The sequence below is a fragment of the Castor canadensis genome, chromosome 2 (genome assembly GCF_047511655.1).
Source record: "Castor canadensis chromosome 2, mCasCan1.hap1v2, whole genome shotgun sequence".
In the NCBI taxonomy this organism is placed as follows: Eukaryota; Metazoa; Chordata; class Mammalia; order Rodentia; family Castoridae; genus Castor; species Castor canadensis.
In genome coordinates, this window is record NC_133387.1 from 190,545,391 (window position 1) to 190,833,748 (window position 288,358).

At 38.7% G+C, this 288,358-nt stretch overlaps 2 protein-coding genes, 1 long non-coding RNA gene and 1 pseudogene across 8 annotated transcripts; 1 reads left to right on the forward strand and 3 right to left on the reverse strand.

Annotated features, from left to right (window-relative positions):
* Positions 1-6,824: 6,824 nt before the first annotated feature.
* On the reverse strand, positions 6,825-25,318 carry LOC141420903 (uncharacterized). The gene is made up of 3 exons (XR_012445622.1): positions 24,462-25,318; positions 21,431-21,508; positions 6,825-7,402 (listed from the first exon to the last, which is right to left on the reverse strand). It is a non-coding gene; the product is annotated as an uncharacterized lncRNA (long non-coding RNA).
* Positions 25,319-37,637: 12,319 nt separating this feature from the next.
* LOC141420904 (small ribosomal subunit protein uS2 pseudogene) lies at positions 37,638-42,271 on the reverse strand (annotated as a pseudogene).
* Positions 42,272-42,568: 297 nt separating this feature from the next.
* On the forward strand, positions 42,569-124,873 carry Rdx (radixin). 4 transcript variants are annotated; one of them, XM_074066764.1, is made up of 16 exons: positions 42,569-42,739; positions 65,193-65,268; positions 72,498-72,581; positions 77,892-77,987; positions 78,498-78,772; positions 82,585-82,668; positions 82,884-83,030; positions 85,494-85,590; positions 86,422-86,585; positions 90,901-91,031; positions 99,400-99,560; positions 100,376-100,468; positions 101,272-101,514; positions 102,162-102,322; positions 121,581-121,672; positions 123,265-124,873. In XM_074066764.1, the coding sequence occupies exons 2-15, from the start codon at positions 65,257-65,259 to the stop codon at positions 121,645-121,647; spliced, it is 1,815 nt and encodes a 604-aa protein (XP_073922865.1). In that variant the 5' UTR covers positions 42,569-42,739; positions 65,193-65,256; the 3' UTR covers positions 121,648-121,672; positions 123,265-124,873. The 4 variants fall into 4 exon arrangements, with proteins under 4 accessions (XP_073922865.1, XP_073922864.1, XP_073922867.1 ...); XM_074066763.1 differs by having other exon boundaries at positions 124,301-124,873; XM_074066766.1 differs by lacking the exon at positions 42,569-42,739 and adding an exon at positions 43,032-43,071 and having other exon boundaries at positions 124,301-124,873.
* A 14,686-nt stretch (positions 124,874-139,559) lies between these two features.
* On the reverse strand, positions 139,560-207,737 carry Zc3h12c (zinc finger CCCH-type containing 12C). Of its 3 annotated transcripts, none has more exons than XM_074066760.1 (6): positions 207,183-207,737; positions 172,987-173,738; positions 154,979-155,118; positions 151,173-151,407; positions 149,587-149,693; positions 139,560-148,939 (listed from the first exon to the last, which is right to left on the reverse strand). In XM_074066760.1, the coding sequence occupies exons 1-6, from the start codon at positions 207,204-207,206 to the stop codon at positions 147,543-147,545; spliced, it is 2,655 nt and encodes an 884-aa protein (XP_073922861.1). In that variant the 5' UTR covers positions 207,207-207,737; the 3' UTR covers positions 139,560-147,542. The 3 variants fall into 3 exon arrangements, with proteins under 3 accessions (XP_073922861.1, XP_073922863.1, XP_073922862.1); XM_074066762.1 differs by lacking the exon at positions 207,183-207,737 and adding an exon at positions 207,013-207,165; XM_074066761.1 differs by lacking the exon at positions 207,183-207,737 and adding an exon at positions 178,969-183,419.
* Between the last annotated feature and the right edge of the window lie 80,621 nt (positions 207,738-288,358).

Sequence of the window (288,358 nt, forward strand, 5' to 3'; positions counted from 1 at the left end):
TTATACTTTTCAGAATTACGTCTCTTCTAAAATTACAAGGAATCAAAAGCTACTCATGCTGCAGGGAACAATGCCAATCATCTCAGCTGATCCCCTTGTTTTAAATATGAAGCAAGAGCAGCCCAAAGAGGGTGACTGACCTAAGATAAATACAGGACAATGAACTTAGACCTTGGATTAGAATCCAGATCCCCAGTTTTCCAAGAACATGATCCTTTCCTGTGTTCCTGCCGAAGCAAGAAAAGAGAGGTCGTTCGTGAGTAAACAATAAAAAAAGAGAAGTCACTTGTGAACAAACAATTTTATTAAAGAGATCTACACTGCCCTGATAAAATAATCATTATCCTAACCATTCTTGTAATGTTCAAAAGATTGTCTTCTTTCCTCAAAGAAAAATATTCAACAAGATAAACTAAGTAACAAAAATGTAAACATAAAGGGAAATCCTTTTTAAAGTAGAAAAAGAAAAAAGTAATAATGTTTGAAAAAATAACATAAATGTACACACTCAAATCTATTCTCTAAAAACTAAAATCATATTGGAATAACTAGGCACTTAGCTAAACTAGTTACCAACATTTTAGTAAAACTTGCCATCATTTAGTCCTTAACATAGACTCTTGAAAGAGATACAGAAGAGTATAAGTAGTTAAGGACATGAGGTTTTAAATCAGACATACCTGGGCTCTAATTTCAGCTCTGCCATTTACTTGATACATAAATTTTGAAAACGTACTCAACCTCTTAAGCCTTAGTTTCTTTGCCTATGTTATGTATTAATTATAACTATTTCATAGGACTGCTATGAGGATTAAAAAGTAATTATGCAATTCTATGAATGAGGCCACTCATTGAGCATTTGGTATTTTTCCCATGGAGAAACAAAAGCCATAGCAATGGTTTGTTGAAGGCTGCTGGGCTGTAAGTGGTAGAGCTAAGATCGAATCCAAGTTTTTGACTACTCTTTCCGTTTAGGGTACGACCTTCCTACCCAGCACTTCATTAGCTCATGTTTACATGAAAAAATCTGCCCTAGGACATGGATGTGCAGTTCAGTGGTAGAGGAATTGCCTAGCATGTGCTAGACCCTGGGTTTGATCCCCAGAATCACCAATAATAAATAAATAAAGAGGTAAGCAGGATAGGGAGGCTGGGTTGGGGGGAAAGTCTTACCCACCCTCTGTCCAGCTTCACCAAAAGCTGCAGCTCTTTCTACTCTTTCCTAAGTAGGACAGCTCTTTCAGCCAATTTCACATGATAAGTCCTCTAAAAGCCTGTGGCTCTTTCCGCCTGCCAAAAGTAGTCACTTGACTCCAAAGTTCACAGATCCCATGTGCTGGGTCCATGCTGAGGGGTGGCCACCTATCTATGTCACACAACCCTCTATTGTGCTCTTATCCCTTCTTGCTGCCCTGACCTTGTCCCGTGAGGAAGCACATGCCTTTACTCCCTTCCCCCAGCTCTGGCTACTGCCAGGACTGGGCAGGCCTTCATCCTTTTGCATCCTGATGTACTAGCCCTTTGAATGACATTAACGCCATTGCTTTTTCTCTAAGGGGCTTTATGCAAATTTGCCTCCCCGCATTCTAGAAGTTAGAAGACCCTGTCTTTTTAAATTTTTGAACCCCTCAGAGCCAAGCATCAGCTGACGTATCACTAGCCCTTCATCGATGTTTGGTGAAAAAAGTTGAAAGGAAAGAAGGAAGGAAAAAGAAAAGGAGGAAGGAAGGAAGGAAGGAGACAGTGAGTAGGGATTGATGACTTGTTTTAGACTTCCTGAGACACATATAATTATGATGTCAGCTCATTAGCTCCAAAATCATTTGGACAACATTTATACATTTATCTTCCTGAAACAATAATTAAAAAAGGGTTATAGAAAAATCACTTTCCTTTTAGTCTTAGAATCCACATTTAAATTTTAGGAGTGTGTGTGTGTGTGTGTGTGCGCGCGCGCGCGTGCACGTGTGTGTGTGTGTGTGTGTGTGTGTGTGTGTAAGAGAGAGAGAAAGAGAGGAGCTTAAGTCATGAAAGTCAAATTGTAGGCAAAAGTCCAATGTCAGGATATGGAAATTGTGACATGACACTCGTGTGTCATCTTGGTTGGGCTAAGAATGCCCAAATAGCTGAAACATTATTTCTGAGTGTCTGTGAGGGTGTTTCTGGAGGAGATCAGCATTTGAATCAGGGCTGAGTGAAGAAGGTCACTTTCAGCCAGGTCACTTTCAGCCATGTGGTTGGGTCTCACCCAATCTTGAGAGCCCAGATAGAACACAGAGCATCAATCTCAGGTTGGAATTATACCACTTAACTTCCCAGGTTCTCCAGCTTGCAGATTGTGGGACTTCTCAGCCTTCTGAATCACATGAGCCAATCCCCATAATAAACCTCTTGTATATATCAGTTCACAGTCATCTGTTGGAGGATTAATTCCCATGGAGGACAAATTCCAGGACTTCAAGTGAATACCAAAACCCATGGCTGTTCAAGTCCCTTCTATAAAATGGCATAGTATTTGCATATAACCTAGGCACCTTTCCTATATACTTTAAATCATCTCTAGATTATAATACCTAATATAATACAAATACTTGTTATACTACATCGTTAAGGGATTTTCCATGCTCAGTGGATTGAATGTGCTGATGTAGAACTATAGATACAGAAAGCTGATGTAAATCCTATCGGTTCTGTTTCTCTGGATAACCCCGACAAATATGATGATTAAAAGCCCTAAATCAGCTGGGCGACAGTGGCTCACACCTGTAATCTGAGCTACTCAGGAGGCAGAGAATTGTGGGTTGAAGCCAGCATGGGCAATAGTTCCACAAGATCCTGTCTCGAAAAAAACCTTCAAAAAAAAGGGCTGGTAGAGTGGCTCAAGCTGTAGGCCCTGAGTTCAAGCCCCCATACTGTAAAAAAAAAAAAAGCCCTAAATTATTATTTTTTGGCAGTACTGGAGTTTGAACCCAGGACTTCCTGCTTCCTTATCAGTGCTCTACCACTTAAGCCATGCCTACAGCCCTTTATGGTTGTGGTTATTTTGGAAATAGGTTCTCACTTCTTGTCCAGGTTAGCCTGGACTGTGACCCTCCTGTTTTATACTTCCCTCCATATTTGGGATGGTGAGTGTGCACCACCTCACCAAGCATTTTTCTGTTTAGATGGGGATATCACAAGCTTTTCTGCCCAGGATGTCCACGAATGATAACCTTTCTGACCTCAGCCTCCCGAGTAACTAGGGTTACAGGCATGAGTTACTAGTGACTGGCTCCTAAAATCTTTTAAGCAGCTATGCCTCCAACCTGTGGTGTGACCCTGGGCTAATCACTCTCAATGTCCTTAAGGTAGAGATAATTCTAAAGAATGTCACTCTTAAAAGTTGCCACGAACAATAATTCTAATGCATTTTTAAAAAGAGTCACTTTTTAAAAGGATCCATAAACATGATTGTTATGCTATCTAAATTTTCACAATCTTGGAAGACCAGATTCTCTAACATTGGCATCTTTTCTATTTGTACCTTCTTCCTTGCCCTAAGTAATATTTCTAGAATTCATAACTCTTGTCTCCATTCCATTTTGAAATTACTTTCAAATCTGTCCCCACTGTGATTTCTATTCATTTAATAATTCTCACTCAGGTGCAATAGCTTCCTATAACTATGCCCATTATATCTGCTGTATCTTAGGACACTGCAGTGAATTCAGACTGTGCATGACCATTTTCAGTGAGGGTACTTAAAAGGGCAGTTATCTTGGCTGTATTCAGTGTTCTCTGGTCTCAAATCCCTTGGTTTTCTCTTCCAGCTCCCAATACAACTTGTATACTCTCCTTGCTTTCATTACACGAATAGACAAGCATCTATTTCACACTCTGCATTCTCTCTGACTTAACACCAATCTTGTATTTACAACTGTGGGCAAAAGTATCTTCAGGAAAAGTTAAAAAAAAAAAAAAGGTGGGATTGCTGAGGGTAGGGCTCAGGGGTACAACATTTGCCTAACATGTGTGAGGCCCAGGTTTGATCCCTAGCACTGAGGGAAAAAGTATTTTCATTTGCTCTATTCTGGACAGGATTGGCTGATTCTAGCCCACTAGTCCACTCACCATGTGGCAACTAAATAAAATCTGTCATGGAGTGATCATTCCAAAACAACAAATTATGACCTGGTAGCCTCTGATTCCATTGCCAACAACAAATGTCAATGTGGTTATTCAAGATTTTGTGACTTGGCAGAATAGTGTCACAAAGGATCTCTGACAATGGGAAGAATAACAGGCCCAGTCTTTGAGAATGTCTACCACTGGAATAGAGATGGGCTGGAAGCAACTGACCAAGTTGCAAAAGCAGGCCCAGGAGAAGGTCATTTGGTGAGTAAAGGGCAGGAGGACTCAAATGTCTCAGCTGCTAATCCAGAAGTTGTTTTTGGTACTGCCATGGAGGCAGGGGGGACAGTAGTCAGCCAGACTAGCAGCAAATTATACAATCCAAGTTTTTACTATAAAAAAGCATGCACATAGGGGTGTAGCTCACTAGTAGATTGCTACTATACAGTAGCATGTGCAAGGTCCCAGGTTCAATCCCCAGCACAATATATATAAATTCTTGTTGACAGTTCCATTCATTCCTTCACTAAGTAGGTATCAGGTCACAATTCTCTAGTCACTAGGTACACAATTCTCACATCCCACATGAGTTTGTCTTAGAAACCTAACTGAGGGTGACGGGAGATGCAGAAAGGACAACAGACAGAAGATCAAATATGCACAAAGCTGGGACCAGGTGGGCTGGGCGCTTGGATGAAGACACATAAGAGCCACCTCCACTTCCAGCAAGTTTATTATACACAGTGGCAAAATGAGGTGGAGCAGCAGTTCTCGGGGGAGGGGCATGACATTGTAATTCTTGGGAAGAGGAGGAACCTGTGACTGCTGCTCTCAGGTTGTAAATATCTTAGGAAAAACAGCTGTACTGCATCTTGCCCACTTCTGAGCTGGGGCTGTGCCAACTCAAGCCTGCAGTTTATTGGGCATAACTGTGCTTGCTCCCTTCTGTGGCTGGGGCTGTGCCAACTCAAGCCTGCAGTTTATTTGGTACAGCTGTGCATATGTACTCCACTCCCCACACACAAAGGAACAGGAAAGCAGACAAGGTGACCTCCTCAGCAAGCTTTGTTAAACAACTTGGCATGTACCATTCTTCTTTATTGTCATGTCAATGTTAGAGCAGGCTTTAGATCCTGGCTTCTAATCAGCATTTGTATGCAAATAATTCTCAGATGTACCAAGAATGTGTGGCCAAGAGAAAATTATTGCCTACCTTCCTACTTAGGAGTAATAGCAATTTTCCAATAATGACAATAAACGACATCCTGACAGGCAATTTACATTATGTTGATGGGTCCTGGATTTTTTCAATCTTCTAAGTAGTTTTTATTTTCAACCAACCATCCCTAAATAGTTCCAAAAGAAACCTCAACTGGAATCTTGGAGATTTAATCATTGCAGCACAAAATATACCCAGATATTTATGTGGTCAAGAAGCCTTGGTGACCCAAAATGAAGTGATTACATTGTGTTCAACTTGCCTCTTATAATAGGATTGGTAACAAAAATGTTTCTTCTCTAGAGAAGAAACTAGCTCTTATCACAAAAAGCCATTGTCCACAAGAAAGAACACTTACATAAATAAACAGAGACATGTCATATTCATGGCTTAGATGACATGCATTGTTAATATGCCAGTTTTCCCTAAAACTAACCAAATATTTATCACATCCCAATCAAAATTCTAACAAAATTCTTTTGCAATTTGGCAAAAAGTTTTAAAGTCTGTCTGGAAGGATAAAAATATGCAAGAATAACCAAGAAGATCCTAACATCTGAATATTAGGGAGGACTTTGTCAGTTATCTGAACTGTAGTACTTACTGCTCATGATCAATTAAAATAAAATATTGAGTTTAGAAGTAGGTTCAACTATGAGTGGGACTAGATTATATAATAAAAGTGATGAAAATAACTGTGTTATTCACATAACTAGCTAGTCTCTTGGAAAAAGAATAAAGTTGGATGCCTACCTTGAACTTCCAGATGGAACAAAGATTTAAATTTTTTAAAATATCATAGAGTACTAAACGTTTTAGATGAATATTTTAATAACCAAGATGAGTTCATCTTGCAGTTCCTGAAGCCTGATATTTAGCTGTCCAGGCATAAAATCGTCTACCTCCAAGGGAGAGATTCCCACTGTGCCAGGTGTTTGTATGACTGAGTGCACTGCCTCCTACTTGGGGAAACTGTAGAAGTTCCATCTCCCCAAAAAGTACACGATGGCCTCATAGGGGAAATCTACTGTGACTTTCTCACGAATGAAGAAAATATTTAAGACTAGTTTTCAGACAGCTCTTCCAAATAGAAGACACTAGCACAATTTGGACTACTGTTGTAAGCTTCATTCACTTAGTGGAGGCCTTGATGGACAATTGACAAAGAAAAGCTTCCTAGAGGCAGAACCCTAAGCATTTCATTGTTTACCTTCCTAAAAGCAAAATTTAGGATTTAGAATCCATGGGGAAAAGGTATCAGTCAAGGGACACTGTAGAGATTCTACTGAATTGGAAAATGAAACTCACACTTTGCCATTGTTTTGGCAAACAGAATAGAAAGTTCAAGTGTAGGCCAAGTGATTAATTCTAACCATAAACAAGAAAGAGAGGTATTGCAGCATAGTAGGGGCAGAGAGGTGGTTCCCTGACACACTTCATATTTCATATCAGTGTTAAAAATAGTAAAGGATGCTAGTAACGCAGCACAGGCAGGACCACTCAGGGCTCAGATCCCTTGGAAACGAAAGTTTGGGTCATTCCAACAAGTGAAGAATGCTGACCACCAAAAGAACACATTAAGCCCAAGAAATCATTTTTGTTACTTCAAAGATTCTATCAATGCATTTTGACTTATGATTCCCAGATAGGAAGCAGACTGAATAATTTTAACTTGTCAATATGTCCTCATTTTAAGTCCAAAGTATGTTCACATGTCAGAGAAGAAGACAGATCTTCTTGCCTACCAATGGTTCTGCAGAGAAAGTTTTTATCATCTGTTCTTTTGTTGTCTTCAGCCTTCCTTGTCCTGTCTCCTGGCCCTGAGAAAGAGTTCTCGTTCCAACTCTGTCTCTGCTCTGGGATTCTCAGTTCACCAGGTGCTTCCCACCTCCATCTACTTACTCCTCAGCTCTTCTGTCCACAACCCCTGCCCACAGCTGCTCACCTGCTGCCATTTAGATACAGCAGAAAAGTCCTCTCTGGAGCCTCAGCAGCACTGGCCCAACAGAACTGAACACTTCCTCCTCACTTCCATCAGAGTGAGCTGGCCACCATATCCCTAGGTTCAACCAACTGCAGACCAAAATTTCAGCAGTAGAGTGCTTGCCTAGCATGCTCAAAGTCCTGGGTTTGACCCAGCACTGCAAACAAATCAATTAATTGATAATAAATATTAAAATTAAAAACTGCATCTATATTATACATGTACAGATTTTTTTCTTGTCATAATTTGCTAAACAGTAACAATAATAACAGGCGCTTACATTGTATCAGGTATTATAAGTAATCTAGAAATGCCGTAAAGTACATGGGCGAGTGTGCAGGTTATATGCAAGTGCTATACCATTTTATACAAGGACATGGTCCTGGAGCCAGTCCCCTGTGAATACTGAGAAAAAACTGTCCTGTAATATTGTATTGGCATTATAGATTTGTGTATTTGTCTTTGCTTAACAGATTCACCTTTTAAATTCAAGAGTTTAGCACATACATAGGAGGTGCCTGGTGATGCTGTGGACTAATGTGTTTGAGGTTGAAAATAAGACTAAATGGAACAAATATCCCTCTAGTTTTACCCTACCTTAAAAAACTAAAGTTGAGCTGGGCATGCTGGTGCACGTCTGTAATCCTAGTACTCAGGAGGCTGAGGCAGGAGGATTGTTAGTTTGAAGCCAGCCTGGATTACACAGCATGATTCTGCCTCAAAACAAACAAACCAAAAACCCTGAAGTTTTTTGTACTTAGAAAGAGCAGAACTAATTTTGTCCTCTGGAACATGTAAAATATAGCCATTTTCAGACCCAGTACTTAAGGGTGGGGGTAGGTCAGGTCAGTTTCCAGGCCTATGGGTTCAAAAGGATCAGAATAACCATCATTCAGTCTTTTTCTGCCTTTGCCCCTGGTGCCCCTACTCTCCCTTTCCTGTTCAAAGGGTAAGAGGAAGATGTACAAACATAGCACAGTTGTCTTCACTGCATTGCTCAGGATCCACAGATTCAGTGATAATTAAGGCTTGGAGGAAGTCAGTACTGTTGCTGTATTTTATGGTTTCCATTTTAGTTACAAGCTCCAGTCACTCACAAACCAAATTCTTCTTCCTTTCCCTACTATTTTCCCGAGGTATGATCATTTACTTGATAAACATACTGTATATTAATAGCAAGTAAAATTCTGATAATTTTCCATTTTCCCTCTTTTATCTCAAAGATGCTGTTTTCAAAAGATCCATTTTTACCCAGCATCATTATCAGAATATATTTAATATGACAGGAGTCTTGTGACAACACAAGCAGGGTCACTGAGGGCTCGGATCCTTTGGAAGTGAATGTCTGAGTCACTCCAACAAGAACCCCAATCAGCTGAAGAGCAAGTCTCGATTTCAAACAGTCTCTAATTCCTCCTGTGTACATTCCAGTCACTTTTGTTCCTGACAGACCTGTCTGATTTTAATTGTGACTCCACTGGGCATGGAGCTACTCAGAACTGGCTTTTTGTCCTGTATACTTACTAATCGGGCCAGCTTTTCAACCCACATATTCAGAGCAACATAGGTACCATCGGGAAGCTACAATACAGCTTCTGGGATAGTAGAAGCTATTTTATGTACTAAAGCAGCAATTTACCAAATGTTCCCAGTGGTCTGAGGGAAACTAATTGCCCAGTTTTTCATAAGTATTTAATTTAGTTCCAGGAAGTTAGGCAAAGTGAAGGCCTGAGCTAATGTGAACAAATAGGTAATCTTCAACCTTACCTTTCCTAAAATCAATACTGTTGCCTAATTGAGTGAGCAGCCATAGGAAATGCACTGGAAGGTACAGGCCCACCTCTTTAAACACTGAAATGCTTCATTTTCCTCTCTTAAGAAAACAACCTATGGGGAAATAAATTCTATTTCTACCTCATTATGTTTCCCAAAAGGTAAGTCTTTTCACACCAAGTAATAGTTATAACATGCACGTATTTCCAAATCTCACATTACCAAGTAATCAGGCATTTCTTGTACATGTTTATATTGTAGTCTTAAAGCACACTCACCTTTGGAAACTTAGAAAGTGAACATTTACCAAAACAAAAAAATTGATCCATTGATGACTTTATGAATCACTTTCTCATTCCCATAAAATCACCAACAAATCCCCAAATACTCTACAACTTCAAGGGAAATCCTCATAATCATAACTAATATGAACAGAATTAAGTATTCCACAATATCTATTGAGCATTTATTATGTACTAGTCACTTGGCCAAACAGTGAGAGAAATGATGACTAAAACAGATGTCAATCTTACTTTCATGAAATTTATAACACAGCTGAAGAGACTGATAAAAACAGATCTTCATATAATAAATGAATTTGCCCAGTTCACCTCCTGAGTAGGAGGTGAAGATTGGGAGGGTCAAAATTCAAGGCCATTCTGGGCCAAAAGTTAGCAATACCCCAATCCAACAAACAGGCCAGATATGGTGGCATGTGATTATAACCCTAGTTACTTGGGAGGCATAGGTAGGAGGATCACAGTCTGAGGTTGGCCCCAGGCAAAAAGTTGAGATCCTATATAAAAAATAACTAAAGCAAAAAGAGTTAAAGGTATGACTCAAGTGATAGAGAACCTCCCTAGCAAGCATAAGACCCTGAGTTCAAACCCCAGCACCTCCAAATAAATAATAGCTTGATCAGAGAGAATTGATCTGAGAGTTTGATCTTAATACTGTACATAATTCATCTTGTCAAGGTCACTGGTGACCTTCAATATGGCTGAGTCCAATGGCTAGTTTTCAATTAAGCTTTCTCACCTTCTCAAAAGCATTTGATACAGCTTAGCACACCCTCCTTTTCTAAACATTTCTTCCACTGTCTTCCAATTCTATGATTTTTTTAAATGTTTGAGTTTTCTGTGCATAGTCCCACTTTGGGACCCTGACATTTGTGTTCCTTTGCCTAGACCACTGTGCACCTAGATATTATCATGGTTCTCTTCTTTAGTTCATACAGATCACTCTCTGTTCAAATAAATTCTCTGGCCAATATGAAACAGCACTCCCTCTCCACCTTTTTCTATCTTCTTGACCTGCCTTGATTTGTTTTTCATTCTTACTGACCCTGGCATTTTGTGTATATGTGTGTGTTTGTGTCTCTGTGTGTTAGTTTATTATATGTCTCTCCTATGATGATATACAGAAACTTTTGTTCTAGTGCCTAGAACAATGAGTCCCTAGACCATTGTAGATATTCATTAAATACAAGTTGTATAAGTGAATGTGATAAAAGTATAAATGAAGATTACAATAAGATGTCATACACGGAACTAAGTTAAATTGATATCATTTATAGACTGGAACATGGAATTTAGTGGAGAATTTATTTTCAGTTTCTCAGTGACCTTTACCACATTGTTCTTCTTTATGTAAAGTATGAAAATGAAGAAATGAAGGAACCAAATATGCATTCTGGAAAATGCCTATAGGTGAAAAGAAATCAACCACACAAAGGCAGATAGCCTACTTCTATAACTGCATACACAGTTATACTCCACTCTGCCTAGGTTGACACACTGGTGACAGGTAGAGCTCTACTGAAGAGAAATGTTTTTCCATGTGGAGTTTGGTTTTGCTCTTTTCCAGAGAAATGTGACCAGCAATATCTCACTTATCTGTGTAACAGATCTGTTAGGTAGTTGGACAAGAAAGATGAAAGGAGAAGAAAAAGAAAGGCATAATATCAGTTTTGTCTTAGCAAAAATCAATGAAATAGAGAAGTCTTGTGGCATATTCAGTGGTATGACAGTGGTAGAGCTAGACGTATAATTGAGATTCCTAACTAATTACTGACCTATTTTTCTAGGACTGAGAGAGAAAGAGAGAGTCTGCATACCTAGGCAGAGTGTATATGTTTTCTCTCATATCTCCCCAACCCTAACTACCACCTCTAATCCTAATCATGACTCCTTTAAGGTCTGTGACATAAGGAAGAGGAAAGATGTAGAAGGAAAAGGTTAGTAATCTGTAAATATCTGTTGAATGAGTAAGTTAGTTGGTAAGAGAAAAGGTAGCAAGAAAGAAGTTTTGTTGAGCATACACACACAGGTACAATTCTAATGATTTGAGCCTATGTAAAGAAATGGAATTGAAGAAATTGAAAGAAAAGGAATTGAAATTTATAGAACTAGAACAGAATTAATGAAGAATTTATCTCAAGTTCTCTGGCCTCTGTGTTTTTATTCTCAGTAAACTTTACTACATTGTTGTTATTTATGTAGTTTTTCTTCACAATTATAAAAAAAAGATATCTGTCAACTACAGTGTTATACCCAGGTGCCCATGGGCACCTGCTGATAATCGTAAGTACTTGGGAGGCTGAGATTGGGAGGATCATGGATCCAGGGTATGGCCAAAAAAAAAAAAAAAAAGTTTGCAAGATCCCATCCCAACAGAAAAAAGCTGAGTGTGGTGGTACATGTCTATCATCCAACTAAGGCAGGAAGAATAAAATAGGAGGGTTAAGGTTCATCTAGCCCTGGGCAAAGAGCGAGACCCTATCTTAATAACCAGAGGAAAAAAGGTTGGACGTATGGCTCAAGCAGTAGAGCATCTGCCCAGCAAGTTGCAAAGCCCTGAGTTCAAACCACAGTGTAGTAAAAAAAAAAATTTTTTTAAATAGCATTATGGATAGACCAGATTTAATTGTGTAGCTCAGGTTTCCCCACTCCATCCAGTTATGATAAGACCAAAATAACAGAAAGCAAGCAGTATTGGTTTGACTTGGTTTTCAAAGTTCCTCAAATTCTACCCAATTGAACATGGCCCTTCTGCAGAGGATGTTCTTGGCTGTGCTCATGAATGTGGTGGCATTGGCTACAGCCTCTGGAAGTGTCTTCCTTTTTGTTATAGAATTGGACTTTGGGGGCCAAGGCCCTCAGGCTATTGCTTCACTTCCTTTTCCCCATGTCCACCTCTCTGTGATTTCTCTCCATTTCACTCCCACCTCTTCCAACACTTCTTGTTCCCTGCCTACTTTTCCCCCATTTTTCATGCATGGTAGCCCCTGCTCTTTATTTTCTGTGACCTACAGAAGTACCATGATTCTTATCTGTGGTGTCTGGACATCACATTTACTAAATAAACTACCATGTCACAAGTACCAGGATATTGTGTTTGAGAAATTAACTCCCTTGTTTTGTACTCATCAGGAAAGATTGAAGGATTATGGAAGATAATGTTGAGTGGCTACCCAAAAGCTATTGCCAAACCTTTTAATCCACTGATACCAGCCTGAAAAGCAGAATACTTGCTTTTCCACTTTTCTTTGCATCTGTAGATGGCCCTGGGACCCAGCTCTGGCCCAAGAGACATAATTGAGGCCTGCTAATCAAGGGTGAAGGGGTTCCAGAAAAGCTTCTGCTTCCTTGAAAAATTAAAGCATGTATGACTGCTGTTGCCTCTTCTCTCTACCCCCTTCTTTTCTCTTGAATGCATAATTAATAACTAGGTATGCAGTGCCATCTTGTAACCACGAGAGAAAGGTTAAGAGAAGCACAGATATGTGGACCTGACACCATGAAGTTAGAGAACCAAGGCCAGTGACCATTTACAGATAGACTTCTTGTCAAGTGAGAAAAATAAACTTCTACTTGTTCAACTGGCCAAATGTAGTTTTTTGTTATTTTCAGGAAAATGTGAGTCTAAGTTATGTATAGATATTTCCTTGCCACCATACCACAGCTCCCTTTAAAGACAGACGACTGAGTTTTATAAACTAAACGCTGGAGATTTTTGGACCCACTACAAACAGTGGTCAGAGACTGTGGTCATCAAACATCATCCTTATAAAGGTTATCTCTTGCTGTCCAGTCTCTGATCACTGCTCAAAGACAACTAAGGAGCCATTAAAAACAGCATCATGGAGCAATGGAAGGAGAAAGTAAAGCGCTGGCAAAGTGCAGACAAAGGACTAAGGCCTTCTTTTACCTGGAGGCTTTTATATTTTGTGCAATCTAATTTTGGGTGGAGAAGGGATGGAATAATGACTGATATTTGATATTTTGTCTGTGCTAATAATCAAGGAGTTAGACTTGATTTAATTTTTTTTTGTATTACTGGGGTTTGAACTCAAGGCCTTGAACTTACTAGGCAGGCTCGTTATCACTTGAGTCATGCTCCCAGCCCTTTTTGGCTTTAGTTATTTTTCAGACAGGGTATGGCAGGGATTTTTGTTTTGTTTTGTTTTTTGCCTGGACTCCAATCTTCCTACTTATACCTTCTATATAGCTGGAATTACAGGAATATGTCACCATATTAAGTTTTTAATCTGTTCATGTCTTTATATTTAAAGTGAATTTCTTACAGATAGCACATTTTTGGTTTCTAAAATCTAATCTTGTCTCTCCCACCTCCAGGCGCTGGGCATGAAAATCAGGGGCCCATGTGAACACTTTACCACTGAGCTACACTCCCAATATCTTCAATCTTGTCATTTTATCCAAATGATAATGTCTGTTATTTCATTGTTATATTTGGACTACTCTCATTTAATGTAATTGTTGACATGGTTGATTAAAAGTCTACCATCTTACAGGTCTTTTCTACTTCTTTCATCTGCTCTTTCATTCTTTCTCTCTTTCTGTATTCTTTTAGGTTATTTGAGTATTTTATTACTGTATTTTATCTTCACTACTAGCTTACTGTTTAAGCCTCATTTTCAAACATATTTGGCACTTATCCCAGGGTTTAAAATATATGTATTTAATTCATCATATTCCTCCGTCAAACAGTATTATACTACTTTATATGTCATATAAGAGCCTTACAACAGAGTATTTCATATTCTAGTCTTTCATCCGTGTGCCATGGTTATCATATATAAAAACAAGATACATTGATTCGGCTGATTTTTACCTTAGTTATCTTTTAGAGCAATTAAAAATAAGGAGAAGTCAATTTTAGCCATACCTCATTCATGCCAAAATTCTTAATTTCTTTATGTAGACTTGAGTGAGGAACAGCATTATTTCTTTCTAGAGTTAATGAAAATATTTTCCTAAAGGTGCATAACAAAAACTAGTACATCAACTAAGGGAGTTTATGTTAGAGTCTATAGAAGGAAAGAATTGATATCAAACTTTCTCCTTGTCGATGCATGCATATATTAAGTGACTTAATGCATAGTAAATGATTTTTCCTCTTTTTAGAAAGCCTTTTACTATTTTCACACCTGAATATGTATTCAAGACATATTCATATGTTATGTAAACATTCAAGTTTACATAACGTCCATGTGAAGTTTCTATAAAGTTAAATTTTAAAACCCTTTATGATTACATATTATTACTCCCACTAACCTAATTTAAAATGTTCTAAAACATATCATTCTAGTCTGCACTGATTAGACCTTTAGTTATGGCCTATTTATAACTTGGTATAAATTCCATAAAAATAGCCAATCACTTAAAACATACCAACAGCATTTTAAGAGTCCTAAAAACCTGAGAATCTACTGTTAGACATTTAGCAAATGAGAAATTTATGGCACTTGATCTTTTTTTAGACAGGGTCTCTCCCAGGCTGGTCTTGAACTCATGATCTTCCTACCTCATCCTCCCAAGTGCTAGGATAGAAGTGTGCGTCACCATGGCTGGCAGCACTAGATTTTGAACTGCTAGCAGGAAGCACAATAGGGGTGTCTAAGGGAGGCCAATGGCTTCTCTTAATCAGCTTCTAACTTTTACACAAAATACTTAGCAGGGCTCTGAATTCAAGTAATGCTATAATTCTGTGACCTAAGTTTTGTGTTTGATTTTCAACAACATCAGTCCTGTGGCTACAAAGAAATGCGATTAAGAATGCCATAGAAGCTCTGTGATCTTTATGTGAGAGTTAAAGGACCTGAGCTTGTCGTTTGCTTCCTGTCAGTGCTCCAACGTTTGCTTCGTGTCAGTGCTCCAACGTACTAGAATAGTCAAGTGCACAGCTGCATGGATTCTCACAGCACGTACTTAATTGGCATTTAAATACAATTAACCAAAGGTGATAACTTAATTGCAATGTTGCCGCACGCATGAGCTACTAGCTTCTAATTCCCATTGGCAAGAATGAAGCATTTCACCCAATCCCCAAACCTATCTTTTCTTGGGACAACTACAGATACCAATTCCACTTTTGTTTCCATAGTCACTAACAGAAATCTCAGTAATCTGAACTGGAGAAAAAAAACTGGTTAATAACAGGTATTTAATACTAAAAGGGATACAAGTGCCCACATGTAGCAAGTGCTAAAAGGAAGCTGCTACCTATAGAAGTACGAGTGCGAGAACAATACAGGAACAAGGGATGTAGGAGAGAGAGCCCATCCTCAAGCTGAGATTCGGACTTTGTGTTTTGTTTTGTTTGTGGTGCTGTCGTTTGAACCCAGGGCTTTGTGCAGGCTAGGCATGTGCTCCAACACTGTGCTACATCTCCAGCTCTCAAATCTTTTCAAAGCAGGCACAGGCACCATCAGAACACCCTGCCTATGATGAAGAAACTTGCCACGGGTTCTAATCCAGGGCTGGTCTAGAGGAGGCTCATCCATGGTGGAAGAGGTGGGTGGAACAGAGATGGTTTATGAAAGTAGAACAAGGAACAATAGATGTGCAGTTAAGAAACAATAAGTTAATGACTGGCACTTTGAAAATGAACATATTCATATATTTATCACACTTTCATGATAAGTTACAGCACATGCCATGACAATCTTTGAATCAGCTTTGATATCACATTGTTTTAAATTCAGCTTACCCAGTACAAATGTTAAAACAAACCTCCCATTAGAGTTAAATGTGAATGATCATTAATAACATGTAGTAATTAATATTTCCCTATTATTCTTTCTCTTAAGAAAACTGACAGATAATGAACCTAGGATATATAGAGAAAATGTGTCCACCTTGAAGAGAAAAAAAAAAGTACAGACCCTAAATTGGTATGAGGAAACAGTGTTTTATAATCAGTATTATAGAGGCTTTAAAATACATCCTTAACCCAGGCATGGTGGAACATGCCAATAATCCCAGCACTCAGGATGCTGAGGTAGAGGACTGTGAGTTCAAGGCCACCTGGACTATACAGTAAGATGCTGACTTAAAAAAAACAAAGTCTGTAAATTACTCAAAACCCCTCATATCAAATAGTGAGGCCCAATTTCCCTTCCCTCAATGTAGTCTGAACTTCATCTTTCCTATAAAAAGTGCACACAGGAGTGAAAATGTGATATATATACAATGGAGTATTATTCAGTCATAAAGAAGAATAAAATTATATCATTTTCAGGAAAATGGATGGAACTGGAGCTTATGTGAAGTGAAATAAGCCAGACTCAGAAAGACAAATATCACGTTTTCTGTCATATGAGGAATCTAAACCAAAAAAAAAAAAAATGACATGAATGTAAAAGAGGGATCTTTTTTTGGGGGGGCAGGGGAGAACCACTGCTTGTGGGGTATGAAAGGAGAGGGTGATGGGGGAATATGATTGAAGTACTTTATATGCATGTATGCAAAAAGAATGAATGAAACCCATTAAGATTGTAAAAGAAAATAAGTGTGGTAGGGAGGATAAGAAAGAGTATTAAGAGGGAATGAATTTGCTCAAAGCAGATTATATACATGTATGGACACATCACAATGAAACCCTTTTGTATAATTAATATTCTCTAATTTAAAAAAAAGAAATAGGGAAAAAAGGGAAGTGACTTTGTCTTACTTCCTACACAAAGTCACAAAAGGCATTGCTATTTCTCACTCACCCTATGGGCCACTCACTCTGAGGAAAGCCAGCCAGCATGGCATGAGGACACTCAAGAAGTCTCACGTGGAGAGGGCCACGTGAGGGAACTGACAACCTGTACCAACTGAGCCACTTCCAATTCCTGACCACAGAAACTATGTTGACAATAATTTTTTTGGTGGTTTTAAGTGTCTACATTTTGGAACCATTTGTTACACAGGTATCTGTAACCAATACAAGGAGAAACATTCACATAATCAGCTCAATACCCTAGAATGAAACAGAAGTAGCCACAAGCACACTCATAAACCCACACCTTATTGCCAAACGCTGGTGTGCAACTATCTCTTCAAAACTCTATTTTCAATTCTTTTGGGTATATATCTAGGAATGGAATTTCTGGATGATATGTTAATTCTACTTCTAATTTTTTGAGGAACTATGGAACTGCTTTCCATACCAACTGTTATTGTACATTCCTAGCAACAGTGCACAAGGGTTCCAATTCCCCACATCTTCACTAATTTTTTTCCTTTTTATAGTACCCATCCGAAATAGGGTGTGTGGTAAAGTATCATTTTATTGTGTTTTGTATGTGTACTTGAAACATTTATTTAAGAGCAAAAGTCATTTTTGCTCCAAACTGAACTACCTTTCAGTTCTACAAATACTTAGGCAAGATGCTTTTGTGTGTGTGTGTGTGTGTGTGTGTGAGATGAAAAAGCCACATTCTTTTCATATCTATTTTCATTTAGAATTGTTCTCACATAGAGAAATATTACTGAAGTGTCAGAGAACAGGGAAGGACATCCTGATGGGTCAACAGCATCTCTATCTATCTTTGTCTGCCTCACCCCAACCTGATAGAAATTCCAGTTGCACCCACAAGGTCAGATGAGGCATCACCCTCCACAGTAGCCAAGAAAGCAAATCTAAAGGCTGGAGTTCTGACCTTGAGGAGATATGTCAATCTGTGGTTCTTATTTCTAGTTACCCATTTCTGCCCTTTTTCTAGTTTTCTAGGCCACAGAAGAGTCTGTTCACCTATAAACACAAGTGTTAACTAGACTAGTTCCATTAAAGTTTGCAAAAAGCTCAGTCACCAATTCATAATGAGAAACAACTATACCTCTAGACTGCCAATGGCTTTTCTTTCTACTGACCTTCATGTTTCCCTGGGATATGAGAAGACCTCATCACTTATTGCAAAAAACTCATTTACCTCCGATCTCCAGTTACTGTGGCTTATCAACTTTGTCATCTCTTCCTCATTGGCAGCTTCTGCCTCCCCATCACCAACAAGGCCTGTTGTCCTTGGGCTGCAAGCACGTTGGCTGCTGTCACCATTACGTTCACAGGAAGAAGACATTATGTCACACCATCTGTCATATAGCCTACTACCATCATCTCTGCCTCCCCTGCCTCAGCAGTCATCAGGTCTTTTGTGAGCACATCTGTCACTATCTCTTCAGTCTCCTCTGCCTTGGCCACCACCATCTCAGCCATATCCACACCTCCTACCAATGGTTGGCCTATCATCAGCCTGCACTGTGGTTTTTACAGAGTTCATGTCTGCTGTCTGTTTTTCTCTGAATAATAGAAGTTCAGAATAACCTCCATTTCTGTTTTCTAAGAGGAAGTTGATATTGTTCAAGTTTGAACACTTTTCTTGTTCTTGCTGTTTACATTTATGCATAGGGAAAGAGTGTTTGTTTATTGTGGTTTGATCAAATCAGAATAACATTCTAAGGTTGAAGAGTACCACAATAAATTTTCTTCTAATTACTAGATGGGCTCAACCATAGACTGAGATGCAGAAGGGCACATCAGTGAACTTGGAGTAGAACAATAGAAAATGTCCAATCTCTGTGAAAAAAACAGAGGAAAAATAAACAGAGCCTGAAAGATCTGTGGGACATTGAATTTATAATAGGCCTAGAAAGAGAAACTAAGATAGAATATTTAAAGAACTAATGGCCCAAAACTTCTCAAACTTGAAGAAAAGTATGTCTGCAGATGTAAGGAGATAAATTTGTGAAAAGAAGATGAAAAATGTACAAGGTTTTTTCCTTGTCTTTGTGTAGGTGTAAATATCTTTCTGCAACACTTTACAGTCAAAACTCAAATATGTAAAAAGAATGAAGAAAGAGATATAATATAACTAGTAACTGTATAGTAGCTGAAATGACTAAATCAATCAAAATAGACATTAAGAACAACATTTCCAGAGACAAAGACACTTCATGGTGATAAAAGGCCCAAGAAGAAAAGAAAGAAAAAAGTCAGTATACCAGGAAGATTTAACAAATATAAATGAACATGCACCTAAAAATAGACCCCAAGTACATGAGGCCCAACTGGCAGAAACAGAAAATTCAATGATTAAAATTAGAGTTTTTGGTACTCTTCTTATAATAATTAACAGAACAACTAGACAGAAAATTAGTAGGAATATATATGACATAAATAGAACCGCCAACCAAGTTGGCATTTTCAACATACAGAGAATACTCACGGCCAAAATACTAGAATCCATGTTATTTTCAAGCACACAGGGAACTTGCCAGAATACAAGGCAAGTCTTTTTTAAAAACATTTTTATTAGCACATATTAGTTGTATAGGGGATTTCATTGTGATATTTTAATACATGCTTAAAATGTTCCTTGGTTAGATTCACCCTCTCAAGGCAACTCTTAATAAATCGAAAATGATTGCTAATTCCAGCTACATGGGAGGTATAGATAGGAGGATTTTGATCCCAGGCCAGCCTGGGCAAAAAGAGTGACCCTATCTAAAAAATAACCTAAAAAACAAAAAGGGCTGAAGGCATGGCTCAAGTAGCATAGGACTTGCCTAGCAGGTGCAAGGTCCTAAATTCAAACGCCAATACAGAAGAAGAGAGAGAGGGAGAGGGGGAGAGAGAGAGAGAGAGAGAGAGAGAGAGAGAGAGAGAGAGAGAGAGGGAGGGAGGGAGAGAGAGAGAGATAAGAGAGAGAGAAAAGGGAGAAAAAGAAGAATAGAGAGAAAAAAGAAAAGTTATTGAAATCATACAAATTATATTCACTAGCCATAATAGAATCAAATTATAAATAAATAACAAAAATTGGAGAATATCCAAATATTTGGAAATTAAGTAACAAACTTTTAAATAACTGTGAATCAACGAAGAAATCTCAAAGAAAATTAGAAAATGTATCTAACTGAATAAAACTGAAAATGCAATATGTCAATATTTATGAGGTACAGCTAAGGCAGGCTTAAAGGTAAATTTATACTTCTATTAAAAAGAAGAAAGACATAAAATTGATAATATGTGTTCACCTTAAGAAGCTAGTAAAAAGAAAGGCAAATCAAATCCATAGTACCTAGAAGGACAAAAACAATAAAGATCAGAGCAGAAATAAATGAAATAGAAAATAGGGAGGCAATAAAAAACATCTTTTCTTTGAAAAGATCAGCAGAATCTGTAAATCTTCAGACAGACTGACCACTAAGAAAAGAGAAGACACCAATTCCTAAATCAGGAAAGAGAAAAAGACATCTTTATAGACTCTATAGAAATTAAAAGAAATATTTTAATTTCATGCCAACAAAACTGTTTCAAGAAGAGAAGTAGATCATTTATATAGTTATATCAAATAAAGATATTTAATTTCTAGTTAAAAACCTTTTCATAAAGAAAGTTCCAGACCCAGCAGGCTTCACTGGTGAATTCTATTAAACATTACAGTAGAAAGAATATTTTTCCTACAGAAACTCTTTCAGAAAATAGAGGAGAGAATATTTTTTCCAACTATTTTGAGAATGGTATTGATTTATCAATATTCTTCTGGTTGACTCTGCATCACCAGAAAACTATAGGCCAATATTCCTCATGAACACAGACATAAGACGCTTTCATAGAATATTAAAAAACAGAATCCAGCAATATATAGAAAAGAATCATAATCAATTAGGTTTCATCCCAGGAATAAAAAATTTCCTTCAAAAACATTCAAAACTCAATTAATGTCCTATCTCATATTAATAAAGGACAAAATCCATATAATCATTTCAATAGAGAGAAAAGTAATCAACTAAATTCAACACATGATAATAATACCCAATAAACTGAAGGACTAGAAGGGAATGTCCTTAATTTGATGAACACCATTTATAAAATACCTATAGCTAACTTGATAATTAATGATGAAAGACTGAATGCTTTTCACCCTAAAATCCACACTTTTATTAAAATGAAGGAAAAAAGGAAGGAACGAAGGAAGGAAGAAAAGAAAGAGAAACTTGACTAGAACAGGAAGAAAAAAAAGAGAGACCTTTTAGAATGATCGAATAGCTTACCTTAAAATAGTGGTGAGTTAGGTGATTAGAGAAGCAGAAACAGCCATAACCTTTGTAACCCCAAGTTCTGTGCTGAGACTGGGAAAGAGAGGAGGGAAGATATGAGTGGAGGAAGTTACAGGTAAATCATACAAAGAAAATTTCATTTACATATTTCCACTTTTCTATGTAGAAGCCTGATTGTATTGTGTGCATATTTTGAGTAACTTATAATAAGTAATTGCTATTTTCATTTTGCACCAATAAATGACTGCTTTTCACCACATTTTCATTGATATATTTTATATTGCAACTTACTTACATTGGAGCCTACTCAGGCTAAGCAATGAACTTTCTCTTTTGAGTTTTTCTAATGACTTCTGTCTTAATAGTTTTTTTTTTTTAACTGAAGGATCCATTGTGTTTTGGAGGCAGGTAAGACCATCACCTGATCTATCACCTAGAAATGGTTAGTAGGTCTTTTTTTTGTGGGATGCCAGTGGCTCACATCTGTAATCCTAGCTATTTGGGAGACTGAGATCAGGAGGATCATGATTGCAGGTCAGCCTGGGCAAACACTTCATGAGACCCCAATCTTCAAAATAACAAGAGCAAAATGGACTGGAGGCATGGCTCAAGCAGTAGAGCTCCTGCTTTGCAAGCATGAAGCCCTGAGTTCAAACCCCAGTTCCACCAAAAAAATTAAAATAAAAGGTTACTAGGTCTTTTATAATAGGTATTTTTGTAATGTCTTATATCAACATTTTAATCGGGGTCAGAGGAAATATAACAGCCCTGCAATTTCCATACCAAGCAGACAAGTCTTATGCCCCAATAGGTGGAATCTGGAGCCACTGTAAGTTTGGAGAATTGGAGAACAGTCATCAACAAAATAACTTTCGGCAAATACCAGAACAAATACAAAATAAGGCAGAAGCTTTGGATGGTTCCTATATCCTGCAACAGAAACATATTCATTTAATATTTCAAATCATTATCCTCTCAGAGTCCATCTTGTTCAGTGGCCCTCATTTTCCTACAAGGAGCATCAGAATTACTGTCACTAAATTTTAGTGCAATCCTACTGCTGAAACTATTATACCAACCACTGCTTTGTAAGTTGTTTCTGTCCAAGAGACCTGAATAATAGTAATAATGAGTGCTTAGAATTTACCATACCTTTTTCTATGTTCTTTACATGTATTGATTAAACTGTTACAATAGCCACTAATATCCCATCCCTCCTCGTAGAACTAGTCACTATATTTCCCCTGTATTTCAGGTGGGGAAACTAAGGCACAAAGTGGATAAGTAATTGCCAATAGTTAGCTAACTAGTAAGCAGCAAGGCTGATTTAAACCTAGAGCCTGCTTCCAGAGTCCATGTGCTTGACCTCTGTGTAATCCAGCCTTTAGATGCTCATTTGTTTACCATAAAACTGTACAGAGGGCCCCAGAATATTTTAGTTGGAGCTTTAAACCTTTTCAGAGTAGTTTCCTAGAGTTGGGAAAACTAGAACTGTGGTAAAACATCCCTTCTTTCCTCGAGCAGGATTATGCATACAGTATGTGTGCTTATTTTTTGCATTTAAATTGCCCAATTAAAATGGTCAGATCCAGTAAGCCAACTCCCAAGAAGGGACAGGTCTCTGAGTGATGCATTGTCTCAAAGAATCTGATAAGTGGAGAGATGTAAAGTGTTTGGGCTCAAAGCATGTCCTAGTTCCCTGCTCAACACTGAGCTGAGAAAGGCAGACCATCCTGAAATAGGAAATTATAATGTCCAATAGAGGCTGCATGTTTTCCAACAGGAATGGAGAGTCTGTTGCTCATCACTGAAGAGAGACAAGCTCCCCGAGCTGCATAAAACTCCAGATGTTGGCTTAAAGTAATATGAAGAAACTACATGATGTGATACCCAATTGGTAAACCCTAATAGCCATTCCAGGTACCCCTTAGACAAACCAAGTAGAAAGATATGGATTAGAGCAAAGGTTTTATTTCCAGAGAGCAGAGCCACACAATGCAGTATCAGTGCTAAATAGGAATGATAGGAAAACAGGGGCAGGGAGGGAAAGTTTTCCTTTATTTAGAAAGAGGAATAAATTTGAGGCAAAAGAGTCAGGGATCTGTGGGAAGCAAAAATTAGTTGAGCTCCAGCTGGAATCTACCATTGGAAGGCTAATTCCAGAGAACAGAAACAGAAGCAAGTTCCAAAAATTCTTCCTGAGATTCCACCAGAGATCATTCGTTCCAAAGTAACATAGGGCCAGAAACAGGAGGCACAGAGTCTAGCCTCCACCCCATTAGCCCAGACAGTGTGGAGGCCAGGAAACAGAAATGGAATTGGGTACTTCACAAACTGTGCCAATCCAACCAGGCTGAAGCTAGACATTGGTTAGATTATGATAAAAAAAAATCTGGGTTTTGTAAATTTATCCATTTCTTTGCTCTCATATTTGTGTTCTTTTACTTTTATTTATTTTTAATTCCAACCAAGACCCAGCTGAACCAAGAGGAAAACTGATTTCCCACACCTATCAGAATAAATAATGGAACTGCTCCAAAGGCAGATAAAGTGGGGTAAAGTCAGATAATCTGGGGCTAAGAGAAAAATGAGTTAAGTAGTGAGGAAGTGGGATGAGGTAGGGTTCCAAGCAGACAGGCAGTGCTAACACCTTCCTTCCTTGGGATTCTTACCTTATCTTTATGCTTTTCCTTGAAGTTGTGCTGGCACAGTGGCCTTGGGCCAAAGGTGAAAGAGGCCCCATTGTCAGGGCAGGAGGAACAAATAAAGGATTGCCTCCATGGAATTATGGAATGTTTATTATCCTAAAGAAAAGCATTTGTTTTCTCTCACAGGGGAAATCCTGTCATCTTATCTAGAATTGTCCATGAAATAAGTAGTCTGTATTGTCTTTAATGTCATTGAAAATCAAGAGCCCGGGACCTAACCAGGTGACCTGTCTGAAGACCCCATCCAGGGGCTAAATTTAAAATCAACTTTCACAATCTTCAGGCAATTAAAATGACCTTGTAATAAATCCTCTTACCTGATCCATTTCAGGACCATCTGTCCTTTCCTCCTCCACCTTTCCCAGGGAACAGGATGTCACATGCTACAGCTTGGAGTAGAACATTAGAGGTTAATGACACAGGTTAAAAGCCATGGACTGATTTTGCTGAAATCTCCTAGTATATTTAAGAGTTAGAAAAGGTCATTGAAAACCTGCTTGCCTTAGAGCTCACCCTGTCTTGCTGGCAGACAGTGGCTGGGTATTGTTCTGGGATACATAGCTGCTTTCACATTCTGAAATTACCCAGACATTGAGGGACTTGAAGAATATATTCCTGTTTTTTAAAACAGATTTTAGCATTGTCTTTCCTTAATCTCTTCTGCAGAATCTATGCAAATAAAATGTGACATTAACAAAATTTCATTATTATTTATTACGACCAAGTAAATCTTTTTGAATCCTACTTCCTGTCTTTCTGTTCTTTCCCTTCTACAAAACAGCTTGCCACAATGAATTTAGGAACTGAGTGCATATTTTGTCTTTATCATCCTGTTTCCATTGGTCCTTTTTACTCTTGTCTATAATACATTCATGTACCCATACCAAAAGAAAACACACCCGTGGGTTTATATAGGATACTGTCTGAGCTGATATTATCTTTATTTTATTACTACATAGTTGGAGGTTTGTAAAAATGCAGTTTAACAGATTTAAAGTCTAATTGTTAATATTATCTCCCAGTTCACAAAGCACAGATTAGAGAATTTTTACAATTAAAATGCAAAAATCAATTTCTACAATAGAACCATTTAACCCTGTGTAGTGTAGAAATTACATAGTGAAAAGAATTCCACATGACACAGTGAAATCTTCATTTTTAGCGAACAAAGCTAGCATGGGAATTCTATGAGAGTTTTTTAAGTGAAACCAGGTCTTTTTTTTTCATTTAAGGCTATATAATTTTATAACACTATCACCAACTGCTGGAGATCATTAGCATATTTTGAAACCAAGTATGACCCCTTTTAAATAATAAAGAATGCTTTTTTCAATGAAATCTAAAAAGATTCTTTGCTAAGTCAAAGATTAGAGAAGATGGCTGCCTCAAAGTCATTGTAGCTGCTTATATAATTTTTCCTATGGTAATATGATTTTAATATTTCTTTCATTTACAAATAGTGGAACTTTACCACTCACACGTAGACCTTGGAAACTGCAACAAATGGGTACTCGATAAACAATTGAATTGCTGTTTTAGACAAGTAAAGAGATTTTTTTCAGCCTCAGACTTTGGATAAATGGTGGCAGCCCACATAGCTGTTTAGGACTAGTCTGACAGGAACTGGCCAGGATAACAAACAGAACAATGAGGGCCCATTATCTTAGAGTTCACAGAAGAATGGCTTGGCATCTTGCCAGACACATAATCAGTCTATTTTATCTTTATCACACAAACCAATGGATATTTCTAAATAATAGTAAGTTAGGTGTGGCTCTTTTTTTTTTTTAATTAAGAGAATTTCCTGGCAATCTTTCTAGACGTTATCATAGTATCTAGACATATTTTCACTACAAAGTACATTATGCACCTATGATATATAAAAATAACAATGGATCTTTGGTATCAGCTTGTGGTTTGGGGTGTTGGAGAATTTCATTTTTAATGGTTCTCTTTGATTTTGTTAGTCTACATCAAGTCTGACTTACTGTGTTTCTGAATCCCCTAAAAATATGTCCTCTGAGATGCTCCATTATAATGAATAAGAGACACATTGCTCACAGTGGAAGTTTACCAGCCTGGTGTAAAAAAGGGGAAAGAGGATCAGAGCAACAACCATAGCTTCCCAAATATCACCTACAGGCAACTTCAGGCTCACGCACATGTGTTTTATAGCAAGTACCTGTATTTATTAGCACAACTGCAGTAATTGCTGCTTATTTAACATATTTCCTTTTTTAAAAATTTTTTTTTTGGAATCAGGGTCTTGCTATGTAGCTCAGGCTGGCCTTGAACACTAGCTCCTACTACCTCAGCTTCCCCAATGCTGGGATTACAGGCCTGACTACATGTTTCCAAATTTTAACTGCCCTAATTGTCATACTATATCACTACTAAAATATAAATTGTTGGTTGTAAAGAGAAAATTGCCCTCAAACACAAATCATTTAAGGCTCTATTTATTATTGAATCTATTATAAAGAAATAAAATTTTAATTTTTGATGTTAATAAGGAAATTCTTAATTTTTAATTAATGTTATGTTTATAATTAAAAGTATAAAATGTCTAGGAATAAATTTGACCAAAAATGTTAAGCCTGTTACATTGAAAACTCTAAAACATTGCTGAAAAAAATTAGAAAAAATTTGAATTAATGAAAGTATGCAGTATGTGCATGATTTAAAAGACAGTATTGCAAAAATGTCAGTTCTTCTTAAATCAACATCTAATAATCAACTCAACATGTACATACATATATATATATATTCAATAAAATCACAACCAAAATCTCAGCATTCTTTTTTCCTATGGTAATTCGTAAACTTACTCTAAAATTTATGTGAAAATGCAAAGTACCTGGATTAGTCAAAATAATCTTGAAAATAAAGAACAAAGCAGATAAACATACACTGCCTAATTTCAAAATTACTATAAATCTACAGTATTAAAGTTGTGTGGAATAGGTATAAGATAGCATTTAGATTAGTGGAACTGAAGGCAGTTAAGAAATACACATGAGCCGGGGGTCAGTAGCTCACGCCTGTAATTATAGTTACATGGGAGGCTGAGATTGGGAGGATTGTGGTTCAAGGCCAGCCTGAGCAAATAGTTCTCTAGACCCCCATCTCCAAAATAACCATAGCCAAAATGGACTGGAGGCATGGCTTAAATGGTAGAGTGCCTGCTTTGCAAAGCCCTGAGTGCAAACCCCAGTCCTGCCAAAAAAAAAGCAAGAAATAGACCCAAATGAATGATTTTCAACAAAAGTACCAAGGCAATTAATTCATTGAGGAAAGAAATATCTTTTCAACAAATGATAGGAAAAATTGTATATATATATATGTGTGTGTATAAATATGACACTATATATATACAATAAATTGGACTTAATCAAAATAAAAAGCATTTCCTCTTTAAGACACTATGAAAGTAAAATAGAAAATCACAAGCTAGGAGAAAATTTTTCTAATAACAAAGGGTTTTATCTAGGAAATAAAACATATGCCTTGGAAATCAGTTAGGAGTCAACATTTGCTAAAAATGGGCAAATACTTCAGCAAACACAATGGACACATGAACAGGCCATTAGAGAAATGCAAGCTAAAATCTCAATGAAATACCACTGTACCTCCACCATGATGGCTAAAATTAAAAAGACTAGTGAGAATAAAAAGCAACTAGAATTTTTATATGTTGCTGGTGGAACTGTAAAATGGCACAAACATTTTGAAAATCAGTTTGGGAGTTTTCTTAAAAAGTTACAATTTGACCCAGTATTTCATTCTTGGATATATATTCAAGAGAAGTGAAAACAGTCCATACAAAGATGCGTACATTGCATATTCACACCAGCTTTATCTGGAGTAGGCAAAAATGTGAAACAACTCAAGTGTTCATCAAAAATAGAATGAATAAACAAAATGTGACACATCCATACAATGAAATGCTGTGCAACAATGAAAAAGAACAACTATAAAAGTATGCAACTTTATGAATGAATCTCAAAATACTAGTGCTGAGGTGAAAGAAGCAAGATTAAAAAAGAAAGGCCATGCTGAATGATTTCATTTATATAAAATTCTAGGGGGGCTGGCAGAGTGGTTCAACTGGTAGAGTTCCTGCTGAGCAAGTGTAAGGCCCTGAGTTCAAACCCCAGTACCAACAACAGTAACAAAAAACAAATAAATAACATTCTAGGAAATACATCCTAATCTATAGCAGTAAAATCAAGTTGGATCCAGTTGTCACAGCACATGCCTATAATCCTAGCACCCAGGAGGTGAAAGCAGAAGGATAAAGAGTCTGAAGCCAGCCTGGACAGCATAGCAAAGACCCTGCGCCAAAAAAAAAAAAAAAAAAAAAGGTCAGGTTGGAGCATAGCTCAGAGGTAGAGCACCTGCCTAAATCCCAGGGTTCAATCCTTCTCCCCCACCACACACAGAGCTGAGCATGGTGGGGCGCAGCTGCAGTCCCAGATGAGGGAAGCTGAGGCAGGAGGGTCACTGAACCCAGGAGTTCGAGACCAGCGTGGGTTACATAGTGAGAACCTCTTCTAAAAACAAAGAAAAAATTAGGTCAGTGTTTGGCTGAGTCTGGATTGGAGGGGGGAGATCAGACTGTACGTGACACAGAACAACTTTGTGTGTGTACTCTACATACATGTCACCGTGTGCTGATGGTTTCATAAGAGTACAGATATGTCAAAACTTACCACCACAATTTATACTTCAGATGTGTACAGTTATACACAATTACAGCTCAATAAAGCGAGGGGAAAATGACCTACTTTATTCCTGAATTACGAAATGTTAGGAATTGAGGATTGCATATACTTGACCCAACACTTAAAATTTTATTAAGAGCTTAAGTTATCCTTAAAGTCATATTTACAGTTTCTAAATGTGACTTTCTTAATAATATTTTATCATTAAAAGTTATTTTAGAAAATGTGAAAAAGAGAAAAATACTAAATATGTTTCTTACCACTCAGGAATAAGAGCTGATATTTTTATTTTTAGACTTTTTGTGCATATATAAACAATAATTTCTTAAAATGAGATTATATTGCATGTATTTGTTTGTATCTTGAATGTAGCATTACAATAATGAGCATTTTTATATAAACTCACTTAATTTTTAAATGACATTTTTATTTTACATAGCATACATTACATTGTTTCATGTTTATGCTGTACATTATTATACTATGCTATAAAGTTATCCCTTGGTATCCACAGTCATCCCTTGGTTGGAGGGCGCCTGCTAGGATATGAAAATCTTCTACTGCTCGGCTCCCTTACATAGAATAGTGTAGAAGTATTGAATGTAGACTTCCTGCACTCCCCCGTATACTTTAAATCATCTCTAGATTACTTACAATACCTAATGCAATATAAATAGTTGTCACACTATTATTTAGGGATAATGCCAAAAAAAAACCTGTGCATGCTTGGTACAGGGGCAATTTTTCTTCACTTATGTTCCCTCTGTGGTTGGTTGAATCCATGGCTGTGGAAGCCACAGGTATAGGGGGACAATTGGATGTGGAATATCATACTTTACTTAACATTTCTGATTTGGGGATATTTAAGTTGTTCTTATGTGTGTGCTATTATATAATGTTGTATAGAACATCTTTGAATGTGTGCGTTAAGTCATGTCCTTATTTTTATATGGATTTTTAGAAAAGGATAAATGATCAAAACTATGAATATATTTAGGACTCCTGACACATTTTGCCAAGTTTCTTTTTTAAGGAATGTTTTACTTACACTTGTATTCAAGTATAAAAGCATAAGAGAGAGAGCCTCTCTCAATGTATTCTCCAAAGTATTGAGTGTCTTGGAGCCTTAAAAATAAGCCTTTTTGAGACAGGATGTTGTCATGTAGCCCAGGGTGGCTTGAACTCACAATCCTTCTGCCTCAGCCTCCTGAGTGCTGGAATTACAGGTATGAGCTACCACTCCTAGCTAAGGAGCACTGTTTTTCATCTGTTTAAGGTAGCAAGAAAATTCCTTGAAAGAAATTGTTATCTATATATGACATATTATTTAAAAAACGAGTCAGCTTTACAGTAAAGTTAAAAACCAAACCACAGATTTTATGAGACAAGTAGTGTCATACTCGTTAACATTGTGTTAAACTGTAAATCATATATTTCTTTGTTACTCTCACATACATGCTAGTAATATACTTTACTTTTGCTAGTATACAAATTCTGAAACATAAACAGGTAAACATTTTGTGTGTTTAATCATAGCTTGTGAAATGATTCGTTTTCCTTTTTAGCTTAATGTGTAATAGGTCTTTAGTAGAAATTGTCATCTAGTAACAGCTACAAATATCAAGTATGATTTTAAATATTACGAGTAGTTAAAGCTGTGAGGAGTCACTCAACCTACAGTCTAGGTAGATGTCATGTTTTTAATTTTGTCATATCAATAACAAAATCAAGACATAGGTCAAGTGTATCTTCATTTTCATTATGTTCTTCAGAATATGTTTTCTAGGTCTTCATTTGATGACTGATTCTAGATAATTGCCTGAGTGTAAATGCTGGCTCTGTTGATCACCAGTCAACTCTTCCCAAGAGATTGATGCATCTCTGCTGGTCTAACACCAATGAATGCTTTAGTCTCAGACAGTCTGTGATGCTAGAAAGCCTTTGGCTCTCAAGAGAATTCAGGCTTACCTTGGCCCATAGGTCCAATGTTAGGTCAGCTTTCAGTGCAGTATTCAGAAAGAAAAATGGTAAAGCAGCAGACAAAAAGTTACACTATTTGAAGCCAAAGAGTGAGTAAATATACTTATGAGGGAGATGTAAAGGAACGTGCTCAGAAAGAAATAATCTCAAATGTGACTTAGAAATGAATGATGTGCATGTCCATTGGACACTGTGGTAAGTTATAAAAACATGTTGAAATGATGAAGAGGTCCACGCATCTGACTTTTCCTGTGCTTAGTAAAAGTTTGCTGAGTGAACAATGGTTATCTTAGAATAAAACAAAGTAGAGAACAAAAGAATATCAACAAAGGAGATACACTTTGGGTTTGGATGCTACTCTCAGAAATGACCTTGGGTTTCTGTGTAAAGAATGAAGAAATGAATGTTAAGATGAGCAGATTATTAAATAAATCTCACTTGAGCCTTTGTCAGCCTATTTCCTCTCCTTCCTATTTCTGTTCTTTCCCATACAGACTTTTAGAGGTTAGTAGGGTATAAGAAGAATGATGCCTTCCTTCTCAAATAAATTGGGCATCAGAGGCTCCAACTCTGAGATGAAATGAAGAATTAAGGAACTGGATTGCCTGGATATAACTTTTACCAAAATGATGGGCCAGAGAAAAAAGAAACCTCAGAAAGGCTGACCTAATTACACTGATACTCCAAGGAAAAAAAAAAAAAGGAATATAACTATCAAGCTTTTAAGGCTACTTACAAGTTTGAAATTTCTCTATGATGTTATTTTAATCCCCCATATGCTTTTCTTTATGTGATCTGTAAAATTCCCCAGAAACACTCCAACAGGGTCATTTTCTGTCATAGAGTCTAGGAAGGAGGGAGAAAACAATGACATGGTTTTCCCAGTATTAAGAGGGGGGAAGAAAAAACTCTCAGACTAGGCACCAAGGGTAGAATTAGAAGAAAACTGAGTTCAGACTCCTCCCCTCTGGGAGAAAAAGATGAGAAAAGGAAGCTGCCTGGAAATGAGGCATGTCCTTAGGCATTTGCATTAGCAAAGAACTAAAGGCATCACTAGTTTCTAGATGGGAATGAATGAGTACATTTGAGAGTGGAGAGGAAAAAGGTTGTTAGCTTTTTCCACCAGATATGGATATGTTCTTTAAGTTATAAAATTTCCTTTCCCCCCAATATTTTATAATCTCACACTGCCCTTGCAACTTTCTCATTGTTAATCCCTGTAGCAGCAAGCCTGCTAGCACAAGATGTTTGCTTGAGGATAGATCCTGGCTCTGTTGCTACCAGTCATGTTAATATCACCACTCATTTCCTAATAGGTAAAATAGGAAGGAAGGAGGAAGGAGGGAAGGGAGGAGGGGAGGAAGGAAAAAAGGAAGGAGGGAGGGAGGGAAAGGAGGAAGCAGGGAAGAGAGGAAGGAAGGAGGGAGGGAGAGAAGGGAGGAAGGAGAGAAGGGAGGAAGGAGGGAAGGGAGGAAAGAAGGAGAGGAGAGAAGGGAGGGAAGGAAGGAAGGAAAGAAGAAGGAGGGAGGGAGGGAGGGAAGGAGGGGGGAGGGGAAGGGAAAGGAAAAGAAAGAAGGAAGGAAGGAGGGAGGGAAGGAAGGAACAGGAAAGGGAAGGAAGGAATAAGAAAGGATGAAGGGAAAGGAAGAAAGGAGGGAAGAGGAAGGGAGGAGGGGAAGGGAAGGGAAGGGAAGGAAGTGTCTCTTTGGAGCCATCTTGGGTCATTCAGCCTCCTCCATTTCTGGGGCGCCAGCCTCATTTTGGCCTAGCTGCTCTAAAGCTGACCCGTTGTGCTTCATACAGATGCCATATGATGGTGACCTTCACAATCATGCCTATGTTACACCCCTACTGATTCCCCCCGAGGTTTTCCTGTTGAGGTAGAGACACCAGATGCCATGAGAGCTATTCAGTGTCCACGTGTGCCCAACTGGGATTGCAGGGAAGTAAGAGGCTGGCATGATGACCCTCCACCAACAGGAGAGAGGAATGAGTGGTTGACTTTCTCCCATTGCCTCATGTGGACTATTGTGAGATATGGTCACTCATAATCTTCTCTGAGGTCTAGTCTCTAAAATCAAGCAGCCAGTTATGCTTGGCCCAAGTGATGTCAGCTAAGTAAAGACCCAAGTATTGACTCGCTCTCCTTCCTTGTCTTCCCACCCCCATTCCTATTTCCCTGGCTTTTTATTTCCTGATAAATACCACCATATACATTTTGCCTCAGGTTCTGCTATCTGTGGAATCCAGATAGGGTTCCACATTTTCTATATAAGTAGGACTTTCAAATTTTAACCAACTGCATGGCTACCCAGAGTAAAAACTATAATTTCAGGGCAGGGCATAGAGCACATGCTTGTAATTCCAACATTGGGAAGACTGAGTCAAGAGGAGGGTGATTTCAAGGTTATCTTGGCTAGACAGTGAGACCCTGTGTCAACTCCTCTCCCAAACACCCTTCCCCAAAACATAATTCTAGCATCTTTTGATGTTAATTTGGCCATTTAACTAAGCTCTAACCAATCACATACACACACACACAATCTGAGAAATGTCCTTTCTCTTTTAAACTAGTTTCTCCTGGCTTTATTGTCACCATGATGGCTGGAGTTGGAGTCATTGATGGTGGAGGAGATACTGTGCCTGCTCTAGTCTGTCACCCTGAATATCATTTTGAGTAAGAAAAAAAATTCTTTTTAAAGCCACTATTATTTTGAGCTTTCTGCTGAGCTTAATCCTATCTGTTCAAGTAGAAACTGACTTTTCATATGAATAAAATAAGGGCAATGGAAGTAAAAAATATCATGGAGTATAAATTTATATGGTGTGTTATGTAGCAGCATTGGATTTAGAATGCAGGTCTGTCTAAATCTAAAGGTCAATGTTTTTATCACTACATTATACTATTTCTTACAAATTTAGATTATATGAGCCAGATATCTTATGACCTGATGACCCTTTAGTTAACAGAGTATTGACATTCCAGATTAGCATAGCAAAGACAAACACAGCCCTCCCAGGTGAGCAGCCTGTAACGTCAGTATCTTACATCTGCATTGATACGTGCTCCTACTCACAAAAGTATTTGCTATGGGTCAGACCCTGTGCTAAACTCTATCAGTAGACCTCTGAAAACCTAAGGAATTACATTCAGTGAAGGACAGGTTACAGAGGACTGAACACTGGTCCGTTGGGAAGTTTACTAGAACCCTAGATTAAAACAATGGTAAGGAGTTGAAGTGGAGAGGAGGGGGTGGTTTGGAAGATCCTTTAACAGATGTTATCATTTTGACATGACATGTTGCCAGAAAAAAATCTCATTTGTTGAAGGTTTGGTCCCCAGCTGGTAAATCCAATTATTGAAAGGTGATTGGATCACTAGGATTCTGATCTGATCATGCACTGATGGCTTCATAAGTGGAATGGCATTATTGGGTGACTTTCAGAGGTGGAGCCCACTTGGAAGAAGTAGATCACTGGGGGTGTGTCTTTGGGGGCTATATCCGCTCCTGCCCCACCCTCCTCTGCTTCCTGGCCACCACAGTCTGCCGCATGCTCCAGCCACCATGATATTTTGTCTCATCTCAGGCCCATGGCTTCAACTGACCTTAGGCTGAAGCCTCTGAAGCCATGAGCCAAAATAAATCTTTACTCCTTCAAACTGTTTCTCTCAGGTATTTGTCACAGTGGCAAAAAGCTTGACTAACACAACTGATAAGATTAGTAAGTAACTTGGTAACTGATGGATGGTGGAGTTTGAACAAGTTCAGTTTGATTTGCAGTTTTTTGGGATAAATGATAATTTAGAAAATTGTTTCACAAGTTACATGGAATTAATTCAAAAGGAGGAAAAGAAGAAAGAAGATGAGGAAGAGGAAGAACAGCAAAAAGAAGATGAAGAAGAGGAGGGGGAGGTTTGGTGAAGATGATGGGTTCAGTCCTGGGCAGGTTGTGTTTGAGATGTTCCTGGGCAATAAGTAGAGATTCCAAGGTAGTGATAAATACATGGACCTAGCAGAGGAGAGGGCTCAGCACTTTTGGCATGATTTTGTCATTTTCTGCTTGTGATGCTGCTCCTCCCAGAAGACTGTTTCTCGAGGAAGTAGTAGTCCCACAGTTCTTATGTTCCAGAGCTTACAACTGAGTAAAAGGTTAACTAAATGAATTAATGACTTTCAGTCAAAAACAGAACACATTTTCATCACCTGAAATTAAACCCCAATATATATTCTGATTGAAGCATACTTATAAACTTTGGTTTCACAGTACATGGTTCAACTATACCATATTTTAAGAACCTTCTCCATGCCAGCCTCAGAATAGAACCACCCCTCAAAATAATTTTCCCAGGGGGATAAAAGTTCCAAAGTAGTTTACGCCAGACATTTGGACCAAAAGGCCCTTTACTAGTTAGAAATGTGATTCTTACAGGTCTCCCCTAATCCCTTCCTAAAGGCCTCACCTCTTCACACTCATATTGGCAATTAAGTTTCAACATACAAGTTCTGGGGGGATGCATTTAGGCCATAGCACATACTATCAATTCCATTTTATTCTTGTTAGCAGTAAGTTACTAAGTTCAGCCCACTCAGGAAGAGGGAAATTGGGCTCTATCTCTTAAAGAAGTATCAAATAATTTGTGAATATGTTTTAGATTCATCACAGTAAAGTGTAAATCTTATGCACTTGACACTTTAGGAAGTGCTGGGCATCTTTCCTTAATAGTAAATAACAGCTAGGCACTAGTAGCTCACGCCTGTAATCCTAGCTACTTGGGAAGTTGAGATCAGGACAATTGTGGTTCGAGGCCAGCCCAGGCAAATAATTTGAGAGAGCCTATTTCCAAAGTAACTAGAGCAATATGGACTGGAGGTATGGCTCAAGCAGCAGAGCACCTGCTTTGCAAGCATGAAGCCCTGAGTTCAAATCACATTCCCACCTATTCCCCCCAAATAGTAAATGAGACAGTTGTATAGATTTAACCAAATTAAAACTGAAATGTTATAAATTTCTAAATAACAGATGCCTAGAATACTTAGTGCCAACATTAGGGTGGCACTAAATAATAAATGAATATTTATTCATTTATTTTTCTCTATCTCCCAATAAGGCAAAGGTAATCTAACAATATACAAAGCTTATTTAGTCATAAGCTAGTTGATATTTGGGTCTACAATTATGCATTTTTATGGTAAGTGATGTTATGAGTTCTATAAGTTACAAATATTTTATAGATGAATCAAAGTTGAAGAATTTTGAAGTTTGAAGAAAACTTACAGATGGTCTAGTCCAGTTTCCTCATTTAATAGACGAGAAAACTAAGTTCACACACACACACACACACACACACACACACACACACGTTTTCCCTAGAATTCTCACTCAGTTTGTGACAGAAAGCCTCTGTTGCTGAGAAGGTCATTTAGTAATAACAATGGATATGAGATTCAATACTGAGGTCCTCTTTTATTCCTGAAAAATCTATGCTTTGAAATAACATGTGGGAAGGCACAATATATACAACTCTCTTTTAACATTGTTTGCACGTGGTTCACAGAATAGTCCATAAACTCTTTCAAGGTCACTTTGTAACTTATTGGTAGAAATTGGGAATAAAGCCAAGGTTGTAGGTTCCCTCATTTAGACTCTTTCCATTCTGTTTATTACTTACTTCTGAAATTTTATTGCCATTTATCGCAAACTAAATTGTCTTTACTGTACAGGCAGAGAAAATTAAGTAATAACTTTTACTTTTATGACTCATATCTGTGAACACATGGATTATGTACTTATGTAATTTGATCTTAAATAAGGAGAGAATAAAAGTGGAATAAACTTGTGGTTTCCTGACTCTTAGTTTGCGTACATTAGCCATCATACCTCTATTGACTATACTGAAATTTTATAGCTTATATCAGCAATTAAATTTGTACAGCTTACTAGGCACACAGAGTAAATGATAAGATAGTTTTATTTACTTTATCTAATTTTACTGAGGGCTACTATACTGGTGAACAAAATTGTGAGTATGTATTTAAATATGCAAGATAATGTAATATGAAATGAAAAATTCTATTGTTATTTCTATGTGCAGGTTTTAAAGAATAGTTGTGATTTTGACTGTAAGTTTTTTTTAAATAGTGACTAACTTTTTATGGAAAAACATTTTAGTATATTAGATGCTTTAGGTTAATATCTAATATTGTTGCAAAACCTTTGGCTTTCCAAAACTGTTTTTCCCGAAGAAATAGGTGGACAAGAAAGGTCTGCTTTACCAGACCTATCTTCATATATTTAATAAGTATTAACTTATTTTTAGTTTCTACAGTTCTTATCATTCATCTATTTCATTACTGAATATACATCTATTCCTAAATACTTCACAGACATTTAAAATTCAGCGTGTTGCCAACTTGCCTTATTATTTTGATATCTCCATTCTAGTTTATTTTTAGAAATGGGAATTTATTTTTAATAATGTGATCATCTTTTGAATTAGTATTCATTAAAAATACAATAGGGCTTCATTGTGGTAATTCCATACATGTGAACAATGTACTTTGAACAAGTTCACCCCTCCATTATATACCCATTCCCCTTTCTCCTCCTTTTTTTCAGTGTTGGTGAGTTTCATTATGTTGTACTGCAATATACACACATAGCTTATTTCAATCCTTTTCCCTCCTCAGCATCCTTTCCTTTCCCTTTCCTCCCTCTTGTTGATTCCACAGAACTTCCCCCTTTCACATTAATGTCCCTTTGTCATCCTCATAAACATAGGTTCTACAAATGAGCAACAACGTGGGATACTGTGCTTTATTGAGCTTGACTTGCTTATCAACATAATGATTTCCAGGTCCATCCATTTTTCTGTACATGACATAATTTCATTTTTCTTTATGGCTGAGTAATATTCCATGGTGTGTGTGCATTATATATATAAACTTATTTCCCATAAACCTTTCCACTTTGCCTAAGTGTCTGCAGAGGGACAGCTCAGCTCAGGACCATTCAGTGGTTGCTGCACCCATTCAGTGGCCTTTGCAGCGAGAGCTGCAGAGCCATCTTCAGTGGACCATGGGGTACTCCAGTCTTCAGTAGGGAGCAGCTGGATAGGCACTTGCCCACCTTTAAACCACTCTCCCACCTCAGGACAACTGGTGAACTCAGGAACTGGCACAGTCTATTCTTCCTGAAATTCCTCCTTGGTCACAGCCTTTTTAGCAGCTGCCTGCTCTTCCTTCTCAATCTCAGTAGGATCTCTGTAGATGGAAAGATAAAGCATGACCTCTCACAGGGGATGAAACTGCACATGCGCAGAACTCCTGTGCCAATATCCACCCATCAGACCCACTGAGTGAGCTCCCTTGTTGCTGCACAGGATGGCACTGTCCATGTAGCACAGAGGGGAATCTGTATTGCACAGGGCAATGGTAGGCAGGTTGTCATAAGACGCCTCTCTGAGAAGTTGGTGCTTAGCCCTCAGATCAGTCACGACCAGAAGATGTGACTCCCTGAAGGCTCCCTGGATCTGGTTAGTGAAGATTCCAGGGGTGAAGAAATCAGCAATCCCAATGGTTTCAGTGGCAGTGGCAAACTTCAGCACAGCCCCTGGCCAGAATCCCTGGAGGGTGTGACACTGACCTCAGCAGTGTTTTCAATGGCAACACTGGCATGAGCTGCCAGCAGGAGCGTCTTCCAGGTCCTCTGTAGATGTATGAGGCAAATATCATCACTTCTTTTTTTTTGTAGATAGACTGTTCCATCTAGAAGTCAAGGTTTGTGCCCCCTAAGTGGGCTCCTGCTGCAAGGAACTTGAGAATATCCTTTTTCATTTGCAGGACATCAAGAGCTCTGGACATTGTGAAAATTTCTCTTTAAATTAAGACAGGACTCCAGAGGAGCACTGAATGCAGCCCCTCCCTGGGAAGGGGAAAAGCAGCTCTACTTTTATACTCCCATTTACTTCCCTAGTTCCCGCAGGAAACCCTGAAGCAAGTTTTGTATCTCTTCCTCTCTTACTTTTCAAAGTCTATCTCCAACTCTATTAACAGAGTCTACTCCTCTCTTCTTCACCCTTACAATCTTCTAAATGCAGAACCCTCAGTCCCCCAAGTGGGTCTTTACAGCCAAATTGTCTACTTAAGGTGTCCCTGGTGAACTCAGGGTGCACTCTGTGTCACTGAACCAAGCAATCCTTATGGTTGCCAGCTATCTTACTAAAATATATACTGAATCAAATTATTCATAATACCATTTATGAATGGATTAATGTTTCCTCAACAATAAAGAAAAAACTCTGCACTGTCCAAATGGATCTCAAGTTACTTTTCTGAAATGACATAGCCAAACATCAACCCTACTAGGGATTTCCAGAGCTGATGGGCTTTGCAGGCTTTGTGTGTGTGTGTGTGTGTGTTACTGGGATTTGAACTTGAGACTCCTGCTTGCTAGGCAGGTGCTCTACCATGCCCCAGCCCTTCTTGCCTATTTTTCAGATAGGGTTTTGCCTGGGACACCTTTGGACCATGATTCTACTTATACCTCCTGTGTCACCATGCCTGGCTTATTTGTTGAGATGGGGGTCTCACTAACCTTTTGTCTGGACTGGCCTCTGACCAAGCTCTTCCTAATTCCTGTCTGAGTAGTTGTGATTACAGTTTAGGCCCTAGGCCTTTCTTATTTGGGAACTTTTACACATCTCTTCCCTCTGGCCTCCTCCTGTGATATGCTCATCTCTAGGAAGAGTTGATTGCCTCTTCTCCGTCTCCCTGGACAATATGTGTCTGCCTTTATTACAGCTGTATGGCACAGCACTGTTTGCCTTTCCCATGACTAAACTAGAGGGCAGGAATCTGGTCTAAGTCAAACTAACAACTCAATGTTTGTTCTAGATAAAGATAACTTCCATTTATGAACCATTCTTGCAAAAATGAGTTTTCTTCATTTTCAAGAGGTAATTTTGTATGTGCTAGTGAGACAAATGCTTTATAACTCTCACTGAATTCCAGAATTCAGAATAAGCCAATATAATTATGATGGAATCCATCACACTATAGCATAGATGTCTTAGTTTGTATATTTCTTTTTTAAACATCTGATGTATAAAAAATTTCCTATTACTATTGATTAATAGCACATTTTTTCTGAAAAAGATTTAGCAAATGTGCATGTTTCTTTCCCCCTTAATATCATAAGTTTTGAAGTAACAATGAGAGATGATTTTCAACTACAGCTCTAATAATTCATCTAAAAGTACATATATTTGATGTAAGGAACAAGACAATGATGTGTGTATATGTAGATTACATATGCAATCCACATTATACCTGACCCTAATGCTAAAATTTCTGTCAGCTCAGTTCACCACAATTACTATTCCTTTATATTATTATTTTTTATTTTTGAGACAGGATCTCACTGTGTAGCCCAGGCTGGCCTTAAATTCTTGCTCCTGCTGCCTCTGCCTCCAGAGTGCTGAGATTATAGACCTGTACCATCACAATTCTTATTAGGACAGCATCTTTCTTGCTTTTGTGTAATCAACAAACTGTGTTGTAGTAAAACCCAACCTAAGTAAAAAAAAAAAGCCAAAAAATTAACACTGTAAAAATAATACAGAAAAGTATGAATGGAAAAGAAACAGTTCCTAGAGAGACAATGGTGAGGTTCAATTGTTACATTTTCTGTCACTTCATAAAATTTTAAAAACAGAGCTATGGTCATACTGCATGCAGTTTCATGTTTTCCCTCACTTAAAAAACTATAAATCTTACTATGTTGTTATATACATTATGTAAGCATTTAAAACTGTTACCTAAAATGCTACCAAGTAGATATAGCTAGACAGTTTCACATTTAAAATGTTTGCATCTTATAAAGAATATTGTGACGTAGAGTTTACAAAATAACTCATTTGCTCTATTTCAGGTTATTTGCTTCAGAAAGAATCCCAGATGTGGGGTCATGTGCTCTAAAAATTATGAACATTCTTAAAGGCTGAATCACTATGCTGAGCTGCCACTCACAATGTCTGATCTCATCACCCTCGAATTTCATCTTTACTTAATATTTACTAATATAGTAAGTCAACTGAATGTAGGTCTATTTGTTGTTTCAGGGTATAGGATAAGATCAGGCTTTTGAGTCAAATGTATACTTGGTTTTGGCCAAGTGCCTCTGCCACTTCCTAGCCAGGTTTCATTGGGCAAATTACTTAATGCTTTTGAAACTCTCTATTCATTATTTATTATTATTTTTTTAATGTTGATAACAGTTTTCACCCCAAACACAGGGCTGTTGTAATTATTAAAAAAGATAGTCAGGTGAAAGCATTTCACACCTGTTACCTGACATATGACCATCAGTCATGAATCCCTCATTTTCAACTGCAGAAATGTTCCAGATTTTTGTTTGGTTAGTGCACTATTTAGGAATTTACTTGACTATCTTAATTGACACAACCTGATGTGCAAAGCTGAACAATTACCTGGGTAATTCTTACACTTCGGGAAAGGTGGTCAGGGAATGATCTTTTGGCAGTCTCTAAGAACCATATAAACCTGTTTGGTTACAAAGCACACACCTGGTTCCCATCCTTGAGGAATTTGCAATCTAAAGCCCTCTGAGCTTAACCCTGGAGTCTCTTAGGGATTTTAATTGTTCAGAGAGGTCTCAAAGGGCATTGGTGGTAACTCACAGAAGAGGAAGCTTAGTGAAAGTGAGCTTTCTCAGAAACGCTAGTGTGGCAGCGAAGGCAAATGCTAAGGAAGGAAGGATATGAATTATCTGATCAATAAACGTTAACACACTTCAGTTTTATTTGAATTTAAAGTTCGTTCACAAGAGATACACTAAAAGCCTTGCAAAGCAGGGAAGTGAGGCTAACCGACTTTTGTACACTTGCTGTTTGGAGACTCCCAGCAGAAAACACCAAGGGAAGGCAGCGTGGATGGATGACGGATCCCTGAGCCAAACACAAGTCAGGACCGCTCCCTACTCCCAGTCACTAAAATGCATGAACTAGAGTTGGACTGTGATCGAATGACTCTCTCTCCAAATCAGGAATGATTTAGGTTTGGCTACTCTTTGGGTCCAACTTTTTCTTCTTACCCAATGACCAGACGTTAAAAAATCCGCAGTCCCCATTAGGGGCCATCTCCACTGAGGTTTGGAGGGAATTAAAAAACTGTCCCTGCAAAAAAAAAAAAAAAAAAGACAAAGAAAAGCAAGCTTTCCTAGTTGGTTAAAACCTGCCAGAATGTTTCAATTGCCTTGAAGTTGCTCCGGGGTAGGTAGGCCCTGTGCAGGATTTCCAAGCTGCACTGGCTCCGAAGCCCCCGGGGAGGACTGGGGTGGGGGAGGTGGCGTCCGCTGGCACCCGCGGGAGTTTCCAGTTTCCGCGGGGCGGGGGGAGGCGGCGGGCGCGCCGGGTCCCCCCCGCCGGGACTCGCGTGCTCGTCCTCGCCCCGGTCCCCGGACCCCGCAGCCCCAGCGCCACCGCCACCGCCACCGCCGCCGAGCCCGAGCTCGCGACCCCCCGACCCCGCCCCGCGCGCGGCGTCGGCGGCGAGCCCGGGGGGGCGGACGGGCGGGGCGGCGTCGGCTCAGGCCGCAGCGCGAGGCCCGCTGGCCGGCAGGGGGAGGCGGGGGGCGCGGGCCGGGCCCCGCCTTTCGCCCGAGGAGGCGCCGGGCGGCCATATTGCTGAGCTGTCTACGGCGGCGGCGGCGGCGGCGGCGGCGGCAGCGCCAGCGCCTCTCGTCCCCGGCGGCCGATCGCTCGCACCGCCACCTCTCAGTCTCTCTCGCTCGTTCGCTCCCTCGCGCTCGCTCCGGCGCCGCCGCGCAACGCCCAGCCAGTCGGCGGCGGGCCGGAACCGCTCGCTCTCGGGGTAAGCCGCCGGCGCCCTCCCTTCCCCCACCTCCCCGCTCCGCGCGAGACGCCGAGGCGGCGGCGAGAAGGTGCAGAGCCCCGCGTTACCCGCGGGTGGCGCCGCCGCCCGGGCCTGGTGCGCTTTCGCCTCCCGCCCTACGGGCCGAGGCGCCGCCGCCTCCGCCCTTCGTAGCGGCCCAGCCAGGCCGCGCGTTCGTCCTCCCCGCACGGCGCGGCGTCGGCGTGGCAGCCCCGCGCTCGGGACACGGTCGCTTCCTGCCGCCTGTGCCGGGCGCGCGGCTCGGGCCGGCGCGTCCCCGAGGGCACTCTGAGCTGGTGCCGCACGCCGAGGTGGGGTGGTCTGGTGCGGTATCCGGGGAGGCAGGCGTTCGCTAGCGCTTGTGCCCGACCTCCGGCTTCAACGCGGGGTGTTAATTGCTAGAGAGCGCGCGTTCCGCCCGGGCGGCACGGCGGGTGATGCGCTGCGGGGTGCGGGGCGCCGGCCGCTCCCCGCCCGGAGGCCCCGGCCTGGCCCGCGCCCTAGACCCTGCCCACTCGCCTTTATCCCCACGCCCTGGCCCCCGTTTTCCCTCTGAGACCCCACCAGGAAAGTGGAGGGCGCCGCAGTCCCCCCTTCCCTTCCAGGGCTCTGAACTCCGTTCCCCGGCCAGCTTTGATCATGATTTGGGTTTAAATAGAGCACGTCTGTTCCCACACAGATGTCATCATGCTCTAAACATTCCCGCTTAGAGTGATTGTTAGTGAGTTGCAAATCTGTGCGTAACAGTGTAAAACACTGTTGCGATTTGGTGGCGGGGAGAGTCCCGGTGGCACCAAGACTGGGTGTTGTGAAAGCCTAAGAGAATAAGGGTTTATGTGACCAACGAGTACGTGGACGCAGACATTGCAAGCTATTGTTTACTGAGCATACATTTTTTGGAACACTAAATAGTCTTTTTGTATGACGGACGGAGCTCAGAATGAACAATTGCCTTGTTCGTTTTGCTGCACAAGTAATGACTTAATCCATTTGCTCAAACAGAATCATTGAACTTGAGAAGAGAGACTAATATTTAGGATTGTACGTTTTTTTTCTTTTTAAGCTTTTCAGAATTTCTTTGCTTCCAGCGGTGTGCATTGATCTGTGAGATTAATTTTCTTCAAATGAGACAATGTAGAGTGCTCCTTTGGAAGTCGAAACAGTGTACTGTTAAAAAGGATCTCACAGACTTTGTTTCTTTGCTTAATCACTGTTTAAAATATATTCTGGAATTTAATAAGTAGTTGAGATATTATTAGTAAAGAATGAGTAGACATTGGGATTCTTCAGAGTTTTATTTCATTGAGACAGTTTGGGGGCAGCACTTAGAAATGTTAAATTCCTACCCTTTCAAGACTGCTGTGATTCACTCCTGAGCCCACACACATGGAAGAGCATGTAGGAGAGAGCCTTAGAAATGTTTGTAGAATTTCGGTTGGAGAAAATATGTTGCGTCTGTCCTGTGTTTTGGAAATTGTGATTACCGAACTGGAAATGAAGCTGGTTATTCTTTTCCCAGTGATGGTAAGAAATGACAGATTTTGCTCTTCTTTTCCTCTTTTGCTAATTGTCAGTAGTCAGAGGGATAGAAACGAGGGTCATTTTTTATTACTTCACCATTCCCAAAAGCAGAATTGGGTTTTTTTTTTTAATCTTTCATTTTTTATTTTTGGCACGGTGTTGAAGCAAAAGTCTTTGGATGTTTTTATTTTACTTTCCCTCCTCAGTATTTTAATAAAATTCGCCATGTACAGTCTAGGATAATAGAGCCTGAAATGTTTAACAACGGTGGGAGTGCTGTACATTTTATGGAAAAGTTTTTCATCCATTTTTAATTTATTGCCTTTTAATTTTTGCCATTAAAAAATGGGCACATCTTAACCGGTATTTCTCAAGGACCAAAGCCTAAATAATGTATCCTGTTAAGGCTGTGAAGACTGCAGTGCTGGTGTAGCACACCGGGAGGGTAGAGCTAATGTCTTTGCTGTGAATCTTCGAAGTCAAGGAAGTCACTTTTTCTTGGCTGGCAGGGACTCCCACATACAGAGCAGGAGGGCGGTACTTTACCCTGGTGCTACAGTGGGGATACAGGATTTGGTGGATCTGGATTGGGTTACTGTAGACACCACCTTTACAAGGTTATTTTGTTTCCTGGCACTACTGATTACTAAAGGCTGTTCTGGTAACCTCCCTGAGTTGTAGCCAGGCTGTGCTCACATCTTTGGTGATATGGAGATGTCCAGTCTCACCCCACCTGTCTTACTCATTAAGTTTCTGGTGTATTTCCTTTCTTTTCTTTCTTTTCTTCAATACTGAAGGCAGGGCCTCCCACTTGCTAGGCAAGTGCAGTTTCACTTGAGCCACACCCCCAGCTTGATTTTAGTTTGCTTTTTAAATATGGCCTCAATGCTAACTTTGCCCAGGCTGGACTTAAACTGCCATCCTTCCAGTAGCTGGGGGACCACAGGCATATTCCACCATACTCAGCCCTAGTTCCTTGTATATTTCTTAATACAGGAATACTGAATGTATATTTTGAACCATTTTGAGAACTATAAAACCAGTACACTTTATGGAAAAGTTATAAAACTCAGATGTAAAGGGAAAAGTAAAAGTTGTCTTTACTCCCCAGAACTCTCCTGTCTTTTTAATAAGTAACCACTATTAGTAAGCCATTCCTTCTGTATAGAAAATGTCAGTACTCTGACTACAAAATGACAAGAAAAACTTGTGCCGTTTCTTTGTCTTCACTGTGTCTCAGCCAAAGTAAATTCTGGAAATAAGAGAAGTGACTCAAGGATGATTGTAGACACAATCAGAATTAGAGAAATGTATTTTTTATCTTGTCTCAAGCTGTTTCTGAATCTATATCTTCTATGAATTGGCTTCCTTCAAGTAGAGAGTTAGAAATGATCTATTTCTGTAATATGTCCAAATAGGTTATTAAAAATAGGCTTTAAGTTTAGTTGGTATAGAGTTTCGGTTTTACAAGGTGAGAAAAACTTGGGAGGTGGATGGTGGTAATGATTGTACAACGTTAGGAATGTGTTTAATATCACTGAATTGCATGCGTAAGGTAGTAAATTTTACATGTATTTTGAAACAAAATGGGAAAATAGGCTGTAAAAAGTGTAGAAATTGATTCCTTGCCAGTGACATTTAATATTAACACTATTTGTGTTTATTTAAAAATCCTAGCATTTAAAAATCTACCAGGATTTAATACAAGAATAAATGTACTCTAAATCCCGTATTTGTGATTTTAAAGTTTCTTAAAGGCTATAACAAACATTGAAATGTTTATTACATTAAATACTGAGTACTTGGTTTTTCATTGAATAGCCATTATGTAAAGCAATCCTTGTAAATTCACTAATTTATAATACTTAGTTTTATCTACTGGATGTTATAAATTTGTATGTGTAAGCTTTGTATTTTTTCCTACTGTCATGCTGTTGACCTTGCAACAGTGCAATTCTAAGTTACATGTATTAAGTTTTAATGTATGTGTATAAACAAGGTAACTAAACTTTTTACATCAAGTGATGTAATTATCAAAAAATGCTGGGTGTGGTGGTAAGTGCTTATAATCCTTGCACTTGGGAGGTTGAGGCCTACCTGGACTGCATCAGGAGACCCTGTCCCCTGAAACAAACAAAAACCGAAAAAAAATGCTAGTTACTTTTCTACATAAATTATTTACATTCGAAATGAGTAGTAAAGTTGATTTATTTGGAAAGGTATTTTTCTGGCTAACCATTTAGATCAGGGCCAGCTTGCTTGCTTGTTTTTGAAATAAAGTTGGATTAGAGCATGTATGTAGTGTTTGTTTATATGTTGTCTGTGGCTGCTGTTGAGCTCTGATGTCAGAGGCCATAACGACTCACAATGCCTGAAATGCTCACTGTCTGCCCCCTTTAGAAAAAGTTTAGTAGCCTTTGACTTAGAGAAATAAATGTCCTGTTGGAAGGATGTGTTAGATTTCAGTATCAAAGAAGAAGGTACTGCAGTTTGTTTTTTTTTAATTTGTAAAGTTAGTAACTTTAGTATCAGTAATTATTATAGACAGTTTTTCTCCCCTTCTAAATTTTAGGTAATCTCTGTGGACTTTCAGGACCTTAAATGTTTCTTTTATTTGTGAAAAGTTGGAGTTAAATAGTACTAGCTACAGGTGAATTTGTGGTCTTCAGTTTTGAGCCTTTATGTTATTTAAGTTGCTGAGGCTGCAAACTGGCCTAGCTGATGAGGAAAGTTCATCTTATATAATAAAGTTTAAAGGCTCAAGAAAGGCTCAATATTGAGCCCCCTTTACTTCCCACTGTCCTGTGGCCTTTCCCATTGGTTTCCTATGAAGACTGCTTTCCCCTTGATCCAGAGTGGCCATAGCAAAGACTAGCATCTCTTGTAGATACAACAGTATCCAAAGAAATAAGAGGGACTTCTTTTCTAGAAGCCCCCCACCCCCACCCCACTGGTTGTCTTCTCCATTTCATTGACCAGGATTAGGGCAAAGTCTGTATCTCACTTAGCAGTCATTGGCACAGTGAGTCGAATTGCCCTCTCTTCTAGTTCTGTTGGCATTAGATTATTTTTATTAGTAACGTATGTCTTGAATTACTAATTAGTAATTACAATTAGTAACCAGATGTCTTGAATTCTTTCTTACCTCCAAACAAAATTAGATCCAAGATTGATGTGTTGTACATAATCACACATAATTTAGCATGAACATGTGAGTTCATATTCTTGGGTATGACATTGAAATTATGGAATGATAAACACCGATTCCTATTAAATACTTAGTAAGCTACAGTCCATTTACTAAATCCAGCCTACTGCCTGTTTTTGTAAATAAAGTTTTATTTGAACACTTCGTAGCTCATTTGTTTACTTAATAGCAAAGTAGTTGCAATAGAGACCATATGGTTTACAAAACTGAAAATAGTTAACTTGCCTGGCCCTGTACAGAAAAAGTTTATCGACCCCTCTTTTAAGGTAGTTTAAGGTAGCAGTCGCATATCCAGGCACTTGTTATCATGTGCCAAATAGTCTGTGCATTTTAGGATGAAAAGATGAGTAAAGGTGCTAAGGAGTTCACACTCTAAAGGAAAGATGCATTTTAAAAGTGTGTGAAGTGCTGTCGTAGTGCTGTGTATAAACCGGAGTAAATACTCAATGTAAAATGTTCTAAACAGAGTCTTCTGTGATGTGAGTTCTGGATATTTTTTGCTTCTCAATTTTTAGATTTAAAAAATCTTCCTGTTGTTTCTGTCATTAATTGAAAATCTTTGAACAAGTAACCAGAGTAGGTATACTTGTTCTAAAAAAAAATTCTAAAATAAAATTCTTCCTTTTATGAAAGGGAGAATGAGGACAAAGGAAATCTCAGTTGTAGTTAATTGACTGTAGAGTCCTTAGGCTTTTATGGAGTGTGTAAGGTGAATTAAACCTTGAATTGGGAGACCTAGTTGTGATGAGCTGTTTGGTTTTTTTTTCTTCATGTTCCTGTTTGCTGTTTCTTATTTTTTCCTATTAGTTTGGTAATTTTATAGCATTAAAGTGAGAAGAAAATACTGCCCTTGACAATAATCAACAGAAAAAAAAAAGTATCATATGTAAGCTGAATTCATCACACATTTGAGGACGAGCTGCAGCTCAGACACCATCTCAGTTTCTCAGAAGGGAAAATTAAAAGCTTCATGGTTTATATGGTAACAGAGAGGACTGCCTTATAGCCTTAGTGACTGCATGAGAGATACTGTCTAATTTTAGAGCTGTTTAAGAAATGTATTACATTGTTTTGAGAAATCAGCTACTGTATCATATTGGGTGTCTCAGAACATTTGTAAAGTGTAGAATTACTTGTGAGAATTTCCTGCTGCATAGATGACACATGAGCCTCTTTGTCTTACCATTTCTAAGCATTTATTATAAGAAATTTTAATGTTTTCTTAACTGTAAAATAGAGAAGTTGAACTAGATTTAGCCTTCTTACCTTTTAGCACTCAAAATTAATAATTGCAAGTGATAAAATATATTACTTGTCTTTCTGCTTACATGAGGAAAATACAGATACTGTTCTTTTAACTCTTTCACAAGAGAACCTAAACTGAATGTACAATTTTGCTATTGTGGTTCTGCTTTATATTTTAAGTTTTAGAAATTTGCTTTGCATTTTCATTTTCTCAAAAATGTGAAATATTTCATTTTCTTAAAAATATCCTTAAAACAGAGATCACTTCTATATGAACAAGTACTTAATATGTTACTTAGAATTGTGTATCACCTTTATAGGAAAGCCAGTTCTTGGGTGATCATACCAGTTAATAATGTACACTTACAACATCTTTAAGGGAAATCTTTCAACCTGATAACAGCAGCGTTCTTGAGAAAGCTTTCACAGCCAAATTCTTGAAAAGTCCTATTAATTGTTTGGGACAAGCTTGTTTAGAATGATGCTTGAGAAAAGCAGAATAGGATAGACAAAAGAGTCAAGGACTAGGACTGAGGAGGTCTCTGACTGTGTTGACTCACCCCATGCCTTTGGTCAGACCACTTATCTGAATCTTAACTTTTTATTTTAAGTATAGGGATTGGACTATGTCTGTAGGGCAGCAGGAAGGAGGGCAGGGATAAGTGAGCATTCTCAACTGTTAATAGTTCTTGGCCTCTTTGCTTCACCTGGGAATCACATGGGTAAAAATACATTATCATTGTTTTTAAATTCAGTGTTATGGACACTGAACTAAAATATAATGAACATAGTTCTTTGTGTTTTAGAAGTTTTAAACCTGGGGGTGGGGGGAGTTACAGGCTACATACACATGCTCTTCCGTTATGAACGCAGGCAGCGATAGTGTTAGCACTGCAGAGGCTGCTCCCTGAGAAATCGCTGTTATTTTCGTGTCACATTAAATTGGCCTCAAGGTGACACAGTTATCTTTACTTACAAATTTAGTCATTAGGTGCACTAGTAGATGCTGTTATTTAAAGCATTAATAGAGAAGCACATATGTTACTATAGCATAAATTTGTGTTTTTTATATTTTGATAATTATATTCCATTATAATTCATTTCTTTCATAATTTTATGCACTTAAAAATGCTTTTCTAAAGCTGGGCACAGTGGCTCACAGCTTCTTGGAAAGTGGAAATTGAAAGCCCAGCCTAGGCAAAAAGTTCATGAGACCTGCATCTCACTTCTTTTGCCAATGCCATTATAGTTTAGTTTATGTTTGTTTTTGTTGTACTCATCTCCATTCCCCCAGTAAATTGGCAGAGGAGTTTTTTTGGGAAGTTTATGGAAAGACCAAAATTGTACTCTGAGACCCTCTGAATCTCAAAAGGCAAAAAAAAAAAAAAAAAAATTAGACTTGGTGAAAAAAATAACCAAAAGTAAAATTAGGCAGCCTGGTGTGCATTGCTGAAGCTTCTGTGTAGCTGTGTGGATTTAACACCTGTTGGAACACCTGACAGGTGGGGAGTGTGTTGTGCCACTGCTGCAGCAGAGTCTGTGTGGAAGTGAGAGGCTGTTTCCATTGTGTGAGGGAGAGAGGAGGATGTTTTAAGGTCACCCTCAGAGTTACAGGACAAATAAAAGAATGTTTCATATGAATGTCTTGTCTTTACTATGGGTAAGTTCCGGGATGGGAGTTCTTTGTTGGCAGCATCTCTTAGGACTGTTTGCCAGTCTTGCTGCCATACTTGCTCTGCATTGCTCTAGCTGAATCAGTGTGGAAGAGAGGTAGGCTAAGACAATGTTAAGAAATTTAGGAGTGGGGGAAAATTAAGAAAATTAATTAGATTTAAATTAAAAATGAAATTGTAGAAAATTAAGAGTGGGGAGAAGGGAGTAACTTTTTCTTAATTATGAGAGAAAGAGGAAATCTACAAGTATTTGGTATATAAAACATATCTTTGACATACAGTAGCTTAGGCAATTTACATACTGTGTAGGGAAGGAAAGACACTGTAAGATAGTTTCAAGTTAGACCTAGGTGGAACCCCAAGTCAAGTATCTAGGTTTCTTAACTTTTCCTGTGACATTTTATCAAATTGTCTGTCTTGCTAGTAACAGATGCCAGTTCCAGTTAAAATATATTAATACTTTCATAGAGGTACTAGAAAATGTACCATTGAGGCTGAATAATATCTTGATGTAGTTTTCCATAGTCACTGAATTGGCTGTAATTACATTTATACATAACTTTGTCCTAGATTATTTAAGGTAGAATTTTGTACATATCATAAGGTAATAAGCTAATGTATAAATAGTTTAGTGAAATGGCTTTGAAATTCCTACCTATTACTTTTATTTAAGTTAGGAACGTAAAACCCTTGTGTCTTGCTCTTGTGTCTGTGTATCTAAATTCCCTTTGTTAACAGTGCCTGTGTTTTTACATAGTTGTAATGAGTGGCTAGTTACTTATACTGCCTTTCCACTTAGCCTTATGTGAGTGTGTTGACACAGCTTGTCCTAATGTACAAAACAAAACAAACCCCTCACTCCCAACAACAAAACTCTGGCCTTATCCATGGTGTTATCACACAGTTTCAACATTACAGTGCTTCTGTGATCTAATCATTGGCTATTGGAAAGTGTGCTGCTGAGAGTATCTTAGTAGAGAGTTCTTTTATGTTTATTTCCTTGGGGATTTATTCCAGAAGAATTTCCTATTCAGAAGCTGTAGCATTGTTTTTTATATATTGGCAACTGAACTTTCTAGAAATGTGGAGTCTTTGTGATGCTACTATCTACTTTTTACCAACACAATAAGTGGTTTGCTAATCAGCAATGCCGTAAAGCCATTTTGCCTTGGAGTTTTAGCAGCACAATTGTTCATTTTTTAAAAGACTTGTTTCCTAAGTACAGTGTTTTTGCATAGCAACTTTATTATGGCTGTTACATGGTTTTCTATTCTAATTTTGTTATTTCTCTTATTCTACCTGTGTAGGGATTTAAAATAAACAAGTATATATACTTGTTTTTTAAATTGTAATCTGTACATTCCCCTTTGTTATATTATTCTTCCAAAACTAGAATTGTTTTTTTTTTCTGTTTAAAAAAAGAATAACCTACTTAGATGTTATTAAATGGTATTGTAAAGTTATGAGTCCAGCTTCAGTTTATTTACTTAGAATTGTTCTTTCATTTTAAGAAATTGGTTTTGCTTCTTACAGTAGCGCTACATTTTGATTTTAGAAATGTACAGATTCTAATTTGTAGAAAATTAGTATTTTAGGTTATAACCATTTGGTCTTTTTTCCTCATTCATACTTGTTAAAAAGCTAGTATTCTGTGGATGATTTTAAAATTGCCTTTTCCTTAATGGTTTGTGACTATTTCCCATGTCATTTAATCATTTTTTTATAATGGTTGACTAGCTGATTGTGAGTTAGCAGAATCTGTAGATGTACCGTGATTCACTTAGCTCCAGGTATCATGTGTACTTTTATAAATAGTGCTATAATTAGTCTTTGTAGTGTTAGGACCCGGAATCCTATTCCCCCGAGAGACAGAGAGCCAGGCGTGAATGCAATCAACAAAGCAGAGTTTATTGGACTGGCTAGCCAGGGTCGAGCTCCCACACGGACACGCAGGACCGGTTAGGAAAGCAAGACCCTGAGCCTCTTAGGGGGAAATCTTATATAGACTGCAGTGGCGTGCATATTTTTGTTATCAACATTAGACAAGCAGGCAGAGCACATCCTGCACGTACTTCACATCTTGCTCGTACCTCACATCTTGCTCGTATCTCACATCTTGCTCGTATCTCACATCTTGCATTCCTCACATTCTATATGCCCTAACTGAGCCCTGCCTCATTGCCTATCTTATCTACATGGGATGTTTGGTACTGGTTTCTCCAACAAGGGGGTTGGGGCCCACTGAGACCTCATATTCCTTTCATTCCCCCCTTTCTTATGGCCTAAATTGAGGAATCATCCTCGAGAGGATGAAGAGCCTGATATTGTTGGCGGAGGACCAGAAGTTGGATAGTATTAATTCGACTTTTGACAAAAGTCATAAGTCGGTTTAGAATCCAGGGTCCTATGGTAACAAGTAATAGGATGATTATTATTGGCCCTGCCAGTGCAGATAAAAGGGTAGCCAACCATGGGGACTGGTTAAACCAAGACTCGAACCAGCTTTCCCCTGCCTCTTTTTCTCGTTTTCTTTGTTCCAGGCTCTTTCGGAGTTTAGACATGGAGTCACGAACAACTCCGGTATGGTCAGCGTAAAAACAACATTCTTCCCCTAGAGCAACGCATAGTCCCCCTTTTTGGAGGAACAACAAGTCCAGACCTCGTCGGTTTTGAAGTACTACCTCAGACAGGGAAGTGAGGGATTTTTCTAGGTGGCTAATGGAGGTTTCTATTCTCTCTATATCTTCATCTATGGCTGCGCGCAGCGAAGACATCCCTTTATGTTGAGTAGCCAGGGAGGCTATGCCGGTCCCTGCCCCAGCCACCCCTAGGCTAAGTAGGGTAGCAATGGTTAGTGTAGAAATAGGCTCTCTCTTCTTTCTCTCACCTGTTCCTATATTCCAGTATGAATATAGACTTTCCTCCGAATGATAGAGGATGCGGGGCAGCACAACCACTATAACACAGAATTCTTTAGAGCTGTTAAACACCTTAGTTGATAGGCATGGGGTGAGTCCGGACCGCGAGCATAGCCACCACCCATTGTCCTTTGGAATTACCCATTTAATAGCATTTCCCCAGGTAGAACTGGCGTTAATAACAGTACATAAGTCCCGTCTGTTCTTTGGCACTTTTCCTAAGCAGGTTCCTTGGCCGTTTACCTGCTGTATGGTCAGACCTCTCTTACGGTCTCCCCAGGAACATTGACTAGGGTTTTCCTCAGATGAGGTATCGTGAGTGGTGTTTAGCCCTATTGCCTCATAGAATGGGGGCCTCACATCATAACATAACCAACAGGAGTTAGTCATGTTAGGGTTGGTGTGGTTTAACGTCAGGAAGGCAGCACCCACTAGCTCCCAGAGGGGGTCTTTAGATGCGGTCATGAGACTGGGCCTCACCAGGGGAGGGCTGGTTTCTGATGGTCTTGGAGTTGTAACATTAGCCCAAGCTATGGTAGAGGGAAGGTGGTGAGTTGTGGAAGGTTGGGGAGATGGCTTTACATTGGGCGGCCTAAGTACCTTATTGGGGCCTACTGCTGTGGACGGTGGCCCTATGGGCTCAATTTTTAATCTGACCACTATGGTCGAGCCAGCATGTCCACCATATTTATAAAATACAAGTCCCCATACCTTACCTTGTATCCACCCAGGGGTGTCCTTCTTGCCAGTTTCAGTGAAAGTGACCTTGATTCTATCTAGATCCGTGGGCTGGCATTTATGGGTGGGTATTGGAATTCTGTGCCCCCTTAATATCCCATTTACAAAGGCAAATTTGACTAGGTCTGATTTTGATATCCCCCATTTCCATTCACTATCATTGGATGTGACACATGCCCATGACCTACAGAAGGAGTATTGTATCCCCCCACATTCCTGGTTCTTTTTGTGGCCGGGGCAGGCATAAAACCCATAACGTCGGGCTGACTCCGGGGCAGTAGACTTGTAGGCAGGATTGATGTCTCTGAAGCAGAACTGAAGCTCCGGCCACCAAGTTCCTATGGGGGCAGTGCGAGTAGTCTCGTTGAGGGTGGTATGAGTCTCCCCATCAGTGAGTATCCAGGTTTGCTTATAGGGCTGGTGAGGGTTGGTTTCTGCGAGGCTCCCGCTCTGGGCATTGAGCAAGATCAGAGCGATCAGCCACCCCATCCGTGGCTGCTCCTGAAGGCTCTGCATGTTCCCGGGGCCACAAAAGCTTTAGCTTTAATGGGTTGTCTGGGTGCCGCCGTACAGTCCACTCCTTGACCCCTTCTTGTTTTTGATGATTGGCTCGACGCACGTGGGAGTGGTGGATCCAAGGTCCGATGCCATCAACCTTGAGGGCGGTAGGGGTAGTAAACAGTACAACATAAGGTCCTTTCCATCTAGGCTCTAGGGTTTTGGACTGATGCCTTTTAACCCATACCATGTCACCTGGGACTATGCCATGTTCCGGAGCCGGGTCCCTCTTAACAGCGTGGTATGCTTGAATTAAGGGCCAAATCCGTTGTTGCACTTTAGCTAAAGCCTGCAACATGGTCAGGTAATTTGGGGCCAGATCACCTAGTTCTGGGCTTAAGGTCCTCTGAATGATGGGGGGTGGAGCCCCATACAGGATCTCAAAGGGAGTTAGCCCATGGACATAGGGGGAGTTCCGGACTCGGAAGATGGCCAAGGGAAGGAGCGTCACCCAATCACCGCCAGTCTCCAGGGCCAATTTGGCTAAAGTCTCCTTTAGTGTCCTATTCATCCTTTCTACTTGCCCTGAGCTCTGGGGGTTATATTCACAATGTAGCTTCCAATTGGCCCCCATAGTCTGGGCTAGTCCCTGCAGGACCTTACTAACAAAAGCCGGACCGTTATCTGACCCAATTGCCTCGGGCACCCCATATCTGGGTATGATTTCCTCTAGCAAAGCCTTTGCCACTACCTGACTCGTCTCCTTCTTTGTAGGAAAAGCCTCCACCCAGCCTGAAAAGGTATCTATGAATACCAGCAAATATTTGTACCCAAACTTTCCCGGTTTTACCTCAGTAAAATCCACTTCCCAACTTCTTCCCGGAGCCCTCCCCCGTTCCCGAGTACCTGTATGGTGCCCCTCCCTTCGTCCTGGTTTCATGATTGTGCAGCTGGCACAATCTTCCACAATTTGGCGGACTGCTATGGTCTGGTTCGGAAATCGGAGCTGCGCAGATGTCAACAAGTCTAGTAATTTTCTCCGCCCCAAATGGGTGGACTTATGTAAGTTAGCCAACAGGAATCGTCCGAGTTTTTCAGGCAGAATTAACTTGCCTTCCAAGTCGCTTTTCCATCCGTCTTCCCCTTCTCTAAAGGGGGAGTGGGCTCTCATCCAAGTGAAATCCTCTGTGGAGTATTCTGGTCGGGGGGGTAGCGGAGGGAGCTCTGGGACCGGCACGTCTATCGCCGCAACCGTGGAAGGTTGCCCTGTCTCCATGGGAGGACTCACCATTGCTACTCTCTTTGCTTCTTGATCTGCTCTGTTGTTACCGACAGCTTCCGGCGTCTTGGCAGACTGGTGGCCTGGGACATACATCACTGCCACTGCCTTCGGTTTTTCCACTGCCATTAATAGACGCTGGACTTCGGCTAGGTTCTTTAGATGTTTTCCTTCTGCTGTGCGGAATCCTCTTTCGCGATAGATGGCCCCGTGGACATGGATGGTACCGAAAGCATAGCGGCTATCGGTGTAGATATTGACTCGCTTTCCTTTTGCCCTCTCCAGGGCCTCTGCCAAGGCAATTAATTCCGCTTTTTGGGCTGATGTTCCGGGTGGGAGGGCGCTGCTCCATACCGTATTTCCTTCTTGGTCGACTACAGCTGCCCCTGCCCTTCGGGCTCCATCTTGGAAAAAACTGCTTCCATCCGTGTACCAGTTTAATTTGCAGCCGGACAGGGGGGTATCCTTTAGGTCAGCCCGTACCTGTGTAACTTCGGAGAGGAATTCTTTGCAGTTATGGACAGGTGTCTGCAGTTCCGGGTTAGGCAACAAGGTGGCAGGGTTCAGGATTACGGGATCTGTGAATGTGATCCGAGGGGAATCCAACAAGAGCCCCTGGTAGTGGGTGAGCCTGGCATTCGTCATCCATTTCCCAGGGGGTTGTTTAAGGATTCCCTCCACCGGGTGAGGGGCCGTTACCCAGAGGGCCTGTCCAAAGGTTAGTTTATCGGCTTCTCTCACCAGCACGGCAATGGCCGCTATGATGCGGAGGCAGGGGGGCCATCCTGCCGCTACTGCGTCTAATTTCTTGGAAAAGTATGCCACTGGTCTCTTCCAGGGACCTAGCTGTTGGGTCAAGACTCCTTTGGCTACCCCCTTTTTCTCATCTACAAACAGAGTGAATGGTCTTGTAGGATCTGGCAAGGCTAAGGCAGGGGCCTGCAAAAGAGCGTCTTTTAGCTGATCAAAGGCCTGTTGTTCTCTCTCTCCCCAACTCCAATCTGGAGCTTCTTTGGTGGCCTCATATAGGGGTCTGGCTATTTCCGCAAATCCTGGAATCCAGAGTCTACAGAACCCCGCGGAGCCCAGGAATTCTCTCACCCCCCTAGTGGATGTCGGGGATGGGATAGCCAGAATAGTCTGTTTCATGGCATCAGTCAGCCACCTTGCCCCATCTGCAATCCGATAACCCAAATACGTCACTGACCTTTTACAGATGTGAGTTTTCTTGGCACTTGCCCGATACCCCAGCTCACCTAATTCCGTTAGCAGGTGTTCAGTAGCCTTGATGCACTCCTCTCGGGTTTCTGCCGCTAACAGTAAGTCATCAACATACTGTAATAGAGTGACTCGTGGGTGGCTCCGACGAAAAGGTTCCAGGTCCTGGCTCAGGGCCTCATTAAACAGGGTGGGAGAGTTTTTAAATCCTTGCGGCAGTCTGGTCCAAGTGAGCTGTCCGGATTGGCCCCCATCTTCTTGCCATTCGAAAGCAAATAGCGGCTGACTAATTTCTGACAATGGAATGCTGAAGAAAGCATCTTTCAAATCAAGGGTTGTATACCATACTTGCGAGGGGGGTAGGTGGCTGAGCAAGGTATAGGGATTTGGAACGGTGGGATGAATGTCCTCCGTCCACTCGTTTACCTTTCGTAGGTCTTGCACAGGCCTATAGTCCCCGCTTCCCGGCTTTCGGACGGGGAGCAGAGGAGTATTCCAGGCAGACTGACAAGGTCGCAGTACTCCTTCCTTTATTAGCCTGTGGATATGAGGGGCTATGCCTCTTCGGGCCTCCTCAGGCATAGGATACTGTTTCACCCGAATGGGGAGAGCAGAAGCCTTCAATTGTATAACTACGGGCGGGAGGTGTTTGGCGAGGCCGGTTCCCGCAGTCTCCGCCCAGGCCGTGGGAAATCTTTTTACCCAATGAGTCATGTCCCCTCCTGGTTCCTGTTGACTCTCAAACAGACGATGCTCGTCAGCCAATGATAGGGACAAGACATGAATCGGGCTCCCTTCTCGATCAGTCACAATTATTCCATCTGGTTCAAAATGGATATGGGCCCCTATTTTGGTGAGTAGGTCCCGTCCGAGCAGGGGAGCGGGGCTCTCAGGGACGACCAAGAAGGAGTGTGTGACCTGGTGTTTTCCTAAGTTCACCTTTCTTTCGGTAGTCCATGTACATAACTGCGTACCGGTGGCCCCCTGAACAACACTTGTTCGTGCCTTGTTCAAAGGTCCATGTGCCTTGTTTAAAACCGAATATTGGGCGCCGGTATCCACCATGAACCCCATCGGCTTCCCCTCCACATGCATTGTTACCCAGGACTCGGGGAGGGGGTCTGAGCCCCGTCTCCTTCAGTCCTCTTCTCCGGCTAGTAGGACTCTGGCCTGCTCTACTGCTCGTTCCCTTTCCCTGTTTTCCCCCGGTCTCCTTCCAAACCCTCTTCTTCCCTTTAACTTAGGACATTCTCTCTTCCAATGCCCCGTTTCCTTACAGTAAAAACAGTGTTCCTTATCCGGGGTCCTGGCGTGGCCCCCTCCTCTGGGTTGGTCCCGGACACCCGCTAGGAAAATACGAGCCATTTCTCTCTGTTGCTTTCGGTTTTCCTTAGCCTGGAACTCCCGGTCCTCCTTTCTCAATTTCTCCTGGGCTTCCCTGTCTTCCTTTCTCTGTCTTTCCTCCCTTTCTTCTGGAGTTTCCCTAGCGGTAAAGACCTTTTCTGCTACCTGTAGCATTTCCCTTATAGTCATCTCCCCTAAGTTTTCCTGTTTATTGAGTTTTCTCCTAATGTCTGGGGCTGCCTGATTAATGAATGAGAGTACCACAGCAGACCGGTGGAGGTCCGCCTCAGGGTCAATCGGGGTGTACTGACGGTATGCCTCATAGAGGCGCTCTAAGAAACCGGCTGGGCTTTCGTTTTCCCCTTGAATGACTGCTTTTACTTTTGCAAAATTGGTGGGCCTTCTAGCGGCCGCTCGGAGACCGGCCATCAGAGTCTGGCGGTAGATCCGAAGACGCTCCCTACCTTCTGCGGTCCCGAAATCCCAATCAGGCCGGCGTAGGGGAAAAGCCTCGTCTATGGCCGGTTGGAGAGTTGTGGGTCTCCCATTATCCCCCAAGACATTCTTCCTCGCTTCGTTGAGGATGCGCTCTCGTTCCTCCGTCGTAAAAAGAGTATTGAGCAGCTGATGACAGTCATCCCAAGTGGGGCGGTGTGTATGCATGATGGACTCCAGGAGATCTATGAGACACTTGGGGTCTTCAGAAAAGGGCGGGTTCTGTGTCCTCCAGTTATATAGATCACTGGAGGAGAAGGGCCAGTACTGAAACTGTTGCCCTCCTCCCGGTCCCCCTTGGCCCACCATCCGGACTGGAAGTGTAGGGACAGTTTCCTCCCCCTGTGTTGATGAGGGGGGCCCGTCTTCCCCCTCCCTTTCCCGGATCCCTCGGGGGCGAAGTCTTCGACCCATTCCTCCTCCTGCTGCCAGTCCTGTTGAGGAGGATGAGGAAATTTCCTCCTCCGGGGCACTGGCTTGGCCAGGGGGAGTCACGTATGGAGGCGGCCGATCTTCCTCTGCCCCTGCGAGGGATGGGTAAAGGGGGGAACTCTCTGGTAAGACCGGAGATGGTGAAGGAGATGCCCTAATTTGAGGACCGGTCAAGGTGGGAAGAGGAAGTTTTTCCTCCTCCTTTATGACCAAGGCGGGCGTGACTGGGGTTTTAGCCCCGGGGGCCGAACTGGAGGGGTGGGTCAGAAAAACTGTTAACCAAGGGGGAGGGTTCCTCACCAGATCCTCCCAAACCAAAATGTAAGAAACTTGGTCTGGATGGCCTCGATTGTCTGGCTGAAAAATGACTGCTTTAACCTTAGTGATCAGGTCTAGGGAGAGGGAACCTTGAATGGGCCACCCGACTCCAAAGGTGGGCCACTCTGCAGAACAAAAGGTGTCGAACTTACCTTTCTTGATGACCAGACCCGCATTTAAGGCCCTTTCTTTAACTTCTGGAAAGTGAGAAAGGATCAGAGACTTTGGGGTTGTTTGTCCCTGTCCCATTGTGGAAGGAGACTCAAACACCAAGAGAGATAGAACAAAAAGGGTAAAGGCAACAATAATTCCACACACACACAACACTCTCCAGCACTCGCTCGGACCGGTCCTTCTCTCACACTGGTGCGCACCCCATTCAACCTCCTCACCGTCCAACTGGGATATCAGGCCGAAAGGCGTCCACTTGACGGGTGGTCGGTCGACTAGCTCAATTAGTTCTTCACCTGGCGCCAGGGTTCCTAAAATGCTCGAGCCCAAATGAGAGGAAAGCCTCTCCCAATAGGACCCTGTGGTCCTCCTTGCGAGATTCCCAGAATGAATCTCCCTGGGGATTGGCCGAATCCCCGCCGCGGCCCAAATGGAACACTCAAGTTCCTCCAAATGAGGGTCTGGGATCCCCTCCCAACGCCTAGGACTTGGGATCGCCCCTGCTTTCTCGCAGGCAGGTTCTGTCTCTCGAGAAAATGAAATCTCGGTGGGACCTCCAAATGTTAGGACCCGGAATCCTATTCCCCCGAGAGACAGAGAGCCAGGCGTGAATGCAATCAACAAAGCAGAGTTTATTGGACTGGCTAGCCAGGGTCGAGCTCCCACACGGACACGCAGGACCGGTTAGGAAAGCAAGACCCTGAGCCTCTTAGGGGGAAATCTTATATAGACTGCAGTGGCGTGCATATTTTTGTTATCAACATTAGACAAGCAGGCAGAGCACATCCTGCACGTACTTCACATCTTGCTCGTACCTCACATCTTGCTCGTATCTCACATCTTGCTCGTATCTCACATCTTGCATTCCTCACATTCTATATGCCCTAACTGAGCCCTGCCTCATTGCCTATCTTATCTACATGGGATGTTTGGTACTGGTTTCTCCAACAAGGGGGTTGGGGCCCACTGAGACCTCATATTCCTTTCAGTAGTTGTAACATTGTATAAATTTTAAAATATTTTCTTTGTTTATATTTCCACAAATAAAGCTATTTACAACTTTTTATATCAAAAAGGAAAACAGGCACCTGTGATAGAGTCATGGATGCTAGGTGTCAGGAGACTTGTAGTTGGTCCATTTACTACTCTATAATTTTGGAAAAGCTACTTTAAAAAATTTTTTGTTTTTATTAGCATATTATTGTTGTTCTAGGGGTACATTATGACATTTGCAAAAGTGTTTGCAATATATCTTAGATTCACCTCCTCCTTCATATCCCTCCCCCATTCTTAGAATAGTTTCAACATGTCTGTTTTTCCATTTTCATACTACATAATATTTCTACCATATTCATCCTCCTTCACCCTTTCCTTATATCTACCCCCCCACCCCCACACACTGGTTCCTAATTTAAAATAGGACCTGTCTTAACCTTCCAGGACAAACTACTTCTAAGAGTGGACTTTCTTTCCCTTGACTACAACGTAGTATGTAAGATATTAAGTTGCCTCATTGGCTAAGCCAATTTGAGAATTTTATTTGCAGCCAAAGCATCTTAGGTGATACTAAGACTCAAAACTGAAGACTGTTCACAAATTCACTTGTAGTCAGTCCTATTTAATAACTTCCACCTTTTCACAAATACATTAAAAGAAATTTATAAGGTTCTGAAAGCCCATGATGTGGTTTGAGTTATTTGCTTTCTCAATTTTTGTTAGTAGAAAATTAAATAATGTATGAGAACATACAGCTATGAAGTATTTTTCAAATAAAAGCCATTGTCAATGATCACTTCATGTTCAGTTGGTAAATAGATAGAGCCTCATTCCTTTCTGATAATTTATAAGTAACTGAAATAAAATTGGGGGAAGGCTAACTTAATTTTTAAAAAAGAACACTGCTTTGAGCGTACAGTTTTAGAAGCTTCATTTAGAAGGCAATCGTATCCTTATTTGTAAGGATTTCTAAAGTTTTTGTTAGGCCCCTCACTTCACAGCTCATAAGGATCAACCAGGCATGTAGGAGATTTTCAAAGCTTGGGTCAGACCCTGGTTTTATGTATGTTGGCCTGCACGATACTCTTAATGGCAGCAGAGTTCTCTTATTAAGGCTAAAACTTTAATGTGGAATATTTTGCCTGAGAGATCCTTTTCTAGAAAGTATACCTTAAAGTAACTAATACTAAAAACTCGGGAAGTCTGTCATTGCAAGTTGCAGTGATGCTGGCTGTGTTCATCTTAAGGTAAAAGCTCTGAGAAAGGCACATTGGCTGGAAACCCTGCTGGTTTACAGGAAGTTGGAAAACTCTCTCAAAGCTCCTCTGTTATGTGATGTAAGCATGAATAAGGGGCACATCTAGATCAACTCTGTTAGAAAACAAGCAGAAAACTCAAAACGATGCAGTGGTTACAGTGTGGACATTAAAAATGTTCCTGTATGCAAGTGGCTGGGGGAGTCCTAATGTTACAGCTTGGGATAAAAACTTGAGTATAATACAGAGACTCAAAATGCTACTGCAATCTGGAAAGTTTATGGTTTGAAAATTGACCCAAGTTTTAATGTAGACACCCTTTTCTTATACATGTTTGAGGCTTTGAATAAAATTGTTCTGTAAAATGTAAGATTATTAAAAAATATTTCTGAATCAATATTTTATACAGCCTGTTTTTAAGTGCTCTAATGTTATAAATGAGCATTATTTAATATGCAAATGATAAAATTATCTTTATTTTCACTGACATTAATGAAATCACTTTATGTTTAGAATTACCTTATACTGGGATATACTTTTTTTTTTTTTTTTTGGCAGTATTGGGATTTGAACCCACTTCCAGCCCTGCTTTTTGCTTTTTGAGTTACTTTTTGGGTAGGGTTTTTGTTTGGGGCCAGCTTCAGCCCTTGATCATCCTACTTATGTCTCCTGAGTAGCTGGGGTCACAGGTTGGTGCCACTATGCATAGCTTGTTGAAAGGGAGTCTTACTAACTTTTTGCCTGGGCTGGCCTTGAACCACAGTCTTTCTGATCTCTGCCTTCCAAGTAGCTGTGGTTAGAAGCTGGCTGATTTTTTTTTTTTTTGGCGGAGGCAGTAATATAGTGGGGCTTGGTCTCAGGGACTTGTGCTTACTGGGAAGGCACTTTATATCACTTAAGTCATACCCCAGCCCCTTTTTGCTTCAGTTATTTTTTAGGTAGGGTCTTTTGCTTTATGCCTGGTGCCAGCCTTGGACTGCAGCCCTCTTACCTATGCTTCCATATAACTGGGATTACATTCACGAACCATCCGGCCGAGCTTGTTTGTAGAGATAGGGTTTCACTTTTTGCCTGGGCTGGCATTGAATCTGGATTCTCCCGATTTCTGCCTCTTGAGGAGCTGTGTTTATAGAGGGATACCACCATGCCTGCCCCCTAGTTTATGAATTTAATGAATGATTAGTAAAGAAAAATATTGGAAATTATTTAGGTAAATTAAAAGGCTTAGGGAATAGAAAATGAACCAGACTAAAGCCAAAGCAATAGTGAGAGGAAAACTAAAAGAAAGAAAGAAACAAGGTCAACAAAACAGGTGATTTTTTTGTTTGTTTGTTTGAGACAGATAATCTAGGCAGACTTCTGGTGAGATTAATCAAGGAAAAAATAGGCAAAATTTAGCAGTGATAGGAATGAAAACAGGGCTGTAACTTTACATCTGATAGAAATATAAAAATGATAATGACATGAATAGCTTCCCGGAAATACATAGCTCACCCAGCCTGAAGAAAAGCAGGTTTCTTTGTGGTAGGATTGAAGTGCTGGCCATTTACACCCAAGGCAGTCCTTTAGATGGTGAGCAAGCCACAGTGGCCAGGCAATTTGGAGAAGCAGATTTGGGGGCTGTAGGCTAAGAAATTACATGAAAAGCAGGTCAGTGTGGAGACTGAAAGTAAGCCCAGGGCAGTAGAGTGGGAAGCAGGTATAGAAAAGCTCATCTGAAATAAAGGTAGGTCATAAAAGTAGGGGAGGGCAGATGGGAGTGGACTGAGAAAAGTTAGGGATTGCCTCCAGCTGAATTTACTCAGTGACAGGTTTAAAAAAAAACTCAGGAAGTTCTATCTATAAAGAGGTTTATTGGCACATGGTTGAATAAAATTTAGGGAAATGATATTACTTCAGTGTATTAATTTAGTTGGTCCTACTGTAACAAATCATTTCTTGGCAGAGATATTACCCAGATAAGCTTATTTTCAAGTAATTTATCGTAGTACTACTTACTACTTACAATAACTTCAAATTTGAATGGTAATCTTTTTTTTTTTTGTTTTCTGGGTAGCTAGTGATTAAGAATTTTAGATCTTTTGATGGATTTGTGAGGAGAAACAGTTTTGTTAGAAACCTCTCTTCCTTCCCCCCTTTGCAGTCCTCTCTCCTCCTGTCTTAAGCCCTCAGTTCAGTTTTTGTTTTTTTAGAAAGGGTATTGGGTTTTTCCCAGCCTGACCTTGGACTTCGATTCTCCTCCCTCCACCTGCGAAGTAGCTGAGATTGCAGGCGGGCACCACCATGCTTGGCATTTTGGTTTTTTTCTTTTGGGTCAGGGTCTTATGTTACACCTCAGGCCCGCTTTGAATTCTCCATGCTCCCTCAGCTTTTCAGGCGTTGGCCCAGCTAGATACTTAATAAGAATGCTTAGTGGGAGACAAGGTAACACTCCTGCTTTATTAAGATTTGTTGCCTTAGGAGAAGAGAATAGAATTTCAACACTGGTCTAAAGGGCAGTGTAAACTTAAGTGAAGGCTGGAAGCTTGCTGGTGTGCAGCCTGAAGGCTGTTAGTGTGCAGAGCTGCGCTGTTTTATACATCTTAGGTGAATAAGCTGTGTGGATTTTCAAACTTTAAAGAAGAAAAGGAATTGGAAAAAATTTTTGGAGACTGCATTTAATCAGAATTTCCTTTTGCCTTTGACAGTACAGAAAAATGGTTTAAAAGTATTCTTATTCTTATTTTTATTTTTTTATGGTATTGGTGTTTGACCTCAGCCCATAGGCTTGTTAGGCAGGTGTTCTACCACTTGAGCCCCTCCCAGCCTTGAGTAGGGTCTTGACACTTCTGTCCTCCTAGTTATTCCTCCCATGGAGCTTGGGATGATAGGTGCTTGCCAAGCTTTTATTGGTTGAAATAGGGTTTTAAACGCTTTAATTTTTATCTCTAAAATTATTATTATTATTAGCATATAATAATTGTATGGGGGATACATTGTGATATTTACATACTTTGCATTTACCCCCGCATCGTTCCCCTTCCTCCTCTATCCCCCTTTAATTTTTATAATATTCTAAGCAATTTATAGTTAAAATAAGAACCTTATGCAAAAAGATAATAAATTATGCTTTTCTTTAACAGAAGGTGACAATAGAGTTTGCAGACTTGAAGAATTTTTAAAGAAGGTAACAGAAAGAGAAGCAAAATGCCGAAACCAGTAAGTGTATTTTATTACTTTTGACACTACTTACTTAAGATATTATCAAGTTTTCTTTGGAATAAGGCAAAGTATTGTGGGAGAGCTGTAGGAAGAAAAATGCACTGCTATTACTGCTACTTGTTTTAGATTAAAGTGACTGGACCATGGTATTATGTGAGCTGTGACAAACAGTTAGGGGCAGCATCACAGTTAATGTTAAAAGCTATGGGTTTGGGGGAGAGGGAGATCCCAGACTGTCTTGTTCTTACCTTGGCTCTGCCTTTCAATTTGGGAGACCTTCGTGAATTTGGTTCAATCTACCCAGCTCTTACTTTCCTCCTATATAAAATGGGAATATAATTATTTAAGTTAAGGAGTGTGGTGAGGATCAGAAGAATCTGCTACATTCTCAGTGCTGAATAGATGGTGATTTAGTAGTAAAAAGTGAGTTTGGGAGGTCCCCTGCATGTCAGTTTTCTTGTTCTGGCTTCGACACTAGTGATAGTGATATCGTACAGACTTAGATTTGTATGCCTGTGATCATCTTCTCTTTTAGAATTTTGTGGTTCCCTTTGACTAAGACTTATTCCTTTTATATTAGGGTAAGTGTTCTTCTTTTTTTTTTCTTTCATAAAACAGGGTGCTTCCACAATATTCCTTTTGGCTAACTTGATTTCTTTTGTAGCCCAGGTTGTACTTAAATTAACAATTCCTCATCCTCATCCTCCTGAATGCTGGATCGGGATTGCAGGCATGTTGCACCATGTATAAAAGATATAGATCAGAAAAAAGTCAGATTTTCTATTTGTAGATGACATGATTATATATGGAAACAGTCTTTGTGATTCTATAAAACAACTAGAAATAAAAGCTAAATTTAGCACAGTTAACAAACATTGTAAAAAAAAATCAAATAAAATTCTTTTGGCAGTATCAGGGGTTTTATTTGGGGCCTTGCAGCACTTGCTAGGCAGGCATTCTACCACTTAATCCATTCTGCCAACCCTTTTAACATTGGCTGTTTTTGAGAAAGGGTCTACTTTAGCCTGGGCCAGCCCAGACTGTGATTCTCCTATTTGTATTTCCCCAAGTAGCTCGGGGATGCCAGGCACACCAACCATTGCACCCAGCCATTGGTTGAGATGGGATTGCCTGAACTTTCTGCCTCAGCTGGCCTTGAATTGTGATGGTCACTCTCTCTGTCTCCCAAGTAGCTAAGATTATAGGCTTGAACCACTGCAACTGACTCACATTTACATATGTATACACACATACATATATTACCACAATTTGAAAAATGATGCAATGGCATCAAAAACATAAACTACTTAGGAATTAATGTACAAAGGCTGTATAAGATTTCTACATTGACAGCCTGCTGTAAGAAATAAAAGATCTAAATACGTGGAGAAATATTCAGTGTTTATAGATTTGTTTATAAAGTATTTTTAAGATGCCACTTTTTGGAGTCTTTGCTCCCATTTCCTGCCTGGGAACGGGAAATGTTTCTCTCCTTTTCTTCCCCCACCTTGTCTATACTTTACCCTTTTATATTAAAATAAATCCTTGCTAAACTTTAAAAAAAAATACTTTTCCCCAGATGTATTGGTAGATTCAATTCAATTACAATCATTTGGAGAGTTAATTCAGTTACAGTTGGTTGAGTCCCAGCAGACTTATTTCAGAAAAATTGACTACTTTACTAAAGAAATTTTAATGATAGGACAAAGCTGGAAAACTTACACCTTGGATTTCAAGACTTACTCTCAAGCTACAAAAATAAGACTCTGTGGTATTGATGGGAGGATAGATAACAGGATCAGAGAGACAGAAATATACCTACACACATATGCATTAACTAGATTTTAAATGTTACACAATTCAGTAGGGAAGTTTAGTTCTTTTTAACATACATTGATGGAACAGAATTTTCTGTACAGGAAAACATGAACATTGACTCATGTCTCATAATTTACCCAAAACTTAACTCTTAAGTGTATCATAGACCTAAATGCAGAAATCCAAACTATACAACTTTGAAAATAAGGGGAAAAATGTATGACCTTGTCATAGGCAAAAATTTCTTAGAAAATACACAGAAAGTTTGAGCTGTTAAAGAAAAAGACTATATCTCATCAAGATTAAAACCTTTTGTCTGAAAAAGCAGTAAGAAAAGAGAAGGCAAGAGAGAATGGGAGAAAGTAATTCCAATACGAAGTTCTTCAGTTCAGTAATAAGACAACTCAGGTTTTAAAAAATAAGCAAAAGCTTTAGACATATTTCACAAAAGAAGCTATTTTAATAGCCAATAAACACATGAAAACATCCTCACTATTTTTAGTTACCAGGGAAATAAAAATTAGAACTACAGTGAGATACACTTTAGTCAGTAGAAGGGCAACAATGAGTGATTGTATCGCGTGGCAAAGGATGTGAAGAACATTACTTATTTCTGGTAGGAATGTGAAGTAGTACAGCTACTTTGGAAACTCTTTGCTAATGTAATTAAATGAAGAACTATATTTATAGTTCCTTAAAGATTCACATTTTTGTATACAGTTGAATATCAATTATGTGTTATTAATGAGTTAAAATTATGGAAAAAAATGCTGTAACATAGTAAGAGTAAATGATGTTTTTCCTTAAACTTTTGAGTTAGGATATAGTCAACCTCTATATACTCTTGATAAATAAAAGGAAGTCTTTAAAATACAAAGCTTGGAGAAAATCATTTTAATTTCTACTTTTTGCACTGATCCCGCTGGTCTAGCTTTATATTTAGTGGAGATAGAACCTTGCTCAAGCCATAACTTCTGTAAATCTGTTTTTTAGTTTAAAGTTGATTTGATAAACCAGTGTTGTGTTTACCTCAAAGAACAGGAAAAAATGAAAAGGTTTTAAAAACTATATTTTAGCACCTTTTAAAAATTAAACATTGTGACAGATTACACTTTTATTTTTCACAATATTTATGTTAATATGTAATGAGTTAACTATTATATTTAAATGAAAAAACAAATACTTAAAATTTTTGTTTGTTTAATTTCTAATGTGATAAGTAACTGATATATACAACCACATAAACCAAAACTTTTTGGGTACCCTCTTAAGAAATTACTAAAAAGTAATTTACTTTTTACTAAAGTAAATTTACTAAAAGTAAAATTACTTTTTAGTAATTTTTAAGAGTGTAAAAGGATTGAATCTGAGAAGTTTGAGAACTTCTGACCCAGCCTCCTAGTCATTATTACAGTATTTGTAGCTGAAGTTGCCTTCCCGCCATGCCTGGGTTCTAGACAGCAGGAAGAGGATACAGTAGAGGGAAGCTGTTTATGCTCAGGTGAACAGTAGTCTAGATCAGGAGTAACTCATTCCAAGAGACATTTCAGTTCCCCAGCGAAAGGTCCAATGTAATTCCAATAGATTTTGTTGGTCGAACAACAGGCATCATCTAACAAAACCATGGTTTGTATAAAAAGGAAAAAAAAAAAATCATAATAAATTCAGAAAGCAGCTGCTAAAATTGAACAACCCCTACTGAAAAAAAACAAAACCAGCATCTCTTAAGCGAGATAGAAGAAGGCAACCTACAGGAAAAGCTGTTGTAAATGTGTTCGTGGTGAGAACTTTCCTTTTTAAATATGGGACAAGATAAGAGATACACACTTCTGCTACTGCTACCCAACGCTGAATGGGAATATCTGTTGTATAGAAAAAAGAAATCAGAAGCCTAAGAACTGAAAAGGAAGAAAACACCATTTAAAAATATTAAGATTGTTTGTATGAGGTGCTGTAATTTATGGCGCACAAGCCAGATTCCGTAATGCCCAGGAGCTAAGAATGACTTTTTAACATTTTCAATGTTTGAAAAACACATGAAAATTATATGAAATTCAGATTTCAGCATCCATAGTAAAGTTTTACTGGAACACAGTATGCTCATTTATTTATTACCTATGGTCATGTGTCACAGTGGCAGAGTTGAGAAAATGCAATGGCGTCTATATGATTTGCAAAACCGTGTACAGAATAAGCTCACTGATCCCTGGTTTCCATAAATACAAAGATTTAGGGACTCAAAGACAAAAACAAGGAAACTAGTAATAGATAGGGTCAGTATGAAAATTGTTGCATTTCAACAGAAGCAAAAAAAAGAAAACAATTTGGAAAGATATTTCATCCCATTCGCAGTCCTGGATTTGAAACCTATAGCTGGATGAATTTTAGAATTTGTAATTTTTGTGATTTTAGAAAGATGAATATACAATATATTAAGTATATATGTCATATTATAAACTTTTATCAGGTGTGGGCATCACCTTGGAGATACTAATATTTTAAGAGGAATGTGTGAAACGGGGTAAATTAATTCACCACAAGTTACAGTCTCACATTACTTCCTGTCAGATTTTTGTTCCAAATTAACCAAAACCTCGGTCTTCAAAGCTTTTACAATGTCAAAATTATGGATTGAGGACCGTGAACCTATATTTATAGTAGCTATAAAACCATAATGATCCAGGGGAAGATATCTAACAAATGATTATTAGGATTTTTATGGGGAAAATTATAAGCAGTCTCTTTCAAAAAAGACACTAAAAAGAAGCCCTGAGTCAGTGCACAGAAATAGTCATGAGTAGGAAGAGTCAATACTGAAACGATGTCATTCTCACCCCAAGAGACTGTTGAGTTTAGTGTAGTTCCAGTTCTAAATCTTAGCTGGGTTTTTGAGAAGTCTTTTTGTTTTTATTTTTGTGGTCCTGGGGTTTGAACCTGGGGCCTTGTGCTTGCTAGGCAGATGCTCTGCCACTTGAGATGCTCTGCCAGCCCTGAGGAGTCCTCAGTTTTATGTGGAGTCAGGATAAAAGTAAAGAGCCAAGCACAGCCAAAATCGTTCTGAGGAATGAGGGAGACTTGTCCTACGTGATTTTAAGACTTACTTGAAGACGCAGTAATTGAGACAGTGTGCTTTCGCAGAGCAGTTACACTGTCCAGTGAAACAAATTCGGATTCATACCTCTGCAGACACTGGCTTTGTGACACAGCAGTTTTTAGGGAGTAAATTAATTAATTACATTATGATTTTAAAGTCTTCATATTATTCATATGGAGATTAAAAAATGAAATTGGATCTCTTCATTGTAAGTAAAAGTCATTAAAGACAAATGATGAAAAACAAATCTTTAAGATCTATTATAGGAAATATAATGTGACTTTTGAGTAGGGAAGGATTTCTTAAATATGACAGAAATTTGAGTGTATTTAAAATATTGATAAATTCAACATTAAAGTTAAAAACATCAGTTTATCTTGAAGAATGACACCATGAAGAAAATAGAGTGACTGACTAGACACAAAAGAGAGATTTTGTGTGTGTGTATATGAAACACATAACTGACCAAGAATTACTACCTAAAAGCAGAGCATGGTGGTACATATCTGCAGTCCCAGCCGGGCATGGTGGTACACAACTGTAATGCCAGCTCAGGAAGGTAAAGCAGTAAGTTCTAGGCCAGCCAGGGCTATAGTGGGGCCCTGTCTCAAAACAAACAGGCAACCCCAAATGAATCCAGAATATGTAAAGAACTCCTACCCAAGAGTAAGAAAGGGGGGAAAGAAGAAATAAAAACAATCCAATAGAAAAAGAAGACAAGTGAATGGACATTTCCAAGGTGAGAAGATTGAGTGATTAATAGAGCGTATTGGCGTTCTTTTGCTCTATAACAAATTGCCATGACTAACCATTCATTGTCTCTCGATTCTGTAGGTTAGAATCTGGGACTATGTGACTGGGTTTCTGCTCAGGGCCTGACAGGGCTGACATCAAGAGGCCTTCCAGCCATGTTCTTGAGTTGGGGACCATTTCCAACCTCATTACTGTTATTGTAATATCTGTCACCTTACAGAATGGTCCATTCTTCTGTTTGAAGGATGAAGTCTGCATTTTCTTGCTAACTGTTGACCTAGGGCCACTTTACCTCCTAGAGGCCTGTCACAGTTTCCTGCCAAAGGTTGCCTTCACTTCTGGAATGGAGAACCTCCTACTTGCCAAATTCCTCTCCTACTTTAAATCTCTCTTACTCTGCAGCCAGTCAGAGGAAAACTCTGCTTTGAAAGGCTCAATCTCAGTGAGCTTAGGCTCACCTAAATAATTAATATTCCTGTGGTAAGGTCAGCAGATTAGTAACCTTAAGTAATCTGCGTAATCCTTTTTTTTTTTTTTATCATATACTATGACAGAATTACTGGTGAAACACCAGAGGACAGAAATCAAGGGATCATTTTAGAATTCTGTATGCAACATATACAAAAATGTTCTCAAGCTCATCAGCAACCAAGGATCCATATTTTTAAGACCATATGTCATTTTATACTCACTAAATTGTCAAGATTAATAAATCTGATCATATTCACTGTTAGTGAAAATATAGGTTAACAGGGCCAGACACAGTGGCTTATACCTGTGATCCTAGCTACTTGGGAGGCAGAGATCAGGAGGACTGTGGTTTGAGGCCAGTGTAGGCAAAAAGTTGGCAAGACCTCCATCTCAATCAATAAGATGGGCATAGGTGCATGCCTGTCATCCCAGTTATGGGGGAGACCTAAAATAGAGCGGAGGCCCAGGTTAGCTGGCGCCTAGCAAAAATTGAGACACTGTTTGCAAAACAGCTAAAGGAGAAAGGGGCTGGGGGTGTGGCTTCAGTGGTAGAGTGCCCGCCTACTAAGGGCAAGGTTTAGAGTTCAAACCTCACTATGACAAAAAAAAAACAAAAAGTAGGGGACGAGAGAGAGGTCAGCAAGAATTCTTGTGCACTAATGATAGGAGTACTGTATAGCTATCCTTATCTCAACTAGCAAAAACCCTTGGTCCTTCCTATTATTGCTTATACTCTCTCATCAACAAAATTAGAGATAAGGGCAAAGTAGTTTCTGCCTAGTAGCAAGGGGGTAGAGGGGGAAAGGGGGGAGAAATGACTCAAACATTGTATGCACAAATGAATAAAATTTTTAAAAAATGGTGTTCTAAAAACATCAGAATTATATATTAATACCTTTTGAAAATAAAAATGCAGTTAAGTTTCAAAAAAAAAACCTAATGATAGGAGTATAAGCTGATCATGCTGTAAGACAATTTCACATTGCTTGCTTGGTTAAGTAAGAGGTACATATGTACTAAGAGACGTACAAGAATGTTTATAGTAATGTAAACAACCTAATGACTGTCCCTTTTGGTTTTATTATTACAGATCAATGTGCGAGTAACTACAATGGATGCAGAGCTGGAATTTGCCATTCAGCCCAATACAACTGGCAAACAACTTTTTGACCAGGTATCACTTGACACATGAACCATCCCATACCTCCATTGACCATCAAAGAATGTAGCACTTGGAAGTTTTCACAGTACCTGTTCAGATATTATGAATAACTGTAGGGATATTCTTTATTTTTTCTCATTCCTACATTTGTGGGATAGGACCTTTTTTTAAAATTTAAATTTATTTTTAAAAACTCATAAATGAAAACAAAAATTGTGTATAATGTGATATCTCAATTTATGTATAATGTTTAAATCAGGTTAGACATTTGTCATGTCTTTATGGTGGAACCATTCAAAATCCTAGCTTTTTGATAGGTACAGTACGATATTGATGTGTATAATAACCTTGCTGTGCAATAGCACAGCAGGACTTCCTTCTTTTATCTAACTACAACTGACTGTTCTCTTCACCATCCTTTTCTCCTTGTGATTCTCTCCAGCTTCTGGTAAATCCCCACTCTAATCTCAACTTCTGTGAAGTTAACATTTTAGGTTCTAAAAATGAGTGAGATTATGCAGTACTTGTTTTTCTGTGTTTGGTTTATTGCACTTAATGCAATGTCTTTCAGTTCTATCCCTGTTGTCATAGAATAGAACTTTTAAAAAATTATCAGCAGGGAAGTAACCCAGGCTCAAAAAGTCAGTGGTTGGATGTTTTCCCTCTTTTGTGGAAGCTAGACCTGTAAGTCCATATGTATATACATATATAATATATACATATATATATATGAATGCTATATACACACACAAACCCACATATATATAGTGAGAGAGAAGACAATTGTTTTAGTCTGTCTGAGGGGACTACAGGAGGCAGGAGACGGAAAGAAAATGTTAGAGAATGAAAAAATATTCCAGTAACCCACCTATATATGAATATCATATACTGTACTGTAAGCTGGTGAATATTAGGGGATGGTGATAGAGAATGAGTAAGTAATGTTGGTGGGGGGGTTAATTTGATTAAAGCATAGTATATACAGGACTGAAGTACCAAGGAAGCGCCCCTCCCCCAACTATCAATATATACTTTAAAAACAAATGAAAGACAGGAGGGTAAAACAGGCCTTTTCCAGGAGCGGATACCAGTGGGAGGGGGTGGGCCCAAGGAAAAGGTGAATGAGAGTGAATATGGCAGATGTATTTTGTATTCATATTTGAAAATAGAAGAATGAAACCTGTTGAAATTGTTCTAAGAAGTGGGGGAGGAGGATAAAAAAGAAAGATGGAGAGGGCAAATCTAAGATACATTGTAAGCACATGTTAATACCACAATGTATCCCCCTGTATAACTACTATACTGCCAATACGTTTTTTAAAAATCCAGCAGGTATTTATTTATTTACCATCAGCTATGAAAACCATCGTAATGGTGACTGAAAGACATCCCACATAGTCCTGAGTGAAATGGGTAGAGATCTTTGACATGGGGCAGCAGTTGCCGAGGATAGGGAATTACATACACATGGTAAGGAGACAGCTGGTCGTGGCTTGGTGTCTTTGCTCTTGATGTGCTAGGCAGGGGGTTAGCATGTGGAGGTCAGGTATGTCATGCTAAGGAACTTAGACTATTGATCTTGGTTTTTTTGGTTTTTTTTACTAGGGCCTGAGCTTTTTATTAGAAAAAGGGAAAACAAAACAAACAGTGCTTAGAAACCATTTCCAGAGATTGATATAATTGTTTGGGTCTACTCTAAACTATTAACTATTCTAAAATGTAAGTTCCCCAGGTAATGCTGTATTGTAATGTTGGAAGTTGTCAAGTTTTACTGAGAAAAGGAAGAGATTGGTGCCTAGAAGGCAAATATGGTGACTCTTACTGGAGAAGAAGGTGACATATCTTACACGAGACTTAGAGGAGAATCACATTTACGTGATTACACAGGAGGCGGAGAGCAATAAATAGTCTGTGGTCAGATGAACTTGATTATTCTTTAGAAGGATGAGTTTCTAGTATTGAGAAGTGAATGACATTAGCTGTCTTATTTTCACTAAGTGTCATCCCATCACATACTGATTTAGAATATGATGAAATTTTTAAAGTCTTGAAAAGTTTTTCAATTTCCTAATTAGATAATTAGTGAAGTTTAAAGCCTTGAGAAGTCTTTTTGGAAGACAAAAGGCTTTTTTGTACGTGTATGCACAAGCACGTTTTTAAAGGAAAATCATAAGCAGTTATGCACACCATACCCTGTGAACTGCTGTCAACTTGTGTTGATTTTTCTCAGCTTTTTGTTTATAAATGTTGTCTTTTTGTATGTGTCTATGTGTTTTATTTGAATAAAAATGTGAATGGAGTTAGCATTTATTGTACTTCGTAGTAAAATTGGAATGTTATGAATAGTAAGCAAAGCATTTGTGATCACCAACAACTAATTAACAAGTGAACCTTTTTGGTATTAGATATTGAGAAGTAATTTTTTTCTTTTTTTGGTGGTCCTGGGTTTGAACTCAGGGTCTTGTGCTTGCTAGGCAGGTGCTCTACTACTTGAGCCATGCCCCCAGCCCTTTTTCTATTAGTTTTTCTTCAGATAGGGTCTTTATCTTTTCTTTTTTTGCCTGGGACCAGCCTGGACCTCAGTATTCCTTCGTCTCCGGTAAAGCTGGGATCATGGGTGGGTGCCATCACGTTCAGTTTGTTGAAATGGGATGTTCCTAACTTTTTGCCTGGGCTGACCTTAACCTGAGGTTCTCCCAATCTCTGCCTCTTAAGTAGCCAGGATTGGAGGCGTACACCACCGTGTTTGACCTGGGTTACTTTGATTTGAATACCAGAAGCCTCATTTATTACGGTGCAGTAATATGTAGTAGCTCAAAAGGACGGGCTCTGGAGTACCCTGCCTTTAGGACACTCAGCTGTAGCTGCTGACTTTGGACTCATTTTCCTCATTTATACAATTAGGATGACACTGCTACCCTGAATATTGTTTTTGAGAATTAGGTGAAACCCTTGTGAAGTGCATGGAACAGTGTATGGTAGTTCCATGTGTGCACGTTCCTGTTGTAATTGATGGTCTAGATTATTGAGTGTTGTTATCAGGCTTTTCTCACCATCACTTCAGTCACTGTTCTGTTTCTCAACTACTTCTCTTGAGCCCAGCTGCAAGAATCTAACAGGCTTTGCCTTGGGCGTAGTGTATATGAGGGCTAGTTGATAGCTAGGAGCAGACTTGGTCCTCTCAGATGAGAGTGCCTAGGTACATGGAGCAAATCCCCACTTTTTTTTACAGTGCTGGGGATTGAACTCAGGGCCTCAGTCTTGCTAGGCAGGTGCTCTGCCTCTTAAGCACCTTTAGTCCTTTAGCTTTTACTTTGTTTTTCAGATAGGGTGTCATGCTTTTGCACGTACTGTCTCCCAAGTAGCTGGGATTACAGGCATGAAACATCACTACCAGGTTGTTTTTGAGATAGGGTCTTGCTAGCTTTTTGCCCCAGCTGGCCTTGAACTGCAGTCCTCCTATCTCTGATTTAGCTAGGATTACAGACAAAGTTCCACTTTGGATTATGATTTTAGATGAAGGCCACTTGCTGTGTATTTGACTCTTCCTTCACTAGCGTTCTCCAGCTCTTCTTTGTGGAGTTAAAATACAGAGTATTCACGTACCAAGGAATATGCAGGATCTGTTAGGTGCAAGAAATATTAAACTGTTTGTTTACATTTTTCTGTCCCCTTCAAATCCTTTTTAAAATACATGCTTTATAGTTTATTAGCATAGTTATGTATACTGTAGTTTTGAGCCAGCATTTTTTATTTACAAAGGTAGATGATCGAAAGTTTCTGATTGCACCTCTAGAAGAATTAAGAAGAGAGCCACTGGGGAGCTCTGGCCTGTCAGGGAATTTCTAGCCGGGCTCTCTGGGTCCCTGTGGTAGTGTGTTGTGACAGTCTGAAGTTCCTTAAGGTCCTGTCCCTTTCCCCTCTACTCAACTAGCACTGATCTTCTCACAGAGTTTGTGCAGCTGCTAAGGCCCGTGCTTGGGCTCACTGCTGCTGCTCTGGGCTTCAATGCCTACTGAGGCTCTGCTGAAGTTAAGGTATTTGGGATCTTCTGATCACATTTAGTTTTTCATGGTTTGGCAGTGGTCAGCTTTTGTGTTGTTAGTATGTCTTATATTCCATAACCTCCAGAAATGTGCCTTGTTTTGATGAGAATGACATTTCTTAGCACAGCTAAATGGTTTTGTATTTTTTATATTCTTTGATGTGTATCATTTCAGTGAAGTTTTCCAAGTGAGGGAATGTAAACTGAAGGGTTCTATTTGCTGTTTGGAAACCAAAAGCCTGGAGTATTTTAGGATTATCTTAAAAAGCAAATCAAGCGTGTTTATCATTTAAGAACTGATATTAAATCTTTTTTTGTAATGCTTTTAAAATGTGGAATGAACTCTCACCTTCCCTGGGTCAGTTCCCTCATTTTATTTTAAACAGTTTTTTTGTTTTTGTTTTTGTTTTTTTTCAGACAAGTGCTTTTGTTATGTGTGGTATATCCTGGGTGTACCCTGGTTCTACCACTTAATTTGTTCCATGACTTCTAAATGCTTACCACAGGCCAATCATTTTATGAGAATACGTGGCTATTAAGATGAATAAAATAATAATCTCTGTCCTTAAGTGTTATACAGTGAAAGAGAGTACATAGGAACACTACTAATAATACTGTTAATGGTGATAGGATAAAATAAGTGTTTTAGTAACAGTATAAAGTATCATGGGGGCATCAGGAACAGGTGATTAACTTTATCTAGGTGACAGAAGAGCTTTATCCACAGAAGACCTGTTAGTTGAGCTGTGTCTTGAAGAATAAATTATTCGGTAGGTGATAAAAGTGGAGAAGAAACCTAGACAGAGGAAAAAAAGCAAAAGTAAAGATGCAAAAGGGTGAAATTTACAGCAGGCTCCATGTCTTGGTGAAGGTAGAAATTGAATATATCAGAGTCTTCTTATCACCCACATCATACTGTTTTCCCTAAATGTAGAGTGCTTTTGTGGTTAAATTTAAATAGCAATGTAGGATTATGACATCTGTACATTTATTCTTCAGACTTGTATTTGTTGAGGTTGTGGTGGAAGCTGAGGAAAAGAAGATAGAAAAAAACCAATCAAGTAAGAATATTGAAATGACACTACAAAATAAGTACAGAAAACCTGAATTTCAGTTTTCAGGAATGCTCCTTGAATACATTACATTTAGGAAAGATCTTTTCTGTGGCAAAGGAATACACCTATACCTATGTAGTTTTGTTTTTCTGACATAGAGTATCAAGTGACATCTAGTTACAATGGGAATGTTGAACTGAATTTATTTATTTTTTTATTTAGGTCGTGAAAACAGTTGGTTTGCGTGAGGTCTGGTTTTTTGGGCTGCAGTATGTTGACAGCAAAGGCTATTCTACTTGGCTTAAACTGAATAAAAAGGTAAAATGTGTATATAAAACTAAATTAATGTGTATAATAATGAATGTGCTGGAAGGACCCTGGGCCTCCTTGCTGTCCTCTCTCTGTCATTATTGGCATTGGATCTTTAAACTCATTTAGGCACCATCAACTTTTTATCTTAGAAAAGGACACACTCACTTTTCTTATTTGAAAACTTAGCATGCTAGAGAGATTAATTTAAAGCAGTACTGCATGTGATGTAATTAAGTATTTGAGCCTCGATTTAAACATTTGTAGGACAAGCTTCCCAGGAATGTGAAGAGAGGTTTTCAGTTTGGCTACTGAGTAGATCTGTGAGTGACAGGTGGCCTCTACAAGCCAGCAAAGGATCTTTTTCTCACATGTATTTGTTTACAGATTTAGAATCTTTACATAGATTTCATCTTTTTATTTGACTTCCAGTTTCTTTCAAAAAGAATTCAATGTGACTGATTTCAATTATTGTGAATACAAGGTTTTTGTTGATTATACTTGAAATTACCATTCTAGGTGACACAACAAGATGTTAAAAAAGAGAATCCTTTACAGTTCAAGTTCAGAGCTAAATTCTTTCCTGAAGATGTTTCTGAGGAATTAATTCAAGAAATAACCCAGAGACTTTTCTTCTTGCAAGTTAAAGAAGCCATCTTAAATGATGAGATATATTGCCCACCAGAAACTGCAGTTCTTCTGGCTTCCTATGCTGTCCAAGCCAAATGCGGAGATTATAATAGAGAGATTCACAAACCAGGCTACCTTGCTAATGACAGACTCCTGCCCCAGCGGTAAGTGAAGCGTGCCTTATGCTATATTCTCTGAAAATTATACTCCACAAGTTTGTAAATTTAATTAAGCTTTTTTTTTTGAGAGAGTTTACAGTTTCCAGCTGGATCAGAGAGTATACTTTTACAAATCATGAGCTAGCTGCTACAAAGATTTATGTGTCCTAGAATTGCCTCAAGTTGCTCTGCCACTTCTCTTTCCTTGTCTTTAGAATCGGCAATAAAAGGAGGCTCTGATGATTTGGGCTTGAGGGAAGGATATAAACTGTTGCTGCTTAGTAAAAATTCCAACCCAGACTGATAGGTTCTTAAATAAATGCTTTGGAGAGTAGTTTTTAGCTTTTAAATTAGGTTTTCAGATTCCTAGGCTAGTGTTCTATTCCAGTCTTACATGTAGTGCTGCTTTTCTAATAAAATCACTGATCTAGGCTTTCTACCTAGGTTCTACCCTTTTCTAGTTACATGATCTTAAGTGTATAACCTAAAATCTCTGAGCCTTAGTATCTAAATCTGTAAAGTGGGATACTAATTCTGCTCTGCCTAAGTTGGAGTCTGTAAATACAATTCATTTGCACTGTATGATTTACAGTTTGACTATAAATGTGATACAAGTGTTATTTGCTGGTATTTATGAAATTTAGAAAATACAAGGTCAAATATTTTAAATGTCAGTTAATTTTAATAGCAGACATATCAGTGATAGTAGAAAGAATGTTACATCTTTGTTTCAGAACTTGGAGGAAGGTTTTACTATTCTTGTATTGAAAACCTAGATGAGCCATCTTGTCCTCATAGGACATGTTAGGTTCTGAGGATGTGGATAATCAGCTCAGCCAGACTTCTTCTCTCTGAAAAAGAGCTAAATATAATTTTACCTGCTAGGTTTGTCTTGCATAGCTAGGTTGTTATTAATACTTTTTATCAAGATAAGGAAAAGAAAAATAAATTTGGGAGGAGGGTAGATTGAGCTGGTGATTACTGAGTAAACACGTAAACTACAACCCAGAGAGAGATCTAGTGTTCCTTTGCATTATGTGGCCCCAGATCCTTTGGAGACGTCTCAACTGTAGATAGCTTGGGGAATAATCAGTACATAGAGGGCGATTAACCCATGGGAGTGAAGAGACACTTGGAAATAGATACAAAATAAGAAAAAGATGTAGGACAGACCTCATTGGGCCTCAACTTGAAGTGCCGAGGAAGAGGCCCTTGGACGAAATACTGAAAAACAAGAGTGCTGTGTCACAGAAGGCAAGGTACAAAGTTGAGTATGAGGAGAAACTAGAGAATCTGTTGGAATTAGGAATTGGTATTGATTGTAATAAGAGCAGTTTCAGTAGAGTGTTTGGGGCTGAAGCAGATGGTAGTGGGTCGGGGATAGTGGATGTCAGATAATGGAAAATAAGGTTAGTGAATGTGCACAGTTCAAATAAGTTTGGTTCTTAAAAAGAAAAAAAAAAAAACAACTAGGGCCTGGGGTTTCTCAAGTTCTTTGAAAGGGGAAAATGGTTATTTTAATTCATTTATTCATTTTACACATTTTGGAATAATCTTGTGTGGTGGCACTGGGCATAGAATGGCAAGCTTTTGGATCTGTGAGGTTACGCCTCCAAGGCTAGTTGCATTTTTCTTGGTGAGCCCAGATGCCAGACAGCACGAGAGCATCTGAGGCAAACTGTGAAAGTGTAAGATATCTGACAAGGGAGAGACCACTCCTTTCTGCAAGAGCAAGAGCTTGAAAGAGGATGCATACGGGAAGGAGCAGTGTGTAGGACATAATGGCCAGACTTCATCAAGTAAGTTGTGCCTAGCTTGTCCACAGAAGATTGTATCTCTCAAATTCCTCAATACTGCCAAGACACCCCTGGATTTCATGCAGAGTTTTTGCATAGTAAAACAATAGTATTGTAATACCACAGCTTTTGCTACTAGTAAAGTGGATCTAAGGATTCACCAGGAAAGAAAAGTGGATAATTAATATATGACCCCCAGAGAATCAAAATTAGCATCTCTGTTGTGCAAGGCAGGTAAATTGTAAATGTGTTGACTTTGCTGATTTGGTGTTAAAATATTAATAGTAGTGCTGGACATCAGTGGCTCACGCCTGTAATCCTAGCTATGTAGGAGGCAGAGATCAGGAGGATCACAGTTTGAAGCCAGCCCAGGCAAATAGCTCACAAGACCCTATCTTGAAAAAACCCTTCACAAAAAAGGGCTGGTGGAGTGGCTCAAGGTTTAGGCCCTAAGTTCAAACCCCAGCACTGCCAAAAAAATAAATAAATAAAGTAGTAGAAAATAGCAATGTTTGTATTAGTTTATAGTTGAGGTTTGAGTCATGAACACTAGAAAGATACAAAATAAACTAAAATAGTATTTGAGGCTGGGCTTGGTGGCACATGCCTGTAACCTCAGCTATGGGAGGCAGAGGTAGGAGGATCAAGATCCAAGGTGGACCTCTGGCAAAAAGTGAGAGACCCTATCTAAAAATAAAATCTAAAAAGGTCTACAGGCGCTGATGTGGTTGAGTGCTTGTCTATCAAGTGCAAGGCCCTGAGTTCAAACCCTGGCAGTGCCAAAAAATAAATAAAATTAATAAAAAGTTATTTGAGGGATACTGGGTAGAAATAAGACTTTTCAGTGCATGTTTTTTTGAAAGTACTGCTTACATAAAAATGACAGCAAAAAGAAGTAGACATACAGAATAAAAGTAATTAATTCTCAAGTTTCTTTAATTTTTCTGTCAATAATGAGAAAGCTATTTTTGGTCCAATAATTTTATTCACTCAACATTCAAATTCTTATAAACTGTCCTCACAGTAGCTATTTTTAAATCATGTATTGCTTAAACTAATTTAAGCTATCTGGAAACTTTATTTTGAGGTCATTGTAGATTGAGATGTACTTGTAAAATAAATAAATAAATAAATAAGAGTGGTCCCATGTAGCCCCCTTCACCCTTGGCATTTTTTTTAAATTGAATTTGAAAAAAATGTAACATACATTTATTTAGCACAACCTTGTGAAATCCACAAAGCAAGCTGAGTGAGAAGCATTTTTCTATTTCTAGTCCATTTCGAGGACTATATTATGAACTGCTCCACTGTAATTAAACACTCCTTGCAATTGTTGGGTGCCATGTGTAACACTTTAATTTTCTCCTCTCAGTATAGGCAGGAATTCACCATTTTCTTTGAGTTCCTTAACGATATCCAATCCTCCAAAAAGCTCTCCTTTCACATACAGCTGAGGGTATGTTGGCCAGTTTGAGAATGCTTTCAGTCCCTGCCACACTTCTGAATACTATTCAGTATTTCCAGAATTTGTTTACTGAATTCACATTTTGCTTTCTGTTTGTCTCCTTTCATAAAGAGCATCACAGAAGCTTTATTTGTCAGCACTTTGAGCCTTTCCTCTAATTTGGGAGCTTTGGGGCAAATTGTTTTTAGTTCTTCAGACACTTTCAGCTCCTTAATTATATCAAGTCCTCCTACAAGCTCTCCAGAAACATAGAGCTAGGGTAGGTGGGCCAATTGGAATAGGTTTTGAGCCCCTGCACTCTTGGTATCTTGTATGACTAGTACAGTATGGCAGCTGAGATGCAACATCAACAGAATTCACCCACCTGGTTTTTTTCTGTCAGTTTTGCATGCACTAATTTGTGTGTGTGTGTGTATTTCGTTCTATGCAGCTTTGTCACACGTACTGATTTGTGTGACAGCCACTACAGTCAAGTTACCAAAGGGATTCTAGACTTCTAAAAGAATATTGGTTTTTGAATCATAAAGGCATTATAATAGACTTTTTTGCCTTTTCAGGGTTTTGGAACAGCACAAACTGACAAAAGAACAGTGGGAAGAAAGAATACAGAACTGGCATGAAGAGCACAGAGGGATGCTAAGGTACTTGGAGGACTTTTCTGTTTGCTTTTCTTCGTGTTAAAAGTATGTTCACTAAAATTTTTTTTAACATTATCAAATTAGATTATCCTCCCCAAATCATTTGATCTATGAGTAAACATGAAGCACTAAGTTTTCATCCAAGGTAATTTGGAAGTTTTAGTGTGATGTTTAGATACCTGGACTTAAACATGTTACATTTAGCTTTATTTCAACAGGGAAGACTCAATGCTGGAATACTTGAAGATTGCACAAGATCTAGAAATGTACGGCGTCAACTATTTTGAAATAAAAAATAAAAAGGGTACTGAGTTATGGCTAGGCGTTGATGCTTTGGGTCTGAATATTTATGAGCATGATGACAAGTAAGTAACTGAGCTCGTCACTGGTTATTCAGTGGTCTAAATGGCTTTTACATGTTGTTTGTTAAAGTTCCTTCTTGTCTTGACTACGATTACTGCTTTCTTTCACATTAGAAGATTAGTTAATGCTATGTAGACTTTTAGATGCTGTATTTCCGTTTTGTCACATGTTGTAGTTTGAGTTCTTCTTAGTTCACTTTTATTTGAAGTGTGCTGCTTTGTCTCTTGTGAGTTATGTCTAGTAACTTAATTAAAATCTGTTCCCTCAGTAGGTCAAGAATAATTCTTTAAATATTATGCCTGACATCAGAGTTAACATATAAGAAATCAGGAGCAATTAGAGACCAAAATTAATAGATGTGTGTGTATTGGATTTTAGATTTATTTAAAAACATGTATGGGAGTGGTTTTGAATGTTCTTAGACATCAGTTGAATAGAATAGCCCTGAATTATGCATAATGAGTAGTGTAATCATATTTTGAAATTGACCAGTTTTTAATTTTTATTTTGTATGTACACACAGTCACTAATTCATACTATGTTAGATATACTATGTATTGTATATAGCAACTCATCACAGTTGATACTGTATTATATTTACTTATACACACATATATGCTATATATAGACAATATGCTAAATATGTGTATATATATGTATATAAATAAATACATCAGACCCTTACCGCCCTTTTCAGGAATAATAGTTATACTTGTTTTAAACCTTTATTTTCCAAGTGCTATATATAAGTAGGCAAGTATGCTAGCAATGCCTTGTTTTTTTATTCTCAGTTGACTGCAGGATTTTGGCTTTCACATTTTACATATATAATAAAATACACATTTCAAAGCGTGTATAATGACTCAAAAGAATTTTATGTTTTACTTTTGTATATTACAAAGTAAGCTAGAATGCTATTTTATCAGAAGAGGAAATTTTTTGAAAAGCAAAATTGACTTCAAGACATTTATATGGGTGAATCTTCTTTTCCTGTTTTTCTTTTGTAGCCTAGGCTGCCCTCAAACTTATGACCCTCCTGCCTCTCTTCTTCTTACCTTCCGAGTGCTGGGATTAGAGGTATGCACTATAATGCTTGGCAGTCTTCTTTAAAAAATTTTTGTGTTGGTTTCCAGGCTCGTATCACAAGATTTGTTGCCAGAAATACGTGGGGTACTTGGTTTAGAATTTTTCAAAGTAGTACATAAATGTAGATAGTATTTTGTTACCTTAGAAGTGTTGTGTTGCCAGGCAGTGGTGGTTCTCACAATCCTAGCTACTTGGGAGGAGGAGATCAAGAGGATCTCAGTTTGAGGCCAACATGGGCAAATAGTTCACAAGACCCCATCTCCAAAATAACCAGAACAAAGTGGACTGGAGGTGTGGCTCAAACAGTAGAGCACCTGCCTAGAAAGTGCAAAGCCCTGATTCAAACCCCAATTCCACCACCACCAAAAAAAGTCGTGTTCCTGTAGCCTCCTTTTCAAGCAGGTTACTTTGAATATCTCAGAGGCTATTAGGGGCAGTATAACACATGCATATTGATTACAGAATGTTTTATATAGAAAAGTAATTTGTTGAGCTGTGATACTTATCTGTTTAAGTGTTAATAGGTGTATAAATAGGTAGAAATTCTTGTTCTATTATCAGAAGTCTGACTAAAATACCTTTTTGCCAGTGTAGGTATCAGTCATTTCTTAAGCCATGATTGGAACAACAATGATGCATTTTTACAGAAACTGTAAAATTCACAAAAAAGCAGAAACTTTCTCCAGTTTGATTCCCTGTATCTTTGTTTTGGTGGTAAAAGGGGGCAACAATGCCAGGCATAGTAGAGCACTCTGTATTTCCTGCACTAGGGAGGCTGAGGCAGGAGAATTGCAACTTCAGCACTTTCAAGGCCAAGTTGAGATATATAGTGACACCCTGTCTCCCAAACAGGACACATCTAAAGGGAAGAGATAATGAGGGGGGCTCTTAAAGTTTGAATTCCGCTTCTACCACTTAGCCAGCCATTCAGGTGTACATGTTTTAATGAAATGCAACTCACACACCATAAAATTAATCCTTTTAAGGTATACTGAAATTCAGTGTTTTAAACATGTTCATATATCGAAATATTTTTAAATTAAGTAGGAAGTAATTTTTTAATGTTTAGTAACTTACTACATCTCGGTCCTATGCTCTGGTTACCAGATAGCTTTTCTACATAATTTTAGGAAAATGACTCTAATGGTTTTAAAGTCCAGGGCACATTTATGAAGTCTTTGCATGGTTATCATTTTATGTGATACAGTTTGTCACATTTCCCTTTAAATGACAATGTCTGCTGTATGCTACGAATAAGATACTGTATTTTGAAAATTGGAACTCTTAAGATTGGTCATTCAGCTAAGTTGACCACAGAAAGTGATGAATTTTGTCTATTGTTCCCTGCCATTAACTAAAGGAATATTTTGTTTTTTAAGGTTAACACCTAAAATTGGCTTTCCTTGGAGTGAAATCCGAAATATTTCATTTAATGACAAAAAATTTGTTATAAAGCCAATCGACAAAAAAGCACCTGTAAGTAAAAGGGTTTTTTTCTGTGTTTTTTGTGTTAAATTTCTGCTCCTTTCCTGAGGTGTCACTTGAAGAATGGCATTGATCATTTATTGAATTGCTTCTGAGAAAATTCTTTTTCCATAGCTTGACTTTTCTAGTGATGAAATAATGTTATTAAAAATACAAGGTTTTCATTTTTCACAAGATATTAGGGTTTTATTTTAACAGTTGTAAGTTAGCTGATTTATTTACTTGCTGATAACCATCATTCCTAATAAACAAAGATTTCTTATTGTTGGCTAGCCTGTAGCAGAGGTAGCCCTATTCTAAATTAACTGTTTATAGTATTGCATTATAAACTGTGTGTTTTTGTAACTGTGAAGGTTTGTATCTTTTTATTTAAATAGATTTTTAAAAGTCCTCTAGTGTCAAGTATACCCTGTAGTATTCTACTTCTGTTAGTTATTGACAAGATAAAAGACACAGAGGACATTTCTAGGTTAAAAAAACAGCCATAAAGAAGGACCAGTTTTGACATTTCATGGCGAAAGGCAAAACAAAACTCTCTTCCTCTGGAGTACATGAACAGGTGCTCATAGTTACTTTGGAGGAGAAAAAAGAATGGTATTTCATGCACAGAGAGCATATTAGCCTCTTTACAAAGCTGGTGAGACATTAAGAAGTGGAGACCCAGGGATGTGGGAGTATATCATACTAGAAGTAATGAAACTGTGTGATTTCTACACTATACGTAATGTGACAGAATTCATAAGTTATGTGGAAATTTAACGTATTCTTGTGAAAGACACTATTCTTCAGGAAGATTTTAAGTTCATAATATTTTATGTTCAGGATTTTGTTTTTTATGCACCTCGTCTGAGGATCAATAAGCGGATTTTGGCCTTGTGTATGGGAAACCATGAACTGTACATGCGGAGAAGGAAGCCTGACACTATTGAAGTACAACAGATGAAGGCTCAGGCGAGGGAGGAAAAGCATCAGAAGCAGTTGGAAAGGTATGAACGTGTAGCCTTTCATTTTTAACTGATATGACTGCTCAGTTTCAGTCATACACTATAGTATGAAAATTGAAGGTATTATCACACTGTCTTTTAAAGTATGTCTTAATTTTTCAAGGTAGAAATCTTTGAAGGATGTTTCTGAGACAGTAGCTTTTCATAACTTCACAGATGTGCTTTTCTTCATGCATGATTTCACTGGTGTTATTGTAGTTTGAAATTTTCAAATTTTGCTTAATTTTAGGATAGAAATGTGCTGAATGTTTAATTGAAACAATATTACTGATGTAATGAAAAGTCAAAAAAGATGCTGATCTTACTGTGTTTCTCTAAGACTTGAAAAAGACACCATTTAATATATAAATATTGAGAGTTTTGAATAAAATCCTATAGCCCTGGCACCAGATTACTGGGCACAACAAAATAATTGCCAAGTCTGAGTCTAGATTAATTTAGACTTTAGAGACCAAACTAAAGTTAATCTTTATTAAGGAAATCTTTATAAAGCAAAACGATAACCTAAGGAAATAGGTCTGTAAAAAGAAACCCAAAATTTAGGTTATGCATAAATAAATACATTTAAAAATACTGGAACTAACATGATTTGTATCTAGTAATTAAGTAGGCTCTCTGCCAGATCCTACTGTTTATTTACTCTGCTATTACTGCTGTTTATTGAGTTTTTTCTTACATGTTGTGTAATTTGGATGTTTGATTTACTTCTGTTGCAGTATTAACTCAAATTGTCTGCCGTAGAGAATCTGACTTAGGGAAGTTAACTGTGTGACATTTTTATATGGGCATGAAGTTTTTCAGTAATTCCTGACCCCACTTTCAAAGGTAGTAAATTGGATTGTTACTTTGGGCTCTGTCCTTTTTTACTGCTAACACTTACCTTTGGATTACATTGTAGTTCTGGTTTATATGCTGTTAGTTGTAAAAAATAAAAAAATAAATAAAATTTTAAAATTTATCTTTTCTTTAAAGCTTTCATTATCTCGTTAGAAGTCTTCTATCATGAGTTAAATGAAAATTACTTTCAGTGCAGTTCCTGCATATTAATGCTGTCCATAATGACCAGGTATTATTTACCTTCTTAAGTTACTTGTCCTTACGTCCTTTATTTCTCAGCACGTAGAGAGGAGTGATATGTGGCTTCTAGTACATGTAATAGGTTTAATTAGTACCATTTACTAATAATGCTATGTTCTTAGTCACTCTGCGAGCCTAGAAGGAAGTGGAAGACCTCAGTTTCTTTTTTGGCATCATAATCTGTGGTTCCTCTCTTGGCTACATTTTACAAATTTTCATTAGTAAGCATTTATTGACAGCTTTATCCATAGTACACATTCCATAAGTGTTTATTATTCTAGTCACCTAAGGATTGGCAGTCTTTCAGAAATGGCATGCCACATCTTCATTCATTCCCTTCTTCATAGGTCAGAGAGAAATGGCAGCTGTGTATGTGGAAACAATTTTGGTCCAGCCCACTGGCATAGTAGCCAGCAGACATACGTGGGGGAACGTTCGGAGCTGTGCTGCCAGTGCTACTAGTGTTGGGCAAGAGCATTAGCTGGGGAAGTGCAGCAAGGAGGCCTTTTTCCCTGAAATAATTTGATATATGTGGCTGCGTTTTCTCACCATTTGGGGGCTTTTTTGGTGATGACAATGGTTGCTACTTATTGTTCCTAAGTGATTTACATCCAAATCAACTGAATGTAAATCCAAATTTGTAATTTTGAAGGTCTGAAGTTTACAATTTGAAGTCAGATACCCATGTGCAATTGTAGGTTAGCAATGGAAGATTCTATATCATGGCTGGCTGCCTATATCACTAGGACATAGCTGATGCCATACAAAGTACACAGGCTTTGCAACATGGTAGCTCTGGATTCGAGTCCTCTTCTATGCTTAGTGAACAAGTCTCTTTTGAGCCTGTGCTCGTTTCTTTGCCCTTAATATGAAAATAATAGTTTCACCTTCAAGGGTTTTTACAAAAAGTAATACTTTATATGTTAGTTTTTAGTGTTCACTTATGAAAAGTGTAATTGTGCCAGTTGATAATTTGAATTTCTTTCATATTATACAGAAAACTTATAGTTTATTAATGTTATTATGTCTTTGAAATAGAACTGGGTCAAAACAACTATTTCCAAGTCCAAAGTCTGAATAAAAGTATCTACATCTATAGTTGGAATAATTATAAGTTCATAGGGCTTGACAGGTTCAAAAGAGGAAGGCAGCAAAGACAAACATAGAGCTAGGAATATGTAGGGCATACCCAGGGACCGTGAGTAGACCAAGTTTATCCTCCCTGGTGAATAGTATGCAGAGAAGTAAGGTCTTCCAGTTTCTTGAGAGAGCGGTAACAGAGGCCTACAAAACCTAGGTATTGGTAAGTGCTGTGGAGAGCCAAGGCATTAATTGAATGAAGTATTAGCTGGGGATAGGTGTAGCAAGGTGAGATGGAATGTGTACAAGAGTGCAGCACAGTAAATGGCAAAAGGTTCTCATATATTATAATCAGGTGAAATGTCTGCTATATACTCATTCCATTTTTCAGTTGTAAGATAACTTTTGCCCCCAGCTTGCTTGCAGCCACGTTCCCTTCAGTCTTCATATCTCCTTCACCTCCATCTCTGTATGTAGAAGAACAAATGAAACATCAGTTAGGAAAAGCTACATTAAACCAGAACCTACATATGCCAGAGCTGGACCTGAAAGGTTGAGTGGATGGAATTGTTTGTAGCTTGTAGGTCTTAAAATTTGGTTTGCACTATGAGTCTTCACAGGTGTCTTGGGGTTGTATAACAGCATTGGATATTACTGTAGAGGCTAGGGAATGGGGATAGGGTAACCAGCATTCTTACATGGTAGGCAGCAGCCTCTGGGGGCCACTCAGCCCTTTTGCCAAGGAAATGTTCCCAGAGGCCTTTGTTACTCAGCTCTTCTGGAGGGAAAGAAGCTCCCAGCTCCTTAAATCCCTGCCTGTATGTAGATTGTTTGAAATTGTAAGAGGTGAATGTGCTGCAGAGTCTCAAGTCCCAGGGTGTAGGCATTGCCTCTTTCTCCTAGGTGTTGAGAAAGCACATCAAAGGGAACCCCAGAACCAAAGTGGAGCTCCCCTTTCATGAACGAGCTCTAGGCTCTTAGTTTATGTGGTAAGGATTCGTTAAACCAGCTGCAAGTAGAGTGTCCCTTAAACTTCATGTCACCTGCAGTCTGTCTTTTGTTCACTGTGGCAACTCTGTTTGCTTCAAAGTTGGACTCTCTTTCTCTGTTGAGGCAGATTTTTAAACTCTGTAGGAATTTTTAAAATGATAGTTAAACTTTGCTTATAAGTTCATCAGAGACTAAATGTGCTTTTGTGCCTGGGATTCAGAATTGACACTACATGTCAGGGATGTATTTTTGTGAAACATGGAAGAACTGTTGGAGAAAAAATTGAAATTGATTTTTAAATAATATTCTCATTGACACTGAAGTAATGATTTGAGTATTAATATAACATAGTAACACAGTTTTTTATCTTTTTAGTTGTTGTCCTCAACATGGAGTTTGACCCATGGTAGAAATATTAAATGTTTGATGAATGAATTGGTCTCACCAGTCCCATAGCAGGCATAGCTAAAGATCAAGGCATTCTTTCTCATGGAACGCTGATGATCTCTTTGAACAATATTAAACGCCTGTGTCATTCTGACAGAATTGTCAAGTGAGATAGAACTGATAAGTCATCTTGTATCTAGGCATAAATGGGTACTACTACAGATGTTAAAATTTGTATTAACTCATTTTTAATGATTGGAAGTTGTGGCCCGCCAGGCTGTTTTCATGTTTCTTTCAAGCCTTTGTTATTTACCCAAGTGGAGAGCTCCTGTTAATCTAAAGAAGGCATTTTTGTGGGGTGAGGCAGCTGTGCAGTTAACCTTTACAATGGTAATACATAATTTGTTAAAAGTTCACTAGATTTACCATGCATATGGTACCCATTACCTTCAAAACATGCATTTAAACTTGTCTTTTAAGTATTTTCTTATGTTGTCTTAAGTTTTTAGTATTTTTAAATGTCATCAACTGTCTTTATTGTGACCCCACAATAATACATTAGAACCCAGTACATGTATATGTGCATGTAATAGTATTGTCCTATATGATTTCAACCATTCCATGTTTTGAATATCAGTGTAATGAAAACTTTAAAATATTTATGATGTAGTTTCTTCTCAGTGGATTCAGAGTTAGTACTTAGGTTTTGTTAAAATGTTTCAGTCTATTAATTTGTAACATAGAAAATGCAATTCCTTCTAAGGGCACAATTAGAGAATGAAAAGAAGAAAAGAGAAATAGCAGAAAAGGAAAAGGAAAGAATAGAACGTGAAAAGGAAGAGCTAATGGAACGCCTAAGGCAAATTGAAGAACAGACAATGAAAGCCCAAAAAGGTAAATGTTTCTTTTGGACAATTAATTCAAAGTTATTGCTTCTTGCCAAATATTTTTGTGTAAATTTTGCATTGCATAAGACAGGTGCATGATAATACTTAGAGGAATCACATGAATACGTTTATTTCTATATTCCTCTTGTTCTTCCTCATTTTCCATGTGTTCTGATATTGTAAATGACCATGTATTAATTTATGCACAAAGACAACTATACATGCACAAGCTGGTTGATCATTCTAAAAGCTTTGGAAATATTTCCAAGAGGATATAGAGAAAAAAAAAAAAAACCCAAAACACTGGGTTTTATTGTGAATCAGTGGAAGTCTCACTTCTCACTTCCCAGAGCTCTAAAAGACCTAGAAACTAAATTAGTTCAAAGTCCAGTGGTCATAAAGCATTTGTTTAGAGACCACAATTTGGGTAGAACTTTGTTTCTTGCACTCCAGCTTGATGCTGTTCCTACTACCTCAGTGCCTTCTTCATGAATCAGATCTGACATTCAAAGTTTATACTTCGTGCTGTATTCAGAAATAGAAATGTGTAAGCATACATGCGAGCAGATTCTGTGTGGTTTATTAGAAGTATAAAATAAAGTGAGACAATCTGTGCAAAGTGCCACATGCCTACTATTAGCAGGACTTTGGCTGGGGTGGGTTTATATTTCAGTGATAGAATACTTGCTTCACATGTATAAGGTCCTGAATTCATCCTCCAATACCACACACACAAAGTAACCTGCATTATACTACAGAAAAGACTGAATTAGAGCACTCTTTCATTTACATAACATCCTTTCTGAGAGAATACTTACCAAATCTTTTAATTTTATTTATTTAGGATGTATAATAAAAATATTAGTGATTTACAGTACAAAAAACTACTCAAAGAAGCACTGAAGAATATAAGATATAGAACATAAGAAAGAATATAGAGCATCCCTATCAAGATACTTTCAAATCAGTCATCAAACATCCAACTTGTTTTTTGTTTTTCTAATAAAGCACTTGCAGGCTGTCCTAAAATCTGCACGATTGTCTTGTAATTTATATGTAATTTTTATTCAAACGTGTTAACTTTGGCTATATCTAAGATGCGACATTTAGGAGTACTGAAGAGGAAACTTTTTCATACTTCAGAGGCTATTATTTCAACTGAATCATTATAAGTGCATCATTGTTACATATCCTTATTTGTGATTTTTAACCACACTGAAGATAAATTTGAGATGTTACTGTTCCAACAAATACCAAAGTGAGTTCCCATCTTCAGTAGGAAACAATAGGAAGAGTTGAGGTATAATGATTTCATTCATTCTTCATTCTTTTTTGTTTTTTTTTAATATTCCTAAGGTTCTTGTTCATTGCATACATGTCTGCCCTTGATACAGTGACTGTAATGCCATAGTGAGTAATAGTTATAAAAATTCAGAAAAGTGAATGGAATGTATTTAATGTATATATTTAACATATATAACACATTTTAATATACAGGTGTTACCTACTATTACTAGGTGCCCATCCTTAATGCCACAGAAAACTGTGTACACCTCTATTATAATGGCTAAAATATACAGAGATTTTATTATTTTAGTGTTTCCATATGTATTCTGAATTTCAAGTACTGAACTATCATATCTTACTCATCTTACATACTGAATGTCTATCATGTTGTATATTATGTGCTCAACTCTTAAATGAAAGAACAAAAATTGAATGCAGTATTTTACAGAAAATATAAAAGAAGACTAGGCCATTTGCATAATAATTGGGAAATAGAATAAATTCACTAGTTGCCCTTTTTAAAATTTTATTTTATCGTTTTTACGTTTACTCACATGTGCATCCATTGTTTGGTCTTCATTCTTAATGAGCACCTTGAGTGTGCAGGGCACTGTCTTAGGTATTTGGATGCAGTATTGAACTCATAGGGTCCCTGTTCTGATGCAGTATATATTTTATTGAGGGCAGATGGAGCAGTAACCTAAACACAGAATCACTTATGTAGCTTTAAGTGCTAGGAGAGAAATAAGCAAGGAAATGTGATAAAACAGTGTCCACTTTAGGTACACATTGTTTGCAATTAGGGGCAAAGCTTTCATTCTGTCATTAACATAGAATACAGTTAGCATCAATTTCTTTAGGTCATAACTTCTTGTTTTGAGATTTTAAATATTTTAGATGAATTTTACAAAACCCAGACACTTTTTTTTTTGATATACTGATAGATAACAGTGTGTGTGTGTGTGTACCTCCTTAGATATAAGGCTCAGTAAATTGTTAACAAGGTGAGTTTGTTTGTGTAAATGTTACCTTCCTCAGAACAAGATGCCGAAAATTACTTGAATTTCTCTTTTATTGCTTACCAATCACTTTTCATCCCCACAATAATCATTATCATTAACTTTTATGATTATAAAATTTAGTCCTATCTAACACTAATAGGCTTATTGATATAATCCACATGCCATACAATTACCCATGCATACAGTTTAATGAATTTTAGTATGTTTAAAGTTTGTAACTGTTGCCACAGTCAATTTTAGAGTATTTTCATCACTCTAAAAAAGAAATATCATACCCATCAGCAGTCTCTTTTTTCCAGTATCTCCTCTCCTACTAGCTATCTGTAGGTTTGCCCATCCTGGTCACTTGTGAATGGCTTCTTCACTAAGCATCATATTTTTAACATTTTTCCACATTGTAGCATGTATTAGCATTTCATTCTTTTACATTGCTGAATAGTATTAGATTTTATGGATATACATTTTATTTTTTCACTCATCAGCTGTTGGGCATTTAGGTTGTTTCCACTGTCTATTGTCAGTAATGTTTTTATTAACACTTTTTACAGATTTTTGTTGTTCATATATCTTCATTTATCTTTGGTACATACTCAGGAGTGGAGTGCTGGGCCACATTGACTCTCTTATTTTTTGAGCAACTGCCAAAGTGTTTTCTAAAGTGGCTGTACCATATTACTATCTTTCCATGTTTTTCTTTGAATTATGCTCATCCTAATGAATTAGAAGCATGTCATAATTCCTAATGGTAGAACATCTTTACTCAGCAGGTGTGTGATTTGTGAATACTTCCTCCTGTTCATGGGTGTTATCTTTTCACTTTGTGGATGGCGTTCTCTGGAGCTATAAATGTTGGCTCAGCCTTGTCTGTCGTAGAGGTCTCTGAAAGCCATCATTTGACTCAAAGCTGCAAGAGAATATTGACTTCTCTGTTCAGCACTTTAGCCTCTGACAGCAGCTTTTTGCTTGTTTTCTTAGTGTCTCAACTCCATATATGTACATTTTGAGACTTGGCAAATGTCTTACAGGAAAATAGCATGCAGATTTTAGGACAGGCTTTTTTCCTTTGTCCATCCTTTTCCAGGATCTTGTCTTCTCAAACCTTGGCTACCCTGGCAATCTCAGCACTCAGTCTTATTTTTCTTTTCTTTTTTTGGTAAGACCAAATTCATTCACTTACTTATTGAACAAATACTTACCATACACCCTATCTGCATGAAACTTACTATCTAGTGGGGGGGCAGTGGAGGATAAATTAGAGCAAGAGTGAGAATATCAACTAGCTATCAGTATATAACGAAAAGTCACGGTCTAGGGATGTAGACCAATGGTAGAGAGATTAGCTTGTCTAGCACATGTGAGGCCCTGGGTTCCATTCTCAGCACCACAAAAAAGCAAAAACTAATAGGGTGGAGATATGGCTATTACAGATAGGAAGGCATCTTCAGAAGATGATACAGAAGAAACGTGAAGGTAGAGAATAAGCAATATTATTATCGGGGGAGGAGCAGGGTGAGCAAGTGCAAACTCCCAGAATGGAGGAAGAGCTTAATAACCTAGCAGTGACAAAGAAGCCAGAGTGAACCAGGGAAGCCTGGGAAAAATGTAGTTAGAGAAGTAATAGGAATCCAGGTCATATAGGTTCTTACAGGTCATAGTTGGACTTTATTCTCGATAATTGCAAAATGTCACTTGAGAGTATTGAGCAGGAAAATTAAATTTTTACCTTTTTTTTTTTTTTTAATGACAGGGTCTCACTAACTATTTGCTGGGGTTGGCTTTGAACTGTGATTCTCCTGATCTCAGCCTCCTGAGGAGCTAGAATTACAGGCATGAGCCACTGGCACTCAGCTAAATTTTTACATTTTTATGAAGTATTTTAGTCAGCTTGGGTTGTAATAACAAAACACCACACACTGAGTGTTTGGACAAAAGGGATTAATTTCTCATAGTTCTGGAGACTAGAATTCCAAGGTCTGGGTGCCTATAGGGTATTTGGTGAGAATACTTCTTAGGTTGCAGCAGTCACTTTCTTAACTGTGTCCTCATTTCTTGTAGGTAGATAGCAAAATAGAAACCTAAGTTTTCCAGTGTCTCTTCTAGTAAGAGCCCTATCATAACATCCTCCCTCATGATCTCATTATCTCTCAATGACTTTGCTTCCAAATAGACCTTTAAAATACAAATTTTTAGAGTATGAGGAAGACAGTTCACCAGGCTGTCAGTCTAACCTACTGACAGTGCAGGTCAGGCTGCCACATTGTTTTGCCAGTATTTGTCTCTTGGGAGAATAGCATATGCCTATTTTTTGTATACAAAATTAAAAATACACAAGCCACACCTAAAGATATATTTACACAAAAGGAAGCATATTACATAAATTCTTTTTTTTGAGACGTGGTCTTACTATGTTGCCCACACTGGCCTTGAATTACTAGGCCCAAGTGGTCCTCTTGCCTTATCTCCCAATGTAGCAGGCACACACCACTACACCTGGCTAGATATCCGTTTGCAGCTTGCTGTTTTCAATTAATATCTCTTAAAAATGACTTCATATACATTGATGGAAATCTTTTTTACTGTTTGTGGCATACTTCATTGCTTAGATATAGTATAGATATTTTTAAACTCTTTTCAGTAATTTCATGATTTCCAAGAATTTTGATTAAGGAACTATAACCTGCTTTTCTTTCAAGATAGTATTCTTTTCCTAGAATAAAAGTAATGTAATACTTGAACTGTTACCTTACAGAAAGGAAAGGAAAAAAATCTGTAATACTCTTGGAATATGTTGTTTATTAACAAAATATTTTTTAACAAATGCCATTATAAGTATACATCTTCCAAGCCTTGTCCTTGGGGCAAGAAATCATTTGGCTTGCAAAATCTAGTAGTGCTTGGGTTAAAATCTGATTGAGAAAGAGAAGCTTTCTCAAATTTTATTAGCCCAAATTTATATCAATTTTCATGGTGTCCTTCCAATTAAATAGCATAATGATAACTATGACATTATTGAGAGGAACAGTTTGTAACCTTCAGCCTTTAAGCTGGAACAGCCAATATTGTAAATAATCCAGATTCCTTCGTACCCTCTTCCATGCCAGACCTCAAGATTGTAAATTCTAAATTTTTAGGGAACAGATAAGCAAAAAAATTTGTATGATTCATATTTCTCATCTAATGTTTCTTTGCAGAGGTTTTAACTGGATCCATGGTCTAATTCAGTAAACACTGTCTGTGTTCCAGGCATTCAGCTCTACCCTTGCAGCAGGAAAGCAGTCATAAAGAATGTCTCACTGAGGAGGGTGGCTATGTCTAAGAAAGCATTATTTATCAAGAAAGGCATATGGTTTGGTCAGTGGACCATAGTTTTCTAACCTCCATTCTAACCAGTTAACCAGAAAGGAAAGAAATCAGGGAAAGTCATTTATGAGGTGTAAGACTTCTCAAAAACCTTCTTTTCTAGAAGAGAATGGAATAGATTTGAAGTTTCCAATGTTCAACATTTAAAAAGACTTTATAGGTTCTTGTATACACCACAAAACAGCCATTGCCTTATCTATCTTTTTTGAAACCAAGTTATTTAAACTTGGGGAATATTTCAATTTAATGTCATAATACAAATTTCTCTTGCTTGTCTCACAGTTCACAAAGGACTTTTGTTATGAGATAAAGTACTGTATATGTGGGTTTTTTTATCATGGTAAAATATACAGCATTAAGTATTACCATCTTACTCATTTTAAAGTAATTGGGTCAATGATGTCAAAGACATTCATAATGGTGAGCAGCCACCACTATCTCTGTAACTCTGTTTGACTTGGAAAACTAAAACTTTCTACCTGTTGAACAACTCTTTCTCCCCAACGTGGCAACTACCATTCTTTCTATCTCTAGGATTTTGGCTAGGCTACCTACCTAATAGAAGTAAAATCATAATCATGCCTTATCTTTTTGTGGCTTACTTCACTTAGCATAATGTTCCCAATCCATGTTGGAACATATGTCAGAATATCCTTTCTTTAGGGCCATGCACACGTTAGACACGAGTTGCTTCTACATTTTAACTGTTCTGGAAAATGATGCTAATAATGTGGGCGTACAGATGTGTCTTTGTAATCCTGCTTTCAATCTTTAGTTACTTGATTTCTTGTTCAGATGATTGACAGAGCCGTGAACTTTGTAGACTATTTTCTGTATCAGTCAATCAGATGGAAAGAATGATAAGAAAACTTTGATAGGCTACCTTGATTATCCAGATTTTAGAAGGCAAATCCCAAAATGAGTAATCTTAGAATATAGCTATGGTAATATCTTGTGTTACATAGTTTTCATCTTTATAGCCAAATAGCCACATAGAGTTTTACAGTATTGCATTACAAAATTACAGGCTCATGCATGTAATCCTAGCTGCTTAGGAGACTAAGATCAGGAGGATTGCGGGTTAGCCCTGGCAGAAAGTTAGCAAGATGCCATCTCAGCCAATAACTAGGTGTGGTGGCTTATTCCTGTCATCCCAAACTACAAGGGATGCTGAGATTGAGAGGATCACAATTCCAGGCCAGCCCAGGCAAAAAGTTAGTGAAAGAAACTCCATCTCAGTGGGAAAAAAAAGCTGAGGGTGGTGTGCACCTGTTACCCCAGCGATGGTAAGAAGCATAAAATAGGAGGATTGTAGTCCAGGCTATCCTGGGCAAAACATGAGACACAGTCTCCCTATAGCAAAAAAGGCTGAAGACATGGCTCAAGCAGTGGAGTTTCTGCCTATCAGGTGTGAAGCCCTGAGTTCACACCCCTATACTGCCTCCCACACACACAAAAAAATAGAATTTACCCTCCTAAAACCTCCCACATAGCAACTATAGTTACTTGAGCTAGTTGTGATCAAGACCAGCAAATTAAGAGAACTAAAAGCTTGTACATTAATTAACTTTCAAACCTCATGGCATGTGGACTTTAGTTTTCCTCTTTTCTAAAGTATACAGCCAAGGAGAATCATTCTTCTAGGACATTGTACCCTTGAGACATTGTTGTCTTCTCTCACGGAACCTGCTTGTTATTAATAATTTTAAGGTCATTTAAATTTTTCTGCTTTTGTGTAATATTTTCCTTTGCTATTCAGTTCACTGAATAAAAAAAGAAATTTATGGTCTGTACACTTACAAATTAAAATTCATGGCAGTTACCTCTAAATATTACTCGTCTTTATGCCTTAGTAAAGTATATAAATCCACTAACATAATTCACATAAGAACTTTTGTTTTAGATCAGAAAGTATTGTTTTCAAACTTCATTTTTTGGATTAATGAATGTAATACAAGGTGCTGAGAACCTAATCCAAAAATCAATCCAATACCTAAAACTTACTGAGTACATATGTTGATGCCACAAGTGGAGGCTGCTACACTTGACCTCATGTGGCAGGTCCCATTCACAACGTAGGCGCACTGAAAGTATTGTGTGGAGTTAACTGCAGGCAGCCTATAAGGTGTATATGAATGAAACGAGTGAATTTCATGTTTACATTGGGTCCCGTCCCTAAGTTAGTTCATTATGTATACATAAATATTGAAAATCTGAAAAAAAAATTGAAATCTGAAGCAATTCTAATCTCTGCATTTCAGGTAAGGGCTACTCAACCTGTATTTAGATAAGTAGAAGCTGTAAGTTTTAAAATGTGTTATTCTGTAGATTTTTGCACATGGTAATTTTGTTTTGGCAGTGCTGGGATTGAACCTAGGGCTTGTGTGTATTAGGCAAGCACTCTACTATGCACTTGTAACCCTTCAGCCCTCCCACCTTTACCTTAAAAAATACTTCTCCTAAGGTCAGAACTTCAAATGAGTGCTTCTTGAATTGATTTTCATGTCTGTGTTTTTGAAGTACATAATAGATTTCTGAAAATTACTAGTCTTTTACTGACTTAAAAATGAAGTATGTGTGCATTTAGATACATGTTAACTTTTAGGAACTACAGATTAGATCCCTTGCTGCTATTTTGGTGTTTTCAATAGTGAGAATAACTGGAATTAGTCATCTGGGTGTTGGGGGGATACATATATTTGACAGAACTAGAAGAACAGACTCGAAAAGCCCTGGAACTGGATCAGGAACGAAAGAGAGCAAAAGAGGAAGCAGAACGTCTGGAAAAGGAGCGTCGGGCTGCTGAGGAGGCCAAGTCTGCAATAGCGAAACAAGCTGCTGACCAAATGAAGAACCAGGAGCAGTTAGTAAGGACTTGTCTTTGCTCTGTCATACAGAGAAAAGTTTAAATAAATGCGTTGTGTCAACCACTAGAATTATCTTCTGAAATGTAAACCAGAAGTACAGGTTACTTAATAACAAAGTGTGAAAATAAACCCAAAGTTTTCATTTCTGCTTTTAAAAAAACTACAACTAAACAGGATCATGGTTTTTATAAATGGAGCCTATTATCTACAAAAGATTCATTCACTTAGACTTTGGCAGGTTCCGCCATCTGGCATGTTTTTATTTTGTCTTAAATAAATTTACACAATATATTCTGGTCCCTATAAGCTAACTATAGGCCATAATTGCTTGGATTTTTCATTTAGTGGATTTCCAAATAAGAAGTAGGCATGACACTTAGATCAGGCATTTCTTTGCTGTAGGTCTTTGCATCTTTTTCAGTCGCTCACTTCTCTCCTTTTGAAAAGAGAAATGTTACTATTTAATAGGGCTGTTGAGGGATCAGATGAAATTATTTGTTAAACTGTCCTTTAAATTACAAAACATTGCATAATTTTTCTTTTGTATATTTTAGTAGATTGTTGAGTGACATAAGTTTAAAAATAGCCATTAAGTTACACATTTAAATCCCTACTATTTGTCTCCTTATTAGGTAATTTCTATAAATGAGTTATTTAAGATCTTCAAGAAATAATTACCTTTTTAAAAATGGAAGACCAAGAAAAACATACAAAACAGCCTAAGCATGCACATTAAACCTTTTTGACTTAATACGTAAGAATATTCAAATTACATTAAGTGTTTCTAGTTTTGGTAATTATATTGTCTATTTTAGGCAGCAGAACTTGCTGAATTCACTGCCAAGATTGCACTTCTGGAAGAAGCCAAGAAGAAAAAGGAAGAGGAAGCTACTGAGTGGCAACACAAAGTAACCATTTGTTTATTCATTGAATAGCTGTTATGTACCCATTAGTATGCTGATGCATATAAGATGAATATAGAAATGAATGTAAGATTCACATAGAAATACTTTTGAAATACAGAGAGAATAATTTCTGAGGGAATAAGACGTGTTGGGGAAACCCATGCACAGTTAAGGGATCTTCAGAATGCTCCTCTTGTATTTGTCTGATTGCTTCTTCCTGGTGTCATTTTGCTTGTCCTTTTATTTTCAATATTTCCTGTAAGCTAAAAGTTGGATCTTAAAGCTTAAGGAATGCAAGTTAAAATTTTTACTACAATGTGCCAGAGGTGAGACTTCCATATAAAAAGGCGTGCTAGTAATAATTACACAGGCAAACAGTGTAGGACTTTTCCAGGCAAAGCAGAACAGTATGATCACCCAATTATTGGTAAGGTTAGACATTCATGTTGTGTCCTGTCAGAAAACACCTAATGTTTATTAACCCCACCATTAGTAATTTTAACTGATCATTGATTACTCTTGTCTGGTTGTATTTTTCACCTTTCTACAAATAAGTAACTTCCCATCAAGCATTTCCATAACAATTTTAGCAACAATGAATGATCCTTGCTAGGATTAATTGTATTAGGATATGCAGAATGACTTTTAAAAATTTTTTTCTTTACTACCTGTTGAATAGAACTTTCATTTATAGAGCCTGTTTTCATTACTCTGAAATGTAGTTTTGTTGGAAAGACAGGATAACGTGATTCTTTTAATTACCAGTTTCAAAGTAAGTTGTTTGTAATCTTATTTTTAATGTTCAGGCTTTTGCAGCCCAGGAAGACTTAGAAAAGACCAAAGAAGAATTAAAAACTGTGATGTCTGCCCCGCCTCCACCTCCACCCCCACCAGTTATCCCTCCCACAGAAAATGAACACGACGAGCACGATGAGAACACTGCTGAGGCCAGTGCTGAGTTATCGAATGAAGGGGTGATGAACCATAGAAGTGAGGAAGAACGCGTAACAGAAACACAAAAGAACGAGCGTGTGAAGAAGCAACTTCAGGTAGCTAAAATTGGCAAGCATGTGCATCTTTAAAATATTTTCTCCATCTGAGGTGAATTTATTTAAAAAGAACATAAGATTTTTATTAGTCTTTAACGTAACTGGCTGTGTGGTTGGTTTGTATTGTGCTATTTAATATATTAACTTTAAGATGTTACATCATCTGATTCATTGTAATTAACGCACATACTAGATCAAAGTAGAAAGTTTTGATTTATTATGGCTTTTTTCCAAATACATTCTCTAATTTTTTAATTGGTGAAATGTTTAAATATTAATAAGAAAATGAAGAGGTAGGCTTTTGGAGAAAGCTTTCCCCCGTGGTATAGATGTTCACTCTTATAGTAACATTCCTTTATATTGACTACCTTGATCTTTTTATGTCATCCGCATACTGGATAAGAAAGTTCAGGAAATTCATAACATACAGTGTCATGGCTGGTGACTGTAGACATGAAAGGCCTTGGGTATTCCTTCCCTAAGTACCACAATCACTACTGCTAAAACTAAAATGATGTCACAGTGGAAACTGTATTTAAAAAGTAGAGATTCATTCAGTGTGTTTGTGTTTTTGCATCTTTAAACCATGTTCATAAAATTTCTAAGTTTAAGAAAAAAATGTCATACTTTTTATTTTTTAAATATAGGCATTAAGTTCAGAATTAGCCCAAGCCAGAGATGAAACCAAGAAAACACAAAATGACGTTCTTCATGCTGAGAATGTTAAAGCAGGCCGTGATAAGTACAAGACTCTTCGACAGATTCGACAAGGCAATACAAAGCAGCGTATTGATGAGTTTGAAGCAATGTGAGAGCTGTTACTTTGCATACATGTTCTTCATAAGCTGAACCACCAACAGAGAAAAGCAGGCCTTTGAGATGTGATGGAATGCATCGCACCTTGCCAAAGCACTTATCCCAGTTTGACTGTGGTGGCTAAAAGGAATTGAAGGGGAGCTCTTCAACATTAAGGCAGTGTGATGTCATACTTGGTTTTCTTTTTCTTTGGGCCAGGAAATAGAGAATGTTGCTCCATCCCCTCCTTCCGCATTTTCCATTTTCATTTTTTTTTCTGTTGAAGATGAATACTAACGATCATGTCTGACAAATGTGTGTGTGCGTATTGAGCACTTTTTACATCTCAAGGGACAATGGTGAGCATTTCAGTGAGGGTTGTGATAGAGAACTCTGTCCTCCCTTGCCTTTTCCATGTCGAACTTACATATACTTCCACACCCTTTCTCATGTCCTGCCATGCGAATAGTCACAGCTCTGCTGTCATACAGGTAACTGGCAGTGTTTAAAAATGATGGTAGATGGCAGGGTAGACAGAGGTCTTCCATCATTGGGTAGAAGATGACTATGCTGGTGGTTAATTTTTTTTAAATCCCAATTTAATTACATTATTGGAATATGCTATTTGTTTACTTTAATTACAGCCATCTTGACATCTGAAGTGATTGGTGTTTCATCTCTTGTAATCCTTTGGTGGTTTTTTTGCCTGCCACTTCACAGAGGTATAGACAGCAGGTAGTAGTTTGTAGGAGAGTTTATTAATGAAACACTGCCTGAAAGATTTGAAAAGTCTTGTTCTTTCATAGGTTGATTTGGAAAAATAGATGTCTAATAAAAGAAAATATACATTTGTTGGTAATTTATTTTAATCATTAAACAAGTAAACTTGGACCTTTCTGGAAGGGCAGCATATGAAAATGTCAGTCCCAAGAAGGGGACAGTAATACTACCTCACTACTACATCTGCGATGACTGGTTGTTGAAACACAATGGTGTGTGTAAGCTGTATGTTTTTATTGTACACAGACAGCCTAAATCCTGAAGGAATACTTTTGAGATTTCAATTTCCTTCACAATACCTGAGTGCTAATTTTTTAACTGCCTTTTTGTTGAATTGTTGGGCTCTGATTTGTATTAAAATTCTAAGTTCTCACTGGTATACTATTTTTCTGGAGGGGTGTTACATGTCTGAGGAAGTGTATGTGTGTCTCTCTGTGTGTGAGAGAAAGAGATGTTACCTTTGTAGCATATGAAGAATGTACCTTCATTTCTTAATATAATAGTTGCTTAATTATTTTAGCGTATTTGGTTTCTTAATCACTGTGTATATTTTTTCCAATCTCTAACTAAAAAACTTAAATTTGGTTTGTTAATCCTGTTTTAGAAATTATAATTTTAGGTTTTATTTCAGTGTCTTCTTGAAGAAATCTTTCCCATTAGAAAGATGTTCTAACATTTTCTTTATTGTGAATCAACTGCATTTGAAGATATGGAAAGCCTTGTTTTCTCTGTGTGGTTCAGCTACTTTCCATTCAATATTATGCACTCAAAATTACATTTATCTATTAAAATTGCCATTTTATTAAACATTTTTCATGCACAGTAGATACAAGTTGTGTCTCAGAATATCTCGTGCTTTTTTGATTTCGCTGACTTTAAAAGGATTAATCTGGGCACACATTATGGAAAGGAAAGGTTTTGTTTAATATATTTTTTTGGACTCTGTAGGACAGAAGATAACTGGTTAATCTTGAAATGACTGTTGTATGGTCATTGTGCACAAGCTTCAAAATCCTATGGAAGAGAGTGTTTCTGCTTGCAGAACATCAGATGGTTCATGCTTTGAAACATAAATGTGTACTTTTCTGAAGCATTAAAGCTGCTGTCATAATTGGTAAAAACCTGGACTTCCATTATATTTTCGTAAATTTTCCTCATTTTGACTTGTGCACACTACCATTGCTACATCAGCTTGTGACAGTGTTGAAAAATTACCAGTTATATTTGCTATTAATAATCCATTTGTAGATTAGGATTAAAATGGATTTAATCCATTTTTGAAGCCGTGTGAGTTTTTCTAAACAGGACCAGCCATTTGCAATATGGGTTCTCGTAGCGATTAAATCAATTAAACTTATCATTAGCATTTGGGAGCACATGTTCATATAGCAATGTAAAAACACACTAATGAGTATTTGACGAATTCCAATAGGCTCTTACCTTTAGCAGAATTTTGTGTTGTACAATTAAGTTACAATTACATCTCTTAATTTTGGATAATATTCATTGGTTAACAATAAAGTGACAAAAGCTCATGCCTTTCAAGGTCCACTGTTGTTATTTAACATGAATTTTTTGTTGTCTATTTCCTGAAAATTATAATCAGAGCCATGAATCATCACCTCTTAAAAATAAGCAGATAGGACAAAGTTTAAAAATTCTCATGGGCTTATTTTTTCTCCAAAACTATACCTCTTTTACAGTAATAATAATACTGTGAGAAAATTAAATCACTAAATTAAATTTGTAACAGAAGATAATTTAGGATTTTTAGTCATTGCTTTTTATTGTATAGTGCTTACTTCACAAAAGCGACTAGGCCATCTGACTTCTTGCATTCTATACTGGTAGGCAGGAAAAACTGGCTCAGAATAGTGTTTCTTGTCAAAACTATTCTTATCCTTGGCTTTCCCAATTAAATATTTTTTAACTCCATTTTTCCCATAGTAGATCTGGGTATAATAATATATAATAATATACCCATCTTTTAGGAATTTCAGAGCTGCCATTTTCCCTCTGGAAAAATGACTCCTTCTTTTGTCTTCTTAGTTCTTTGACCTCTTAGCTCTGTGATACTGGAGCTTCCTGATTTGGGGTTATATCTACTGCATTAGGGGTTAAAGTGTTTTTTTCCATCATTTCCTGGAGAATTGTAAAGACTATGATTAAAGGCTGGGTGTGTGGCTCAAGTGGTAGAGCACCTGCCTAGCAAGGCCCTGAGTTCAAAGCCCAGTACCGCAAAAAAAAAAAAAAAAAAAAAATACAGATATCTCTATATCTAAGATAATTAACTCAATGCACATTCTTTGAATTCATGTTTCTGTTTGGCTCTGATGTTCCCTAGCTACTCAGTGGCCCATGTCCTTATTTAATAACCATTTTGCCCAAAACTTCTAAGTTAAGATCTTGCTGTATTTGATGACTGAGAAGCCAGATTAGAATTACTGTGACTCTTTATTTTGGCCATCTTAAAATATAGAACTGCAAATACTAATTGATCTTAGCTCTTAGCTCATTTGCATTTATCTATTCCAATACCAGATTACTTATGAAATGGCAATGCTATATTGTTGATTCATATCATTTGTATGCCCAGATTCCTCCATGCTGGTAGTTAAGCCATTGCTTCCATGTGTGAAATTTATTATTTTTATTTTCCTATTCTTGTTGTTCCTCACTTTTGTTGATCATTTGAAATTTTTTGATCCATTTTGATATTTATGCATGTCATTCAATCTGCTCCTGAATGTGGTGATAACTGGTTTTAATTTTTTGTCTTCACTAAATCAACCTAGCCAAGCATCCATCCTCCTAGTGGAAAGATGGCATCAGAATTTCTGAGTTTTATGTGCTATCCTTGAAAAATTCCTCCTGATAAAACATGGATTATGTGAGACTTTTCTTGCACTATGCTATCATGTATGTCATGTCCTTTTCAGCTTAAATGTTTTCTTTTTTTAGACCAGGAATGCATGTGTTTCTTAGAATCATGAGGCAGTTCACTTCCCTCCCTGTCCTTTGATACTGAAAATTCTATGAAGTTCAAATCTAGCAGTTGGATCTTTACATGACATAGTTCCATTTACACAATTACTTTTAAGTTCTAGATGCTTTGACTAAAAGAGACCAGTTGTCTGCTGAAGGAAGATCAATAGCAGGACAATTGGTGACTCTTAGAGCATATAGTTATGCAGTATAAGTTTCTCAAGAATGCTGGTTCTCTGATGGATTGCTCAGTTTTCATTTCATAGGTCAAAATTGTAGATACGTAAATAAAGATACTCTAAAAGATGAAGTCTGTAATTTTAAAAGTTTTTCTAGCTTTATAGGAAGACTCATTTTTTAAAATAAAATTTTATGAGGATGTATTTGTTATACAGGGGGGATTCATAGTGACAATTCTGATTAGACTTATATTGTACGTTAGTGACATTGCCTTCGTCATCTCTCCCCCATTCCCTCCCTGCCCCTCTTAAAGTAACTGCAAGAGATTTCTTAGTTCTAATTCATACAGGTATATGAAGTCCATCAACCATATGCCATCACCTTAATCTTCATTCACCCTCTCCCCTCCCACTAGCACCCCCCGACACACACACACACCCTCTGTACCTATTTTATAGTCCTGCCTTTCATTACTAATATTTAAGTTGATGTTCAAAGGGATTTCTCAGTGTATGCCCACTGTGAGTGTACTTTACTTTAATCTGTTCACCCCCTTCCATTGCTCTCCATTACTCCTTTACCTTCCACTCCCCATTTTTCAACAGCTTTCAATACACATCCTTATATCCTGTACCTTCACGTCTTTATGTTTTACGATATTACTGATGCTCTGTCATCCTTTTTTCTTTTCCCTCTTTCACCGAGTTCCATAGAGCAGTTCCATTGTTACACACATGTTCTACATATGAGTTTGTATATGATCATGCTTGTTTATTTGTGTGTATGTTTATCTTTTGTATCTATTCCACATACGGGAAAAAAATATGGGGCCTTTTTGTTTCTGATCCTGGCTTCACTTAACATGCTGAGTAATACTCCATTGTGTATATGTATCACAATTTCTTGATCCATTCGTAAGTTGTAGGGCAATTGGGTTGTTTCTAAAACTAGGTTATTGTGGTATTGTGAACAGTGCTGCAACAACCATTGGTGTACAGGTGTCTACTGCATCCTGTTCTTTTGGGTAGATGCCCAGGAGCAGTATCACTGGATCATATGGCAGTTCTATCTTTAGCTTTTTGAGGACTCTCTCTATACTGCTTTCCATAATGGTTGTACTAACTTGCATTCCCACCAACAGTGTATGAGGGTTCCTGTTTTGCCACATCCTCACCATCATTTGTCATTGTTATTACACTTGAACATGGCCGTTCTAACTGGAGTGAGATGAAATCTAAGTGTTGTTTTGATATGTTCTTTTTTATAACCAGGAAAGTTGAACACTTCTTTATGTATTTACTGGTTGTTTGTACCTCTTTGAGAATTCCCTATTTAATTCATGTGCCTATTTCTTCACTGGGGTGTTGATTCTTTGGGGGTTGAGTTTTTTGGGTTCCCTGCAGATTCTGGATACTAGTCTCTTACTGAATGAGTACCTCACAAAGATTTTCTCCCATTCTGTGGGCTGGAAAGACTCATTTTATATCCAACTGACAAACCAGTCAAGGATAGTAATTGGTAATGCCTGTATTAAACATTGAAGTTTAATGAAGTTAAAGAGTTTTCAATTGAATCTTATGGGTTTTCTTTATAGTGAAGTGTGTATAAAATTACTGTCTCAGCCATTTTCAAGGGTACAGTGCAGTGGCTTCAGCACATTCACATGGTTGTGTGACCATCACCACCATCCATTCCAGAATTTTTTCATCATGCCACACTAGAACTCTGAGCCTATCAATAGCTCCCTATTCCTTCTCCCTAGTCCCTATTAACTGCTATCATACTTTATTTATGAAGTGAACTCACACAATATTTGTATTTTTGTCTGGCATATTTCACTTAGCATCCAAGTTGAAGCACATATCAGAATTTTACTCCTTTTTGAGGCTGAATATTCCATTGTGTGCATATACATTTTGTTTATCCTTTCATCAATTGATGGGCATTTGGGTTGACTTTGGTGACTAGTTCTGCTATGAAAATGGGTTAGATTCTCTGCTTTCAGGTCTTTGGGGTGGAAAACCAGAGGTGGAATTGCTGGATCCTATGATACTTCTGTTTGTTGGTTTGTTTGTTTAGACGGTGTTTCTTTAGACCTGCCATTGTATCTTCCAGTGGCAGCTGCACCATTTTACATTCTCACTACAGTATACAAGGGTCTCCATTTTTCCACATCTTCACCAGCAACTTATTTTTTTTTTGATGTCTTTTGCTTGTTTTTGATACTAGCCATCCTGGCGAAGTGGCATCATTGTGGTTTTGACATACATTTCCATATAATGCATTTCTCAGATCATCAAAGATGTCGGACATCTTTTCAAGTGCTTACTGGCCTTTTGTATATCTTCGGAGAAAGGTTCATTCTAGTTTACCCATTTTTTTTCAATTTTTTATATTTTTGTTGATTTATAGGAATTATTTATATTTAGTATTCAAGCTACTAATCCCTCACTCCAGGATTTGGAATGTTAGTCCCCTATCAAATGACTTGCAAATATTTTGGGGGACAGGGTAATAGGGTCTGACTTTGTAGCCCAGGCTTTAAAGCCTCCCAAGTAGGGAGATTACAGGTGTGTACCACCTGCCCAACTCTTTCTTTCTTGGTAGTGCCTTTTGATGTACAAAAGTTTCTAATTTTGATGAACTTTGGCATTATTTTTTTATTTTGATGCCTGCACTTCGTTTTCACCATTTTGGATTGATTTATTTATAGCTGGGAATTAAAAGTGTGCACCAGTATGGCTGACTGTTAGGTTTTACACAAAGAAAAGCAGTTTTTGATGAAGATACTACTACAAAGAGGCAGGGTAGAGGGACGTCATGTGCAGTTGTTAGAGTCTATTAACATGAAAAGTAAAGTAAGATGTGAGTTACTGTGCACTGACTAGGAGGTAAAGCCAGTAGTGGGTTGGGCCAGGACTTACGGACCTATGAATCCTGGCCTGTGATTATTTGGGTTAAGACAATGGTGACTTTGGGAATGCACAGCTACAGAAGGGAATAAGTCTTGCTTGGAAAGGGAAATTTATGCTGCTATGTAAGATATACTAGGCAGTACAAAGGATAAAAAAAGAACAGTCGTCAGCCTGAAGGCAGTCGTTCCTAAATGACTTCTTTTGGGACCCTTAAGACCTCCACTTCTGTTCTACCTGTGAACTAGGAATTAAAGCCATCCAGGACAAATGGAGTTGACTCTTGCAGCTAATTCCAAGTCTTACATTGTCTTGTACTCTAGATTTGATAATAGATTTCATAGTTTTGAGTCCTATGGTCTGTTTCACAGATATTTTGATTCCAGATATGTTGTCTTCAAAAATGTAATCATTAACCGTGGTTGGTAGGCATGTACTTTTCAGTTCATATTTGTAGTTGAAAAGCTGTTATCTCAGTGTGGTATGTATAATGATGGTTCTTTTGTCTACTGGTCCTGCCATCTGTCACCACAGTGCTTCTGAGCATGCTCAGAAAGGGTCAGTGGTTGACTGACTGACTGAGCCCAGGCTAATTCCTAATCTGTAATCTAGCTGGTGCAGAAAGGGATCCTTCTCACAGCCATCTGCTGTTTCAGCAAGTTTCCTAGTGTTGACTGAAGACATTTAGATCTGGGTTTCATCAGTTTAAGCACATTGGATACACAGCCAATCTGATTGGCATTGGATCTTTGGGCTAGGAGTGAGGCCTCTTGCATGTGGCTTGAATCTTGGCCCAGCCACTTCTGCTCTGACCTTGAGAACTCAGCCATTTGAGCCTGTTTTCCCATCTTGTAAACAAACAGGAGCACTACTTATAATCTTGTGAGCAGTGACATAATAACACAAAGTATGTTTACAACCTTGGTAGACTGAAGGTATAAGTAGTCACTTCTGTCGTCTGGTTTTTCATGGGTCTGTGCATCTGTCAGTGTGGGTATTGGTATTGGTACTCAAGGCTTTGAATTGCATTGTTTTATGCCCTGTTCCCTTGTAAGGATTTCACTTGTGACTCCTTTATTTTTTATTATTTTTTTTCAAGTATACAATTTGTTTTTATTTACAATACCCTATAAAAATGTAAATTTAGAAACTTTTACTTTCATTAATTAGAACCAAACAAAAAAGATAAAGCACAGGAAAGAAGAAATAATAATCAAGTGTTCACTTGATCAGTTGTGAAGGGAAGGTAGAAAGGTCAGTAGGTGATGGTGGGGGTGGTTAGGTGATGTCACTGGGGAGTAGCTGGTGGAGCCTGGGCTACAGAACAGGAAGAAATGGAGATGAGAACAAGGACAGCTGGTTATAACGGAGGATTTTACTGTTGTACAATACATGTATGTGCAAACTGTTTATTCTCTTTAAGTATTATAGCCTGTCCCCTAGACTACATTCAAAAAGGTGAGAACAGCAGAAAGTAGATCAGGATGGTCATATAAAATTAATCCAGATTTAAGTTTTTTGGGGACTGTAATCACTAGGGCTCAAACCCCCTTATCCTGATTAATTGCTGAGTGGGAGAAGGGTAAGTGAAAAAGATCCTGGCAGACTGTCCCTGCTAAGATTCAAACCTAGGCCCCTGGCTGCCTGTGAATGGGGCACAAGTAAGACCAAGCAGCCAGGACAGTGGTTCTGCCCATGGTGTGGAGGAGACAGAGCAGAGTAAGCTGAGCTTAGCATCCATGGCTACATTTGGAGGTTTCTATGTGTGACACTAAATGAAGTGGGGAAGAGAGAAGTGCAAACATGGCTTACTGAAGTCATCTGGGGAAGACAGGGTGAATGTGCAAAAGCTACACTGCAGAAGCAGGCAGAAGTGAGGATCTCTTGGGTATTTCTTTAGAAAATGTTGGTCAGTAAATGTTTACTGACAGCATGCCAGGCCCTGTGCCAAGTTTGTGGAGATAAGAAGACCTGGTCTTCCCACACCAGTAATTAGTGTATGGTTCACTCCCAGCAGACAAGATAATTAGTCTCTGGGTTGAGTATGGGTGGGGTTCCTTCCTCAACCTTTCATACTGGAGTGTTCCAAGGTTTAGCCCTCTTTCTGCTCTTACTCTTAGTGACCTTATCCAGTGTCATTGTTTTAAATGCCTTCTGTAGTGACCTTATCCAACGTCACTCTTTCAAATGCCATCTGTATATTGAAAGTGAATTTCCAGCCCAACTTCACACATTTACATCTGATTCTATGTGTCACTTTCACTTTGATGTCTAATAAGCATCTCAAATTTATAAGAAGCCAAGCTTAAGACTCCTCCCCTCCTTAAACCTGCTCTGCCTCAGTCTCCCATTTCTCAGTTGATGATGAGTGGCAGCTTCTGCTTCTGGTGACTTATACCCAGATATTGGTCATGTCTATAACTCAGATATCTAAGGCAGCTTAAGCCAGCTGTGAGTCTGATGGCTCAACACTTAAAATATACATCCTCCACAGCAGTTGCTCCATTCTGCCACAAGAGCCTTCCATTTTCTTGATTTCTTCTTTTAATGTTTTACAGTCTTTTAAAACAGCTTTAAACAGATGTGGAACTTCTCAAAATTGTCCAGCGGTTTCCAGTCTCAGAGTAGAAGCTTTGTCCTTCCTAATGGCCACCCATAGCCCAACAAGTTTGGTCCCTTGCTGCAGCTCTTGGACTTCATCTGACGATTTTGTCATCTCATTAAAATAGAAGTCACACACCAGCTTTAAACCAGCTCATCCAACTCCTGCTACCTCAGCATGGAATGCTTTTTTCTAGACAGTTCAGTGATTCCCTTGTTGCCTCCAGGATTTTGCCCAAATATCACCTCAAAAAGGCCTTCTCTGACTACCTTCTCTAAAACTGCACCTTCTCCATATTTCCTACCCATTTCTTTTACTTTTCATTGTAGCAGTAGATTTGACTGACTTGTATTTATTGTCTGCTTCCTCCCACAAGAATGTAAGCTTGATGAGGGCAGGGATTTTACTGTTTTATACACTACACTCAGTGCCCAGAGCAGTGTTTAGTGTACCATGGATGCTAACTGGAACATGCCTAATGGATGAGTTCTAAGAGCTCAGAAGGTAGGCACTAGTCTCAGTGGAGGTTCCAGGGAAGGCTTCCTGTAGTAGAAAAATCCCAAAGCCAAGTTTTTGATTTTTTTTTTTTTGCAGTACTGGGACTTGAATTCAGGGCCTTCACCTTGAGCCACTCCACCAGCCCTATTTTTGTGAAGAGTTTTTCAAGATAGAGTCTTGAGAACTATTTGCCTGGGCTGGCTTCCAACTGCGATCCTCCTGATCTCTGCCTCCTCAATAGCTAGTATTACAGGCAAATACTGCAAAGCTTAGCTTAAATACTTAGCTTAGCTTAAATACTTAGCTGCAAAGCTTAGCTTAAATACTTAGCTGCAAAGCCAAGTCTTTGAGGATAAGATTTTGGTTTTGTTTTTTGTTTTTGTGGTATTGGAGACAGAACCCAGGGCCTTGCTCATGTTAGGCAAGTGCTTTACAACTGAGCTACCTCCCCAATCCTTGGTTTTTGAGACAAGGTCTTACTATATAACCCAGACTAGCCTCAAAATCACAGTCTTCTTGCCTCTGCCTCTTGAGTGCTGGCATACATACATTACCATACCTAGCAGAAGATGAATTATTCTCTCTCTCTTTTTTTTTAAGCTCACTTAACTTTGTGCTATAAAACAAGTATTGACCAAAGAAAGTAGAAACTACCATGAGCAGCCTGAAAAGGGAGAACACAGTAGTGGCCTAAGGCCACTAGAGGACAAAAACACGCAGCCATAATGAGGATGAGTTAATCAGGGTGTTAACGATGGGAAAGTCATTCAGAAGGAAGGACCTCCATCAAGCCCAGAAAGACATGGAGTGTGCTGCCACTGGCCATTTGCATTGAAACGTGAAGTCTGGGATTCACAAGGCAGTGCCATGACGTAACTGGAAAATCATGAGAGGAAGCGGGTGTGTGTGCCTGTGATACTTCTTTCTGGACAGTTTGAGTTTGGAATGCTGATGGAATGTCAGATGAAATTTCCCCAGCAGAAAGTGGAAGGAGACAGACAGTTGATTTACACCAGAACCTTGGGCACCAACACTGCATGACTGCAAAGAAGAGAGGCACACAAACACTGCAGGACGGAGGGATGGCAGTGCCACGTGAAAGCACGCTATCATGATACGCAAGAACACAGCAGTTTGGAAAGCATAATCATTGAAAAGAGCATTAAAACAGTTATCACTTAGCTTCACTCTACAGTGTCTTCTGGGAAATGCTTCCCACCAACCTCCACGTAATTCTTCTGCCCTAAGAGCAGGAAAATGTTCCGAGTCCCCTGTCAACGCCCATGCCTGAAGCTGACACTGTGTGGCATTAATCCTGCCTTGCAGCCTTGTCCAAGTTTGAAGGATTATAGCCACTAAAGTGAAAGGCCATTCCCACATTTACCTCCAGGAAAGTATGCTCATGTGGCACTTGAATGACCCGTCAGTCGAGTAATTTCATTTGTTAAATATATGTATTAGATATCTGAAGTTAGACCCTGAAAACTCACAGCTAAGTTAAAACACTGTAACCTAGAGGAGGAAGCAGAAAAGTAAGAATAGTGATAAGACAAGGAAACCAGGTGCACGAAGAGCTAGAAGCAGGTGACCTCTCACTAAGGTCAGCAAGGCTGAGGTTAGTGGAGCCATCAGTGGTCACCCCCGCTCCAGCTTCCCTTTGGGCCAAGAGAACATTTCAGGGGATGCCCGGTGGTGGCCTCAATGGTGACTCACACGGGCTCCAGAATACATGGCGCCTTAGGAGTCATTTCTAATGCTAGACCCAAGGGCATCAGCTGTGTGAGCACAGGCTAATGGCTCCAGAGACAAGCCAGCTGCAGAAGGGGGTGCGGGGTCGTGCTGAGTAGCGGTAGGACTGTGGTTAGGAAAGTTCTAACAGGCTACTTTCAGAGGCCTCAGTGAAGGTCAGCACATGTATATTCTGGCGGGAGGAGTCCTTCCTTTTATTCATGAGAACACTTCAGTGACTAGTGCCTGCCAGGCCCAGGACACTGGTCATTCAGGACATTGTGACCAAGCCCTTGTCCTAATGAACGTTCTGTAGGAAAGACAAAAACCGTAAGCGGAATCATTAAAATGTTGCAAAATTGTAGTATTAGGTTAAATCATGTGAAATGGCCAATATTCAACCATCTTGGCCTAAAAGAGACATTTCATATCCACTTTATTACTATGAGAAAACACAGGACTGAGGTGAAGAAAAATACAGGAATGATAATAAACAGAAAAGGCTGTGGAGGAGGAGGCGTGTAAGCTGCCACCTGAAGGAAAAGGAGCCTGGTGCATCTTTAGAGCAGGAAGGTGGATGCAATTACCAGAGGAGTCTCAAGAGTGCGCTGGGCCTGGTAGGGTCCTGCCCTGTCCAAGACACAGGAGGCCCAGGACCTAATCTGCCATTCCTTCTATCTTACATTGTAAGCCAGACAGTGGCTTTCAAAGACAAGCATTCAAAGAAAGATGAAGTTAAGCCGAAATGCAATTTTGTGTGAGATCTGCCAAATTTTACATGTCAGTTATTTTGAAAAATTTTGAAAAACTTTGGGAGTGCAACAAGATGTATCTGCTTACCAAACTAGGTCCATTGGACACCAGTTTACAGTTGTGCTGTAGAGATTCCAGGCAGAGGGACTATGCAAAGATTTTTTTTTTCATTTTTCTTTTATTATTCATATGTGCATACAAGGCTTGGTTCATTTCTCCCCCCTGCCCCCACTCCCTCCCTTACCACCCACTCCGCCCCCTCCCGCTCCCCCCCTCAATACCCAGCAGAAACTATTTTGCCCTTATCTCTAATTTTGTTGTAGAGAGAGTATAAGCCATAATAGGAAGGAACAAGGGGTTTTGCTGGTTGAGATAAGGATAGCTATACAGGGAGTTTGACTCGCATTAATTTCCTGTGCGTGTGTGTTACCTTCTAGGTTAATTCTTCTTGAACTAACCTTTTCTCTAGTACCTGTTCCCCTTTTCCTATTGGCCTCAGTTGCTTTAAGGTATCTGCTTTAGTTTCTCTGCGTTAAGGGCAACAAATGCTAGCTAATTTTTTAGGTGTCTTACCTATCCTCACCCCTCCCTTGTGTGCTCTCGCTTTTATCATGTGATCAAAGTCCAATCCCCTTGTTGTGTTTGCCCTTGATCTAATGTCCACATATGAGGGAGAACATACGATTTTTGGTTTTTTGAGCCAGGCTAACCTCACTCAGAATGATGTTCTCCAATTCCATCCATTTACCAGCGAATGATAACATTTTGTTCTTCTTCATGGCTGCATAAAATTCCATTGTGTATAGATACCACATTTTCTTAATCCATTCGTCAGTGCTGGGGCATCTTGGCTGTTTCCATAACTTGGCTATTGTGAATAGTGCCGCAATAAACATGGATGTGCAGGTGCCTCTGGAGTAACAGTCTTTTGGGTATATCCCCAAGAGTGGTATCTACGCAAAGATCTTGAAGCAAAACAGGACTGGACTTGTTCAAGGAAAAGAAAGGAAGCTGGTATGTCCAGAGCCGAGTGACCCCAGAATAACATTTAAGATGAAGTTGGAAAGGGGCCAGACCACAGGAGCTTTCTAAGCTGTGGTAAGAAGCCCACAGGACACAGGCCAAACATCTGTGTCATTTGGCCCTGGAGACACAAATATTGGGACCAGTGTTAAGCTAAGAACAAATTCAATAGAAGTATAAATTTAATTGGTCCACTACTACGTTCAATGGGCCCTATAACTTAGGGTTACACAGGGATACACATGCCTGGGGGAAGGGGCACCTTTTCCTAATCCACACAAAGATGTCATAAAAGGTTGCGGGTGGCCTTGAAGGTAGGTGGATTATTGCATTTTAAGGTTCAGTAACTTGCCCAAAGACAACCACTGTAGCAGAGTCTACATTTCAACTTTGGTTTTCTTTGAAGGGGAAACATATGTGATTTTTTTTTTAGCTATAGAATATGTCCTTTCCAGTTGATAGCTACCTAAAACATGTTTACATGCTCTTTGTAGACTTGTTTCCAAACCTCCAAGTGGATGTATCCGTTAATTTAGAAGCCAAGAATACATTAAATCTTAAATTTAAATTGAATAGAGTGGCAGTGACCTGGAGATCAAAGCCATCAAGTGGAGACCAGGCTCATTCAGCTGCTTAGTGTGAGCTATCAGCCCAACCAGCCCAGAGTTCAGTGTACCCAGCTTGAAAATGCAGTGAATATTCAAATTGATCTATTTGATTGACTTTTATAGGAGAAAGTATCCTTTCCTTTTTACTGTCTGTTATTAAAGCCCCCAACATCTAAAGAAGGATCTGTGCTCAAGAGATCTTAGAAGGAAAATGAAATTGGAGAAGTGAAGATGGATGTAGACAGAAATAGGCTTTTTCAGACACCCAATAGGTATTGAATATTTCAGGAACTTAGTGAGGACTTCAGTGAGATGTGCTGAACTCAGTCTGGAGAACACTCAAGAGGCTGAGCATGAGAGGGAAGAGAGGGCCAGGGTGGAAGGTAGCCTCAGCAGGAGACAGTGCTTGAGGCAGGCTAATAGTTTTAGCTAACCATCTGACTGAATGTCTGTAGGAAGAAAATGCTAAATTAGTCCTCAGAACTGAATGTGATTGACTATTTCATTAAAATGCACCAGTAAGTTTTTTGTCACTTCTTAGAATTTTAAAGCCAGAGAGAGAGAGAGAGAGAGAGAGAGAGAGAGAGAAAGTGGCATATCGTTTTCCAGATTGCTCTATGTGGGATATCTGGTTTGCTTTATACATAAAAATGGATCTGATTTAACATGCTTTATTTGCCTGCAGAACTAAAAATGAAAGTTACATTTTTAAGAGAAAATCTCTCTAGTTGCTTTTAAATTTGTAGATGCAAATTATCAAATTAGAATAAGGATTGGCAAACTATTTTTTGTTTATTTTGAGATAGAGTTTCCCTATGTAGCCAAGGCTGGCCTCAAACTCCTGATCCTGCTTAGGCTCGTGAATGCTGGGATTATAGACATGAACCACCGTGCCTGGCTTAGCAAATTATTTATGCAAAGGTCCAGGTGCTAAGTATTTTTGACTCTGTGAGTCAAATAGTCTGTCAGAGCTATGTGGCTCCACAGCTGCAAGATACAAGCAGCAATAAGAGGTGTTAAGTGAGGGGGCAAGGCTGTAGTGTAGCTTCTTGTGTAGACACAGCTGAATTTCATATATTTTTCATCCTCATGAGTCTTTGATTCATAAACAATGTTTTTAAATCACTTTTTTTGTTCCTGCCATGTCTTGTTCCCACCTGTTTGGTGGGAAGCTGGATTTGATCTATGAGACAGTTTGGTGGCCCCTGAATTAAAGGATGTAAGAACCAGTCATGATCCCCCAAGGACCAGTGGTGTGGCTTTCTCAGCTAACTAAAATTTTGATGTCATCTACTTGGATCTTATTTTGTTGTAATGAGGGATTTTTTTTTTGCACTTTGGAAACTTTTCTTCAGTGGTTCAAACTAGCATGCACCAGAATCATCTGGAAAAACAGATTGTAGGCGTCTCGTTGAGCAGGTGTTTGTGGGGCTCAAGAATTTGCATTTCTGACAGGTGAGGTCCCTTGTTGGGCCCACACACACTTTGAGATCCACTGATCTAGAGAGAAGAGAGCACTTGACTGTGAGAGTAACATGGCTGCTTCTTTTACTCAGTGTCCCCAGGAACATTGAGTCTCTTGACTTTTCTACATAAATGGTTTCTTTGACTTTCGAAATTCAAATGGTTCCAAGACCAAAACTAATTGGAACCAAATTCATAATATTACAGTATTTTTCCTCCATCACTTTCTGTTTTAAACTTGAGAACTAGAGATCGCTTACAGCAGTGTTAGGGAAAGACGTGCTACAGAGAAATAAACATGTACATTTATATAAGTATTATAATATTTAGCAAAAAGATACCATGTACTGACTTAAAACATAGCTCCACTGACAGTAACTTTGGTCTTCCGTATTCCCCATCTATCACATCCTCCTCTTCTTACGTGTGTTTGGGTCCATAAGCAATATAATTTCTAGTCTTACAACATATGAACCTTGCATGATTTCATTACACACGTATATACAATTTGATGGCTATAGCTGTGGTTAATTCATTTTCACTGCTGCGAGTATATTTGTTTATGATTGTACTACAATTCATCTATTCCTCTGATGAAGGACTTTTGGGTTATTTCTAGTATTTTTAAGTTTTATAAACAATATAGCCATGAATATTCTTGACTTCTATCCATAGCCTTAATATCCTATAATGTCCTTCTAAGCAAAGACACATCTTCCAGTTTTACTAAGTAAAACAGATTGTTTCCCAAAGAATATATATATTTTCACATCTTTACCACACTTGATATTGTCAGACTTTTTCATATCTGCCAGCTTGATAGGTTTAACATGGTATCTTACTGTGCTTTTAACTTGCATTTTCCTGATTATGGATAGAGGTGAAATTTTTTCTTATATTTATGGCCTTTGGTTGTTGTTGCACCTTTTCATGATTTTCAGTGGATAAAAATTTTAATTTTATTGTAGCTTAATTTCTGAATCTATCTCCATATGATTTGTGGGGATTTTTTTCCTGTATGTGTCTAGTTTAATAAATTCCTTACTAATTGAGGTCATAAACATATTGTCTTATATTTTCATTGAAAAGTTTTGGGGTTTTTTTCTTCTAAAAGTTTAGTTAATTTTACATTGAAACCTTTAGTCCAGCTAGAAATAACCTTTGCGTGTGGTCTGAAGTTAAGTTTTTCAATATGGTGACTAGTTATGGCAATACTTCAATGCTTCATTCTCTCCCTGCTGGTTGCACAACCATTTCTTTTGTCGTCTCTCATACTGTTTTATTCCATTGGTCACCGTGTCTATCTGTGGGTCAGTGCCATTCTGAAATCAGAAATTCCTAACTAGTTTTGGCTCTTTGTTCTTCTACGTAAATATTAGAATTAAACAGGGTAGGGAACAACAACTTTGGTAGGAAATAATGACTAGATTAGTTTGGGAGGAGATTACCTGTGTACAACATGAAGCTTACTAGGGATGATATTTGCTCTTCATTTATTGATGTCTTCTTAATACCTTTCAGAACAGTTGTTTACATGTTTTGGATTAATATCATGTATTTCTTCTGTTAGATTTGTTGTTAATAACCTTTTGCTATCTTTTTTAAGAGTTATGCTTGAAAACATTTGTGGCTGGTATAAAGTACAACTTTTTTTTTGGATGGCCTTAAATTACAGAACTTTGCTCAATTCTTACTGTTTCTAATAACTTGTAAAGTCTTTTGGGCTTTCTAGTCATCGTCTGTAAATAATAACAATTTTCAGTCCTCCCAATACTTACAATTTTTATTCTTTTTCTTGTTGAGTTGACTGGCTGCAGCTTCCAGACCAGTGGAGACTATGGATAGTGTCTTATATATGACTTAGGAGGAATGCTATAGGTTTTGGGTACACGAACTTTCAGATGAATCAGACTTCCTTTCAAATGCATGTCCACATTTTGCTAAGAGATTTGTTTTTACAATAAAAGGAGGGCTTAAAATTCATCAAATGCAATTCCTGTGTATATTGAGGTAATTGTGTGTGCGCTTTAAAAATGTTTTGTTAACATACTGATCTAGATAGATTTTTCTTATGTTTATGTTCTGAAGCTTATGTTCCTGAAATAACTTGATATGACCTATGTCCTAGCCTGTGGCATTCCACAAATTCTGAGCCACCTGTCCTATGAACATTCTACACATCCAAGTCCCATTGGTGTGTATCTTCCCTTTAGTCTCCTTCAGCTGCGGCTGTCTTCCACTAGTTTAGTTTTATGGCGCCACCTGGTGGCATGCATTGGAATTTCTGCTTCATCTCTCTTTAAGAAGCTGCTGTGTCCGAGTTGGCCACTGCTAACTCCTTCGATTCGATTTTCTCGCGCCCCATGTTCATCCACTTTACTCCCCCATCCTCCTTCCTCTCGTGTTTCTAAAATTTCTTAGCATATTCCTGAAAATCATTCTCCCTTCCTTTGCTTTCTTGCCCTTTGTGCCTTTACAGATCTCAATCTCCTTTAATAACAGTTGATCATTGAGACAACAGAGCTGGTGACTAAAGAAATACAACCATGCACTTTGAGATGACATTTGATGCGATGAAGTGCCAGCTCTGCTAACCTTCAAAGTCCTTAGAAGTCCTTAAAATTACCCTCAAAATGTTCTTAAGTTTCAAGCACTACTTAATGATCTAATTAATTCTTTCTGGTTTAACAAGCTCAAGCATTAAAGAAAAATTAGAACAGTGTTAACAAGCCTCACTGCTTCTGTGCTCCTCTGCCACAATTTTGACAAACCAGGGATCACTACTCCATTTCACTGCAAAGACTCAGTTCTTAAACCATCTGGACTCAGAGCCACCGCCCCTAACAGCTCTCAGGGAAACAGTCCACCACAGATGTTCTTGTGGTACAAAACCCTTTTAAGAGACAGAAACTGCCAGGAACTGATTCTGATTGCTTGATCCACTCATACAAAAAGCACTGTAAGCACGGTTCTCTCCGGCCTGGGAGCTGACCCATGAAGAAGGGTGGCCAGCTTAGCAATTTCTTTGTTGAGTTAATCACGACTTTATTTTTGGTATCTCTAAGGGCTGCATCTGAGCATGGCAGTGAGAAAGACCAGAGAAAGTGGGCCTGAAATTGATCCCTGTAGACAGGACAGTGCCAGTGTAACTGTGGGGGAAGCTGTTTTCATTATTGCTCTTAACCCATCCCAGTTTTCTAGAAGGCAGTATAGTACACTCTTTTTTAGGTACAGCATATTAAGAATTTGCTTATTCAAAAACAGTAATTATTGATTTTAAAGTAGGTACCACAAAGTCTTTTTTGTTCATTAGACTGGTAGGTACCTAGATTAATCACGGGAGAACTTGAAATAATATATAACTACTTGTTCATGGATGAAGTTCTGTTCGTGACTTTGAGACCCATTATTCTTGTGAAACTGATTAGTTTGTATGGAGTTGCTGCATCACTTAGAGAATTCTAGCATCTGTAGCAAAGGGAGAGTGAAGAAATGTTATTTCCTCATTGTAATAGTGGAGTTTCAAAGGTGAACTGAAAAAAAAATGTTAGAGATTAGAAAGGAAATTAGATTGGCAGTTGAGTTACCCAGCTGGCCCTACCATCAATAACCCAGGGTAACGAGGAAGGCGTTCCTGCTATCCCAGAACGCTGTGCAGGCTGCGCGCCCTCCCCACCCAGCAACCGTCTGCCTGCTTTGGCTAACCGCTTTCTGACCTCTGCATGTCTCTTTTGGAAGGTGGGGACCCAAGCTGTATGCACTGTTCCAGATGCGCTCTTGCCAAAGCAGCATAAAGCAAATGTAAGGGACGCAGCCGCCCTCCCCACGCGGTAAGTATGACTGGCAGCCGTGCCCGGGGTGCTCCATCTCCCAGTCAGATTGCCAGGATGCTGGGGGCACCACCTAAACCCCGCATCTGGTCACCAAGGACCAGCTGACCAGGAGCATCCTGTACCATTTCAGCATCTGATTCCTCCTCCTGTGGGCTGTTTCCCAATGGTTTGCACCTCTTGGGCTCTACGATCAAGAACGCTCCCTTTCAACTTAACCATTTTGAGGTCAGCTAGTTTATTAAAACAAGGTTCTAACTGTAATCTTGGTGCATTGATTGGAAGTGCTAGGACTTTTGTGAAAACATCTTTTTTTTTTTTTTGGCAGTTCTGGATTTTGAACTCAGGACCTTGGGCTTGCCAGGCAGTCCCTCTATCATCTGAGCCACACCCCCAACCTTTTTGGTAATTTTTGAACAGGATCTCATGTTAGGCCCAGGCCAGCTGGGACCACAATCTTCCTATTTAGGTTTCCCATGTAGCTGGGATGACAGGAGTCCATCACCACCTTAAACAGCTTTTACTGAAGGAGATGTGGGTCTAACTTTTTTGCCTGTGCTGGCCTCAAACCATGATCCTCTAGCTCTCCATCTTCTAAGTAGCTAGGATTACAGGCATGAGCCACCACACCCAGCCTTAAAGACCCTTTTGTTAAGGAATGAAAATAGAGTATATAATGCAAGCTCATGCATGACTCTTGGGTCTTGCTGGGAGGTTTTTCTTATGAAAAAAAAAAATCCATTCACTATACCCAGCAATGAAGTGCTGAATGTACGTGTTAAGTAGAAGAATTAAAGAAGTATCTCATAAACCAGGTTAATTATTATACATTCACCTCAATTTGGCAATATTTTAAACTCATACTCAACATGACTGCCATTGATAACAATTTGTTTTAAAATGATTTAATTTCTCTGGCAGAGACTATTTGGACCTCAATTCTGAATAAAACCACCACAGTACAGTTTATCTTGTGACCCCTGAATGGTATATTTGAGCTTCCGACTTACTGATTAGGCCTCCCAAAGTTCTATAAATCTAGGTCTAGCTATATGTGGTTGTATTTGAGATGTGGAATAATATGGTGTAGATTATTTTCATGTGACAGAAAGAAGCGGTCCTATGTGTTCACATATGGTAGGGAAGTTTTGTCAACAACCTGCTTCTTTAGCCTTGAATTGTCACTTGCTCTGACCTGAGATTCAGGTCAGCTGAAAATCTCCATGCCTCTTGACACTACCAACACACTTTCATTGTTTCAGATGATACACTTGGAGGGCGGTGACAGTGACACATCCATCATTTGTGCTCACTTATTTTGAAAGATTCTAAATTCACAGACTTCAGCTAGCCTTGCCTTATTCCTGGCATTTTCACTAAAATCCTTGGTTAAAACCCATCCTAAATGCTCCATGGATTTCTACGAACAATATTCTTCTTAGCTTGTTATCTTTAAACTATTTGTTCCAATGCAGAAACTCGTTTATTCCATTTTGTTTCTGGATGAGTAAAAATCCCCGAATTAAAATTTCCCTGGTGTCTTCCCACTTTTCCTCACTGATTTTCCTCTGTTAATGCTTTTTGCTTTTTAGAGTGAATCATCTGAAGGACTCTGACTCTGAGCTATTGTTGTCAGAAGGAGGAAAAGAAAGTTTCTGCATGACTCACCAGAAAAGTCAAGCTCAAATGACAAGACTTTGAATTATCCAGAGATGAATTTATGAAGGGAACAAGGGAGTTAGCAATTGCCATGTCCTTTAGCCTGAAATGTCACATGGTTCTCAGTCTTTGAAGAACTACAGGCTCCCTCCATAGTTGATTATAATATTAACCCAAGAAAAAGGACAAGGACTTCTGAATGATCATCTAGTCCTTCTCCTGCCATCCTTATGGCTTCATAGCACTGTTTTCCTGTCTGCCTCATGACGGGGGCCTGGAGGACTGTGGTGCAAGGAAGTAGAGGTGACATCCAAAGGCTCAGACAGGCTACAGCTGACTGGTTTCTTGAGCAGAAGAAACCTATACAAAACAGCATCCAAATGACTAACCAGGCTGGCGCAATTTGGTGTATTCTGGTCACAGGTTTCTTCCTTTCCATGTCCAGGCCTTGTCTTTTCTTTGAGGCTCTTGGGCTGGTTTGGCTTTTAAGGCCAGGTTAGACCAGACCTCAGGATTCTCTTTCCTGGGTTCCTGAAATGTGAAGTAGCCTGAGGTGGGTTAGGGGGAGCCTTGGGCACAACCTGCAGGCTGCTCAATTATTTCTCTCAGGCTTCCCTAGTGAATGTTTGTGGCTATGTGGGGTGGGGGTGAGGGGGTTGCACGTCACATCAGAATTCTGGATTAGAAAATTCAACTCCTTTTGAAACCTAAAATAGTTCTCACTGGGCTGAGGTCACAGGGCAGAGTTTGTGGAGCCATCTGGATTTTGCGTGGCTTTGTTATATTTCCTCAGAAGCATTCCAGTTCCCTTCTGATTCACTAACAATCTCAAGTTCGTCTCAATGTCACCTTACAGAAGGTGGAAAAGGCATTAAGATCAGATCTTTTGCAACCCCATTCTGGTCATGTGCAAGTTGAATTTTCTTCTTCTTGCCTGATTTTCCTGTTGTCTTCTGTGTCTTCACACAGGTCCCTGGTGGCAGTCACATGGTGAGCCCTAGGATGAGGACATCCCAGGACAGCCTTGGTGTTCTGAATATGTACAATCCCCAAAGTCTGGACTCTCAGCTGGAACTGGATGGCCCAGTACTCCCTCACCAGGACATTGCTGATGGTTCTCTCTCATCTGTTTGCTGTTGGTGTTCCCTCTCTAGCTATTCTCTTTCCAAAGCCTCCCAATTGCCTTTCCTAGGAAGCTGGGCCAGGACTCGGGACTTCTGCATTGCACCCTACAACCCCAAACCAGCATCCCCCGACACAGCTAACTGCCTGAAGGCACCCGCTTCTGAGAACCCATTTCTTTTCTGCATGACTAGCTTTAAGAAGGAATCTATGGAAAGGATTGTCAAGAATTTTCCACTTTTTAAAAAATGTATGTGACTTATTTTTGGCTTTGAGATGGGAGCAAACTCACTGGTGTGCAGCTCTGTTCCCAAGTGTACTTCAGTGGAATTTGCAGACACTGACACAACAGTTCCCTTCTTGTTTGGGCTGTTTGTATAATTGTACATAAAGTGTAGCAATAAATGTATTCAAACATCAGCTGGAGCCTCACTTTCTACTTGATTCTGCTTCCTGGAGGCAGGTAGTGGCTGTGACATTCTCAAGGAGTGACCCTGGTGACCAGGTTCTTACCTTCTCTGATTTCACCAAGTGTGAGTCTAGAGCTTGCCAGTGTTCAGAAAAGGGTTGAGGAGGGTACAGTGGCAGGGCAGTGACACGGAACAGCATTAGTAATTCACAAGGTGCACTGGTCCTGGCATGACAGAAGGTTTGAATGTCCAAGGAGTGAAGCTTTGAGGATTGGGTGACAGTTTGTGACAGGAGTCAGCTATTTTAAGTCACTTTTAACACCTTTCTATAACGTGTTGTGCTGCAATGATGTGACAGGAACTTGCTGGGCACAAAGGTAGACTAAAGATTTTCTAAAAAATCACGTAAAATATGCCAACATGACCTAGAATTTTCCATCTGTCATTGATGGTTTTCAAGTCAGTCTAGTTGTTTTAAAGGCAATCCACTCCACATAAACAGATAACTATTTGGCAAACAATACTATTTATCTAATATCAAGGAATATTTATTCAAACTGGCCTCTTATACTTCATTTAAAAATCTTTGGTTCTTGGCATTTTTATATCTTCAAAGATCACCACATGCTTTGCTGTGGTTTCTTACAAATTGCTTTGTTATGGTTTCTTAATGAGCCTTTCCTTGATCATGAGCCAAAGTTAGCATAAAAGTCATTCAGCTAAGACAAGGGGGGAGAGGCAAGGAAACTCAAAGTTGGAATATCCTATGGTGAGGCTCTGCAGTACTCAAAGATAACCTTTTGGGTATTAAAAAAGTACATAGACCAGAAAGGACTTGAAATCACCTCATTAAGCACTGTGACCACTGAGCAGGTAACTGGATGACTGTCACATCTGTTCTGTCACCTTTCTGTGGGAATCAGAGAACCTGAGCCTCTAGGTCAAGAGATAAAGGCTGACTCCCACGGCAGGTTCCTGGGTGACACTGCTTTTCTAAACATAGCTTTCTCTGGCTGAGACTCACTAGAGTGGTCTGGTCCAAGGTCAACTACCAATTGGTAACAGAGCTCATGAGCCATACCCAGTTATCACCCATGTGCAATTATGGGAGAAATTATTAGAAAGGAGACAAAGATGAATTCTCAGCTGCTTCTGGCCTGTCATGCAGTAAGAACTAGTCCTACTGAGAGTGAGTACAGTGTGAAGAAAAGCAGTAGAGGACCAGGAGATAAAGCCTGGGCATGGGTCATGGTGGACCAGTCACTCCTGTGCTGGGTCCTCTGGTTCTTCTGCTCTAGAATGATTTCTTTGGACTGATGTCTACAGGTAAATTTCTGACTTTACTTTCTGTTTGTTCATAAAGTCCTTGGGAAAGAGAAGGCATTGGCCTGTTTTTAATGCAGAAGAGAAGGTCACAGGGAGGTGCAAATAGGCGAGAGGCAGAGGGGAGTGAGGAAGACAGTTTATGTTCAGATACTAAAAACTTCATTGTTAGAGTAATGACAAGTCAAAGCATTGAGTCAAAGAGCACACCCAGTCCTCGCTGTCCACATCCCGTGGGATGTCCTTGTGGCAGTCTTCTGTCTCTGCTTGTCATTGGGACAGACAGAAGGGAAGTTGAAGGCTCAGAAGAAGCCAAATTTCTTTACCTACAAACTGTCCCCAGCCTTGGCAGTGCCATGCAGGGAGCCCCTGCACTTGGAACTGCCAGGTGGTGACCTGGTCCTGTTCTAGTTCTAGCTGTGTAACAGCAAAGACAAACCATGGTGAAACCATTTGTTCAATTATTATACACTAATAAAAAACAAGCAATATAAAACAAAAAGAAAAAATAATAATAAAAAAAAGTCGACCCTGTCACAACCAAAGGAGAGGAAAGCTGAGCACTTCTAAGCACCAATAACCCACATCCACCCCAAAGGAATTCCCTCCATCCTCATAGACCACACTGATCAGCTCCTCACTTTGCTCTGGTGGCCCACTCCTCATTCCTTTCCAGGGAAATGGGAGTTGCTTGGGGAGTTCACAGAAGTCTCTGCTGTCCATCTTCCTTTTGGGAGCTGGCTGCAGGAATATACCACATGACCTTACAGAGGCAGCTCTAGGTACCACGAGAGAGCAAGTCTGTTTCACTGGGGTTCACTATTACACAGGAAGTCCAGTTGCACCCCCCTGTGCTCCAGTGCAGCGTTAGAACCCTCCAGGCAAATCCTATCACTTTTACCTGCCTTTTCTTTTGCTTTCTCTCTCCATTGACTCAGCATGGTGGTCCTCATTTAACATGCATTTGAATCACCTGGAAGATTTAGTAAAACCCAGATGCTCCACTCCAGAGTTGCTGCTTGAGCAGGTCAGGGATGGAGCTGAAGAAACCACATTTCTAGGATTGGGGGGAGCGGGGGAGGCTCAAGGGATAGAGTACTTGCAAGGAAGTATGAAGACCTTGGGTTCAGTCTCCAGTACCGCAAAGGAATCTGTATTTGAAGCTAGTTCCCAGGTGAGACTGAGGTTGCTGGCCTGGGGGAGCCATACTTGCAACTCAGCAACACTTGTCTGAAGAACCGAATGTTTTCAAGGCTGTATGAGTCAGCCAGGCAGCCTTTGCTAAACTGGGTTCAGCCAACATGTGAGTAACTCTTACAAATCAATACTTTCTTCTAGCCCATGGCCTTGGCGAGAAGCATACGGTTATGGATTACACTCATTTTGGTTCTCAGAGGAACACAAGATGAATTGATGCCAACTGTACATCAGTCCTGAAGTAGTGATTTTGAAACTGGATCCCAGAGATGCCTGCAGTTCTCCTTGGATAACTGCACTGTGCATACACAAACATTTAACGGGGTTTTTTTAAATAGTCATGGAGCTAGTGGATTTTATAAGCCTTTCATGGAAATGTAAAAGACCAACGTTTGCATGACAAATCCTCATAAACGGAGTACATCCGGTGGAACCAGCACAGAGACAGAGCAGCTGTCTCTATAGACATCCCAGTTTCTCAGTCTTGGGCCCTCTCTCCAAGGGGCACTACCAGCCTGAGTTCTAATTGGGTAGATAGGGCTTCACCTGGTTTGAATTCATATAATTGAAGTCGTTCAGCATGTGCTCCTCAGTATCTAGTTTCTTTTACTCAACAAATGCAAGAATTCCTAAAAAATTTCTCTCGTCCAATCTGCCTTTTTACTGACTCCCTACATGTCCCTTTCCCATCTTTGTCATTGGGCTGCTGGATTCCTATCAACCCAGGCCTTCCAGCTGCCCTGCCCAATATGGCTGACCCACAGGGATCCTCCATAGGTGTCTACACCTGAACTCCCCACCCTGGGGCTTTCCTTGCCCCCTGTTAGAATAGGCAAGCCCCTGCTGAGGTCACCCACAGCACCCCAACCTCAGAGGGCCTTCCCTTGCTGTGTGTTTGGGGGTTATCTTACCCCCACAGGTCCTGGGAGACTCAGTTCCAGAGTGACACTTGTCTCTTCTGTTAAATTTCACAGTTAGAACTAGTTACACTTGACCCCTCTTACTTAGCTCCAGGGTGGTTGGGAAATCTAGAGCCGAGGGAATGAATGCTCAGTGAACGGAATACTCCATTTTGTGTGGTTACAATAGACTGTGATCTGGCTACTTAATAAAAGTAATGAGGCTTACTTGGCTTACAACTCTGTTGGTTGAAGAGTCCAAACATCATGGCTCCATTGTCTTGGTGAGGGCTCCTGGCTGTCCATCACAGCACCCCAGAGAAGCGGAGAGGGAACTGACCAGGTGAACAAGGACCAAACAGTGTGAGTCCCTGACTCTGTCAATGTTCAAACTGACTCGCTCTTAAATTCTTGAGGGCCAGTTTATGTCGTACCTGTACCTCTTGGGCTCTCTCCCCTCTTATTATTCTGTAGTGTGTATGCTGTATACATCCATGGCCCCCCATGGGGCATGTCTGCAAATGTTTTTGAATGTTTTTGACTGTCAGGATTGGGCGGTGCTGGCATCTAGCAGATAGAGGCCAAGAATTCTTGAAAAAATCCTGCAACACACAAGGGATTCATCTGAACACCCAGAGCAGCCTGGTGGCTGGATGGACCATTGCAGCCATCTCCCCATTTCTGACCCTCCTCAACTTTTGCATCTTCCTTAAAATTGTGGCCCACTATTCGCTCTGTATTGAAACATCTTTTGTATTTTTACTGGCCTCAATACTGCCTATCTTTAGGAGCTCTGCATAATGAAACCAGTGGTGCTGGGGGCCAAATTAGAGGGCACACACCTGGCCAGAGGCATGCAGTGAAAAATGGGAGGGACAGATGGTGGTGAAGGTCTATTAAGAGGTAGAATGCAGACATTGGGGCTCGGGGGCTGCTGTATGAATCCTGTGAGAGACAGATAAGGATGGGGGTAAGGTGTTCTCCAGCTGTAAAGGGATTTCTGTCTTTCAGCATTTCTTATGGCCCTAGCTTTAGTGCTGACCATTCTGCATAGGTAGAATATGTGTGGTAGGTTAAACAATTCCCTTTTGTACATGAGGAAGTGTCTCAGCTTCAAGATCAAGGACCTGCTCAAGGTGGTGTAACATAGCAATGGCAGCCCAAGGACTGCCAGGCCCCGGTGATCACATACCTCCCACTATATCCACTTTCTCTCCACTCCTCCCAAGAGGGATCTCTTGCAGTGTGTATATGAAATTCATGTGGGAGAAATAGAGGGGGACTCTTTCAAAGCCAGCTGCCATCTTCCTCTTTCCTTCTTCACCTCCAGTAATCTCAGCGTCCTTGACAACTCCTAACTGGGGAGAATGAGGCTAAGTTGAAAATGTTTACCTTTGTGACTGACTCAGAACCAGGAAGGGATGATAGAGTGTAGGAGGGCTACTGTCTGGACAGAAGCTCTGCAGTTTGTAACAACCTGGTCCCTACCCTCACCTAGACCCCCACTCCTGGGGCCAGGAGTCCCTTCCGGTCCCCACTCACACCTCCCACTGTTTCACTTAACACAGGCAATGAAGTGAACGTGGACTAGAACATGCATCTTGCTCTGTTCTGCCTTTATAATTTGCAGAATTTTAACATGTATTACCATGCACAATGAGCTTGTCCTTAATTTGGTAGCATACATAGAAATCCATAAATCTCCTTGGGACTTTATTGAGTAGCCAGCCTTTCATGTAGTTACCAAATTATATCTGCCATCTTCATCTTTTCACATGCATTTCAAAACAATTATTCAAATGAATGCTAATTACATCCTTGGGAAGTGCAGAGGGGGAGATAGTGAGAAAGCCTCAGTCCTGGTGGGCCCCAAGGAGGGAGCCCTCTGTGCACTGAGATGGCTCTGGACCTGAGTGGGGAAGTGCTTAAGCCTTGTGTTTCCTATTTTCATGTTCTGTCCTCAGTGAGTTCTTCTGGGAGCTGGGAAGGTTATCTATTTGGCCAACTCTTTAAATAGTCCCATTTCTAATCTCACACTGAATTTGTTCAAATAGCAGCTGCTTCAACATAAAAGGTGCTGTTTGCAGCGGGTGTTGTCAGTAGACTGAAAGTTAAATGGGTCTCCTCAGAAGATGCCTGAGAAGGGCTCTGTGCATGACTGGAAACATGAGAAATAAATGTACTTCCTTCTACTCTCTATGACTACAAAGAATTCTGAGGGGAGAAGGCAGGAACCCAACTCCAAAATAACCTCTGTCAAACACACAGAATCAGACTTGCTTAGCAGAAATAGTGGGGTCTTGCTTCTGGGGCCCTGCCACTAAGCCTGGGTCAGCTGGCCATCCTCACAGACTCAAAACAGGAATATCTCTGAGTGACCTTTTCCTCCAAGTGGACCCTTTATCACGACTGTATATGAAAGTGGAGTCTACGGAAGTAGAAAAGGTTGGATTTCTTAGTTTCCCCTCTGTCCAAAGATAAGGTTATAGCATGCTTAAGAATGTGCAATTGCACTACAACTGGATTCCATTTCTTAGACCTAAGGTTTTCTAGAATAGGGCCCAGCAACGCTGGTGACTGTTCCTTGCCATAAAATCAAGTGGAAGAAGGACTTTGGAAGCGTGTGGGTGGGGCTTCCCAACCTGTAGCTGCCCTTGAGCACAAGCTTTATCAAGTTTTAGTTTTCTTGCTTGTTCCATATGATTTTAAAACTACATAAAAATATAGTACTGGACCCTCAAATGCAAGTGGTCTCCCTGTCAGCACAATCCCTTGAACATTGGGAGTAATAGTTATAAACTTAGGAACAAATGTTTAAAAATAATCACCAGTGTCCAATGTGTACTGTCTACCTGAAACCCAGAATACCCACTGCTCTTCCAGACTGGCTCTGTGATTCTCATGGAGAGGGGCTGACATAACTTTGTATGGGGTGTGTGGGTAGGGATGCAGACAGCTTTGCAGAGGTCACCTTCATAAATATGGCTGGAGACCAGAGGGGCATCAGAAATGCAGTCATTACTTAACTGTAAGATTCAGAAATGAAAACCTTTTCTGTAATCATTATTTGTTATTCCATTTATTTTTCTATTATGATCCATAAAAAAATCCTTAAACTAAGAGCCTAGTGATAGCGGTAACAAGGAAATGTGTTCCAAGTTCTTGAAGGCTAAAATGTCACTCTTGAAATCCTGAAATCATCTCACCACTTAAATGTGTGAAATTACATTGTCACAATTCAAACTCATCTAGTTATAACTAGATTGCCTGAAAACTGTTATCCATTTACATGACAATGGCTGTCACTTATTGAACACACACTACGGATTTGCATGTCCAAAGGATTTTGTTCCCACTCATTTATTCTTAACAACACTAGGAGATTGGGGGTGGGGGTGGGGAGAGGAGATCATTACACCATTTAGTGACTTGCCAATCTGCCAATATTAGGACTCAAGGAACAGGGGTTCTTACTCTGAACCCTGAGGCTGATTGACTGTATCCCGAAAGGAATATATTCTTAAAAATGTTCCCTTAAAAGCCTTAAGGGAAACCTTTAAAATGTTGAAAGCATCAAAAAGTCTTTCAAATACTGAAGTGTAACCCTTAAGTCTAAAACAGCACCTGAGGCTGAGGTACAAATGCTAACAAGTGCTTACATTTAACTCATGAAAGGCCCAGGTTCAGCCAGGCATTTTGTTTTGAAGAGATTCAGTGCTATATATAGCTGCTTCTTACAATACTTCCCAACCATTATTCAGTTCATCATTGCATATTAATCTTTTCTCTTTAGCCCATGATACTAAGTGGAGGAGAAATAATACCACCCCTGGGTAGCTTCTCCCACCTCATGCTGCTTTTGGTATGCTGAGTTCTCTGACAACTCAGCATCATAGTAGATGGGCTGACAGAGTCAAAATACCTTGTCCAAATGGAATAAGAAAGCAGCACCAGTGTACCTGATGGCTGTCTGCAATTTCTTCCAGTCTGTGGAGGTACTTCTCAGAAGCAGAACATTTCTCTACAGTGACCTAAGTTTTTTCAGTCTTAACTACCAGAGAGACACAACTCTCCATTCTCTTCATGTAGCAGGGTGGAGGGCCAGAAAAGAAGCAAGCAAGTCTGTGTTCTGATGATGTAGCAGAGGGGAGGGGATGGCATAGCAGGGAGATAAAACTTGAAGAATCTGAACAAAAACAAAGTCACTTAGCACTGAAAAGAAGCTAGCCAATGAAATAGTATGTAACCATATACGGATATGGATATATACTTTGTTTCTTACTTCTGTAACCTTCCTAGAATGGTATATAAGGCAAGGCCAGGCCCCTTTGTTCTCAGGGCTCAGCCTTTGGATGTGAATCCACTGGCACACTAATAGATATTGCTTCCTAAAAAGCCTCGGTGTCCTGTTTCTCTGTTCTTGACTATCCCGCAACATTTCCAGGGGCTTGTCTGGGATTCAGAGATGGTGTTTTCATCTCCTTGTTACTGTGACTCAGCATCCCCAGCTCATGGGGAGAGCATCCCACCAGGTGCCAGTGGACCTGCTGGTCCAATGGAGGGAGGAGTCTGGGTTGTACAAAGGAGCCCGGGTTGTACAAAGGAGCCCAGAGAAGGCTCGGGAACCAACTGGGAGCCCCACCAGTCAGACTGGTAAGAACCCAGGCTCAAATAATAGGCCTGCCTTTAGGAGGCAGAATGGGAGCCGGATCAACTCCCAGAGACACCCTAGTAACCCTATCTCTCAGGTTTAGGGAGCAAGGTGAAAGTGTGTGAGACACCTCCAGAAATTAGGGAGGTTGAACACCTACCAGGTTTTCTCACCAGCAAGATAGACCAGGATGGGGAACAAATACAAGTAAAAAACAAACACTTTGGGTGAAATGCAAGAAACCTCCAGTATTGGAGGCTGAGCTTCCCAGGAAATAGCCACAACTGAGGTTAAGGGATGAGTTACAAAAATTCAGTTCCAAAGAGGAAGACTCACAAGAGAACTGATGCATCATCCACCATTCCACCAGAGAGGCCTCTGGGTATAATCTAAAGGTTTTTTTTTTTTTTTTTTGAGAGTGCACTCTAATTTTGTGTGTGTGTGTATCAATTTGTTTAAAACACCTGGAAAAATTTAATTTGCTCCTGGAATTCCAGCTCATTTTATGTGCATTTGACTTTTTTTTCTGGCATGCTTAATTTATAAAACACACATGCACGTGCACACATCTTCAAAATGGTTCTTAAACTGCTGTTATAAGGTTAATGTGATATTCAAGGTAACAAAAAACCAGGGTGTTTGTGTTAAAGATTTGTTATAAACTGCTTAAACTTTTTACATATGAATAAATAAACATCCTGAGGATGGTTCTTATTATAGAGTCAATGTAAAAAATGTTACTTTTACTCTGTTCTGCTACTTAAAAAAAAACAATTTTCAAACTTATTTCAATCAGGTCTCGCTAGGATGCAGCATTCAGCGGTTACCACTCTGGCTCAGACCAGAGGAGGAAAAAAAAGAAAAAAAAAAACAGGGGGCCCCAGCCTATAGCAGGAGTCTTGAAATTTGGGTAGCTAAAAAATGACTTTAGCCTGTTTCATTCTGTCATAAATAAAACCTGGGATTTAATCTCTTATAATACATGGGTCTATTAACAAATGGGCTTTCTATAAATTGTTTTTATAGAAAAATTTTAAAGTTGCTTTCTTTCTGGTTTTTTTCATACAGATATAAGGCTCTAAGTTAAAAGGTTTTATGAGTTATTTTCAACAAGTAACATATATATATAGTATTAAGGATATGGTTTTTAAAAATAAAAGGTTAAAAAATGATTTTAAATAATAAAAAGGATAAAGACAAATTCCCCCAGGGGATATAGAATAAGTTGTCATAAAAGGTACAGAGTAAGTTGTCATAAAAAAGATGGAACTTATAAGTGCTTATGTAAGTGACTAAACTCTAAAAATTACATTAAAGGTTTTGTAAGGTCAAATTCAATGTACTAATGTTAAACTAAAACTTAATTTTCTAAGCTCCTAACAAGGCTATCTTAAAAATATTGTATTATTCTTGATAACTTTATAAAAAACTGTCTTAAAAAGGTTTTTTAAATCAAGATAACTGTCAGGAATTTTTGGTGCTACAGGTTAATCCAAAAATTTATTAAGATAAGAGTTTATTAAAACACAGAGAGGCAATAGACAGTTAAGCACCAAGAGTGCTGCTGCACTGATATGAGGCTGAGACAGATTTACTTATGTAAAGCAAAGAAAAAAAAACACAAAAAACCCAACAAAGCCAAAGTGCACCCTCCAGATAGGATAAAGGAAAAAAAAAAAAAAAAAAAACACTCAAAAGGAACACTATACTGGTCAAGACCTCCAGTTTTTATTGGAATCAACAGAGTAGAGATGTTAATCTTACTCCCTCCACGTCAGGTGGAGGGAATTTTTGGCCTGGGATGACCAGATTGGGCCTGTTATTTTAGAGAGGCTCCATTGACTACAGGTTGATGGGATCCTGCTGTATGTCATGAGCCATCTGTTAATGTCAACAATCTGGGATGTGATCCCTGATCAACATCTGAGCCATGATTCTTGGCCATTAGGTTTCCTAACTCCACACTTAGCCCCCATAAATATTTACCTGCGTTCTCTGGTGATTTTTGTCAGGGTTTTGACTACTGAGGCAACTGAGTCATAACTAAATAAAAGTTCATTTAAAAGTTGGTTTTTGTAAAATTTTCCAGATGACCTCATAATTATGGTTAAACAACTATTGTCTTGGGTGATTGTGATGCAGTTGGTACCCTATATGTGTCTGTGACTGGACTATCTGGGGACACTGACACTGTTCTCACCCTCCAACTGATGAGAAAATCTAAGGTTTTACTTCAAGAGTGACTAAACTAATATGTATATATAACCTCTATAGAGCTGTGATGCTGTTGCTGGTTCCTGTATATTAAATATATTTATGTTTTTCAAGTATATCAAGACTTTTAAAATTCAAAATTTTGATAAACACGGTAAGAAAAAGTTAATGGTATTGATATACTGTTCTGTTAGTTGCTAAATTGTCCATCAAAATTTTAACCATGGTTCTTTTTTTTTTTAAATTTTATTATTCATATGTGCATACAAGGCTTGGGTCATTTCTCCCCCCTGCCCCCACCCCCTCCCTTACCACCCACTCCGCCCCCTCCCTCTACCCCCCACCCCCTCAATACCCAGCAGAAACTATTTTGCCCTTATTTCTAATTTTTTTGTAGAGAGACTATAAGCAATAATAGGAAGGAACAAGGGTTTTTGCTGGTTGAGATAAGGATAGCTATACAGGGCATTGACTCACATTGATTTCCTGTGCGTGGGTGTTACCTTCTAGGTTAATTCTTTTTGATCTAACCTTTTCTCTAGTTCCTGGTCCCCTATTCCTATTGGCCTCAGTTGCTTTTAAGGTATCTGCTTTAGTTTCTCTGCGTTAAGGGCAACAAATGCTAGCTAGTTTTTTAGGTGTCTTACCTATCCTCACCCCTCGTGTGCTCTCACTTTTATCATGTGCTCAAAGTCCAATCCCATTGTTGTGTTTGCCCTTGATCTAATGTCCACATATGAGGGAGAACATACGATTTTTTGTCTTTTGGGCCAGGCTAACCTCACTCAGAATGATGTTCTCCAATTCCATCCATTTACCAGCGAATGATAACATTTCGTTCTTCTTCATTGCTGCATAAAATTCCATTGTGTATAGATACATTTTCTTAGTTCATTCGTCAGTGGTGGGGCATCTTGGCTGTTTCCATAACTTGGCTATTGTGAATAGTGCCGCAATAAACATAACCATGGTTCTTTTAAGTTTTGTCACAGTTCTTCTGATCCTTCTGGGCATTTACAAATCAAGTCTATGAAAAATGACTCTAATAAGTGCTTATGTGTTAACCAGGTTAGCTTTTTGGATGTCTGCTTTTGTAGGATTTTGTTTTTTATTGTCCTTGTTTAGAAGCCCACTGCCTAAGAGCCACTCCTTCTAAGTCTCTTTGTTGCTTAAGTTTGGCCAAAAGGGTCTAGTTGGAACTGACTCCCACCTGATCTGCTCATTACTTGCCCCCCAATGTGGGACCAAAACCAACCAAAGAAATAAAAATGTAGGAAAGAACAAATCTTCATGAAAGAAAAAACAAAACAAAACAAAAAACCAATCGAGGAAGATCTTTAGTCTATGGCCATACCACCCTGAACACACCCAATCTTGTCTGGTCTCGGAAGCTAAGCAGGGTCGGGCCTGGTTAGTACTTGGATGGGAGAAAGATCTTCAGAGGAGACTGCTCAGAGACAGTTTGGAGACAAGGTGGGAATGCTGTCAAAGATCAAATGGAGTCACTCAGGCCAGACCTCTCAAAAAAAACCCCAAAGCTGAGAGGATTGAGGAAATGGTTCTTATGCATGTGTGGCTATCTGACATTAAAGCCCTTCCAGACACAGTCATATTTTTTATATAGGGTCTTCTACATAAATAGAGACAAAATGGCTATTTTTACTGGCTCTAGACATGTCCTTTGATACTTAAAGATGGTATTTTAAACATTTTTTTAGCAACGTGTTTCCTTGGACATATATACTGATAATATATTGTTGCCATGGTAATTCTACTCAGTTAAAAAAAAACAAAGGAGATACTGTCTGGGTATAATGTCCAACCATTAAAACCCCATTGGAGGGGACCTTTTGTTATTTTGTCTACCCCCACTACAGTTAAAGTAGCAGAAATTGCTCCCTGGATCCACCACAGCCAAGTAAAGCCAGCCTCTCCAGCCCTGACCCAGCCTTACCATGCAAGATCACCCTCTGGAACACCTGTGCCCTTCCTCAGCAGGACCCCACTTCCCAGGAGACAACAGGGGACCACAAACAGTACACCAGCCCTGCTCTGGTCACTCTGGAAGCTGACTAGTCTACACACAGCATAAGCTCAAACATGGGATGCACCCCTGCTTTCCTCTACACACTTGGACTCTTACCTTTTGGGTTGGCCCTTGCAAGGTTTCCCCCATGTACTGAATGTTGTAAGAGAGCCATTGTTGGGACCTCCACACAGTCATATTTTGTATCATCCACCCACCAACAAGTCAGGTGTTTCATCAGCTCATATACTCCCCAGGTTTGTGAGGTTGCCGTAAGTGATACTAAAAGTCCTAGAGTAAGGAAAATACAAGCCACATTTGTAATAAAAAGCAGGGTGATGGATCTTGTCTTGATAGCATGTTTAATGTTACCCTGCCTGGTTCCCCTGGTATTGGAGTCCATCAGGACCATTACAGAGGCCATTGTAAAGAGAAAAACAGTCACCCATGTAATCTTGTAATGATGCTATAAAAATATAAACTCCTAAATCAAGATGATGCTCTTTGACCCGAGGTGGGTCTGAGCATCAGAGGGAATAATGTAGGTAGGAAGGAGGACCAGAAAAGCAGCAGCCAAGTCTGTGTTCTGCTGATGTAGCAGGGGGGGGGGGATGGCATAGCAGGAAGATAAAACTTAAAGAATCTGAACATAAAGTCACTTAGCACTGACAGGAAGCTAGCCAATGAAATAGTATGTAACAATATATGGATTACACTTTGTTTCTTGCTTCTGCAACCTTCCTAGAATGGTATATAAGGCAAGGCCCCTTTGTTCTTGGGGCTCAGCCTTTGGATGTGAATCCACTGAGCTGCTGCCAGCACGCTAATGAACATTGCTTCTTAAAAAGCCTCAGTGTACTGTCTCCCTGTTTTTGAGTATCCTGCAACATTAAGATTTGATCAGTCTAGTTTAAAAAAAAATCTTTACTCATGCTAACCAGGTGGCCCTGGAGATTCCAGTCCAACTGTAAGAATGTAGAGTCCCCGAAGGGGGGCTTGGTTCTCCGAGTCCAGGGCCTTTGGCTTCACACACATCAGTGCTCAAAGCTGGTGCACAACACTAGCTGCACCCAAAGGACTCTTCCCACGTGAGTCACTTCAATCATTTGCCGGCCCTCATATTCAGAAAATGGGCGTGAGTGATATGCAGTGTTGCTTAACTCACTGGACAGGGTCCCTATTAACAATGACTGTCTTAGCCAAATACTGGATGACACGTCAAAACCACCAGAAACAAACACTTCTGCAATGGGTCAGAAAGGAAACCCTCTCACCATACTGTAAATTATGTCAGCTGTCTTGACACTGATGCTGACCATGTGCTTACTCTACAAAGGCTCCTGTCATGAGCCACGGAAGGAGGCAAGCTGTGGGAAGAGGACAGTACTTTTATTTATTTAGCATCCACGCCACCATATCAGAACAGTTTCTTCATGAGACAAAAACAAACTACCATAAAAATCAGTACTTTTATTTTCCCACTCAGTGGCAGAATTATACAGCTGTTCTGATATGGATTTCTAGAAAGTCTACAACACTGCTTTTGGAATTATAAAAATTCCATTACAGAAACACAGAACAGAGACAGAATCCTATCAGTTCATCAGATGATTGTTTTAAACATATTCTTTGCCTTACTTTCCAGTAAGAAAAATATTCAGGACCAATTACTATCTGCATACAACTATAGTTTGGGAGGATAAACCTAAAGGGGAAAAAAATAAGACCAATAACCTGGTATACTTGCAATGAAATACTATGTCTCTTTGGAAGTTTTCATGTTTGTTAGCATTTTACATAAGGCAGAAAACTTATAATTTAAAAAACCCAAAGGAAATGTAAAACATACGCTATAAAAACAAACTATCACCCTTCAATGTCTCTTCCTTTGAGACACAAGCTCCTTTAGAAAGAAAGATAGCAAAAGCACTAATGGTCAACGTTTTGTTGTTCATCTGAAATACATGGACATGATTTAAGAAATAAAACCTTACAAAATTTATAAAGCTAAATTAAAACATGCATAGACATTTTCTGCCAAATCATCAAAACTGATTTGTTTTTAAATCTGAAAGATTAAAAATCTTATGGGAAAAGCTACTTCTAACACATAACAGTATTATTCTAACAGGAGTAATAAGTTAACTAAGAGCATTAAAGAAAAACAACAAAATAGCCGTTTCAAACAATAAACACTATTAAAGCTAGAGTTGTTTTCCAGTTTAAGAAGAAAGTCCTTAGTGTTCTTATGAAGACGTTATTGCTCTAACACCATGTAGTGGTGTGTACTTCCAATGAATTCAGAATCTCTCAAGATTATAAGAGTATCATTCATCACTGACAGTCCTAAGGTAGCCAAAAAAAATCTATATTAAACATTTAGACATAGAAAGCAGAGATACACTGTTTATTATAAAGACAATATAACAAACATACTCACATTGTAGCTATAATTATACTAGTCACAATTTCCAATTTTACAGAGGAAAAAGATGAAGTATGTGAAATTACAATATGTTTAACTTCTTTAAAACCATTTGTAAAGGAGAGCAGATGTCACATATTAGAAGACAGAAACAAAAGAAAAATATAACTGATAAACACTCTCTAAAAAATTTATGGCTAATTGCAGGCTAATTTTCAAAATACAACAGATTTTTTTTTGGTGTACAAGGCCATTAAAAAACAAAAGATAAGTAAAGGATTCCCATTTATCAATAGAAATACAAAGTTCATGAAAAATTTTGATATTTATTAAAACATCTTCTTACAGGTTATTTTTGTGGTTAAACACAAGAATCTCAAATAATGGGTGTGACCAGCTTAAAAACTTAAGTGCAAGTAAGTGCTTTCATATGACTCCCACAATGACCTTTTGAAGGACACCAATAGTCATCAGATTTTCTCTGAATATCAGTTGAAACACAGTTACTATTTCTTATATTAACATATACCAGTATTCACTATTTAACATGCCTGTTTTTCTCAAGCATCAGGAATGGCCCATGGACCAAAGCTAGCCTGTCACCTGTTTTTATAAAGCTTTACTGGAACACAGCCACACTCTCACGTACGTATTGTCTATGGCTGCTTTTATGCTATAAAGGCAGAGGTGAGTGGCTTTTAGGAGACCATCTGATTTTCAAAGCCTGAATTATTTCTTGCCTGATCCTTTACAGAAAAAGTTTGCCACCCATTATTACCAGAGAGGGTTTTCCTAGACCAATCTAAAATAATGCCTGTCTCTTTACTTTCATTAACACTTAGCTTTCTCTAATACGTGTGTATGCCATCTTATTTTGTTTGTATATATCTTGGAAACTTAACATTACAGCTGAGTTTTCATTTCTAATGTAGTTAGAAAATAAGCATTATTTCTAGTCATAATCTGCTTGATATCAGGTCAATCAGGAATTTCCCAATAATTAGAGAGTAATAAAACAGAAGAGTCATACACCAACAGAAAGGCCAGAAGAATGGACATCTTATATTATCTTGAATAAGGAAGCTGGACAACAAATAAGAAAACCAAGTATACTTTAGTATCATTAAATTAGCGGGAAACAGCTAGAGTTTTTCAGAACTCACATACCCACATGCACACATACACCAGTCCAGACTCATCCTCCCAACTATCACAAACTAAGAACTACAACATACAGTATATTTGTTTTATAAATATATTACTGTCTATATACATATAGATACATCCACAAAAGACATGTTAAATAATCATTTGAATAATCAATAATATTTTAAGGTTTTTGTGTATATTTTAAAATTACATGTTCTATTAAAATTATTGAAATAATATTTAAGAATGCAAGGAATGGGGGTAGGGATTTAAGAGTGTCAGCTCCTTAAGGATGGGAGCATCTTCAGTCCTGTTGACCCCTGGATCCAGTAGCTAGTAAAGGCTTGGTGCACAGCAGGAAAAGAGTTATAAATTTCTTAGCTGAATAACTGTTTTTAACATCTCAAGATGAGCAGGCCAAAGAGCAAATCCCAAATCTCACCTTCAGACAAAACCAAGCCAGCAAAGTCACTGCATTATAGGCTCTCACCACAGATCCAAGAGCGAGGACATTCAGAACCTAGGTGTGGGTCTGTCCTGGGCTAACCAAGGGCTTTCTGCCAACAAGAACTTCCAGAAAACCTACCAAGCAAGCACCCAGCCTGGGCCTACAGGCAAAGATCTCACCACCAACAACGCGCCACACTTTGTCAGCCCAAAAGAAGCCAAGTCCAAAAGGTCGACTTGAATCTTGACTCAAAGGCCCAGGCATAGTACAAATTGAGCAGCAGAGCAAAGCTGGGACACTGCAGCCCAGTGAGAAGCAGGGTCAGCACAGTTACACTGACACCATTTCCCACTCCTCCCGACATCCCTCCTACAGAACCAAGCCCCAAAACCAAGGGGCACTGAGTGACTCAACCTTTCCAAAACCAGGGCCCAAATTCCAGAGACCAATACCCATAGGTACTTCCCATCCAGCTGCTTGGATTTGAGCTCTCCCACTAGGCCAACCCCCAGCAGACAGTGACAGGAGAAATAACTGACACAAGGGCACTCAGGACTCCTGCCAAAGCACCACCAGGCACTGGAAATGCATGAAACAGGTGAAGCTGTGTGCAGCGCAGTCTGCAATCATTCCCATTTGCTATCCACACCTCAGGAATCCTTTTTCCAGGGCTGGTCTACACCAGCCCCTTCTCTCAGCCCGGTTGGGAGAACTGCTCGTTCCACAGATGAGCGACTGTGGTTAGACTTTCTGCCACAGAGTCCTCCAGAGAAGGCAAGCTTCATCACACTCTTCAGAAGTCAGAGGTGGGGTGAAGCATGACTCACTCTGATGACTGCACCAGAAAACAGACATCTGTACAATGGTCCTGTTCCTAGGAAACAGGAGAGGTTTTGGATGTCATCTCCATGACCAACAATTCTTTCCATGAAAATAATTGTCAACTACAGGTTCTTTTCTACCATCTGAGAGCATTCTGCAAGCAATCACTCCAAAGGCAACCAGGATTCATCCCATGAAGAGTCCTGAACATACTGCTCATTCTGATAGACTCACAGAAGTTTTTTCAGATCAATGAAAGGACAAGAAATACTAAACAGTGCTGGATTGTGATTGCCCCTATCTGCTGTTCTTCAGAAAGTCCTTCACTCTCTAGCAGTCAGCCAGCATAGCACAGGAGTGGTGCCTTGTGCAGCTCAGATCCACATGGTACAAGTTCCTTCCCTCTCCGACTCACATCTCGGGCTTCCTCAGTCCCTTCCTCCGGCCCAAGCGGCCACTGCAGGAGCACACGCAAGGGAAAGCCTGCACTCTGGATGCCAGACACCAGCATTTACACGGAAACGAGCAAGCAGGGTTAAAAAGCTCACATGTCCCAATTCCATAGCCCACACGAGTCATGAAGGAAAAGAACTGTGATTTTGAGAACTGAAGTGAATCCTCATGTTTATAGCCAACTGATTTTGGCAGCTGCCAATACCACTTAGTAGAGAGATAATAGTCTCTCTCTCTCTGTTTAAATTCAGGGCCCTGTACTTGTTAGAAGGCGCTCTACCACTTCAGCTACATCCCCAGTCCTTTTTTACTTTAGTTATTTTACAGATAGGGTCTCACATTTTTTGCCTAGGTCTGGCCTCAGGATTCAATCCCTATGCCTCATACATAGCTAGGATTTCAATCACAAACCACCACACATGGCTTGTTTGCAGAGATGGGTTCATATTAACCTTTTGCCTAGGCTGGCCTCAAACTGTGATCTTTGCAATCTCTGCCTTCTGAGCAGCTGGGATTACAAGTATGTGCTACCACACCCAATCAAGAACAGTCTTTTCAACAAAGGGTACTGGATATCTACATGTGAAAGATGAAGTTAGATCCATTGCATCACATGTAAAAATTAACTCCAAGTGGACCAACGATTTAATTAAACTTTCAGAAGAAAACACGGGAGTATGTCTTCATGACCTTGGATTTGGCAATGGTTTCTCAGAAAATAACACCAAAGAAACAGCAATGGAGAAAAATAAACTAGACTTCATTAAAAGTTAAATCTTGTTGTGTTTCAAAGGACTCCATCAAGAGAGTTTAAAAGAAACAAACGAACCAGAGGGGAGAAATATTTGCAAGTCATGTATCTGATAAAGGAACTGTATCCACAGTACACAAAGAACACTTACAATTCAATAAACTGTTAAGTTGGCTTTAAGATGGGCAAACAATTTGAATAAACACTTCTCCAAAGATACACAAATGGCCACATGAACACATGTGAAGACAGGTGCTCAGCATCACCAGTCATTAGGGAAATACAAATCAAACCCCAACAGAATACACACACTAGGATGGCTACAGTGGAAGAGGGGCAATAAGCTTGGTGAGGGTGTGGAGAAGCTAGTGGGGACAGAGATGGTGCAGTCACTTGGAAAATTCCCCAAACACTAAACACAGACTCACCATGGGATCCAGCAATTTTCACTCTTGGATGTACACACGAGATAAATTAAAACCTGTCCACATAAAAACTTACATGCAAATGTCCAGCATTATTATAACAGCCAAAAAGTGGGAACAATCCAAGACATGTAATATTACTGCTGTACAATGGAATGATGCTCAGCAATGAAGGATGACGTACAACAACAACACAGATGGACTTCAGAAACACAACGCTAAGTGAAAGAAGCCCATCACAAACTACTACATATTGAATGATTCCATTTATATAGAAAAATGCTCAGAACAGAGAAATTTACATAGAAGCAAAAAACGGGTTAGTAGTTGCCTAGAGCTGGGGTAGATGATGGCTGATTGGGTATAAGCCTTCTCTTTAGGGTGATGAAAATTTTCTGAAGTTGCTGTGATGATAGCTGTATGGTTCTGAATATACTAAGTCGTTAAATTGCACACTTTCAATAGGTGAGGATTATATATGTGAACTTCATGCCTATAAAGCTATTACAGAACAAAACTAAAAAGAGTATCTGGAATAAAGTCAGTGAAGAGTTGCTTTCCATATAAGTGGTTCAAAATTTTATCATATGTCATCCAGACCCAGACTTGGTCATCCACAACTCAACGAAACATAGTTCAATAAGGGAAATGTTAGCCATCAAAAGACCTCCCCCATTTTAATATCTTATAACAAATATTTATGTGTATACATATATAAACACTCTCTTTAGTTATATTACATATTCTCATAAATGCATTTTTCATAAAAACACAAAATTCAGGTTGTCACTAGTATCAAATATTTTATACTAGTGAGCATCTGTTGTAATGTTTAGGTCAGTAACAAACTCTTATAGGATACAAGATCATAAAAACAGGCCTGAAAATGTCTGTATCACATGCAAGAAAGGACGAAATACTGAGATTCAGTATTTGGCCAGTTGGGTACTATTCCCTCTGGACTAAGACACAGACACAATGGACTGGGCTAGTTAACTGTGTAAAGTACGTAAACTGTCAAATATTCAGGGGCAGATTTCATTCTGAATCCTTTTTCTTTTATTAGCTGACCACTTCTGGCAATTTCATTGCTAAGTAAAACATCACTTTCTAGTTATTTATGAGTAAGCCTAGTAAATAGGGATTAGGAAGAAAGACTTTACTAAAATGAACATTTGTGATCAGCTATGGATTAATAATGGGTTCCCTTTACTTACTGCTTTACACAAACAAAAATTTGTTGTACCTAAAGTCTGCTAGTTATCTCATTCTTAACCTCTAAAAGCAACAATGGTGCTTCAAAAAAGGAAATAAATTGTCCTCTTGACGTAAGAAAACTTATTTCTTCACTCACAACTAGTTACATTGAAAGGTTTAGGTGTGGGTAGTTCATAACTATTCTCTCTAGTACAAGTGTTGACAGACTATACTATTTTCCAAAATAATAGTAATAACAAACAGCCAGCTAAAAACATTAGAAGGTCAAATTTTAAAAGTCCTATCAATTTTACCTAAGATTTCATTTGAAACAATTTTAGTAAAGTTTGGCATTTTTCAGATAATTAAAATACTAAAATGAAAACGGAGGCCAAACTTACATATACAATTTAAAAGTGATTTCATGCTATAAAGTCTTAGACTATTACTAAAATAAAAGGTACACTAACACATCTGAATAAGTTAACCCTGCTTCTGGCACTCATTTAGCCTCTACATTTAAACTTGTTCTATAAATAATGACTGACAAAATCAAGAAAAACAATTCACAAGTGAGTAGGGTCACTCTGAGACAAATGCCACTCAGAATGGTTTATGTGGCATCATCTACTTTATTTTGGGGTATAAATATGTGCCACACTCACTTCAAACACAACAGCAACAATTGTGTAGAACATCACTTTCCTGAATTAAGTTTGCTGAACATGGTTCAGATTATTGGATATGTCAATATGCACAATGCCTTTTAGAAGCATTTACTGTATACCCAAATCCTACTTCATGCAACACACAGTGTCACACAAGTAGTGAAAATGTTATCCTAGTCAAAGATGCTTGGACATTATTTTCAGGCAGCATTTTACCTTTATTTTAAGTTAAGTTCACACTAGAGAAGTTTTAGGAAAAAGAAAATGCCAATAAATTTATTTAGTATGTTTCATATCATATAAAACTAAGACAGACACTTTTATTTACCTTAATTGTTACTTTTATTTTCTAACCTATTCTAGACGTCAATTTTCTTTTAAAATTTTGTATTTAAATAAGGGATAAAATGTTGCCCAAAAGTCTAATCATAGTTACACATTTGTGTTTTTAACTAGATCTACAAATCAAAATAGTTCTTATTGTTAAAAAGATACAATTTGTATCAACAGTAAAAGGTACTTTCTGGTTCTCCAGGGCTTTACTTCAAACTGTAGCATGCAGAATAATCCGAATGATCAGAGCATCCAGGCAGACTACGGAAACAGATCTGAATGTGTTCTCATACGCTAGGTCAAATTCGGAATCGGAAGGAACAGTTAGGTCACGTCAGTCACACCAACTGTCTGCCACCGACTGCAAAACCCATCTTCTAGCCTCAGAAATGTAATCACCGCAAGCAAAACCCTCGACTTTGAAACCAGAAATATCCCTTGCTAATACGAGAACAGACTTTAGTCTGAATCTAAAACTACACTATTTGTGGCAAGAGTCTGGCCTTAATAGTATAACAGGCTCCCCGACCCCCCAAAAAACTACCTCCAGGAAAATGGAAAATATACAGTATCTTACAAAAAATTTTAAGTTACCATTTACAACTCCTCCATTACCATTTCTATAGTGCAGTATCAATAAAAGTTGCATATCCTCAACACATAAAACCACCTCAGGCCAGCCTTGATAAATAGCAGGAAAGCTAGAGTGTATTAAATACAAAAGTTGCATTAAGAATAATTAGATTCATTAAAAACAGGCAAGTACTGTGAAAGGTTATTTATCCAGTATTGTTGTGCCCCCAAACAAAAAGACAGACACTAAAAGTACAGGCTAATGGAAATTCAGGAATTCAATTCCATTGCTACCATCTAGAAGCACGTCATCAGCGGATAACAAAGCTCTAACGTGTAAGTTACAGCTTTTGACTTGTTTAAAAAAAAAAAAATGGAAACAATTTTTTCCATTGATTGCATCTGCTTTCTTTTAAACTGACCATATTAAATTAACTAATTTCTTAACAGCAAAAAAAAAAAACCCAAAGAAAAATAAAATAATAAAAAGTGCCATATTGTAAATCATTCTAATATATACTGTTACCCATTTTAACATTAACTGGTAACTTACATTTTATTTAAAATATAAACTCAGTGCTGTAGTTTATCTTTGTTTCTATAAATAATGATTACAGCACAAAGAAGCCCACTTCCCCCAAATAAAAATAACTTAAAAAGCTATGAAAGATTCTAGCTAACCTTGGCTTGGGAAAACAGTTTGCTAGGTCTAGTCAGGTGTCCCACATTCTGAAGGTACTGTAGTTGCTTGCAATTGATAGACAAACACGAAGTTAATAAAACATGAAACAAGGATAAAAAGTGCTGCATATAAACCCCTGATGCACCAAAGATTAATATCAAAGGTCACAGATACATCTATTAAATCAAACTGGAAAAATTTCCAGCCAAGGATATAGCTTTAAAAAGGAAATGTTAAAAAAAAAGTTTTGACTGTAAAGCAATCTTGTGATACTTCCACCAAGTGGGGCTATACATACAGATTCCATGATACAGTATTTCACATAAATGGATACTATATAACCTCCTTGCTGAGAAGGAGATCACATGTGCTATTGTAGCAAACCTCCCTCAGCATTTGCGCTGAACAAAAAACTACTAAACACCACAAAGATGCATCATCTTTCAATAACCCAGCTGTGATTTCTCCACTAAAATGGCTGCGGCAAGTTGCTGGGCATCTGTCACGTGAGGGTTCCTTTTCATGACAATTCTCACAAGGTCAGGTGGGAAGATGTTGCACAAGTTGATGTAAATCTTCTCTCGGTTGTCTTGGTACCGTGGAGGATCTTGTGGCATTCCACAGTACGGTATTCGCCAGGTGGGCTCTGGCTGTTCAGGTAGGCTCTGGAAAGTGAGCTGCTCATAACATGGAGGAGTGGAGCTATCGGGTAAGGAGTACGTCTGCCGGTACCCACACCCATCCATGCCATAACCTGGCCTATCCCAGCCTCCCAGCCCTTCCTGGCGGGAGTAAGGCTTTCTTTGTCTGGAAGGAGAGCTATCATACAGTCGAGAGTCAGAAATGCTGTCTATTCTCGTGGCCACTAAGGCCCTCCCTAGGTGTGGTGCCTTAGAGTGTCCTGCACCTGGAGGAGAGGGGTAATCACCAGGGCAGCTGGACCGGGCACCTACAGCAGGGTGCTGCAGATGCACAGCCAAGTGTGGAAGAGGAGGCTTATGATGGAACTTTGGTTCTTCATGACTGTAACTTTGTACTCTGGTTAAGGGATCATGGAAATTCTGCAGGAAAGGCTGGGAATTAAGGCGGCTGTGAGGGTGCATGTGTTGACACTTCAAATTCTCTTCCAATTGCGGGTCAGGAGAACTGACATAGGACCGGTCATTGTACCCCACGTAGGAGTCACTGCTCCCACAGCTCATGCTCCCTTCACTGCTGCAGTCAGAAGCTACAGAACTTACTCTATAATCTGTGTCTAATGAGAAACGCCTTTCTGGACTTCGTGGGCCTGAGATACTCAGATTTGAATATGCATTCAACATGGAATAATATCCAATGTCAACAGGCGAGTCACATTTTGGATACTGTTCATAAGGCATTGGCGTTCCATGATTTTTGGTTGCCATCATCATTGGAGGATACTGTCCCTGTGGTCTTTGATCCTGAGGTGAGAAATGAACTCCAGATGGAAGGCCATTGCTTAAAGATGTAGTGCTTTGGGGTTTTGCAGTAGAAGTAGCCGGTATACTAACTAAGGAGGGTACAGACCTGGTTTCCAATTTGTTTTTGGTGGGAAGCTTTTCTTCTAGGTCCTGGTAGACTTGAGTCCTTATGCTCGGATCAGATTGCCTCTTTGGAGCACCTCGTTTAACATCAGAAGTGCTATCTGCCTTCGTGCTACAGGGAACACTGTTGCTCTTCACTAGTCCTCCTTCATTTGCAGTTTTAGCTGCTGTATTTCTAGACATGGCACGAAGTTCATCAGCCACTGACCGCTGCGGCTGACTCCCCCTTTCCGGATGGTAATATTTGCACTTGTGTCCATAGGTACACTTCTTTCCTATGAAGAGTAAAATGAGTGACACAAAGGAGCATTCCATCAAATACTGAAAAGTGAGTGTGGCACTAGTATTTTAACTTGTGAAAGAAACAAAGGCAGAAATGGAAGACACGCTAAGTGTTACTCTGTTCTTACTCTTAAGAAAAGGCACTTTTCAGTCTTCTCACTTCCTTACTATCAAGGGCAGTAAGAAAGGTGAATGATTGACTAATGGTCACCTTCAGGGTCTTTGGCTGATACTTTCATGTTCTCAGCTTGTACTGACCCCTTCTCTTCTAGAAGACTTTATAATTAGGTAGGGAACTCTGTTTGGAAGCACAACTGTAATGCTGTAATGTGATAAAGTCATCTTTATCTGACTTGTGTCTAGATGTAAGAATTCTAAAGTTTCATCCACCTAAAAACCTGCTTCAAGGAGAAGTAACTGAATTTTCCAAACCATATTTTAAATCAGGGAAATATATGTGCATTGAGCTCAAATAGGTAAAAATAATTCTTTTTCATGGGTAGGGCATGCTCTTTAATTATAAATCAAAAGCACCACATAGTATGCCACCCTAAATTTTAAATACTTATTTTTATTATCAAAAGTTTAACGACATATTGTGTTCTAAAGGAAAACATTAAATATTTGTAAAGAAAGTTACCATATGGACAAGGCTGTTTTTTGTGTTCAGGAACAATAGGTTTCTTCCTCAGAAAGTTATCCAGACTTGGCCCATGTCTACCAAGAGGGTCATCAGGGGGCATGAACCTATCATGGAGATAATAAAAAATGATACCTAAGTAGGAGATTTGATAATTTAATTCTAAAGACAGAATACAAAGATTTATTCATGCAAAGGAATTTTCTTTTGAAGCTATAATCCAAGTGTTTTGAGTCAACATTTACAGGATTAAAAAAAATCAGTAACACCATGTTCTCTTTTCTTAATGAAGACAAAATTAAAATGTTTAAAGCTGCACATGTATTCGTTTTAATTCAAGTAAATTTTGAGTTTAGCATGTCTTAATTAATTTTTCCTTCCTCTCAGTCTTGGGATTTTGTAAGGATTTTAGAATGATTACAATAAGGGGAGGGGAGGGGAGGGGAAGGGAAGGGAAGGGAAAAGGAGAGAAGGGGAGGAGAAGGGAAAGGAAAGGAAGGGAAGGGGGAGGGAAGGGGAAGGGGAAGGGAAGAATATACAGTATACATAATGAAAAGGAAATACACTACTTTTACATCACTGTTTGAACTTGAAACAAGCCCAAGTATTTACCTAAAAAAAGGAAAACACCACACTGTAACATATAAATTTCTAGGGGAGTGTCAAAATTGCTAAGAAATATACTTAGCAAAAACAGTGTTATTATAAAAACAACACTGGCAACACTGAAAGTGATAAAAGTGAAAAGACAGAAGACAAACTCTCTCAATCCCATAATTTTGCTGCAATTATGTTCTATCCATGTTTTATGCTTTGTCTTTTCTTATGCTAGCATAAAACATTTTCCATGTTTAACAGCCTTCATAATTCTGAACAGCTGAACAACTTCCAGCAGGATACATATTAGAACTTGCTTTCTTTTTCTAGTGAATGTTCAGTTGCTTTTGATTCTTGCAACTGCGAATAATATAGAAATGAACATATCTGGTCTTTAACCTTCATTATATATTCTAAGAAATAAGATTATTGGGTTGTGAAATAAGCATGTTTTTGAAGCTTCTGCCAATCTCTGCTAAATTGCACATCAGTTTACATGCATCTTAATAGCATAAGGCATACATAAAAATATTTCTGTGAATTAAACAGGTGAGAAAATAAAACTTTTTAGATTTAGCTTACATTTCTGATTAACAATAGACAACTTTTTCTACATATTTATAAGTATATTTACTTCACGTGACACACGCTTATTTGAGTCATTTGTCCGTTCGTCAACTTGTTGACTGAGCATGACTAGTGTCTTACACTGGTAAAACAGTTTTTCAGAACTGCATTAGCAAGCTATCAATGCTGGACAGTGAAAGGCAGTTTTTTGGGGGTGAAGATAGGATTCTTCTGCACATGGCTTCAGGGAAGGGCATACAGGGGCATGAGCTTACAGCAGCTCCCACTGCCACTGAGTAGCGGGGACATCAGGTGTTGGGAAACATGTACTAGGTCTGGTTAGTGGCAAAAAGAGAGGGATTCTATAGCAGTTATCAGGCACAGATCTATTTCCAGGGAAGCAATGTCACTGGTTGACTTACTTGTCATTGACAAAGGAATACATCAATAACCGCTCATCTATAAACTTCTTCCATTCTGGTTTTTCATTAGCCAAATCCCTGTAGTTATCATTGGACACAATTATACCATCCGACTCAAAAGCCAGCCTCACAATGAACCTGTCATCATAGCACACCACGCGCCTCCCCTGGACTCGACGGGATGGCGTAAACACCAGGATTTTCTCCTTCTCTAATTTGCGTAAAATTTCCTGATCTGCAAGAATAATAAGGGTAGAATTTCAGGAATAAATACATATATAACATATATGGCAACTTTCACACAATTCGAGTTTTTAATATGAACTGGAATATATGTAATCACTTAAGAGATTATGAGTTACCGTTTGTAGATGTAGCATGATTTGTAACTCCCAATATTTTTCTTTCAGAAATTTCAATAAAGGCTTTAAAAATAGTAAAAGAAAAGAAAAAAAAATGCAGCATAGAACTTCAACATGACTGAGCAAATTCCCATTTTCATTCCATGAAGCTTTTGCTTAAGAGTTAAAGCCACCAGCACTACCACCATGTCACATTCCTGCCACAATGACGTTCTAACAAAGCAACTGTGTCAGTTCAGGTGTAAGCAACAAGTATTTTCCTCCCAGTTACTTTTTTCTACTAGTGGATGTCATGATGAAAGAGTCTGCAAAGTAGTAGTGAAGGAAGCAAAGGGGAAATCCTAAAATAGAGAAAGCTCAAGAGAAAGGATGCAGTGAGTCAGGATGGTTGCTATGGACATGGCTATTGTAATTTCTGTGTCTCTTCCTCTCCAACATGTGGTAACAAGTCTGGTTACTAAGTTTTCAAAGCTTTCTCCTGCTGGGTGTGTGGCTCACGTCTATAATCCCAGCTACCTGGGAGGTGGAAATATGGTTGTGATTCAGGGACAGCTCAGGCAAAAAGTGAGTAAGGCTATCTCAAAACCAAGTCTGTCACCCCAGCTACATGGAAAGTATAGATAGGAAGCTCATGGTCTGAGGCTGCCCAGGGCAAAAAAATCGAGAGCCATCTGAAAAATAACCAAAGCAAAAGAGGGCTAGGGTCATGGCTCAAGTGGCAGATGTCTCCCTAGCAAGCACAAAGTTCTCTTAGTTCCAACCCCAATACTGCCAAAAAACCCTCCATCTCTTCAATATGCTGTGCTATGCTGGATGCCAATGGCTACCAAGGTTAAGAACTGACCTCTCCTTAAAGTGGTTTCAGTCTTACTGGATTGGACAAACATGTAAACTAGGTAAGCAAGGGTATAACTGCCACAGCAGAATTTTGAGCAAAGTAGGAAGAGTAAATGGAAGAGTGATATGGGCCAGCTTTAATATGGCTATGGATTTGATGAAGTTCCTCATAAATGAGCTCATTCAGACCAGAACTTTGGTTCAGAAAAGCAACAGATAAAACTTCAGGTTCTGCTGCTTTCTACATGTGGCAGCAGAGGTCTTCACAGCTGTGATGACTGAATGAGTCCACATCTCTAAAGGTACCTCTCAGTAAACACTGTGCTCTTCAGCTTAAATTTTAACAGAATTATGTAACTGTTGATCTTTTAAAAGAAAAATCACTAAAACTGGTTACTCATGCCTATAATCTCAGCTAACTGGGAGGCAGAGATAGGAAGGATCATGATTTGAGACAAGTCTCAGGCAAAGCATGAAATCCTATCTGGAAAACCAAAACCAAAACCAAAGGAAAGCAAAAAGGCTGGAGTATAGCTCACAGGCCTAGCAAGCACAAGATCCTGAGTTCAAACCCCAGAACTACACATACACAAAAACAAAACAAAACAAAAAACAAACAGAATACCAACACAAAGCCAAAAGCCCAGATTACAGATCACTTTTATGTTTCCTTGATAAACATGTGAGGACCAGCACTGTATCTCTTTTACTTTTGTATCCATCAGCACCCTGCCCATGAAACACATCAGTTGATACTCTGTAAATGTCTGAGGAATGAATGACTAAATAATCTATTGAGATAGGTGGTGTGCAGTTTTCCAGTTTATTCACAAGTACTGTATAGCAGTCTATTATCGGTGAGGGTGTTTACTGATATATGCCTAGAACCTCATCAAACACATTGGAGGAACAAATATGGCAGTCTAACAGTCATCATCATCTTGCTTAATTTGCATTTATGAAACAGGTAATAAGGCTGAAAGGACACTAATTAGGATGACATGTAAATAATCCTAGCATAAATAAATATAAGTTCAGTATAGCTAGTAAACTGACATAGCTAGTGCTTGTTAGATATTTGTTAAGTGAATGGAAGATTAACAAAAGTGTTAGTGTGAATCTATGACTCTGAAAACTGTAACATTTTTTAATCAATATATATATATATATATATTTTTTTTTTTTGCTGCAGTGAGAGAATACTGGACTGACTATTCAGTTTAGGGGGTAATCAGGTTTTATGTGATTGTGGTCTTTAGTCAGAAAATTATTTCCTTGGGGATACTTAAAAGCCTCTGATAACAGTCTGGCATTTTACAAAGTAAGCTGCATGCTGATGTACTTCAGAGACCTGGCATGTTGTTGGTACTGTTAAACCAGATTCAGCCACACTCACTTAACCCTGCTCAAGAAGCTTGCAAGTTATTTACGTACTTCAACACTGTTCTTCTTCTTCTTTCTTTCTTTCTTTTTTTTTTTTTTTTTGAGATAAGGTTTCACTGTACAGCTCAGGCTGGCCCTGAACCTGTCGTCACCTCTGCAGTCCTGGGATTACAGGTATACATACCACACCTGGCAACTGCCTTTTCTCTTTTAGTTTACTTTATAATACACCACCTTGATTATGAAACTATTATAAAGGTATATGATTAAAAACAAGTACTATTTTCCCCAAAGAGTTATTCCAACATTTTGGTTGAATTATGCCAGCTCTTCACTTTACATTTTTATATAGACTACACTCTGAACCCATGGCTTTGAACTCCACCATTACTTGCCTATTCACTGTATCCTAATTTAACAATGATTTAATAATTGCAGATAAAAAGAGAGTCTTAAAATGGTTCTTGGGTAAATGGTTGGTTTTGATTTGAAAAGTTCTGTAGTTTCCTTCACCTAGGTTTCCTCACAGTTTTTGTTAATAATGGAGGTAGATGATGATTATGAGTCAATGAATTTGAGCCAAATGTTCAACAACCACAATTAACAGGTAGAAAGGACATCTCTGCCCAAAACTCACACATTTAAAAATTATGAGGGCTGGGGTGTAGCTCAAGTGATAGAGTGCCTGCCTAACAAGCCTGAGGCCCTGTGTTCAAACCCCAATATAGTCCCCTGCCCCAAAGTAAAAACAATGCAAATTAGAAACATATTATTGGGATTTGGCCATTTGCTTTTTCTTGATTGGATAACACACCTCAGGATCTTAAAGGTCTTTTCTGACCTATAGCCATTAAAACTTGACTGCCACCTAGTTGATACAGTACAGGAGAAAAGTCAGGTCCAAAGAGGTTTGGTATGCTGTTCAGAGTCCCAGAGCTATTGAATGGTAAAGCTATAAACATTTCCTGACTTTTAGCAAGTCTCTAAAAGTCAGACGTTTGTAAAATTTGGGGCTAAAGTTTCCACATAATAAAAAAACCTAACTTACGTAGCAAAGACTAATGTTTAGTTAATTACATCATTTTCAAACTCAACAAGAACTCTAATGTCCCACTCAAGAGAATATGGTAGTCACACAGACTGAGTAAGTAGAAACAGATTAAGAATACCTGTGTAAGAATTACCTAGAAGCTAGGAACAAACGGGTAACTACAATGAGATTACCTGTAATGAGAGCATCAGGTCGGGATTGCTCTTTCCTCCAAGCAGGAACAAAAACTGTAATATCTTTATGGCCTCTTTCCAAAAACCAGTCCACTGCCAGTTTTATTCCTCGACAGGAAAATACTTCTTTGTTTCCATGGCTGAAAGATTATTTTAGAATACTTAAAGCACAAAACTTAATTAAATTCAATTAATTCAAGTTTCTAAACAGAAATGATCACACAATTAAACAGTATGGAAATTTAAGATGGAGTTGTATAGCTAGAGAAAAGGTAAGGTGGCAGTTGAATACCAAGATCTGTGAGGAAAAACTAAGAAATGATTATTGTGTACAGAATAAGAAAAAGTGAGTTTTCATATGTAAAGTTGTAAAGACCAACTAGTCAGAAAGATACAAACTTTTTTTTTGTCTTTTCTTTTTTGGTGCTGGGGATCAAACTCAGGGCCTCGCACATGCTAGGCAAACACTTTAGCACGCCAGCATTATACAAACTCTGTCTGATCATGATAGGGAAAAAAAGGGCTTCAATCACAGGAAGAATTTCAGTGAAATATAAAGAAGTCACTTGGAAAAAAATCTGTAAAAACAGTGGAAAGGAATACTTAAGACTTTCTAAAAACTTTGCCTTTTCAAGAGTTTTTATGTGTATATTTCGATCTAATGACTAAGTAATACACAAAGCTTACAGGCAACAAATATAAAATAATATACCACCTGTTCACAAAAGGGAGAAAACGTGTCATAATGCTTAATTTCATGCAACAAACACTTTCTATACATCCGGCAGTGAAAAGACACCTAGTTCTGTTCAACAATATTGTTGGATAAGGATTAATGATGACAAAATGGCATTCAGTATTAACAGTCTCAGTGCCTAAAAGAAAATGTCCAACTCACAGTACAGTCACTCAATGAGTAGTCAGTTAGTACCAGGCTCTGCTTACACACTTAGTTGCCTTCTTTTACAGTTTGAGATGAGAAGACTCCATTTCTTACCTTTTTTTTCTTGGCACTAAGGAGGGCTAAATAAAATAACATACGTAAATGCTTTGTTAACTTTTAGCATAAATCAAACATTAGTCATATTAATATATTATTCTAGCCCCCCAGGAAACAATAGAATAATCTAAGCTATGGCAATCATTTTTAATACAAAACAGAAACAGATCTATTTGCTTCAGAGCTGTTGAAGGCAAATGCGGAGATGGTTTATGGTTCTACAGACCTGTGTCTTAATGGTCCAGGGCAAGAATAGGGGTGAAATAAGAAGCATTGGATGTTTCAAAGAATGGGATAAGGAAAGGGAGAGTATGAGGTAGTGTTTTCTGCATAAGAAGGGTTGCCTATAGTACACAAATGCCAAAGCAAAAGGTACTGTGTGATGTCAGGTTTCATGGAAAATCCTGAAATTTAAACAGTTTTCTGAAAAAGTATAGAAAATGATGGTATCTTGAGAGAACTCCTAAACACTCAACTTGTAAACTATTTTTACTTTGCATTACTGCTTTACAATCTATCATGTTTTGCTAATAAACTAATAATATTTGATACACTGAGAGTTGACAAAGTAATTGCTTCTGGCTCTAAAACCAGGCCTGCAGGCCTGCATAGCATTTTTCTCCCTGGTGATTTAATTTTGTAAAGACAACTGTCACATTTATTCACTCTGGAAACAGAAGGGTCCATCTTTTAATTAAAGAACTTTCATAAAGTATGCATAAACAGCAAACTATTTATAATCATGGAGCACAGATTCTATAGATGATAAAACAGGAAACTGTACCCTGCAATTGATGATAAAGGTTATGCTCTCCTCTCCCTCCATAAAGCTCCCCCATAAAGCTTCATGGGGGAAAACAAGCATGAGGATGAAAGATGGCACACGTGAGCAGTAAACAGAAACATATAAAGAGCCTGGGTTTCTGAGCACATGGACCCACACCTATGCCCAACCTTGTTATTTGAGAAAAAAAAAATTCTCCATTTGTTTAAGCAACTGTAGTGAAGTTTTCTATCATCTGCCCTTGAATACATCTTTAACTGCTACTAAGCAAACCAGTGAAAATCGGCACAGCTCTATTAATCCCAGGAAAAAATATGCTTTAAGGCAAAAACACTGGGAATAAAAAAAACTATTAAATAGTAAAAGGGGAGTAACTCACAGGAAGTTGTAGTAATTCTGACTCAGTCTCTAGATTAGTAAGGCAAAAGATCCTAAGACTATTATAAGAAATTAACAAATCCACAATCATACTGACAGATAAAGTAGAAAACATTTTATAAAGACTGATAGAAACAATCAATAACAAGCTTGATCTAATGGAAAGATACAAATCTGCACAAAATTAGAGAACAGAACATCTTTTCAAGAAGATGTTCTTCCTAACATTAGCTTCCTAACATTAGCTATATACTAGACTACAGAACAGACTTCAACAGGTATCAGAAATCTGTACCATACACAAAATAGCCTTGAAACAAGTGTGTTATTGCGTTGCAAGTGTAGGCTTGAGCAAAATCGATTTAAACTTTAAGCTTAAAAACCAATCCACTTTGTAATGGTAATAGAGCTTTACAGAGAAAATGAACACTGGAGGCATGTATTAAAAAGTACATGAGAAGACCTAAAGAAAAGGAATAGTATACTATGTTCATGGATGGCGAGACTCAATTCGTAAATACAGTATCTGTTCAAATTAGTCTGTAAGTACAGGGTAATTCTAATTAAATTTCACAAAGCTTTTTTTTCCAAAGAACTTGAGAAGCTGATCCTAAAAACAACAGGGAAAAATGCCAATAATAAGGCAATAATATAACTCAATGAGGAAAAGATGGATTACTCAACAAACAGAACTAAAGCAATTGGGTATTTATATGGAAAATATGAAACTGCATTTTTATTTCTCATGATATATAAAAAAATAAGTTATAGATAGACCAAAGATTTAAATATCAAAAAGAACAATATAAAACTTGTAGGAGAAATTACAGGAGATATGAACATAAGATAGGGAAGAATTTCTTAAGACCCACAATCACATGTCATCAAGGAAAAGACAGATTTCTGATAGATTTGAGCACATAAAAATTCTTTTCTTTTGTTTTTTTGGTGGTACTGGGGCTTGAACTCTGGTCCTACATTTTGAGCCACTCCACCAGCCCTTTTTTTTTGTGATGGGTTTTTTTCAAGATAGGGCCTCAAGCTCTATTTGCCTGGGCTGACTTCAAACTGCAGTCCTCCTAATGTCTGCCTCCTGCGTCTCTAGGATTACAGGCGTGAGCCACCAGCACCCGACCTAAAAATTCTTTATCTAAGAACATATTTAAGACTTACAGAACCAATCAAATGTTAGCACTAAGAATATATGAAGTAGTCTTACATATCAAAAAGTGTAAAGAGATTTTAAGGCACACCATATGAACAGTCAATTCACAGATGAAACTTAAATGACCAATAAACATGAAAAGAAGCTCAATAGTAGAAATGCAAATTAAAGCCAAAATAAGAAACTACTTCACACCCATCAGAGATTGGTAAAAATAAAGCAGGCAAACACCAGATGTTGCCAAGAATGTGTGAGAGTGGGAACTCATACATTTACAGGTGGGAGTGTAAATTGGTCTAACTATTTGGAAGAGAAATTTGGCAATACTTTATAAAGTTGAAGATGTGCTATCTCTGAAACATAGTAATTCTGCATCCAGTAAAACCCTGAAATCACCTGAAGTTAAATTTAACGTGATTAGCCACTGGCTTTCACCCTCTGATCAGGCATGGATCTCACACTTTCTGCAGGGGGAGGGAGAAGCAGGCAAGTGGGGAGGTGCAGGTTAGATCCCTGAGTCCCCACAATTTTATCCCCCAATCAGGTTTTTAAAAATGCTGCCAGGCAATGGAGGCTCACGTCCATAATCCTAACCCCAGCAGTGAAAAATGAATAAATCAAAGCTAATTAGTAAGTTCCTAAAAAGGCTACTACTATGTTAGATGTCTCTGTTAGCCACCAAGACACAGAATTAACCCTGAGTGTCTAAGCCAGAGCAGACAACCACCACCAGGTGGCTCCAAACTGCAGCTGGGACCTGGACAGTGAGGGAGTATGTTGAAGGATGTGACAAGTCATATATGCTAAATACAATATATGGAGCAAATGTAGGAGGTACTGATAAAAAATGGTAATCAGAGTAAGTCTGATAAAGGACTATGAAAAACAGGGCTTCTGTTTAAGTGGAATGCAGCCACTTACTGATATAAATCAAGAACTGTAGCCTTAATTCCATATAAACAGAGCAGAAAACTCACTACAGCTCTGCAGCCTCTTATGGGTGATATGCATGTAGTCAGGGATTCTTTCCCCCCCCGCCCCCCAGTAATAAAATGAGCTAATTCTATATTTAAGATGTAGCATGTTCCTTTAAGTATAGATTTCTTTTTTTATTATAATAATTTGGCAGTAAATATGGTTGGTATACCTTAAGCAAGTTCTTTTGTGGGGAGAATGTGTTGGAGTATTTGTGGTCACCTTGAATTAGGGAGAAGACCCTGAATATTTGCTGCAAGTTCTCCACCACCTATTTTGGTTCAATGGGATTGGGCTCCCAGGGAAAATTCCAGTTCCTTACAGCAATGAGTGACTGTTGGACAGAATGGATAATATGAGCCTGAAGGTTCCACCTGACTCACCACTGGTTAATAGAAAAATATGAGAAACACAGAATGTCATCAGCAGGTTTCCTTCTTAAAAACAAAAATTTTATTTTACTCGTTGTGTTTAGAATAGGTACACTTATAAAAATCCTGCTTTGCAATGACCTGAGGAAAGCTTAGTAGAAGTAAACAAATTAGTGCATTTATAGAGATTTTTTAGAAAAACTTCATTCAAAATAGAAGAATTATTGCTATCTCTGGATACTATTTTATTTCTCAGGGAATAAAAGAATGAACTGGACAGCCACAGAGAATGAATTAAGAAAATGGAAGATGATGTTTAGGTTCTTGATCTATGCTGTTACTCTTCCTTTTGCTTCTACTTCCAATTACCCTTCCTTGGCTCTATCTGAGACCTGGAAGAGTAGGGTAATGATGTTTAGGATGGATGGATGGTTCTTAATGGCTGTAAGGTCTAGGGATAACTTCCCTGTTGAAGGGGAAGAACTACAGTCTTATTAGAATATTCTAACACAGACTTCATCTCTAAGACTCCCCTAGACTGAACATGCAAAACAGTTAAAGAAGCAGAAATGAAGAGGAGGACTGAGAAGTTTGAGAATGTGGGTAAGACACTGTCCTAGAATTAAGGAATTAGGTTGGTAAGTGGTTGCCCTGGTAAATTGGGACAAGGGAAACAAAAGGAGGTGCCAAAGAGTAAAATGAGACTGAAACTCAGTAGTGCCATGTAAACCAACTTATTCTTCATCTTCATGTGAAGAATATCAACCCATTCCTCTGGAACTTAGAAGTGATCAAGGGCTACCAGGGACACCAGACATGGGAAAAATGCATAGGTCTGGCTTCTCAACTGATACCACTCATCTTAGAAGTTATTTTCCAGTACCACAGTCATGGTGGAACATGCCTATCACCCATGCTGTTGCGGACAGTACAAATAAGGAGATTATAGTCCAGGCCAACCAGACAAAAACAAAAGGATCTATTTTAAAAAATAACTAAAAGCAAAAAGGGCTTGGGAATGTGGCTCAAGTGACCGAGCACCTGCCTAGCAAGAGTGAGGCCGTGAATTCAAAGCCCTCACACCTTGGAACCCATCACCAGGCACTGTTAAAAGCAGTCTCTCCACAAGGTGATTTGGGAGAAGCTGAAATGCTGCTGCTGGATGAGGCCCCATTGATTTTCATCAGTAGTTCACAGGAGCATTTTTAGCAGATCAGAACATATTCTTACTCTTCTTTTGTGGCAGCCTTGTTACTGGGGATTCAAACAAAGTAAGGAGAGGTATGTGAATGGTAAGGACAGAACATGTTTCACAGGTATTGGCAAGAGCAATTCAATGCTGAAGGAAAAATGGAGAGAGATGGAGACAAAAAGAAATTTAAGATATAATGTTACTTGCTCAGTTAAAATTATTCTAAAAGAAGCAAATCCTTTCTGGGGCCACCAATATTTAAATAAGACCTCTTAATGAAAATTCAGTAAGGCACAACTGTAGGAAGCCAGGACATAGGAAAAAGGAATGCTGGCAGAGACAGAGGATATAAGGCATGCAACCCAACTATGAGGCTTTGCTACCTTCTCCTCAGGACACAGGACGGGAATTCAGCTGGCAAATGGTGTAAACTAATGAGCAAAATTAGCACAGTGGAGAGCCTGGCAGCCGACAACAGGCTCACCCATGTTTGCTTGTGCTTCTTGCCTTCATTTTTTCCTGTCTTTCTTGTGAATAATGGGGAAATGAATTTTGCAATTTCTGCTCATATTTCTTGTTTTCCCCTGGCCCAGAAAATTAAGCAGTGGGTTGTTCTTGACAACATTCTACCTGTTCTTTCTCCTCTGAGGTTCCTGAGTAAATAACAGATCCTGTGCTGGAGGAATATGCCTCTCTTCTCTCAATGCTGCTAACCTGTGGGAAAGAGACTTGCTACACAATCTAAGAGCTACCATATTCTGGACTCTAGGGACAATACTTTTGAAGCTTCTGCAAGACAAGGTACGTGAGTTGGTGAGTATGTGCTCATTTATATACTGACAGGAAGTTCTGGGGTGGGGGAGCTACCATGCTATGGGTCAAAATGTAAAGAACAGGAGCTTTCTTTGATTAATGGAAACTAAAATACCCACAGGAAATGAATCACTCATTTATTAGAACCAAACAAATTTCTGTAATTTACTAAAGAGCTCATGCTGGACAGTAAGGTGAAATTAATCTTCAGATGAAGTTGGGACCAGGATAACTAAGTTTTGGACCGGGTTAAATGTATCCCATTACTTCTATCCAGGGATGCATACTCAGTTTCAGACATATCCAACTCCCTATGACCTTCCAAACTGGCAACCAATGGGAACTAAGATAAACACAAATTATCTTGACGAATAAATGCGTTCTTCATAAGACTTTCACTATCTTAACTTTTCATTGTTCTGCAGATTTACTTTTTCTCAGAGGCCTAACAGGATTATCTTTAGTTTACTCACATTTACTATTGTATCTGAAAAAGCCATAAATTCTACCTTTTCATCCTCAATAGAAAGGCAGTTCATAAGAAGTCAAGATAATTACGGCATTATTATCTTACATATCTTAAAACACCATAAGTAATGTATAATGGAAAATTCAAGTACACTTACTTATTAATACCATCAAATTAGCCATCTATAAGGATTAGATTGTAAATGTACATTTTGTAATACAGAGGAAAATTCAAGCATCCACTTATTTTAATACAATTTGTCTCACTCTGGGATCTTGAAGAAGGGGACATTGGGCCAAACACTCCATCTGCCTTATCTAGGAAATACAACTTCAAATATTACATTTTCTTCACTTATATGTTCAGATATCATTAAGTAGACTAACCACAGGACAGGAAGAGTTATTGTAGAATTATAATTGCTATCTTCCAGTGTAGACATGAGGAGTAAATCAAAAATATGGAGAAACCTAACAAGGAATGAAGGCATTTATTAAAGGAGACTGACTCTTTTTTTATGGCATTGAGGGGAGAAAAAAAGAACAAAGGTGTCTCTTTTCAATTACCTTTTTAGTTCATCAAATTTCATTTTACCATAACTTGCATATGATGCTTTGTAAAGAACCTTAGAAATTACTGGTGATTCTAATTTTCTTCTTTATTTTCTAAATTTATGTAATAAGTATATTATCTATATGATCAAAGAAAAGCTTTTTTAAAAAAGTAAGTCCTTTTCAGAATGTCTAAAATCTAACAATAAAATTGTACCCACAATGGCATGTTTTAATACTCCAAATACTCTTCAACAGTAGGCCAATGTAGTATAAATAACAAAGCCTCTGGAAGTAGACACATGTTTAAGTCTTTCTATTACTACTTTTTCTGTATGATTTTGGGTACAATTCTTATTCTAAATCACAATTTCTTATATTTAAAATTATATGCCTCATACAACTGTAAGAACTGAACAAAGTAATACCGATAAAAAACCTAGCAGAGGTCTCGGCAAATAGGAAATTTCAACAAATGTTAGTTCCTTTACTTTCTCTCATGCTCTGTGACCTAACGTTTAGAAAATGAAAAAACACTTGGTTTGGAATAAAAAGGAAACCAATATAATAAATCTTTACTTTCATAGCTTTAACCTCATCTGAGAGTAAATTGACTTTCAGAGCAATTTGTATGTGTAGAGATCACTTGTTTTAGTCTTCAAAAGAAAGAAACAAACAAAAAAGTCAAGGTAATTAGGGAACTCAAAAAGAAAGCCATTGCTTTTTATAATCCTCTCTGTATTTTTTGATTTAAATAAACAATCTGACCTAAATGTTTACGATATTCTCCAATGTGCCTCTTTCTGATACCCTCCACTGGAGTATTAAAGTACAACTATAAAACTTCTAAGACATTAATATATTAAACCACTCAACATGATAAGGACACAAGTTAGAAAGGTTTGACAGTAAAGTGCCTACAATGAAAAATAGGTAAAATGTATTTTTTAGAACTAGAAAACCATGTTTGACTTTTTAGCACTAGAGTTCTTCAATTTTAGATACACTTAATTGTATTGAGTCAGAGTACAGTAAATGTTAATCACAGACTAATGGTAAGATAATATTAGTAAATATTTTATGGATACTAAGTTATTAATATAAAGTCTCTGTACTCTTCAAATATTTGGTGAAATTTATTTTTTCCTCAATTTTCTTTTTTGTGTGTGTGTGGCACTACGTTTTGAACTCGGGGCTTTGCACTTGCTATAATTAGAACCATGTCTAACCATGCCTTAGATTATTTATGAGATAGGGGCTAATGTTTTTGCCCATTATCAGGCTGCACCACGACCCTCCTACCTATGTCTTCGGTGCAGCTGGGATTACAGTGCCGTCCATCAGGCCCAGGTTTTTAGTTGAGATTGGGGTCTTTTTGCCTGCGCTGGCTTCAAACTGCCATCTGCACCTCCTGAGCAGCTGAGATTACAGTGGTATGAGCCCCTGTGTCCAGCCAATTATTTTTCAATTTTTTAGTCCTGATTATATATCAACCATCTTGGACATATGAAAATAGACTAATTTTAAAGAACTCTTAAAAAATGGTTTAAAGACCTCCACTAATGCATTTTTAAATGTTAGTAATTATTAGAAAATTCTCTTGTACCTATCCTGTGTGTGTTAAGCAGGGAGAACTGGAGCTGGCTACCACCTTCACCATGGCAAAATGGAAATAAGAGAAAGTTTTACTTTAATTCAGCATTGCTGACTCAGGGCATCTAGAGTTTTTCTTGGAAGTGAAGGCTCCTAACCATATGCTTACTTATTTAGGCATGCCTATTTGTTACTATTATAGTTATTCAACTGCATTGTCCCTGATCATGTTTCCAATATACCAAGATCACTGTGAAGCTAAGTCTAGTTGTGAGAATGCTAAATATTAACCCAACCACGAGGGCAGTCAACCCAAGATGTCACAGGTCATTTAAGTCAATGTTTATCAAGCTGTGCTCCAAACGGGAATTCCACGGTGTGGCACGGAGGCTCTTTGGACCAGTAAGGTGACACCCCCCAACCCTGCTCCTAAATTCAAACACAAGTCTGCTTTTGCTTCTTTGAAATACTGCTTCTTTGCAATCAGTGCAAGTTTTGCAGGAATGTACTGTTTTAAGAGAAAATAAAGGTTTCCCCCCAGGCCCCCAAAAATCACTAGTTTAAGATAATGAAAATATTCAACACCATAATAACTACTGAAGTGCAGTGTGAGATCATTACTACCCTCCAGGTGATTACGAACACAAGGGCAGTATAACAAGAGAGACAGCTTTAAGAATTGGAAAGGGGTAAGGAAAAAGGAGAAAGACTTTCTTCCCCTTAAAAGGTCCAAGATTTGAGGTAAAATTCATACAGGAAGCATATCTATAGCTAATTAGAGCCAAGTGGGTCACTGGTTTGAAGATGACAAAATATACCTGCTTAGGAGAAATAAAAATGTCTTATTAACAGAAGTAGAAGGCTGGACTCTACCCTCTTCCATTTCTCTTCATTGGTAACAACAGCTAGGTGAAGATTTAGGGCTGTTTTACATGAAACATGAGTCAGTAAGGTTATTCTTTCCTAGGTTAGGGTTTAACTAAACACAAGTGAGTAAGCCCCTGGTCTATTAAAAATGTATGACACTGATAAATAGGATTAAGTACTTAGAGTTGTAAAGACAAATAATGGAACTTAGCTAATACTTGTCATTGTCAGACGCCACACTGATATAATCAAGCAAAAATCTAAAACCTAGTTTGATTTCTTTTCACAATGTTTATGAATTCCCTTTAAAAACAATTAATTATTATTAATTATTATTATTAATTATAATTAATTAATTATAATTAAGGCATTATAAGCAATACCTGTGACACTCACCTGTAGGGAAATTGAGCTGTCCTTTAATTAAGGCTTTATAGTAAGTTGGGGCAAAAAAACATTCCACCAAGAAGCTGTCTAACAGAATTATAATGTGAGCCACATATACAATTTTAAGTTACCTAGTACAGTATTTTAAAAGAGCAAGATGAAATTAATTTTGTTATGCATTTCATTAAAAATAACATATAATCAGCACAAAAGTTATTGAAATAGTTTACATATTTTTGTAATGAGTCCTTGAAAATCTGGTATGTATTTTACACTTGCAATGTACTGGTAAGAATTCAACAGCCACAAGCAGCTACTGGGTCATGCAGGTTTCCTACACACGACCTTGTTATATTTTTGATGAGGAAGCCAAAAACAAATTCAAATAACCTAGCAGTTTTTAGTTTCTCCTATGTCTAAATTAAGTACTTAGACTAGGTCCCCAGGATGACTGTATTACCTGTAAGTTAGTACAGCACTTAAATGGTAAACAGGCAATAAGGTGGCAAACCAATCAACTAATTGGAGGCAAAGTTTAGAACTTTGGTAAGATGGCTTTAGTAATGAAATTTATACTGAAGAGTTCTCAAGTTTATATAATTTCACACAGCAGATTAGACATGATTAGGCTTCGTGCTTTTATTAAATTTTATTTTACCATTTTTGCATTTACTTACATGTGTATACATTATTTGGGCCACCTCACCCCTCACCCCCTGGCTTTGTACTTTTAAAAAAGATCAATCAGAACCTTAAATTCCGATTGTACCAACTGCTGTGCTCTTCTTGCATTTTATGAACACGTAAGCTTAGATCAATTTTTTATATAAAAGAAAGTTATCACAACTTCTGCATATTCTGTTACTCTCTTTTCATATTCTGACTTTAAAAATCTATATCTGATTTCGATTCAAACTTAATAAGAAAACTACTTTGATGATTCACCTGAGTATTTCTCTACATCCCAGCTGACATTCAGATTTGTACTAACACCAGCTGCTTTACAACATGGGTCTATTGGGGGTGGAGTATAAACTGTCAAGTTTGGCTTATTTCTCATTTTGTGACATTTGATTGGTATATAAAAGTAATGATAATCTCAGTGCATCTTTTTCTAGGAGTTGTCTACAATTTAGTCTTTGCATGTATTTAAAGTCGGTCTTTTTGTCTCCAAATTTTCTAAATTTTGTTACAGAATGTTTTTTCCCAAAGGCAAATTTTATGATGCCACTATTTCCTTGATTAAATTCTTCTGGCAATTCTCTCACTAGCAGAGGTAGTAGATCCAAGTGACCAAAAGCAGTTCACATAAGATTATTAGCAAACAGAATTTTTATCAGTTTGCACAGACATCCACCAAGAAGGCTGACCTACTAGTCAGGAGATTTAACTGAACCCAGAAACCTGGGCTTACCTAGATAGAAGACTTGTAATAATGGGGTGGGAGGCTTGATAGTTTAGTCATATCAAAAAGAAAAGACTATGTGACTAGCTTCCATTCCAATACTCAATAGAATTTGTGCTGCCATGTCATGTGGAGGCAGTGATAAGGCCTGGTTTTTTTTCTTATTCCTCATTCTTGTCTTACATAAATTTTGGAAAAAGAATAGAATATGGTGATTTAGATTAATTTTAACGATGTCAGATGACTAGGTCATAGAGGCATACTGAAGAAATCAAATGCTCTTGGGAATAAAAACACTTTAACATCAACTTACATTCTTACCCATGAAAGCTCTTAAGACTGTATTTTCTTAGCGACCTGACAACTTACCTAAACTTAAAACCACATGGGAATTTTAAAGGCACTGAACTCACTTAAGAGTATGTATAAACCTAAACTAATGGATGCAAGTGCAGAGACTTGTTCTATGTTCCACTGCTAAGCTATCTCAAGTTTAACAGAATCATAGAGTTTGAAGAATTGTGAAAGTACTTGGAGGAAGAAAAAATAACAATATCACAAGAGTTTCACTGAAGCAATATGATAAATATTAATCAGGCTTTGCTTCCATATTTGTATCTGGAGTATCATGTTCAAGGCTGTGGAGTATTACCATGAAGTATTTGCCCTATTAAGGAAGGAGGCATATTTGCCAAAATGACCAGTTTGCTAAATTAATGAATTTTTTAAAAAGAATTCAAATTAGCTGCAGCTATCTGTCGGAGTCTGTCAGTCCAACTCCACTAAATATAAATTCTATTCCATTCTACATTTCAGAACCAAGGACTTCTTCAATTCTCAATATTTTATATCAAGTCAAGGGCTTTCTCTGAATGCAAGCCATTCTCTTTTCCAGTTGCACACACCCGGGTCCTTGTTGGTTCCACATCTAGCAGTATAGCAGCTGTCACAGCTGTGTCAGACTTATTTCCAGGTATTTGCAAGAAGTTTTGGTAAATTGCTTACTACACAAATTTACTCAGTGTTTACCAACGTGGCACAGTTTTTAAAAGGCACATTAAAAAGAGAGACATTACTAAGCTCAAAGAAGAAGCACATTCCCCAAGGAAACAGGGGTGCTCTACAATTTGGAGACTGATGTTACGTATACATTCTGGGGACAATTTTGGAATCTACCTCACTCAAGTTTTCTTTATGACACTAGAAATTATTACTGAAAACACTGTTGATACAAAATTGAAGTAAAAATTAAATATACTGCCTATAGTTCATAAGAATAAAATGGGATGTTAAATATGAATAAAAAACTGTGATAACCAAGTTTTTACTTTATTTCTTATTCTATTCTGAATTCAGAGATCAGCTCTTTAATGTAAAAATAACTAATTTATTGAGTGCTGTTACATGCCAGGGATTTGCTATTGTTTGTAATAACAAGCCTGCAAAAAAGGAATTCTTTTTACAAATTTGAAAGCAGAGGCTGGAGAGTTTAAACAACTTGATGAGAAACACAGGTATTAAGCAGAGACTATTTTAAAAGCCTATTTTATAGTTTTAATGAAAATGCAGCTGATTTCCTGCTTTAGTTTACATTTAAAGACTCATGCATTAGTTCTATGGTCAGCATGTAAATAAAAATAAAATATATTCATCTTATATAGGGAAAATGATCTGAGAGCTAAAAAAGAAAATAATACTTTGAACCAACTATTTACATATTATATATAATTACTTTATGTATAAAATTATATATAATAGGCTTGCTAAACTTGTGATTAGAAAATTAATTTCCTAAGTAAAAGTATATTATATTTGTGCAACATGAAATGGATGAAATCACTATTTTTGTTATAGTAAGATTTTGGACCTGAACATGGTTTTGTTTTTGGTTTTTTTTTTTTTTTGGTGGTACTGGGGTTCAAACTCAGTACTTAGCACAAACTGCGAGGCAGGTGCTCTACCATTTGAGCCACATCTCCAACTTCCAGCCTAGATAAGAGTTTTTAAATGACTTAGTTACTGTAGGCAGAATTTATAAATGGCAGAACATAAATTTTCATGAGTTCTGGCACTTTCAAAATTATGGACATGGTACAGCATTTTATTGTGACTGACAGTATAATGCTGCTATAATAAAAATATCATGTCAACTTGTTCTCTCTGAAATGCCTGAAGCACTTTAAGTGTCAGATTAAAATAGAGAGAAGAAATGAATCTGCATGGTCTTATCTTTAGAGGAAGGGATAAAGAATGGTACCAAAATAATGTGGGGGAGAGGGCTGTTTTCATAATTATGTAACAACGACTGTTTGAAATGCTTTGATTATACTATCTTTTTTTTGCAGGTTTTTTTTTTTTTGGTCTGTTGAGATAGGTTGTAGCCCAGACTGGCCTTTCACTTGAGATCCTCTTGCTTCAGTCTCCTAAGTGCTGGGATTATGGGCACATACCATCACATCCAACACCTCCTAACATCATTCTAGCCATGGTGGATGAGTAAAGTTTAGAGCTTTATGTAAATTCTCACTTATCCAATTTTTATTGGGAACTAGGTTTCAGTCATATGAGTTAAAATATAAGACTTGGGGCGGGGGGAAGGGGGGAGAAAGGACCCAAACATTGTATGCATATATGAATAAAAGAAAAAACAAGTAGGTACTTTAAAAAGAAAAAATATATATACAAGGCTTGCCCAACTGTGACACCATTTATTTAAATGATACCCATATTAAAAATTCATTTCTTTGTAAGTCTCTTGCTACTTTACTCCTCAATGGATTTGTTTCTATTTGTTCAAAAGTATATTTCCCTTGAATGCCAAATTCTACATCTGTGCCTTTCTTGTCTCCTCCTTCATAGTTCTGCTTCAAAACTTAAACTCTCTTAGAACTGCTCTTATTCTTTCCTCATCAGCTCAGTTTGTACAGTTTCATTTCTAAAAACAAAACAATATCCTTCCTCAACTCTTCTTCCTCCTGTTCTTTCCCTTCTTCTAGCAACCTTTTAAAATAAGTCTAGATATAGTTGCTTAACACTGGGCTTCTATCTTCAGTACCATATGACATTCTTGAAGACATTGACTACCTGGCTGTCATGTCTTCTGAACTTTTTGTTTTAGCACAATGCAGGATATTCTCTCCTTAAAGTCTTCCTCTTATTTTGGTTTGGTATTTTTACATATCTTGGTTTTTCTAGCACTATGAATGTTATGGACATGCCTTTTATACTGCTGTTTCCCAGTATTATCAGGACTTTCTTCTGTGTCCTTATCTGTAGATATCAAAATTTTTATTGTTAATGGTTCTCAACACTGGCTATCCATCAGAAATAACTGTGGCACTTTAAAATATATGGGTATCTGGGCCTTATCATAGCTGCATTAAATCAGACTCTTCACCTGCAGAACAGTAGAAGATGTATTTTTAAAGAAGACCTCTGGTAATTCTGGTACGTAGATTGTAGGTGTTCCTCAAGCACCTATGACCTTCCTTACTACCCTCTCCTTGGCAATTTCATTGCTTTTGGACTTACATATTATCACTAAGTTACTCATTCAGTACTTCTAGATGCCAAGAAAAAAAATCATTCTGTTACCAAGTTTGGGAAAGACCAAAACCACAAAGGCTATCTTACTGAAAAACCATGTGCATACTTCATATTTTTATGACACTTAATGTTCTCTCTACTCCACTAAAAAAGGTTGTTTACTGGAGAATCTACATTTTTGCCAAGTTTTCCTAGTTAGGTATCCCCAAAATCACTCTTTGGGATGAAATGTATAAAATGCTACAGGACTTGATGCCTTTATTCTAAATCCACTGAACATTATTATTGCCAGTTAACTATATACTGATTGGATACACAATTTCAAGTTTGAGCCACCAAATACACTAAAAATACATTAGATGTTTTGCTTGTGTTTCTTTTTTCCTCATTCTTAAACAATTATTTTTGAATCACATTTTTTTCCCCTGTTTTTTGATGGTCCAGGCATTTGAACCCAGGGCCTTACACTTGCTAGGCAGGCACTACTTCAACCACTCCACCTGAATTACATTTCCTAAGTTGAACAAAAACTTAAACAATAGCTGAGGCTCATTTCCAAATTAATAAATTTATTTTCTAGAAGAATTGGGATTTTTCCCCATGGTTATTTAGTTTCATGTAGAAATAGGCTATATGACTGGATTCCAAAACTGCTTAATTGTCATCGTACTCAAGTTCTTTTAAAACCAGTGATCAATACTAAACCAATAAAATACACTAGTTTTTAAGCTGTATTAATTTAGTCAGAATATTAAAAAGAGAGAGAGAGAGAGACCTGATAAAAGAGGGTGTCTATTCAGGGATGAATGAGACACTGAAAAGTATTATTTTCTAAAGCTAATGTTGGGATACACAACAATGGTGACTTTAATGACTATGAGAAGGCAAATAGCCACAAAATTGGAAGTAACTTTCAAAGACCAGTTAGTAAATGTTATCATTTGCTGGTAAATGGATGGAATTGGAGAACATCATTCTGAGTGAGGTTAGCCTGGCCCAAAAGACCAAAAATTGTATGTTCTCCCTCATATGCGGACATTAGATCAAGGGCAAACACAACAAGGGGATTGGACTTTGAGCACATGATAAAAGCTTTAGCACACAAGGAAGGGGTGAGGATAGGTAAGACACCTAAAAAATTAGCTAACATTTGCTGCCCTTAACGCAGAGAAACTAAAGCAGATACCTTAAAAGCAACTGAGGCCAATAGGAGAAGGGGACCAGGAACCAAAGAAAAGGTTAGATCAAAAAGAATTAACCTAGAAGGTAACACACATGCACAGGAAATTAATGTGAGTCAATGCCCTGTATAGCTATCCTTATCTCAACTAGTGAAAACCCTTGTTCCTTCCTATTATTGCTTATACTCTCTCTTCAACAAAATTAGAAATAAGGGCAAAATAGTTTCTGCTGGGTATTGAGGGGGTGGGGGGGAGAGGGAGGGGGCAGAGTGGGTGGTAAGGGAGGGGGTGGGGGCAGGGGGGAGAAATGACCCAAGCGTTGTATGCACATATGAATAATAAAACAATAAAAAAAAAACCACAAAAAAAAGAAAAACCAAAATGCCAAAAGGCTAGAACATAACTCTTATGTCATATTTCCCTGTCTTTCATTTCCCCGTTGACCACTTCAGTCTAGTGAGGTCAGGCTGAAGAAACAAATGTCCTATCCAGGACATAAAAGTTTGTCACTTGCTTGCTGTTTCTGACCACTCTCCCTAAGTTCTGACAAATGCTGGCTCAGTCACCATTATCGTTCCTCCTACTGCTCCAACTTTTCAGAATATAAAGCAAAAGTCAGAATCTCTGAGCGTCCTGGACAGATGCACCTATGAGACTCTCAGAATTAATTAATCGAGTCCATGATTCTGGACTCAAAGCCCGGTAAGACCATCTGAATTCCTGGCATCCTCTATAATTCTGCATAAGGAAGTTGCTGATATACACACGAAACAGGAAAACTACATAGTATGAGAAATATACATAAATCCACTTGCATATGTGTATTTGCGTACACATAAATGCATATATTTCTTATCAATGAGCATGTAGATATTTGTTCATTGGTAATTGGTCCTAATGAATAAAGTTTTCTGTCTTGACTTTAAACTTCCCAGGCTATTTTTTCTTTCTTTCTTTCTTTCTTTTTTTTTTTTGGGGGGGAAACTGTCAACATCTTATTTTATTAATGTAAACATTTGATGCCAAAAGAAATAAAAGGAATTTAACAATAAATAAATAAAACTAGTGATCAATACTAAACCAATAAAATACACTAGTTTTTAAGCTGTATTTAGTCAGAATATTAAAAAAAGAGAGAGAGAGACCTACCTGATAAAAGAGGGTGTCTATTCAGGGATGAACGAGACACTGAAAAGCATTATTTGCTAAAGCTAATGTTGGGACACACAACAATGGTGACTTTAATGACTATGAGAAGGCAAATAGCCACAACATTGTAAGTAACTTTCAAAGACCAGTTGGTAATAATTCTCAGTAAGATTTCAGCTTACCTCATCGCCACGTTGCTGCCATCAATAACTACCGGTCTCAGATTTTCACCATCATCTGCTACAGTCTCTCGCGTTGGGGATTCAGACCTCTGCGACTCCAGGGGTGATGCTTCCCGCATCACACTGTTAGCAGCACTAACCGTTTGATCAGCCTCACTTTTATTTCCAAGTTTGACAAGTTCGCCCAAAATATCATTGATTAAAGCATCAGTACCAAGTTTGTTTAGCACAAGCTGAACCTGTTCTTCAGAATAACCTAACTTAAGTGCAAACTCCAGTTTTGTTTGGTATTCTCGAACCACATCTGGGGGTTTCTTCACTTCCTTGGATGGAGCCTGGGACTCCTCGAGTTTAAAGTCTTGCAAAATTTCATTGTGTTTGAGCAGGCGAGGCTCTAGGCAGGGAGACCTACATAACTGTCTGTGAGTCTTGGTTAAGAAGCATGGCTCTACTGAAATGCTACTCAATTGTTCTGACTCCTGATCAGAGTGTGTGCTTTCTTCAGAGTCGCCAGAGCTCACATCCTCTTCAGATACCTTTTTTCCCTCCTTCCTGGCATTAACTGTATCCATTGTTGGTTTTCCTATCATTGGCCACGGTACAGCTGCACTCAACTGTGGGTCAATGCTCTCCACATAAAGGCGACCAAGGTCATGCCCCAGGTGATCCTTCAAGCCCATGAAGTTGTCACATGTACTTGACTCCACTTTGCTGTTTTTTCTGTATTCTTGAATGTAGAGCACCCCGTATTCCTGGAGAAAAACGTAAAATATTTCAAGTGTCATATTTATTGATTCCTGTCTGAATGAGGAAGTCAGAATGCCAAATCACTGAATGCCTACTTTGCATTTTGTCTACATCCTCTCATCAGTCACAGCGCCCTTATCAAGACTTCATCAAATGAAGAAGTAAAGAATTAATTCAAGTAATTAATCCCTTTAAGGTAACAAAGAAGGTAAGCAGAAAAATGGATTTTTTAAGTCAGTTTTTGCCTAACACCAAAACCCATGCTTTTCCCATTATGTCATGCTAGATGTGAGAGATGTTACCACTTATGTTTCTAGAATGACACAGAATATTATCAAGAATCATGCTGTAAATACATCATGACAGGTTATGTATACTTTCTCTAACAGGATTAATAAAAAATCTTTTCAACATGACAGAAAATCATGTTAAAGAAAGAAAAACATTTTATCATACTTGAAAAATTATTAATTTGATGACACTTAACAGCAATCTAAATTAAAGAAGTTCTAAAAGTAATTTACATATTGAAATAAAAGAGCACATATTCTAAAATGCCCAAGAAGGAATTAAATAATTACAAAACTAATTATGTCCTTTGGCCATGTGTGGTGATGTACCGCTGTAATCCTAGTACTAGGGAGGCTGAGGCAGAAGGATGGTGAGTTTAAGGCCAGTCTAGACTACATAAGGAGACCCCATCTCAAGGAGGGGAAAAAGTTAATTACCTTCCACTTAGAGATACAGTTTACCCTAATATTCATGGACTTTGTGAATACTGAACATGTAATAGAAGATAATTTACGTACAAGGATAATACAGTCTATTTCATTCCAGGAAAAATGATTCTTTCAGTCTATATGTATCTATTGAGAGCAGAGAAATTAAATAGTTTAAATAAAAGTAGAAGAACAAAATTAAGTGCACCAAATAAATGCTATTATCTCAGTTTCTTGAACTTTATGGCAGAAAATATTTCCATGTTACATCAGATTAATTACTAGTGTAGCAGTTTCATTTCATTAAAAAGTCATCTTTTCTCTTATTTTTCCCTTCTAGGGACAGTTTTACTGTTTAAAATGCTCTTGCTGTTTTACTATTTTTCCCTAAAGTCCACTGGAAACAACTGTTATTCCTCTACTAGGGACAGGTTAGGGAAACAGAGTTTGTTTTTTTTTTTTTTTTTTTGCATGCTTCATTGTAAAGATTATATAAATATCAGTGGCTTATTGCTTAAGGCAATTCCAGTGTCTTACCCAGGAGTAACATTAGCAAGCCAGTGGCAGCTAATTTGGGGACTGTCATAAACACCTATTTAAATAACCTAATAATGAAAACTTGGAAAACATTTTTTTCAGAAGCTCTTCAATATAATATATGCACTAAAATATGTAATGTTAAAAGAAAATGGTAAGTGATTTTCTGAGAACTCACAGATTTGAAAGTATATCTTATATACTTATTAGTCAAGTATTTCTATGAATGAAATAAAATTTTATTAACTATGGTGAACACTAGATAAGAGAACATGAAATCTTTAAAGATAGACTTAAAACTCCCTCAGTGTAGAACCCTTACACATTTCTCTGAGAAAGGGAATAACTTTAAGAACATTGTTCTTCCTACTGATACAGCATTCATTAGTTTTAAAGAAAACTAAACTTTCCTGGGTCCCGCATACTCAACAGATAAAAGGAAATATTCCTTACAAGAGCTCTGCAGGCATCTGCTCCATTATAAGGCTGTATCCATTTCAATTTTTTTCTATTAATATGGATATGCATGAGTCCAATTATTTAGAATCAAGGAAGGGATTCTGAAAGCATAGCTCTACACCCTGTGATGTACTAACTACTGTAATATACTAACACCATCAAGCAAGTAACAAATCACAACAGCATCCTAATAAAGGGATACAGTTAAAAGAAAAATCCACACTGTGGCCTTACTAGAGCTCCCACCAAAGTATCTTAAACAGGCAAAGCCTATTGGAAGCTAGGCTGCCTGGCAACCAGAAGCTGGTTGCTAAGCTGCACTCCTTTAACATGCCATGATGAATGCTAGCACAGTGAAAGAATAATTTGGTATGAACAAAAGCCTATAAAAAAGACTGGGACTTAAGTGCGTCTGGTTTACCCTCCCAGAACAATGCAACTGCCAAACCAATCTGGAAGCTCCGACATCATTGTTCTGTAAACCCCACAATCTGCTCTGACTGCAGGAAGTGCATTTAATGGGCAACATTTTTGATCTCCCCTGAAAAGTTTGGGTTTTGTGTAAGTGCTGTTGTGAGATAGTTCTCCAAGATAACGACCTGCTGACCAAATCCCTGAATTGAACTAGGAAATATTATTTTAATATTGAGCAGCAGGTTTATTGGTTTTTTTTTTTTTTTTTGGAGTGGAAGGGAGCAGTGTGTCAGACATGTTGAATACCTTATGAAAAAAACAGCCAGTGACGACCATTAGAATGCAATGCTTTGTTTAAAGTGTATGTGAATTTTCTCACCTTTCCACTTTTCAAAGAAACAAAATCAAATACAATTAAGTTTTTAAACAGAAAATCAACCACTCTAAAAAAGTATTTAAATCTTTCTAATTCATCTTCAATCTAGTATTCTTAAAAGTTTTAATATACTACCTAAATCTGCTCCATTGTGTCCTTTTATTATATGGCTGTAAGATTGGGAGTATGGGAGATTGGGAGTATCATTTTCATAATATTAAATCATCTAAAACCTTCGTATTTTAGCAGTGGATACCACATACTTTTAACTTGTGATAATTCATGCAATTTTCACATTAATATTTTAAAAGTTTGCATTAATTAGGCTGATTTTTAATGTTAAACATAAATGTAAGGTTGGTCTATTTTTTAAATTAACATTTAATTTTGTTAGGTAACATAACTTGTTTTAAAGTACTTTGGTTGAACTTTTTCAATTTCTGGTTCAACACTGACAGGCCTCTCTTCATCGTCTAGATTCCACTGCTTAGCTTAGAGAAAGTTATCTATAAAGTCAACTTGTTCTAAAAACAAGCAGTTAAACGATTTTTAGTTCCTCTAAAGCAAAAGACTAAACATAAGCAATACAAGTAAAGACAAATGAGTTCAATTGCTACCCCTATAAGCCACGTATATATTCTCTGTCACATAATACAAATTTGACTCAAATGGTAAAAATTTGTTTTTTAATACTTCTATCTGTTGAATGCTTCCTTATCAACTTATAATTAGTAAAGGTTGACCTAATTTAATGTGACACTCAAAAACAATCTAAATTTAGCAATATATTAAAATCAGTAAAAAAATTAAATGCTAGCCTAAAAATTTAAAAATTGGTAAAAATATTTTCATAGGCTACAGTACTTATTAATGTAATGTAATGAGTAAAATTTACAAGTAATTACAAAGAATGGCATATAATTTTTCTTTGGTTTAGTGCCTTAAAACTGACCAATATAATTTTGAAAAAGACTTCAATAAAATCACAGAATGTGCTATCACATGTAACACAAAAATACTTTTCTTATGTCTAAGCCATAAGTGGTTTAGACTTTTTAAGTTCTGCATTTACTTAAATCCAAATTTAAGTAAATCTTCCTAAACTTAATCAACTAAATATTAAATAATAAGGGTGATTTTCCTCATTTCATGAAGCAGCAGCATAGTCAAAGTTTTACATACAGGATACTTTATACTTATAGAGTTACCATAACAATCCAAAAAATATGGGCTAACTGCTAAACTTTACGTTAGGGATGTATCAGGTATTCATTATAATTGGTTTTTATAGACTATATTGTTAAGCACAGAAGGAATTGGATAAAAAATAATCGAAAACAGATTTCCACAGTGTTAAATGTACAGATTACCTCCAGATATTGCACTGGAAACTCAGGTTTATTCCTTGTGAAAGGCTATTTTAAAATAGATAATTTGTTGAAGAACCAAATTATGCTAAATTTATAGATGACAAAGTTAATTCTTTTAATTGCCGAAATGAAACTTTGTAATAGATGAATGCAGGTTTATGATATAATGATGATTTTATTAGAAATTTATCACAATATTGAAATTCTTCTATTCAGTGAAGAGGTTTTCTAAAAGTTCTAATTAGATAACTTGGATAATAATTCACCTCTAATTAGGCATTTAATAAAATATTCTCAAGAGCCTCAATCAGGAATATTAAATCATAAACTTGCTAAATCAATTTATTTGTAATGCAAAGTTACAATCCCATGAAAGTAGGTTCTGGTTGCTATCCAAATGATAATACTATGAGAACAATGAAAATAAAATAATGAATATGTAATAAATACCTATGGCTGTAGTCTCTGTGTATTTAATTACCATTGTATTTAGTGAGTGCTGTTGTCTGCATCTCCCTAGCTAACAAAGGAAGGATGTCCCTTTCAACAGATTGGTTAATGCTCTGGGCAACAGATGTCTACTGGAACTGCAGGAGACCAGCAACTGGTGGCCTGCCCACCTTCTGAAAACTTTCAATAGACTTATGCATATGTTCACACAATAGGGCATGTGGTAGAAATGAAGACCTCTTTTTAACCCTTTATGCTCTCTCTTTCTCGCTCAACTGACAGCCCAAAATCTTTGTCTATTCCTCACTTCCCCATTACAGAACACTTGAAAGCAACTGGAATGGTATCTTCAGTTTAGTATCTGAAATCAATGCAAGGGGGATACAGCAGAAGAAATGAGAAACTATACATGAACATCAAAACTGCTGACAAAGCAGCTTTTTCATCATATTTAAAACTGTTGTTAGAGCATCTATCGTATCAATCCCTCTCTCCAAATTAGATTTCTTAACACAGTGAAAAAGTCTACAAATATTACCATTGTTGTACAGCAACTAGGTATGACAGTGATACTTTAAGGAACGTAAGAATTTTATAAGGTAAAATTTAAATTTATTAATCAGAATATCAGAAACATTGTTATAACTTGGTAAGCTCCAAATGATTACATGCAATGCCTAATGCCTGATAAACGTTCATGAAGCTCTAAGTAGTATTTGCAAAATTCCAGAGTATAAAAATCATCTTTCACAGATATAATTTACAGAAAGAAATGAATTTTTGATATACTGGCACTATGTAATAACTTGTAGGCTTTCATGTGAGTGCTGCCTATCTTGTACAGAGTTCAAATCAATACTCAATTTAGCAAAGTTTAACTACCAAGGCATTAAGTAGCACAGATACTCACATTAGCAGGAAAATACAAAGACATTGGTTTCTGTAGCAGCTCCAGCAGTAACTCCTTAACACAGTTTTAGCTGCAGACTTCCAGGCAAGCAAGAAGAACAATGAATGGTTGAACAGATGGAATGGCAATGTCTTTGCTTAACCTATTACTGAGCAGAGTAACAGCCAATCATAGGCCAGAAAGCTCACAATTAGCTGGCCAGGCAGATGCACCACAGCCTCAGCACCCTGCGTCAGGTTTGTAGGTTTCTAAGATAAGCAAGTTGATGTCATTCTCGGGCTGCCTGGGGCAGCATGTGTATTAACAAGGGGTGTGTGGCAACAATAGGCCATACAAAGCCGGCTAGTAGGCAGCTGCTCTATGAGAACAGTCATTAGGGAGCAGGCTGCCAACAAGAAACACCTGGCTTGGACAGACTTCAGCCTTTCCTCATTTTTAATTCACGAAACAAAGAAACCAATTATATTTTAAAATAGTAAAAGTTTCCAAAAAGTTGAGACTATACAGTAATCCATTAGCTTTTCATTTTTGAGAAATAAAGAAAATGAGGTGTGTCAAAGTAGCAATTAAGCATTGTAAAAATCCTTTCTCTTTAATAAATGAGAGAACGTTATAGCTAACCTATTTCCTTGGCAATAGTGGGAAATCTATATTATATAAAAAAAAGATTGTTAAGATTGTAAAAGTAAAAGGGTTATGAGCTAACACAGAATTGATTGTGGAAAATAAGTTCACTACAAATGTACTAACTTTGTGCCAAATGAGTCATCTACATCATACATTTAAACAAAACTATTTAACTTCAACCTAAAATCATCAGAATAGCCCATCTTATCTATGTCAAGTAGCAGTGTAAAGTGCTTTTATTACGGATACTAGTTAGCTATGTAATTAAATAAAAGCAAAATCTCTCTTTATATTTTAACATATACTATGCCTGTTAAAATTATTTGTATCTCATAACATTTTTAATATGTAATACTCAAATTTCAGTTCAGTTTAAAAAGAAACAGTGATATTTTTGGAGGGTATGAAGTACACAAAAACAAGTCATTTGGGTAAGGAAGTTTGTTATCCTTGATTTGTTTTTATGTTTCGGATAACTGCATTTATAAAACTAAAGACTTCTTGCTTTTTACGGCTGCATAAGTTATATCTTGAGTGGGCTCTGGTTATGAAAAAATTCAATCAAAATGTAAACACCATAAGGCACTGTTGAGGATATTCCTGACAAAGAAAGAAAAAGGAACTCTACAGCCACCAGCTACTTATTTATGTGATGTGTAACACAAGAGTGTGCACACGCATGCACACACCTTCCTTTCATTCCAGTACAATTAAATTCCTGAGTAGGCAATTGCTCTTAACATACAATTTTCTGATACAGGCTGATTTATGCAAAGCCCAGACTTTTTTTTTTAATAGATCATATGACCATGAACTCTAAAGATATAAAACTCAACTAAAGCATCCCAAACAACCTGAATCAATTTCTTTTTCATGTGTAAGTAGAGGTTATTCACAATTAGGATCATTTGTGAATACTTGGGAAAAGCAACACTGGTTTGCTGTTTCTGGCCCTGGCCTTTTTGTGCTCACTCAAATGCAAATCAGATCTTCTCTATTTACAAAATAAAAGGAAGATCTATTCTATATGGTTATTTTTTTCAAGTCATCTCATCAAAAACATTCTTTATGGCTACTAAAAGCCTAAAAACTGTTTTCAAAAAGAAAAGTAAAATATAAAGTATGACATTATACATCATGATTTATCTGTATTTTTTCACTAAAAGAGCTTAATAGTTTATTGAAGTATGCTATTCCAAAAATGTGAGAAAAAGTTTAAACCCTTGACATATTTTTGAAGTAAATACAATTACTAGCTTCTGAACGTCAAACTAATTTGTAAAGTGAGACTTACTCTTCTTCTGCCAAGCATTATAGTGACCTCAGTGAAGTAAGTTCAATTCATAAATCCATTAATGAAATTTAATTTCATTAAAGATCAAGATAAAGGATCCCAAGCATTACAGTTTACTGTGAATTACAACATGAATTATATAGAATGCAAATCCTCCCCCTTTATGTTTTATGTGCATATGAACAGCACAGAAATAAAGTTAGAATTAACTCCTCTTCCCTTAATGGCAGTTCTTTTAAAAGGTAAGAAAATGTATCCACCCTGAGAGGAATAAGGCCATTGCCTATAATTCTTCTGGTAACACTGAGTTTGACTAAGTAAAATAAAAATGAAAAACATCCATGAAAAGTAGCTAGAACTAAAACTAACATCATTAGAAGAGCCCGTGAGGTCAGTGTTTATGAATTTATATTAAAACCTTTTTCTTTTGTACATAAAAGGTAAACTACTTAGTATGAATAGACAGCCTCTCTCCCTTGGGTTTTCAACCTTCTCTTTATTGCTTGCTACTATAGTTACTACTTTATAGCTTTAATTCAGTAGGAGGAGGAATCTCCTCACCCTGCCGTGTGAACACAAAGAATGAGAGAAAACTACCCAAGAGCTCAGCAGGAAGCCTGATCTATAGCACTGGATTAAGCTTTTTTGCAAACAGCAAATAAAGGCAGTGATCTGAAAAAGCTAATCAGATCCTGCTGTGGTATTTAGACCATCTCCTTGCTAGTACTGGCTAATGTTAAGCACATTAAAACATCTGTAGGTGAAAAGAGGGCCCCAGTCTGCCAACCCCTTAAGTCACATGGCTCTAGTCCTCTTCCCCCTGGCAAGGCAAATACAAACAGCTGTCTAGAGCTCTATTTGGGTCATGCAATAATGACTGAGCACAGTGTACATTTAAGATAGGATACAGTTTAGTTTTAGGGGGTGGGTCTAACATTTAAAACTTGGACCTTATACTTTTTCTGAGGCATGAACATGAAACAAGTAAGATTTAGGCTAGTGTGCAGAACCAATTCTTTTGGCCAATGGTGATGCAAGTTGACTTTCTGGTACTTTTCTTTTAATATGGACTTATTGCCCTTCAATATATGATCTCTTTTGATTCTAACAATTACACCACAGAAGTAAGATTACATCAAATGTTCTCAATTGTGCCTCCAAAGGTGGAAAGGTTAAAATTTTACCAAAAACTGTTATTATTGTTATTGTGGTATTGAGGTTTGAACTCAAGACTTCGTGTTTGTGAGGCAGGTGCTTTATTTGAGCTTTCTGTTCTGGTTATTTTGAAAATAGGGTCTCATTTTTGCCTAGGCAGGCCCAGATGGCAATCATCCTCTATTTAAACTTCTTTCAGTAACTGGAATAACAGGGGCACACCACCACACTCAACTTTTTCCGATTGAGAAGGATCTGGCTAACCTTTTTGCCCTAGTTGGCCTGGAAGCATGATCCTCAAAGTAGCCTAGATTACAGGTATAAGCCACCAGCACCTGGATCATTTTTGAGAGTTAAAAAGAAAATGAACCAACAATTGACTCCCAAAAAGCTAATTAACACACATAAGTGTAAAAGAATGGAACAAAATCAACTGGGCACTGACTCTGATTCCTGAAAGGAAGTCAGATGTAAAAGTACTCTTCCAAGTGTTATTGGGTAAGTGAAGACTAACTTTAAACCACATGACAATGCTAAGACAATTGTCTCCTTGAACTAAAGGCAAATTGCTTTTCCACACAGCAGAAACTGCAAATTCCACACAGCACTGGTTCAAAGAAAGTCACAGGGTCAACTGTTTAGACCTGATAAACATCTTTGACATGCCAATTTCAGACGTTTTCCTAATGCCATTTGGTCAGTGAAAACCATGTCACTTTTCAGGGGAGAAGCAGAACATGAAAGTTTCAATATTATCCTAAATTTAGATCCAGCCCTAAAGATAAGCCACCCAAATAAAGTACATACTAGAAAGCATACCTTGATATTTAATATTACCTGTGAAAGAGATCTCAGCTGTAATAAAAACCATGTATTAGAAGCAAATCATCAAATGCATATGATTTTATATTAAGTGAAAAATATTCATGTTAGGTGGAAAAATATATACGAATAGGTTGGACATGGTGATACACACCTGTAATCCCAGCACTTGGGAGGCAAAGGCAGGAGGAGGGTGAGCTGGAGGTCAATCTGGGCTATACAGTGAGACACTGTCTCAAAACAAAACAAACAGCATACACTAATAACCAACAAAAAGGCAGATAACAAGAATGAAAATGGCAGCCTTGGGACAGGCAGTGTACGTGAAAAAAGCTCCAAACACATTTTCTGCTAACATCTCCTCCAAGGAGATATGTTCTTGGCATTTCTCACTGCTAAAATGAGAATGCTGGTGGATGGGAAAGTGGGTTATAACTATTACTGACATACAGTGGCCCCTACAGCCATAAAATAAGCTAATCATGTTTTAATACTAGGGACAACTACATTTCCTATCCATATGAAGAAAGATCAGAAATCATATTTTAGAAGTCATATTTGTTTCTAAAAATATTAAGAATAAGAAAGAGATGCATGGCAATTCTTTATTAACAAGAAAAACAGACTTAAAAAAAAAAAGGCTTGGCAAATTCAAAGAACACAGAAGAGCTCATAGGACTGAAGGAAAAACACAACAGTAAGGCCTTTGGAAAAACATAAGCAGAACTCAGGATTTTAGAGGAAGAAGCTCTAGAAACCCTCCATGTGATGATTCAGCACTAGCTATTCTCTGACCTTGTGGTCTCCATCCAAGGTTCTAATTCCTAAGACAGAGAATCTGCCCAGCACAGTTTAGGTTATATATTCACCTCTTTGCCCAAGTACTGTGGCCAGAGGTACGTGGGGCTAAGACTGGCAGTCCCACTGAACCATGTAGTGATGGTTTATGGGTTATTTAGGTGAGGCAATGGTAACAAAAGCAGAGAGGGGAGAAAATGGATGGTAACAAAAGCAGAGGGGAGAGAAAATGGTAGATAAAAAACATCAGGCACCTACTACAAAAGAACATTAAATATACTATAGGGAGATTCTATATGGTCCCCATGAAATTCATAAAATGACTTTTAAAAAGAATGAATCTGGAAGTGGTAAAGCAATATATGTAATTTTAAAAGATGAGCCAAACAAAATAAAGGGCAATAACAGTAAGCAAAATGAAAACCCATGTTTTGGATTACATTTTTTCACATTTTTAAAAAGAAAAAAAAATATGCAATAAACTTACACCCTTAGAGAATACATACACTGATCAACCTCAGTTTTCACATCTGAGCTGAATCATATTGTCTTGAAACTCCATTCACCTTTGTCTATTTTTCAACTGCTTTGTTCAGTTAATATATCCTCATGTTCCAGTTAATCAATTCCTGGTTATTTTTCTCTCCTCAACTTTCTCATTCTAATAACATGAGCACCCCCTAGGCTGAGCATTCCCTTCCTCAGTCTTAGATTACTTGTTTCTTAATTTATCTCCTTCCTGAATAACCCCTAGGTATCTTCCTGACAGTAATTTTCAGTGACACTGCTCTCATGCCAAACAAACAAGCAAACATTCAGCTGCAAATCACAAGCCTTTGGTTCACTGCTTTTCCAAGCTTTGTCCCCAACCTGGGCAGCCTCTGGTTCTGTAATCTCACTTCCCACTTCACTTATGGGAAAGGGTCAGAAAAAGGAAGGCACAGACACTGAAGAAACTATCTCCTAACCCTAAGTGTTCTCGTACCCTAGCTCACTTACCAGATCACATCTGTCATTCTAAGCCAAGCTCAAAGCTTATTTTTTCCATAAAACCTTCTTGGACTAGTCTAGCTTTTACTGATTTCCAACTCCTTTGAATTTCTGTAACATGAGTAGTCTACACTACACAATTTCAGCACTTATTTCTGAACTAGGCTATAAGCTTCTTGAAACTTCTTTCTCCTTCCATGAACCCACATGGTGCTACCCAGCATGCAGCAGTATGCTGATCTCTGAAGATCCTTCAGGGAAAAATAACATCAGTAAAAAAGCAGGCCCCTGCAAATTTGAATGCAGGCATTCACATATAAAAAAATGCTATCCTGCTAGTTTTCATTTCTGTGTGCGGACAGGGTGAGCTTATCCAAGGACCTTTGACTTAAGGCAGGGCTCTGTAAGCCTTGGTGCTGCCCACTGAGGCTGCTTCTAACACTCAAGGAAGCCTAAGTCTTCAGTGATGACAGCTCTTGCCCCCACTCTGGTCTGGATCCACAGTTACCATAGCCTCCACCAGAGTAACTTTGTAGTCTCTGCCTCCTCCCTGAGTGTAACTAAACTGATGGGTAAGTCTAGGAAGAAGACTTGTGAAAGCAAGGCTCAGCCCCTCACATAGCAAATTTCTCATTGGAATTGGCCTGTAAGCAACTGTACACTGTACTCTTCAGCATAGCCTGAGACTGGATAGTTAAATCTTTCTAATTCTGGGCCTCAGTGTCACTAAATCCTCTGTTCTTCTAAGTCATATCTTTGAATAGATCTATGGATTAAAAAAGCTGCTCTTTTGATCCCCTTTTGCCTAATTCCTTTATTTCTCAACTGGCCCAGAACTAAGGAAAGAAAAAGACTCCCTCAAATTCTAACAATATTCAGCAACAAAAAGTTTTGTTAATGAGAACCATGAAGAAAAAAGGAGGTTAATAATGACTACATAAATGGGCTTAAACCACTGTAATAATAGATACAAAGGGATAACATTAAAAAGGGGAAGAAAAAATCATTAACAAAAAGGAAGACAATATTTCTCGAAGTCAAAATTCTGCAGTTTTTTTTTTAAACTCCTTTAATTTCCATTTTCATGTCTGACATTATGGGTACATGTCAGAAGTGAAGCAGTAACATCCATGAAAAGCAAATTAATCCACCCTGGAAACACCATTGTAATAAGACAGTCAAACAAAGAAAGATGACAGAAAAGCCATGGTCTGGTAAATTCTGAACATAGAATGAAGACTTTTGTGGGCAAGAGGAAGAAACAGATGCATAGAAACCATTCCATGTTCTAAGAGTTGGTCTGCTTTAAGAGCCTACAAAAGTTTTTAATCAACAAAATAATAGAGTGAGAAATACTGAAGAAAAGAAATTGCCTTCAGCGAAGACACTGCTTTTTACACACAGTATTTTAAGGTTAGGTTCTTAAAACAGATTTGCATTTTCCTCAAGAGAAATTGAAGTAACATCATCTACTGAGAAAGGTATTTATAGTAGTAACAAATCATACAGCCCAACAGCATCCTAATGGTGGCCTGCAAAGAGCTACTTAGAGCTTGATCATGGGTGTACATGTTTGTGTTTTTTTCTATTTTAGGGCTAGGGCTATCAGCACAGAATCTGGAACTGGCTTGGATCTAAATCTGGGACCCATCCACTACTTATAACTTCTCCATGTGTAAACCAGACATAGCCCCACTGCATTCAGAGGGGTGTAAAGTTTTTTAATACATTGACATATTTTAAATATTAATAAATTCTTAAATTTTATTAAACTTTTAGTACTGGGTCATCAAGAGTAGATAACCCTCTGTTTAGGGTTCAAGAACCAATATAAAATAAATCCACAAAAATAGCATTTTGTTCCTGTAACCTAAAACAAAGAAACTCTTTAACAGTCATTTAAAATGACAATATAACTCATATGTTAAAACTTTCATTCAAATATTTTCTACTGAAAATATTTATATTCCCATTTAATGTTTTTTTAAAAAATTAATTAAGCAAGTATGTCTTTCACAAATATGATCTTCAGTTCCTATAAAGCCTGTAAATACCTAAAGGGCAAGGACTTCTAGAAAAGTTCAGGAAATACAAACGACATCCACAATGCTGATGTAACAGGTTCCTAAAGCAGCTAATGTTAGGGAAGAGTGGAAGAAAGCCCATGAGGAAAAAGGACATCTGTAATCTTAAAAAAAGCAGAGAGCATACATTAACAAAACATGCTCAGATACATGAAGAAAAACTGAAACTGTTCTTCTTAGTTGAAGATGACCCAAAATGCATTAATTTTAAAATAATATGTAAGATATTGATTGAATTTTTTTTTTTTGTGGTACTGGCGTTTGAACTCAGGGCTTTGGGCTTGCCAGACAGGGTCTCTCTACCACCTGAGCCACGCCTCTAGCCATTTTTGCTAGTTATTTTTCGAATAGGGTCTTCCAAGTTTTGCTCAGTCTGGCCTTAGACCATGATCCGTCTACCTATGCCTTCCACATATTCAGATGCCACAATACCCAGTCCTCTTGAAAAAAAATTTTTTTTGCAGTATTGAGGGTTGAACACAGGTCCTCACACATGCCAGATGAGCACTCTACCATTTGAGCCCCGTGCCCAGCCCTTTTTTGTTTGTTCATCTTTTGTTTGAGATAGGCACTGCTAACTTTGCCCAGCAGGGCTCAAACCACAATACCCCTGCCTCCATCTTCCAAGTAGCTGAGGTGTCAGGTGTGTGCCATCATCACATGTGGACATTTCTGGAATTTTTTAAACAACAGGGTGATAGTTACATGACACTGTGTTCTTATAGTAGTGGTAACATTTTCTACACTCCCATCAAAGTCCAATTGGAACTTACCTCTTCCTCTTATGTCATTCATCACTTGCCACCTGTGTGTGCTCATTTGTGAACCTGAATTCTACCATTTGAGCTGCTCCTAACCAATAAGGGGCATACATATCTTAAAGTGTTAAATAATTCTACTTGCAAAAGTAATTTAAAACTTAATTCAATCCATTGTTAAAAAGGGAAATTGACAGGCTACAGAAAATAACTGCATCAAAATTAAAAGAAGGCTCTAGCAAGATCTGTCTGTTCTTGAGCTGGCGGAATAGCTCAACTGGTACAGTGCTTCTCTACCAAGTGTGAGGCCTTGAGTTCAAACCCCGAAACTTCAAAAAAGACTCTCAGTCTAGAAGAGAGTACAAATAATATATTAAATGCTTGTAAAAGAACTCAGGAAAAAAATACAATATACAGCAAATAATCCAAAATGAACTGCAAACCTACTCTAACCCAGTAGAAGTGCTTTAATAACTGTATGTTTCATCTATACACTAATTCTTAAGAATCAATTTAGAAAATAGCTCCTTTTATATTAATTCTTATAAGATGGGGAAATGAAATGCTTGTATGGTACTTCCAATGGCCTCATAATACTGATTTTAAATAACTGCATAGTACTGATTTTAGACAAGTGTCCTGGTGAACAAGAAAATGAAAACATTAAGAGGTTTAAAAATGAATGGTTAGGTCAGAAAACACTCAATGAAATTAGCTCAAAGGTTTCAACAAATCTTATAAATTTCTACTGATATCAGAAGGTGATGCAATAATTCAGATATTAAGAATTCTAAGCACTTAGGACAACAGTCCTTCTAAATACAAATCATCATATACTAAAAGATATTTAACTTAAAATGAATTATGCGGAACAGCTGCCAACTGGATTATAATGTCCTTCTGTTTTGTTTTCTGATGTATCTCCATCACCTGGAAGAGTGCTGAATAAGTGATATCATTTCAGTATGTGGGCCAAAACTTCTTTTCCAGATTTACTTCCTTCATATAACCTACACTTTTGCCAAATTCAACTATTTTAAGCAGTGGTTCTCTCATCTCAGGAGGCTTAAGCTCTGCTGATGCTGGGTCCCACCCGTAGAGACTTTAGTTGTTCCTTCTAAAATACTTTTCTCCACAGTTCCACATGTTAATAATCCAACCCATTACTATGAAGATTCAGCTAAAACCCCATCATTTTTTTTTTAATTTTTATTTTTTTATTATTCATATGTGCATACAATGCTTGGGTCATTTCTCCACCCTGCCCCCACACCCTCCCTTACCATCCATTCTGCCCTCTCCCTTTCCCCCCCCCACCCCCTCAATACCCGGCAGAAACTATTTTGCCCTTATTTCTAATTTTGTTGAAGAGAGAGTATAAGCAATGATAGGAAAGAAGAAGGGGTTTTGCTAGTTAAGATAAGGATAGCTATACAGGGAGTTGACTCACATTGATTTCCTGTGCATATGTGTTACCTTCTAGGTTAATTCTTTTTGATCTAACCCTTTTCTCTAGTTCCTGGTCCCCTTCTCCTATTGGCCTCAGTTGCTTTTAAGGTATCTGCTAAAACCCCATCTTTGTCTTGAAGCCATTCCTGAACCAGTGATCAATTCATCTCTGAATTATCTGGGTTTTGCACAGGGCCTAGCATATGGTTATTGGTGTGTAATTCAGGGAGCAGGGCACATAAAAAGTCTCTAATATTTATTTAAAGAATCATGTACAGTTGACCCTCATTACTTACAGATTCTGTGTTTATACTTGCTAAAATTTCTTTGTAACATTATAATTAATACTTGTGGTACTTTCAAGGTCATTCTCTGAACATCTGCACTGACATAGTGGTAAAATATCTGAAGTGAACGACAAGTTATCGTCAGCAGAGGGTGAACAACTCACAGCTTTCCTTTTGTATTATTCTGTAAGTAAGTGTCCTTTTTATGGTCTATTTAGTGCTGCATTTCCTACCTCTTTGTTGGCAAATTTGCTGTTTAAAATGACCACTAAGCACAGTGCTGAAATGCTAGCTAGTGATCCTAAGATTACAGAAGGCTGTGATGCGCCTTGTGGAAGAATATATGTGTTGGATAAACTTGGTTCAGGAACGATATATAGTTATCTTGTCAACGAGTTCAATGTTAGTCAATCAACAACACATCTTTCAATAGAAAACAGGGTTATATACTGATGATAAAAAAGGGACCAGGCTCACAAGAACCTGACCTTGTATAGTAGTGCTCCTGAACTATAGTTCTACTTTCTGAGGTTTCAGTTATCAATGGTCAGATATTTTAATACCTTAAAATATTAAATGGAAAACTCAAGAAATAAATCATTTGTAGACTTTTTGCTTTTTTGTTTGTTTTGGCAGTGCTAGATAGAGATTAAACTCAGGGTAGCTCATGTGAGGCTGAGGCAAGTGTTCCGTACTGAGCTATAACCACAATCCTCACCTTCATAAAGATTAAACTGCATGCCACTGTGAGCAGCCAGCATATTAAAATCTCACACTGTCCTACTCTGTTCCACCTGGGATGTGAAACTATCCTTTTGTCCACTGTATCCACGCTATACACACTACCCACCGTTTACTCATTTAGTCAATTACCAGCCATACTGGTTTTCATACTGACTGTCATGGTACCTCAATGCTTATAGATAGGGTTCAGTACTTATTGTGGTTTCAGGCATCCACTGGGTTCTTGGAATCCCTCTTGAAATATATAAAAGAGAACTACTATATTTCCTCTACAAGAAATGGCTCAGTAGTTACTAATTCACTGTTTGTGGTAACTTCAAAGGACAATGCTACAATGACAGGAATCAACTGTAATTTCTCCCCGTCATCCCAATTCTTACAGAGTTTATCTGTAATTTTAATACCAGTTCCATTCAGCAAATGAGTAGGCTCTAAGAATATAACTAAAAACATAACATTCTATTACCAAGGTATAGTATAGTGTGTGTGGAGGGGCAGAGGAGAGAATGTAAATAGTAAATGCATTCCAGGTGATGGCTGAGTGCTGTAATGAAATTCTGAACAAGGAAGGCATCTCTGCGAAGGTGATACTTGTGCAGAAGTCTAAATGAAGTAAAAGGAAATAGAGTTATGGTAAGTGTTTTAGTGCCCCTGCAAAATTCATATATTGGCATCTGATACCCAATGTGGTAGTACTAAGAGGTGGGGCCTTTGGGAAGTGATTAAGTAATGAGGGCTCCACTATCAATGAATGGAATCAATGCCCGTATAAGAGAAGCTCAAGCAAGCTCCCTCCCCTCTTTCACCATGTGAAGACAGAACAACAGGCACCATCTAAGAATAACAGGCTCTCTCACCAGACACTGAACCTCTTGGCACCTCGATTTTGGACTTCCCAGGCTCCAAAATTGTAAGCAATAAACTTCTGTTGCTTATAAATTCCCTGGTCATAGATATTGTGTTATAGCACCAGCAAAATCTAAGACAAACAGGTAATGAAGGCCTGAGATGAGAGTGACATGATGGACTCATGGAGCAGCAAGTTGGCCAGTAGGGTGGTGGCCATGCACAAGGGGAGCAATTAGAAGATGAAACCTGCAAGTAAACCCAATCTGCAGAGCAAAGAAGGGTGGTGGCTTCTTACAACTTTAAACTGAATTTGAATCATACACCGACTCTAAAGATTCTGATTTAGGAAGTGTGGGGTGGGGACGCAGATTCTACAGCCTATCATGTTCACAGGTGATCCTGCGGGTCTGCAATCCCCACTTTAAGTAGTAAGGATGAAGGTCACAGTAAAGACCTGGCTGTTATTCTGAGGTGGAAAACCACAAGCGGGTTTTGAGAGAGCAGAGCTAAGACTGTTTCACACTCACATCTCATAAGTTTCCAATTGTATTCCACTGATCTTTTTCTATTTCTGGGCCTGCACCACAAATTAAGAAATGTAGATTTATAATATATTGGGGTATCCAGTGTGCATAAGCCTTTTATCGTTATAATTTTCTCCTCATTTTCATATTTTTATCCTGGCTGTTTTTGCATGTACATGCTTATAGATACATTTTTAAATTGTTTTGACAAATTTTAACCAAAAAAGTTTTTGAGAGTTTGATGGATATTGTGCAGTGGGCAACACTTCCTTAAAAAGCACTACTGATTTATTACATTAAATTGTTCAATCAAAATCAATTTATTGAAGTTCAACAGAATTCTCCAGATTTCCCTACAGGTATTTACATATTTCTTGTTAAACTTAAAATATTTTGCTTTTTGTTCTTGATGCTGTGGTGGAGGTTTTTCCTTCTCCTCTACGTTTTCCAACTGATTATTGCTGGTATCTAAAAAAAAAAACTTATTCCTGCATATAAAGCTTTAGGTAACTAGAACTCTTAATATTACTATTAGTTTCACTGAAGCTCTTGAGTTTTACAAGTATTTACAATAATATTATTGGATTGTCTCTACCAATTTTTATCTCTTGTGCTGCACTTTTATCTAATCATACTGTAATATCAAAGGATAATGGCTATTTCGTGTTGTTCCTGGTACTAATGGGAATGATTCTAGTGTTTTTGCACTATAAAATATGATTATATATGACAGTCTATAAATAAACATTTAACACTATATGTGCATATATACACATACACACACAGTGGGCAAATTAAGCTCCTCATGCCTCACTGTGGAAAAAAAGGATATAAATAGCTGGGTATGGTGGCATAAGCCTGTGATCCCAGCTATTCAGGAGGTACAGGCAGGAGGGTTATCGTTTGAGGCCAATCATGTAAAAATCAGCAAGACCCTATCTCAAAAACAACCTGGTGGTGCATGCTTATAATTCCAGCTACTCAGGAGGGAGAGGAGGGCGGACTGTGGTTTGAGGCCAGCCCAGGCAAACTTAGGGGAAGACCCTATCTGAAAACAAACTAAAAGCAAAAAGACTTGGCAGTTGTGGCTCAAGTGGTAGAGCACTTGCTTAGCAAGTTCAAAAACCCAGTTATCAAACATAAACACACACACACACACAAAATTATATAAATATAATGTGGGTGTTTTTGTTGTTTGTTTGGTTTTGGTTTTAGTGGTACTGGGGTTTGAACTCAGGGCCTCACATTTGCTAGGCAGGTGCTCTACCACTTGAGCTACTCCACAAGCCAATGTAGTTGTTTTGAAATTTAATGAGCTAATAAACACAAAATTCTTAGAACAGTAAGGCACATAGTAAGTGTTAGCTATATGTAGTTATAAGCTTACATACACGTACACCCCACACTATGTACATTCTTCCAAAAATCACTTACAGAAAAACTTTTTTCTCTTATATTCAAAGACTTAGGGAAAAAAACCTCAGGAATGTGTACTGCATCAACATGCTCTAAGAAGATGATCATACACAGGAGGCTGGGCAAGAGTTCCTTCAGTTCCAGGCTTGCCTGAGGTACATAATGGGCCCCTGTCTCAAAAACAAACAAAAAAGATGATCACATAAAGTTTTTAACTTACTAACAGTATGCATTATATTCATAGATTAGGCACTGGTAAAAAGTAAGAGTAAAAGACGGTGGGCAACCAGTGATTTAGAGGAAATACACCATTTAGTAGTAGGCAGGAGCAAAGGGGAGAGAAGAAAATGCAATTGTAATTAGAAGAAAATGAACAAGCACTTGGAAGAAAACAAATCTTCTTCTCTAGAAAATGAGAAAAACTATTCACTTGTATATGACAATATATAGTGAACAGTGCAGCCATCCCCTTCTACCTGGCCCATAATATGATTTCAGCATCCTTTTAATTTCTACCACAGAATTTTCCTAAAGTAATAAACTGTTAAGTGCTATACTTTCAGAGTTAGCTTTCTCCAAAGATTTACTCACTCAAGAAACATTTATGTGCATGCCTACTTGAGAAGGGGAAAATACTAAGTTAAGAAGAGGTTACAAATGTGAATACAGTTGCTGATCTTAAGTATAAAACTGATTAAGGATAACAGATAAATGAACATGTATAACACAGGGCTTGCCAAAATTAATGTTATTAATAGAGACGTGGCTTAGAGTACAAGAGATAAAGACATGGCCTCAGACTTGGGAAGGTTCTCAGAGGTGAATGAATGGCAGCAATGACATTCCTGTAGACACTCTGGTGTATGTGTCTGTGGTGGGGGAAGGAGATTAGGAAAAGGCAGGAAATAAAAGGATAGTTGTCTATGGACAAACATAAGCAAAGGAAGTCCTAGAGGTTTACATAATGAAACATACATAAAATACTGTGCGATTAATACTGCTGCAGAAGAGGCTAGAAAGTCAGGGTATGGCTGGTTGGCAGAAAGTCTTGAATGCAAGACCAATGAGTTCTAAATAAGGTAAAGAGAAATCACTGAAGTTTTTTTTTTAAAGGGAATGGAGCACTGGGTATCACTGGAATGGTAACAGGGAACCACTGGGGGTTTCAGAGAACATTAACAATGTACTTCTATGTTTAGGAGGGTAACTCCAGCTGTATTAGTTTTGAGGTGGCAAGAAACTCAAAGACAAATTAGGAAGGTATTATGATAGCCCAAGCAAAAGATGATCAATATCTAAAGGAAAAAATGAGACATTTTTTTAAGACAGATCCAATGGGTACAGTTAGGATTTGATACTAAACACAAAAAAGGAAAGAATTACATGAAAAAAAAATGATGGCATCCAATGACACCAATACATCAAAGAATGAAAGAGAAGAGGACTTCTGAGGAAGTTATTTTTATAATTTTTTTTTAAATGAAGAGATTCTGAGTGGACAACTATGTGTGTGCCACACACTCCTTTCTCAGTCTAACAAAGTCTACAGATTCTTTCTGAAGCAATGCTTTTATAAATGCATAAAACAAAAACACAGGAGTGCATTACAAAGGAAGGCAATTAAAAATATAGTTATCAAAAATATTTTAAATTCTGACATCATGAAATATATGATTTTTATTAGCACATTAAAATAAAAAGATGAAGTGAAGCAAAAGATCTAATATCTATGATGATTCTGAAGTAGTTGAAAGTGCAAATGATATTACAAGGCATTTGTTTCAACTGTAGCATGATAGGGACCCACTTGTGATTTCTCTGGGTTAACACTGCTATTAATATTGGATTTATTGTTTACGTTCACAATTGAGGGGAATGAAAATCTAATTATAGGATATGAAAATAAAGGTAATTTTTTCCTATCCAACATCTCAGAATTCCTAAATTCTAGCTGTTGACCTTTTGGGGAACCAAAGGAACCCAGGTTAAAAAGTTGTGGTTAAGAAGTATGTGCTGAAAATGAGATAGCTTATGTTAGTCAGGAAAAGATTAGGTATACAGAGATCTGTTGGGGGTGTCAGTGTGAGGAAGGATAGGAATAGTTTTAAAAGGAATCACTTTTTTTCCTTCTCCTTTTTTTGGAGGATAAGAAATGTAAACTAGGAGAATGGATTCAGTGGGGCAGGAGAGATGAAAGGTGCACACATGCCCATCTGTTTATGAACGAATGCATGCATGCGTGAGAATAACTGAACTGATAACAACTGAAAGAACAAAAGAAGGAGCAGTGAAGTAGGGAAGACAACAGAACTGGTTCTGTCAAGAAATCACTGGCTCTCCTCACCCCATAATTCTCTGCTAAACTTACAGCTTCACCTTCAACTTTGCAGTCCTTCCCAGGCTCTGAAGCCCAGTTTGGCAGGACTGACGGGGAATAAGGAGTGAAAGGCAAAGAAAAGGACCTCTGTCAGGGAACTACCAGTCACCAAGAACAGGAGGTTAATTTTTGCCACTCTTTTATGTCCTTTTCTAACCCTTCTTTAACCTTTCTCAGGGCTTCAACTCCCAACAGGCTTATTGCTGCCACAGGATATAGTCCTATCCTGTCCTCTAACACCTGCCAACATCTTTCCCATCCAAAATCAAAACTTCCAGAGAACGACCGGTGAGAATCAAGATACGTACAGTGCTAAAGGAACTAAACAACTACATGTGAAGGACTCTTGAGACAAGGAGTAGTTGTGGATTGAGGAAATTCTGTTAAATATAAAATCTTAGTATATTGCTGGTCTTTGCACCTCTTTCCTTATCCCCACATCGTTCTTCTTGTGTGTGTGTTGTGTGCTGATGTGTGGGTGTTTGTGTACAAATGTTGTGTGCTGATGTGTGGAAAGTTAGGGAGAGGGTTACAACTAGTTTATCCTATTCTTCACTCCTGGAAGAAAATTTTAACCCGCTAGGTTTGATGAAAAAAAAAAAGCTACTGGGGAAGCAAAAATTTGGCAATTAAATGTATTAGTATTCAGAATCAATATTTCTAAAATAAATAATTGAGCACATTATTTTACTTTCTGTCTCTTTGAGAGATAACACAAAAAATGAGTAAGAAGCTATTACAAATTGAGAGGTATGAAAATTCTATACACTACAGGTTTATAAATGAAAAGTATTTTAGGGTTTTAATCATATTGAAATTCATGTTGAACTGTCCTGCTTACACTAGGTGTGTACCAATCTATTAAAAATGCACATAAAAGTTAACCATTCATTTATTAATAAAGTAGAAAATAAATATTTATAACCTACCTACTATTTTTGAGGATTGCTTAGGCCCAAGACTCAGCACCCAGTAAGTAGCACACTTGCCAAATTCGCTGTGGCTTCTAGCTGTCACTCAGGAATTCCAAAGTGCCATATCTTCACTCAGGCACTGTCACAGCACAGGTCTGTCTGGAAGCTAAGCTGCAGCTACTAAGCTGGGACCTGCTTCCCAGCCAGCCAGGTCAGCAGTAAATTTCCCACCTCAACCAAATTCACAAAATTAATTCTGTGAAGTTTTTTTTTCCTATAGGAGGATTCCTAATTTTTTTAAATCACACTTTAAACATGGCCTATTGATACTGTGAATCTAGTCTCAGTACTGAAAATCTTTAATTCATAGGATCAGGATCTGACTTCAAAGAGCTGCCTCTTGTTCCCTGCTGATGTTCTTATTCAAAAGAGAAGTTTTAAAGACCTTAGGACCAGTCTGAGGCTCTCTTATTAGAACTAGAAGATCTCATAAAACACTGCAAAATAGTGAACTTAGAGGGGAAACGAAAAGGCAGTGATTTGATGCATTAGGAGTTTGCTGTCTGTGTTACTTATACGAATAATTAGAAGAATGCCTGCTTTACAAGTACAAAACCCTGAGTTCAATTCCCAGTCCCACAGAAAGAAAAGCGGGGGGGGGGGGGGGGGGGGGGCGGGAAACGGGACTAAGAAAGAAAGAATTGCCACTACTGTCCACTGACAGGTATGAACAGATGCACCAGTAATTTTTATTTCCAAAGCTTAATTTTCTTGTGGGTGAGGGTAGGGAAAATATGGAAGATGTTCCCTGATGCACTGTTAGGCTGGTAAAGAGAGTATAATGGGGGCCATGCAAAAGACCCAGGTGGCAGCTCAACCTTCCACCCCCTCTTCCCTCCGGAAATCCTAGAAAACCCACAAAAGGGAACACATCTGGCCCAAGATGTATGCTGATCTATCAGTAGGGAAATTCCACTAAGGACTTAAGACTTTTTAAACAAGCTAGGCAATCAGTTTATTGTGAAAGGTACAGTATCCCCTCCTTAAAGAGTACAAAAAGCCTTCACAATCCAAAACATAAGATTTACTTCTCTCATTCACAGGTTTAAATGACAGATGGTACTAAACTTCAAGGTGCCATAGTATTCACACAAGAATGACCTTTATCTCAAGTACCCACACAATAACTTACCATGTGCTGCTTGACTCCAGAGCTGTATATAGCTCTGAAGCACTAGAACAACTTTTCAAGGCCTTGAGGAAAATGCAAACCTTGACAATAGACACATAATCACCGTGATACAGGAAAATGCTAGCAATAGATACATAACAAAAAACAAGTCCCCCAAAAAGCAGTATATATAAATTGAAGCTCTTCCAAATAACTGCTGTTAAAGAAAAACTTAAAAGTAAATTTATGGACTATTTAGAAATGGATGACAATAAAATGATAACTTCTGGGATGTGGTCAAATGGATCCTCCATGGTTTACATGCATTTAATATAAAACAAGAAACAATGGAATTAAACAATTAAGTTTGAAAGGTTAAAATAAGCAAACCAAAGCAGAGGTAGATGAAGGAGTAAAATTAAAAGCGGAAACAAAAAGAAGAATACAATTGGTCAACAGAGCTAGAGCAGTAGCTTAGTGGTAGGGTACATGCTAAGCATGGGTGAGGCACTAGATTCAATCCTCAGGACCAAAAACCAAAATAAAGCAAAAACTGATTAATAAAATGGAAAGTTGGTTCTACATGACAAATGAATGAGTACCTCTGAAAAATATGACCGAAAGGTCAGAATACCACAAATGTGTAACATTACTAATGTACTAGCCAATGAAATGCAAGGGATTCTTTAATAATATTTCTGCATAAATCTTTATGCCAATAAATTAAGACTATAATCAAGGCTGACTTAAGAAGAGGTTGTAAGTATAAATAACTGTGGAAGAAATAAATACTTTATTAAAGATTTATACACTCTTGACCAAGGACACTGCATCCATAAGTTCTACGGATGTGTTCTAGCAAAACCTCAAAGCATCCAGCAACTTCTATATTATTCTAGATTATTCTAGAAGGGCACTAAGGAAGATTGAAGGCATCCCGACTAGTCTATGAGACTAGCATAACTGTTAACACACCCAACAGATGGTGCCCAAAGTAGCCAAATATGTGTGTAAATTAATCTTACTTATATATAAAAGTTCTAATTGTCATAAATTATATAATATATTCAAATTATAATAGTACATAGTCCAGGGAGGTTTTTATTTTATGGTAACAGATTTTCTAATCTTGAACAACCTTGTTAATTCAACTCATACATGTACTGGTTAAAGATTCTTGTATGGACTGAGTGTGGAAGATGACATGAAATAGCAAGAATGTCTAGATTTTTTATTTGAGCAGCTGAAAAGGAGGCAGTAGCACTTACTAAAGTTAGAAAGGAGCATATATGGGATTAAAAAAAAATCTATCTTAGATAATTTTAGTTTCAAATACCAATAGTTATCCAGGTTGAGCTGTTCACAAAGCAGCAATGTACAGGAAATAAGTCAGGATTGGAGATATAAACATGGTAATTATCTGCAAACAGATGTATTTTATGTAGAAAAGCACATCAACCATATTCACTTTTACTTCCTCCTTTTTCCCTCCCCTTCTGATAGTGCCCTCCCCTGAGCATGACCTGTTTTGTCATTCTTGTCCTTCGTTGTTTAGTGTGTGTCTGTTGTTCAGTGTGATTTTGGCCCTGGTATTATACCTGCACATGCACTGTGCTTCAGTCAATGTAACCCCCTCTCCACTATACCTCCTCAGTCTTCCCTATAGCTTGTGTTGTTTAACACTTCAGCATGTTTCCTTCTGTTGTTTCTACACATATGCAATATACTTCATTATTAATCACTACCTTTCTTTCCTTCTTTTCTTCCTCCCTTGGTCTCCTCTACCAGTTGTAGTCTGTATTTTTAAGATATTAAATTGGGACTTCGGTACAAAACCTATTTAATGAAAACCTCATAATATCACAATGTAGTTTGCCTGCCAGTCTCTGAAAAGTTCAGTTTCAGTTTCACTGCCATTTGGTGGTGGTGGTAGGGGGGCAATTGCAAATTACTTGATGTTTGGGGGAGGGGGTTGGGGGGGCTCAAACAGTGTTCTGCAAAGGTGCCTGAGGGGACTGGTAAGGAGGGTACAGGGAACCTGACCCTAAGACTTTATCTGAATGAAGACAGTCTTTTTCCAGCGAGTCTGACCTGTTTCACTTACTCTTACCCATATTGTATGGACATGACCTAAGTGGGCATATGTGACAAGAAGAACAGTTCTCAAAATTTACACCAGGATAGGACAGAATCATTACGTGGGACAAAAGTAGTAAAATTTCAGCTTTACTGGAATGCCAATTGACTATATATTCGATATTTTAAAAAGAGACCACATACTGAAAATACATAATTGAAGATTTTTTTTAAATACCTAGGGGTTTAATAATTTAAGGGAATCCCCCTATAAGATGCAAATTATTTTTTCTTACATTTAACTGTTATATTTTCAGAACTGTATATAAGCAGGTGATACCTGTGTTAGAAAACAATAGCCTACAGGTGTCTTAAAAGTACAATACCATGTCATAGTTTCATTAAAGTCAGAAATAAGCCCTAAGTGTCTATTAATCAAGATTGTTCTCTGATTTCAGCCAATGCAGTAAGACAAGAAAAAGCGGTGTAATTGATATATTAGGAGGAAAAGATCCTGGTCATTATGTATCCTGGAAATCAAGACTCAACTGGAAAAGCATTGGTATATGTCTTACAATTTATCTAACAGGACATAAGAGTTTAGTAAGGTAGTCAAATGGTTATATGAATGTAAGTTTCTTTTATATCAGCTAATACCAGGTTTACACTTCCAAGTTGAGTATCCCTTATTCAAAGCATATGGGATCAGAACTGTTGGATTTTGTGTTTGGGGGTTTTAGAATATTTGCATATACACATAATGAGATACAGTAGGGATGGTATCCTAGTCTAAACATGAAATTCATTTACATTTCAGATATGCCTTACACACATAGCCTAAAAGTAACTTTATACAATAATTTAAATAACTTTATACATGAAATAGTTTCATAGTATGGAATTTTTTACTTGTGGCATCATGTTGGCACTCAAAAAGCTTTGGGCTTTCGGGCATTCCAGATTTTGGGTTAGGGGATGTCTAACTTGTACATAAATGAGAAGAACTTGCCCATAACAAATAGTGACAGCTAAGACTTAAGTGCTTCAATGTTTATCACCAGTACCCACAATCATGATATAACTATGATAATATCTATTACTATAACTATTTTTCAGGCAAAGAAACTGAGGCTTAGGGAAATTAATAAGAAACTGCCTAAGATCACATACATGTAACTAATAAGTGTCACAAAAGAAACTCAAACTTAGTCTCTCTGACTCTACAAAATAAGTTTCTTAGCACTATGCCCATTCTTGTCCATCAAATTAACAAAGAAAGGCCATGTAAAGAAACCAGTGACAGATGCACAGAAATGTGGACGCTCATGTATTGCTGATAGGAATACAAACTGGTACAACTTTTCTACACAGCAGTTTTCATGATCACGTATCCAAACGTGTTAAAAATATTCAACAATGTAAGCAGTGATGTTATGCACAGTCATTTATCACAGTTTTTATTACAACTAAAAAACTGGTCACTATCTGTATGTTCAGAAATTTCTCCATTTCTTCTAGGCATTTCAATTTGTTGGTGTATAATCGTTCACAATAGGCTTTAATGACTTTTTGTGTTTCTTTGTTTTCTTTCTCTTGACTTTTTGTATTTCTGTAGTATCAGTTGTAATATCTCTTTTTGTCACCTCTAATTTCATTTGGGTTCTCCCTTTTTTTTTCTTGGTTTGGTCACAATCTAAATATTCACTATGAATTTAATTAAACTACAGTACTTGAATGCTATCTGACCAATAAAAATAATCTCTTAAAAGAAGATTGAATGACATACAAAAACTCTTATGACAAGTAAGACAAAACTACAATGTGTATACTTTTTTAAAATTTGTTAATGTGTGCACTTTTTAAAAGAATGTGTTTATATTAAATTTTTTAAAATGAAACAAGGATACCTACCTTTTTAGTTATCTATAAGTGAGAATTATAGGTGATTTTCATTCTTATCTCACACTTTTGCTACATTTTCCAAATGTAATAAAATGTCAAAATATTGAACAAAGTTTAATTTTAAAAGATAGATTGAAGTAATCAAAATAATAGAAAGAAATGCAGTTTGGAAAACATTTCCTCATTTAAAACTATTTTTCCTATCTGATATTGCTAATTTTAATTCACATTATGTCCGTAATTTTTGTGTTACTCAAGGTAGTTTTCTACCTTAGCAAAAACAGAAAAAAATGTAATGTACTTTACCTAAAATAGAGCATTTATTGCATATTTTATCTGTTTTGAGTCTTACTAATCATCTTACAATTACAGCAAAATTGCAGAAAGTATGTAATATATAAGATCACTAACTCAGTGGGGCCATCAAAGAAAATGATATAAACATTTAACAAGTTTAAGTCAACAATGAGAAGAAAGTTCCAATTACATGAGAAAATGGTTCTGTGTGAGTGTACAAAACAATAAAAACAAATTATAAAGGAAAGTCAAGACTGGAAATAAGACTAACTCACAGAATAAGGAAAAAAAATTAAGCCTGCATAATTTTGAATAGGAAATGAGTACAGATGACTAAGAATAAAGAACAAAAACTAATTTTAGCTTCACCCTAAAAGACATAAAGTAATTGATATAAAAGTCCTTCGAAAAACCTAAACTATAAACTTACATATTAGTAACAATAAGAGTAAGCTTGATTTTATAGAAGTTTTACATCTGGCAATTCCAAATACTCAGAACACATCTAAGAGTCAGGGATTAACTAGTAAAACAAAACAAACAAAATCTCTGCCCAATCAAATCAATGGATACTGCTCAATCATTTTTATAATATTGAAGTCTTTTGTGTCAAGCACTTTTACATTTGTTATCTTGAATCAGTAAAAACAATCTGCAAAGTAACAGTGCTTGATGGGCGAGAAATCAAAAAGAAATTAAAATTAACAGTCTTGCCTAGGGTCACAGCCAGAAAACAGCAGACCTAGGATTCAAATCCAGATCTAGCTAACGTCAGAGGCCTTACCTGCTCTCTTACTATAGTGCTAACTTTCAGTTCGTCAGCCTAGACTACCTGAGCATACCCTAGGTCTTTAATCACTGCCTACAGACTTTTGCTGTAGATCTAATGTTAGCTTGATCCACCTTCACAGTACACAACAGATACCATCTGCCAACTGGAGGAAGTGACAGTATCAGTAAGAAGTGGCTAACGTCAAGATATGAAGATCTTAAGTCACTGACAGGAGTCAATATAAAGAACTGATTCCTGTTACCTCCCACCATCTAAAGCACACAAACTGCATAATGTATTGCTATTTTAGTTTAGAATAAATCAGAAACCTCAATAACCTGGAATGAGTGACTCAACATCTCTAGGTATCTCTAGTTCCAACAGAACATACCTTATGGAGTTGCTATCAAACCCAGTTAGATCATGTAAGTAAAGTCCTTACTATTGTACCTGGCACAGAGCCTCTATTGGCATAGAGGCTCAATAAATGGCAGCTAGTATCTTTCATGAACCATGTATTACTTGAAGATAGGAAAGTCTAAATCATGTGAATAAATTATCTTTCCATTTAAATAGTTTAAATGCTTTGTTCTTAAGGACTAGCTTTTTGGAAAATTCACTTTTATATCCTTCCCCTGCTAAGAGGGGTAATTAAGGCTCACTGCATTCTTTAAAAGACAAATGTATACTGTTCCTCAAGAAATCACGTAATAAATATTAAGTTAATCTTTAAATGTTTGGGTAGCAATTGTGTGTTTTCTCTGCACTGATTGCTACAACCATCTCTCATCCGCTATTGGTTTTGTTCATCATAACCAGCATGAGCAGATTCATTTAAAGAACTATATGGCTGGGGATGTAGCTCAGTGGTAGAGGGCATGCCTAGCATGAGTGAGGATGGGAGATTCCATCTCCATCACCACAAAAAATTAAAAATAAAAAGTCCCATAAGGTATATATGGCTTTTAAGTAATTAAAGCATATTCATGAAGTATCTATGTGCCAATCCTGTAGAAAAAATTGGGCTAAAATGGTATGGACCACAGAATCCTTGCCATCAGAATTACCTGACAATTACTAACAAGATTTAAAAAAAAAAAAAAAAGCCTAGTATGAGGCACAGAATGAGGTGTAATCATTTGTATTATCAGTCAATCCTTATGGTAAAGCTATGCATCTGACAGTATTTTCTTTGACAGATGAAGAGCAGAAACACAGAAGGAAGAAAAGAAATAAAGAAGAAATAGATAACTATCATCTAATCTGCAAATGCTATGGAGAAATAAACAGTATTTCTGTATGAAAAATAATAGGTAGAATACTTATTAAAATATTTGTTATTTCTGAGCAAGGAGATTTCATATGGCCTTGAGTTTTCTCCATACTTTTTCTTGATCAACTAATACCATTTCAGTAATTGAAAATATAAATACAAAAGTAAATATTAAAATTAGGTATTAGTGATCACCTAACAAATTGTCAAAGATTTTAAAAGTTAATACTTAGTGAATTCATAGGCTGGCAGTGTGGCTCAAGTGGTAGCATAACTGCCAAGCAAACTGAGGCCTTGAGTTCAACCCCCTGGGGCCGCCCCTCCAAAAAAAGTGGATTCCAACACGAGATGAAGTCAGCACTCTCACTCTTTCACTGGGTGTATCAATACAACTTTTTGGTCAAAAAGCTTTTTGACTATCAAAAACCTGAAAGCTTATTTTCTTTGACCATTATGTCTAGGAATCCAGGCTAAAAACACAGATACAGAAGAGCATTTTACTGAAGTATTCAACTGAAGTATTATGATATTAAAATTTAAGGAAAGAATAAATGTCTAACCGAAATACCAGAATGGTTAGATAAAATAATATATTGTTAGAAGAAAATGTTTGAAATATTTTTAATGTCATGAGGAAACAGTGTGTGTTCCATGGTGATGAGAAAGTAGGGTTTAAAACTACAAGCCATCTAATTCCAAGTATACAGCAAAGTATATGTCTTTTTAGAAACTCCCAGGAAAGATGATGCTATTATACTGTTTAAGCCTCACAGTAATACAGAGACCTTAGTCTCTGTCTTAACAGGGACTTGGTCTGGCTAAGTTGGAATCCTCACTCTGTCATTAACTGTGGACCAATGCTGCAAGTGATGAGGCATATTAGCACTTAACACACAAGAAGAATTTTTGGAATTATTTCGGAGATTTGAGATCAAACCCCAGAATCTCAGTATTTTACGCCTAAATTTGGAACCCTGCTTTAATTAGAATTTATTATTCACAGACCATCTTATTTAATATTTCTCTGCCTCATACAATTTACACACAAGACTCTACCCACCCCCTTAATCACCTGCTATTCAAACAGTGTCCTGGATTCAATACTCTCTACTTGGACATGACTCTTACCCAGCTCTACCCACTTGAACTCTACCTTTGAGGCCTTCCCCAGAATCTGAATTTTTCACTTCTTCACTGACGGCACTTAGTATATTCCATTGTCCATAATCCCCTTATGGGTCAGGGCCTTATCTTTCACTTAAGATTGATACTAAATAATAATTTGTCAAGTATCCTAGTTCCAAATGAGCAATAACTGGCAGATTAGTTTATAATCTTGCCTTCCAACAGGAATTTTTAAAAATTTTTTTTTTCCTACTAGCATATTGTTTCGTTCTTTAAAACTGCATCAAATTGGAGTGAAAGAATTCTTCTAAGTTTATGTAAAAAAATGAAAAACACTAAACATGTATAAAATGAGACTACCACCACTACACATTGTGGTCTGCTAGAATGAAGGCAAGGTAACCCAGTTGGAGAATGAGAAACTGTTTTAAAGATACGATTTCTATTAACCACATGGGATCCAATTTGGCAGGTATAACCCATTAAAACAGCTCCTCAGAAGTCTGCAATATAAAAGAGGATATTTTTAATATTTTGGTAATTAAAACAAAAATATACCAAAGGAAGTGACTAATAAAAACTCCCATCAGCATACAAACATTCCAAGTTTGTTTCCTATCCTTTAATATTTTCCATTTTACTAAAATAATTCTATTAGACTTTCATTATTAAACAGAGCGTTAAAAATACTAGCCTTATTTAAAGGTTCATTTTGGGTTGGGGTATAGATCAGTGGTAGAGTGCCTGGCATGCACGAGGCCCTGGGTTCAAGTCTCAGTACTTAAAAAAAAAGAAATTCATTTTATTTTATGATGACCAGATGCCAGAAATAAAATTGTGGCTTACTTTGAAAGTAAAATCTATTCTTTAAATAAAAATACTCAAATATTTTTTGAACTATGGGTTCATAGTCAACACAACAGACCATTACGATAGTTTTATGGTCCCTACAAGTAGCTAGATTTAGGTAACAAAACCAGCACGCTAACCTTGAAGAGAAAAAGGAATAGGACAAACCTGAAATAGGCATCATCCCGGGCTTGTCTCAGTAAGACTAACTTTACAAATCTTTAGGTAAGTTATCTACATACAGTGAAACGTCAGATTTGACAAGATACCTATACAGTCAAATGTAAGATTAAGAAATTGCTGCTAAAATTAATTGTATGCGAAGGAGATTGAATAAACGAAAATCATACCCAACATACTTAAGACTTTTTTTTTTCTTTTTGAGACAGGGCCTTGCTATGTAGCCCAGACTGGCATTGAATTTACAATCTTGCTGCCTCAGCTGAATGCTGGGATTACAGTCACACACCACCACACCCAGCTGTACTCAGTAGGGACTTCTGGGTCTTGGAAAGTCCACAAAATATGTCTTTGGCATGTCCCCTGTTTTCTGTTTGTATTAGCATTAGAAAATGAAAATCTCAATGAGGAAATAAGTGAAGAACTGTACAACTCTCCCAAATTGCTAAATATACAGTACGTAGGCTCAAGTATCTCCATATCTATTCTAAGATCTGAATCAAACAGCGCCTGATGGGCCTGGAGACACTCCAAAAGTCTCGCAGCCAATAGCAAAACTTTCCTAAATCTAGATTACTGTTTCATCTCTACATCACAAAACTTGGAGCACAAAGCGGGAATGTTCACCGACACCCAAAGGGAAAGAACCCCCTAGTGAGAGCCACCACCAGCACTTAAAAGCTGTATTTAAGGACTTGAAGGGACAAGTAAGGATGACACCGTTTAGGGAAGAAAAGCGGAATCCACTGATCCAAGTAGTAGAGGCAACACCTCTGTAGGGAGTTCAAACTAGGAAGGAACCTAGCTTCAAAAAGCACGCAGGGAGTAAAGCAGGCTGGGGACAAGGGACGAAGGGACACAGGCGTGAGGACAACGCGGGGGGGTGGGGGTGCAGCTGTGATGGAGGGGTGGAGCTGGGATGTCGGGGTGCGCCTAACCCCGTGAGAGGGAGGGGCAGCAGGCGCGGAGCCTTGGGTCCGTTTGCACTCGCGGCGCCCGAGTCCTCCTCCATGTTCGGCGGGCGGGACTGGACCGGGTGCCCTAGGCCGCGCGGGCCGGCAATCCCGGCCTCACCTCGCCGCCCGCGGGGAGGATGCGCTGGGCTTTCAGCTCGGCCCCACCTGAGCGGCGGGAGCTCGGCCACTCGACCACCGGAGCCCGCCCCGCCTGGGCCCGGAGCTCGCCGGGCCGGACCCTCCGCCCGCCCGCGCTCGGGCGCGGCCTCCCGGCCCCGCGGCCCTCCCGACGCCCGCCTCCCTCGGCGCCCCCGTCGGGTTCCCCCCCAGCCCCCAGCCCTTCCCGAGGACAAACCTGGGGGTCGCTCCCCGGCATGGTCAATCCCGCGAAGAAGCGGCGAGACAGGGACGGGGCCCGCGGCGACAACGGCCACCTCGGCCCTCCTCCCCCGCGCCGCCCCCTCCGCCGGCTTGCACAACTCCCACCGCCCCGGCGCGCGCGCACGGATCTGTTGCTCAACCTACTTGCAGCGTCTTCTCAGCGGCCATCACAACATGCTCTGGAAACCGGCGCGACCCCGGGGCCGTCTGGCAGGCGGCCGCCTCTCGCTTCAGCCCTGGGCCGCCGTGGCCGCTGCTAGGGCGCGGGCCAAGCAGGAGGTTCCTCCATGCCGGCCGGCCACCAGCCCGCCTGGCCGTCCGTCCGTCTGGTCAGCCAGCCAGCCGGCCGTACGCCGGGAGCCCCGGCTCGGGCGCGCTCGGCCCTCGGCTTGACTCGGCTCGGCTCGGCTCGGCTCGACTCGGCTCGGCTCGACTCGGCCCGGCCCGCCGCCCTCGCTGCTGCTCCACTGGCCAGAGCGACCCTGGCTCTGCCGCCTGCTCCCTGCTGAGTTCTTAGCCGCGTCCTCCTCCCATTCGCTCGGTTCTTTCTCCTCCTTCGCCGCCTCTGATTCTGAGGTTGGCAAACCAGCACCTGCTGCTGGAGATTGCCGAGAACTGAAACAGGAAACCCCGAGCCAACGGGGAAAACCCGGGAGGCGTGGAGAGGGGCGAGGGGAGCTGCTGGGACGTGTCGGGCTCTAACCCGGCCTCTGGGACCGCCCTACGTTACGTTCCCTTTCTCGGCTCCATCTAGGGGTCCTTACCTCCCCTCGCCGCCCCCGACTCCCAGCCTTGTACCAGATGGAAGGCAACTTCATCTCCACCCTGCAACAGCACGGATCATGCATGCATGCCCTGGCACTCAAGGAAATCCACCGGCTGTCCTCTTAGGGCTGTGCCCGTGGGTTGTTTACTTATTATCAATATTCCGACACGAGGAAGATAACACACCCTGCCTAAGCAAGACCATAGGGGAATTTAAACAAATGAAGCTGCTGGGATTTCACCCTGGCCAACGACTTGTTTCAGGCAGGAAATTGGCCATCCTGGAAATGGCAATCATGTCAATGCCAAGGTTGAACCCAAGATCAATCCAGGTCTCTTTCAGGAGGCAGGGAGGAAACGAGCCCTCTGCACCCACCTGAGATGGGCACCTGAGATGCAAGTGGGAAAAGCTCTGAGAGCAGAGCGTTCCTGCTTCTGAGAGCTGAACCACACACAGCACAATCTAGGTCATCACTTCAGAAACGTTTAGAGAATTTTAGCCTCCTGCCTATGGGATTTTTTAGCAGCAGCATTGCTCCTAACCCTGAGCAGGAGGATGCCTCTAAGGCTGGAGCAAGAGGGAAGAGGGAGATATGAAGGTTTCATATCTCTTGTATCCAAGGCACATATTTATTTCACTGGACCAAGCTTCATGTCTTTTGGTCACGCTTTTCACTTTTCTGGCTTCTGAATTTTTTTCAATAGGGCATTGATGATCTAAGCCCTATTGTGATTTGTTAATCGCTGGTTAATGGTAGTGACATGCTTGACTTTATTGGGACTCCAACTTTATAGTTTCTATTTTAATGTTCCTTAAAAAAAATTTTTTGCCTTTATGGCTCAGCTGAGCAGCACAGATTTCCCCATCTCCCTGGCTGGCACCTATTGTTCCTTTTTGATAAGGTCCCAGCAGAAAGCATCCTGCAGATGCCCACGGACACACTGACTCTACCTATGAGATGAAAGGAAAGTGTCTTACTGAGTCCATTTTGCACTGTAATAGGCCAGTCTAGGGGGAGGTGGTATTTAATAAAGTTTCAGACAGGAGGCTGGCTTCTGTGGTGGGCATTTTAGTGCCACTTTAAAGATACTAGGAAGACTGGCAACCTGCTCTCTGTAGCAACCTCACATTTTATTGGCAGGAAAGATCCTATGTTCTGGGAAAGCAACTCTCCCCCCCCCCCCCCACATTGGGCCAAACCCACAGAAGTCTCTGGGGCTGGATTAGGGCGTGGGAGGGACTTACAAAGAGGTTGATTGACAACAGTAAGTCCCAGCCTGTATGGCACCACTACAGTGACGCTGGGAAGTTTCCTCATTATACAATGTGCTGCCCTCACAGTCCACCTCTTGCCTAGTGTCTCACAAGGGTCTCAGCTGAGTTCTACTCAATATTGATTAAGTATGACTAAGGATCAGGGCACTCTGCTAGGCCCTTTGGAGGTGAGATGAGTAAAAATTGTAATAGCTAATATTTAATAATAAATGTACCAAATTTACCAAACCCAGATAAAGGAATACCTACCACTATTTTCATTTCACAGATGAGAACATGAAGACCAAGATTATAGTCAGTAAATAACCAATAGTATAAGAATTAAAAATTCAGATTCAAGGAGTCTGACTTTAGAATCAAGACCTGCTATATGAATAAGACACAGTGACTGCCCTTAATCACCTTCTTACTTGGTTGTGGAGATAAAAATACAGAAAGTTAAAAGTAAACTAAGAAGAAAAATAATTGTCAAGTATGTGCCATGGGTAATAATGCTGTAAGGTAAATTGATGAATCACTTCAGGTTGGATTAGTTAGGAAATCTTACACAGGAGATGAGTCTGGGAATTCGAGTTACACTGTGATGGATGAAGAGTATTTTGATAAGTGGAAAATTTGGAGATGAGGGATAAGAAAAAGGCAGAGAGAAAAAGTAGGGCAAAATCACAGAGATTTGCAAAATGAGACAGGTGTGTGTGTGTGAGAGAGAGAGAGAGACAGACAGAGAGAGAGTGAGAGAGGAGAAAGAGCGAGAGTTGAGAGGAGGAGAGATTGATTTAGCTCCATGTACCCTAAATCTGTGAAGGTTTTCATCAGAACACAATGTGGAGAAAGTTCTATTTTAGGAAGATCAAGACAGGGAAGCTTATTGGATGGTTCGAAAGGGGGCAGGAAACAAGCTTTAAGGCTCATAGGAAAGTACTGACCTGAAACACTGATGTAAATAGTGAGAGAGGAAAGAAACAGTAGACACTGGGACTTAAAACTCATAGGGGCTTTGTTGAATTGAATTGATTGAATGCACTCAATAGAGAAGGAGTTAGGAAAGGGAGAAGTCTAAACTGGGTGTAATGTGAAACCTGAAGTATTACTGACCAGAAAAGAAAAGGGAAGTGTAGGGGTTGCAGAACTACTTTTTTAATGTTCAGAATCATTTGGTTTTAGGTATGTAATTGAGGTAATATCATGTGGAAATGTTACAGTGTTGTCTAAAAAAGGCAGATATTTTGGTATATGAAGCCCTTTTCTGCTACTGAGAGGGTAAGTAGGCAAATTTAATCTGTTCTCTACTCTGACAATAGCCAGGTATGGCTATTTATCTTTGTAGACCAAAGTCAAAAGAAATTTTCAATAAAAATAACATGTTTCTATGATCTGAGTTAAATGGGCATTAGAGAATTGTACTTACCTTGTTCTTTACCCATCCCATCACTGTGGCCACCTCCAGAAGTCTGGAGCCTCCTTCTCTAAAACCTCCCACAGCTCCCAAAGGTTGCCCTCTGGTTTAAAACTGGCCCACATCCCTGGCAAATGCTTGTTGGTCTCCTCAGAGGTCTCCTGTTAGTGTCCTTGAGAATTTTCTCACTGGACAGTTGTGGGTTCCATGGCTACACTTGGGGTAGGAGTTATTTCTCCTACTCTCAATCTCACGATGTCACCATTTCTGCCAAAACACTTACCATAGTTGAGACAATGTCAGCAGTCTGCTTGGTGTGCCTTTATCTTCAGCTGGTTAGCCAGCATTTGATTGCCTCTAGTTGAGGGCTTCACATATACAGCCAGGTGACTACAGTGCCGTTTCATCCACTGTTTCACTTATGTCCTTTAGAGAAGCTCTGCTTAATTTCAGCAACCTATAAAATGTCTGGCTTCATTTATCATCATTACTCTGCAAAATCATTTACTATTACATGCTATGTGTAAGACCAGAAAAAGAGAGATACAACAATTCTTGCCCATGAGTTTCACTGATTACCAAGAGTTGCTTATTAATGCTGAGCTCTTAGGGAAGGAAACTAGAGGACACAAGATATGTGCTATGGATCAATCTCAGGGCTTCTTTCTTTTGATGGGTAACCACAAGATTCCATGCCAGCAGCATGACTCTTTTTTCCCCCCCAGTATTTGTGGGAGGCCATCAGATAAAGCTACCAGAGAGCCAGAAGAGCAAGATTTTTTAATATGCTAATGTCCTGCAGTCATGGGCTGGATTTCCTACCTGAGGCAGATCGGATGTCTGCCCTCCTTCCACCACATTTAGAACACATAGGAATTTTGAGAATAATGAACACTTAATTTTGAAAAAATATACACTCAATCTGGTACTTTGCCATTGTGATAATGCCACACCTGCCATTTCACTGTGGTTCACTCTGCCCAAAGTTTTGTTGTTGTTGTTCTGGGTTCTGGGAATAGAACCCAGAGCCTTGCTCATGCTAGGCAAGCACTCTACCACTGAGTTACGGCTCTAGCCCTTCAGAATTTTTTAATTTTTGTTTCAAGATGGGATTTCAAGTGACTGAAACATCCTCTTCATCTCTTCAAGTATTTATTCTTTTAAAAGGAAACTGGCACTTAGAATCATAAATGTGCGAAACTGAGATAGTTGAGAACAGAATTAGGGAACAAAATTATCAGGTTGGAGTACATGTTCTGTTAAAAGGTCATATTGCAAGAACATTAATTACAGCATTCTTTGCAAAGGCAAAAAATTAGAATTAGCTTAAAGGTACACTAACAAGAAACTGTTTAAATAAACTAAGTTTCTGCATACATTGGAGAAACTCCATACAGTCATCTATTGAAGAGAGTAGAGTTGCTTTATGTATATGGAATGACCTTGAAGGCACACTGCTATTTGAAAAAGGAAGGTGAAGATCAGTGCTTATAGTATTTATCTTTTTGTGGTAAGGAAAATCTCTGCTTATATATGTGTACACTATCTCTGATGAACACACAAGAAACTCATAACTCTAGTCATCTATGGGCAGAAAACCTGGATAATTGTGAAAAAAGGATAGATGTGATATTTACTTTTTACTCTTTCATAGCTTTTAAATTGTGTGCTTGAGTTCATTGTTCAAAAAACTTTCTAAAAGGCTGCATTCATTGGCAATGTGAGTTTTGTTCATGCCTTTCTGTTTGGTTCTATAAATAACCAGGTGGTTTTTTTTAAAATAGTAATATAGTCATACTTTATTCACTGTTGGTGGGAAAATACATTAGTCCAGCCACTATTTAAGTCAGTATGGAGGTTCCTCAAAAAACTGAAAATAGAACTACACTATGATCCAGCTCTACTACTCCTGAGTATATATACCTGAAGGAATCAAAGTTAGAATACCATAGAGATGCCTGTATATCCATGTTTATCATGGCACTATCCACTCTAGCCAAGCTATGGAATCAGTCTAGGTGTTCATCAACAGAAAAATGGATAAGGAAAATGCGGTATATTATACAATGGAATATTATTCAGCCATAACAAAGAATGAAATCATGTGGTTTGCAGGAAAATGGAACTGCTTCATATTAAGTGAAATAAGCCAGACTCAGACAAACAGTGCATGTGTTCTCTCATATGTGGAACCTAGATTAAAAAAAAATAAAGACATGAAAGTAGAAAGGGGACTTCTTGGGGAATAAAGTGGACCAAACAGAGGATGGAACAAGGTTCTCCCTTCCCAACAATAGGAGAGGTGAATATAATCAAAGTACATTGTATGCATATATGAAAATGTCATAAGAGAACCTATTATTTTGTACAATTAATATAAGCTAGTTAAAAAAAAGAAGTAGTTCCCAGTGATAAGGAAGAGGAAGTCAAGGGAGTACTGTGAGGTGCACTTGAGGAGTGTGGGGTTTGGGGCTTCCCAATCAAGGGAGAGATTCCTACAATCATGTGGAAGGGGAGATCCCACAATTGCTCAAGGATTCCCAGCCACATTAGTTCTAAACTCAGATTTTATGAATATTTTTTACAGGAACTGCTTTAACCAAGGGGGAACATTTAGGGATGTTCCCATAGGTAGAGACAGGAAAGAAGTAGTGCACATGAGCTGGAGGTATCACAGCCAGTCAGCTGTAGCCATGGGCAGATGGAACAATGTATGTTTTCTTACAATACTCATCACCTAGAATTTTATTTGCTTATTTGTCTTAGTGTTTGTCTTCCCACACCAGAATGTGAGTTCCATGAAAGCAGGGGTCTGTCTGTCTTGCTCCCTGCAGTGTCCTCAGTTACTCTGTGCTTGGTGGGTGGAAGGCACTCAGATTGACTCTGGACAACCGGAACATCTAATGACCCCCCAATCTGTGGCTGCTTACTTAGGCATTCATCTGTAAGAAGGCAGTGAAGACACAGTGATGGGAACTGGGGACTCCAATCTCTGAAAGGGTGGGCGGGGTAGAATTCAAATCTCAAAGGAAAGGGAGAATTAGAAAAATAAGCATGGGGGAGAGAGGCAAAGAGCCAACTGCTAAGCTAGGAGAAGGTGGCAGGGGGATTGGTTACACAAAAGAATAAGAAAAGAAAATCAGCTGGTCAGAGAAATACCAAAAACAATCTCCTATGACATGACCATAAAATGGAATTGTTTGAGTGGAGAACCAGCAGGTGAGAGGTGAATATTATAGATATAAATATATTATAAATATGTATGAAAATAGCACAATGAAATCCACCAAAAAGGAGGGGAAAGAGGTGGTTAAGAAAGAGTAATATAGATGAGGTGAGTTTGATCCAAGTGTGGTAAATACCACAATGAAACCCTTTTATTCAATTCATTTATGCTAATAAAAAGTAAAATAAAACAGTCTCATCGGTAAACAACAAATAGCATGACAGTAAAACAGAAGACAGCCCTATAATAAGGCTGCAGTTTATGGGAAGTGCAGGATTATCGGCAGAGCAGACTTGCTGCTGAGTCACTGTGCTGCCAGCTGGGGTGGATCCAGTGACCTTGACTTAGGGTCTAGTTTGGCTTCAGAGTCAAGTGGGGAGAGAGTGAGTAAGCTTAGTGGTTAAGGTCAGATGGATGCAGGAGATATAACCAATTTAGACAGTTAAAGGCTTACTTTCAACCTTTGAGGAGAGTCAGTGGAAAATTTACACTGTCAGTTGTTTTTGTTTGAACACTGAAATTCCAGGAGATGTTCAGATAAACAGTGTCAGGAGTCAGAAATGAGGACTCCAGACAGGTAGGAGATGTTAACTGTATCTTCGTGAATCCCATAAGCAACTGCCACAGGCCCAGATGGGAAATAAGGCTAAAGAGATAAATAAGCTAGAGCCATCTCCTGACATTTAATGGTTTGTTAGGTCACAGGTCAAGGAAATAAGTGAAGGTGACTTAGTGGAGCTATTTGAGTTGTGCCTTTTTTATTTTGTGGTCTTTGTAGAGTACACAATTAAACTTACAGGTTAAGGTTTAAGTCAGGCTATACTTTGGATCCAGTAGAGTCTCGTGGTCCTTCATTTTGGTCAAAACACTAACTTAATTGAAACAATATACGTAGACCCCTAAAATGTTTCTCCTAGTCTTCAGTCATCATGTGACATCATTATTGGGACATATTACAGGGAATCCAGACAGATATAAATATATAGATAAGGCTTTCTTCAATGAGGTTCCCAAATGGACACAAGAGTAAGGCAAAAAGATGAGAGAAGTCTTTGACCGTCCAAGTGTCTACTGTCCCTCAATTAGCCGGAAGCAGATTATCTAATCAAGTCTCAATTTACATTGTGAGCTCTGATTTCCTTTGGCTTCTGAGATGTCAGTTCTTTCCCAGTTCCCACCTTATTTCTCCTTGTCAGTCTTTTTGGCTTCATTTGGTACTTGTTTTCGTTTTCTTCTGCTTATTCCTACAAAGAATTTCTCTCCAACCTATTATCTTTTGGCTTCACACACATGCCCTGGGTTTTTTCACCCATCCTGGTGGCATTGGGTATTACCTATATTCTGATTAATGGTTGCCAAATCTATCTCTGCAGCCAGAGTGTCTGACACTAAATAGGTATACAAAAGCATTATTTTAAATATATACATAAATACATACGTGATCTTATATACATATATATATACCTATATGTATATACATACATATATATACACATATGAAGAGTGAGAGAGAACATGCAGTAGGTCTATTAGAGGGTACTGGGGGAGACAGGAGAAGAAAAGAGAATGATTAGAGAGTGAATAATTTCAAACTACATTGCATCTGTGTATGAAGACAGCATAACGAAAGGCACTGAAAACTGTTGAATTTAGGGGAGCAAGATGATAGAGTTAGTAACAGAGGGAGTAATCTGATAAAAGTACAATATATACATGTGTGAAATACCATGGTGAAAACCTTTTGAGCAATCAATATGTACATAAAAAAATGAAGGGCAGGAAGGTAAAATAGGTCCTATCTGGAGGTGGGTACCAGTGAGAGGAAAGGTAAACAGAGGGTGAAGGAGAGTGAATAGGGTCATGTACTTTGTCTCGTGCATGAAAATAGAACAATGAAACTTGTTAAAATTGTCCTAAGAAAGGGCAGAGGGTGGTGAGGGAGAATGACTGAGAGGGTGAATCTAATTAAGATAAACTATAACATGTATGTAAATGTCACAATGAAAGTCCCCTGTACAACTAATATATACTAATAAAAACATAAAAAACAAAATACTGGCAGAAAACAAGCCACGGCCAAAAAAGCACCATTCATTTACTGAAAATGAATAAATGACTTTATTAGGTGTCCACTGTATGTCAGCCATTGTTATAGAGGCTGGAAAAATTTCCTGCCCTGATAGAGCTTATACTACATACACAATACCCTAGTAAACAAACACATGAAATACACAAATGAGCAAAATAATTTCACATAACAGTAAACACGGTGAAGAAATAAACTAAGGTGGAGTATGAGCAGAGCTGGGGCTGGTTGTGGTGTAGTAAGAGAAGGCTTCTCTTAAATCCCTTTTACTGCTGAAATGATGTCAGGAGCTCATTAACATGCAAAGCACATTGAAGGTAGAGCAAACAGGAAGTGAAGGAGGCTCCAGCCCGTGTAAACTGAGCCCTTGGAAGAAGAGAATGAAGAAGCCTTATTACAATAGCCACGTGAGGGGAGAAAGCACTAACCTAAGGAGAGGCTGGCTCCTTTAGAGGTTATGTACTCTCCTGTTTGCCCGGACCTCACATCTTCCCATGGTCTTTCCCTTGGCCAGCCTCCCCTATTTACCTGACCTCCCCAGCCCTTGCAGGCATTTGAGCCTATAACCCTTTTCTGCCCTTGGTAAACTACATGGCTTTCTTTAAAAGTTTTTGCTTTTGTTTCCTTCTGGTCCATTCTACAAATAGGCTGCTATCTTGGCCTGCAACCCTTTTCTCCCAATAATTTTGTGAGCAAAGATTCAGCTCAGCATTTCATTCCATTCTAGGTCCTCGTTAGAGCTCATCTATCTGGGTTAGAATGTTCCTCCTTTATGTTCACGTTTCCCATGTGAAAACCAAAGCACAGTAAAGTTGAGTATTTTCCCCTAAGTAACACAACATAGCCAGGATGTCAACCTATGTGCACAAACATCATGTCTCATAAAACTTGGGAGAATTACCTGGGGTGGTGCATGGGAAGTGCTCAGTACAAGCCTTGACCTTTGGAAAATATTCAGTAAATGTTAGCTTTAATTACAGGCATACTCTCCTGCCCCTGAGATGCTTCGGGGTCAATGAGGGAGCTAAAAGTCTAGTAAATAAATGAGTCAGTTGAAGAAAACAAAATGAATACCTGGAAGGATCTTTACTCTAGATTTAACTTCTTCTTTCATTTGCATTCCTTTCTGATAAATACCTAATACTTAACGTTGATGATGGGGACATTATTTGAAAAAGAAAAAAAAGCAGGAACAGGGCTTATGGGAAAAAAAAGTTAACTTCAGTTTAGATATGTATGTTGAACTTGGGGTGCTTCTGAAATGTCAGGCTAAAGATTACCAGTTGGCTAGGCAAATGTCAGCACAATTCACCCCATTACTTAAGCATCACCCTTGGTTCTTCCTTTCCCTCACTTGTACATTTTATGCAGCAGCCAGGCCTTATTGGTTCTGCCTTCAAAACTATCTCTGTAATACGTTGTTAGCCAGCTTTCTGTCACTGTGACAAAATACCCAAGACACTCAACTTGTAAGGAAATCAAACTCCCTGGATTGTCTAGTCAGCGTGAAGAAAGAACAGGCTAGACACTACCATATAGGGTGATAGGATGGGTAAGACCAAACAGCTAAATACTGATGCATGCTGCATGTCAATGTAGTCATTCTATCCTAAAAAGTGCACTGTGGAGTTCAAAGTGAGAATGCTCAAACTGAAGTAAACACTTTTGTGATTGCAAGGTTGACATTTGCCTTGCAATTGCAAAAATCCTTCGACCTAGAAGAAACATTTCTTTCTTAACCTAGAGGAAACTGCCTTATTTTGGAAGCTATAATTTATAAGTGGAGTAGCATGTCCAATTTTTTCTAAGCCCTCATATGACAGAATTAATTAAAGAATATTGGGTACCTGAATCTCTAGAATTGTTAGAGAACGAGGAGATTGGAGACTTTGTTGCCAGGCACTGTGTCCAATATCACAAGGCACAAAGATCCCAGGAAGAGCCAGTGGCTTTGCTGATAAGCACAGATACCCCAGCTTGTCTCATCTGCTGGAGGAGGCCACTGGATCACTTTACCTACTGCCTCTGAAAAACAAATATAGTTTTCCTGCTATTGTCTTTGCTGGAACAGATTCTGGGAGGTTCCTCCTTTTTTGGTCATTAATTTCTGGCTCAAAATTTGAGGAGAGAGCATCCAGAAAGCTGTGGATGCTCTCACCTCATATGGCCTCAGAAAGCTTCTCATGCATAGCTAAGAGGTTTAGGTGCAAGGGACCCAAAAACATTAAAAAAATATAAAGTGTATCTCCTAAGAATGCTTGATTTTGGTGAATAAACTATTGATTCAGTTAAAGAAAGATAATTTGGCACACAATTCCTAATAGCCTAGATTTCCTTTTTAGCTCTCAGCTATTCTAGGTAATTCCTGAGATGTTCTCAAGGAAGTGAAGACAACACTGAGTTATGGTGGTTTGGTCAACAAGAGACCACATATACCCTACAGCCAGTGGTGTTCCCATAAGATTATGTTGCCTACTGAATTTGTAGCCATTTTAGCTTGTGTAAGTATACACAACAATGAAATCACTTAACAATACATTTCTTAAAATGTGTTCCAAATGTTAAAGAACACATGACTATATTTTTTTTCTAAGGAATATTACATAAATAATACTTTTGGTTCAAAAAATTGACCATTTGCTAGCATTTAAAATCAAGAGATATTTTTGTTTGTTTTTGCTGGGTGCTGGTGGCTTACATCTATAATCCCAGCTATTTGGGAGGCTGAGATTGGGAGGATCACAGTTCAAGGGCAGTCCAGGCAAGCAGTTTGTGAGACCCTGTCTCCAAAATAACCAGAGCAAAATGGACGGGATGTGTGACTTAAGCAGTAGAGCACCAGCTTTAAAAATGTGAAGCCTTGAGTTTGAACCACAGTTCCACCAAAAAAAAAAACAAAAAAAAGGATGTGGTTTTTGTTGCCCAAATGCAATTGTTATATATTCAGTGGCCACCCATTAAAATTATGAATAAACTGGAAGAAAAACTTACATGTGATAAGACATTTTCACACTTAAGATATACCACTGAATGGTACAAGTTAAACAAGGAAGGAGTGGAACACTAAATATTTACATATATTTATATATATATGTAGATTTAAATTTATGTCCACACCTCTAACAATATACCATGAAGACACTTCAACCTTTTTTCTTGTCACTTCAATCTTTTTTCTTGTCACTGATGGAATATTTTTGTGGTCCAGCATCTAGACTGTAATAACAAGTTATCTTATCAAGTCTATCTAATAGTCATTTCACAACTGATTAGTGATGCCAGTTGTTATGCAGATACATGCCGCATGTAAAAATGTCCATGTCTATTGGCTGTCTTACATTCTTTCCCAGTTCCTAGCATAGCTAATTTAAAAGGTAGGAAATGCACTGACCAGATGGGAATTAGACTGTCCTCTAAAGCCAGGGAGATTTTTATCCAGATGTTTTTGGTGCTCCATCCTGAGGCTATATTTCCCAAGTGATGGTGATGAAGAGATGACTGGCCTGAGCTAGGTGCTTACTCAGTCTTTATCTTTCCTATGAGTCATTATTGTTTTCCAGCTCGATACTGTTGTCAGCCTCACTTTCAAGAGATCATTTCATTCATTTGGAAACTAAAGAGCTGTGCTTTGCTCCACCTCCTTAATGTCAGCAAAGCCAGCTCTGTTGAACTAAGATGCAGAGACAGGTTTGCAGCCAATGCTAAATGCCAGATGCCTGGGGCTATTAACACCTAAGGCTAGTCTTGGTAAGAAAACAGGCCTTTACTTTTGGGACTGGAAGAGTCCCAAGTATGGCTGTAGAGGAAGCCTGGAACTTCTTCCCCACGTCCCTGATGAGGTTGACTCATGAAAAGCACTTAGAACAATGCTTAGTTAGTAAAGCTATCAAGGATTTTTACATATGCTCTGCCATGCAATTCCTATAACAACTCTATTCAGGTGAAGAACCTGGGTCCACAGGTGTTAAGGAATCAGCTAGAGGAAGGGCCAGAATTCAAACCAGTTCTTTATTTTTCTTCTGGCAGTACTAGGGTTTGAACTCAGGGCCTTGTACTTGCTAGGGAAGCATTCTATCACTTCAACCCTTTTTGTTTTAGTTTATTTTTCAGATTAGGTCTCACACTTCTGCCCAGGGCCAACCTCAGACCATGATCTTCCTATGTCTGCCTCCTTCTTTGTACTTGGGATTACAGGTGTGAGCTACCACATCTGGCCCTCAAACCTAGTTCTGCCTCACATTCAAACCTCTTAACCTCTACCAGTAAAGTCAAATAAGACACCTAGGGAGGGCAAAGTTTTATATTTTACATGGAAAAGAAAAAGCATGGATTAAAGATACTCAGAAAAAGGAAGGGACTCCTGCTGCCCAGCTTGGAAGTTCCAGAATAAAGCCACTTAGGGTAAGGCCAGGGGCCATTTAAAAGTCTGATTCTGTTCATTTAAAAGGAATTCTGTTGACTGTTGCATCCTTTAGTGTATTCACACCCTTCCCCAAATTACTGCACTATATAAATAAACCCGCAGGTGCGGGAAAACGTGAGTGTATGATGATGAGGAGAGGAAATAACTAATTTAAAAGTCAGGATATTGAATTTACAATGGGGACTATTTAGGGATAGCAGGACGGGGAAGGGGGACAAAAGAGGGTAATGGGGGAAAATGTGTTTGAAATACGTATTTACATATGAAAATGTCATAATGAAACCCATTATTTTATAAAATATAAAGTCATGCTATGATAACCCTTGAGCAAGTAATAATAATCATGGTGCCCAGCAGATGTTCAGTGCATGTTTTATTAATGAAAGAACTTAGAGATCATCTCAGAATCCTGTGCCTGTAAAGCACAGGTTACATGAAAACAGAATTAGGGCCTTTCAGATCATAATAACAATAACTTATGAATGCATAATTTTAACAGGGGTTTTGAAAAAAACCTGGATCCTTCTAGAAGAGACAGGCATTTACATAAAGTAAAAGGATTTGCTGCAATGAATTGTAGGAACCTAAGAGGCTCTAGTTAGCACTGCTCCAAGCATCCTGAGATTTTTTCAGTGTATTTGCATTTAATTATATCAGCTTCTTAGGGCTGCATATCCATTAGGGAGGAACTAATGCTGCAAAGAAGCTAGGACTGCCCGAGACCCAAGGCTCTGCCCTCCAGAGTATCCAGGGACTGTCATTACTAGTAAGAGAAGGTTACCTCTGGGCAGGGGTGCCTCTTGACAGCTGGATAACCAGCTTTTCACCTAGTAAGTAAAGTGCACATCTCCAAAAACATAGTGCTTGCCTAATTTCAGCCAGGTTTCATTTCTATGACTCCAAACACAGGTTAATTGTCTCTTCTAAGTTTTCCCATGGTACTTTGTGTGTTATTCCATTGTAACCTCCAGCAGGACTTGGTTGTATAAGACAGTTTCTGCCTCTGTGGAGGTGTGGGCTGCACGTGCTCACAAAGGCATCTTCACTGCCTGGTATACTGCGTGGCACATAAAGAAGCACTTGATAGATAATTGTTGAATGAATGGAGTTAAGCCATAAAGGAACAGGAAGTTTTAAAGAAGGCATGAGTTGCTGTCTTTCTATGAATTGTTGCTTTAAATGCCTTGCATTTGATTACATTGGACTGTAGTGATTAAGACATAGATATTTTTGTTCTATTATGGGTTCTATTTTTACCTACTTACTGTGCAAATGCTGTTTGCTGGATGCTGCGGTGGGTATGACATGGTTCTTACTCCTTAGTTGCTGGCAGTCTAGTGGGGAAGAGTGAATGTGAATGAATAACTACAACCTAATGTCATGATCAAGGGTAAAAGTGCTCATTATGTATCAGAACTGGTTCTAAGTACTGCACAGTGTTTATGTCATTTAATTATAACTATCATACAGGATAGATACTGTTATTGTCCCCTTTTCAGATTGGGAGACCAAGACACATAAAGGTTAAACAAATTGCTGAAGATGATACAATGACTTAAGCGGTAGAGCTAGCAGAAGAAGTCAGATTAATCTGAATTCAGAAACCAAGCTAGACACCGTTGCATTATAGCCCTCACACTAGAAAAAGTTTAAGCTTAAGGAAGTTAGAGGAAAACTAAACAGGACAGGAAAAGGCGGGCTTCCAAACTCAAGAAAGGGTATGTAAGGACTAGAATAGCCAAATTTTCTGATAATAGCTTGACAGAGTTTTCACTGTGAACAGGGCTTGGAGGATCCAGAAAAGTCTGTAGTCTTCTAAGATGCAATTTTGACTGATCTGATTAGAAAGGAGAGAGTATATACAACTGCTCTCAGAGTAGCCAAGACTTTCCTAGTACTGTTTTCTTTCTTTTAAATAAGAAACGTTACACATGAAACTACAGAAATCAAAAAGCAAATTCCCTAGGATGATTTCTTGCAGGTTCTATTGATAAACATCCCATTTGACAATTTTATTTCATTGAAATCTACAATGTGGTACCTAGGAGAATAGGGAGTTGCACATCATAAAAAATTACTTCTAAATAATACTTCTCTCATCAAGGCTCTTTATAGGAGGAGTCAGAGGCAGGTAAAACTGAGATTGCCTTCTGGATCCAGGTCTTGGTGCTTCAGTGGCCTCTATGACTGGTTGAGATTGATATATGCTTTAAGAATAAAAATAGGAGAGGTCAGATTTTCATTCTATTCATGTATAAGAATATGTAGTATAGTCTTGGGATGTTCATTTCTTCCTCTACATGGATCTGTATCGAGAATCACAAGTAAAACATGCATGGGATATGGAGGGTGGTAGAAGGAATTGTTTTCTTCTCTATTGACTTTTTAGAATTAAAAGATTCAATAGAACCATGAAAGGCATCCCCATCAATTAAATAGTATAAAGACCTCAGAGTTCTATTAATTCTCTGATGTAAGACACAAAAAATCTTATGTACCTTCATTAAAATAGAAAACAGAAATAACAACCCCTAAGTGTAGCTGTCTAATATTAACAAGTCTGTAGCATCAACTGTTCTTGGCTGGGGTCTTGCCTATGGCCAGCAGGATGTTCCCTCATAGCTTTATATCATAAAACACAAAACTTCCTTTTCTTCTTACTTGTGCAATACCTGCTGGTCATGGTTTCGATTTTTTTTAATAGCTCATATACTGCCTTTGAAAATAACATTAAAGCAAACATTTCTATTTTTAGCTTGGTAAAAACCATCATAGTTTCCTTCCTTCTTTCCTGCCACAATCTTTTCTATTTCAGAATCCCTGAGAAACAACTGTCACCCCTCTCACAGGTTCCAAACTACAGAATACGTGCTTCTGCTTCATCTCTTTCACCATAAAGAAATCAGTGCTATCATTACACTCTGGTAGAGTTATTCATCCAAAAGTAATGTTAACATTTTCCAGGAATGTGTTTTTGGTCCACTCTCACATTTATTCATTAGTTAGTTCCTTTATTCAACAGTTATGAGGGATTAGAACTGGGCATGGTAGTACATGCATGTAATCTTGGCAATGCATAGTTACGAGGATCTTGGTCCGAGACCAGCTCTGAGCAAAAATGCAAGACCCTACCTGAAAAATAACCAAATCAAAAAAGGCTGGAAGCTTGGCTCAAATAGGCCCTGAGGTCAAGTCCCCAGAACTACAAAAAACAAAAGCAAAAACAAACTCCAAAACAGTTAATGCTGAGTCAGAAATGATGTCAGGAACTAATGACTCAAACACTAATAAAAAGGCTATCCTTTTCCTTTGGAATTTGTGGCTCAGTGGGAAAAATAGCATTAAAAAGGACTGATTACAGTAATATAAAATAAGGTTAGTAAAAAGCACTGTAAATTATTTCCTGTCAAACTTTGGAATTTAATTTTGAGGACTATCAAAAACAACACTTTTTTTTTTCATTTTTCTTTTATTATTCATATGTGCATACAAGGCTTGGTTCATTTCTCCCCCCTGCCCCAGCCCCCTCCCTTACCACCCACTCTGCCCCCTCCCGCTCCCCCCCCTCAATACCCAGCAGAAACTATTTTGCCCTTATCTCTAATTTTGTTGTAGAGAGAGTATAAGCAATAATAGGAAGGAACAAGGGTTTTTGCTGGTTGAGATAAGGATAGCTATACAGGGCATTGACTCACATTGATTTCCTGTGCGTGGGTATTACCTTCTAGGTTAATTCTTTTTGATCTAACCTTTTCTCTAGTACCTGTTCCCCTTTTCCTATTGGCCTCAGTTGCTTTAAGGTATCTGCTTTAGAAAAACAACACTTTTAATATTAGCATAATTAATAAAGGAACTGTCTATCTGTCAATGGACTTGAGGACCAATTGTTTGTGGACTCCATTCTCCGGTTCAGAACAAAACTATATTAATATCATGTAGGAGGCCACTGTCTCCTTCCTGTATACGGTGGGGGATATCCTACATATCATCTGCAGTAATTTTAAATTATGAATGTATCAACTAAATAGAAGTGGGGCTGGAACATAAACTCCTGGAGGTTAGCATCTGACTTGTCAGGAGACCAGTGGCTCCTACCCTGGTTTTGTGCGACCATAAATAACCAGAGCCTATATTAAGCTCATGCAGCTTGGCCCAGAGCCACTTCCTGCCTCAAGAAGGAAAGGGCAAGGACAGGGCATTAAAAGCCCAAAACAGTTGTAATGGAGAGGCCTGCTCTACTCTCCCCCCCTCACTGGGGAGGCTCCAGTGAACCATTGTCAGGTTCCAAAATCCAAGTAGGAGAGCGTCTCCTTCCCCGCCTGGCACGTTCTGATACACAGTGGTTTTATGTACTTCCTGATGTGAGATGTAGGCTGTTTGAATGTGAGCAGATGTCTTGGTGTGGGAGGACTCCAAGCACTAGCTAAGCACACATCCTGTCCTGCAATGTTGCTCAGACTGAGGTAGGGTCCCCTTGGGACATTTAATCCCCAGACATGTGCACCTTTGTGCTACGCTATGTTCTTTTCCTGATCCCCACTGTCCTCAACCCCTGGTCTTTTCACTCCCTTGAAGACAATGGGATGCTGACTTCTAAGACTGGGCACCCTGACTACCCACGCTCCCTTGGAAGGTGTGATAGTTTCCTGTTCCTAACACCTAAGGCAATTAACTAAATACCCAAGGCAATTCACTTATGAAGAGAAAGATCTGTATTGACTTACAGATCTGGAGGTGTCAGTCCAAGATGGAGTGGCCCCATACTTTAGGCTTCTGAAGATGTCACACATCACGGTGAAAGTGTGTGGTGGAGCTAGTAGCTGACCTCATGAGCAAGAGAGGAAGAACCTGGGGTACAATAATCCTCTTTGAGCCCCCTCCCCCATGTCCTACCTGCTGGTGGTTCCATCACCTCCCAGTGCCATCTTGGGGACCCAATCTTTAACACCTGGATCTTTGGGAGACACTTATCCAAACCACAGCAGAAGACTAGCTACCCTAAGTCCTTATAGCCTTCTTCCAAGGCTTCCCAGCTTTAACTTTTACAGTCCCTTCCTGCTTCAAGTTGGCTACGTCAGACATCCACCCACCCTTCTAAAGAGGTGTCCTCAGCAAGAACAAGACAGAAAACAATAGCACTTTGTTTTGAAGCAGGTGTTCACAACCTTAAATTCTTCTGTTCTGATTTATGAGATGAGTAGCATAGTTGGGAGAGGAGTGGGAGCTAAATGGTTCTGCGACAAAGGATTGTCACTTTAAATGTTACTCACTTATGAAATTTATTCAGGTGAAATTCTAAGACTAGTGGCCAGGTCCAGTCTGAGAATGGCTTAAAGGATAAGGAATGCAAAGCACGTCACATCATTTTAGACTCACAAAGATGGAAAAGAGCCTTTATAGATTTGATTTGTGCTTTCAAAACCTCTTTCTGAAAGCTGCACAGTAGAAAACTGTGAGGTAAATCATCTTTATCATTAGTTATATAAACCAGGAACAAGTCTTCCTACCTTGACTCATACATTTATTTGATGAAATTTTTAAAAAATATTTAAATATAATTATTTTTTAAGTTGCCACATGTGCGAGCTTGACTCTCCATTTTCAAGAAAGACACAATCTAGTAGCCTCAGGTTTCTAAAATAAAGATCCAGAAACAGCTCTTCTCTGGTGCTTGACTCACTACCTTGTTAATTTCTTTGTACAAAACTCCTGGTGTTTTCCATCTTTAACTTCCCTGGTGAGAGGACTTGGGCACAGTGCCTCAAGATCAGCTTAGTATATTACTGATATCCCCTTTTCCCTGGTGTGTTAGTCAGATTTCCATTACTATGACAAGTTACCTGGGGGGGATCTTTGCTAACTTTTTGTCTAGGCTGGCCTTGAACTGTGATCCTACCATTTCTGCCTCCTGAGTAGGTGGGATTACAAGGCATGTGTCACATGCACGGCCCTTCTATACACATTTTAAATATATTACATCTCAAATGTGCATTTATGTATTAATTACAAGAACAGAATATCATCTATTCTGTTTTTTATAATGGGTACCTGTTGTCCTACCTGTCCACTTATGATCCAAGTGACCCACGTGAAGGCATACTGAGTCCCGCTCTCTTTCCGCAGTGCTGAGAAGGTCCTTGCTCACGCTAAGAGAGTGCTCTCCCACTGTAGTGAGTACAATTGTATGCTTGTCCATTATATCTATCCATCACATAAAGATTTTAAAAAATTATTTCTTAGAAATGGGAATAGATATACTTTTCTTGCATCTTTTTTCCTTGTAAAGTAGCTTGTGGAGTTCATGCAAGCCATTCTCTATGCTCTAGCTTGTCCTGTGTCATGGCTGTGTGGAATTCTAGGGGCACAACACAGTCACTTCCCCACAACTCCTCCACTGGCGGACTTTCATTTTGTTTTTAGTTCTTGGCTCTTACATGTGTTCTGAAATTTTGGCATTTTATTTCCATTGGGCAGATTGAGGTATTGGTGAGTGCATATATCTTTAATTTTTATAGCTGTCACTACATTGTTTTCCATACAGGCTGTAATAGATTTCAAATTTCACCTGCCATGTACTTGCATCATTTCCCCTTATCTCTTACCAAAATGTGAGTGTTAGAGCTCTGCTCAGGCTTCGTAATTTGATGGGTGTAACATACTACCTCGTGATTATTCTAATTGACAGTTTTCTGACTCTGAGTAAACAACATATTCTTATATGATTGCTTGGTCATTCAGTTTTCTATTTGCTTATTTTTCCTACTAACTTTATGTTTTTCTTGTTCCTACTTGTCTGAAAACGATCTTTATATAGTATAGAAAATTAAAATGGTCATTTTCAACATGAACTAAAATATCCACCTTAATAACAGTGGTAAGTAAAGAAGCACTAATTCCTCCAATTCCATAACATTAATCTACAAACTGTGGAAGAAGTGAAATTTACATCAGACTCATCCCAGAGGCTTCCACTCATCAGTACTCAGTGAAAAATTACATATTTGATAGGGGATTTTTAAAAATTCAGGTTAAAATAGCTAGCTCTGTAGAGAAGTGGCCTGTGCCACACATGAAAAAGATCTTTTTGGTCCAAGCTGCCTCAGGAATGACTTGGGCAAGAACTGTTGCGAGTGAATGTAGAAATATTCAGAGATGATTATCACAATTACAGCAGCCAGACACCTGAACAATCAGCATGCAGCCTGGTGGGAGAATAAACACTAAGGCCTATCATGTTCATCTCAGGTAGAAGAAAACACTTTGTTACTATACCACCCTGGAAATTGAGTGACAGTCCCTTCAACATGGCTTTAAGCTAGATAGGCTAACTGTTTTCTCTGTCATTTTTGTCTCTAAGACAATTTAATAGGCTCCAATCATTAGAAGTGGGGGTTTGTTTTCTAAATCTGGATTTCTTAGTGGGTATGGTGCATCAAAGCATTCCAAAGGTTATCTGAATGCAGGATGCTGGCCTATCAGATTCTAGGGAAATCCCTGTTACCTGAGGAATGGTGCTGGGAGCCTCCTGGGCCTGGGAGAAGCATACTCTTGGGGGGAATGCTGAATGCTCTTGGGGGGAGTGCTGAATACTCTTGGGGGGAATGCTGAATGCTCTTGGGGGGAGTGCTGAATGCTCTTGGGGGGAGTGCTGAATACTCCTGGGGGGAATGCTGAATACTCTTGGGGGGAGTGCTGAATACTCTTGGGGGGAATGCTGAATGCTCTTGGGGGGAGTGCTGAATACTCTTGGGGGGAGTGCTGAATACTCCTGGGGGGAATGCTGAATACTCTTGGGGGGAATGCTGAATACTCTTGGGGGGAGTGCTGAATACTCTTGGGGGGAATGCTGAATACTCCTGGGGGGAGTGCTGAATACTCTTGGGGGGAATGCTGAATGCTCTTGGGGGGGAGTGCTGAATACTCTTGGGGGGAGTGCTGAATACTCCTGGGGGGAATGCTGAATACTCTTGGGGGGAGTGCTGAATACTCTTGGGGGGAATGCTGAATGCTCCTGGGGGGAGTGCTGAATGCTCTTGGGGGGAACGCTGAATGCTCTTGGGGGGAGTGCTGAATACTCTTGGGGGGAATGCTGAATGCTCTTGGGGGGAGTGCTGAATACTCTTGGGGGGAATGCTGAATACTCTTGGGGGGAATGCTGAATACTCCTGGGGGGAGTGCTGAATACTCTTGGGGGGAATGCTGAATGCTCTTGGGGGGGAGTGCTGAATACTCTTGGGGGGAGTGCTGAATACTCCTGGGGGGAATGCTGAATACTCTTGGGGGGAGTGCTGAATACTCTTGGGGGGAATGCTGAATACTCCTGGGGGGAGTGCTGAATGCTCTTGGGGGGAATGCTGAATGCTCTTGGGGGGAGTGCTGAATGCTCCTGGGGGTAATGCTGAATACTCTTGGGGGGAATGCTGAATGCTCTTGGGGGAGTGCTGAATGCTCTTGGGGGGAGTGCTGAATACTCCTGGGGGGAATGCTGAATACTCTTGGGGGGAATGCTGAATACTCTTGGGGGGAGTGCTGAATGCTCTTGGGGGGAGTGCTGAATGCTCCTGGGGGGAATGCTGAATGCTCTTGGGGGGAGTGCTGAATGCTCCTGGGGGGAGTGCTGAATGCTCTTGGGGGGAATGCTGAACGCTCCTGAGCCAGGAGTGAGCTGCACGCTTTCCACTGACTGGGGCTTTCCCTGCTCGTGGAGTGTGGGAATCAGAGCCAGGCCAGGTCTGAGATACCCAAGGCAAGCAGGACCTACCTCTTTTTTGAGATGAAGACCTTGTGGGCCTTAAGACCGGCTGAAGCACAGCAGGCACATGGGAGTTCCAAAGGCTGGGTTCATATAGCTGAGAAGATTTCATACAACCATTGTGATCGAGAAGTGGAAGGATGGGAGCTACCGTCGGAAAGCCACAGCCTGAAGTTCTAAACCCAAAATGAAGTTTTGCAAGGACAGAAAACACATTGGTCATGTTAATGAGTGGATAGGTAGGAGAGGGAGAGAGGGAAGGAAGTGGGGGGGAAGGGGAGGAGAGAGGGGGTTAGGAAGAGATGAGAGATGGGGGTGGGATGAGGGAGAGATTGAGATTCTTGTTTAAAGCACACATTCTTCAGGGAACATAGGTATAAAAATTAACTGGTTTTATGTTAATAGGTTATTTATGTTAACATGTGGTTGACTTTATTTTTAAATTATTTTATATTTAAAAAAAGAAAAATTAGTGAAATTATCCTTAGTTAATGGGAATAATGGACACAGGCTAAAACCTGATAATTTAACTGGTTAATGTTAGAAGTTCAAGCCTTATGAAAATGGATTCCTGCTTTCTTTGAGGGACTTGAGTAGAAGAGTAAAGGTGAATTGCCTTAGCCCCCTCTCTGGATGGAGTAGCCTTCTTTGTGGGAAAATGGCCTTTTGGTTCAGGAAACAGGCAGGTTAGACATTCTTGTGGGGCATTGGAGTTGATGACAGACCTCGCTGCTTACTAAGACTTTTGTCATCAAGCAATCCAACAAAAAAAGCAACTGAATATCTATCTATACAGTCATCCATCATCTATCTATCTATCTATCATCTATCGTCTTTCTATTTATCTGTCTATCTATTTGAACAACCAAAATCAAACCAAACTAAGCTCACACCCTTATTGGGATGAGTCCTACTTTCTCCTGGAAACTTACAGTAAGTGAATTGGGAGACCTACTGAAGAATGGAATTTTTGATCAAATTTGGAAAATGGGTTAATCAAATTAGTTATAGTGAGTGTGTTTATATTGAAAGGTTTTGATGTGTATCATTTGTCTGTTTTTAGGAGAGTTGTTGTAATGTTGGACACTTTCCGTTGTTAAGATAAGCATGATAGAAACCTGCTACGGGGCGAAGTGGCCCTCCCAGAGATTGTTCCCATGCATTGGTTTTATACAGGAGAGATGGTGGATTCTAATTCCAGAACCTCCAACAGAGGATACGGCAGAGCACAGTGTGAGAAACCAATACCATTGCAAACGTGTTAGCCTGCCCACGAGGATAGGAAAATTATTGTCCAAGGAAGGAATTGTGGTTGTTGGATTTCCTGAACTGTTTGGGCTAAAAGTTTTAGCTGAAAGTTTGGGAGAGTAGAGGGGAATTGGGAGTGGCCATTAAAACTGAAAGGAAGGAACAGAGCAGCAATTAGGCAATGTAAAGAAAGCAGAAGCTTAGGACAACTAGTTAAAGCAAAAAAAAAAAAAAAAAAAAACCCAAAAAACCAAAATATAAATAAATAGCTGGTATAGAAGGTAGTAAGAGATTTAAAGTGACCAGAAACCAAAATTAAAATATAGGCTTTTAAATATGATTAAAAGTGTTAAAATGTAAAAAAAAAATTGCAAGAAAGGACAAATGAGGCTAAATATCATTAAGATAAAATAAAACCATATCCAAAGAAGATATTTAAAATATACATATATAAATAGAATATGCTAAGACCAGGCATGGTGGCTATGCCTATAATCCCAGGTACTTGGGAGGCAGAGATTGGGAGAGTCATGGTTTGAAACCAGTCCAGGGAAAAAGTTAGCAAGACCCCATCCAACAAACAAGTCATGATGGTGCATGTCTGTGATCCCAGCTATGTGGGAGGGGTAAGGAGGAAGAATGGCAGTCTAAGGCAATTCTTTGTCTCTAGCAAAAAGCAAGAGACACCATCTGAAAAATAACTAAAGCACAAAGTTCTGGAGGTGTGGCTCAATTGATAGAGCACCTTCCTTACAAGTGGGCGGTCCTGAGTTCAAATCCCAGTAGTGCCAAGATGAATGACTGAATAAATAGAATATGTCAAAACAATGCAATTAAGCTCCTTTATTTTCTCCACAAATTGAAAAATTACAAATCTACTGAGTTAGAAGTGAAAGTAAAAGTAGAAAACATTGCAATTCCAAGGCTTAGCTTTTCCATGCAGGGACAAATCTCTCAGGCTTCTAAGATGAGGTGACAGGCAAGCCCACAGAGATCTAAGGGCTAAAGGAGAGGGTGGGGGAGAGGGGCAGGGGGAGAAATGACCCAGACAATGTATGCACATGCGAATAAATGAATAATAAAAAGAAAACAAGGACAGTGGCTTCTCATCTGCACCTTGCAGGCTGGCTCCCACCCAAGCCTCACTCTGTGAAGAAGTGTCTGTGTTGTGGGACAGCTGTGTCCATCTACCCTTGATAGCAGCTCTGCACAGCCCAGCTGGGCCACAGGGTGCTGGACAATCTCAAAGTTCAGGTGGAGACAAGCCTCCATGACACCAAAGAAGTGAATACTGCTTTAAAATGTTTTAGCTTTAAAAATGTTCAATAGAGGGCTGGCAGAGTGGCTCAAGTGGTAGAGTACCTGCTTAGCAAGCATGAGGCTCTAAGTTCAAGCCCCAGTACAACAAAAACCAAACAAGCAAACAAATAGTCAATAGAAAAGTGCATTTTGGGTTTTTAATTCACCTTAACTGTTTGTGTGTGGCACCAGGAAATGGTCTCATCAAGTAGTGAAAACGAATCAAAGCATGTTTTCCTGTCATGGAACTGTAAGTTGAGCTATCACTAGAAAAGAGGAATTCCAGATTCCCAGCCTGGGGAGGCTGAAAGCTTCTAGAAAGACATTGTTGACTGAAATTCAGTGTGAGGCACCCTTAACTAGTGTTCAGACCAGTTGACACTTGTAACCCTAGACATGTTTTTACATTCTGGTATCTCACTCTTAATGCAATGACCTAAATTTAAATGACTTCCAGTAATGAAAGGGTATTTGCCTGATTTAAATCTCAATAGCATTTGGAGAGTCAACTTGCAGTTTTCATTCTTCATGGAAACATGCCAAATCATGTCACTTCGTTTGTATATGTTGCTGTATTCAGATGGCTTTACATATGCTGTGTGTGTAAAAATGTTTTCTGGTCTTTTCTTTTTTTTTTTTGGAACCAAATCTATAGCCAAGATTTTTAGGCTTGTGAGTTTTTCACGGGATTATTTAAAGAAGCATTCATGTAGGGATGATGGCTTTTCTGCTCAAATATGCAATTGTCTCCTGCACCATCTTCCCTCTCAGTTGATGGTCTTGCTTCCTATCTCACTGAACTATTGAGACAAATGTGGAAGAAACAGTACAAGGTCTACCACCACCTCTAGCTACTTAGGTTAATCCATGCCTATGAACTTTGCCCGTCCCCAGGACTATGGGTGAGCACTCTGCATACCTACCTCTTCCACTTGGGTACCAGAACCATTCTCGTCTTGCCAACTCAAGACATTTCTCCCACACTGCAAGCATCGATTTTTCCCCTTTCTGGTAGAGTATAACCATCAGCATACAAACACGCTGAGATTTTTCATCTCTACAAACTCCAAAGCTAGCGCACCATTTCTCTGCCATTCTATGTAGCCTGTTCTTATCCAGTGGCCAGAGGGATCCTGTTAAAATCTGAGGCGTGCTATTCAGTACTTTACCTGTTTCAGAGTCAAGTCAAAGTCTTCAAAATGGCCAACTTCTAGCATGATTCCCTCTGCTTACCTTGTCTCTTTTCTCTTCATTCTTAGCTCCTTCCTTCCTTCCTTCCTTCTTTCATTCCTTCCTCCCTCTTTTTCTCCCTCCCTCCCTCCCTGAAGGCCCTCCCTGAAGTTAAGGCTTCCCACTGCTTCTAACTGCAGTCTTCCTGATCTCTCCATCCTGAGTAGCTGGGATTACAGATGTGAGCCACCATGGCTGGCCTCACTTGCTGTTCTTAAACATGCCAAGGTTGTTACCAACTCATGCTAGCTGCCTTCTGCCTGGAATATTCTTTCCTGCTCCCTCACCTCCTACAGAGCTTGGTTCCAATGCCACTTTCTCAGTGAGGTCTACCTTGACTATTATGTTTAAAATTAGATCCATATCCACTTTAGCTATTTTGGTCTCTTCCAAGATACTATATTAAATACTACAATATATTAAAATATGCTATGTAAGTTGTTTACTTTATTATTTCATGTTTTTCCTTTACTGGAGTATAAACTTCATGGAGGTGAGACTATATTTGCAATGCTCAGTAAAGGGCCTGATAAATAGTAACTCCTCAGTTACTACTTTTTATTTGAATGAATGAACATAACTTCAAGAACCTTGTTGTCTTGTTTATTGTTCTAGCTCCAGTGACTAGGATGCTATCTGGTTTGCAATAATTTTTCAAGAATTATTCGTCATATGAGTGGAGAAATCAACTAAGATAGAAGCTAAGAAAAACTGTGTTGCACCATTTCGTGGCACCGAGCAGTCACTGACTTCCAGACATCTCTGATTTGGCTCTCTAAGTTCTTTGTGTTTGGCTCTGAATTAAGCCCAAGGTGGAAGCAGGATTAATTTGTGTCTTCAGCCCCATCTGGGTCCTCAAATGTCTCTAAAGGATAGGGTTACCCTTGGAGAGAGGGAAGTGTAAACTGGGGAGACAGTTGAGAAGGGTTGGGATTACGATTTCGGGGCCTATAATTCTGCCCTGGACCCTGTCTATTGGGTTGTGAATTGACTTACTCATTTGGGAAGTATTCACAAAAGATATAATTCATTGATTTATCCTTTCATTTGACAATGTTGAATGTTGCCCCAACTCCAAGTTGTCTTCACATTGTAATTAAGTGCCCAAATGCAGGAAGTGAAGATGTGGCCCCAGGAAATGGTGTGGAAACTAATTACACCCCTTCCTGGAGGGAGGTGGCACTTGGGAGGTATTCAATCAATTTGAGATTTGGGTTCTGGTGGGTGTCTTACCCAATCCACACAATATCTCAGTCCAAAGCAATCAGCAAAGCCTCAATTCTCTTGTATTATTATCTTTTTTTAAAGGGAGATGTTACTTGATAATTCCTTGGTAGTAAAAGAACTAGATCTTGAATTCATCAGGCAGTAATTTTTATTCCTTATTCTTTGTTGCTAATGCCTCATCTGATCTAAAAAACTGAAAGATTGTTTTGACATAATTCTACTGCTTTAATAGTCTTTGTCTTTACTATTTATTTTGTTTCAGGTGGTAGGATTTATATTTTTAACCAGAAATGAATTATGAACAAGAATCTTAAACACCCAGTAGCTAATCCCTACCAAAATTCTTTGCACATACATATTCAGTGACAATTTATTTTCTTCTTTGTGTGTTTTGCATTCCAGGAAGAAAGTCTGTCTTTTCTCTTTCCCACCATGCCCATCTTTTTCTTAATTCAGTTTTTTCTCTGTCATTAGAAGCCTGTTCAAAAACAAAGCACTGGCAAAAATTAATCACATAGATTGATACAGGGATAGATCCTGTCTCTTTCCATTCAGGTTGGTGGTATCAGTTATTTCTCAAAAGACTGATTGTGAAGACAAGAGTATGGGATCGAGAGAAAGGAGGACTTTTGAAATAGGATGCAAGTGATTTCACTATGTAGATGCCTTGAGGGGGTCATTGAGGAGAAGTCAGGGTAATTAGAAGAGTAAGGAAATAAATAATGACCAAACGAATGGATTAATATGCTGAAGGAATGCAGTCTGTTGGGGATGAGTGAGGAAGGGAACTTAAAGAGAATGGTGAAGGCTTAGACTGTTCCTTAACGCTAGCAGATCAGAGGCCGACCATATGCTCAGGTGCGCCTTTCAGAGCTGTTGGCTGAGGCTCTCACATGTGAGTTCAGTAGCATGGGGATGACATTATTGCTTCATAGGAGTTGGAGTCAGAAATGATCCTGTGTAGGTCTGGTCTGCTACCTAGCATCTAGAGGTACTGAGGGACAGTTTACTGAATCCATAAAGCATGTTGTGGGAAAATATTTACAAAAATTATTCTAAAATAATTACAGACTTAAAAAAGTTGCAAACCGGGATGTAACTATAGCTTAGATGTAGGGTGCTTGCCTAGCAGGTAGGAAGCCCTGGGTTCATTTCCCACCACCACCCAAAGCAAAACAAAGAAATAAAAAAGCTGCAACAGTGGGAAAATTCTTACTTCCCTTTCACCCATATTTACTGGATATTGACATATTACCACACTTGTTTTTATCATTTATAGTTTTCTCTTTCTACATGTGTATGTGTATAATTGTTTCTGATATGTTTGAGAGTAAGTTGCAGCACCATGTTTACCTATAATGTTTCAATGTATCCAATCCCACAAGCAAGAACATTCTTCTTCTAAAACCATACTAGAATAATCAAAATCAAGAAATGGATATCAGTCTAATGCTCTTATTTAACCTCAGACTTTATTCAAATTTATTTTGGTGACATTTAAAAAAAGTAAATAATTATACTTGCCATCTTTGAATAGATTGAAAGAAACTTCTTAAATGTTTAATTAAGGCTATATATTCTTAGCAAATCAGTACAAAGAGAATAAGAAAGGATGGTTTTTAAAAAATAAATGAAGCTTTCAACAACTGTATATTCAATTAGGGAAAATGTGGACTGATTTAAAATTGTTTTCAGTGCTTACAGAAAAAGACTCAGTCTATTGAAATAAAATTGCTCATGGGGTTTTTGGTAATGGAAAAAAAAAGAAGACTGGGTCACTGTTTTTACGATAATTTGCCACAGAAATCAGGATTATTTTAGAAAATTGCTAATGGGAGATTAGAAATAGCCACTCTCACATTTCCCCATGCTCCTTAGAAAACATGGAACTTTTATTTCTAGCATGAAAAAAATGTCAAGATGTATCCAAACAGGAGTACAAAGCTATGTGACCTCTGTCACAGGGTGGAGGAGAAGGCAGGAGGGCCTGTGTACAGCCAAGAACACTGTAAAACTCCTGAACAAATGGCTCAGAGACGGCATGATGGATGGGCGGCCATTGTAGATGGGAAATGACTAGTGCTGCCCTCTTTTTGGACAGCCTCCCATAAATCCTTTAGAGTCCTGCCTAAGGCTGCTCATTTAACTTGATCCCAATGCAGTTATTTTTTCTTTCCTTATCCATTTATTTAAGCTATAAAAGCAGTACACAATTTTTTTTTACTCTATTGAAATGAATCTTATAAAATTGCCATTCTTACAGGTTAAACTAGTTGACTAAGCAGCATATCAAATAACAGAGGTACAACTTAATAAAAGATTCAAACGATGGAAAATACATACAATCAAATGATAAAAAACTGTCTCTATTCTTACTTATTCCCACCATCTTTCCTGGAGGTAACCCATGTTAATTCTTTGAAGTGTATTCTCCCAGTCTTTTTCTAATATTTGCATGATATAAACATATATCCCAAACATGCCAGTAGAATCATTCTGTATGCATTGTTTTACAAGTTACATGTGTGAGATTTTTTTGGGTATCAGAAAGTGTGGTCTGCTTTCTTCTAATAATAGTTGTATAACTTTTCATATAATTATTTCATGTTTTATTTATTTGTTTATTAATTTCCTTATTAATACATAAATATTTTAAGTGTTTTAGCCAATACTATTATGAAGATCCTAATATACATGTATATGGATAAAATTTCTGTGAAACAGATTCCTAGAAATAGAATAGCTCGGCCATAGGTATCTGTATTTAACATTTTAAGCACTGCCAAATTCCCTTCCATAAAGATAACAATTTACCCATCAACAGTGCCTATTTTCCTGTATTCTTGCTTATACTAGCTATTATAAAATCTTTTAAATTCTTATCTACTTGATGAGAGAAACACAATATTATGATCATATGTATTTCCTTGATTTCTAGTGAGGATGTACAACTTTAGTTTCTATTGGTCATTCATAATTCTTCAATCAACTGCTTTTTTATAATCTTTAATTACTACTCTACTTTTTATTTTCTATTTTTTTTCTTTTTGTGGTATTGGGTTTGCTAGGAAGGTACCCTATCACTTAAACCACACCCCAACCTTTTTGCTTTAGTTGTTTTTCAGATAGGGTCTTGTGTTTTTGCCCAGGGCCAGCCGATCTTCCTATATATGCCTCTCACATAGATGGGATGACAAGTGTGTGACACCATACTCAGCTTTTATTGTTGAGATGGGGTCTCATGAATTTTTTGTCCAGATCCTCCCAGGTAGCTAGGATTACAGGAGTGAGTCACCCTACCCAGACTATCCATACTTCTTTTGAGAATTGCCTGTTCACTCCATTTGACCATTTATTGATTGGATTATTTGTTCTCTTGGTGATTATTTTTTGAGTTATATATATATATTCTGGATACTAATCCCCTGTTAGGTGAATGGCTATCAAAGATTTTCTCTCATTCTGTAGATTGTCTCTTCACTCTGGTAATTGTTTCCTTTGCTGTACTTTTTAACTCAATGCAATCCCATTTGTCAACTCTTGCAATTATTTCCTGTGCGGTTGGAGTCCTATTCAGAAAGTCTTTGTTTATACTTATATCTTAAAATCTTTTACCTATGTTTTCCTGTAGTAGTTTCAGATTTTTACATTAAGGTCTCTGGTCCATTTTGAGTTGATTTTTATATAGGGTGAGACATAAAGACCTCATTTTAGTGTACAGTTTTCCTAGCACATTTGTTGATGGGGCTGTCTTTTCTCCAATGTATGTTTTGGCACCTTTGTGGAGAATTAAATGGCTCTAGCTGTACGGGTTTATTTCTGGACCCTCTGTTCTATTCTATTGTTCTACATGTCTGTCTTTGTGCCAGTACCATGGCTCTGTAGTATAATTTAAAATCAGATATTGTGATACCTCCCAACATTGCTCTTTTTGTTCAGAATTGCTTTGGGTATTCAAAGTCTTTTGTGTTTCTATATAAATTTTAAGATTGCTTTCTCTGTTTCTGTAAAGAATGTCATTGGAATTTTCATGGGAATTGCATTGAATCTGTAGATCACTTTTGGTAGGATAGCCATTTTTGCAAGATCAATTTTGATGACCCATGAATAGGGGATGTCTTTTCATCTTCTAAAGTCTTCTCCAATTTCTTTCTTAAGTGTTTTACAATTTTCATTGTAGAGGTCTTTCACCAACTAGGTTTATTCCTAGGTGAGTTTTTTTTTTTCCTTGTAGAAAAACTGAGTGGTACAACATAAGGTATGGAAATTGTGGCAGCAAAAAGAAGCAGGAAGCAGGTAGTTGGTGGATAAACTCTGATCTTCCAAAGTATCAAGGTCTTAAAGTCACTTTGAGCACATGATAAAAGCGAGAGCACACAAGGGAGGGGTGAGGATAGGTAAGACACCTAAAAAACTAGCTAGCATTTGCTGCCCTTAACGCAGAGAAACTAAAGCAGATACCTTAAAAGCAACTGAGGCCAATAGGAAAAGGGGAACAGGTACTAGAGAAAAGGTTAGATCAAGAAGAATTAACCTAGAAGGTAACACACACGCACAGGAAATCAATGTGAGTCAATGCCCTGTATAGCTATCCTTATCTCAACCAGCAAAAACCCTTGTTCCTTCCTGTTATTGCTTATACTCTCTCTTCAACAAAATTAGAGATAAGGGCAAAATAATTTCTGCTGGGTATTGGGGGGGGACAGGGAGGGGGCAGAGTGGGTGGTAAGAGAGGGTGTGGGGGCAGGGGGGAGAAATGACCCAAGCCTTGTATGCACATATGAATAACAAAACAATAATAAAAAAAGGGTCTTAAAGTCAAGAAGAGATTGATCAAAAAAAGACATGGCAACTAAGTACAACCCAGGATGTAGAGCTGCGTCTTTCTGCAATAAAAGGCACTACTGGAATCAAATTGGGGAAAATTGAATGTGGTTTGAGGTTTAAGTAAAAGTGATATAATATCATAGTTAGTGTCCTTATTTTAATGCCATATTGTTGGCATGTAGAATAATGACCTTTTGGTAGAAAGTGCACACTAAAGTTCTCAGGTAGATGGGAGTGATAGGGCATCAGGACAGAAATTTATGCTCAAATTGTTCAGGAGAAAGAAATTCTTTGCATTGAGCTGGCAGCTTTTCTGTAACTTTGAGATTGTTTCAAAGTAAAACAATAATAAAAGGAAACACAAGGCTACAATATTGACATGAGCAATAGTGGCACAGGGAGACTATTGAGGAGGCTACTTCAGTCTCTTAAAGATGAGAGATGGTAGTTTAAAACAGATGGAAGTTCCATCAAAGGGTCAAATTAACAGTTCATATATTGGGAAAGTTTTTGCATGATTTTCTGATGCATTAGATGAGGGATATGAGAGAGAAAAAAGGTATTCAAGGATTCCAGTGTTTTGACACCAAGCAAGTATAAAGATGGAGTTAACCTCAGCTGAGACAGAGAAGGTTAAAGTAGGGTAGACTGAAGCAGGAGATGAAGGGAAAGATCAGAAATGCTTACGTTGAGTTTGATACATGTACTAGATAGCCAAGTGTACATATCAAGTAGGCCTTTGAATATGTAAGTCTGGAGTTGAGAAGAGATGAGTTCAAGATTCCAAGATGGCGGCTAGAGGGAGGAAGCAGAAACCATGCTTCCTAAAGTAAAATCTTGGAGAGACGCTGGAGACACACCTTACAGGAAAAACCACCAAGAAGAGGCAAAACTTTGACTCCTCCACACCTCCAGCCTGCACATAACATCTCCACTTCACGTTAAGCGGAGAAACCAGGAGGGCTCCCATGTCACTGCCAAACGGCAATGCCCAGATGGCTTGGGAAGACGTGGACCACAAGGTGAGCTAAGTGGTACACGGTACTCCCACAGACAACCCTGGGCCAGATCAGCATAGGCCCTTGGACAGACTGACCCCCACCCAGGGAAAAAAAGAGAAACTGAGTAATAGGCAATAGCAACAAAAAAGACATGTAGCAAAGAGGGTGGGGCACCCTGAATGCCAAGGGAGGGGGAAGGGAATCCTTCACAGAATTGTAAATACACAAGCTGGGCAGGAGAAGGCAGGAGCGGTGGCACACGCCCAGCAATCAGGGGCAGGAAAGCTTGTAAAAGCTGTGGTGGGAGGAAAACTCCACAGGATAGGGGAGAAGACCCACTTCCCCCATGAGCTGTAAACAAACACACCCACCTGAGAAAGTGGGAGCAGTGTCACCTCCCCCAGTGTGCTTGGAAAGGGGAAAGCTTGTAGCAGTGGCTCGCGCACAGGAGAACTCTGAGTAAACAAAGCTTATGGGGCCAGGTGAGTGCTAAGCTCACCCCAGAGATCTGCATAAATAACGCCTCCAGCAACAGCAGGCTGACAGCAGTGGGCAGGCAAGCCACAGCTGCAGATTCCATTCTCAGAATTGTCTCCAGATTCTTTTTTTTTCTTTTTTCTTTTCTCTCTCCCTACCTTTGATGAGACAACAACCGAACTACACCTGCATGCTGAAAAACTTACTGAAACTGTATTGCATTTGAACTTGGGACACCTTGTGGGTTTTTTTTTTTTGTTTTGTGCAGTCTTGTTTTATTTTGGTTTTTCCAGTCTTTTTCCCCTTTGATGAGACAACCACAGAACTACTTCTGAGGCACCATCTCCAGGATTGGAGGCTGAGGGACGAACACCAAAATTATTAAGACTGAAACTTTATTGCATTTGAACTTGGAGATTATATATATATATATATATTTATATATATATATATATAATTTCATTTATTTATTTATTTATTTATTTTTATTTTTTATTTTCAACCCTCTCTCTGTCTCTCTAATGCCTTTTCAGCTTATGGTTGATTAGTACACTGTCTCTCCCTGTTTATATCTTTGAAACTTTTTTTGTTTTTTTTCCTACTTGTTTATTTGTTTTTCCCTTTTCCTTTAACTTCTTTGCTTTCCACCTCCTCTCACCCTTCCATTCTAAATATCACCAGTGCTATTATTACAAGCTAGAAAATACTTAATTGCACACAGTACAGGGACAATAACAACACCAGGGGAAATGATGGGAAGACAGAAAAAACAGGGAAACCAGTTTCCCCACAGCAAAAAATTAGTACAGGAGCCAGAGGGAAATGAAGAAAACAGGAACTCATATCCAGACTCCAACAAAGTGAAGATAAACTATGCCAAAGGACCCAATGAAGCCCACAAGAATAATTTAAAAGAAGATATACTACAGGTACTCAATGAGAATTTTATAGAGATGATACTGGATAGGGTCAACCAAAATGTACAAGAGACACTCAAGAAATTCCAAGACAACAAAAATAGAGAATTTGAAAAAGCAAAAGAAGAAATAAAGGAAACCATAGAAGCACTATATAAACACCAAAGTGAAACAGAGAACACAATTAATAAAGAGATAAATGAACTCAGGACAAAAATAGACAACATTAAAGAGGAAACCAGCCAGGATATGGAAAACCTCAGAAAAAAGAATGAAACAGAACTGCAAAACAAAATGGAAGGCCAATCCAGCAGAATAGAACAAACAGAAGACAGAATCTCAGAACTTGAAGATGAAATGGTAAATAAAGAAAAAACCAAACAACTATTAGTTAAACAACTCAAGACCTGTGAAAAGAAAATGCAAGAACTCATCGACTCCATCAAAAGATCAAACGTGAGAATCATGGGCATCGAAGAAGGAGAAGAGGTGAAAGTGAAGGGAATGCATAAATAGAAAGGGAAGGAAAACTGCCAAACACATTTTATGAAGCCAGTATTACACTTATCCCAAAACCAGGCAAAGACACCTCCAAAAAGGAGAACCATAGGCCAATCTCCTTAATGAACATTGATGCAAAAATCCTCAACAAAATAACGGCAAACTGAATTCAACAACACATCAAAAAGATTATTCACCACGACCAAGTAGGCTTCATCCCAGGGATGCAGGGGTGGTTCAACATATGAAAATCAATAAATGTAATAAACCACATTAACAGAAGCAAAGACAAAAACCACTTGATCATCTCAATAGATGCAGAAAAAGCCTTTGATAAGATCCAACACCATTTCATGATAAAAGCTCTAAGAAAACTAGGAATAGAGGGAAAGTACCTCAACATTATAAAAGCTATATATGACAAACCTACAGCCAGCATTATACTTAATGGAGAAAAACTGAAACCATTCCCTCTAAAATCAGGAACCAGACAAGGATGCCCACTATCTCCACTCCTATTCAACATAGTACTGGAATTCCTAGCAAAAGCAACTAGGCAAGAAGAAATAAAAGGAATACAAATAGGTAAAGAAACTGTCAAAATATCCCTATTTGCAGACGACATGATCCTATACCTTAAAGACCCAAAAAACTCTACTCAGAAGCTCCTAGACACCATCAATAGCTACAGCAAGGTAGCAGGATATAAAATCAACATAGAAAAATCATTAGCATTTCTATACACTAACAATGAGCAAACTGAAAAAGAATGTATGAAAACAATTCCATTTACAATAGCCTCAAAAAAAAAATCAAATACCTAGGTGTAAACCTAACAAAAGATGTGAAAGACCTCTACAAGGAAAACTATACACTTCTGAAGAAAGAGACTGAGGAAGACTATAGAAAGTGGAGAGATCTCCCATGCTCATGGATTGGTAGAATCAACATAGTAAAAATGTCGATACTCCCCAAAGTAATCTACATGTTTAATGCAATTCCCATCAAAAATTCCAATGACATTCATCAAAGAGATTGAAAAATCTACCATTAAATTTATATGGAAACACAAGAGGCCACGAATATCCAAGGCAATACTCAGTCAAAAGAACAATGCAGGAGGTATCACAATACCCGACTTCAAACTATATTACAAAGCAATAACAATAAAAACAGAAAGGTACTGACACAAACAGACATGAAGACCAGTGGAACAGAACAGAGACCCAGATATGAAGCCACACAACTATAAGCAACTTGTCTTTGACAAAGGTGCTAAAAATATACGATGGAGAAAAAGCAGCCTCTTCAACAAAAACTGCTGGGAAAACTGGTTAGCAGGCTGCAAAAAACTGAAACTAGATCCATGTATATCACCCTATACCAAGATTAACTCAAAATGGTTCAAGGATCTTAATAGCAGACCACAAACTCTAAAGTTGATACAGGAAAGAGTAGGAAATACTCTGGAGTTAGTAGGTATAGGGAAGAACTTTCTCAATGAAACCCCAGCAGCACAGCCACTAAGAGATAGCATAGATAAATGGGACCTCATAAAACTAAAAAGCTTCTGCTCATCAAAAGAAATGGTCTCTAAACTGAAGCGAACACCCACAGAGTGGGAGAAAATATTTGCCAGCTACACGTCAGACAAAGGACTGATAACCAGAATACATAGGGAACTTAAAAAACTAAATTCTTCCAAAACTAATGAACCAATAAAGAAATGGGAAAGTGAACTAAACAGAACTTTTCCAAAAGAAGAAATTAAAATGGACAAAAAATACATGAAAAAATGCTCACCATCTCTAGCAATAAAGGAAATGCAAATTAAAACCACGCTAAGATTCCACCTCACCCCTGTTAGAATAGCCATCATTAGCAACACCACCAACAACAGGTATTGGCGAGGATGTGGGGAAAAAGGAACCCTCTTACACTGTTGGTGGGAATGTAAACTAGTACAACTACTCTGGAAAAAAAGTTGGAGGCTACTTAAAAAGCTAGACATTGATCTACCATTTGATCCAGCAATGCCATTCTTGGGGATATACCTAAAAGACTGTGACACAGGTTACTCCAGAGGCACCTGCACACCCATATTTATTGCGGCACTATTCACAATAGCCAAGTTATGGAAACAGCCAAGATGCCCCACCACTGACGAATGGATCAAGAAAATGTGGTATCTATACACAATGGAATTTTATGCAGCCATGAAGAAGATCGAAATGTTATCATTCGCTGGTAAATGGATGGAATTGGAGAACATCATTCTGAGTGAGGTTAGCCTGGTCCAAAAGACCAAAAATCATATGCTCCCCCTCATATGCGGACATTAGATCAAGGGCAAACACAACAAGGGGATTGAACTTTGATCACAAGATAAAAGCGAGAGCATACAGGGGAGATATGAGGATGGGTAAGACACCTAAAAAACTAGATAGCATTTGTTGCCCTCAACACAGAGAAACTAAAGCAGATACCTTAAAAGTAACTGAGGCCAATAGGAGAAGGGGACCAGGAACTAGAGAAAAGGTTAGATCAAAAAGAATTAACCTAGAAGGTAACACACATGCACAGGAAATCAATGTGAGTCAACTCCCTGTATAGCTATCCTTATCTCAACCAGCAAAAACCCTTGTTCCTTCTTATTATTGCTTATACTCTCTCTTCAACAAAATTAGAGATAAGGGCAAAATAGTTTCTGCAGGGTATTGAGGGGGTGGGGGGGATAGAGAGGGGGTGTGGTGGGTGGTAAGGGAGGGCGTGGGGGATAGGGGGGAGAAATGACCCAAGCATTGTATGCACATATGAATAATAACAAATAAATGAAAAAAAAAAGAAGAGATGAGTTGGGGATGATACAGATTTGAGAGTAGTCATAGATGGTGTTTAATTAGATTGGATGAGATCATCGCGGATATGGCTATAGAGAGTAGAGGGCTATATCCAAGGGCCCAAACTTATATACAAAATCCCCCCAAATACATTACTTTTAAAAGAAAAAAATTGCAACTTTATTTATAATTGGCAAAATTTGGAAACAACCAAAATGTTCCTCAGTAGGTGAATGAATAAATAATTACATCCAGACAGTGGACTTTTATTCAGTGCCAAAAAGAAATGAACTCTAAAACCATGAAAAACCATGAAAGAAACTTAAGTATATATTAGCAACTGAAAGGAGCCAATCCGTGTATACTTTATGATTCCAACGATATGATATTCTGGAAAAGACAAAACTATGCAGATAATAAAAAAGATCGGTGGTTTTCAGGGGTTAAGAGATGGGAGAGAGAGAGAGAGAGAGAGAGAGAGAGAGAGAGAGAGGGAGCCCAGGGGATTTTCAGGGCAGTGAAAATACTGGCAATGATACTGCAACAATGGATACATTATTATGCATTTGGCCAAACGCATATGCTGTCCAACACATAGAGAAACCCTACAATGAACTGTAGGCTTTGGGTGTCAGTTCATCAGGTGTTACAAATGTACCATCCTGGTGGGCAGTGTGGCTACTGGGAGAGGTTGGTCAGGGGACAACCTAAGAGAATTCTCTGTCCTTTCCTTTAAATTTGGTGATCAACCTGATACATTTCTAAACAATACAGACTTTTAAAGAAGAGAATATTATAGTAATGGGAGAGAAATATTTTGTCTCTTATTTTCCATGTTAAGATTTTAGATCTGATTAATTGAACGATATCCTTCAAAAAAATACTTATTTGCTAAATATTTGTTTCTCATCCAGAGGAAAAGAGAGGAAATTTAGTTATGTTGAATATAGTACTTGCTTTAAAATTAAAATTTCCATTTTTTAAAATATATAATAAAATAACCAGGGTCTTGTACTGGATCTGGGATTTACCTTTTTGCCTCAGGTGGTTCTCCGTCTTGCCTCCAGAAAATGTCTTATGACCCCTGCCCAATGCCACCTAGTTCTGGGACACAAATGTCAATCTTATCTCAGGTAGCAATGTGAGGTCAGAAATAGAGAAAAAGGAAGGAAACGCTTTTGCAGATTTTCACAGAAAAGACTATCCTAGTCATAGTAGAGGATAGTAGACAAGGAGTCAATATTTCTTGGGACAACATGGATATATAATTGCTATTAATTGAATGATTGAAAGAATGAATGAATTAATTTGTAAGGTAATTGGAATGTTCAGCTTACTCTTAGTACTTCTGGTTTTTTTGGAAGTTGTAGGGTTTGAACTCAGGGCCTCATGCTCACCAGGCAGGTGTACCACCACTCCTTTTTGGTTTTAGTTATTTTTCAAATAGGGCCTTCCTTTTATCTCTGGGTTGACTTGAACTGACATCCTCCTGTTTATGTTTTCTGTGTAGCTGGGATGATAGGTGTGTACCACCATATCCAGCTATTGCTTGAAATAGGGTCTCACTAATTTTTTGCCCAGGCTGGCCTCTCTTACTTTCTACCTTCTAAGTAGGATTATAAGTGTAAGCCAACACATCCAGCTAGTACTTCTTTTCTTATAAATTTTAGCCTTGGAGTGTAAACCCTTCTAAGTTATTTCACTTCCTATACAAGAGGACATTTTGCATTGGATATTTATCGAACATTTTAAATATCTTTTTTCCTTTGGTAGTACTGGGGTTTTAACTCAGGGATTTTTGCTTGCTAGGCAAGGTTATACCTCTCAAGCCACACCCTCCAGTCCTTTTTGCATTTAGCTTGTTTTTTAGATACAGTCTCATGCTTTTGTCCTGTCTGACCTTGGATTGTGATCCTCCTATCTCCGACCCCTGAGTAGCTGAGACCACAGATATACATCACTATGCCTGGCTTGTTTTTTAGATAGGGTCTCACTAACTTTTGCCTGGGATGGCCTTGAACCATGATTCTCTTATCTTTGCTTCCCAAGTAGCTAGAATTAGAGACATGTGTCACCCCACCCTACCCAACATTTAAATATCTTAACCATTCTTAAACTTAGTCTGCTTTCCCATTTCCTCTCGCAAAACATCATCATTCTGTTCTTATATCATGTAGGGAGCCACATGTGCCCTGGCAGTGTAGCAAAGAGTTTAATTCTTAATTAAACTGAAGGGACAGATGAGCCATAGAGAACAAAGTTGCAATCTTACCCAGCAAAGTCCTTGTTTCCAAAACAGTTCAGCCTATGGCATAGTTCACCAAGAAGTTCCAAGCCAATGGTGGGAGGAAAATAGAGATTGTATTCAAAAAGAAATTTTGTAATTATTCCTGAACTCGGCCTCTCCCTGTTCTACTTATTCTTATATTTATGAATATCTGTATAGACTCATGGATTCCTATTTTATTCCATTTTAAGTTTAATTTTATGTAACATTATTCAGTGTATTATTTTATTCTTATTTTATATATTATTGTCATTATTTATTTTGATGTTAAAATTGTCCCTTAACTGGCTAGTGGGAGCCCTTTGAAGTTGGCTTCTGTGTTCCTTTGCCAAGTCCCCATGATTATTTGAAGATGTTCTGGCGTTGGGCATGAGGAGATGTTTCAGGCTTATCTTATACTTTCCTGCTTGAGCTGTGGATGCAACATTTCTCCAAGGCATGCTTGTTTCTGTTAGAGGTGACTAAACTGCTTTTGCTGAAAAGCTCAGACTCCTTACTCTGGACCATAAGTAACTACAAGCAAGAGAAAAGCTTGGCATCCCTTCCTTAGTTTTGCATTTGTTTTTTTCTCTAAGCCATTCTCTTTGGAGTCACTAGGAAGGACAGAACTGATAACATCTTTATGACAAGGGACTGAAACTATCTCTAAGGAAAAATAGAGCCTCCTCAAGACAGACCACCTGCCAGGGCACAATGACTCTAGATAGCAAACTTCTCCAGAATCTCTCCCAAAACAAGGACTGAGATGATGACCAACACATTTTTGACTAGGACTGTTTTTTTATGCGTTTTTCCCCTGCCCTACCTCTTTGTCTATCTAAAATTAAAGCTCATGCTTGTACCCTGAAGGTGGCTACAGATGGGCTGAGTGCTTACTTTGCCTTTTCCCATGGCATGTCCCAAGCTGTGTAATAAATTTCCTTTCTCTGCCCTTCACCAAGCCTCTTTATTTGGTATATAGGGGCCAGAGGCTGACATGTGGAAGGACAGGAGTTTGGTTCTAGGGTCTAAAACTCTGCTTTCAGTTATTTTCTGTGAGCACCCCTCTCCTCACTAGAGAAACCGTTTTCTCCTATTTTGGACTGTGGCTCCCTCCACCAGGTTGCCTGCTCATAGGATGCATTCCTTCCCCTGTTTGTGCTGTGCAGGAAAGCAAAACCAAAAGAGATCTGAGCTGTTCTGCTTCTGAAAGTGAGAAGAATTTAAAGTTGGCATAGACAGCTCCTCAGCAAAAGGGTGGGGACTTTGGGAGAAAGTAAGAATAGCAGGGATAAGATATGAATAAGATAGATGATCCAGGAATAGTTAAGAACAACGGTGTCTCACGTGTCCATTGCTGGCTAGACATGGAGAAATGTAACTGTTTTGTGTGGGGTGCACATAGGGTTTGACTCCTAGATTGAGAATTTGAAAGGAATAGTTCATGTTGGTGAAAGGTGCCAGTGAGAACAAATGAACCACCTTTCAGGGAGGACACTGGCTCTCTCATAGCAAATAGGATGATGGGTCACATTGCTAAATGAGTTTTATAGAGAAGGTCCCAGAAAGCTGGAGGCTTTAGGGGCTCCAAGGCATAGGTGATATTTGCAGATGTAAAAATCGTCCTGAAGTCCAACTCTCTGATTCTGTCCAAATGAGTATCTATTACATGCTTACAGAAACCATGTAAAAGAATTTTACTGAATGGAGCTATAGCAGGGAACAAAATGAACAAATCCTTGTTTACATAGTGCTCATATTTGAGTAAAATCTAAAGAAGCTATTGTTTGCTTATGATTGTACCAAACTTCCCTACCTTCTGATAGCTTTTAATTTTTAGTTGCTGTCAATTGCTTACTCTGTCAGTTTCCCATGTCAGTTGTTATCCTGGAAAGGAATCTGATTGGCCCAGCTCATCTCTTTGAAAGAGTTCTCCCAGTTCGTATGTTGTGAGCCAGCCAGTGGATGAGCTACCCTAACACCAGATGCTCACACTGACAGCATTGGTTGTGGTCAGAGGGAGATGGGTGCTGTGGTAGAAAACATGACTTCGGTCCTCAGCAGGACAGTAGAGAAGTCATGAGAAGAGAAATCTAAAGAAATAACCAGAAGTATTTTACTTCTATACTAGACAGAACATTTGTGAGGGAAGGGCAAGACAGTGGGATATCCAAAGTAGGGTCATAAATTCCAAGGATCTCTGTAGTTGAGTAGGAAGTACAAGCTCATGGAAGATAGGGACTACATCAAATAGTTTGTTGATTCCCATTGCAATCTCCAAATTACCAGTCTCTATTTATTAAGGTTGTTTTCCAGCTTTGGTATGTGAAAGACATCTCGCCCAAAAGAATCTTCATGGCTTGTTGAATGTAAGTAAAGTCAGGCTACTTGGTGCTCTCAGAAGCTGCAGTTTCTCAAGTGATTTCAGTTTGAAATAATCAACAGACCAATTGTATATTTTGAGGTTGATGGCATGCCCTAAACTCTACATGTTTAGGATCTCATTTTCTGTGTGTTAATGTGATTTATAGTATTTACCTATGTGAAGAAATTCCAGGAAACAAATATGACATTACTAAAGATTTTAGAAGTAGTTGAATATCCTAGGTGCAGAAAACATACAAGTTAATTCCCTATCGATTTCCTTTCATTCAAGTCAACAAATATTTAATAGATGTCAATTCTGTATCAGGCACTGTTTTACATAACAGAGATATAGTAGGGAATAGAATGAACAAAAATTTCTTGCTCACATGGAGCTCACTAGTGAAATCTAAAGGAGTTATTGTTGGCATATGTTTTTTTAAAAAAAACATTTAAACATAGGGAATTATATAACAGAAAGTCATATATCCCTATCCAGTTAGTCAGACATCAATGTTTTGCTACCCTTGCTTCAGTTATTCTTTTTCTTTAAGAAAAACTGTTTCGTATCATGTCAAGCTTGTTCATGTGACCTCTAATACCATTCCTTTTTCATATTCCTTTCTCACCTTGTTGACTGAATTGTGCACTGCCCTCCAAATTCAGATAATGTAGCCTAACCCTCAGTGTGAATCAGAGAAGAACCTATAAAGAAGTAATTAAGGTTAATGAGGTAATAAGGGTGGATGCTATTCCAATAGGGCTAGTACCTTATAAGAAGAGGAGCAGACACCAGAGTTCCCTGTCTTTGTCACGAGAGGATATAAGAAGGCAACCTTATGCTAGCAAGAGGAGACCCTCACCAGAAGTCAAATCAGCTGGAATCTTGATCTTGAATTTCCAGCAACAAGAAATAGGAACAAATAAATGTCTGCTGTGTAAGCCACCCAGTCTTTAGTATTTGGTTATGGCAGCCCAAGCTGTGAACCATGAAGCTCAGTCATAAATCCCGATGAAGAATCTTCACTCTGATGACAACTGCTTTTCAGAATATGCATCCTAGGATATCACAAGGCCCCTAGTCACCTAGAAAAAGAATAAATCACACCCACCATTCCATGCTTACTCAGACAAGGAAGTGTACTGACATTTTAGGAGGATATTTAATCATAATGATTTGGAACAAATGCAATTTTCTCTAGAGTCTCCAGAAAATTAAATTATTTCCATATCTCACTTCTTATGGTTCTCAAATAATTGAGGCTTGACAGCAAAGATCACATAGTAAGGCTACTGGCTTGATAAGAAAGCTAAAGGAGTTAGTAAATAATTAGGCTTCTTTCTTTTTTGAGACATCTGAGATGGTCTTGCTGTGCAACCCAGGCTGGCCATGAACTCATGATCTTCCTGCCTCAACCTCCTGAGTGCTGAGATTACAGTCATGTGACACCATACCTGGCTAAAATAGGCTTCCTTGACATGAAAGAAAGGGTTCTAACTATTACAAATAAGTAGAAATTTTAAAAAGTGTTGTTCTTGCTATTCAGTGCTTTGATTGCCACAATTAAATATCAAGCCTTATCCTGTTCCCTTGTAAAATGTGAGGTCGTTTATCTGCTTATCTGGGAAACTGAAAAGTAAAGAAATATTTGAAGACTTGGTGTGAAGTACCTTGGAAAGGATTCCCAGCACAGACTGGTTGCTGTCTCCGTATTGCAATTTTCTTTCCTCTGATTTTGATAGGCTACTGTGAAAGACCAACAAGTTCCTTGTTACCAAAGGAACATTTACAAATGAACTATCACCTACCATGAACACAAAAAGAAATACTGATGTTGAATACAGCCATTTGAGAACTCAAGCAGGGAAAAAACGTGTGGGTCCAATTGAGACCTAGTGAACCCAGCCAAGTTACAGAAAGGGAAGGTAAGCTGTCCTGCAAAAAGCAACCCAAGTCTGGAACCAAATGGGCCACTAGCTGGAAATCACATTCTGTTGAAATCTAGCATTACCTAACTTTATCAAGAAGCACTGGAAGATACAAAGACACACTCAAGATTAACTCTGGAGCAAATATTTCCCAGGCAGAGAGGAACATTTAACTAAGGCTGGGAAATAGAAAATAATAAGTATAATGCAAATGAGAGAGACAAGTGTGTGAAGAGAAGAGTAAGGAGGATACAGGTAATTTTTAGGTTTTTGGAATATAGAGAGAAGCAAAGTGACTAATAGAAGGAAAGAGGTTGAGGAGTCTGAGCTGCTAATGCTTACAGGGAGATAGCATTTATTTCCCTTATTATTCTAATAGGTGATTAATTGGTAGACTGCACAGAGCAACCTGGGAAGAAGTATGCACACTGGGGTTAGAAACTGTCTGTATTTAGCTATATGCATATGTATGCATCTCTCTCTCTCTCTCTCTCTCTCTCTCTCTCTCTCTTTCACACACATACACACGCACACTCACTCACCCCTGTGACCTCTGAGTGATGGGCTTCTGAGTGGGGGTTTCACAAAGTAAGAAGGTATAGGAGAAAAGAATTAAGAATTGATTCTGCTTTCTTAATAGAATTGTATTTCAGAATAGCCCCTCCTCTCAAAAAACCCACTGATGAGGGAAAGCTCTGCGTTAATACAGGGAGAAGGAACTACACAATGAACGCGCCATTGATATTCGACCCTAAATGGAAAACTTGAGACAAGGACAATCAGTAGTCGCTCACACCATTAGATGGACCACTGGTTCTCCAGTTTGGCTGCTCACTGGGGTCACTGAGTGGTGTTTAAACTGCCGACACCTGTCTTGTGCTGCCAAAGATTCTCACAGAGTTGGACTGGAGTGGGTTCTGGCAGGTAAAATACTTAGGATTAGAAGCTCCTGGGTGGTCTTTAATGAACCATCCTGGTTTTATAAATCATGGCATAATCACCCTGGATGTTCACATGTAGCCAAATGTCACTCCACATCTTAAATTTTATTTTATTTTTTTGCTGATCACAAAGGAAGAAATGTACCTTACGATGAATAGATCTAGCTTTCATCACTTTAATCAAGAGCCAAATTTAGCTTCACTATGCCTAGAGTTACCAGGCACCATGTACCTTTTGATATAATTTAATACATGGTCAAATAATGATACATACAAAATAGATACTGTCTTTTATCATGTACAACTTTATGTAAAGTTAAAAGTTGTAACTGAGCCATAGAGGAAAGAATGTGGCTCTCAGAAAGGGATTGTAGGGCCAGAGTTAGGATGGGGGGCTGCCCTGGAACCTCCTGGGTGATGCACACAGCAGTGAAATTCACCTGACTCTTCTGCTCACTCTCAGACCACTCTTCCTTCTCTGCTGTCTGTCATGGTGGTACAGCATGAAAGGAGAGTCCCCTCTCCTGTCAATGTCCATTGTCCCCTGGAGGGTGCTGTGACCAGAACACCTTCCACTGCCACTCTGCTCTAAGCTCACAAGCCAGCCCCTGATTCATCCCCCAGGGGTCCAGGCAGACTGGGAAGAGCACCAACTTTAGCATGAAGCAGTCTTGGGTTTCAATTTTGTTTCTGCTACTTAGCAGCTCTGTGACCGTAGGCAACATGTTACTGCTCTGAGCCTCAATTTTTCTCATCTACAAAATAGAAACAGTAATATCTACATACAGTGTAATTGGTGTGAGGATGAAATAAGTGCAAAGTGCATAAGAAAAATCTTGGCACATAGTAGGCACTCAATGAATAGTATATCTTCTGCTTTAGGCTCTAGTCTTATTCCTGTCAAATGGGTGAAAAGAATGAGCTTCCTCTGCTGTAGGGTAGTTTTTCTCGTGCCCTCAGTATGTACAGTGGGCCCTCCACATCCATGGGTTCTGCATCTATGGATTCAAGTTGTTTTTTTTTAAACTACATCTGTACTGAACACGGACAGCCTTTTTTTCTTGTTACCATTCACTAAAGAATACAGTATAATAACTGTTCATATCATACTAGGCATTAGAAGAAATCTAGAGATAATTTAATGTCTGTGGGAGGAGGTGCATTTGTTACATGCAAATACTATGTCATTTTATATATGGAACTTGAACGTCTGTGTATTTTAGCATCTGTTAGAGTCTCAGACTCAAACACTTGAGGATACCAAGGGCCAACTGTAGATAAATGTTCATGTGTGCATTTTTATTTGATTCCTTCTCTAGAGGGTTTCTCCAAAGTCCAAAATTTAAATTCCCTAGATGAGAAGGTAACAGTGTCTGTGCACAGGATGCATCTTGTGATGTTCACCTCATCCCTGAGTTCTGCCCCCATGCCACCCCCATTCAGATTAATCTCTCTCCTCATTCCACATCAGCTTGCTTCACTGAACAGTCTCTTCCTGCACTTGTTAGTGCTATTCTAGGCACTGGAAGAGCAGAGCAGCGAACACAGTACTTGTACTCTGAAGCTTATGCCTGTGGAACAACAGATATACATAGTATAACACCAGATAAGTTCTGTGAAGAAAATAAACCACCACAACGGAATGGAGTGTGAGGAAGGGTAGGTTCAGTTTTCTTTAGATGGATGGCTATGGGAAATTCTACTTTTTTGTACAGGAGATATGTCTCCTGAAGAGAATAAGGAGGTGAGGATCATACAAAAGTCAGGAGAAGTTTCCAGATGGAGGCAACAGCTGGTGCAAAGGTCAAGGCTAGATGTTTGAAGAATTGAAAGAAGAAGAAGAATTGAAAGTCCCATGTGACTGAATAAGACTGGAGAGAGATGAGGTCAGAAAAGCAGGCAGGGGTTAGATCACGGAGGGTCATGGTGATGAGTTGGATTTTGTCTATTGGAATGGAAAGCTACTGGAGGTACAACACCAGACTTGGGAGGGACTGGCAGGATGTGTAAAATGCATTGGATTTGAACAACAGGACTTACTTGGTACTAGATGTAATGGAAAAAGAAGAATCAAGAATAACCCCAGATTCTCAGCCTAAAGAACAAATGACTGGCAATGCCTATATCCTTAGATAAGAAAGATTTTGGGGATAGAGTTGATGTTTGAAAAGAAAGAAGAATGGCTTCTGCTTTGGTTGTTAGTTTGGGAATGTTTTAGAAATAACAGAGGTAAAAGTCTGAAACTCCAGGAGACCTTGGTTTAAGCCATAAATTTGAGAATTGTTAGCCTATAAGATTAGTTACTATTAAAGCCATGGAAAGGAAGGTAAATGGAGAAGTAAAAAGACCCAAGGACAGATTGCTGAGGCATTCCAACATGTCAAGGCATTGTGGCCTTGAATGCCCCTCACCTCTGTGCTCCCTGGTAATGCTTTCTACCTTCTCAGTCAGTTCAAAGCAGAGGCTGTCTCTGTTTTTCCCACTCACTGATTTTACCTTTATCTCAACCTCATCTGCTCTCCAATCCATCGCCCTCACGTGATACTTCATCATGCCTGGCTTTGCTTGGTTACTTATCTCTTCAGTATGCAATAGTCTTGTCTCCCAGCTAGCCCACTGCCTCCAGGGGAGCAGTGAGCATGCCCAATAAATCTAACAGATAACCACTACATGCTCAGAAATACATGTGGATTGATAAGGTGAGGCAACTTGAGAAATCACCCATGAGGCCATATTGGCACTGATGTGTTTGTGACCTCCAGGTCTGGCATCCTTCTTCTGTGGTGGTGCCATCCAGACAGAGATAAACCATGGTCTCCATCTGGAAGATTAAATAAGCACCAGAAAATCTCCCAACAAGGCAGGAGGGCAAAACAAAGCATAAACAAGCGAAATTACTGTCTTGGTACACAAACATATACAAGCAAAGAAAAACAATATAGTACAAATGGGAAGCAAATCCAAATGCCATTGAAGGGAGAAGACCTGCTTTGAGTGGTGGTGGTGGAGGCCTGTAATCGCAGAACTCTGGAGGCCGAGGCAGAAGGATCAAGAGTTCAAGGCCATTCTGGACTACATAATGACATTGTCTCAAGAAGAAAGGGGGGTGGGAGACAGCCTTCAGACTATCACTTCCTATCTGTTGCACGAGTCAAGCAGATTTGAACTCTAGAGTTAGCCCCTTATCCCATTTCTAGAACACTGACATTTCTGAAAAGGTTGTGGTGGGGAGTGTGTTCTCTGTTTCTTCTCTGCTTGAATGTCACAAGTTAGAGCTTGAGTGATGCTGCGTAAAGAGCTGTTAGATCATCGTTAGCTGTGGCCAGAATGCCGACTCCTCACAGCCTTCTCAAAGCTTGCAGCATCTGATCAGCTGCACAAAAAGACAAAGAAACTCACAGGCACAGAGGGTGGGAGGGCTGGAGGAGAGAGGAAAATAGAAGGGAAGCTGTGCATTGAATCCAGGGAACAAAAAAAGAAACCCATAGCAGCAGATGTCACCGAGGAAGAATACGAAAATGCTGATGCATGAATGGAACAATCAGAACAACAATCAGAAACAGACAAGATGAGAGTGTTGGAAAGGGAAAAGAAAGGCCAACGTGGAACATGAATCAGAAAAGAGAGGATGAATGGAAAAATAGATAGAAATAGTGTGGGAAGTGTGGGAGAGTGGGAAACTACACTAAAATGGAAAAAAACCTCAGTAACTGCTTTTAGGGTATACTTTGAAATACCTTAGAGCTTTTGGAATACTTGGCCAAGAATAATGAATAACAATTTCTTCAATGGAACAAGACTTAATACATTATTAATGAAACTTAGTGGTGTAGCATATGGTTGAACTTATTTGGCAAAATCAGAAAAATATAATACATAATTTGTATAATTCATGAAGGCCACAGGGAAGGAATTGTTTTCAGCTACTATAATTGAATCATTAGGGAGGGGGCGGGGGGAAGGGGGGAGAAATGACCCAAACATTGTATGCACATATGAACAAAAGAAAAAAAAATGTGTAGGTTCTTAGAGCAATCAGTGGGTTTTCAATGATCTTTCTACTATAATAAGATAGACCTATGGACCATGTAGTATATTCACACTAATGTGAATACTAGAATTCAGACTCAGAGCAGAAAGAAATGGTTTCTTTCGGAGGCTTTCTGTATTATGGGAAGACTGTTTTTTTTGTTTGTTTTTTTCCTCCCATAGTCACATTCATAAAATTGCAGAATATAAAGCTATAAAGTTGGAAAGTATCCAATGAACATAGCTTGTTCATTCCTTTTGAATGCAAATCTTAAAGCCTGATTTAGTTGAAATGATTCGAACATGGTCAATAAAGGTTTATAAAAGCTTAGTGCCTCACTACTTCTTCTAAGAGGATAGCCATTTTTTTTAGTGACGCTTAAACACCTGTGTATCCAGGCTGACTAAGGTCATTAATTCAGACAGAAACGGAGTTCTCGGAAGTCCTACCCATTGACCATCTTGGCTGCTGGGAACGGCCAGTCCTTTTGATGTTTTCTGGGTGAATCATATTAAGGATGATGGGGAGAAGATAGAGTCATTGACCACAAATCAATTAGTTGTTTTGTTTCACCCAAATATTACTATTGATCTTTGTGGAACTGAAATTAAGAAAGGTATTATAAAAATTGTTTAATATAAGGTCCCAGATGATAAGCTGCAAAGGATCATCCTACCCTCCGACTCCAGCAGGCTAGGGAACTTATTTAGTGTCTACTTTTGGACTCCATGGCACACTCATTTATTCTCTGCCTTTGAGACTCCTGGGAGATCTTTTTAGGTGTTTATGTCAAGTCTAGGGTAGACGCTTTGTAAGATCACCCTAAAATAAGAAGAAAATTGGTTATAGCTTTTGGTTTGTTTTGGAAACCTTGAAGGTCTCTCAGGGAGGGGAAATTGGTAATATGTCTTATGAATGACTCATAAGCTCTGGAACTTTCTCACTGTCTTAGCAACTCTGGATCAGGTTTTGGTTCAGAACAGTGTACAATCCTATAGAAGTCCCAGATAGAACCACTGTGGGAGATCCCAGGTGTCCCTCCACAACGTTGACCATTACCATGGCCATTTGCTAGGTAAAATGATTTGAACAGGGAACGTTTCACATTCTCTTCCAGAATTTGGGCAGCAGAGTATCTATGATAGAGGAAATAATATGAGTAAACACAAACCCAGTGGTGCCTTCATTGCATCCTTTGGATCAGAAGCTAGAACACAATTACAGAAAAGTTAAGGGCAATCAGATACAGAATATTATACAAAACTGCATTCTTTCTGCACAACCCCAAATTTCCTGTCCTCACAGGACAAAAAGGGGCCAATAAGAAAATGACCCTAAACCTAACCCTTGACCCGTGGCAGTGGCCACTCTATAGTGTACTTTACATATAATGTGTCTTTTTTAGACATGGCCTCTACTCCTTCTCCCAGGGCATTAGGCAGTGAATGGGAGGCTCCCTGTAGAGACTGGGCAGTCCTGCAAGGCTTTTTCATAGAGCACAGAGAAGTTGAGTTTGAAATGACTACACTTATCTTAATAAGCACGACCCTTACTCCTGGGACACATTTTTCACTGTCATGTCTGCTTGGTGGCCTGAATTAAGACAGTGATTCATTTGAGTTTTTCACATTCTCTCTTTCATTACTAGAAGAATCCTTGGGTCTTTATAGTTTGGACCTTGTCCCTTCTCACCCTTTATTTATAAAAAGCATGACCACTCTCCCTGTTCATAGGGAGGCCTATTCACTTTCACCCATTTCCTTTTGTTCACAAGGTCAGCATTTTTGTCTTCTCTCTTCACATAGATTATTCTCTACATATCTGATAAAAAGGAAGCCCAACAATGACCTTTCTGAGCCCTTGTCCTTCTGGCTTGTTAACTCTCATGTAGTCTGCCCTTTGCCTATCCCCTTCTCACATGGCTTCAAAGTACTTCTCTCTGGTAAATATGATTATTGGCAGTGGATCTTGGCTAATATAAGGACAAGCCAATAGCAGTTACATGTTCCTGAGAAATAGATGGATTATTTCCAGAAGTAGCAAACTTCTTGGTCTTTGAGTTGGGTAATGGACGTGCCAAAGAAAATGGTCACACATTGGAGATGGCATCCCAGGGTATTTAGGGAGCTGATTTGTGGTCAGAGTGGCTCAACCATAGCAGACATTTGAGTACTTTTTATGCTAGAGATAGAGAAAGTAATGAAAAGTGAGGCAGTCTACCAGTATTTGATTAGGCGCTCCCTCAGGACTCTTTCAACCTTATATTATAGCTAGATGCACTGAGATATAAACTAAGAAAACCTTAGACGCAGCTTGTTTCTTAGTGTTGTTGACTTGGAGAGCTCTTTCGAGATAATTTTTGGTAAGCTTTTTTTTTAATAGAAGAAGAAAATTAGGCCCTAAAAACTGAAGTATTTTTTTCCCTAAGATCACCCAGCTATCTTTGTTGCTTATTAAAAAAAAAAAAACAACCAAAACCAGACAAGCTCCATGGATTACAGAAAAGGCAGAACACTCATTGTATGAGAGTGTTCTAAATTTTCCTTTCGACTAGGGTTGGAAATTCCTACTTCGCTAGCTGCTGCTGTTCTAGGTACAGTTTAGGAAGGCCTGGGTTCATGAGACACGAGGAAAGAAAGTGGAGGTGGTGGAGTTGATTTCTGCTAAGACCTCAGAAGTGTCATTGAACAGGAGGTAGTGTAGTAACAAAAAGGGAGGCTGTGATGTTTCCATGGTGTCATTTAAAGGGACACCATAGTTATCACTCCTATATCAAGGCCAGTCATCTTTGTATAAGAATTATGTCATTGCTTTGGTTCACAATCTATCAGTAATAGTTTAGTTAGTCATTAACATTTTTAATGTCTCTGATGTGCCCAGTCCATAATGACTTCATTTAATTTTCTGGCTGATGGTTCCCTGAGAGGAAGGCTCTGAAGGGAACAGGATAGAGAGTAGGTCCTCTTTTCCTTTCTTCCCATCTCTTCCTTTCCCTTCATTCCCATCTCTTCCTTTCCCTTCCTTCCCATCTCTTCCTTTCCCTTCCCTTCTCTTCCCTTCCTTCTTCCTTTGCTTCCTTCCTTCCCTCTTCCCTCCTTCTCTCTGTCTCTCTCTCTTCCCCTTCCTCCCTCTCTATCTCCTTCCCTTCTTCTCTCTCTCTCCTTTCTTTCTTTCTTTCTTTTTTTTTTTGGCAGTACTGGGTTTTGAATTCAGGGCCTCATGCTTTATAGGCAGGTGCTCTGCCACTTGAGCCACACCCCTAGCCCTTCTTTATAGGGTCTTGAGTTTTTGGGTCAGCCTCAAACTGAGAACCTTCTACTTACTCCTCCCTTACAGCTGGGATAATAGGCCACACCACCACACCCATCTTATTAGTTGAGATGGGGTCTTGGAAACTATTTACCCCACTGTCCTTAAACTGTGATCCTTCCCATCTCTGGTTCCTGAGTAGCTGGGATTACAGGCCTGGGATATTGTGCCCAGCATCACACTAGTTATTGGGAAGTAGGATAACTAGGAGCATCATCTTTAAACTTTGAACTCAGGTAGTACTGGCCTATAATATCAACTCTGCCATTTATAGATACATGACCTTGGAAAATCTAGAGAATATATATAAGACCAAGTTTCCTTATAGATAGATGATAATAATATCTCTTAGGGTTATTTTGAGAATCAGTTAAATATTGGTTAGATATTTCTAGAAGACACCTGAAAGAGAGCTAGGCCCAAATGAAGTCTCCAATTAAATATTAATTATTTCTACCATTACACCAGAATTGAAGAAAGAGACTTGAATAGGCAGGGAAAGAAGGCAGCAAAGAAAAGTCGTGACCATTGAAGAGGTTTGTGCAAAGTCAGCTTTATCTGGGTAATCTTATCTAAAGGGAAGTTTGGGTCTCAGAAAAGAGCCAAAGGAAGCAGCTGTGTAAACTGTATTGTAAAGGTCTTTCCCCCTCCACATTGGCTCTCAAGGACACTGAGTATGTATTGTTGATATGCAAGTAGCATCTGACATTTTCAGTCTGCAAACCAGTCCCATTTTTTGTTCTCACTTCAACCTTCCTGCATTCTGTCCTTTAGCTATTTGGATTTTCCAATCTCTAGATAGTCACATTTGTTTCTCCTGCTTGGAAAATATTCTTGGCTGGTTAATTCTGTCTTGAAATGCTAGATCTGAGCTCAGATGTGTCTTCCTTTGGGAAGCCTCCCTGCCTGACTAGACCAAGCTAAGTACACACATCATCCTGCCAGTGAACGCTCCACACTTACCATAATTGCTTGTTTATTCTTATTTTCCCCACTAAGTTATAAATTCAGTGAGAACAGGGACCTCATCTAGTTTATTTACTACAGTTCTCCCAATATTTAGTATGGTAAGGGGTTACTAAGAGGGACTCCATGAGTAATATTTAATAAATGAGTCAGCAAATGAAATATATACTTGAGGGTTAGTGGAGGGGAAGTTTAGGATTTCTTCTAGGACTTCCACTCTGATTTGAAAAAGTCCTTTCTGGGATACCATATTGTTCTTCTCTTTCTTGTAGACCCATCCCACAGCTTACTTACATCTCATGACATGGAGGGCTTTCTGTGGAGTTAAAGATAATGCATGTGGGGATTTCTATGGTTTGGATATTGTTTGAGTGTATCCCTCCAAGTTTATTTCCTAGAAGCTTGGTCCCCAGTGTAATGAGATGGTGCGACCTTTAAGAGATGATTAGATCATGAGTACTACACTCAGAAGGGATTAATGTAGTTCTCACAGGACCAGGTTAGTTCCTGAGAGAGAAGGTTGTTATAAAATAGCCTGAGTCTTCACTGCTCTTTTACTTCTTTGCCTGAACATGTGTCCTCTTGCATGTGACCTTTTCTCCCTTATTTGTCACACAGCCAGGGAGCCCTCACCTCATGCTGGGGCCATGCTATTTGGATTTTATAGCACCAGAATCATGACCCAAGTAAACCTCTTGTCTTTATGCATTACCAGCACCAGTTACTCTGTTACAACAACACGTCCTCTCTGTTTGCCAAACCTATAGTTTGATCAGAATCTTGGTGCTTTATCCGATAAAGAACACTATGAATGGAGATATCTATCAAATCATGTTGGAAAATATAATTGGCTATGCCAAATATAATTCTGTGAAAGGAGGAAACCTTATAATTTCACGTTGGGGATGGCAAACAGCTTCTTGTTTTCAAACACCCTCTGAAGAGTGCTCAGGAGCTGCCAATGTATGCTATCTTGAGAACGGTTATAGAGCAGTTCTGAAGTGGAGGTAACCAGGGCATTCCTAATTTGTCACAGAAAGGTTCCCAGCTTTTCAAGTACGTGGACAAGACTGAGTGATTGGATCGCAGTGAGAGAAGGAAAATCATAGAACCCATCAGCTCTTTGGGTCCAGGAATGGCAAACCCAGCAAGAAGACTCTGGACAACTCTAATACATTAGATTTGTCTGTATCTTAATCACCAGACCCAGACCACCCTCTACCCCACCTGCGTATAACATCCTATAATCTTTGTGCTCTCACTGCAGTTCTATGGATTTCACATTTTCCTTATTCTTCTCCAAGTCCAGTTGAATTGCAGAATTAAGTTTATGATTATGAATGAGAAGTAACTAGCAACAACAAAAAGAGATTCTTTCTTACTTTCCCTAAATGGGACTTTTCCCATTTAGCACATGACCTCCTCTCAATCAGGGGTGAAACATGGAGTAACTGTAAGTTTGTCATTCAAACCAAGGCATTTTGAGTTCCAACCTGTGACCTGAGCCTGGCCTCACTTCCTCTTTGTGTCGTGTGTTTGACCAATGAAAGAGGAATCACAAGCCTAACTTCCTCTAGAACAGCAGGATTGGAAGGGCACAGTTACTAAGATGTAATTTATGATGCGTTTGGGTTACAAACCTCTACCTAGTTACTATGCAATAGGACTTTGGAATGAAAGAAAAACTGCATGTTGCAGTGTGCATTTTCCATTAAAAACAACAGCTTCACACATGAAAAGAAAACATGAAAGCCAAGTGTAAAAAGTTCCCAGGTCCCCTTCATACAATTTGCTTAACTGAATATCTTGCTGTATTTCCTCCCCCATTGTCGATTTGTAAAGAGGAGGGAAAGTCCAATCTTGTTCCTAATGCCATGAGCACATCAGTAGGAAGACCTGGAAAACATCCAGACAAAAGGGGTAGAAATGGGAGAACAAGTCTTTTTGCAGACATATTCCATAGGCTAAGCACTGTGTTACACATTTTGCAATCATTATCTCTTTAAATCCTTGGAAGAATCCACTGCAGTGGTTACCATAATTCTTGCTTTACAGATGAGGAAACAGGTTCAGAAAGGACAAGCAGCTTGCCCATGTCTTAGGGACAGGAATGGCCACACCTTGTCTTTCCATTACAGCTCACTTTGTCATTGCAAAAGAACATTCAACTAGGAATACAGGACTGAATTCTGCCCCTAAATCTGTGTTATCTTGGGGAAGCCTCTTCCCTTTATAGGAATTCAGTTTTTTTCAACTGTAAAATGAGGGAGACTAGATGAGATTAGCCTTAAGATTATTTATAGGTCTTACCCTTTGAATAATTTAATAAATGTAATAATTTCCTGGCTCATTGGTAAAAGTAGATCACACGTATTATGTTCACTATGAGAATAACAGAAATGGGATCAAGAGCATATTGAATTCAGCAGCAAACTTGTTAGTTTTTCTGATCTGTTGGATTGTCCATTTTGGTAGCCTCTTCAAAGCGTTTTCCTGTCCTTGATCATGACCTTTCACTACTTTTTGTCCTATGCTGGTCACTATGCCTAGAGTTCTGGGTGTTCTCTCTTAACATCCTAGGAGGGGATAATTCTCCCACAGACTCATGTGTGATGGCCTGGTCCCCAGCTGGTTGGTATTATTTGGCTCCTGAGGGCACTAACCTCATCAATGGGTTAATTCACTGATGAGTTCATAGCTGACTAGGGGGTAGGGTTTAGTTGGAGGACGTAGTTCCCCTGGAAGGATGTATCTTCCAGAACTTTCCCCCTTACTCTCTGCTTCCCAGCCACCACCGTGAGGTGAGCAGCTTTCTTCCACCAGGTCTTTCTACCATAATGATTCTGGTTTGCCCACAGGCCGAAAAGTAATGGGGCCAGGTGACCATGCACTGAAACCTCTGAAACTGTGAGCAAAATTTACCTTTCCTTCATTTTAAGTTGTTTTCTCAGGTATTTTTCACAAGAAAATGGAAAACTGACTAACAATATTCCATTCCATCTCCAAAGAGTTATAACTTTAAAAAACATCCTCTTCCTAAATATTTTACTCTCCTTCAGAAACTGTCTATATCCACAGTTATGCAGTGGTTCTCTGAGAGGACCCCAAACAACCTATAAGATAAATACAGCTCTAGAATTCAAAATTAAGTAGTTGGTAAATAAAAAATTATTACTATTTAACTTAAAATGTACACTGCTATCTTATGATGCAAATAAATTTCCATAAATTTTTAATGTAAAACCTAGGAACTCCAATAATCTTATCATTGTCATGATAATGGAGGTCAGTATTCTGTTTCCTCTGTCATTTAAGAATCCTATGGTAGCACTGACGAGTGGATTAAGAAAATGTGGTATCTGTACACAATGGAATTCTATGCAGCCATGAAGAAGAACGAAATGTTATCATTTGCTGGTAAATGGATGGAATTGGAGAACATCATTCTGAGTGAGGTCAGCCTGGCCCAAAAGACCAAAAATCGTATGTTCTCCCTCATCTGTGGACATTAGATCAAGGGCAAACACAACAAGGGGATTAGACTTTAATCACATGATAAAAGCGAGAGCACACAAGGGAGGGGTGAGGATAGGTAAGACACCTAAAAAGCTAGCTAGCATTTGTTGCCCTTAATGCAGAGAAACTAAAGCAGATACCTTAAAAGCAACTGAGGCCAATAGGAGAAGGGGACCAGGAACTAGAGAAAAGGTGAGATCAAAAAGAATTAACCTAGAAGATAACACACATGCACAGGAAATCAATGTGAGTCAATGCCCTGTATAGCTATCCTTATCTCAACCAGCAAAAACCCTTGTTCCTTCCTATTATTGCTTATACTCTCTCTTCAACAAAATTAGAGATAAGGGCAAATAGTTTTCTGCTGGGTAGAGAGGGGGTGGGAGGGAGACGGAGAGGGTGGAGTGGGTTGTAAGGTAGGGGGTTGGGGCAGGGGGGAGGGGCAGGGGGGAGAAATGACCGAAGCCTTGTATGCACATATGAATAATAAAACAATAAAAAAAAATCTCCAAGGGAAAAAAAAAAGAATCCTATGGTAGGAAAATGTAAGGTGCAGGATAATATATAAGGAACTTATATATTGAATATGCTCAGAATATAGCTATCTTTGTTACTATTGTTATATCTAGCTCAATTCTTTTTGTATAATTTCATGACCTTAACTATAGTTTTTTTCCATATTCTTTTATTTCTTTATAATAGGAATCATTTCAGAATTTTATACTCAGTGAAGGCAGACACAATTTCCTCTCATTTACTTTGAATTGATTCTTTGGTCCTGAAACCCACAGGTAACTTTAAGGTCATAAACACAGGATGAATATACGATGCCCATTAACCTATTCCTCCTGAAAACTTTCCTCCTGGCCAAATAGTCCTAGTTCCTTTAATTCTTCTTATAATTTGGATTTTACATTCTCTCACCATACTCTCTCCCTCCCCTTTAAAAGGTGTTTGTATTCATTTACATCTCTTTCAAAGAACTGATCCAATAGTTCTGAGACACTTATTCTTCTTAAATGTCTTTCACTGAAGGATGATCATAGCAAGACAGACAAAAGAGAGAGGCAGATGAAGTCATTTCTACCTTATTGAGTTTGTTCATGGGTAGTAATTGGGAAATGTGACTAACCTACTGAACAGCTAAAGTTACTTGCCTCTTTCCCTCCTTTCCTCCCTCCTTCCTTCCTTCCCTCCCTCCTTCCTTCCTGCTTTGCAATCTTTTCCCAAGTAGGTATTGTCTGTGGGACTATAACCAGGGGTCCTGTTTACTCCTCTCTAAGGTCTGATAATGATATAAGCTAAGCCAATCTGCTGTTTGTTTCTTCTTTGGAATTTGAATCTTGAACAGAAGGACAATGATGTTGAAAATAATTGGATTTCCAGTCCTTGATCTGTTCTCACTATAAGCTGTTGTTGTAGTTCCTTCTTCCTAGCCTTCTATTGCTTCTGCAAAGCTCACATCTTTCCAATACACCCAGAGCTGATATCTATTTCTTACAACCAAATCACCCGAAAAATGCAACAACTGTCTGTGGGGGGGGGGGTGCCTATCTACTGTGTCTACTTCCTCAGTATCTCTTCTTACTGGCATCTATAATGCTTATTCTTACAGTTTTTAAAATCCTAAGGAATCTACTGCCTTTTAATTTGGCCATGATGTATTATCTGTCTTTATTTCCAGAAGGCTGATTCCATGGAAAAAAACCCTGGGCTTATTCTCAATCCTCCTCACCTTCCTACGATACAATTCTACAATCTTTACTGAAGCCCTCAATCAGATCATTTTGACTGAGCATAAAATCCAGCGGCCTTTTGAAAAGACCACTTATCTGCATTTTAAATGCAAAGAAGTCAGTTCAGTTGCAGAGTTGCGCAGGGCTTAAGGCTTGGAATTCTCTTCTAGATAAAACTGGAGAGGAGGAAGCATTTGCCAATGCTCTACAATTAGTTTAATCTTCTTACTGCTCACTGTTGAAAATGACAAAAGGAGAGCATGTATTTGAGAATAAGATTGGAATCAGTGCTTGAGTGCAGGTGAAAACTTTGTGAAGGCAAATGCTTTAATACTCTAGGAAGGCAGTTGGTGTCCTGCTTGTCCTTGACACAGATCTAACCAGGCAGCTCTCTCTGATGTCTTAGATCTGGACTCAGCTCCATCAGTCCAGATTTTTGTCGCTAAAGTTTCATATTCCTTCCTCGTGAGATGTTGGCCAGACAGTTGGGGTCACCGGATGCTTTGAATAGTAGAAGCTGAGAAGAGTACAAAAGTTTTCACAATAACACCTGTGAAAGGAGAAAGGAAGAGGAAGCAGGATTCAGCAGTTGAGGCCTTCAGGCTGCAAAACTCATGTCCCACATGGGAAGGGAAAGGGGAGAGGAGGCAGGACTGGCCAGGGAGAGCTTCTGGATGCTGTGTGGATCTGTGGTCTCTGCCAACCCATCGGGAGGTCCTGAGCAAAACCTGTCTGTTGGAGGAATCCTGCTTTGGGGAGAAGTGGCCAGGCGTTAGTGTAAGATATGTTCAAACTGCTTTTGCTGAAAAGCACTCCCTACTCCCTATTTGGGCCTACAGTTAAGTAAAAGCAGGAGAAAAACTTGGCATCTTTATTTCCATTTTGTAACTGTTGTCCTTTACTCTGAGCCATTCTGTCCTGCAGCCACCTTAGAACCAAGGATCCATAACATCTTCATGACAAGGGGCTAAAACGTCCCTTCGGGAACAGCAGAACCTTGCAGAGTAGAGCCTCCAAATGAGGACAATTACCTGTAACGATGAGGCTGCACACTGCAGCAGGAGTAATCATCTCACGGGAACCAGATCGCTTCCCTCAAGTGGTAACGACATTAACAATGTCTCTGAGAACCCTCAGACTCAGATAATGGCCAATCGGACACATCTGTGACTAGGACTGTTTATGCCTACCTTTCGCCCCTTGCCCTAAATCTTTGTCTACTTAAACCTATAGCCCATGTCTGAATCCCAAAGATGGCTGAAGATGGGCTGAATGCTTACTCTGCCTCTTCCCACAGCACGTCCCGAGCCGTGTAATAAATCTCCTTTCCCTGCCTTCACCATGCTGGACCTGGCAAGTAGAATTCCTGGAGTCTGGGTTTTGGTTCCAAAACTCTGGTTTCATTTGTACCCTCTTGTAGACATTGACTGGAGCTTGACCAGGAAGAGTGTGGTCTCGATTCCAAATCTGTAGGTGTCAGAGGCACGGAGGGCTGCAGGCTATAGTTATTCAGCTTCTTACAGCTGCATGGCAATCCAAACAGTACTGTCTCATGGCTGACAATTCATCCATCTGAACTGTGCCTTAAATTCATTCATGGCACAATCTCTCATTGCATAGATTCTAGAACCAGATGGTCCAGGTTTGAATCCCACCTCCAACACTTGCCCACTGTGTGATCTTAAAAAAATGTATTAAACCTCTCTGTGCCTCATAGTTCTCATCTTTAAAATGGAGGTAAAATCAGTAATGACCTCCCAGAACTATTGTAAAGCAGGTAGAAGGATGATCTACACAGGGCAAGCACACAATGTATATTCATTATTCTGATTGCTCCATGGAGTATCAGCTATGTGTCCATTCATTTTGACCTACTGCTTAGAAATATCCAGACTTATCTCTGTGAATTAACTCAGTTATCTATGAAGCAATGGTACCAACAGATACTCTTTATGGAAGGTGTCTCTGGAGACTGAAAACATTGATGCTCTGATTATTAGTCAGTGGCCACTCTGTGATCAAGGACATAGGGTATGTCTTGTGTGCAAATGTTGTCATTTTTAGGTTTTATTTTTCCTTCAGAGGTTAGCATTGGCCCTAGAGGTTAATGGCAGAGCATGGCCTGCCAGCTCTAAATGTCAGGCTTCCTTTTTTGAAGTGCTGAGGTGAACAGGGCACACTTATCATGTCACCCGTGTGAGTAAACAGCCCACATGCGGCACTTTTACGAATCCTGGAGAAGGAACTTCCTTACAACATGTTCCCTAAAGACTGCCAGGGGAGGTCACTTGATTTATTTAGCAAACATTTATATAGTACTTAGCAAATCCAGGTATTACTCTGAGGGCTTTTCAAACATCAATTAATGTAATCCTTACAACTCCTTTATGATGTAAATGCTTAGTGTAAGTAGTACCGTTGCACTTGGAGGGAGGGGCAGGGTGTCTGTATGTAGCCTAGACTACATTCTTCTGCCTCAGCCTTCCGAGAATACACTCATTTTACAGCTGTGGTGACTGAGGTACAGGGAGGCAGAAAAACCCTGCCCAAAGACAGAGCTGGTAAGGTGCAGAACTGGAATGGAAAGACAGGTAGAGTTTGTGTCCCCAGGGTGTGTGCAATTTACTGTCACTCTCCATGCTTCCTCAGCCAGTCCTCCTCTTCAAAATGCATGCCTCCTTCCCAGTACCTTACTGTGAAGACCCTCGGAGCACAAATCTCTGATGGGAAGGTCTTAATTTACTTTGGGGCTGCAGACCCATCTAGCTTGCTTTGGAGAGGAGCTGTGGTTCTGAGTTTCTTACTTGGAACTTGGAACTTTTCATTGGAGCTCATCTGAACTATCAGTCATTCCTTGGGTCCAGTTCTGCCAGATGTCTTGCAAAAACACTTAGGACAAATTCCCAAACCTTGGGAACAAGGACAACAGAAATGATTGCTAGTACAAGGCTGGCAATTCCTAATACAAGATTTTGGATTTAGAAATATCACTTTTTTGCAGGTTTATTACTTTAGTTTTTGAGACAAGGTCTCGCTATGTAACTCAGGCTTGCCTTGAACTCATGTTCTTCCTGTTTTAACCTCCTAAATGCTGGAATTACAGGCATGTACCACATGTCCAGCCAGTCTTAGATTTATTATTACTTATTATTAAGTTCTTGATCATCTCAGGTTTGCAGAAGACTTCCAGGAAGCACAACCCTGTTTTGAAAAGAAGAGAAAGAAGGAGGACATGTAGAAATACATCCAAAGAGAGAAGAAAATATTTTGAAGTCAACTAAAACTCACTGTTGGACCAGGAATTAGACAACATGAATGCTAATCCCTTTTCCTCCATAAATTCGTGCTATGGAATTGGGCAAGAAAACATTTAATATCTCTGAGTCTTAGTTTGTGATTTTTCTGATAGTTTCTGCGTCAATAATCTGTAGAATTTTGAGGAAAGGGTAATGACATAGCATTCTGGAGGGGAGAGGTTGAGGCAGTATTTATTGTATTGATTCTTTTTCTCCCTCCACTCATTATAAAGTTGTACAAGTGTCATTGTCTAATCAATGTGAGACAAATGGCCTTTTACAATGGGAAATAAACTAGACAGCAAATTACTGAATGGATTTCATAGAAACAAATGATTATAATGTTATTTCCAATGGCATTCTAAATTTGGTTCTGGAGATAGGTTAGACAGGTGAAGTCAGGGGATACTATATTGATCTATGTGGATTCAATTGATAATTTTTTCCAAAAGGGATCTAATAGCCACAGTGAGAATTATTTCTTCCATCAAGTTTATTATCTTTTTTCCCATGCCTTCTTCTGTTCTTTGTCACTGTCACCAACAGAGTGGATCTGCTCATAAACCAACATTTCTATTTCTTATTTTAAGAACAAAGGAAGCAATAGCAAAAGGAAAAAGAATATTATTGTAAATTTTAATATTGTAAGAGCCATCACAGACAGCAAGTAAGGGTATACTTTAGTGGCATGATAGCATTTAATTAATTACACAGTTGTTTTAGTCCACCAATTTTTCTTGAACACCTGCATGCCTAGGCACTATGTCAGGTGTTGGACATAGAGTGGTAAGCAAGAATGCATCATATACTTCATGAGGAGAGTCAGATAGTAAGCAAGTAATTTCACAAGAATATAAATTGTGGCCATGTGTCAGTGGCTCACACCTATAATCCTAGCTACTTGGGAGGCAGAAATCAGGAATTGCAATTCAAAGTCACTGGGGCAAATATTTTGTGAGACCCTATTTTGAAAATACCCAACACAAAAAGGGCTGGCGGAGTGACCCAAGTGGTACAGCACCTACCTAGCAAGCATGAGGTCCTGAGTTCAAACCCTAGTCCTACCAAAAAAAGAAAAAAAAATCTAAATTGTGGCACATATTATAAAGGAAAAGTAGACAACTATGAGAGTGTATACCTGGTAGGGCTTGTTCAACAAACATGTCGAAATGCCTGCTTTCTCCCAACATCACAGAAATGGATGTGTATGAATTATTTTGCTCTGCATAATGTCTGGGAAAATGATGTCAAGAATTTCATTGCACAGCTATGTCACAACTTACTTACCTATTAGCTTGGTGATAGACACTTAGCCATGATTTTCACTATTGCAGATAAGGCCACTGTGAACATTCACATACAAATCTTTGCATGGAAATATGCCTTCATTTCTCTGGGGGCAGTTTTCTAGGAGTGACGAGTCTATGTTTACCAAGGAATGGTAAGTGTGTGTTAGATCTATGATTAACTTTTAAAGAAACTGTCTAATTGTGTTCCAATGCAGTTACACTTGATACATTCCCACTGGGTGAATGATAGCTCCAATTGCTTTTTGTCCTTAGGAGCATGTGGTTAGTCTTGTTTACTTTAGATACTAGAGAACTGTCTATTTTTCTTTGCATTCTGTACATTTTAACTTCATCCATTTTGAAGTTTTGTTATTAGATATATTCGTGTTCAAAATTATTATCTCTTATTGATGAGTTGACCTTTTTGTCATCATGAATGTCTTTTTATTTCTGGTATTGGCCCTTCTTCTGAAGTTCACTTTGTATAATATATTTTAGTGATTGCTCTAATAATTATAGTATACTTCTTTAACTTAACACAGTCAGCTTCATATAATATTATGCCCCTTCCCTGCTAAAATGTGGACAATATATTTTCATTTTCCACTCAACATAATATATTTTAAACCTCAACACAATATTTTTGCTAAAATGTCATTTATCTTTTTATTCATTTAAAATTGAGAAATGAAATATGTGCATTTATGATTATCAACAAATTTGGATCAACTTTGTTAATTTTTTTCTTCAAATACACATGTTAGATTGCCTGATATTTTCCTTCGGGTTACTCAGGGTCTATTTTTTCCTTTGTTTCATTTGAGATACATTTTCACTACATCATCAAGTTCATTAATCTTTCCTTCTGCAATCTCTAATCTAATGCTAATCCTACAGAATAGCATTTTCATTTAGTATCTGTTTTTCATCTCTAGAAATTCCACTGGGTTTTTTTTTTTAAATATATTCCACCTCCCTTCTTATCTATTCATGTTTTTCTTTATATCCTTAAACATTGAAAACATTTAGTTAGTCTTTTCAATCATCTCTGTCCTTTCTGAGGGTATTTCCATCAATTGATTTTTTTCTCTCACTATGAATCACATTTTTCTGCTCACTCTTCTGATTATTTTAGGAAATTTTTTGTTGGATTCTGAACATAGTGAATTTTTATACTGCTAAGTGCTGGATTTCAATGCATTTCTTATAAGAGTGATGAACTTTGTTCTCGAGTGCAGTAAAGTTACATGTAGCCTAGACCATGACTTTCATATTAGAGCAAGAATTTGAGAAGTTTTCAATGGAAAAAGTCTTTTCCCGTGGCTAATTTTGTCCCACTACAACACGTGGCATTTCTGGGACCCTGACTGAATACCAGCAAATTCATCAACATCTCTGTATTCTGGCCATCTCAGTCTCTCCAAACTCCAAATTCTGTCTCTTGAACTAAGCAATACTTGTGGGCTCTACATCTCTGCCGTGTTGTCTAGGAATAGTCTCCAAGTTAAGGCTGACTTGATTGTAGGACTCACCTCATTGGTTTCCCTCCTCTCAGAGTTCATTGTGCTGGATTACCTATACAGTTCAATATCTGAAATGTTTTTGGTACACTCTTTCTAGTTTATGGGAGGAAGGTAGTTGAAAAGCCTGTTACTACCTCATGACCAGAAGTGAACATTCTAACCACATGTTATTATGGAAATCTCATGAACATAACAAAATTTCATTTATAATAATCCTATTCTCTCATCTAATATGTAAATTTAATAATTTTAGCTATTGTATTTATAAAATCTTCAGGATTTTTTTAGAGGCTCCACAAAGACACTGCTTTTCTGATGTTGAACATCAACCAGCTGTAAGGCAAACTGATGAGAAATATCTCTTATGGTCAGTCCATAACTAACTGTGGGTTCGAGTCTTGTCTCTAAAGCTAAGCTGATAGAATAGACTCTCTGGTTTATGAGATAAGATGTAGGAGCGCCTTCATGACCTCCATGGAATCCAGGATTATTATCTCTCTTCTTAAGGAAAAGTTATTGTGCCTTTTATGTGTGGCTGCACTTAGATTCTATTTCGTTTGCCTTTGCTCTAACATAGTGGCAATGCTGCATATCCCCAACTATTGTCACTCTGGGAAAAGACAGTTTTGGCAGCAGCCTGGTGAGAGTATTTCTAGTTTGGATGCCCCTTCTGAAAAAAGTGAAAAATGACTCACTTCCTAATAATAGACTTAGCAAATAATCACCAGCAACATAAAATAACAAGTAGCCACCAGTATCAGGAATAACAGATAGAAATAATGAAGGATGCATGTTGAATGAATGTACTAACAAAACTTTATGTCATTCAGTGAAACATGGAGTATGAAGGATAATAAAACAAATGTTGTTGTAAGGCCTGCCCTTTTTCTGTCTTGAAATGTCTTTTTGCTATCTAGGAGGGTATCTTTCATTTGATCCACTCCACTCTTTGACAAGACCTGCTAGTGCTTATCCGTGGAACCCTGAATACAAGAATTTTCTACTTCTAGTGGTAGCATTCCCCCTTTGTTTTTAACTGGTAAAAATTAAAGCATGATAGCTCTTCTCAACATAACATGCGATAATGAATTTGAAGCAATCCATTTTGATTGTTCATTTGCCTAGGATTTTTCACCTTTCTTTTTTTATAGGTTTGCACCAAATAGTTTCAGAAGAATTTCCCACTCCAAGAAAAAAAGATCCCAGAAGATTAACTCACTCATAGAGCTGAAAGACTATTTTCCTTTAAGCATTACTGAAAAGAAACTAATTACCTTTAGAGAGTTAGGGGAATTTGCAATGACCTGTCAGGTTGAATTTGTAATGGCTTCGTAGGAAGAATTTTGATAGCTAACTGATACTCCTCTAATTTTTAATTTTAATAATTTTCTGTAAAATATTAAAACCTGATTCATCATTTCAAAACACCATTGCAGCTGCTCCTTGGTTTGTTGTAACTGTGTATCAGAGTTGGATGCTGCTTTTGTTGTCAATTGGCTTTGTTTACTTAGTTTTGCTTCCCTTAAGTGCAGAGCTCAAAGAGAAACAAGCTAACGTTTGGACATATATCAAGCACACTACTTCATCCTTCCTTATAACCTAAGAGAAGTATCATCGAACATAATTCAGAAAGGAGACGGTGGAGTGTATTAGTTCCAAAGGAGATGATTTTAATAAGTTCATTCTGTCTAGTAATTAAAGATGACAGGAGCTAAGAGCAGTTTGGGGATGGTCTTCCAATGCATATATGCTAGAAATATTGGAAAAACAGAAGACATAAAGCTTGGGAACAACAACAGGCCATTTGATTTTCTGACATGCTTTTCTGGGTGACTATTTTGTTGTCAGATTAGAAAAGTGTGACTTGCTTTTCTTTTTTACTTTTGTTTCTTTTGGAGGGGAAGGTGACTGTGGTTTGAACTTGCAAGGCAGGTGCTCGACCACTTGAAACATGCCTCCATCCCAATGACTTGCTTTTCTAAACTGGAAATGAAGAAGACAGAGAATAAAAATTTAATAAATTAATTAAACACTTGAATAGATGCTAGCATTGGGTGTGAGCCTCTTAGACTTGTTGTGAGGATAATGGATTAAATGAATTAATCTATGAAAGTGCTTAGAATAGGACGTGGCACGTAGTGAGTGCTCCAGGACTGTTATTGCATGTTATTACATTGCTAGCTTCCAAAGTCAGTCATTCTTAGGCAGTGGGCTGCTTCTGTATAAGCTGGGGTTTGTTTGGGGTAAGCAGTTTTAGATTTGTCACTGTCTGGATCACGAAACTTCATCTTATTTCATTGGTAACCGGGGGCCCACAAAGAAGCCTTCTGAAAAGACTGACGTGATAGTTCTTCCTTATGCTAAATAATTCCTCCCATAATTTGAAGCTCACATTAGCTGCATTTTTCTTCTGCCTTTGTCTTTTCTTCGCATGTTCCAAAGAGAATAGAGGCAAGATGTCAAGATAAATTGAGGAAGAAAAGTGATAAAAGAGAAAGGATCTGTTAAGTAAGGAAAGCAAATAAGGTTATGCATTTTCTCTGAGAATTAGAATCATATATCATGAGTTTTCATATATAATGTTCCATTATAGCAAATATCCAAATAATCTTCAATTGCAGTTTTGACTTCCTCTTTTACTAGTTATTTAAATAAACCTGCCTTTCTCTCCTTCCATTCCTTTTTCCCTCCCTCCCTCCTTCCCTCTCTTCTTTCCTTCTCTTCATTTCCAACTAATTAGAGATATTTTGTGGTTTCTTTGTGATTATTTCTACTTTTAGTGCATTGTGGTTAGATTTGGTCTGTACCATTTCAACATTTTGAGATTTTTTGAGACTTATGTTGCTTCCTAATGTATAATTAGTTTTCAATAATATTCCATGGAAGCCTGAATTTATGGTACTTTATACAAATTTGGCATTTATAAAGCCATTAAAATAATTTTATTATATATTTTTCTATATAATCTCTTAGGAATGATATGATGTAAATTTTTAATATCTATGATAATTTGTTTTTAATTCTTTAAAATATATTTATATTGTGGTTTATTGTTTGATACATATGTTTAGGATAGATAATATTGACTAAATTATTATTTGTTAACAGAAGTGACTACTATACTTAACACTTTTTTCCTTAATTTCTACTTTGATGTTTGTATACTAACCCACAGGTTTTCCTTGTTTTGCAATGAATATTGGCTTATTATATCTTATTTCACTACTCATTTAACCTTGCTAAGTTACTTTATTTTGAATATATGTACCTTAAGACAATTTACAGTTTATTTTGTTTTTTCACCTAATATGTGTTTTTCTTTTAATCCATGAGTTTATGAGATTATTCTCTTTACATTTACTTCCATAATACATGTTTATTACTTCTTTCATCTGATTATGTTTTCTGTCACTTCTGTTTCCTCCTCATCATCCTCTTCCTCTTCCTTGTCCTTCTCTCTTCTTCTTCCTCCTCCTGTTACTGCCCCTCCTCCTTCTTCATCTCAATATATATTCCAAGCTGGCCTCAAATTTCCTCTGTCGTTCAGATCTATCTTGAACTCATGACCCTCCTACCTCAGCTTCCCTAGTGCTGGAATCACAGGCATGCACCTTCATACCTGGCTATGATTTTTTTCCCATTTACCTGTCTATGTTTCATTTATTTTCCACCTTGAAACATGGTCTATGGTTTTATTTTTCTTTTATTGTATTTCCTTCAGTCATTTTGCAGATAAAAAGCAATATCTTATTTCACTAATAATTTCTTTTAACTCTTTAAGTTGAAACTTTCTTAAATTACTAATATGAAATTGTCTCTAATTGTTACCACCTATTAAGGATTGATCATAAATAACATTTCTTAGGTTTTTGTTGGTATACTCTGGGAGTTTTTCCAGAAAGTGCATTTTTGAAACATTTACTCTTTTAAAATGTATTATCTTTTCTTTCAAGAATTACATTTACATCTTGATTTATAACCTTATTTGGCAATTCATTTAGATTTAATTTTGTGTTTGAACTGATAAAACTGGGCCTTTCCTACCACTGCATCTCTATCTATAGTTTCTTTATTTGCATCTCCTTTTTGTCATTGGTACCATCTTGGAGTTCTTTTGCTAGAGAGAGTACATGGGTCATTTATTTTCTGAGAATTTGCATGTTTGTTAAGATCTCTCTGTTAACTTCATATGAAAAAGATATTTTTCTGAGTGATAGAACTCTTGAGTCATAGCTCCTACCCTTAAAATTGATATGATGCCTTGTCTTTTGGCATTCAACATTACAGAGATGATGTGCACGCCAGCCTGGGGTGTGTGTGTGTGTGTGTGTGTGTGTGTGTGTGTGTGTGTGACCATAGATACCCTGGAGGCTGGATGTTCTTGGATGATATCCATTTGACTAATCTGCAGCCTGAGTTGGGCTCACATGTGGTCAGGAAGGAAGGGGATGAATCTATAAATTTGTCACAGAAGTTGTGTTTTGCTGAAATTATTACATCAGCAACCAGGATTTTTATGTCTTTTTGTCTATTCAACATTTTTTTTCAAGCATACAGCATAGGTGCACTTTCTCTGGTTTCTTTCCTGGGGCTTCTACTTGCAAAAAAAATGGGAGAGTGTCCTGGTATTGTGGAGGCCAGCTCCTAATTTGGAGTGTATTTTAATGTAAGAGTGGCCAGGTGGGTAAAATTTTGGATAGGGAGAAAAAACCCTTGGAGCCAGCAGAGTTTCAATATGGTCCTGTTCCAATGTGTAGCACAGTTGGTTCCAATAGAAAAAGTGCTTCTCCGAGAGTATCTTTTGTCTTTTTTAGGGTCCTTCTTGCCCTTTTACAGTGTGGTTGGGAGTCCTGCTCTTTCTCATTTTGAGAAAATGCTCCCTGGGTCATCGTGACCATGTACTACTGTAGAGAACCCAGGCAGGTGGCCAGCTGAGTGACTACAGAGCCTGAAGGACGTATGGGCTTGTTTTCCTGCCCTGTCTGGCTAGCTTCTGATTCTGTGGATCTGTATGTTGTTTCTCTTCACTTCTTGCCCTCATCCCTCATTCTTAGGGATGGCTGGTAAAATTTGTCAAGACCTGCCTAACATCTTAAGTTGCCACATCTTTTACTGCCACTTTCAGGGCAGTAAAACTGAATTGGCTTCCAGAGAGATCTTTTGAACTTGTTCCACATTTATTTTCTAGATGAGATCATCTTCCCACTTGGCAACATGGCTTATTTTCAGCATTGACAATTTATCCTATCATTTTACTTTTATAATTTTTGTCTGTTTCTAGAAGAAGGATTTGAAATAGATCTGTCACTTCTTTAAAATTCAAAAGATTATAGAGAATTTTTACATAAATTGCAACTTTTGCATTTCATGTCAATACTAAGAATCAGAAACAACTAGTCCCCTGATAACATTTCTTTGTCATTTTTTTTTTGATCACACTTAGCATGTGGTTCAGCTCATTCATTTTTCAATTGATTCACATAAGTTTCCTATGGACTTCTCCCCAGCCTCCAAGTAGAAAATGCTCCTTTTGTAAGGAGTATCATCCTCAATGTTTGAGAGAGGTGGGACCAGTGCTTGAGAAAGGAAAGGAGAGACACTGTAGTGAGTAGGAGTGCTTGCAGTCACCCTTTTCCCTGGGCTACCTATCAAGTGGTAGATGGACCTCAGAGCCAAGGAGTATGTGACTGGCTTCCTTCCTTGTTCTCAGTGTTTGGACCACACCTGTCTCTCTTATAGACACTACTTAACTTGTAGTCATCTCTGGCAAAATTTAATTACCTTGGCTTTTGTGTGCCCTTGAGGGGGTGCTCTTTGGTATTTTTCCCTATCTCATCTATCAAGTAATAAATACCCCTAAAGGCAAACAGTTCTTAAATACAATTGGAAACACAAATCTACTACAAATAATACCATAATACAAGAGGAAATATAAAGGATTTCTGGATTATCTTTGCTACTGGACTCTATTGCTGACATAGTTGATAACCCTGACATTTGTCTACTTGTGCATTATGTCTATAATTCTTTACCCCCACCCCCCAATTTCTTAAGTAAAATGCTTACTGAAATTATGTCATGCACTGGCTTTCAACATAGCACTGTAGATATTTTCCTGCTACCTCTATCCCATTCCTACCAAATGAGATTTAAATTTTGAACATTGCCTATTTATATCATCTTTTGAGAGACATTTTTGATAAAAAATGTATGGATTCTAATTTACCTTGTAAGGAATTAGAGTGTACCTTACTTAGAACATTTTCATTTCTTTCTGACGTTTAGTAAGCTGTTAGAGCAAACTGATGAGTGTAGTTTGGTGTCTTCAAGTTACATCAGTTATTTAGTGAGTTGAATGAGAATACATTAAACTTATTTTTAGCATGTTCTTTCTTATAAATGTGTCACATACGTCATAGAGTCTTAGCAGTCTCACTAATGTGGGAAGTGAACTTGTCAGATATCACTCCCTTTGCAGGGTCAGGCTTAATTGAAACTTGGAAAGGGAGATAGGGAACCACTAAAGAAAACTCCAAGTGATTCAAGTAGTGGTATTTATAAGCCTCTGAGTCAATAATGACTCAGCACTGAGCCCAGCTCAAGAGACTGTTTGGTTAAAGCAACAGGGGTGTGAAATTGAAGCTGAGACCACTTGGAGTTCTTGTTTGACATTGTGGGTATTTGGCATTCTGAGTAGGCAAAACATTTGGCAAAGACACTTTCTGCTTTGGAATCATTTGTGTAACTCTTCACAAACTTGAGAAGCAAAGTTCCTTTTCAATTTCTTCCTCCCAATTATGCTTTTTAAAAGACAATTAAAAGCAGAATAAAAGGTATCACATGTAAATTCATTTGACATTAAGATTTGATGACCATTTAGACAGTTTTAAAAAACAAGACTAGCAATTTTTTTAAAGTATTTTATACCAGCTGTGTCACAACTATGTGCTTGCTGTTGGTCTTATAAAAGCTATTTTACAAATGAAACTGAGGCTCAGAGGGGTTGAAAGTAACACAGCCACTAAATTTTCAGCCACTATTCAAACTCAGATCTGTGCTATCAAGCAGACCTGAGTTCCCTGCTCCATGTTACCTCTTTTGGTAGAAAGAAGTGAGATGCCAATCTTAACTAGGGCACATCAAATGGGCCAAATGTCCAAATTCAACTTGGGTTTAAAGTAAATGCCTTCAAATTTTAATGGCTGAAATAATGGCTAAATGAAAAAGGTAACATTAGAAATGATCTAAGAGCCTGATGTAAATGAAGAAGAAATTGTCTATCTTTGGTTAGATATTGGTAAAATTTTAACCTTCAATTTTCATCTTTCTTTTTTTTTTGAATTTTGAAGACAGATTTAGGTCAAAGTTGTCAGATTTGTGAAGATTACTAAATATAAATCTGAGAATCTTTCCTTTGGAAAAGATTCTGGATTTTGATGAGTTTTCTAGAACAGTACAATGTATTGGGGGACCCCGAATTCGGGCTTATTCTATCAGTTGGCAAGGTGGGGTCAGTGTCCATCAGGGACACCAAAATGGTGAGGAAGTATCAGCCTCAGCAACTTCACAAGGAAGTGTCCCAGGGTGGGGCTGCAGCACAGCCCCCCATCACTCCATCCACTGTAGATCTAACTCCTTGAAAAACTGGACCATTTGTATTGTTGGCCAAGATGTATTTGCAAAGAGAAAGGTGGCTGCAGAAGCATTGCATTACATCCTGATAGTATGACTAGCCCTTAGGGATACAGACAGGAAACCACAGGGAATGGGTAACCCACATGTGTGAGTTCACATGGTGATATATGTCCATAAATACACTAATTTATTTAGGGAGTCATAGCATTGTTAACTTTTAATTTTTCCAGGAAGAATATTAAAAAATAAAAACCCTACCATTTACTATCACAAAAGACATGTCACTTTAAAGTTAGAAAAAGGAAGAACATTATGTCAAGATAAAGATTAATCTTTATGATGGAATAGATTTCATGTCATTAAAAACTCACTGTATTGCACTTATCTCGAATTTTTGTCTCAGCATGAAGGAACTGTGGCATGGATTGGCACTGCCTGTGGACCATTGCCTGACAATCTTTGCATGTGGAACACATTGAAGACAAACACGATTCCCAGAGCTCTGGTTCTCGCTCAGACCTGAAGGAAATCATGGGAAAATGTGCCCTAAAATGCAGCCCAGACAGGGTCAGGTATGTTATGTGCTCAAAACATACTGTTGTCAAAACTGAAGAGAGATGAGTGTTTGTCTAGTCCCAGGATTAGATCTGGGGAGTGGCTGGCTACAAATGACACAAGAGTTCCTCTAGGCCTCCCCCCAGGATCGGGTACCTCTTCACCCTCTTGGGATAAAGCACTAGGCAAGGAGCTGAGGTCTGAAGGTCTGAAGCCCCCTCTTTAGAAACCAGATGTTCTGTATGGGAGTCCATGTAGGGAGAACCAGCCTGAACCGTGCTGCATCAGCAGTGCTGGAACATCCCTGAGTGTCCCCTCAGCATGGTCCCCAGGCATCCTCCATGCCCTTTTTGCCTTGGTGGGCTCTGTGATTCTCTTGCTGGGCTCACCTGGGGCCATGGAAGCAGCTCAGTGTAGTGAGGAGATCACCAACTTTCAAGACAGGAAGACAGGGTAGAATGTTTATAACCCTTCTCCTAAGATTACTTGAACCTGAGGGTCCACATCAAAACAGAAACCTGGTCAACCACACTTCACTCAGGTTTACATCAAAGCATAAAATTATATTATGCATGTGCTTATCAAAATAGTTCACTATTAAAGTCAAGGTTGGTGTTTTAATTTCTCACAAGATTTCTAATGGGTTTGCTTCTTATGTTTAGTTTTTTAACATTTGGTGTATGCAGGCTTATGATTATTATTCCTTTCATTTTGGTGGCTTTATGTTTTACAACCTTCCTCTTCATCCTGTTTAATGCTTTTAATCTTTTTTCCCTCGAAGTCATTTCAGGGATGATTCTTACTTTAAAAAAACCTTTTTATTAGCCCATGTTAGTTGTACAGGAGTGTTCCGTGATAGTATTTCCATGTAGGTTTACATTGTACCTTGGTTAGGTTTACACCTGCCATCATTCTCCCTCATCTCTGTCCCTCACCTCCTTAAAACAATTTCGACAGGTTTTACCCATTAAATAAAGAATAAGGGCGAGTAATAGAGGGGTTGATCTGATTAAGGTACAATATATTCATGGGTGAAATGCTATGGCAAAATCACTTTGAACAATGACTATGCACTTAAAAAATGAGGGACAGGAATGTAAAGTAGATCCTGTTAGGGGGTGGGTAGTAGTGGGAGCGACTGGAATGGAGAGGGCGAGGGAGGGTGATGTGGTCAACGTACTTTATATACTTGTATGAAGCTAGAACAATGCTTTTAATCTTAAACATCATGTTGGCTGATGATTACACTTCTGCTTTCCTCACCTTCGCTTCTTTTTTTCTTTTAAGAATTGTGTTTTCCTACTATCTGTTTGCCTACTACTCTTTTTCTTTCAACATTGAAAAAAGCACTTTGTTTTGTCTCCCAGATCCAATCCTGGGATTAGGCAAGTGTATTTTGCAAATGTTGATACATCTGATTTTGAAGTCCAATCTGAAAATCATGGCCTTTGAAAGATGAATCCTGCCCTTTCACATTTGATTGAATATCTGGTAACTTTGATTTTATGTCTTCCATCTTTTCCTCATGCATACGATTTATTTACATTATTTTTCTTCTTTTTTTCCTTCCTAAGGGAGGTTGATCGAGGTATTGTATCTTGATGTTGGTGGGTTGGTCAAGGTACTATTAATTCTCTTCATTTCCCTTATTAAACGGAAGGTTCTATCATCTTTTCCCATTCTTGTAGCAATTACTTTCCAACTCTGTTTACTCCATGTGTACATTTATTTTTTCTGCTACTACTGTGTGATATGAAAACAAGATACTAACCTCATCTCTCTGCCAGAGTTGAGTGCTTCCCTCTTTTACAGTTATGATGCTTTCATTTCTCTACACTTATCTTGGATAAAATCTTAGGAAAGCTTTTACTTCCCTCCTCTACTCATTCTCTTCCCTTCCCAAGGTTTTATAGCACATTTCGGAAATTTGAGACTTTTGCAGGTTTTTCCCTGCAAGATGTTTCTTCTCTTTGTATAAAAATTAGTTAGCACTTATAGTACAAGCACCTAGTCTCTTTACATTTTCAATTTAGATTTAAATGTGCATATATACATATATATATATATATATATATGGCAAATTATACACACACACACACACACACACAAAGATTCAGAGTCTCACCCCTATGGCTTTTTACTCTCCACCTTGTGTCTCACTGGGGACTGTTTTGAGTCACATCTTGTTTTGTTTGAGTGCTTCCTGAAGCATGTGCTTGGACTGAATATGGGGGTGATGGAAGCCCTCATTCCTTCCATGCTTGCAATCACCTGTCTTTCACCTTAACAGGTGAACTGTGGCTGTCTTGGCAGGAGAGAGGATTTCAGATTGAAGTCCTGAGTATTCTGTGGGTGTAATTCTTTGGCCTTCTCCTGTCTCCTGTGTCAGTCTAATTCATGTTGGTTTTTCCTTTGTATGTAACATTGTTTTTATGTCTGACATCCTGAAATAGTTTTATACTTGAGTTTAGGAATTCTGCCAGGATATGTCCAAGTGATTTTTACTTTTTAAAAAATTTCCCCCTATAAATTCTGCCTGGAACTCAATGAACACTTTAAATTTGTAGAATTAAATCTTTATTTCAAACCAAGGAAAATTTTTTCTATTATTTCTTTAATTAATGCATCCCTGTATCTGTTCCTTTCCTCCTTCAGTAGTCCTATTAGTCACAGTTTTGGTCTCTGCAGCTGCCTCTAAGCCCTTTTTAAAATTTTTCTCCCATGATTTCTACTTCTTTGTGTGTGTGTGTGTGTGTGTGTATGTGTATGTGTGTGGTGTGTGTGTGTGTATGTGTGTGTGTATGTGTGTGTGTATGTGTGTATGTGTGTGTGTATGTGTGTGTATGTGTATGTGTGTGTGGCATGTGTGTATGTGTATGTGTGTATGTGTATGTGTGTGGTGTGTGTGTGTGTGTTTCTGGGTTGAGGTATCTTTTGCTTGATTTTTCAGGCCCACATCTAATCCCCAAGGGGACTGAAGGGGTTAAGAACTCTTTCAATTCATCTATAAAATCTTTGAAGTTAAAAAGCAAACCAAAAACACTGTCAATGAATTCCAGAACCTGGTTTTTTTTTTTAAAATCACATTGGGACTGAATTTCTTTGAGTGTTGTTATTTTTTTATCTTATCAAAAACTAAAGTTGTCATCACTGTTCTATTGCAGTTCTAGTCTACAAGAAGCTGCCTGCTTGGGGTATTTTGTTTATTCTTCCTTCTCTCTGGTTACCGGGGTTCCTGTGGGTGCTATTGGTGCTTCCTCTTCCCTGTGCATGACTCCTTTCACTTTTGGGATAAAAGCCAGGCAGTGGAGGATGCGCTTGAGCAGGGGCAAAGCCAGGGGGAAGCAGTAATCATGCTCTTTTGGACTGGAAATGTGCTTCCTGGCAAGTGATCAGTCCTTGCTCCTGGGAAGGCCAGTGCCTGTATTGCTGGACACCTCTACTCCATGCACTGCCTTGGGTGACTTCCATCTTCTGAATATTTTACCTTCAGGGACTTTTTCACAGTCCTCTGTGGGATCTAGTAGATGGGGGAACTTTATACTCTTTTTGAAGGTAACAAGTACTATTAAAATAGAGTAGGATGACCTTATCCTGCTCTACTGGGCATATTGTGAATTTGGGGGATTGGGAGTAGGTATGAAGGCACAATTGTAGATTGAATAAAGTCGATCAGTGTGCCTTTATTAAGAAGGTGGCATTAGAGAAAGCACTGAGGAGGTGAAAGCCTTGATGATGTTGGAGACACGAACACCCTGACAGAAGGAGCAACCATTGCAAAGACACTGGGGTATTTGAAGAGGAGGCGGCAGCTAGTGTGACAGCAGTGGAGTGAATATGGAGGAGAATACCAAAAGGTCACGTCAGAAGGTGATGGAGGGCCTGGTGAGTTACAGGACTTCTACAATAGCATAAGACGTAATGGTGGCTTGCTCTGTGGTGGTATTGGTGGAGATGGTATAGAGTTACCAGATTACAGATATTTGGGGTTTGAACTCAAGGCTTTGCCCTTGCTAGACAGGTGCTCTACCACTCAAGTCACACCTCTAGCCCTTTTTTACTATGGCTATTTTTGAGATAGGGTCTTGCTTTTTGCCCAAGCTGTCCTGGACCACGATCTTCTTATTTTATGCTTTCTGCGATAACTGGGATACCAGGTGCATGCCACTGTGCTCAATTATTAGATGAGATGGGGTCTTGTGAACTTTTTGCCTGGGCTGGCCTCGAACTGTGACCCTCCAGATCTCTACCTATCAAGTAGCTAGGATTACAGACATGGGCCTTGGGGGCCTGGCTTTATATATGTTTTGAAGGTAAAGCCAAAGAGATTTCCTGACTAATTTGAGTGACAGTTTAGGGTAAGGAAAAGGGTTAGGCATTTTATTTATTGAATCAACATTTATGTAGTACTAACTAAGTACAGATGCTAAGCTAGGCATTTGACAAATACTGGTTCTTTTGTTCTGATTTTCATTTTAACATCAATTCCAGTTAAGCCTTAAGGCCACAGAAATATAATCATAGGGGAGGTTTCTGGACCCACTGGGCCCACTATGAGATTTAGACAAAATTCTATTTGCCATCTGACTTCCATAAGTCCCCCATTGGTCTAGTAGACCACAGTGGCATTTTTGGATTCCCAGGAATGAATGTCAACTTAGAGCCAGTCTTCAATAATTCCAGAAAAGTTTGGGTGTTTTCAATTTTGTAGAGCAATCACCCAGGTAAGTGGCCACATTCCCTTTGAAGAAAGCAGGAAGGGAGACTTATGGCACATGTGTTATTTAATTCTTCCTCAAAGACTCTATGACATTTTTCTAGGATCCCTTTAGAAAAGAGAAAAGAATCTTACAACTTTGAGGAGCTCAGACACTAAATCTTAGACTTTTTTTTGGTGGAACTGGGTTTTTGAACTCAGGGCCTTGCCTAATGTACTAGAGTCACACTCTTAACTCTTTTTTGCTTTAGTTATTTTTCAGGTAGGTTCTCACACTTTTTGCTGGGGGCCTGCCTTAGACTTGGATCTTCCTATCTACACCTCCTGGGTAGGTGGAATTATAGATATGCACCATCTAGTCAAACCTTAAATATCAGGCATCTGACTTGAGCAAGTGGAAGGATGGATGACATTGACTGCAATGGGAAAGGTTGTGGGTGATCTAACTCAGGTTGGCAGAAGGATGAGTTTGGGGCATATGAATTTTGAGTTAACTTTTAGACATCATGGCACTGCTGAGTAGATGGTTACATATACAAGCCAAGATTTCTAGAAGTATAAAAAGTGGCAGTTTTCAACATATCTAAATGTATTTAAACCCATTGGCTCTCAAGAGAGACTGTAGAAATTGAGGAGTTCCAGGGAACAAACCCCACACTTGGAGAAGAGGATAAACCAGCAAAGCAGGCAGCCAAAGTGCTGCCATGAACTCCAAGTGAAGAAAGTGTTTCCAAAAAAATTGAACGTGATTAACTATTTCAAGTGGTGCCAGTACCTGAAGAGGGATAGGACTGAGCAGTGACACTGGATCCCTCTATGTGAGATCATCAATGACCTTGGAAAAGCAGTTTTTAGGTGCTAGTGGCAAAAGCCCAACTACAGTGTGGTAACAGGAAATTTAAGACAGTGAATAGTGAACTTTTGCAAGAAGTGCTGTGCAAAGGAAAACAGAAAAACGAGCAGTTGCTGGAGCAGGATGTAGAGTTCAAAGGGTATTTTAAGGTGATAAAAATCAAGCTATTTTTATATATCACTGGAAGTGACCCAACCAATAGATGGGAAAAACTGTAGGGTAGAGAAGGGAGAATTCCTGAAGTGATTTTCTGGGCTATTTAACTACAAGTGTGAGTCAAACAATAAGCTCTAAACCACAGGGATTGATTGAGTGGTTCACCACTCTTTGACTTGTCTTGCTGCCTTCTTACCCAGTCAGTCATCACTGCCAAATCTTTGTTAAGACTGCTAGGCCTTATGAGCCACCATAGAGAGCACACTCCACTCTAAGTCTTATATAGATGAAGAGTCACTACATACCGTGACTCCACAAAAAGTCCCAAGAATACCGTCTACCAGGGTTCTAGCCAAGAAGACGTGGGCTTGGAGAGGGAGACTGCTAAGTTTTAGAATCTAAAGAACATTTGCTTCTATTCCTTATGAACATACATTGCCCACCTTTGTATGCATTTACTTTGCCCTCATGGGCATTTCATTAGGAGAGACCACAGCTTCTGTCTTCCATTTAACACACATATCTATGGAGTCTCCAGACAGCTATTCTCTGTTCTTCACAATAGTCATTTGCCTCTTCATACCCTTCATGTTTACTCATTTTCTATTTTCATCAGATTATTTATTAATTTCCTTAGATATTGTATTGTTAATAATTATATAACCCTCTAGCCATTCACTTAGAGATCAGGACTGTCTGCCAGGTAACTCTTAATTAAAAAAAACTAATGAGTAGAAACATCTAGACACTAATAGCTCCAAGGTTCAATTCTCTTACTCCTTTTCTTATTCAAAAAGCAACATATGTTTCAGGATCATCTGTAATGTCATTCAGAGATAGATTCCCAGAGGACATAAAGTTGAAATATTTTGAAGGTGGCAGTCAACCCCACAGTACAATTGTCTGAGGTTTAATGAAAGAGAAAGGATATTAGCTTTTGAAAAGTCATTTCCCAGCACTGGCTCTTGTCTGCTGATATTCTGAATATTAATTTCCTTAAGAATCAAAATTTCAATTTAGTAGCTTCTAAATTCATACCAGGGTACATTTTGTGCTTTGTGCCCAAGTGACAGCTGGAGAGAGCATGCTCCAGGCTTAACCATGGAATACTGAGGAAAGTGAGGATACAACCATACCTGTACCTGTGCTCCCTAGCTCTTTGCTCCTGTTCCTTGCATTGCACTGCACATTGACTGACATGTCCATCTCCTCCTCCAGCATACTTATTTCTCCTCCTCCTCTGCAGTGCCCAGTACAGCATCTGCCACAGAGATACCCAAGAAATGTCTGTTGAATGATGAGTACATTATGTAATTAACAAACAATGTGACCTGATCATCAGTTTCTGTCTTAAAGCAGCTCCTTACTTAGGAGCTAGAAAGGCAATACATTTAGTCTTCACCTTAACTGTAAATAAACTCTATTGGTTATCCAGAAAATCCATGCATTTTTTATTGTTTATACTGCCCACTTTGTGGTACTTTTTTATGGCAGCCTATAAAAAAAGGGGGAGGGAGAAATGAGAGAGAGAGAGAAAGAGAGAGAGGAAGGGAGAAGAGAGACAGCAATGGATGGAATGGGAACTTACAGACTGAACGACATTTAGAGGACATGGCAACCTATTGCAAATATGAAACTAATTTGGATCCTCATTTAAATCTCTAAAAAATAAATTGAGGAAATCTAAATGCTGAGTGAACATTTGAATATGTTAAGGAATCATTAATATTTTAACATGTAGTAATGGTATCATTTTTAAAATGAGTTTCTAGCTTTTAGAAGTACATATTGTAATATTTCTGAATAAAACAAAAAAGTACATCTACAACTTCCTTGATTAAAAATGTCATTGTCCCACACTGCTCATTTTCAAACTGAAGCCTCCCTACATGAATGCATGTAAAATTTGATAGGCAAAGGCAGTATCACCACACATGTGCCCTGGGAAAAATTAAATGCCAGGCAGAGTTTGGACTCATTTGCTCTCTTCCTGTTTTCATTAGCACTAATAATAAAGTGAACAACAGAGAGTACCATTGTGCCAGGGTACTGCACTGGTAAGTACTTTGGGTGCTTTTTGTAAATCACAAGTGCTTACAGAAAGAATGAAAGCAACTCTCAGATTCAATTTTTGTTGTTTTGAGATAGGGTTTTGACTCATAGTTGACATCCTTGGCCTTGAACTCACATCCTCCTGCCTCAGCCTCCTGAGTGCTAGAATCACAGGCGTGTACCACTGTACCTAGCTTTGTAAGGAGATTATTCAATCTCTTTATGAATCTAATGTGAATTCTCATTGCCCTCTCTCACAGCTGCTCTTTCTCAATAAATGGCCACCATCCACTCATTGAACGTGCCAAACATTCATCAGTGTTCTTTGGCCCCACTTTTTCTCATATTCTCAATACCTAATCAATTAACAAGTCCTTTTTTAAAGGTGCCTGTAAACATCTGAGTTCTATATACTTTGCATAGGAGAGTCTATGTTATGGAGGACTATTGCAGTAGCTTTCTGATTTCTTTCTGCAATTTTGTCCACTTTCCACAAAGCTGACAGACATTTTATTATAATACATATCTGACCACATCACTTCCCTGCCTGAAACTGTACAGAGATTTTTAAAAAGTAAAATCCAACACCTTACCATGGGTCATGCTGCATTTCCGTTCTAGTCCTGGTCTACATGTTAATCCACATCGCCTGCCCCGCTCTTCTTCATTCTTTGGCCACTTGGGCCTTTCTATGTC

Excerpts from the sequence above, each read along its gene's own strand:
- Zc3h12c (XM_074066760.1), bottom strand. The coding sequence starts at position 207,206 with ATGGCCGCTGAGAAGACGCTGCAA. Across the intron at positions 151,408-154,978 it reads ACCTGATGCTCTCATTACAG|ATCAGGAAATTTTACGCAAA; the intron begins GTAATCTCATTG and ends TTATTCTTGCAG. Across the intron at positions 148,940-149,586 it reads AAAACAGCCTTGTCCATATG|GAAAGAAGTGTACCTATGGA; the intron begins GTAACTTTCTTT and ends TACTCTTCATAG.
- Rdx (XM_074066764.1), top strand. Across the intron at positions 85,591-86,421 it reads CAATCGACAAAAAAGCACCT|GATTTTGTTTTTTATGCACC; the intron begins GTAAGTAAAAGG and ends TTTTATGTTCAG. Across the intron at positions 101,515-102,161 it reads GTGTGAAGAAGCAACTTCAG|GCATTAAGTTCAGAATTAGC; the intron begins GTAGCTAAAATT and ends TTTTAAATATAG.